This window comes from Leuresthes tenuis, unplaced genomic scaffold (genome assembly GCF_036924035.1).
Source record: "Leuresthes tenuis unplaced genomic scaffold, fLeuTen1.0.hap1 SCAF_18, whole genome shotgun sequence".
NCBI classification, from domain to species: domain Eukaryota; kingdom Metazoa; phylum Chordata; class Actinopteri; order Atheriniformes; family Atherinopsidae; genus Leuresthes; species Leuresthes tenuis.
Genome location: NW_027325372.1, coordinates 4,208,136 through 4,491,620, shown reverse-complemented (window position 1 = coordinate 4,491,620; position 283,485 = coordinate 4,208,136). Strand labels below are relative to the sequence as shown.

At 40.3% G+C, this 283,485-nt stretch overlaps 19 protein-coding genes and 1 non-coding gene across 32 annotated transcripts; 8 read left to right on the top strand and 12 right to left on the bottom strand.

Moving 5' to 3' along the window:
* Positions 1-15,968: 15,968 nt before the first annotated feature.
* Positions 15,969-59,142, top strand: col11a2 (collagen, type XI, alpha 2). 4 transcript variants are annotated; one of them, XM_072369825.1, is made up of 65 exons: positions 15,969-16,515; positions 27,603-27,764; positions 29,228-29,438; positions 29,620-29,782; positions 29,931-30,053; positions 33,862-34,992; positions 36,295-36,414; positions 37,862-38,077; positions 39,274-39,327; positions 40,132-40,173; positions 40,415-40,477; positions 40,643-40,717; positions 41,115-41,201; positions 41,574-41,630; positions 41,859-41,912; positions 42,341-42,394; positions 42,714-42,767; positions 42,989-43,042; positions 43,174-43,227; positions 43,334-43,378; positions 43,504-43,557; positions 44,047-44,091; positions 44,224-44,277; positions 45,036-45,080; positions 46,862-46,915; positions 47,023-47,067; positions 47,253-47,306; positions 47,507-47,551; positions 47,692-47,745; positions 47,937-48,044; positions 48,417-48,470; positions 48,617-48,670; positions 48,820-48,864; positions 49,180-49,233; positions 49,457-49,501; positions 49,634-49,687; positions 49,876-49,929; positions 50,439-50,492; positions 50,596-50,793; positions 51,459-51,512; positions 51,766-51,873; positions 51,966-52,073; positions 52,281-52,334; positions 52,453-52,506; positions 52,633-52,740; positions 52,852-52,905; positions 53,024-53,077; positions 53,316-53,369; positions 53,460-53,513; positions 53,625-53,732; positions 53,849-53,902; positions 54,061-54,114; positions 54,208-54,261; positions 54,457-54,510; positions 55,246-55,353; positions 55,470-55,523; positions 55,723-55,884; positions 55,969-56,022; positions 56,101-56,136; positions 56,218-56,271; positions 56,369-56,654; positions 56,908-57,017; positions 57,278-57,346; positions 57,449-57,685; positions 58,887-59,142. In XM_072369825.1, the coding sequence occupies exons 1-65, from the start codon at positions 16,398-16,400 to the stop codon at positions 59,031-59,033; spliced, it is 6,450 nt and encodes a 2,149-aa protein (XP_072225926.1). In that variant the 5' UTR covers positions 15,969-16,397; the 3' UTR covers positions 59,034-59,142. The 4 variants fall into 4 exon arrangements, with proteins under 4 accessions (XP_072225926.1, XP_072225927.1, XP_072225928.1 ...); XM_072369826.1 differs by lacking the exon at positions 36,295-36,414; XM_072369827.1 differs by lacking the exon at positions 33,862-34,992 and having other exon boundaries at positions 15,972-16,515.
* Positions 59,143-62,603: 3,461 nt separating this feature from the next.
* hsd17b8 (hydroxysteroid (17-beta) dehydrogenase 8) lies at positions 62,604-67,114 on the bottom strand. The gene is made up of 9 exons (XM_072369847.1): positions 67,052-67,114; positions 66,079-66,281; positions 65,878-65,994; positions 65,487-65,582; positions 64,481-64,566; positions 64,325-64,409; positions 63,197-63,239; positions 62,959-63,033; positions 62,604-62,869 (listed from the first exon to the last, which is right to left on the bottom strand). The coding sequence occupies exons 1-9, from the start codon at positions 67,095-67,097 to the stop codon at positions 62,850-62,852; spliced, it is 771 nt and encodes a 256-aa protein (XP_072225948.1). The 5' UTR covers positions 67,098-67,114; the 3' UTR covers positions 62,604-62,849.
* Positions 67,115-69,526: 2,412 nt separating this feature from the next.
* On the bottom strand, positions 69,527-79,507 carry brd2a (bromodomain containing 2a). 4 transcript variants are annotated; one of them, XM_072369831.1, is made up of 12 exons: positions 79,279-79,507; positions 74,461-74,764; positions 74,155-74,292; positions 73,853-74,003; positions 73,571-73,770; positions 72,856-73,374; positions 72,640-72,768; positions 72,371-72,562; positions 72,015-72,277; positions 71,605-71,924; positions 71,350-71,475; positions 69,527-71,243 (listed from the first exon to the last, which is right to left on the bottom strand). In XM_072369831.1, exons 2-12 carry the CDS (start codon positions 74,734-74,736, stop codon positions 71,116-71,118), a joined length of 2,442 nt encoding a protein of 813 aa, XP_072225932.1. In that variant the 5' UTR covers positions 74,737-74,764; positions 79,279-79,507; the 3' UTR covers positions 69,527-71,115. The 4 variants fall into 4 exon arrangements, with proteins under 4 accessions (XP_072225932.1, XP_072225933.1, XP_072225931.1 ...); XM_072369832.1 differs by lacking the exon at positions 79,279-79,507 and adding an exon at positions 78,988-79,011; XM_072369830.1 differs by lacking the exon at positions 79,279-79,507 and adding an exon at positions 77,398-78,911.
* Positions 79,508-86,277: 6,770 nt separating this feature from the next.
* Positions 86,278-86,359, top strand: trnas-gcu (transfer RNA serine (anticodon GCU)). Its single transcript has one exon. It is a non-coding gene; the product is annotated as a tRNA-Ser (tRNA).
* Positions 86,360-91,882: 5,523 nt separating this feature from the next.
* tap2a (transporter associated with antigen processing, subunit type a) lies at positions 91,883-98,587 on the bottom strand. Its single transcript, XM_072369833.1, has 11 exons — positions 98,041-98,587; positions 97,637-97,751; positions 97,417-97,547; positions 97,127-97,332; positions 95,387-95,584; positions 95,157-95,285; positions 94,578-94,766; positions 94,203-94,376; positions 93,733-93,892; positions 93,384-93,520; positions 91,883-92,543 (listed from the first exon to the last, which is right to left on the bottom strand). Exons 1-11 carry the CDS (start codon positions 98,543-98,545, stop codon positions 92,337-92,339), a joined length of 2,151 nt encoding a protein of 716 aa, XP_072225934.1. The 5' UTR covers positions 98,546-98,587; the 3' UTR covers positions 91,883-92,336.
* Positions 98,588-99,449: 862 nt separating this feature from the next.
* Positions 99,450-102,160, bottom strand: psmb9a (proteasome 20S subunit beta 9a). The gene is made up of 6 exons (XM_072369849.1): positions 101,871-102,160; positions 101,714-101,781; positions 101,421-101,552; positions 100,177-100,306; positions 99,884-100,025; positions 99,450-99,729 (listed from the first exon to the last, which is right to left on the bottom strand). Exons 1-6 carry the CDS (start codon positions 101,919-101,921, stop codon positions 99,602-99,604), a joined length of 651 nt encoding a protein of 216 aa, XP_072225950.1. The 5' UTR covers positions 101,922-102,160; the 3' UTR covers positions 99,450-99,601.
* Positions 102,161-102,626: 466 nt separating this feature from the next.
* On the bottom strand, positions 102,627-105,579 carry psmb12 (proteasome 20S subunit beta 12). The gene is made up of 6 exons (XM_072369848.1): positions 105,498-105,579; positions 104,991-105,061; positions 104,116-104,247; positions 103,751-103,880; positions 103,528-103,672; positions 102,627-103,130 (listed from the first exon to the last, which is right to left on the bottom strand). The coding sequence occupies exons 1-6, from the start codon at positions 105,543-105,545 to the stop codon at positions 103,003-103,005; spliced, it is 654 nt and encodes a 217-aa protein (XP_072225949.1). The 5' UTR covers positions 105,546-105,579; the 3' UTR covers positions 102,627-103,002.
* A 38-nt stretch (positions 105,580-105,617) lies between these two features.
* psmb13a (proteasome 20S subunit beta 13a) lies at positions 105,618-108,524 on the top strand. Its single transcript, XM_072369850.1, has 8 exons — positions 105,618-105,702; positions 105,910-105,997; positions 106,337-106,434; positions 106,709-106,849; positions 107,316-107,431; positions 107,621-107,679; positions 107,985-108,136; positions 108,269-108,524. The coding sequence occupies exons 1-8, from the start codon at positions 105,641-105,643 to the stop codon at positions 108,378-108,380; spliced, it is 828 nt and encodes a 275-aa protein (XP_072225951.1). The 5' UTR covers positions 105,618-105,640; the 3' UTR covers positions 108,381-108,524.
* A 353-nt stretch (positions 108,525-108,877) lies between these two features.
* psmb8a (proteasome 20S subunit beta 8A) lies at positions 108,878-115,710 on the top strand. Its single transcript, XM_072369845.1, has 6 exons — positions 108,878-109,228; positions 109,502-109,643; positions 110,460-110,571; positions 113,229-113,358; positions 113,506-113,710; positions 115,467-115,710. The coding sequence occupies exons 1-6, from the start codon at positions 109,085-109,087 to the stop codon at positions 115,553-115,555; spliced, it is 822 nt and encodes a 273-aa protein (XP_072225946.1). The 5' UTR covers positions 108,878-109,084; the 3' UTR covers positions 115,556-115,710.
* A 5,629-nt stretch (positions 115,711-121,339) lies between these two features.
* On the bottom strand, positions 121,340-131,374 carry LOC140274538 (class I histocompatibility antigen, F10 alpha chain-like). The gene is made up of 8 exons (XM_072369846.1): positions 131,235-131,374; positions 129,426-129,686; positions 124,126-124,407; positions 123,399-123,701; positions 122,788-122,880; positions 122,533-122,550; positions 122,309-122,377; positions 121,340-122,014 (listed from the first exon to the last, which is right to left on the bottom strand). Exons 1-7 carry the CDS (start codon positions 131,284-131,286, stop codon positions 122,331-122,333), a joined length of 1,056 nt encoding a protein of 351 aa, XP_072225947.1. The 5' UTR covers positions 131,287-131,374; the 3' UTR covers positions 121,340-122,014; positions 122,309-122,330.
* Positions 131,375-139,032: 7,658 nt separating this feature from the next.
* On the bottom strand, positions 139,033-167,136 carry LOC140274534 (major histocompatibility complex class I-related gene protein-like). Of its 3 annotated transcripts, none has more exons than XM_072369841.1 (9): positions 167,033-167,136; positions 166,119-166,385; positions 143,968-144,249; positions 143,254-143,553; positions 142,298-142,393; positions 141,947-141,967; positions 141,783-141,836; positions 141,596-141,671; positions 139,033-140,504 (listed from the first exon to the last, which is right to left on the bottom strand). In XM_072369841.1, exons 1-9 carry the CDS (start codon positions 167,082-167,084, stop codon positions 140,495-140,497), a joined length of 1,158 nt encoding a protein of 385 aa, XP_072225942.1. In that variant the 5' UTR covers positions 167,085-167,136; the 3' UTR covers positions 139,033-140,494. The 3 variants fall into 3 exon arrangements, with proteins under 3 accessions (XP_072225942.1, XP_072225943.1, XP_072225944.1); XM_072369842.1 differs by lacking the exons at positions 166,119-166,385; positions 167,033-167,136 and adding exons at positions 148,509-148,769; positions 150,872-150,996; XM_072369843.1 differs by lacking the exons at positions 139,033-140,504; positions 141,596-141,671; positions 141,783-141,836; ... (1 more) ...; positions 143,254-143,553; positions 143,968-144,249 and adding exons at positions 161,851-161,943; positions 162,510-162,812; positions 164,212-164,490 and having other exon boundaries at positions 141,843-141,967.
* Positions 167,137-167,928: 792 nt separating this feature from the next.
* LOC140274536 (major histocompatibility complex class I-related gene protein-like) lies at positions 167,929-174,481 on the bottom strand. Its single transcript, XM_072369844.1, has 7 exons — positions 174,301-174,481; positions 171,359-171,625; positions 170,376-170,654; positions 169,490-169,789; positions 169,266-169,283; positions 169,042-169,110; positions 167,929-168,735 (listed from the first exon to the last, which is right to left on the bottom strand). Exons 1-6 carry the CDS (start codon positions 174,350-174,352, stop codon positions 169,064-169,066), a joined length of 963 nt encoding a protein of 320 aa, XP_072225945.1. The 5' UTR covers positions 174,353-174,481; the 3' UTR covers positions 167,929-168,735; positions 169,042-169,063.
* Positions 174,482-176,181: 1,700 nt separating this feature from the next.
* On the top strand, positions 176,182-180,832 carry tapbp.1 (TAP binding protein (tapasin), tandem duplicate 1). The gene is made up of 8 exons (XM_072369840.1): positions 176,182-176,369; positions 177,529-177,720; positions 178,173-178,421; positions 178,500-178,859; positions 178,974-179,297; positions 179,699-179,800; positions 179,957-179,985; positions 180,100-180,832. Exons 1-8 carry the CDS (start codon positions 176,309-176,311, stop codon positions 180,109-180,111), a joined length of 1,329 nt encoding a protein of 442 aa, XP_072225941.1. The 5' UTR covers positions 176,182-176,308; the 3' UTR covers positions 180,112-180,832.
* A 613-nt stretch (positions 180,833-181,445) lies between these two features.
* Positions 181,446-192,192, top strand: daxx (death-domain associated protein). 2 transcript variants are annotated; one of them, XM_072370454.1, is made up of 12 exons: positions 181,446-181,757; positions 182,402-182,573; positions 183,148-183,404; positions 184,022-184,468; positions 185,186-185,317; positions 185,964-186,080; positions 186,220-186,451; positions 187,753-187,922; positions 188,285-188,441; positions 188,518-189,052; positions 189,201-189,327; positions 190,550-192,192. In XM_072370454.1, the coding sequence occupies exons 3-12, from the start codon at positions 183,165-183,167 to the stop codon at positions 190,607-190,609; spliced, it is 2,217 nt and encodes a 738-aa protein (XP_072226555.1). In that variant the 5' UTR covers positions 181,446-181,757; positions 182,402-182,573; positions 183,148-183,164; the 3' UTR covers positions 190,610-192,192. The 2 variants fall into 2 exon arrangements, with proteins under 2 accessions (XP_072226555.1, XP_072226556.1); XM_072370455.1 differs by lacking the exon at positions 182,402-182,573 and having other exon boundaries at positions 183,172-183,404.
* A 3,742-nt stretch (positions 192,193-195,934) lies between these two features.
* Positions 195,935-202,359, bottom strand: zbtb22b (zinc finger and BTB domain containing 22b). Its single transcript, XM_072370875.1, has 5 exons — positions 202,185-202,359; positions 199,242-199,448; positions 198,080-198,820; positions 197,719-198,003; positions 195,935-197,438 (listed from the first exon to the last, which is right to left on the bottom strand). The coding sequence occupies exons 2-5, from the start codon at positions 199,446-199,448 to the stop codon at positions 196,386-196,388; spliced, it is 2,286 nt and encodes a 761-aa protein (XP_072226976.1). The 5' UTR covers positions 202,185-202,359; the 3' UTR covers positions 195,935-196,385.
* A 1,425-nt stretch (positions 202,360-203,784) lies between these two features.
* Positions 203,785-211,945, bottom strand: kifc1 (kinesin family member C1). The gene is made up of 17 exons (XM_072370672.1): positions 211,855-211,945; positions 210,804-210,900; positions 210,544-210,643; positions 209,584-209,637; positions 209,410-209,484; positions 207,962-208,160; positions 207,698-207,863; positions 207,376-207,543; positions 207,096-207,209; positions 206,859-206,945; positions 206,548-206,745; positions 206,209-206,373; positions 205,476-205,614; positions 205,214-205,353; positions 204,988-205,061; positions 204,412-204,487; positions 203,785-204,276 (listed from the first exon to the last, which is right to left on the bottom strand). The coding sequence occupies exons 2-17, from the start codon at positions 210,885-210,887 to the stop codon at positions 204,232-204,234; spliced, it is 1,884 nt and encodes a 627-aa protein (XP_072226773.1). The 5' UTR covers positions 210,888-210,900; positions 211,855-211,945; the 3' UTR covers positions 203,785-204,231.
* A 5,679-nt stretch (positions 211,946-217,624) lies between these two features.
* Positions 217,625-229,365, bottom strand: znf384a (zinc finger protein 384 a). 2 transcript variants are annotated; one of them, XM_072370322.1, is made up of 11 exons: positions 229,216-229,365; positions 227,412-227,479; positions 226,192-226,513; positions 225,718-225,840; positions 224,494-224,648; positions 224,314-224,390; positions 223,968-224,192; positions 222,232-222,399; positions 220,949-221,027; positions 220,673-220,831; positions 217,625-220,345 (listed from the first exon to the last, which is right to left on the bottom strand). In XM_072370322.1, the coding sequence occupies exons 2-11, from the start codon at positions 227,472-227,474 to the stop codon at positions 219,938-219,940; spliced, it is 1,779 nt and encodes a 592-aa protein (XP_072226423.1). In that variant the 5' UTR covers positions 227,475-227,479; positions 229,216-229,365; the 3' UTR covers positions 217,625-219,937. The 2 variants fall into 2 exon arrangements, with proteins under 2 accessions (XP_072226423.1, XP_072226424.1); XM_072370323.1 differs by lacking the exon at positions 222,232-222,399.
* Positions 229,366-230,427: 1,062 nt separating this feature from the next.
* flot1a (flotillin 1a) lies at positions 230,428-238,666 on the bottom strand. Its single transcript, XM_072370893.1, has 13 exons — positions 238,494-238,666; positions 238,001-238,064; positions 237,641-237,716; positions 237,271-237,361; positions 236,725-236,868; positions 236,498-236,617; positions 236,230-236,325; positions 235,791-235,943; positions 235,488-235,669; positions 235,068-235,113; positions 233,898-234,035; positions 233,541-233,705; positions 230,428-233,449 (listed from the first exon to the last, which is right to left on the bottom strand). Exons 2-13 carry the CDS (start codon positions 238,041-238,043, stop codon positions 233,429-233,431), a joined length of 1,275 nt encoding a protein of 424 aa, XP_072226994.1. The 5' UTR covers positions 238,044-238,064; positions 238,494-238,666; the 3' UTR covers positions 230,428-233,428.
* Positions 238,667-239,661: 995 nt separating this feature from the next.
* On the top strand, positions 239,662-250,241 carry LOC140275144 (tubulin beta chain-like). The gene is made up of 5 exons (XM_072370550.1): positions 239,662-239,832; positions 245,864-245,972; positions 247,400-247,510; positions 247,687-247,931; positions 248,227-250,241. The coding sequence occupies exons 1-5, from the start codon at positions 239,776-239,778 to the stop codon at positions 249,037-249,039; spliced, it is 1,335 nt and encodes a 444-aa protein (XP_072226651.1). The 5' UTR covers positions 239,662-239,775; the 3' UTR covers positions 249,040-250,241.
* A 915-nt stretch (positions 250,242-251,156) lies between these two features.
* Positions 251,157-283,112, top strand: LOC140274530 (uncharacterized). 3 transcript variants are annotated; one of them, XM_072369836.1, is made up of 10 exons: positions 251,157-251,562; positions 257,333-257,394; positions 257,684-257,704; positions 257,783-258,058; positions 260,150-260,237; positions 260,366-260,592; positions 261,325-261,612; positions 263,336-263,514; positions 272,670-272,762; positions 275,370-283,112. In XM_072369836.1, the coding sequence occupies exons 2-10, from the start codon at positions 257,349-257,351 to the stop codon at positions 275,799-275,801; spliced, it is 1,650 nt and encodes a 549-aa protein (XP_072225937.1). In that variant the 5' UTR covers positions 251,157-251,562; positions 257,333-257,348; the 3' UTR covers positions 275,802-283,112. The 3 variants fall into 3 exon arrangements, with proteins under 3 accessions (XP_072225937.1, XP_072225935.1, XP_072225936.1); XM_072369834.1 differs by having other exon boundaries at positions 257,780-258,058; XM_072369835.1 differs by lacking the exon at positions 251,157-251,562 and adding an exon at positions 251,642-251,765 and having other exon boundaries at positions 257,780-258,058.
* Positions 283,113-283,485: the final 373 nt, after the last annotated feature.

The following is a 283,485-nucleotide window of genomic DNA, read 5'->3' as shown; positions in this document are numbered from 1 at the left end:
TGTCATAATTTAGTTTTCTTCCCGTGTAACTTTCTTGTCGTCCTCTCCCCACAGTTGCTTTCTGGCTAGAACTCTTCATCTCCTTTCCTCCTCCTCTTCCATCCCCTCCACTGTGGCATGTGAGGCTGAACCCTGCAGAAAGACACCTTTATGCCAGGGGTCAAATTCCCTTTAATTTCTGCCTCAGAAATGCCACTTTTCACCAGGTGAATGTTATTGCTGTGCACTGAATATACAAGCTGTTTGAAGTCACTTGCCAGCAGTAATTTGGTGGGTCCCGTGTGATAGAAGTACCCCACACATTGCACTAAAGTACACGTACGTGCACACACCTGCAGAAAACAGCCTGCTTGATGCTGTGTACTTTTCAGAGAGGGATGGATATCAGGTGTGTTTTCTGCTCACAGTTATTTTTTATTCAGTCAAGTTGACCCAACTGTAAATAAACATCATAATCCTCTACAGAATTCAAGGGTTGGCATTTTAAACATATAATCCCAGTCTTTTGATTCCACAGCTGCACAGAAAACTCGTCTGTCGTGCTTTACAGAGTCATATTAATCAAAAGTATCTTCATCTTCACAACATCTATTTAAAATTTTGCCATTACAATTAAAACTCCCCATCATTCACTGTGGGTCGATCGCAGTGAAATCAAGAAAACTCTTTCTGTTGGCTAACACTAATTGGAACGTGGCATATCTAAAGGGTATCATTTTAGGCTTTTTTTATGTGCATACCTATGTCTTTTGCATAATTTTTTGTGTTATGAAAACGCAAACAGTCTGGCACATTTTACAGTTTGTTGCATCTCACAGGACCAGACCGTCTGGATGGGAACAAAAATCTTGGAATGACTGGTGACAACATTTAGCAAAGCAAAATTACTGGTCAGCCACTGTCCCCATGTTCTTTCAGCTGTAATCATATGCTAGGTTTTTGGGTATACACAGACCAAATCTGAGCCAGGGTACACTTAGATGACTGAGAGCTCCTTCTTAGAAGAGCTAAATGTGGGTGAAAAACAAAATGTATAATTCTCCAGCTCAGCGACTGTTGGTCTTTGTAATCAAGGGAACATGGCAGACGGAATATGTCAGATGGAGAGAAATACTGAGTCTGAGGTAGACTGAGTGTGTGCCACTTGCAGCTGCAGATGCTTAGTCACAGGGGAGTGTTCAAAGCTTACTGTGAAACTTGGAAAATAACTAATCTTCTACAAAATAGGCAGGCTGAATCGTCCTGCTGCCTGAAGCACATTAGAAGTATCTGATTATAAATGCTCTTTCTAACTTTATGTTATGACACTTTCTAGCAATTGTTCTATACTTTGATGCACTGAATGTATGTTTAACCCCTTAAGCTGTTGAAACTTTGACCTGACGTCCTCAAATTGAGTCACTAAATAACTCCATAACTGTAAAACCAAATCGAAGTGCGTGTTGCTCTGTTGATTAGAGCTTGATGCTCACAACCGATGATACTATAATCTAAGTTTTCAATCTCTTGATTGGAGACACTTGGGACCGTTCTGAACTACATGAAGTGTCCTCATACTTATGACCAGGGTGGAGTAAAGTAAGAACAACACCTTTTTCTATTGCATTAAAGTTTAGTATGATGGCAGCAACATGTCTCAGAAAGTCGGGACGGTTATGTTCATCACTGTGGACAATAAGTGTTCCTGAGCCCATGCAGTGATTTTCAGGACTGAATGATGCCTGTTGGTGGAGCAGCTGAAAATGATACCAAAAGTGCTTTAGTATCATTAGCACGTCTTGCTATCATGATATCAATTATGGTGCACAACAGTGACGCTCAATCTCACGAACAACGAGTATAAATGTATAATTTTTCTGAAATACTCCACATTTTGAAGATGCAATTTTGTGGAGATTGTTGTACCTCTTTCCCTTTACCTTTGAGAGACTCTGCTTCTCTCAGGTGCTTTTTTTTTTACACCTAATCATGTTACTATCCTGTTAGAAATTAACCCAATTAGTTATAACATGTTCTTGCAGCTATTTCTTTTTAATACCACCTACTTTACAAGCATGTTGCTGCCCCCGTGGCAACTTTTTTTAGCCATGTTTCTGCCATCAAATGTCTCATCGTCAACATTTGTTTCCTATGTCCTGTATAAAATGATGGTTTGTGAGACTGCATTCTGTTTTTATTTACATTTTATAGGGTGCCCCAACTTTAGGGGACGTTTATGCACGTAAACATGATCGTAAATTACAGTTATTCAGTAAAAAGGACTAATTGAACATATAGAATATTCTCAACTGCAGGGTTACTAAACATTTGGATATGAAACATAAATGTTACGACCATTTCAGACATAATGTTCGGCAGCTTCTCCAGCTTGAACATTTCATGCTTGGAAACCTTTGAAAAATTGCACAGGTTATGTTTAACAGGGTATAATATGTATAACAAGGGCTCAGTTAGGGATCACCAGAGAGGAAAAGATCAAATTCATTCAAAAACTGAAGACTACAAGACTAAACGTGCTGTTACTCTGTTACAATAAGCAACACTGAAGGGGGAAATCTTTTGTCCCAGAGCAATGCACTTAGAGGGAGTCTCTTAATTTCACTGTCATGAGGGACACTCGGCCGTGTGCGTGGGAGGATTAACGAGCTTGTGTCTGTTTGCCAGGAATGAACATGAGAGGGAAATCTGTACAGAGAGAGGAAGAAGGTTGTGAAGATGGAGAGACAGAAAAGGGAAGAGGGAGGGTAGTATTTTGATTCTGCAACCTCACAGTTATTTATGCTGCCGCCTTGCCATGTGAATGTTTTGTTCGTACAGTAAAGGCCCGGATGGGACTGAACTGTAGGCAGAGATGAAACGCTCTTTGATGGTTTTCAAAGGACTGTCAGACTGGAATGAGCTCATGACCATAACAGTTCACATTGTTTTTATTGCTGGTTTTCACTGACCTCATTAAGTTGCTGCAGTGCCTGTGTACAAATACTTTACATCTGTATGCTCAGCCTCTTGTTTTGGAAATTCATCATTTGTTTTTCTTCTTTTGATCTCTTGTTCCTTCAGCCGCACAGGGTCCTGATTGTGTTCTCATCCTCCCCTTATGTTTACTTCTAATCATCTTGCTGGTTTGGAATCTATTCATTTTTTATATTTATCAGTTGTTTTTAAAGCTCTTTGTGGCAGGTTAATTTGGGAAGTTTTAGGAACGTTATGTTCACACTTTTTGACAGAATCACATGGAAGCTGGTCAGCAGGACCACAGTCAGAGTTGCTCATCATTGTGGTTAAAGTTGGGGTTTAAAGGCCTTGCCCAGAGGCACTTTAAAAAAGTCTGTAATCGTGGGCAGCTATCTTTCACTTTTTCCTGCACCTGCGAGTCCAGATATGAACCTGCCAACTTTCCAGCCTCTTGCTGACGTCTCTAATATGTAGTCTGCCATTACCTAAATGAAAAAATACAGCTGCCCAGAGTAAGATTTTCAGTTTAGTTTAAGTACTTTGTTATCGTTTGTTAGTCCAGCAATAAACTAGACCCTGTTTTGTGATTTCAACATCATAGTTGCTGAAATAATCTCTATTTGGTTTCATTCTAAAACTAGACTGGTTCAAAACCTCAATTATTCATATAGGCAGCATATTCTTACGTCTGGTGACTGGATGTTTTTTATTGTAGTCTGCAGTTGTTGTTGGTATATACAGAATTGGACATTTTTCAGTGTACTGCACTTGTTTTTAGTGTAGTTTCTACCATGATAAATTCTGGGGTGGAATGCTCAAATGGTCCACCCATGTGTCACATTCATGGGAAAAATAAATAGCATGTAAGCTTCTGGACCCTAAATCTAACTCTTCCCCCTTGAGTATCCTCCATCCTGTGGCTTCCTCCATCTCTCAGCCCTCATTCTACCTCCTCTTTGGCATCCCTCGTTATCTTCTCACTCTCTGACCTTGTCTTGTCGAGCTTCTCCTCCTTCCTCAGTGCACTTTCCTCTTTCCCTCCATCACATCTTTCTCCCTCGCCATCTTTCTCTTATCCCAGGTTTCTCTCCTCTCTACTGTACCCAGAGAGAGGGCCCTGGTCTCAGCAGCTTCCTGTCTCACAAAAGACCCTTCTGTTTCCCCCCTCTGTGTTTCCTTTGCTGCCACCCCACCCCCTTCCTCAACACCCCTGTGGTACATTCCCTCCCTCTCCCTCGGTGCATTCCTTGTTGACCTCGGCCGGCTGAGGAGTCCCTCTGTCAGCGGGCTCTGTGAGAGTGGAACTGAGCGTTCACTGATCTGTAGAAGTAGTCACTTCAGTCAATATAGGGAGTGTGCTTCTAAATTTGGGTTGAAATCTGTGCAGCAGGACACAGATGACAACTTATGGACAGTATGCTGATAATAAAACATTCTTTTACAAGTTTTTATCCAAAAACATGCATAAAATCACATGAAAGCTCTCCCTTCTGTGAAATAATTATGACAATTTGGAGGTCTCATTGAACAACTAACAATTTAGAAATCAAAATGAGGTATTTAGAAAAAATAGAGCATCATCACAAGCTCAGGTGATGATCCAACAGCAGCACGCACCTCGAAACTCAACTTATAGGTGGTCATGAGCAAGATTTTGCTGCCATTTAGACCCATTTCTAAATGTTTTAACTAATGTGTTTGAATAACAACACCAACAGGTTGGTATATTGATGTGATTTAGCTAACATTACGGTTAAAATCTAATTTTCAAAAACCTTTTTATCTGTTAATGTAAACTAATGTGGCAAAGAGGACTAATTTACAGCTTGTTTCCTGGTACGCTGGTACACCTCGGGTTACCATCAACACTTTGCAATTATAAAAGTAAGTTGTTCTCCAGGAAGGATTAATTGGTAATGCAGCGTATATAACATTATTATTGCTTGGACTACCCCACCTGTGGTACCTCTGATACTAACAATGCTGTAGACAAAATCCAATGCAGAAATGAGAAGTTTCAGGTACAGTAAAATAAGGTGGAAAAGCATGTTTTATGTTGGGGTTTTTTTTGGCTTTGAACTGTTCACTAATATCATGCTGGAGGGTTCCCTCACTTCTTTCATAGAGGATGCTGCATCCTTGATTTCTTAAAAGAAGTTTCAGACTTTGATTCGTCAGGCCACAAGACAGTTTTCCAACTTAATTTTAGTACAAATTTAATGGGTTTAGGTAAAATGAATGCAGCAGTGTTTCTGTATTAGGTTTGTTTACAATACCAGAGAAAATTCTCTTTTTCCATTATTCAAAAGTAGCACTAGAGAACTTTGAATGGAAATTTTTAATTGAAATTTAGAATGCTTTTGCTCTTTGGCGCCCCCTATAGGTGTGAGATGTACACCACTGTCATTAAAAACAAGTCTTCGTGTAAGCCCTGCACATTTACAGCTTTGCACAGGAATTTGTTGTCATGTTGAAGAAGCAACAAAGACACTAAAAGCCCACAAAAATGTCAAGCAACCGTAAAGAAAAGCAGTGCAGTGCACGACTTGAAACCAAAGTTATGGACAGTAATATATCAGCCCCCAGAGACGTACTTCAGCACACGTCATTAGCACATAGTTTTAGGGTTCACAAACTTTTCTAGTGTTGCTTTAAAGTGTTGCTGGTGTCAAATTCAAATTTGTTTTTTTTTAATATGTAACGTTTTTCCGTCTCACCATTTTTTATGTTGTCTTTGTACTGTTTGCAATTAGAAACAGTTTCTAATTGAGGCTTTTTATCCAGATCTTTGTGCTTGTGCTTATAGCATCTTATTGTGAAGGTGTGTATAATTAATATAATTTGATAGTTCCTAACTCTTACACTGTTGTTACCCTTATGCCAAACAGTAACGCTCTCACCACCCAAACTCGCATCAAAGCCTTTAAAAAGACTTTAAAATGATCTTATTCGTGAATGACTGATTGCTTCAGTTTGTTCCAACTGATTTAGTTTATTTTATCTATAGGACAGTTACACTCAGAGAAATTAAACCAGGTTTAGGTGCACAGTTTAAGTTTGTATACAGACTGATAAGTGGCAGGATGCTTCTTATGAGGTTAAGATCATTTCAATGAAATAAAGTTTTCAAGTTTACTCTTTCAATGTCATTTTAAGATACAGAACCTTCTTGTAATGTTGTAAAAAAAACAGTTCTGTACTGTTTTTAACAAAAAGTGATACTAACACCACTGGTCTCTGAACCTTTAGATGCTGAGCTCAGCAGCTGGTGTGAAAGGGACCCTCAAGTTTCCCGCTGCTGCTCAGGCTCCTCCACAGATCTTTGTAACAGGCAGGTACAGCAAGGTGCCACCCCAATGCCAAACTGAACCACCTGACCTTCCCCTCGACCTCACAGCGTCCACTGATGAGTCTGGGTTGCTGCAGGGCTTCACTATCATCTGTCCTTTCATCATTCAACCAACCAAATACTTGTGATGCTTCACATTCTTGATGCTTCTCCTCTTTCATCCTTTACAATGAGGAAAGCCCCAACGTAAGCTTGTTTTTCAGGCCTAATCATCTCTCCTGTCCAAGGAGAGTAAATGAAGAAGTTTTTCTTTATTCCCTCAAGTTATTTCACATGGGATCACAGATTTTAGTGGAAGAAGATTTAAACTTCAATAAGTTGTGTTTCAGGTCCCCTCTGATTAATTTGTGATGAGGTTTCTTTTATATTCACAAAGAATCTACAATTTAAACTAGAACATTGGGAGTATCCATGATTCGGATAGTCTGTTTAGTCTTTTTTACTTTGTGTTTCTTTCTGGGTTTTCTTTTGAGCTTCGCAAGCTGATTAAGTCATATAAAGAAGAATTAAAGTGTTTGTCAAGTAAAATTGACCCTGTGAGGCAGTGGAAGTACTTAGTAATCAACAGAGACAGATACAGCATTTTATTGAAGTTAATTCAATTTAATGATACAGTATTAGTTATCAATATTATTGTTCCAGGTTTTACTTTTATGGTTAACGATGCTGTGTCCTGCCAGATGTTGGACAGATACATGTTAAACTGGTCAGCTGACACGTGTTTGCTTTAAAATGATCAACTTTTTTGCTTTGTTGTAATTTTACTTAGTTTAGTACAAAATGTGTCAATGTGTGACTTGTTAATGTGTGAAAAAAATCGTATAAAAACAGAAGTATGTAAACTCTTTAGCTGCTGAGGATTCACTTGTTATCCTCATTTAATGGTGCAGGTGAGCTGATTTTATTTATTAATTTATTTAATTTCTGAGTCAGTCCTCCCCTTTAAAACAACAGCACAGGTTGTTGTTGGTGGGCTTAGGATGCTGCTGAGAAGAATGCAACATCAGGGAGAGACCCTCAGTACACTGACTGTGTGGCTTCTTTTGAGAATGCAAACTGTTATACGCCATTTCAGAAACACTGCAGATGAGCCATCTTCATGGTTATTTAGGCTGAAGGACTTGACGGACACAGTATGAAAAGGAGGAGCTGGAATGGAGGTGGGTTGCAAAACAGCTTCCAGAGGATGTGGCCAAGGTAGGCAAGTCTTAGCAGTTTAAATAATCAAATATACGTATGTGGGATGAGCTTGACTACCTAGCCTAACCAGTGTGTATTATTAAGTGCATATGGAATCTCAGACAGATGTTTCAACCTTTAAACCAGATGATCTGTTAGTGCTAAACCCAACCAAGAGTTGGGAAACTTAAGACCAAAAGTCAAACAAAATTCATGGGCTGCTGTTGAAGCTGCAGGTCTCCTGATAGTTAGTCCTGGAACTTATTCCACCACTAACCCTCCCATCTCCAATCTTTACTGTGATATAAGCCATTTCAGAAATGCTCCTTTGGGTTTTAACTGAAAATGTGAACAAGCATCCTAACTGTTTGTTAGGCTGGAGAACTTTTTGGAGGGAGAAGACAAAAAGAAACACTTTTTCTCCTTTTGAGCTGAAATGCTCAGAACTTTACCGAACAGCTTGTTTCTCCTTCGCTGACAGCTGCTGAGGTGACTTCACTTGTGGAAAAACTTTTGACGTTGGACAACTATGCTGCTGTGTCAAAGTCACCGAGGTCCCACCCTGTGTTTTAGTCAGTAGGTCAGTTAGGGATGCATCCATCCGTCCATCCACCTTCTCCCTCCACACCTCCATTTTATTCTGGAATCTCCATGTGTAAATACCTTTTGATCCCTCCTCCCTCCCTCTTGCTTTCTCCCCTCCCTTTACTCCTGTGTGGACTCTCCATCTTCATCAATGGCCCTCATTCATTCCCTCTCACCCTCTGCATGCCTGTGTGCCCCACCACCACCACCAGCTCTCTCGCCACCCGCCCTCCTCTCCCCCTTCCCTTTCTATTCATTCCTGTGATTTTTCCTGCCTGTACCTTTCCACGGCCCTAATGTCCCCTCCCAGGCAGCAGTTTCCTCATGCGAGTCCTATCGCTCGGCTCCATCTCTGGCTCTGTTTCAGTTCAGGGATTTGTGTATTTAGATGCTGATCGAGATGTGTTTTTTTGAAGCTTAGGCAATATTCATCTGCATTTATGAGGGGGAAAAAGTAGATTGAATTACACATGGGCACATTTCTTTCAGTTTCATGTATTTCTGTGTTGTTAGATAACGATCTCTTATGCTGCTGCTTCTGTGTAGAACAATGTGGCTTTTAGTTTGGTGAATTTGTGTTTCTGACAAATTATTGCACCACATAGGAAACTTAATCCTACAAAATATGCTGAAATGATTTACTTCATGGCTCAGAACAGCATATTTGGTCTCTCTAACTGCCTTTTATTAGTTCGGCTATTATACACCATCTGGGCAAATTACCCTCTAACAGTGAGTAATTGTGCTAAATTGAGCAAATCTTGGAGTTCGACTTCTGCTATATTTAAAACGGAGGAAGTTGCCTTCAAAAGAATTACCTTTTGTTGAAAACCAGAGATTTAACAGATGCACAGCCAGGGAGAAAAGCTGAAGAAGAGGTAACAAACACATTGAAATCAGTAAAACAAACATCATCAAAAGACTCGGGTACTTCAGCAAAATACACAGTGTGCTCATATATACACTTCACCACACACACATATATGCTCTGTTATACATCAGTTGGCACGCTAACTTGAGAGCTCATGAACACTCACCCCACACAGAAAAAGACACCCACTTATGTGCACCCGTCCTGCACCTCCTCCTCCCTCGCTCTGCCCTGCCGTCACCCCTTGTCCTCTCCCTCCTCCTCCCCTCCTGCCTATTTCGAGGTACAGTGGTTAGTTGGGTGTGTTAGCTGCCGAGATCTGAATTCACTGACAAATTCTTTGACTTAATTCCCTTTTTTATTTTTTCACCTGGCTCAGCACACCTTCTGCAGCTTCACCACTCAGACCTGAGTGTGTATTCATCACACTCTTTGACCCTCTGTTAGTGCCGAGTGTATCAGTACACTCCCTTTCTCCGTTTCCTCCCAGGCGAGCCCCTGCTCTGATCTATTTCGGTGTGTTGTGGCTAGCAGGGTGTGTGTGTGCGTTTGTGGCCCTGCCCTGTAAAATACAGACTTTTCAAGGAAGTCAGCAGTATAATATGGCCGCTTTATTGTAATTACAAGGTTCTCCTTTTGGAAATAGCACACAGAGAGAGCTACCCACAGGCACTTGCTGGGTCCATCTCGCTGAGCTGATGCCATCACTTGCTTTCCCTCTGCAGACACTCACGTCTCAATCTCATCCATCCTTGAAGTCTTGCTTGCTCTGACCCAGATGTTGCCACATCAGGCAGCCAAGTCAGCTGTATATTAGTCACCCTTTGATATTACAGCCTGTTAAGCACCAGGTTTGTCTGATTGGATGGATTGTGAGAATTCAGTTTGAAGGGTGGTCACATCTGATGGAGGTTCTCTTCAAGGAAACTTTGTGGTTACTGGGTTTTTCTAACCCTTAAATATCAACCCAGCTAATTAAAAGGCTTTATTAATTCAGCTTTAGCTGACATTTAAGGTTAAATATATAATTGAATGGTTCATCTTGACTTGCGCCTTCTGGGTAAGACAAATGGAATCACCTGCTTTTAGATGTCAGGATATTTCAGCAACCTATAAAAATACTGAGTCTGTTTCCAGATTATGAAATCATGCTGCTGTGGGGTCACATGTGCAGCCCTTACTTTGGAATTTGTGGTAGTTCCATAATGTAGATGCTCAGCAGATTATTTGGATTATGCTGTTGCGAAGGAAGGACTGTTTTGTGCTGCATTTGCTGAAGGGTGTGGGCTTACTGGAGGAAACAGTAAAACTGCTTTATACAAGCTTTTAAAGCCAAATTCTTTATTTCACTTACTGTGAAATCATAATGAGATTTAATGGTTACTTTATTAAATTAATTATGTAATGTAGGTGTTCTCTGGGAGTGTGTGTTTTTAGTGATGCAAAATGAAAAATCAAGCCTGCGTTTATAGAGGTGAACAGAATTACTTTATCTTGCCTATCAAGTAGAACTTTCTAACCACATGTAATCTGAAACAACAACCACTCTGCTGCATATGACGCCACCCTAGTGACCAAATGTCTGTGGGTACAGTTAATTATTTGCCAGTTTTATGCTACACACCTCAGTGGTTGTGACAACATGTGTTTTAAACCTCCAACAGACCTTCCCTCCCCTCAGAGGTGTGGACACTGATTATACAGGCACTATATCTAAGATCCACACTGTGGTCTTAGATGTAGGTGCAGGTATGTTGTGATTTGAAAAACAAATGATTTTATAGCCCCAAAAATATGATACATTTTCTATCTAAGCCTTGATCAAGTGAAACTTCTCTATGTTTTGGGCTGTAGGTCACAGTAACTATTTTACATGCTGGTGTGAGAAGATATCTGATACGGTAATCGGAAAATTAGGGTCTGTCCGACTTTTTTTCATTCTTATAGATTGCCCTTTAAGTAAAAAATAAGAAATAAATGTTGTCACCCATAGACACACCACAAGCCAGTGCAAGTGGAAGTAAGAATAAGCACCTGTTATGGAGCTGCTTTTAGTTGAATATACTCAGCATACAGCTTTTGGTTTGGGTGTTAGAGGAAAGAGGAGTGGATGAGAAGAAAAAGTGAAGCAAAGACAAAATACAGTACCTGTAAATCCTTTATGATGTTGAGTTGCTGCACATTTTTACCCAGTTGAATAATAACAACACTTAACTGACCACTTTTGACTAATTTTTCAGTCTTTGAAAGATTATAAAGCTGTGAAGTAACGTAGCATTAGTATCTGTGGAGACGAGCCTTATGTGTGATCTGTGTGCTTATACTGATGGACTAAATTACAGCTGGATGCAAACAACAACATTTCTGTTTAAAGACTTTGTTTGAAGAGAAAAGTTTACATCCAAATATCAGGAAAACCAGAGTTGTGATAGACAAGTTCTTTACTTTTGCACAACAATTGCAACATATGCTCCCTTTGTCTATATGATTTCCCCCTAAAATGTTCTGTAAGTTATCAAATTATAGAAGGTGCCCAAACAGACAGATCATCAGGATACCTTTAAGAGACGACTCCTACTTGTGTTAGAATGCAGAGGGCATCACAGTCTTTGAAAATCATTTCATTGATTAAACCATGGATGAAACAATGGTTCTTGACTTGAGAGCTTCAGGCATTGTGAATAAGAAATGCACTTACACTTACATACAAAGCCCAGTGCAAACTTAAACCACAGATGTCTCCTGGGGTGTCTCTTTTTACAGCCTGTGGCATCTACTTTCAGAGCTCAAGGAGGCCAGAACCAAACAGTCTGTCCTCAAAAAGAAACACTCTGTCCAGTGCGTCCAGAAAGCCAAAATAAAAACCCAGAGCAGCAGCAGCACTGAGGGAGCATTTCCTGGACATTTTGATTTAGTACTCTAACAGAGAAAAGAGACCATGAGTGCAAATATTTCCCAGGAAATCAGTTTAATGGCACATTGAGGCTGTTTGTTGTTTATGTATACTGGTTTTCACTGCATTAAAAGCACCAATATTTGGTTTGAGACTGATTTATCTGTGGTTGTTCTCTTGATCTTGGTCCGCCCTTTTTACTTATTCCAAGAAAGAAAACTTTCTTGCAACATCTGAAAATGTTGAATTCTCCATATTTTCCCCTTGGTTTTCATATGGTAATGGATATTTATAAAAGTGACCAGTCCTTATGTTTCTATGATTGCCGTTGGATGCAGCAGCCTAGATGATGGCTTCACAGAATGATCACATAGCAGCCGCTCCTTCTCATTCCACATACATCAAAGCTCACCAACGTAGTTTCTTATGAGCAGGCGGCACATTTTCTTCTGTTGGCAGTCATGTATGTAAACTCAAAGACAGAACTTTACCACTAGACAGAAGCTAAAACATGGGCATCATACTGTTTTTATAACTAGGAAAATAGACGATGGGGTCTATCTTTGCATGAGGCCACAAGTTATAAAAAACGCCTGAAGGAAAAGCAGCCACGCTGGCAGAAACTGACGCAGCATCCATGTTGAGGGTTGTGGTACGTGTTCTACCATTTTACCATTTCCGAAATCCCTAACAAAAGTTTAATGTCTGTGTCATTTTCTTTTTAGCCAAGGCATCTGAAACTGAAACTAATTAGACTTTTGTATAATTAGTAACTACTAAGGGAACGTTTTATTAAGTTGAGCTTTTAAAAGCTCACAGGTTCATCAGGTCGGGAGATGTACAGACAGAAATGCACGATACAGTGTTTTCGTACTTGAGAACAGGCTATTTCAGTCTAAAACACGGTGGGTTACCCGACTCACCCTCCACCACGTTGCTACAGTAGCTCAGAAGGGACATACCAAACGCTGCATCTAGAGAGGATTTTTATGTTTTAATGAGCCCCAATAATAAGCATAACTAGCATCTATACATCTGCATCCATTCAAACTGAAACACTTTATTTACTCATTTAGCTACATACAATTTGTCCTACTTATATTTTCCCCATCAATGTGTTTTTCCTGCCCCAAATTAATTCTCTTTACTTTATTTTAGAATATTTGCTTATAGTGTGATGCTGTAGCTGTCTGACCTACAAGACACCAATAATCACATTCTGTAGTAAAGTCAGTAACTTCAACATTTTTACCACACCATACTTTTTAATGTATACGTGTGCATGTGAACTCTTCCTCTGATCTGCTTTGTCAGTGAGGTTTTACTGAGTCTGACACACTATGTATTAAAAAATAATGTTGTTCTAGTGAATAGTTTGTTCCATGACACTGATGTTGCATTTGCAATTTTTTGTTACAGGAAGGAAAATGTGCATTATTTTGGCAGGACACCATCTAATTTGGATTCCTAGCCAGTGATAGAAGAGTTTGACTCATATAACTTAATTCCCCTCATGTTCATATATCCTGGGACAAGAACACTGGTGAAATTAACTGGTCAAATCAAGTTGTAACTGCAGATCGACCCATTGGTGCGTGTAAACATATTCATTGACGCTGACAGTATGACGGTATTTTAAGTGCAACAAAAGAACATTTCAACACTTGCATAGAAAAACATTCGTGACATTGTATTCGTGACATCCCATTTAAAGTATCCCAGAACTAGTAATCTATCAGTGTCCACTCTTAGAGTAAACAGAAGCAGCTAAGTTACAGTGTTATCTTTTCTGGGGGATGTCTGTCTTTTTTCTGTTGCAACTAAGCCTTTTAGGAGAGTGATAGTGAGGGGAGTTATCTTGGAAAATACCACCAACTGCAAACACACCCCTCAGAAAATCACAAACAAATGGGGGAAAGAAATTAAAGGTAGTGAGAAAGAGTGAGTGGTATAGAGGCATCGAGGGATAATTATGGTTAATTACTGCTTTCTGTATGTGAAGTCTGCATTCAAAGAAAGTGGGCTGTGTAAAAGCAGACGCACTTAAAAGACAGACATCTGGGCACACAGGAGAGCTTTGAAACTGGAATAGAAGATTCTTTTAAGTGTTTACGACAGGTATAAAGCAACTTTGAAATTATGAAAGGAATGTGTCTTTAGGTTACTGTTAGAATTAGATTTAAGTATATGGTGCAGTGGTTTGATATTTGCACCTTCACAAATACAGTCAGTGACTTCTATTATTTTTATGAATCTACAGTTCAGTTCTTTTGGCTCACTGTAACACATAGTTTGCTGTGGTGTTATCAGAGTTTGAGTCAATCTTCGGAGGCATTATTTAATTGTCAGTAAATCACACAAAAAAGAGCAAAAACAGCACTAAAGGGGTTTTGTTAAAATGTTTTTGCCTCTGCAACCAAATTCTGACATTCTTCAGCCTGTTTTCTTCCTCCGTCCCAGAACTCATAAAAACACATGAATTAATGTTGTACTAAGTGACAGATTCCTTAATTATAAACTAAACTGAAATGCAGGGCTGACTCGCTCAAAAACTGTTTTTATCCCTGGGCTGTTAGACTATAAATACCTGAACATAGCCCACAAAAACACAGACAAGCCGTGCAATGTGTTTATGTATAAATACTACATTCTGTGTCAGATTTTTATTCATTTTACTGTTTTTCTAACTTATTTGTTGCTTTAGAATTGTTTTTAAATTGCACAAATGAGAGAAGTTCTAATTAATATCATTGTATGAATGATATACAATGATGATTAGTCTGTTCTTCTTCAAAAATGCCCTCTATGAATTATTCCAAGTCAATTTCTCCAAAAAGAACAGTACTGTCTGCTACTGTTTGAGTTGTCTTTTATAAACAAATAAATGCAACTTTTTCTTTAATTTACTGATTTTTTTTTTAATTAACTGATTTGTACTTCCTACAAATAATTTTTCTGGTCCTCATAAAGACTAACAGACGTTTATGTTAAACAAGTACAAATGATCATAACCATTACAAAGACATGGTCATGATTATCACAAATAATTACAGTTACTAAATTAATTGTTAATTGTGACAGACCTCCAAACAGGTGTGAAATATATATTCAATGGTGCTTGTGGCTTTTTTTGCATCAGAAAAATTAGGCATCAGTGTTTCTTGGCAGATTTTCCAAGTCTTTCCAAGTATTTTCTTCATAATTGTTGATATCCCAATGGACTCTTTTTTTAACAAGCATCTTTTTGTGGCTGAATTTGGTCTGGTTGTTGTTGTGTGTTGTGTATTTATGTCTTATGTTCTGTCTGTGTCTTCTTAACTACTACTGCAAACCAAATAGCCCCCCTGAGGGTCTGAACTGAACTGAACTATAAAATACCATTCCTCCAGGACAGATTTTGGGATCTAAATGTCATATTTCATCCCAATCAGATGTTTTTAAAGCTAAGTTTGTTTTTTATATATTTATAAAATTTTCTCCGTATTTTTGTAACAGATAAAATTAGATTTTTGAAATCTGATCATATCACAGATCAGGCTCATTTCTATTTATCCTGAACCTTTCATCCCATTCTCTCATCCACTCTCTGCACCTGAGTAGATTCTGCGAAACACAGTCACGTGGGACTAACCAATTAGAGCCAGAGGGGAACTCCGAGCTTTGGTGAAAGGGGCGTGGTTGGTGGCGCGGACAGAAGTCTGATTGGTTGGCTCGGCAGCTCAGCTTGGTGCGCGGTCCAGCTGCCTCAAGAACAGTTTACCTGAAAAGTTCTGCTTGGTTTATAAATTTAGCCGCTACGTGCCTCAGAAAGTGGGGAAATAAAGACGATAAAGGGGAATACTTTAGCAGACCCTCTCCGTAATAAAGGATTTTTGAGAGAATCAGAAAGGGGTAGAAAATGTTTTAACTGTCCGCAGTGAGTCTACTGACCACCATCAAACCACCAACTCACAGCTGAAAGAAAGACCCCATTGTTGTGCGTGTCAGAAGAAATATTTGTATCTGCCTGTCATTAACACTTACAGTCCGCAATCACAGTCTCTCACACGTACATCTGCGTGCATGAACCAAGCGGGCAGTTACGCACGCCCTCTCTCTCTCTCTCTCGCTCTCTCTCTTCTGCCTTTTTGCCATTCACTCTCTCTCACTCACGCACACACACGCTCTCACTCTCTGGCTGGGAAAGTAAAGGAGAGAGGGAAAGAGGGAGAAGGGAGGGAGAGCGTAATTCCAGGTCTCTCTCTGCTGCTCTCTCCACTTTGGGTACTCGTACCCAGTCTGACTCAATGGGGCATTAGCACTAAGGGGTTAAACGATAAAATAAAAGATATTTATTCACCCCGTACCCCTTTTAGTGTTTAGGTTTTATGCATTAATACAAACATAACTCATTCAGGAAAGTCTCCGGGAGAGAGTTGAAGACGTCTCCAGAGGCGTGCCTTTTTGTCTGCTGTCCCGCAGAAGGTTCAGTCGGGCTCCCCTCGTCGACTGGCTTTCTGTGAGAGGATAACACTCCCATATCCTACATTTACAGCTCAACCAGGCCGGCAAACAACCGCACCACTATGGATATTGGAGAATGTCTGATTCGGAAGAAACGGAGACCGTGGCGCATGGACCTCTCAACCTTCGCCTTGCTGACCGTGGCGCTCGCCTTGTGCCAAACGACTGTGGCGCGGGCAGGTAAGACAATTATTCTTTTGATATTTCCGATGTAAATGGAATTTTTCAAAAAGACATGCAGATGTCACTCTGCTGCACCCGGTGTTTTGTTGTCTAAAACTGGCACAATTTTCTCTTGTCTATTCAAATTAACCGTGTGCGTAATGGACGTGCGCCTCATCCATTATCGGTAACTGGCACACCTGACATACTTCATGCCCAAACATATAACTCTAATTAGTATTTGTTGCTGAAAGACCTGCATATGTTGTCCTAGAAGTCCATGCTTTGTGCGCTTCAGCCAAATTCTCCGAGTCCCGGGGTAACGTTTGCTTACTCCCAACTCCATAATGCTTCATGTGACTGTATCATGCTATGGGCCGTTTTGGTAATTATAATATAGTTAGTTGTTTGGAAACACGAATAGATGGTATGAGATATGAGTTCCCAATAATAGAGTTATAGGTAAGCAGGAGGTTTTACACGCAACTTTCTAAATATTCATCACTTCATAAAATGAACACAAATTAAACTAAAATTGCCTTTCTTAATCTAATTCGGGTCTTTACTAATTTAGCTTAACGCATGCTGTAAAGGCATGATGGGTCATCGAAGCATTTGAATAGCTTTTTTGTGCTTTCAAAATGTACAAATAATTGATCTTTTTCTCAATAAAAGACTTCTCACTTCTGTTGGCTTAATTTCTTCAGCTCTCTCCCTCTCAGACAGTGCATTCAGCCTGCTGGTGACAGGTGTCACCTCACCAAATGTTGCAGTTAGACGCTGAAATCAAAACTCTTATGCATCACAGTTTTTTTTAATTGTTTTCAGTGATTCATCTTGGCTTAGCTTTCATATTCTACCTTCAAAATAACTTCATGCTTATGGTTTTGATGGGCTGTTGGTAATTTTACCCATCTCTGTGCCACTTATTATCCAGAGGGGGGCATAGGGTAGGACGGAGCAAACACCCGCTTTGGTGCCTTTTAGGCAGAATTACACCCCTTCACATCCCGTTGAAAGATATTTAGTTTGTGTTTTTCACTGAATATGGTGCTTTGTGTGTTCTGGGCCGTGGGTACAGGCTGCCAGCTGGACAATGTTAGGCTGGCCTTTACCAGCTCAGCCTGTGCACCAGTCCATCCATCACTGCCTCTGACTGCTTAAGGAGGAGGGAATATTGAGGCATTTCATTAACTTTATGTTGAGATGACTTAGCAATTTGAATGGTTTGAAACATTGGACTATGTTTTCTTTAGGCCTTAAGATGTTAATAAGAGCAGTTTGTTTATATATATTTTTTTTAAACTGTGGAAGATTATGGGAAAAGATTTTTGCTGTTAAAAAAGTGTTTATGGTTTTACAGTATATGGTGCATTATTGTCCAGTTTCATACCATCTCCTATTCCCTCACTCTCCCAAGTTACACTCGTTGCCACTGGAATGATCTGTATGCGGAGCAGTTCCCTTGCGCACCGCTAGTCGACTTTGGGTTATTTTTGACACAGAGAAACCATTGATTCACCTGTGTACACATGAGTTCAGAACTAATTGGATGCATTTGATGGCACGCCATGATTTTCATTCCACCACAACAGATACTTTTGAATACTTTAGGATAGATATTGTTAAGTTACAGCGCAAGTGATGTCTGGCTAAGACACAACATGCACATTTTAGACAGGAACACCATAGCAGGTTTATTTTACAGCAACTGTTTTTAGTATATTTTAGAAATTCGCCTTTATTTTTTGTATTCTTTGGCCACGTTTCCAATTTCGGATTGAGAGATTACACCTTCCCGTCGTCTCCCGTGTGTATTTTGGAGACGGAAGCCTGAGACGTTTTTACTTTTTATGAATAGGGAATTATTTGGCGCAGCACCTCGGTCGCAGGGGTTTGAGAGTGAAAGCTTTTAGTGTGTCCTGTCTATGTGCGCTTTATACAGTTATGTTTGTGTATATGCGCCTGTTAGCTATGGATGTTTTCTCCCAGCTGAGGGTGTGGAAATGTATGCCTCTTCTGTGTGAATGTGCCTCTGTGTGCAGCGCGTCGGGGGGGTGGGTTTCTCATTTTAAAGGGTGCTTACAGAGGAGGCGTTTCGTTTGCTTAAAAAGTATCTAAAGAATTTAATCATATTATAATGTCAGTGTGACGCAGATAAAACCGTCCTGCTATCTGTAAGCTCGTGTCTCATCTCAGCCCCTGCATGCGCACATTGATCCAGAGCGCCGGAGCGCTGCGCACATGGCGCGTCTGTGTGGTGCAGCTGCAGATGTGGGTGTAAACCGTTGGGGCGCCCCACCCAGGTAGTGAAAGCCCGATTTAGAGAAAAATGGTCAGAATCTCACATGTTTATTCATTCTTCTTTGGGAGAATGAAGAAAAAGGAAGAGGGATGGCTGAGGAAGGGCCATCACCCAAAGAGCAGCTGGCCCCAAAAGGCATGAAAGCCGGGTTTTGTTCAAAGAGGGAGAAAATCAGAGGGCAATATTTTCTTGACATGGATGTTCCTTAACCTCATTTCAAAGCAGAGAGCTGCTCAAAGGGTAGTCTGTGTCAGACTGGCTAAACATAACATAAACTTGCTCTCCCTTTTTTCTCTGTCTCTCCCATAGTGCTGAATAAAGCTACTATATGTGTTGGCAGACCAGGCTTTGACAGCTCACTCCCGTGACTGTATGGAAGTGTGCGGTGTTTCAGGCTTCTGTTAACCTGTGACTCAGGCTGACATCTTTAACTTTGCCCTCTTGATTTTCCACCGCCTTGTCTTAATTTTACCATGGAATCCTGTGGCTTTAGTGATTCACATTTATCCAACCTCCACCTCTCTTACCCATTGTTTTACAGATCCAAGCCCCCATTCTCAGCATGTTGGGAGGATGTTCTTTTTCTTTTGGGACTTAAGGAGTAGCGGTCATCTGGATATCCAAATGGTCCATCAGTCCCCACTTAAGAGCTAGATGGCAACTAATCCTTTAATTTAAAAAAAAAAAGAGGGCACTAGAATTTACTCATCAGAAAGCAAAATAGATTGTAGGGCCAAAGATGGACGTTGGGATTGACCAGTGAGACCTATCTTCATCACATATCTGCACTGAAAACATTTTTAACAGCTAACATCATGCTTAGTTAAAAAGTTGCAAGCCAATTATTCACCAAGAATATTAAAATATTTTGATGTGATAACTGCATTTCAAAACTTTTAAAGTTTACATCTAGCTTAGAAATGTTTTGCCCTGAGCTAAAACTTCCAGGTCACCCCTGCTTCCATTATGTATCCACATTTCTGCTCCTAGGCCTGGATTAACGAACCTCCATTATAGCTCAAGTGGAAACTTGACCATGTTTGATATGAAAGCGCTGCACTGATTGTGCAAGATAATCTGGAAAAACAGGCTGTATGTAATACCAGTTTGTGTCCACCAGTCTACACAGACACAAATGCTGAAAAAATGCAGGCATCGCTGATACTTGAATGCAGATTCCCTTGAATTAATGTGGGATTTCATTCTCTTTCTTTATACCTCTCTCTATAACTCTCTCTGGAAAGTTGATCTGAAGCCTGTAAAAAGTGGCTTCTCTTCATTTTGTAAGAAACACACAGAAGTCAAAGCTGAGATATGAATTAACACCTCAGAGACCTCAGCTCTAAACCATGACATTCCCTCAAACTGTAAACTTTTAGAAGCCTTTCTGAGACAAAACCACATGAGCAATGTAGACTTTAGGGAAAAGAGTGAGCTGTTCCCTTTTTCTTGATTTTATAGGTGATGATTTGGTGGTTTGTGTGAGTGTATCATTCCTCTGAGACATTCTGTTTTAGCAGAAGATGTACAAGGACGACAGGCACATGAGCCAACTTTATAATGACAGGCTGTCTGTATAGGATACTATTCCTAGTCACTGTTATTTTGCTGCTTCTAGGAAGCATGTAGGAAGGCGTGGAGACCAGCTCTGTATTTTACATGTAATGTTAATGTACATCTCTTTTCCAGACATCAGTACAGTCTATCGATTTGAAAATAGTTTTAAGTGTTGGCTTTAACTTAAGTGGAAAGTGTTATTCTGCCAGATGAGGGATCACAGGAAAGCTCTTTACATTTATTTGTGAGTGAAAGTTTCCTGATGCAAACTGATTTTAAAAAGAATGAAGCATTTATTTTATTTCCTCCAAACCTTTTAGCTTTGAAAAGGCGAATTGGCCTACTCTCTATCCCAGCATGCATTGTGGGATAGAGTGGGGTGGAGACAACATATGGATACACAGATTAAAATACAGTATGCCAAACATAATTTTCTAACGCTTTTTAAGTGAATCCACAGGACGAAGAAGCATCACACAAATACAGTATGTATGAACAGGTTTAACTGCCAAATAAAATGGACACATTTTTACATTTGTGCCGTTGCAATAACATAAAGTGGTTTCCAGTATATGTTCCTTTGCTTTTCACCTTAAATGACATTGTTTTCAGGTGTTTTATGTTTTTCACTGTCTGAATGGCTGCAGGAGTTGTACTATCCTCATCTCAGACAAAATGTTTTAGCAAGACCCACAACACAACACGTCACAACTAGTCAAAGTCCTCCTGTACTCCCCCTGCGGCGCTCTTTACCCAACGTTTCCATACACTTGTTGCAGTTGATATATGATTATACCCATAAAAAACACAGAATGTAAGGTGTATTTCTGATGTGGGGATTTCCAAACTCAAAAAGGTTTTTACGATCTATTTGGTTTGACTACATCTGGTTGTTTAACGAATTAGAACATAGCTTTATCTCTTCAAATCTTAGTTTGCTTATATCTTAAGAACAAAACAATAAATTGGTGAAATGAAGATTGAGGCCATGATTTGGTCTTCATCTTTAGGGATCCTATGGTATAAACCCTTTTACTCCTCCGGAGAAGGCACATTTTTGCACATCTTGGGGCTCCAGCAGTTATTTTTAATGCTCATTAGCACAGAACAGTTTTCAGTTGAAACTAATATTTTGAAATGTTGAATATCTGTGGACAGATTTAACATATTATGGAATAAGCAAGAAAATGTTAAATTAGATGAACCCATATAAACTTCAATAGGTTAGACTGAAACCTTCCTTATCAGTTAGCACAGACACATCAGGGACTTTCAGACTGGTTCATTCACAGCCACACTGTTTATTCCACATGATAGTACCTTTTAGGGAACTTCTGACTCTCTCCTGGTCAGGGCCCTCTGGTCCCATGTAGGCCTTGTGGTGTCAGTATCCACCCTCAGATCCAAACTGAGCCTGTGGCCTCCAGCCCTGAAACCACACAAGACTCCAGCATGATACACGCTGGCAGCATCAGTGGAGCACAGACAGACTGGCACAGACCACATAATGCTACACAGGGAGCTGCAGTACTGTAAACGTTGGCACAGCAGAACCCGAGTGGATGCTGGAGAGACTAACGAATAGAGTCGTTAATGTAGGTGTTATAGAGATAGGTCTGAAAAGCCACAAAGAATAAAGAGCTTAAGGAAAGGTATTATCAGTAGCAGGGGGAAGAAGGATTTTCCTTGTTTTTTACAGGATTATTTGACTTTGAAGGACCTAGTGGCCTGTTAAACAAGATTTAAGGACAAAAAACAAAAGTTATAATCCCATGAATACATGCTGATACTGCAGGAACACACATGCAGCTAAATTCAGGATTAAAAACTTAAATACTTTTGGTATTCATATGCAAAAGGATTTTATATCCAGTGTTTATCTGATATGGAGACAGTTTTTTTTCTTATATTCATATACTCTGATTACAGCACAGTTCATGTTTTGATAAAGTTTGTAAAGTTTAGGTAATGGTATCTAATGTTTCTTATCTCTTGCTCTCTGGTTTGCTTCTTTTCTTTTTTTCCTAAATATCATAAAACATTTTCTCAAGTCTTGCATAATGTAATTTACTTGTATTCATATAGCTAAAAGTACTGAGTTTCCTCTTTCTTACCAGACATGTTGTAAATTTGACATCATAATTTAACCTACTATGACAAACCAAACCCTCGGCTTATAAAAAGTGTATATTTGAATAAGTCCTTCTGTACAGTTTGGACCCATAATTGATTTTCTGTCTGTGTACACATTGCATTATAAATAAATCATAACTATAGAGCTCCTCGCTGGAAATTATACTCTGCAGTCTGAGTACTGCTCATACTTTTTACCATCGTGGTTAGCTGGGTGGAGAGACAGCTGGTGACTGAGGGAAAAAATGTTACAAAAAATGTTATTAGTTTACATTTGTCAGTTTAGATATTTGTTCATGTTGGGCTTTTCAAAATATGTTATATGTTCTCTCTGCTTTATCAATTTAATATTGGAAACGGGTGGAAGCTGAAGCACGAAGACTATGAATTTGTGTGCTTTGGCGTCTGTGTGTGTGTGTGATCATTTGTGGTCAGTGTAGCACATCCATCTTGCTCTGTGTGTCTAACAATGTGGCCTGTTGTGTAAAGGTGAGAGGTGAGGGGTCAACGTGTCAGCTGACGTGTGCGTCTGGTATTTGGCACAGCTGTGCCAGAGAAGGAAAGGGCACATGGACACCCGCACACCCATATGTGCAGGTACATAATGGTCAAATAGAGATCGTAACGGAAAGCATCTCAAACAAAAAAGCCCATCAGAGGAAGTACATCATTTTCCTCTGAAGTGGACTTGTGAGATCCACAGGTCGGAGAGTTATGTGTAGCTATACTCATGTGCTATACATATAAGTTTACTAATATTTTAACTCAATCAATAACCAATTTTTTGGCATTCATTTTATCTAGATTTGCCCAGACTGACTAATTCTTCATAAACTGCTTGAAATAAGCAGGCACACCAATATGAAATATGTTAATTTTACACTTCTTTGCATCACGTGCTTCCCTCATAGGAGTTCTCACTCCTGTTATCTGATCATTTTTGGAGGTGTCAAGGGTGTCATGAAGGCTTTAGAAGAACAAGTTTAATTCCTTCACTGTGTAAACTTTCTCCACCAACAATCCTCTCTCCGACGTTATTTACATACGAGGTAAAATCTGTTTCCAACAGCTTTGTGTTTAAACAGAAGGGTTGTGTGTCGGAATGAACAGAATCAGCTCAATTTCTTCTTATCACCAATAATTAGCGAAGTTAATTTCTCACTCCTGTGAACGCAGCTGTTTATAAAGTGTGTATGCATGTAAACACTGTGTGTGTGTGCGTGAGTGCGTGTGCGTGCGCGTGTGTGTGTTTAACATCACGTGGTTTCATCCCTGCAACAGACTTCGACTGTGCTCTGTAAAATTAAATCTGTTTCAGCTCCATCTAGTGGCCGTTGTGTGGAACTGCAGTGGTTTCAACGTCGCAGGGACAAATAGTGCTACAGCTTTAGCGCACTTCATTTTATAGATTTGCTGCCACACTGACTACATCACACATGTTAATTTGTCAGGTTGTATTAAGCTGGTGGTCTGCTTGTTTGGTCAGTTGTGGTTCTGTAGCAGTTATAAGGATAGAGTTACAGTGACAGGACTGTTTCCGTCTGGGGAACCTGTTGACAAAATATAGTCAAATCATATCATAGAGCCTCATTTTACACCAAAAGCATCACAGTTGATTTTTAAAGCAGTTTTATTAGGTTTATCTCCAGCTCTCTTGAAGGTTATAGTCCTAGATGAACTAAGAAATTATTTTGGATTAATCAGAATTGAAAGTGTTTCTTTATTATAAATTTATTGTAACTATAAGTATCCCAAAGACTTTATTAAGTTTTCCTGTCTGTGCTATTGATAATACATAAAGAGCAGCAAGAGGAGAAAGAGCAAGAATCATAATTACGTCATAAAGTAGAGAAGTTTCTGTCATTAAAGCACTGTAATATTTTTCTTGAGTAAATGGTCTTTTTCATTGGACTTCTGCCAGTGCAACTGTCAGACGGTGTAACTGTTCAGGCTACTGTAATCTCTACTTACACAGCCCTGGTTGTGACTGCTCTCACGTGCCTGGGAGTCCTGTTTCCTGCCTTAATGACAGCAGTGTAATTGGCCCACACTTACATCAAAAGTCTGCAGCCATCTGTGAGCGCTTATGGTAAGAGAGGCTGAGGGAGCAGGAAGAGGAAGAAAAAAGAAAGCAAAGAAAGAGAGTTTGTGCCCCTCAGCTGTCTGTTTTCCTACCTTGTCTAGTTTCATATGCGCCACTCCTCGTCCCGTGAGGTGTATAGGTGCAGTTTTCCTTGCCTGGGCTGTGTGTACCTCTGCGTCTGAGTGTGTTATTTTTTGTGGGTGTGTTTTTGTCGTGATTGTGGTCCTCCAGGCAGGAAGGGCCCCGGCTGCAGATGTGAGCTGGGCAGGCAGCAGGGAACAGAGCAGCACATTGTACTGGACATACTGGGGGAGCTCAGGCTGCAATCTGATCCAATATCCTGCCATCACAGAACCATGCTGTCTACTGTCACTGCCCGACCCCCCAAAACACACACGCTCCACCTTTGCCTGAACCTCTGCCTCCCAACCTCTTCCTCATGTAGATCTCCTTCCTGTTATACCTGTTTGTTTCATTTGCAGCATTCCGGTGCAGATCTGCAAAAGTCTTGAAAATGACCGTAGAAATTGATTTATTCCCATGAAAATGTCCATTTATGAAGGTTTATATTGATCACTGGTCTCATATCAATCAGATATTTTTCATAGAGAACTTAGTTCAGTAGTATAGAACCACAGCATTTTTTAATGAACCACAAAATTTCTGTCCCCCTCTTTTTATCTTAATATATATATAATTAATTAGCAGTTAATTTCTGTTTGAACTATCTCACTTTTCCACTTACAGTAATAACCCCATTTCTGTTGAATTGTTCAGCTCCAACATCAAGCAGCTTTTTTTCTGTTTGAGATGGTTAACAGCATTACACCACCACCACATATAGCTCTTACTTTTCCTCCTCCCTACATATTTCTCTTCCTGGCCTCTTTCCTCTCTCCATCTCATCCTTTTACTCTCCTCCTCCCCTTTGTCTCTTTGGTGTAGAGTGACATTAATAGGCTGTGGTCTAGACGTCCAGAAGCTGTATTAGAACACCATTTGCCCCATCTGAGTAAATATTACCATCTGTGGGCTTCTTTGACTAACTCTTACCTCTGAGACATTGGGTGTCACCTAAACATAAGCACCTCTGATGGGACCAGTGAGATTTGAGAACAAAAACAAGGAAACGTCACATTAGTTCCTGGCATAGAATATGAAAATGGCTTCAATATGAATGGCTGCAGCATTGTTACGTTTATGACGTACACATTCATCCTGGTTTAGGTTTTTGGAACAGATGTGAGGCTTTGACTGAGGATCGATGTGTGTGTATATGTTTAAAAGTATGTGCTGCATGATTTCATTTGGTGGATTTGCACTTCTCACCTCCAGTGGTTTACATATATAGCAGCTATGTCCGAAGTGGTAAAATGAATCTGTCTTATTATCAGATTAAGTGCCATGTTGTTACATGCTTGGTTGTGCTTGTCAAACAAGTCGAAAGAGGCATAATGACATGATTTCTCCATAAATATTTCGCTGTTTGAGGTGAAACTTCAATGTCTATTTTTTTTAGGCTGTAGAATGAGAAATGAAAACGAACATGTTTTTTCATTGGCTGTGTCATAGATGGGCTTGGTTGTAACCTTTTCATGTATAACGTAGATTTTACCAGAGCAATGCATCACTGGCACTGCAAGTTTATTATGGCAAGTATCACAGCAGGGCTGGTGAGTGACTTTAAATGGTTGTTAACAACAAATCTGGCTCTCTGGTGCACCTCATATACACACAGTTTTAACTTAGGTCAGGAAAATATGAACACTGCTTGCTGTTTTAATTTCATGGCTGCTTCACGTCAGAACCTGACTCTCAGCAAGAAAAATAAATTTTATTCAGTTGCTCTGACTGCAAAATTCTTACATTTAACGGGGGCCTTCAGTTTTGCATCATGCATGTCTGTCATTGCATCTGAAATTAGAAAACGGAGTCCATATCAGCTCTGCATCTAAATGGATATAAAAATACAACTCATGAGAAGTCATGGGATGAATTTCAAACTAACTAATCTAAATTATGTTAAAAATAAGTAGTACAATGCTCGCTCCCAAATAAGGTGATATGTAAAAGTCCTCATGGAGTAGCACTGCATAGATAGATCATTCATCTGCTGTTTTTAGTTCACACTTAAGGGAATTCAATTATAAGAAATACAGATGCTCTCAATCATATTTTTCTGCTGCACAGTAATTGAGAGTTATGTTTTTTGATTGTGAAGCATGTCAGACTGACATGTGAAAAAGCCAACAAGCTAAACCACAGTGCAGACTGCAGGTGGAGAAACAGACCGGTTGTCCTCAGTGTGTGAAAGTGGAGGCAGGATATTAGACTGGTGGGTCACTGCCTCTCTGTGCCTGTATTTATGTGTATGTGTTATGTTAAGATGTGCACCGCATACCTTGCGTTCTTTGAGTGTTTATACATGTCAGGCGAAACTGTGAAATGATTGTGTTTGTCAAATAAATATTCATTGGACTCAACAGTATCACATCAACAGCCACTTGTTTCAGTTGCTTGACAAATGTGAGCAGAATAGAGGGCACTGTCTCTGTTTTGATGTAAACTGAGCTTTACTGTGCCCTCCCTGCACTGGTCCATATATGTTGCTTGGACTGTTGCCGATCTGTTCTGACACAGTGCTTTCTTTCTTGAAATATACCTTAATGTACAGTGGGAGCCACTGTTGACCTGATCCTACATCACACTAGTTCTGCAAAAACATTTAAGATCACTTTATAGATCTATTTAGGATTTAGCAACATCGCAGACATAGAAGTGAGCTTTAAAAGTCCGTTGCAGCATTTTTTTAGGAGCCTAAAGGATTCCCAGTACTAATCTGTTATAGAACAGCTGCATCATAATTAATCAATAAATCTGTCCATCTAATGCCAGATGCAAAAACACACTGGCCTTTTCTAACATGACAGTGAAACAACTGCTGCATTAAATCTGTTTAAATGAGTTGCTTGTTGAAACATATAATGAGAATTTTCTTTCCTTGCCTCTCTTCCCTTCTGTCATCAGATCCAGTGGATGTGTTGCGGGCCCTGCAGGTTCCCTCTCTCCCTGAGGGTGTAAAGAAAGTCCCTGGCTTCTGCTCATCCCGTCGCTCCAGCAGCCCCGATCATGCTTACCGCATCACCAAAAAGGCCCAGATCTCTGCCCCTACCAAGCAGCTCTTCTCAGGTAGGCTTCAGACTAACTGAATAATAGGTTATTCTATATTTCTCTGTGAATAGCCACAAGGTTGTTTCATCACTGGGACCATAAATAACCATAATTTAAATGTGAATTAGCATTTTTCTGTTGTAGGTGTTATGTTTCTGGAGAAAGAAGGTCCTGGTGTCATCAGAGATCTTTACTTAAACAAAGTAGACAGATACAATTGTTCACTGGCTAAGTAATCCTCATAATGTCACAATAAAACATTCATTATCTATGTGCTTTACAAAATAATTTTACATTGATGCAAATGATTTAATAACCCTTGATTTAGCATATCAGAATAACCATATTTAGGTACACTGCTACCACTGCAGTTACTACAAGGTATAATATCGTCTTCTTTTTCATTTTATCCACTTTATTGACCCACGACGGTCCAATTTTATTAAAAAACTCTTCTTTCACAAAGTCCTGATCAAGATGACAGCAAAAAACAGGGAAAGATTTGCATGCCATACCAGCTAAATATGATGCACATTATACTCCCAATCAAAGAAACTATAAAAGATTATCAACTCATTTAGGGTAGTTGGTAAAATACCCTTAAAGGTGTATAAAGATGAGATTTCTGTTAGTTGATATTATTTTGAAGCTCATTATGTGAGCAGGGAACACTGGGAGAAAAAATATTATAGCTTAGCTATAACTATAAGTTTGAATCCTGATTCTTGCACACTCACATTCAACACTGCTCAACACTGCTAAAATAGGTTTTTTATTTGTATTTCATATTTATGACAAATTATACTGTGAAATGTATAACTATCATTATAGCTAGCTGCTTACCCTTAGATGTATTTTATACTAAGCTTTTTAGATTTAATTAGGCTGTTATGCCCTCTGCTAGATTGCTCCAAGCGTAATTATGTGTTGCTGTGCAAGAATTAAGAGTGCGGTGGAGTCACAGCACATTAACTTTCGAATATTGTCTGACACCAAGGAGTGAGGAAATAAATCTGAAAGTAGCACTTATGTGGTTGGGAAAAAAATACACAAAAGTCTAAACTGAGCCTCAGTTCATTTTCTGTTTAGCCTTCCTTGTCCAGCTGTGCTCACCTGTTATTTTGAGCTCACATCATCTTCTGAATGCCAACCTCACAGGGGACTACATTCTAATGAATGTTATTCCTGATGAACATCTCACTTCAGTCTCTTAAAGATTATCATTGGTATCATCCTACACTACTTCTCAATTCTTGTATTTTACTTCCCCAACCACCTACATGAAACCTATTTTTTGTCTTCTCCTTCCTCCACCCCTCGTCTTTCTCTTGAATAGATAAGTGAATGTCCTGCTGTCTCCTTCTTCCTCCAGGACAAACTTTAACCTTTTACGTTTTCTTAAAAGACCCACAAGACATTCTGCCAATCACATTTTTAATCGGTCAGTTAATTTTTGTCTTCATCTTTTACCTCATCTATAGGTCGTTTTCCAGAGAACTTCTCCATCATGGCTCTGGTCAAGGCCCAGTCTGGTCTCCAGGCCTTCCTGCTCTCTATCTACAGTGAGCAGGGCATCCAGCAGCTGGGCATTGAACTGGGACGCTCCCCTGTTTTCCTGTATGAGGATCAGAACGGCAAGCCAGCCCCTGAAGACTACCCACTCTTTAGGGGTGTCAACCTGGCTGATGGCAAGTCAGTAACCAGCAACAACCAGTTTGTGACTGGTTGAGATTATGTGATTTGGGTCATGTGGGTGGTTGGGAATAATATTCATGTGCATGTATTTGGAAATGATCTTTGGTATCTTTTCATCGAGGGCTGTAGTCACATAACATCCTTTTTTTTGCCTGTGGTTCCTTCTCCCTATCTGTAGGTGGCATCGCATCGCTATCTCTGTTTCAAAGAAAAACGTGACACTGCTGCTGGACTGCAAGAAGAAGATGACCCGTCCACTGCCCCGTGGCAATAACGCAGAGATCGATACCAATGGCATCACAGTGTTTGGAGCTCGTCTGCTTGATGAGGAGGTTTTCCAGGTTAGTATAATCAAGTAAACTGTGTTTTTGTTGGATTGATTAATACCCTCTGCTGTTACAACCTGCTTCCAAAAGGTTTCAACAAGCACATTATATGCTCTGAAACGGCTTTTCACGAGGATCTTACTATATGTGTTTTTCTTCACAGGGAGACATCCAACAATTGCTGATTGCCTCAAACCCCCAGGCAGCCTATGACTTCTGTGAACACTACAGCCCTGACTGTGACTCCCCTCTGCCCAAGACCCAGGCTCAGGACCCCAACACATACGTGAGTGACACCACACCACAAGTTTACACACATACACGTTCCTGCAGGGAACAGTAACTCCCTTTTGTCTTTCACACATGCTCTTTTACCGTCTTAAGATCTTATTGCATAAGTTGTTCATACAAAAAGAATACACAGACACTCACAGCTGCGGTTAGAACTTAAAGGACTAATGAGTACAATCAGTTACAGAGTGGATAACCTCAGACTGCCACTGCTGTGTGGCCACAACTCATTCATGAAATTGTAGGCTCATCTTTAGCTCCAATAAATCTGACCCAATCAGAATCTGTGGACTTTGTTTTCCTTTTCAAGGGTATTTTTTTAAAGAGAAACCGCTTGGGAAACAGGTTAATTGGATCTGTATATTCAGGGTTTTCTTTTTCTACCAGTTCATTTTTTCTTGAGCTGAAGGACAAATATTGTACCTTTGGATCCAGGAAAGATAAGAAAGAGAAATGTTAGGAATGTTACCAGAATACCTGAGTCCATTCCAACTTTTATCATGGTGATCCCTTTATAGATAATTCTATTAACTGTAGTTTTTATGCTGTGAGCTGCCACTGCAGTTCAGTGGCTAACACAACACTGAGATATAGAATGTATTAGGAAAGCTACATCATATGATGATGTGGACCAATATTAGAAATAAATTATACAATACATCAGCCCTCAGAAAAGGAAATCCCCGGGTTCAGTTTGAGTCATGTGATAATGTCATCAAAGTGCTGCTCTCCCTTTCTGTCTTCCTCCCCTCGTCATCATCAACAGTTTGTATCCATCCACTTTCCTCCTCATCTCCACAGTCTGTGTGTCCCTGTGATAACTCAAGCAAAGCAGAGACATTATCATATCAAACCTCTCGCATAATAATTCCTTGAAAAATTTACACATTTTTATCATTTCAAACACTGGAATTGTAGAGAATTAACTGTGATTGTTTTCTGTTCTACTGCAATGGAACACAGAAAGGTAGGGGAAAGGGGATGATACAATCAACCATCAATATCTTTCCCTGTTTTTTTAATGGAATGAAAGAAAGAGGACCTGCTGAGTATATAAAACATGCTAATTAAATAAATTCTGATTGGTCTCTTGGTTAAATTGCTACATACAAGAATTTAGCATGAAGATGGCTTAGGTTGTAGCCTCTTTGCTTACTGAGACTGTTGTGCACAATACATGCATTAAAGGCTTTGTAACCTGTCATTCATTAATTTTTCTCTCAAACACATACTGATGATATTTAGATATTTGGGAGCTTACATTCCCGTGACACCAACTGCATCACCGAGTTATAGTAGCAAACGACTTTCATCTGCATTCATCCATCCAAAGTACATCATCTTTTATATACCTGCATGCCTGATCTAAAAAAAAGAATAAAGTGTCAGTCACTGTACAGAGCTCCTACACTTTGTGTCTCCAAACCCTGTCGTGTTGATGCTGTTGAGATGACTTTTTCTAAAATGAATACAAATCAGTGTGGTTTTATTCATTGATTTCCATCATCGCTTGATTTTATTACAGTTTTCTCATTCATCAGGGTTGCTCGTCTGGACATTGTATTTTATATCAACACCTTTTAACAACCTCCACAGACTCTGATGAACTGAGAAAGCTTTGCATTTTGTCATGATGCCCTTTGCTGTCTCTTGCAGTCTTTCAACATGCTTTTTTTTTTTCTTTGGCCCTTATAGCTTTATTATCCCTCTGTGGCCTCTGCAAACTCTCCTTATCTGTTCATGGAAATCAATTTTTCCCCTCTTCATGCATTCCTCATGCTCTCACACTCCCTCCTGTCCCCTGCCAACCCATCCTCCTTTTCTTCCTTCCCATCTTTCAATCCCTCCATTTCTCTCAGTACTTTGATGAGGAGCAGGATGACCATGAATACCCCTATTATTATGAGGAAACAACAGGCATTCCCTCCTCCTCTGCAACCCCCTCTCCCCAACCGGGGGACCCCAACCAGCAGGTAAAGTGGGAGCACGAGAGAGGGAAAACACAAGCTGGGTTTGTGGAAAGGACGAGGAATGAGAAAGGCATTGAAACAATAACATTGTATTTGAGTGTAATCTAAGTTTACATTTTTGTTCAATTTATTTTAAAAATCATATATTTAAACTTTTATCAACCTAAATGCCTCTCATCTCCCATCGTTCCATACCCTTGTTTTACATCTCACTTTTTCTTTAATCCAGATTGAAGTCTCACACTTCCACTCTCACTATTTCTATCAAACAAGTTTTACCTTTACTCCTTGTAATTTTTTTGTCTTCATGTCATTTACACGTTGTAATTTATCCATGTGTGTTCACATGTGGCCAAGTGGGGGCACTGGGGAAGTGAAGGTGCGGCTGTGTTGTTAGGCACACATGCATTTTTTTCCCCTCCATTCTCCATTATCCACTCCAGTAAATTTTAGTATTCTCTCCTGTCACGTGTTTGTCCTGTCCTCTTCAACTTAAACCTTACCAAACAGCCTTTTCATAAAGAGAGTGCAAAAAATTTTCTAAATTTAAGAGGGACAAGTTCCACAAAACATCAGTATATATTGTAATAGTACTTATTGACAATAGTCATTTGATTTGCATATTCTTTCTGGTGTTTACTTGAATTTGCTGCCACTCCTTGCATGTTCTTTCACAACAAGTTCCACCCATTTGGATTTTCAGTTATCACAAAAACATTTGTGAGATTTGCATTACAGTTTGAACCGGTGTCTCTATTTTCTTAAAATTTGCATGATCTCATAATTGTCTTGATGGATGTTACCGCATGCACCTGCTGTACTTCTGCATCATCTGTTTTCACATCAATTGTCAGTCAGCATACTGTTGGAATATCAGTACAGATGGTTTTGCATTGGTAGACATATCAGGGTTGTACATCTTACCCGTACCCAAGCACACATGCATGTTATAGTTTGTCTGTTGGAGTTCTGAATTGCATATCTAAGGAGTGTATTATCATTGGTGGCCTGTTTTCCCATTGTTTTTTGGATTTTTTCTACAATCTACAATTTTTTTGTCCATCTACAATTTGTATTTGCATGTATTTCTATTATAGCAGCATGAGTGATAAGGATTGATCATGGGTAGTACTTTTCGTTTTATGATTTATGTGACTAACACGCATTTGCATGCCAGCTTTACGTCTGTACTGTTTCCTTTGCATGGCTAAACAACAGCAAACTTTTCTGTCTTACAGTTGGACTGTTCAGTGCATTATAGCACAGGAGGTCAGTGCATCAGTGATGTGTATGTTTTGTGCCTGTGTGTGTGTATTTCTTTACAATCTGTGTGTGTGTTAAGCAGCCAGCTTTCCTTGAGCAGTCACACCCTCAGTGCCTCTGCTAAACCACAGCCTCCAGTTCCTATTAGCACAAAGATGCTGCTTTGTCGTTTAATATTGGGAATGGCATTACTGGAGAAAACAGCAAAAAAATGTTCAAATATCTTGGGTCATAGACATCAAATTTCTCAAATGTGTTTTGTAAATTCAATTCTGTTTTATTTTGAGCATCTGTCATTCTTATAGATGTATCCCTAAAGCTTAATCTTATGCTGTATCCAGTAATGCCTGCACAGTCTCAGTAAATCATCCAAGCCTGAGCCATCTTTATGTCATTGTTTCTCAAAACATCCACTCTTGTCTTTTTCTCTCTTTCTGTCAATCCCTTGTTTGTGCTTTTCATCCCCCTCCCAACCCCTCCATGTATCTTTGTCATCTTCTGCCCTTTTTTTTGTCAATATTCACTTCTACATAATAAACATCTCAACAAAACAATATTCACGGATATTAGAAGAAGGCACTCAACGGGAAAGCAGCCCCCACTAAACCCACCCTAAAAGCTAAACCAACTCCAGCTAAACCAGCCAAGACTGGATCATACAAACTTGTTGTCAAGCCACCTATGCCCACCAAAGCTCCCAAGTCTTCCATGGCCAAGCAGTCGAAAGCTAAACCCACTGCAGTGGCGCTCCTCTTGTCTAAGATCAAGCCAACAGCATCAGCTAAATCTAAACCAACAGTCGCTCCAACTAAGAACGGCAATGGTAAACCAGCTGCTGAAAAGAAACCAAATAGTACAGCTAAATCAAATGGCAATGGCAATGGAAAAGCAACTACAGCTAAATCTAATGGCAAAGCTGAGGCCAAGCCAACAGCCCAGGCCAAAGTGAATGGAAATGGCAATGGCAAGATTGTAGCTGAAAAGAAAATCAACGGAAATGGTAATTCAAAATCCTCAGCAGAGAAGAAAGCCAATGGAAATGGAAAGGCTACTGTTGTGCCTAAGACGAATGGGAATGGCAGTGGTAAAGCTGCAGCAGAAAAGAAACCCAATGGAAACGGCAAAACTACCACTGAGTTTAAAGTCAACGTTAATGGCAAAGCTCAGACTAAAGTCAATGGTGCGGCTAAAGCTAATGGCAACAGCAAACTTACTACTGTGTTTGAAAAGAAAGCTGATAGTAAAGGGGCTACAAATATGGCAAAAATTGAAACCACTACAAAAGCGAAGACTGAGAAAGTTGTTCAAGAAGTCAAGATCAGCGCAAAATCAGCTGCCAAAGTAGAAGCTACTAAGGTGCCAGCAAAAGCATCAAAACCAGCGCCTACAAAGATGACTAAATCTGCTGCTACCAAAGTTCCAGCCCAAGGGAAAGCAGAGGTGAAAGAGATTACCAAAGTTAAAACTGTGGTGAACAAAGTCCCTCTGGTCAAGCCAACAGTGAGCAAACCCACGAAGAATTTAAAAAAGACTTCCAGCGCAACAAAAGTAGCTCCAACAACTGCCTCCGTCCGGCCCACTCCTCCCAGACCCACAAAAACCAAGATGGACAATAATGACAAATCCCAGCGCCGACTTCTCCCACCGTTTGGCAAAACTATGCTGAGTGGAACCCCAGGGGTTACCAACGGTTATCAACAGGTACAACATGAGGGCTCATGTTTGGGTCGGAATGTCCAGAGTTGTATGTTCCATCTGTCCAGTCTCTGTACCAGCTGTTTCAATCATCCAGGATCTGCAACAAAAAGGTTGTAATGTTGGCAGGTTTTTGGGTCTCTTTTATGAATAGTTTGATCTTTTATAAAGTGGCCGGTATTCAAGTTTTGATGCAAATCCTTGATGATGCACAAGCTGATCGTCAGAATGGAAGTTGGTTCATAACAAGCAGACCGCCTTTTCTTCTTTTCAAATTATCATATCATCCTCATGATCTTACCAAACACTCCTTATGATATGATACAACGGTGCACATCGAAGCATGGCTGAATGTACAGTTTCAATGTTCTTTACTTGACTTCATACTGCTACCTTCAGGCTGCTGAAACTGGATCTCAGAACCTGAATGAACTTCAGACCTCCACCTCTTTCTTTTCAGGGAAACTATTAATCCAACAGTCAAATGAATGAGCATGGATTGCTATGGTGCAGACACTAAAACTTAGAAAGCACATATATTATCACACCACACATGTGCAACATAATATAACACACCTGTCTCTTTGTGTTTTCTTTCTGACATCTGTCTCCCTGTCTCTTGTCATATTTCTTATCAAATATGAATAAAGCAGCTTCACAGAAACTCCAGGCAAGCTTTAGAGATTCAATGTTATTATGTAATATGAGACCAACGTGTATCAACTTAATGAGATCTGAGGTTAACGGTCATGAGTGGATTCTGGAGAATTTGTAGTATGCATTGCCTGCTAAATTTAATTAACTGAGTCATGTTCTGTGAGGCTGTTGATTGGGGTTGTCTCTTTGTTTTCTAGTCTCTGGTGAAACTAGACATCCCGAAGCATCAAGCTATGATGTTTTTATCTCAGGGGATGGATAGATGCTCTCAGTCCTACTTTGAACAAGAGTAAACTTCCCTCTTTTCATTCATGAATCTTGGCTTGTGAGCTTTAAAAGCAAAAATGGTTCAACAATAAAATGAAAAGAAATTTCAACAATGGCTCTCAAAATCTTGCATCTGGCAAAATTTAAAGTCATTGATATTCTGAAATTTCTTTTCTAAAATGGATCTTTACAAGTTTTAAAATGTGAGTTGCCAATAAAAAGAAAATATATGTTGCTTCTGGCAATCACAATTTTATGATGCATTCCATTTTCTTCTTTTAACTCATCATCATCCAGAAGCAGATTTTAAGCTAACCCTGCTCTTCCAATCAAATCTGCTTACTTCCTTCCTGCTCCCTATTTCCTGTCAACCTGACCAATCAGGATGTTGACACTGAGCATTCTGAGGCTGGCCACACCACTACAGAGACTGATTATTACTATGAGGAGATGATCCCACAGCCAGATGGTGAGGTGATTGGAAAAGAAGAGATTACTGTACAGGTAAAAAGAAAACGACACACTGTCCAATGACACACATCAAGTCAGGAAATAGTCAAAGTTGACCAACAGAATATTCAACTTTCCATGATTAATTTTCAACAATGGATGGCAAATGTCCACATTAGATTAATTTGCACAGTGAAAATTCAACAAGATTCATCTTAGCAAAAGAAGCAGATATAATACCTGTATGATGGTGAGCCCAGTCTTTGTAGTTTAGCAAAGTAGTTAGAGCTCCGTGTCTTTGCACTTCACACTCTAACCACACATCACTGTTGCTGGCACCTCCAGAAGTAAATGCACCACATTCATCTGCTTCTGTCATCAAAGATTTTTATGTGTTTCTCCTTTTTCCTAACAGCAAGGTTTACGCTTTGTTCTCATCTCAAGATCTTTTGTTGATCCGGCAGTCATCTCGAGATGAGAACAAAAATCTTGTGAAAAGCAGATCCATGTAAGAATATTTGACATGCAGGTTTAACCACAGCAACAAAAGGAGATGAATATAATGCATTCCTGTCTGGACAGCAGATACTGTGGGTTACTTCATACCTCTTGATTGTCAGAATTTAAGAATGAGCATCTTACAGTTCTGATCTTTTAGTCCTACTTTTTTTTTATTGCAGATTATCTGCGTTAGCCCACTATGATTATCTTGTTTTGTTTTAAATTTTGATGCTTACATGTTTTGCTACTTTGGAGAAACTTTTTGTCGGGTAAGAAATATTTAGGCAAGTCACACACATGACATTATAAGGCTTCAGATTACTTAAATTACTCATTGATATTTTTATATCAGGTATCAGATCAGTATAATCCCACTGGATTAATATTTTTATAATACGTGGTAAGTATGGTACACAGTAAGATAAAGCAGATGTTTGCTTTGCATAGTACCACACCTAGCAGAAGCTTGTTTTCACAAAGTTTGTCATCGTTGGTTTTTGTGTGTTCAGACTACAGTCAGGACCTCAAAGTTAAGGTCCTGCTTGAATAGTCTCCTTTTCTTTTCATACCAATCTTAAATTAATTTGGAAGCAGATGATCACACACAAGCTCATAATGATGTGCTTTGGTGGAAACCTACTACTATAAGCTAAACTGTAGATGATTAACACAGAATAAACCTAATATAACATAATTCACCTGAACAAATCGAACTGGATCAGCCGCATTAAGGACTGACAGAGTCCAACAGTCTACCAGGTGTCTATTTTTTTCTGCCCCCATGTCAAAGTTTATTTTCCAAAAGGTAAGACTCACTTCTTTGTATATGCCCCTTCTTGTTTTAAACTCTATATTTCTCCTTTACTAATATTTCCCCATTCTGCATACTTCACTCCTCTTTACTGTTCCTTCCTCCTCTCCCTCCTCTGTCTTATTTTGCTTGATTCTCTCTTTCGGGCCTCTCTGTCTATCCTTTGCAACTTTAATTAATCCAACACAGCCCAACGTGGAACCAACTTTGGTGGGAGAGGAGGTAGATGCCACCAAGGCAGGCGGTGAGCGTGAAGAGTTCTTCACTGAGGAGTATGTGCCTGGGGACTTGAGCCTTAAGGAATACGACTATTCCTACAAAGACTACAATGATCCATTACCAGAGACTGGAGAGGTTGATGCCTACATGGGCCCCGCCTTGTCCGCTGTGACAGACGAGGCAGGCGTAAGTAATTTCGCTACAGAGAAACAAAAATCAGTTTCAACCCTTTCTGAATCCTAGTCTTTGTCAAATTGTATTCAGTCTTCTCTAAACTGACCTGTTTGAGTTTGCCATTCGTCAAAGGCCTATACAGAGAGGTATTTCTTTCTCAGGTATTTCCATGCTCAACTGTGGACTTTAAGGATAGATTTAAGGTTTTTAAGCCCTATAGAACTTTCAGTAGGATCAGCTGTTACTTCAATAATGGTTAACTAGTTAATGGTTAACTATTTACACATAGTCTCAGTGAACCTTTAGCCTATAGTGATGCTAATCTTATATATCGGTTGTTAAAATCTGTTGTGGCTTTATGCTGAGTGCACAGCTATAGTTCAAAATGTGTATAGTAGAAAAGTGTTATACACGCAAAGATGCTGATCACTGAAAACGTCCCAAAAAACATTATTTAAGATGTTTCTGCCATCAGGCCTCATGCACTGATCATGAAGAAGGTCTGAGGGACGAAGCTTCAGTAATCAATAAAGTTTAATGCACATAGAGCTGAAGTGTGCAACACTTATAAAAATGACCACCTTGGAATTAAGCTTTATATATTTCAGCTTTATACCAGGCAACCTCAATAAGTCAAAGAGAAACATTTCTGAATGCATTTCAAGACCTAGAAGTCAAATCAGTGGTTGAAATTGGCTTTATCTTAAAAAGTGAGTAGTGAGCGACTTAGGATCCCAGGAGGAGAAATGTAGTTGTTGTCGTCATAGAAGCTGTTGGGGATCCTAATAAGCTTAAGTAGTAACCTGAACTGTCACATACACTGCATAAAGAGGCATTCAGAAAAGTCCCTAATGCCATTTATCTCAGTGTATGGCTTTGTTTAGTAGTGTTAAGCCCAGATGACAGTCTGCAAGTAATGGACCAGCAGTGTGGAGAACTACATAGTCAGTGGTATTTGGAAGAAAGCTTATGCACCTATCACAAGCAAAACAGGTTGTAATTTTATCCCTCTTGATTCCAACACTTTATTACAATGTGGGTGAATTTTTGTGTTTTTTATTCTCAATGCATGCAGTCAAAATGCTGTCATATGCATTCATTGTGTGCCCTTATTTAATCCTATTATTTTTGTTTGTGTTTGGTTTATATGTGCACGTGGCTCTATAATGACTGTGCTCTGTTGTTGGCTACATGTGTGTTTTCCTCAGGCTGCTGTTAGAGGCCAAAAAGGAGACAAAGGAGAACCTGCTGTCCTGGAACCTGTGAGTTACTCCTTTTTTTCCTTCTAAGCAGCTCTACCTGAGCAGGTGCATTTAAACTCGTTGAGCCAAAGGAATTTGCATCAGTAACATTACAGCCTTGCTCTCTATTTCAAATAAAGTTGCTCATCATTCATGCACTGTATAAACAGTAATATGAAATAGATTTTAGGTTGTAAATACAAACAATGTAAACAGTTATATATTTATATATGTATATATAAAGAATGCATCTGTTAATGCAGAGCAGAGCACATAAAACCCAGTTCTGTATGGTGATTTAGGTCTCTCTGTTCTCTTATTCACTGTTTCCTTGAGGATGCAGCTGAAAGAACATTTTCAAACATCACTTATTAATAGGATTTTTAATTTCTGTTCTGATTTGACAAGAAACCAACATCGAGAAGCTAAAATTGGAGAACTATGATCTCTCCACCTTGTTTCTTGTCAGTATTTGGATCAGCTGCAGACTTTCTAGAAAAGCCTCCAGACATCTTAATAATAATGAATTATAATCTACAATATTATGAAGGTGAACAAAAGAAGTTCTTCAGTTATTCGGTTTAGAGGTTGTTTCCCTATTGTCACTGTTCAGCCTGAAATCCATACTGATGCGAGTCAAAGAAAAACTAGCCTGAAAAACTAGCCAAGACATTTTTCTGGTTTTTTTTATGAAAACTATACATATTCTGTCCCAAAAAGCTTTGTTTTTACCACAACTTAATGCCTGATTAATAAAGTTGTGATTTCTGCATTTTCTGCATACACTTGAATGTTGGTTTTTTAACTTTATTTTGACTTTTTCAGGGAATGTTAATTGAAGGAGCTCCAGGGCCTGAGGGACCTGCTGTAAGTAAAAGATAATCATTTATTTTTGATGAAAGACATTTTATGTTAATATTATTTTACTCCTGAAGTTTGCTTTTGTCAGTCCTCAACACATTTATTTGTGTTATACTGTAGTACAATGTGCTTATTGCCAATATTAGACAGTCCCTCTTATTTATTTCAAGGTTTGTGGCATGTATTTTTGTATTCGAATTTCAGTTCCTTCTGAAGAATATCTCTATTGTAATTCTGTCTTCCTCAGGGTCCTACTGGACCCCCTGGTTCTTCCGGACCTCCTGGCTCTGTGGGTGACCCTGGAGAGAGGGTAAGTCTTTCCCTTTATTCTAAGATGTGCAGGTTTGTCCAGATTCTGTGCATCAGCAATTCTGAGGCATGACTGGTCAATGCAGTTGAGCTTTGCAAGAGGCACAGTTCAATTCCTGTCTTTCCTCATTGTGCCAGCTTATCACTCCTTCTCTCCATCCTGCAGGGTCCTCCTGGTAGGGCTGGTCTACCTGGGGCTGATGGAGTCCCTGGACCTCCTGGAACTTCAGTCATGCTGCCTGTAAGTCTTTCAGTCCTCTATTAGAAATGGAATAGTGTCCAAACTGTCACAAATATGACTGATGTCTGCTTTAACATGAGCAAGTATTTTATGGATATCTATAAGAAGTAACACTGGCCCTATTTGATATCAGGTTTAATCCTGTTCTGTCAGTACATATAGCTCTGTTAAGGTTCATGCTGGCTTTTCTTTGCTACATAATGACTTATTGAATTCAAACCAATTGAAGGTTTCCTCAGCTGTTCCATCTACAGTCTATAAACATGTCATTCACATGTTATTCACGTTATTGTTCAGAACAGTATTCTTTGATAATTCTAATCATTGATTTAGTCACTGTCATTAGTCAAATCATTTTGCTTCATAGTCCTTATGCCTTTTTCTTTTCTTTTTACAGTTCCGTTTTGGTCAGAGTGGAGGAGATAAAGGTCCTGTCGTCTCTGCACAGGAAGCCCAGGCAGCAGCTATCTTGTCCCAGGCTAGGGTCAGTTACTGCTTTTAATTTGTATTTTCACTGTGCAATTAGTTTTTATGAAAAATTAACTTAAGTAGTTTAACTACACAACAAATATGATATTTACTATACTGCAGAATAGAATACGTGTACAACCATTAAGTTTAGATGATTGTCTTTACATCGGCATTAAAGTCAGTTATCATTGTCAGTGCATTAAGAACATTAATAAACAACAATAAAAAATGTACAATGTCAAACATCACGAAGGAAAGTATATTCATAACTTTATAGTAACATTGATATTAAACTGATACAGAAAAAACTGAACCTCAGAAAGTTCTCTGTATAAGCAGCCATGTGCCTCCATCTTTGTTGACCTTGAGACTTTGCTGTCTGTAGATGGCTCTGAAGGGACCTCCTGGACCAATGGGATTCACTGGACGCCCTGGACCCCTGGTATGTAACCTGTGAATTTCAACTTTACTTTGTTCATATCAAGACTTTGTTGTAGTAACTGTTACCATTTACAGATTTTAATCTCATGACAGGACTCCTGGAAATACTGTCTTGTTGATCCCACAACAGCTTTTATTCAATTTTCTCTCTAATTTTAAATGATTTAATCATTAATTTCCATTAAATGATTAGTAGTTTTTGTGATGAGGATTTTTTTTTATTTCACAGGGAAATCCAGGAAGCTCAGGTTTGAAAGGAGAGGGCGGAGATCCTGGTCCTCAGGTAAAACAGTCACTTCACCAAACTGAGCACTGACCTCACACCAGTGTTGAGTAAAGTCATGCACATACTGTAGAGGAAATGATGTTATTAACTGTTTTTTTTTAATTATTTTAAATAATATTGTAATTAACCCTTTATTGTGCAAGTTACCATATTTGATTGCTTGCCTAAATGCTTTAAAAATGAAGCCGCACATGCCATGGCAATAGAATAAAACTCAGGTCAGACTGCTTCACAATAGCTCTGACTGTAAGTAAAAAATAAAAAATGTCTTCTAATAGCCCCCAATAACACACTCGAGGGTTGAAACTTTGAATTTCCGAGTATTTCAGAGAGTTCTTTTTAAATGGTTAAACTTTCTCTGCTCAAAACAATGACGTGACGTTTCTGACAGGCATTTATCATGGGCATCTACTTCTTTTTGTCAGGGTCCCAGAGGACCACAGGGTTTGATGGGACCTCCAGGCAAATCAGGAAGAAGAGTGAGTATAAACAACCAGCAATTTTCATTAACTTGCTTGTTTTGTCTTTTTCACACATCTGAGGAAGAACTCATTACTCAGAGATGATTATCGTTATCTTGTGGAGTTTCATCTGAAGACAGGGGCTGTCATTCATAAGTTTTGTACATCCAGAAATTGAGGATAGATTTTACCAGCATAGAGGATCTTTTTGGTACTGCGTGAATGAATATTTTCCCAAACATGCCCTGGAACAACCAACACTGAGTATTTTTAAAGCGGTAAATGTGTCATGTTTACAGTATCACTTAAAAACATGTTCTCCATCTGCTGCTAACAGGGTCGCGCTGGCGCTGATGGTGCTCGGGGAATGCCTGGAGAGCCTGGAACTAAGGTACAGTAGTTTCTCTCTTCTCTCATTTCTTTAATAGACAGATCTGCTACATACACCCCCCCTAAACTCTTAGATGTATCTCTATATTTTGTCTTTGAACCACAGCTGTATCCAAATAAAAAAATCTCTAATGAGAATTAATGTATTAATCCCACTCGTGAGGTGTCTCCAGCTTCTGCAGTGCAGTGCTATTAGCTCACATGTCGGTGAATCTTTCTCAGGGTGACCGTGGTTTTGATGGTCTTCCGGGTTTGCCTGGTGACAAAGGACACAGGGTGAGTCAAACAATAAGAATGGGTTGTTCATAATTATTCAGGTAATACCCTCGGTGCTTTAATATGTGTTGGTGGGTGGTAAACAGCACAAGAATAGTATATAATATCCTTCCTCTCTTCCTTATTGTCAGGGTGACACAGGCCCACTGGGACCAGCAGGATCTCAAGGAGAGGATGGAGAGAGGGTACGTGCATATAAAAAAGATTCTGAAATATATTTTACATTGTGCCATTTCCTATCTCTTGATTAACACATTTTCATCCTCCTGTGTTGTCTCTGCATGTTTCCAGGGAGACGATGGAGACATCGGACCCAGGGGTCTCCCAGGTGAACCCGTGAGTGTTTCCATGACAACCAAGCAAATCCTGTCAGCTTCGTTGACATTTTTTTTACTGACAGATCTTCTCTTGGATGGGTGTTTCTCTCTAATTTGTCCCTTTGTCTGTGTGTCTGTCTTTAGGGGCCTCGTGGTTTGCTTGGGCCCAAAGGTCCTCCTGGAATCTCCGGACCTCCTGTGAGTAAAAACAAAAACCATAAACTTATCCCTCCCTTACCACATAGCACCCTCAGCATTTCCTGAAACAACACACTGTAGCTTGATATAACGTTAGGCTAACCAGTTATCTAAAAATGAGCATGTGAAGTTCCCACAGTCTTCCAGAAATAACACCGAGACGTGCAGTATCAGTCAGAGTTCAGATACTGGTCTCAATTAGACAGCCATGCCTTATATTCAGCTAAACTAGGGTTGCTTTACTGGAGCGGTAAGGCTTTGTCGTTCTATAAGTGCTCCACGGTCTTTTTTGTTTGCGTATTTTTGTTTAGTTTTGTTTGTAAAGTAAAAAAAATTATGCATTTGTTCATTTTCAAAACCTGACCAGGTATTTAAAGCAGGTATTCAGGGTTCCGATACCCACTGATTCTCACTATGTGTGCAGCTGTGTTTGAAATCTTTTGATTGGTCTCTATTCTGTGAAGCTTTAAGTTTATCCTCTCTTCTTAGGGTGTACGAGGAAATGATGGACCCCACGGTCCCAAAGGAAACTTGGTTGGTAACAGTTACTATGTCATAATGTAAATTATGTATGTAATCATCAGTCATTCGATAAAGATTAGTCTCCTTCTCTTTACCTTTTTTTTCTTTACATGAGTCAATATTTACCCTTATTTTATCTGTCAGGGTCCCCAAGGAGAGCCCGGTCCTCCAGGTCAGCAGGGAACCTCAGGAACTCAGGTGAGACAGTTTCAGCCACACAGTTGCATCTTCACTGATATATATACCTGTAGTTGGATGAGTCTGAATTCCCTTTTTGGGACATTACAGAACACCACGAGTCACGTGTAATGACTAATCGACTAGCTTTAATCACTGAGGCCTTTACCTGGGTGTTAGTTTGACTCAGGAATGCAGGCACACTGCTTTCTGTAAAGGGAAGTTTATAAAGGGAGTTTAAACCATTGCTCCAAGGCCTTCAAAAGTTGGTAAAACCCAAAGCTCCTCATGACTGAATAAGTTCACGGATCATTAGCTGTACTGCTATAGATTTTATGATTGTCTACTCTCTCTGAGTTGTAGAGCAAAGTTAGTTTGATTGAGGCTGCAGCCATTAAGTTAGGGTGAGAATGACTAACCTGGTTCCTCATATTGGTTTTAATAACCAAATCATCCATCTTATCTAATTATTAAACTCCAGTAAGTTTGTAAAATCAGAATTATTTCCATCTCTAACATTAGCATAAGGTCGACGGACTTCTTTTTCTTCCTCTATGTTACATCACTTAAATGCAATGTACTGTCATAACTGTACGACTTCATTATTCTGCTAAAGCCACTAAAAAATTAACAATATATTGCAAACTTGACAGTTGTATTAACTCAGTGTCTCAGAGTTGTTCATAAACACATGCACACAAGAGTAAAAGTGAACAGTATTATTGAGAATCTATTCAATATGTCGAGCGAAAGTCACGTTTTTTTGTTTATTTTTACAGGGAATGCCAGGACCTCAGGGAGCCATTGGACCCCCAGGAGAGAAAGTAAGAGACCATACAAATGTTATAATAGAAACTATGAAATATTAGATGTTTGAGAGCACTCTGTTTGCTCACCCTAACTCACAGTTTCAGTAAGTGATCCAGATCTGCACCATATTTAAAGGGTTCTTTCTTTACCATAACTCAATCTCTCCACCAAGTTTCACAAAGTAGTTTTTTTTCATTATTTTGCTCAGAGGTAGACAAACTAAAAGAAGATAACCTACAGTCAAAAATTAGAAAAATAACATCTCCAATGATAAAAGTTCCATGTAATATAAAAAATTAGCTTATTGCGTGAAATCTGTTCAGTCATGTAACAGAATGACCAAAGAACTTATTGATTTTAGTCAATAAACACTCTTGATTCATAATGAAGTGACATATATTAGGCAACATTTTACAGGAATTGAGTATTTGAAGTTATATTCCACAAAGGTGTCGTTTCTGCTTATATGTCTATTGAGCAGGTCATGATATGAACAGTTACAGTTTTATTCAAAATCTTATTTATCAGATTGCAAAAGTTAGATGTAACATAACATGCAGTCTGGAATGTTATAGATAAAAGTTTCTGCTGGACAATTGTTCCATATTTGTGTCTATCTTCAACACCTTCACCTTACAGACTCATAGCACTCTCATATGTATCTGTTAATAGACAGATAAGGGAGTGATTAATGTCATAGCAGGGAGGTCAAAGGTGTAGTGATAATGGCTACATTACATCTGAGGGAGCATCCTGCTGTTTTACCTGCTGGTTCATTACGACTTACTGGGACTCTAAAAGAACTTATCCATCATTTATGTAATTTATTACACTTTTGCTTATTATGTTGTGGCAAGTGAAAATGTCAGCTTGCAAAAGAGGTCTAATCAGTTACAGCCAGCATCTCATACTGAGTGAAAACCTCAGTGTCCATCACATGAAACCTGATTCGATGCATCCAGACACTGATGTCATTAGCTAAGCTTTTTGTAAACACTGCAGATAACTAGCCTGCCTCTGTGCACAGGTAAAACTTTGCAAGCTTTGTCTCTGGAATAATGGAGGTCAAAGTAGTGCACAAACTTCAGTTGAATTCCGCCTCCTTTCTGTAACAATAAACAAGTTTAAGACAGTGACATAAATTCCACCGTTTGAGAACACATGAAACACATGATTAGACCACGTATGTGATGCCTGATCAGGGCCTTTTTGTCTCGCTCTTAGTTCACCTGCGAAAGTCTTCCAAAAAGCTTCTGGATAACACGGTCCACCTCATTTACTTCTGAACTCAGAGTTAAGAATGTCAACCTGTAACCTGTAAACTAGTGATGTTTTCTCATTGATGAGGTTTTTTGTTTTTAGCAATACCAGCTGTTAACGATGCATTGAGCTACACACAAACACCACGGCAGTGTGTCCACAAAGATTGGACAGCACCATGTGAGACTTTAATGAGACACAGAGGTGTTAATAGGCCGTAAATCACTGCAGATTTAATCACTTTTTATACATCTAGTTACTTTGTTGGAGTTTTCTTTCTCTCTGAAATCCAACTTTGGGAAAACATTCCAGTTAGAAATTCATACTAGGAACTTAAAATGTAGCATACATATCTTAATTCCACCACTGTCTTTATTTGAGAAGAACCTACACAAGCCTGTACGTTTGTCAGGATGTTCAAGAAGAATGCAGATCAGATTTGTGATTCGTTAAGTGGCTGAAACCTAAATAAATGTTTTTGCATCTTAAATTAACAGATTTATTTAGCACATACTTACTGTATCTTGTTCTCCAGGGTCCTACCGGAAAACCAGGTTTGCCAGGAATGCCCGGAGCTGATGGCCCTCCTGTACGTTTGTCTTTAGAATTATTATACATCATTACAACTGAATTAATCAAATCCACCAGTACTGCATTACCTTCCTAATGCTGGAGCTCTCTATCTTCCTTTCGCAGGGACACCCAGGAAAGGAGGGACCTCCTGGCACCAAAGGAAACCAGGTGGGTGTCGATCCTAACTTCATCCAACATCAATTCTTTTTGTGACATCTGAAAGAGTTCAAAACTTTTACGGTCGTTGGTGTTAACCAGAGGATCTCTTTGTGGATTTATTAGTCGCCAAATATATTTACTTTAAAGGGTGTATTGCACTGAAAGCTCATCTTTTCTCCTGTAACCTCCTCCAGGGTCCCAACGGTCCTCAGGGAGCTATCGGCTATCCTGGCCCTCGTGGCATCAAGGTCAGTGAACTTAATTACTGCATTTTTTAACAATTTTTCATTGTATTTGCAGAAATGAGCAAAATGTTGTTTGATTATGAAATTATTTGTCAAACATTTTACTTTTCACATCTAGATAGACTGAACTAACTCAGAACATGTTATTTCCTGTGTGCTGCTTTCCATATCAGTGCATTGATGATGACGTTCTTTGATTGCAGGGAGCTCAAGGAATCCGTGGACTGAAAGGCCACAAAGGAGAGAAGGTAAGTGAATTTTAAGATATTAATGCCCCCTAACATGCATCATGGTTGCATGATAATGGCATGTGCATTCTTGGTTGGGAAACTATAGTAATATGTTGGAAAAAGCAAACAAGAAACATGCCCTCTGTTTTTTCCAACAGGGAGAAGATGGTTTCCCAGGAATTAAGGGAGATTTTGGATCCAAGGGAGAGAGGGTAAGATGGAATTATGGAACAGCTGGTTAGTTGGTGGATCATTGATAAAGATTATGGCTAGATGAATATGTGATGAATGGATTAACTTGTGTTAATCTTATGAATCATTCAAAATGTTGGCTCAATCTTATAACTTTGAAAATACGTTGAACATTTTTTTCTGATGGCTTTGTTTTGCATCTCACTGGCAGGGTGAGGTTGGCGTCTCAGGCCCAAGAGGAGAAGATGGTCCAGAGGGGCCAAAGGGTCGTGTTGGACCCCCTGGTGAGATTGGACCAATTGGAGTTGTTGGAGAGAAGGTATGTCTTATTCATCACAACAAGATATTTTCAAAGTGTATCATTTCCTCCTTTGTTATTAGATTAAAGGGCAGTTATACTGAAACTTGCTTCTAAATGTTTCATCTACAAATATGGTGTTTCCCCAAAATTTTATATATTTTTTCCAAAAAAATGGTCATGAATTTGGGGTGGAAATGGCATTTTACTGCCCTCTTGTGGGTGTATTTTACTCTAGTAAAACAGGTGTGACACCTTTATATTTTTTAAAATTATTCCTCTTGAGTATTTAAACAACCATAAAAAGTAACAAAGTAATACATTTCATCGTGTAACAGGTCATCAAACACAAGTACAGCAGTTATGATTAGTGATGTCATCACTGTGTTTCAGGGTAAACTTGGTGTACCTGGACTTCCTGGATATCCTGGAAGACTAGGACCCAAGGTAAGGGACACATATGTACAGCATCTGTTATTTACACTTACAAATTCACAAATCCACACAAATTGGTGTTTTTATGTGCTTTAGTGGTCATGTGGCTTCTCCGGGGTGAGAATAAGAGCTGATTTTCAGATTATCTTCTTTTTTAGGGCTCTCTTGGATTCCCCGGATTCCCTGGTTCCAATGGCGAGAAGGGGACAAGGGTAAGATATTAGTTAGCTATTGTGAGACTTTCAAGGTCAGTATTAGGAATTCAAGCAGGAATCACATTGAGATTCTCCAGAGAAGTGATGAAAACTGATGAATAAAAGTGATGAAAACAGTTAGTAACTTTCTTCTTTTTTCAAATCAGGGTCTTACTGGAAAAGCAGGACCAAGAGGACAAAGAGGACCAACGGTACCTTTTCTAATTTACTAATTTTTTAAAAGTTACCCCACTCTGTCTATCTGTCTGTCTGTCTGCTCAGGTATTAGATAATAACTGAGCAACAGGCATAAGAGCAGACATCCACCTGTTTGACCTCTGACCTCATGCAGCATCGCTGATGGATGAGACTGCAGAGTTAGAAGTTAAACCAGTGGAGATCAGCATAGATATGATTTTCAGCAGATGTTTAATTCTATCAAATCAGTGTAGTCACAGGTGGTATCAGATTTTAAACGTTTTTAAGAAGGTTTTCCATTGCTAACACTTATTATTTGTACCCACCAGGGCCCCAGAGGGCAGAGAGGGCCGAGGGGATCAACTGGTAAACCAGGAGCGAAGGTTTGTTTGCACGTTACAATATCTGCTGCTAACTGTTCTGAAAATCGCTTTTGAATTGTTGATCATTTTGTTATAATTGTTGTTAATCTCATCACTAACTTTACTGCTATTAACATGATATTATTATTCCCTATATTTCTACAAATATTTCAATAAGAGTCTCAAATTGCTACATTTTTTAGTCTAAACTTGTTTTTTTCGGTGATATGTTTGTTATTAATAGGGAACTTCTGGAAGCGATGGGCCTCCTGGACCTTCTGGGGAGAGGGTGAGTCATTTTTCATGACCAAAGCATGTCCTGCTGATTAGATCTTTATTTGAACATTCAAATTTAAGCCATAGAGATTTTAAAGATAGCTCTTCATGTTCTCATTACATCATATCTTCTTGTCTCAACCAGGGATTGCCTGGGCCTCAGGGAGCCAATGGTTTCCCAGGACCAAAGGGACCTCCTGTAAGAAAAAGTTTTGATACCAGCTTCTAATAGACTCATTGTAGATGTTATTATTTTAAGGTTTTGTCACTTTAAAAAGATCATTTTACTTCCCTCAATTGTTGTCTCAAGTTTAAAGATACCTCTTCTTGATTGTTTGTAAGAGCTTTTGTCTGATTAATTTATATTTAATTAATGTTTTCTTACAGGGACCACCAGGAAAGGATGGGCTGCCTGGACATCCTGGACAGAGAGGAGAAGTTGTAAGTGTGTTTTTAGGTTCTCTTAACAGCATTTCAAAATAAAAGGCTGTATATTACAATACCAGCAGGAGACAATATGTGGAATCTTCTCATATTTATTCACAGATTATGTTATCTGAAAACTGTGGCAATGATTTTATACAATGGAAAACTTAATCAAAGATATATTAAACCATTTTCTGTTTTTAAATCACAAAAATTTCTGAAGACACAGACTGGATCGTGACATCAGTTGTGTCTGGTTAATTTTCAATAAACTCCAGTTACAGTTTGTATCTGAGGAAGCTTTTTTTTAGAGATAAGCCAGTTACAGTAAGCCTTGAAAATGTTTATTTGATGCCGATCACGTGACAAGTAAATGCACCTGAGCCACAGCACACATTTTTATTAAATTAGGTGAAATCAAACAGGTGTATCATGACTGTGTTCCACTTTGGTCAGTTTCAGAGTGAGATTGGAATGAGTTGTTTTTCAGAGATGCACTTCATATCTGTGTTTTTCTCCTACAGGGTTTCCAAGGTAAAATGGGTCCACCTGGGCCTCCTGGAGTCGTTGGACCTCAGGTGAGTTCATTCATCATGGTGTAGATTTCGCTGATTCTCTTCTCTATGATTACACACGTTTTTTTCAACATCTTTTTCCTCTTTTTGCTCCCAATCCTCCCAGGGTCCATCAGGAGAGACGGGCCCCATGGGTGAGCGTGGCCATCCCGGACCCCCAGGTCCACCCGGAGAGCAGGGACTTCCTGGTTCCTCAGGAAAGGAGGGCACCAAGGGAGACCCTGGACCACCAGGAGGCCTTGGGAAAGATGGGCCCCCTGGACTGAGAGGCTTTCCTGGGGAGAGAGGACTACCTGGAACCCCCGTGAGTATGACCTTAAGAAAGTTTAACCTTGTAAAGTGATCTGGTTTGTTTTTTTTATGCTCTGGGTCCATTGTGGGTCTCAAAAAGACTAAATTCAGACAGTGTTTCATACTTCACAAACAGAAGGAGACGTTCCTATCAGGTTGCAGCCTGTGGTCAATGAAACATTATCAAACTGCAGCAGTTTGATAACACAGTCAAGGCAAAGGATCATATTAACTATTATGTTTGAAAGTCATACTTAAAGTACATTATCATTCAGACTCAACATCCTTTGAAGGAACTGTTCACAATTCACTCTTATTCACTATTCACTTCACCTCTCTTGTGTGTGACTGAGTCATGTTGCTAATATACCAACTTTCTGTTATGTAGCAAGAGTAGTGGTTTGAGCAAAAAAGGCGAAGGTTGGGGGACATATTTATAGCACTGTGCTTTTTTAATTGTGCAAAGTTTTAATGTTACATCTTATCTAATGTTTGACTTGATTTATTTTCATGGTTAAAAATGTAATTTAGACTCACAGAGATCTGTTTTAGGAGTTAAATCAGCCCCATGAAAGAGAATTTTTAACGTTTAATAACAGAAAATGTTTATTTTGGAAGAAAATAAGTAGTTAAAGTGAGATTAAAAATGAATTAATTCCTTCTGATGTGTGTTTCCAGGGTGGTGGAGGACTAAAAGGAAGTGAAGGACCGCCTGGACCTCCTGGAACTGCTGTACGTTTCAACCCAACTTAGAAATTCTTATTCATACTATTTAAAATGGTGATATGTAACGAGCTCACTCAGTTAGCTGGGTTTATGTCAGTAAAGGATGCAGACTACTTTGAGTGAATTCATTTCCATCGCTTCTGTTTATTTATTTGGTCATTTTTGGCTAAAAATGAATAAAAATTATCCTAATAAAGACCGAAGTATTCACTTATTGAACACCTGCTGCAATATGAACTGTCTTGATGTACTTTTATAGGGTTCTCCTGGTGAGAGGGGACCAGCTGGAACTGCTGGACCTGTTGGACCTCCCGGCCGACCAGGACCTCAGGGGCCACCTGGGCCAGCTGGAGAGAAGGGAGTCCCGGTGAGTGTTTTGTAGTGTTGCATTTAACATCTGCCCAGCAACAGGAAAAAATAACACCAGCAATTCCACTTTTCTGTCTTCTCCCTCTTAAGGGTGAAAAAGGTCCTATTGGTCCAGCAGGCCGAGATGGCGTGCAGGGTCCAGTGGGTCTGCCTGGCCCAGCTGGAACACCTGGAATACCTGGAGAGGATGGAGATAAGGCGAGTAGCTCCAAATCACTGTCCTGAATCTGTTCAGACTCTCATTATGTTGCAGGAGCTGATGCACAAATAATAGCCTATTAATTTCAGTTTTATTTATATACTGCCAATTCAAAGTTCCTCAGCTCAATATATGATTAAACGTTTCATTCGGGAGAATAAATGCACTCTATACATGACTTTAACATGAAATATTTCACTGTTCAGGGTGAGGTTGGAGAGCACGGTCAGAAGGGCGCCAAGGGAGGAAAAGGAGAGCATGTGAGTAACATGAAATCAGTCCCAAACTGTTATCTTTGATGGTGACAGTCAGAATTTGTTTGTTTGTCACATCACTGCTGCTGTGCTGCTCATACTTTCCATGTTTGTTTACTGTTAGGGTCCTCCTGGTCCCCCCGGGCCGATGGGTCCTGTTGGTCAACCTGGTCCTGCTGTAAGTAGAAACATCAAAGTTGGTTTTGCTCGTTCTCGACTGTGCGAACTTGAGTTCTTGTTGAGTTCTTGTTGAGTTCACTGGCGGCACATGCATTATTTTTATTGTACCTCCTCTGTGGTGCAGGGGGCTGATGGAGAACTTGGACCAAGGGGCCAACAGGGGCCTTTTGGAGCTAAAGGTGATGAAGGAACTCGAGGATTCCCTGGGGCCCCTGGACCAATCGGTCTTCAGGTCTGCAAAATTTTAAGATTTTTTAATTCGGACTTGAAGTAACTTGAGCTACACTCCTGTGATGAGTTCCTAAGCTGCAGGCTTTGTAAAACTCCCCCGTCTGTTCTGCAGGGACTGCCCGGACCACCTGGTGAGAAGGGAGAAACCGGAGATGTTGGACCTCTGGTGAGTTTCAGAATGATTATTGCATTATGATTATTACATGATTATTGCTGATGCGACTTCTTTTATCACAATAAAATCATAAATAATGGTCAAACTAAAAGCCTCTTTATGTTTCCAGGGTCCCCCAGGTCCTCCAGGACCCCGTGGCCCCGCTGGACCCAGCGGCGCTGATGTGAGTGTTTATGACTCCTTTGGCTGTATTGCAAATTTCGATTGTTTGAAACTGTTTCAAGAACATTTTGTTAATAAAAGTATTCCATCAAGTTACTTTTCATAAATTGTGATGGAACCAGTTATTGATCAAGTTGGCAAATCAAAACTGAATAAGCTTCTGGTAAAATATTATCATATTAAGTTATTACTATTATGTTGTTTTTGTCTGATTTGTGTTGTTTTTTTGTTTTTTTTAGGGTCCTCAAGGTCCTCCTGGCGGTTTGGGTAATCCTGGACCGATTGGAGAGAAGGTGCAACATTGAAAGAGTTTTTCTGAACACGTGTGACGGTTTTCTAAAGAAAGAAGAACTGAATTAACTGATTTCCTGTTTGCTCCACAGGGAGAGCCCGGTGAGGGCGGACCACCTGGAATTGTTGGAGAGCCTGGAAAGAAGGTGAGTACCTGAGAGCCCGACCCAAACACTCGGTGCGGTGAGATGTCATGTGACTGATTCTTCACTGATAGCATCCATGAGTCAGCAAAGAGTTGTGTGCCCCGTTGACAGGGTCCTCGTGGAGAGCGAGGAGAGAAGGGAGAGTCTGGACAACCTGGAACTGGTGGACCCCCCGGAGGACGAGGACGACCTGGAGACGACGGACCCAAAGGAAACCCTGTATGATAAACACTAAAAACACGTACACAGCTACACTGACACTCAGATGAATGACCTGAGACATGTTAATCTCTGCCATGTTCAACTCTGAGATTTGTTGCTGTGCTTTACTTCAGGGCCCCGTTGGTTTCCCCGGTGATCCCGGTCCATCTGGTGAAGTTGGACCCAGAGTAAGTATATTTGAAAAAAGAACAAAAAAGCTCTGCTGTGTCTGACCTCACAGCTGGTAACAGTTCAGTTCAGAGTGTTTGCTAAATATCTTCTTTTGAGCTTTTTCCTGAACTGGATTAGAAGGAAACCCACTAACTCTGGTCCACTTTGCTTTCAGGGTCAAGATGGCGCCAAAGGAGAGAGAGGAGAGGATGGTGAACCCGGAGAGTCTGTAAGTCAAAAGATGCTATAATACATACTTTGGAATGAAGTATTTTCTTATGTTTCAGTCTCCTCAATCTCATGACTCTGCATTGTACTGCAGGGCTCCCCGGGACCTCCTGGTGAGAATGGACCACCTGGTCCCCCTGGAAAGCGGGTAAGCTCATCCTCAACAAGCATTCGATGCCCTCCTGAGGAACTCTTCCATTAAAACAGACACAGTTGTGAATGCATTTGTTCTGCTTCTTTCTTTTAGCGCCAGTTAAATGATGCAGTTTACTTACAATCTTTAATAATGTGAAACTACTTCATGTTTTAAACTTGTTACATCAGTACATGTTTTATTTTTTAGGGCCCTGCTGGAACAAGAGGACCAGAGGGACGTCAAGGAGAGAAGGGAACCAAAGTGAGTGCATTTTAAAGTCCCTGTGCAATTTAATCAGTGTAAGTCATGTACTCACGATGAATCATATTGAAGGCTTCATGCTAGAGCTGACTTCTGATCTTTGTTTGGCATCCTGAAGACGATCATTTCCATCTACTCCTTCGGTTCTAGATTTGTTTTTAGACTTCCACCTTAAAAAATAACCCATTAATGAATCGTTATGTAGCAGCTCCACAACTGTAGGACCAACGTGACCCTTGATCTGATAAACCCATAAAAAATTTACATTTTTATTCCATCAAAACTGTGAATTAGAGAGTAAATATCAGCCTCTGAACAACAGGTCGATGAAAATAATGATAAATGTTATTAAAAGTGTTCTAAAAACTGCAGATGTACCCAATTTGTTGCAACAGACATCAAATGTTACATCCATTTTAGTCCTAGTTCACACAGCCTCTTCAACTTGAATGTGCTTAGAAACCTTCAAAGAAAAGGATTATTTTGCTAGAAATATAGCCAGAACCATTACAAGAGGCTCCAGGAAAGAAGAAGTCAGTGATTTCAGGATAAAACACTTTACTCAAGAATTATTAAAGTTCATCTTATTTGTAAATCTGAGAATATGTGTCAGTTTCTCTCTTGTATGTCAGTCAGTTTTCTGCCTCCTCTCCTCGGTCTTTTTGTAGGCAACCGTGATATCTAACTTGAATTGTCATGTGAAGTATGTTTAATGATGATCATCACCATTCACAGGGAGATTCAGGTGCAGTTGGTCCCCCGGGGAAGACTGGCCCTGTCGGCCCTCAGGGTGTACCCGGCAAACCAGGAACAGAGGGTCTCAGAGGACTCCCAGGATCAGTGGTAACTTCAGCTTTTCAATTATTTTTGGGCTTGTTAATACAGCAGTTACACAGGAACAAATGTGTTGTATCGGTGTGTCGGAGGCCACCTGCTGAAGGTGTTTGTCTGTGTTTCAGGGTGAGCAAGGATCTCCAGGACCTGCTGGCCAGAAAGGACCACCTGGACCTATGGTAAGATAATGATTTCATTACTTTATTTTCTTACTCTGAATCTTGACGCACAGAACATTAGTGAAAATAAATTGTAGTGTTTTCTCCTTCAATAATCATTCAGTTATCCACCTTTCCTATCATCTTGTGTCTCATCTCCTCCTCCACCTCTTCACGGTGATCCTCCTCTGATCCTTTGCTCCTTCTTCTCATCCTGCAGGGACCTCCTGGTTTGCTTGGCCTGCGTGGAGATCCTGGTGCAAAGGGAGAGAAGGGACACCCAGGTCTTATCGGTCTGATTGGACCCCCAGGAGAGCAGGGAGAGAAGGGAGACCGAGGCCTGTCTGGGCCTCAGGGATCCATTGGACCCAAAGGAGAGACTGTAGGTTTTACCTGAGGAACAGTTCTGTCATTATTCGAGTTACTTTGAAATGATCCATGAACACTCTCCTGTGTTTTATTGTAGGGAATGCCTGGAGGCACCGGACCTTTAGGTCCCGCTGGTCCTCCTGGTCTGCCTGTGAGTACCTGTTCTCACATCTTATCTCAGATCCATTCTTCTTACCAGCATGAAATTCAAATCTGATGTATTTTACAGGGTCCTCAAGGTGTCAAAGGAGCTAAGGGTGCAACGGTGTGTAAACTCTATTTTCTACTTATACAATTTGAGTTTGATTCTGTTTGGTTCTCAAAATCTTCCCTCCTCTTGTTTTAGGGAGGCGCTGGTCCAAAGGGAGAAAAGGGTGTGCAAGGACCTGCTGGGCTTCCTGTAAGTACTTCAGCCTTCTTTGTAAAAACTTAAGGAAGAGTGTGATATATATACTTTAAACTCAGTCAGAGGATTGAAATGTAAACTTGCATCCCAGGGCCCACCAGGCGAGGTCATTCAGCCGCTGCCCATCCAGAGGAGTCCGAAGTCCAAACGCTCCATTGATGCCAGCCAGCTGCTGCCTGAGTTTGACCCTGAGATGCCTGCATCTGACACCGCTGGCACAGAGTTCCTAGTGGGCAGTGAGGGCATGGAGGAGATCTTTGGCTCTCTCAACTCACTTCGACAAGAGATCGAGACCATGCGTTTCCCTCTGGGCACCCAGGACAGCCCCGCCCGCACCTGCCAAGACCTGCATCTCAGCCAGCCTGACCTCAAAGACGGTACAGAACATACCTCACACACTTACTGACCAACCAACAGGTTGTGGTTATGTTCTTACTGTGGATGATGTTCAGAAGCACCATTTTCACACATTCACACACTTACTAAAGAGAATTTAAGACATTAATCAAATAAATTTACTGACCACAAGAAATTAAGAGCAAAGACCATGTCACGGTCCTGTGAAAGAGTCTCAAACAAACCTCCATCAGACTTTTACATGCTTTTTCCGCCTTTCTTTGCCCTTTACAGGAGAGTACTGGATCGATCCCAACCAGGGTTGCTCCAGAGACTCCTTCAAGGTCTTCTGTAACTTCAGTAACAGCGAGACGTGCCTGTACCCCAGCAAAGGCGTCGACACGGTTGGTCCCCCTAATCAGCAACACTGTAAAATCCTGTCAAATCAAGTGTTTTAATTGCAGAACGTTCCAATTTCCCATTTTCTAGAAACAATTTCCCCCATTTCTCCTCACTATTGTTTCCCAACATTCAAAGTAAAACCATGAAAGAAACTAGTTTAGTTATGTTTGAGAAAAATGTGGCTCAGGTTTGTGTTGCTTTGTAAAGGAAAACTAAACTTAACAGACTCATAATATTTGATTGTGGACTGTTCTGATGGCAGGTGAAGATGAGCTCCTGGGACAAAGAGACTCCAGGGTCGTGGTACAGTCAGTTTTCCACTGGTACCAAGGTTAGTAACAGTTTTATAGTTTAGTTCTGAACCTTTCTTTTTCTTTTTCTGTTCATCGTCTTTGTTCTTTGCCAAACCTCCTGTTCAATCTCCTCCTCCCAGTTCTCCTACGTGGATTACAATGGCGAGCCCGTCGGTGTGGTCCAGCTGGGCTTCCTGCGTCTCCTGAGCGTCCAGGCCCGCCAGAACGTCACCTACCACTGCCATCGCTCTGTGGCCTGGGCTGACCGAAGCTCCAAGAACAACCACAAGAGGGCGCTGCACCTTCGGGGCGCCAACGACGAGGAGCTGAGCTACGAGACCAACCCTTACATCAAAGCCTTGGTCGATGGCTGCTCTGTGAGTTCACGCACGGAAAACAGTGCTACAGAATATTTATATATATATATATATATATATTAAATCAGAATGCAATGATTTGCAGATCTCATGAACCACCATTTTATTCCCAATGCAAACGTATAAAACATATCAAATGTTAAAATTGAGACACTTTTCTATTTCATGAAAACTATTTTCTCATCTTGAAATTGATGGCTGCAACATGTCTCAAAAAAGCAGGGACAGGACCGTGTTTCCCACTGTGTAGCATCCCCTCTTTTAACAACACCTGTAAACATCTGGGACCTGAGACCAGCTGTTGGGCCTTTGGGAGAGAAATGTTGTCCCATCAGTGTCTGATATTCCAGCTACTCAGCAGTCCAGAGTCTTGTTTGTTGTATTTTAAATGTTTTCAGTTGATGAAAGGTCTGGACCGCAGGCAGGTCAGTCCAGCACCTGGACTCTTGTACTATGAAGCCATGCTGTTGGAATAGATGCGGGATGTGTTTCCTGAAAAAAAGGGTGTCTGGATGGGAGCAGATGTTGCTCTAAAACCTGTATAACCTGGCCACAGAACAGTTTCCCACTTTGCGTCAGTGTTTCTGGATCATGTTCACATGTGGCTTCTTCTCTGCCTGATGGAGCTTTAACCTGCATCTGTGGATGTTACAGTGAACTGAGTTCACAGATAATAATTTCTGGAAGTGTTCCTGAGCCCATGCAGTGATTTCAATGACAGAATATTGATTGAATATTGTCATGTCCCCTGCACACAGACATGTCTCCAGATTCTCTGAATCCTTTAATTATATCAAGTACTGTAGATGATGGAATTGTCAAAAACTTCACAACTTTATCTTGAAGAATATTATTCTGAAACTGGAACACACTGTTCTGCAGATTGCTGAATCTCTGCCCATCTCTATGCTCTTTTTATACAGTTGTGTACAGATCTGTTGCTAATTAACTTAATTAGTAGCAACAGCTGTTTCTTTAAGTATCACTTTCTTTTTCAGCCTTTAGCTGCTTCTGTCCCGTTGACACATTGCTGCCATCACATTCAAAATTAGCAATTATTTTTCTGGAAATGGTAAAATGTCTCATTGTAGTTTGCTTTTACACAGTATCCTTTTTTTATTTGGGTTGTATATATGTTTGAGAGCTCCATGTGTAACAGGAAAAGTGAAACTGACGTGTCCGTCTCCGTGTCTCTCTGCAGTATCGTAAAGGCTTTGATAGGACAGTGCTGGAGATCAACACACCACAGGTGGAGCATCTCCCTCTGCTGGATATCAAGGTGTCAGACTTTGGGGAAAGCAACCAGCAGTTTGGCTTTGAAGTGGGACCTGTCTGTTTCCAAGGCTAAAAACACACACACGTATACACACCATGCAGAGAACAAAACATGCAAATACTCACATGCACACACATGCACTTAGAGACACACCTATATATGATAAAAAAGAAAATACATGCCCAGTAATTTGTAAATTAACTTGTAAATGATATAAAACACACACGTACCCTCACCGAAACACACACACTTACACATGCAGATGATGTTGTGAGACAAACACACTCGTACGCGCCTGGGGAACGCAACGCCCTCCCAGCAACTAACGGACGTCAAAAAGAAGTAAAGAGGAGAGAGATACAAAAACTTGCGAAGAGGAGAACACGAGTGGGAACACGACTGAGAAGAAGGGGAGAAAATCCAGGAGAGAGTGTCCCTCGGAATGAAACAGTGTTTTCTTCACCGGCAGTGAAAGGCGGCGGCCTGAGTAAAAAGCGAGCTGGCAGCACGAGGCCTGAAGCCCCCGTCTCCGATCCCCCTCTCACTCCTCTCTCCTCCCCGCTGACTTTTTTTTCCACTCATCTTTCCTGCTCTACCTCTCCCTCCTCTTTCCAAAAAAAAAAAAAAAAGGGTCACACTCGGACATCCTCCCACTTCTTTAATCCCACGTTCACGCTGCAAGCAACATGATCGACTGTCACTCTGTTAAATCGTCTGTTCTGGTTCACAGCTTTGACTTTTGGTGGGTGTTCGTCTCCATGGACATTCACATATAAAGTTTAAACACTTTTCTATCCATCTCCCACTTCGGAGCCAAAGTTTCTTGTCATGAACCAAATTCAAATCTAAACAGCAGACACCAAACTCAGACCTGAGAATGAGAGCTAGTGGTCGCTTGTGTTCATCTGCTGGAGATGTGCACGCTAACTTACCTGGTTGTGTAAAATATGAACATCCACTGACTGTCAGTCATGTTGTTTACAGAGTAACACTCGTCTCAATTCCTGCCACATCAAAAATAGCCAAAGAATTAATGCCACCAGTTTCCATCCAAAAGACAAACAGGGAACTGACAACATGATACCAACAGGGTGTTGTTTCATTTCTATTTTCATCTCGGGCTTCAACAAAGTGCATTTTCTACGTTCTCTTAACAACTACCTTAAAGTTTTTACTGTCTAAATGTGATTCACAGCTCTAACTGATTGAAATATCTGGTGGTGCTTTTTAAACTTGACAATCCCTCCTGAACTTAGCTTTGGACCAACTTGCATTCAGTGAAGCGAGAGAGAAGATGAACTGATGCGTAGATCAGTGAAACTGAAGCCATTATTTTTGTAAGCTGTGCAAACCTTGATGCTGATGTAGTTGCATGTTACCGGTGCCTTTTAAATGTTCTTTAAATAATTGATCAGGACACCTGTGTGGCCACCACACACCACTGCAGTATTTAATGAGTCACTTTCCAGGCACTTCAAAGCTCCCTTCGTCTTTTTCCTGCAGCAGTGAATAAAAATCATGCTTTACTGACTGAAACTGTGTGGCAAGGTGCTAATTATACAAACGTCCTCCATTTTCTTTAATCTCTTTACAATTTCACAAAGCTTTTTACTGGGAAAATGTGCATTACATTCCATTTGTACAGAAATAGTGATATTCTATTGTATTTATTTAAAACAAACAGGGTGCTTTGAGATTAAAATAAGATCCAACCAATATTTCAGTCAAATGTGGTGTATTTCAGTTGTATTTATTTGCTGCAGTTCAACTGAAGCGATTGACTTGCATGTTATGAACTCACTGCCAGCTTGAGTCGTGATGCTTGTGTTGACGCCCTGTCCAAAAACTCCTTTTGTAAAACCAAAGAATCTGTGGCCGTGTCTTATTGTAATATCCCTTTTATAGTGTTTTCATCAACTGTACTGTGCTGTTGAATTTTGCTTCCACTGTAACGATTAAATGGTGACTCTTCAGTTCTGTCACATTTCCTTGTCCTTGCTGCTGTTTTACTCGGCGTGTGTTGGTTTCAGGCTCACGTTGTGGCTACAAACAATCCTATTTTCTTTTATTTTTATACCTGAGACCACAGCGGGGTGAGAGACAGGATGTGAGAGGGACGGGGCAAATACTCTCAGAGCCCAGACCGGGTGAAAATCATAAAGTCGTGGGGTAATTTCATACTAGGGTTCTAGTTTGATTTGTTTGTTTTATAATTGTTTTTCTTTTTGTTTATATAGCAGGAAACTGGGGAGGGATGACCAAAATCTTAAACCAAAAATATCTGTCCTCCAGAGAGAATGACCTCAAATATTTCTTTTATTGTGTTGAAGACGTTTCAACATAAAAAAAATATGGTGCTGAAAAGAGAAAAAAGTATTATTTTATAATGTCTGTAAGTAATTTTTAAAAATACTTGTTTCTGTAATATATAATCTTTTTAAAAAGAGCTGCTTGACTCTTGTTTTTCTTCTCTCACCGGTAGCTGTCGTTACCGCAAATTACCACAAGGTGTCGTAGTTTTTCGGTTCGTCGTGTAAATCAACAGCCATCGAGGCACTGATGGCTTATTTCATCTTTTGTGTCATATATTTCCTAAAGTTTCACTTTAGGAGTTTAGTCTTTAATATAAAAGTGAAATATAGTTTGTTTTCTTCATATGTGAATAAAAACTGCAGCTTATATAAAACTTTAAAGTCAGTTTAAATAAGGTGAGATCCACATCAGTTTAAATAATTGTGTTATTGTGGCATCATGGTTATTGGTAGCATAATTTCTACTGGTGACACGGTTAATTAATGTCGTGGTAACATGAAAAAATAGCTTTAGCATGCACTGCATGTACTGTTATCTCATTCTTCTCTCTTTTGCTTTTTATTGTGGTTTAATGACATGGATGTTTCCACTTTACAAAATGGTAAAACAGTGCCATCTGGTGGGGAGTCAGAAGTCCTGCTCCTCCGGATTTCTCATCAGTTTGTTGGAGATGCTAAATGAAAAAAGAGGCAGTATCTTTCTAAGAATCATTAAGATGCACATGAAACATTTTAAAATTAAATGATTAAAGTTATCTTGTAAAATTCTTACAGGAATCAGACATTTTTATGCCTCCTTAAAGACTACAAGGTTTGCTCTTTTTAACGACCATAACAGTAAATGTAACTTTTCAAACATCCTTAGCAGCTAATTGGAAAAGAAGCACGCAAACAACTAAACTTTAAAGTATTTCATAACTTTTTAGATTATGAGTGAGTCTTATTTCCAAAGCCTGACTTGTTTGTTTAACTGTGTTGTGAGAGTCAGCGTGAGCTGACCTGGACACCCTGCTGTGGTCACCGCAAAACCTTTGAGTAAATTAATTAATTAATTACTGAAAGGCTTTCTGAACATGTCAGAGAGTAGATTGATTTAATCCCTCACCTGGAACATCTGAACCTGAAGAAAACTGCTTAAAATCCCAATCAGTCCTTTGACAGCCAGCCGATGGACGACTGCTCTCAGAGATCAAACAAAATGTAAAGTTGTGGATAAAAATGAGGCTGCATTGCCTTTGCTGCCATCAACCTCTGAGAAAACTTTGGAGATGTGGAGCAGCTGCTCTCAAACAGTATGTGAGAGGAGGGAAAAACTTAGCTCATTAGCACATTGTGGAATAAATAAAATCTTTAATGATGAAAAGCTTTATAAATTCAACATTTGGGAGAGAAAACATGGCATTAGAGTGTTTATTGGTACAAATTGTGGCCTCACAGCGTACATGTTGACATCCAGATCTACAGAATATACTCAACACAATCATGATCAAATCAGCCACTGCAGGTGCATACATTTCACAGTTAATTATGAACAAACTGGCCTCCTGTTGATGCTCATCAGTGTCACAGACATGGTTTAACCTATGAAAAGTCCACCTGAAAGATGTTAAAACACTATCAGTGTGAGCTGTGGGTTTGTACGTATTAATATAAGTTAGTGGGGTTTTCACACAGTGATACTTTACCTGTCACTTCGATGCTGGTTCCTGTGATGTATCGAGAGTCGTCTGAAGCTAGAAAGGCACAAACATCAGCCACCTCTGAGGATAACAGACAGAAACAAATCAGCTCACATCACTGCACACAAAGACTAAGAAAGCAGCATCTAAAAGTGTGACGTGTTGCAGGTGTGACAGAAAACTGATATCCTGACCAAAGACACGGAGTTAAACTGAATCAGTGCTGTGAAACATCTGCTCTGACCTGCGGGCTCGCCCATTCTTCCCAAAGGTACCAGAGACGTCATCTGAAACACGCAAAACAAAAAGAAAACCAGATTTTAGGAGGATATCACTATTTACAGAGGAACTCAGAAGAGGACTGTTCGGACGGACTTTATTAGAGGCTCACATCAGTCCCATCCAACCAGGTTTGGTTTACTTTGCTGGGATCGAAACATCTGTCAGGTTTTATATTTGTATCACTTTTAATAGTTTGATGAATCGACTTTTAAATCTTCACTGCTGCAAAAATAAATGAAGAAAAAAAAGAACTTACATTTTTAAAAGAAGAGTGAATGCTGATAAATTTGAATAAAAATTTTAAAAATATTATTTCATAGATGCATGAAAAACATTCATTAGAATTTGGTCATTTCCACTGATGCCTTTCTGGGTTAAATAATTATTTGGGGCCGAATTCAAGTTAGAAGTGAAGTCTCTTTAACTCATTAACAGATTAAAATAATGATTTTAAGCTGTGTCGTCTTCAAATGTCTCCATGTTTGACTGTACTGTGTGTGTGTGTGTGCGTGCGTGTGTGTATGTGTGTGTGCGTGTGTGTGTGTGTGTGTGTGTATGTGTGCGTGTATGTGTGTGTGTGCGTGTGTGCGTGTGTGTGTGCGTGTGTGTGTGTGTGTGCGTGTGTGTGTGCGTGTGTGTGTGTGTGTGTGTGTGCGTGTGTGTGTGCGTGTGTGTGTGCGTGTGTGTGTGCGTGTGTGTGTGCGTGTATGTGTGTGCGTGTGTGTGTGAGTGTGTGTGTGCGTGTGTGCGTGTATGTGTGTGTGTATGTGTGTGAGTGTGTGTGTGCGTGTGTGTGTGTGTGTGTGTGTGTGCGTGTGTGTGTGCGTGTGTGTGTGCGTGTGTGTGTGCGTGTGCGTGTATGTGTGCGTGTATGTGTGCGTGTATGTGTGCGTGTATGTGTGTGTGTGCGTGTGTGCGTGTGTGTGTGTGTGTGTGCGTGCGTGTGTGTGTGTGTGTGTGTGTATGTGTGCGTGTATGTGTGTGTGTGTGTGTGCGTGTGTGCGTGCGTGCGTGCGTGCGTGTGTGTGTGTGTGTGTGTGTGTGTGTGTGTGTGTGTGTGTGTGTGTGTGTGTGTGTGTGTATGCTGTACCTTGCTTATAACCTTTTCTGGTACTTTATCTGTCATTGGAGTCGATATGAAACCTGGCAACACGCAGTTACACCGAATCCCGAACCTGGAAAGATAGACCACATTCCATCAGCTCCGTGCGCTCTCTGCCTTCCTGCTTCGTCAGATTCTTCTCACCTGCTGAGCTCTTTGGCTGCCGTCCTGGTCAGACCCTCGACTCCAGCTTTAGAGGCAGCGTAATTAGCCTGTCCGATGTTTCCCACCTACGACCATCGTCAGACACACACATAACATCAGGTGTGGTGTCACTTTAAACCACATATCGTATGTGAGAACTATCTGTGCGAACACCTTTAATTTGATCAGTGTTTAAAACTCAAGTTATTTATCTAGTCATGATGTCCTTCTTCGGCCTCCTCCCCCACTCAAACAGGTGGATTTTAATTAGATTTTTCTTATTTGATCCCTTCAAAGTCCAACTCGAATACCTCAGACCTGCTTTTTTGTAAAAAAGCTTCAGTTTAAAACTGATCATGTGGAATTAGTGCTTTAAGATGGGTGCGTGAGTCGCATTAACATTTTCTGTGAATTTTTCACTGAATTTTGCACTGAACGACGTTCATGTCTACAGTCAACATGACATTCTGATGTGAGCTCCGGCAGAAAAAAAACACTCGACTTTTCCATGATTTCTGCATCAGATATACCACATGTGTAGTTTCAGATGTGTCGAAAAGCCCAACAATCTCTCCTGCAGCAGACAGCAAGACAGAAACTAAAAGCAGGGTTCAGAAGGAGCTGTAAAGAAGCTAGCACAGCCTACCAGCTGAATCTGAAGGATGTAAGAGACGACTGTGCAGCAGAAAGTCAGAGGAGAGCACCTTTAACTTCAGCTGAACTTTTAAAGCTGGATTTTATGCTTCAACTTAGGTGCGAAAACGTCAACTTGAAGGAAGTAAGGCTGCAGACTAAATAGTCAGCTTAATGACGATGGTGACACATGGATGAATGTGACACACAGCTTGGGGCTAAAATGCACTCTGATAACCTTCGTTCTTAATTCTAAGTGGTGACTGATGAACTTGAACTAATTCAGTTTTAATATGCGTGACCTAAAACTATTTTTTTTTTCTGAAGTGTGAACTTGTGTGGATTAAAGCCATGATCCAGCCTCGTAGCTCACCTTTCCCACAATGCTGCCCACAGTCACGATGGATCCTTTGGGAGCTCCACAGGCCACCAGAGCCTGAGCGACAGCCTGTGTAACCAAGAATGAACCCTGAGAGGAGAGATGTTGAAACAGATTCCTTCATCCTGATCCGTCATTCAATATTCAGGTTTAACTTTCAACAGAAATGCAGGTTCAGGCACAATGTGGCAGGGACGTTTTATGTCTTAACTTGTTATTTTTGGTTTGTTACAGATCTGAAATGGAGACTTAAACCTTGTTTACTGTATGTGGAAATGGAAAACTGACAGCTTTCACAGTTTTTGTCTTATCATCCTTCATTTGTTTTGTGCAGGAATGTGTGTCTCAAGCCTCTTTGAGGCTCTGTAAAAGACAGGGCTGCTACCTTCAGGTTAACCTGGATAACTCTGTCGAACTGCTCCTCCTCCATGTTGAGCAGGAAGTCATCCTGAGTGATGCCTGCTGCGTGTACACACACTGAAGGAGGCTGGAAGTAATGAGCCTGCAGAGAAACAGATGGATGTTAAAATAACTCAAAGAAGGAGACGTTCAAAACATCCAGCAGGATTCCAGCTGCTTTCCACACCTGTATACTTGTCACCAGCTTCTTTACGCTCTCCTTTGATGACACGTCCACCGCAGACGCAATGTGAACCTGCCCTCTGAGGTCATTCTGCAGACTCTCCAGCGTCTCGTTAGCCGACTCCTTGCTGATGTCAGCGACCACCACGGAGGCGCCCTCTGAGGCTAAACGCTGGCACACTGCCCGTCCAATCCCACTGCCTCCTCCTGGGAAGAGAAGAGCGTAAAGTCAGGGAGGAAAATGAGCAGGGAGGCCAGATGTCACCCGAAATACTGCTGCTTGACGCCTGAATTGAGGAGAAATTGATGAAGGAAAAGAGCGAGAGAGTGACAGTAAGAACAGAAGACTGACTGGAACTAAAGGCATCCGTATATGACCAAATAATATCTATACTAAAGGATAATGAACAGACAAACTGAAAACTGGACTTTAAACAAACAAAACATGATGTGCCTCATCCTTTATATGTGAAAAAACACTGATTAAGCTGTATTCTGGTCGTAAATGTATCTTTTTATTCATGTCAACGAGTTTTATATGATTGGCTATGATGACGAAGACTTCCTTTACAAACTAAGTGTGTTTGTGCGGTAAACAACATCACTAGAAATAATAATAGGCTGGTTAATCTATTACTAAAGTACTAAGAGCTGTAAATCTGCTGAAATAACTGAATGTAATCAGCCGCGATAGTAAAGTCACTTTGATCGATAACCATAAACCAATAACCTGCTTAAGCAAAACCACAAAGTCTGCCATTATTTGTCCAGAAAGCAGAAACTTTCTATCTTTACCAAACTTTCACAAGATGAGTCCAAAGTTCACGTTTCACCAGTTTCACTGATCTGAAGTTACACTGGTTTAAATGGCGCACTGACGACCAGCCCGACGTTAAAATTGCATTTTTTTAAACGGAAGCAGCCGGACGATGCACAGGCATCTACAATGAAAGATTAATGGTTAAATGTGGACTAACCAGTGACCAGCGTCAACCTTGATATCAGCCTTGTGGCGGCCGCCATGATGGTTTTTTGTGTTGTTGTAGTTTCTACTTCCTTCGCTAGAGGGCGACAAGGCTGTTGGTTCTATTATACTATATTTATTTTTTTATTTTATTTAATCTCTAAATTTGTCTATGTAAGCTTCAAGCAATTCAGTCGTGATGAAATCATGAATATATCGAAAGCAACCGCATTACCTTTGTTGCAACTGCATGGATCCCTGCTTAACTTCAAGGAAAAAGAAGAATCCAGAACCCTCCACTTATTCAGGAAGCCTCTTTGAACCAAAAAGAATTCAAAGATCTAAATAAAAACTCCAGATTCCTTCAGTCTAAGCACTTTTTCTACAACTTTGTCTATATAACGAAGAAGGTGCATTGAAATTTAGCTTGCTCGTATATAGTTTCAGTTCGTTGCGTCCTTCGTTCTCGTTACGGGGGCTATAACTGATGTGGGGTGTACAAAATAAGCTGTATTTAGCGAACAAATATCAAATGACAACATTAGTTAGCTAGTCTAGAAGGAATGAGAGAGAAACATAACAATTACAACTCGAAACACTCACCGGAAGTACATTTATTCTGAAATTACATAAAGGAAGTGTGATTTCAAGTGTTTAAATCGAGCTTGACTGCAGAGCTGCAATTCCTCTTTGTGACCACAGGAGGGCAGAAAAACGCCTGATTACAGATACAAAGCTATTTTCTCTCGGTGAAAGTCTCTCCTTTTTTTATTTAACAAAACTGAATAAAACATGTTCTAAAGTATTAAATATTCATTATTATTTTTAATATTATAATGTATAGTTTAAAGAGCAGTTTTGAAAAATTTATAAAAAGATTATCTCTCAGTTAATAATAATCTTTTTGTAAAACGTTTTGATTTGCTTTTAAGTTCAATAATATTTATATAGACACTATTTAATCATTTTAAACATTCAGAATATGACATTTATATTGTGTGATATCATAATATAGTATATATGTTTAATCATATTTTAGTTCTTGTTTTTGTTCTTTATGTTTGTATAACACATTCTATATAATTATCTTATGTTGGTGCATTAGAATGTGTAGTCTGTATATGTATTTTGTATTGTCATTATACAAGTTCCTAGAGAAGTAATAACAGATAAAGAGGGACGGGATAACAAAGTGGAGGAGAAACTAACATGAGCATCCCACGGGCTCGAGTTTCCGTGTGCAAATAAAATCTATTTTTAGCAACAGGTAATCTTAAGTTTTATATGATTTAATATTATTTATTCATGTGTATATGTTAACTCCAAGCTACTCCGTTTTGATAAATTCATTAACTTATATCCAAGGCAACTGCCTGGATCTCAACTATAAAACCTCAAGGAAGAAGAAGAATCCAGTACCAACCACTTATTCAGGAAACCTCTTTGAACCAAAAAGAATTCAAAGCTCTAAAATAAAAACTCCAGTTTCCTTCTGTCTAAGCACTTTTTCTACAACTTTGTCTATATAACGAAGAAGGTGCATTGAAATTTAGCTTGCTCGTATATAGTTTCAGTTCGTTGCGTCCTTCGTTCTCGTTACGCGGGCTATAACTAATGTGGGGTGTACAAAATAAGCTGTATTTAGCGAACAAATATCAAATCACAACATTAGTTAGCTAGTCTAGAAGGAATGTGAGAGAAATATAACAATTACAACTCGAAACACTCACCGGAAGTACATTTATTCTGAAATTACATACAGGAAGTGTGATTTCAAGTGTTTAAATCGAGCTTGACAGCTGAGCTGCAATTCCTCTTTGTGACCACAGGAGGGCAGAAAAACGCCTGATTACAGATACAAAGCTATTATCTCGGTGAAATTATTTTACATTTATTATTATTTTATTACATTTACATTTATTTTACAAAGCTGAATAAAATAATATGTTGTAAAGTATTAAATATTCATTATTATTTTTAATATTATAATGTATGTTCATTGAAATATTATATCTCATCTCTCAGTCAATAATATTCTTTGTTGTAAAACATTTTAGTCTTTTTCTAGGATAAATAATATACATTTAATAATTTTGAATATTCAGAATATTGTATATTGTGTAACATAATATAGTATATAAGTTTAATCATATCGTAGTTCTTGTTTATTCTTCGTATAACACATATGAACTTTGTATTGTCATTATAGAAAATTCATAGAGAAGTGGGGAAACTAGCATAAGTATCCCACAGGATCCAGTTTCCATTTAAAAATGCCAGAATTACTGCATTCATATTTCCAGAAAATCTAAAAAGTTTTCCATTCATAAACTGGTGTGATTTCAATGCTTTCCACTCAAACTGGTTAATCTTTAATTAACTTCCAGGAGAGTAGCTTTCTGTTTCCAACCAGTGTTCATATAATATGAGATCAGATCATTTCCTGAAATTAAATCATCTGCAAATGAAACATCCCCACAGCCAGTGAAAAGATGAACATGTCTCACTTTATTTATGTACATACGTTCAGATGAAACGAGTGCAGAGGCATTTAGATTTCTGCCAAACTTCAGGAGACAGACCAACATCTGGAGTTTTGAATCATAAAACAGAAAGATTAAAAAGAAATCTAAACTAGTGGAAAAAAACAACACTCAGACTGCAAAATATGTACACTTCTACAATCCTGGTGGTTAATCTGTGCACGTCAGACTTTGACTAAAACTTTCTGATATCATGAAACAAGCCTCTTTGAAAATCCTCCTAAATAAATAACTTAATGATTTTAATAACAAAAACCCACCTAAAAATCAAAGTTAAGTAGTACCACCCAAACAAACAGTGCATCATCACTACATTTAGCCATCTATTCTCCACTGAATGCCAAAGTCCAATAAACCTTTTTGCACAAAGACCGTCGAAGCAGCAACAGCAGAAAAGTCTCAACTCGCTGTTTCTTCCGGGTTTAGAACGCAAATACGTAAACATACTCTGAGAATAATGTCAAGCTTTCAGCTGCCGAAGATCTTAAAGGCCTCAAATTATTCAAATTTACTGACGAACTCAAACCGCTTCCCGTCTGGATAAAATCCTGAACCTAAAGACGAGAAGAACGTCTCTTGTTCCAACTTGTGTTCAGATGTTTTATGACAGAAGAAATCAAAACAACCGAGAGGTCATTTGGGCACAGGTGAGTGGACAAGACGCGTCCTCACAATTTAATTTGCAGATTGGTCACATTTAAAAAAAAAAAAGGAGAAAAAAACAAAACAAAAAAAAACATGTTTACAGAAAACTTGGATGAAAAAAACAGAAATATCTACGTAGAAACTGTAACTATGACACATTTCTGTACAGCGAGGACACGACGAGCCGCTGTATTGCATGCATTTTGTTTTCTACTGAACCAAGGTGCTTCTGCGTGCAGAGATCATCAGCGCCCGCGTCAAAACTATGAGGAACTTCACAAGGATGTCACACTCACACATGCAAACACAACCGGACACATTCATACAAACACACATTTCCTCTTTTTCACTCCAGAAAAAACAAACAAAAAGAAAAACTAAACAACTCTGCCCACGCCAGTTCGATCTTCCCCAGAATGAGGGAATAAATTAGCTCCATAAAATGCTTCTTTATAAAAGAAAAATAGATATTTATATAACTGTACATCTCATCTATACAGCATAAAGACAGGGAGCATGTTCAGAAGGGAAAAATCTCCAGAAAGTAGACAGATTCTGGCAGTAGCACCCATATCCCTCCAACATATGCATCAATCTTTATTTGCAGGAGATGGAGCTTCCCCGGCTCCACCCGAGGACGGCAGGACGCTACAATCAGCCTCCACCTCTCATCCATCCTCTGCCGCGTCCAGGCCCGGATGAACGAGCCGAGCTCGGGGACAGCTCCATCTCTTTTTCCGGCTTTGACGAGACGAGTCCGACCAGTTCTGCTGGTCTCATCTGATCCGCCCTGCAGCTCCATTGTCAGTAGCTCCGCAACAGTTCAGTCCACCCGGGGGAGGGAAAACCCAGGGTCACGTGACCCTTTCATGTGGAAACAGTCCGCTTCTCAGCCAGAGTCCGATTCACTTGTGTCCGAGGATGAAGACGAAGAAGACGATGAGGAGGAGTCTGAAGAGGAGCTGCTGGCGCTGAGTCGGGACGGCTGGGTGTGGGTCTCCGATGCCGTTTTCTCAGCTGGAGAAAACAAAGAAGTGAAGTGAGTTGTGTCTTCATATTAAACTGATAAATATTATCCATCCATCCCACAGATTTCCTGGAGAAAGCAGAACGGAGGACTTACGTTTGGTCTTTGGAGGCTTCTTCCCAGAGTTGAGCTGCCCGCTGACATCCATCAGTCTTCTCTCCAGCTCCAGCTGCTTCTCCAGAGCCAGCTCCTCCCGCGACTTTCCAGCACTGTTTTTACTCGCTGTAATTCAGACAGACGGCAACACAAACAACACGATGAGGAACGAAACATCACCTCAGGCTGAAACCTTTAGATGTGACGCCTGAGAGTCACTGAAAGCTCAACCAGAACAACATCTGAACCACTCACCATAAGGCTTGCGGGGTTTCTTCCTCAGACACGTCATCACGTATCTCTCCAGCTCCCTCAGCGTCGACGGCTTCAGCGTTTCGAAGTCGATCTCGATCTCCTCGGGGTTGGTGTCTCGCAGCGACGGCTCTCGGGACTGGATGATGTAAACGACGCGGCCCAGCTTCTCGCCCGGCAGCTTGTTGATGTCCAGGCTGAGCTGACGCTTCTCATCGTACGACATGGGTGCCGTGTCCTCCTCTTCATCTGAGTCGAAATGACTCACGATGGGGTCGTGCATCGTCTGCGGCATGTTGAACATCATGCTGGCCTTTTTGGATCTGAAAGGGGACGGGAAGGAAAAGATTGAGATTCCCAAACATGCACAACACTTTCAGTTCCCACACTGTCCAGGAGGTGGCAGCACTCACTTGCTCTTGTTGTTCTTCTTGCTCGGCGCCTTCTTAATCGGCATGACGGGACAGGCCACTGCTTTGTTGCTCTTGGGTTTTGGAGTCTTGGTGATTTTGGGGGTTTTAGGCGGTTTGACTGGGGGCAGCTCTTCCTCGATCCTCCGATGTTTCTCTTTTTCCACCTTTTTCTTCTTCTTCTTGTCTTTTTTCTCTTTCTTCTTCTTAGGTTTGACTATGGGGCCCTGAGAGAGAGCAGTGAGCTGCTCGTGAACGGCCTTTAGCTGAAAGACAGAAAAGCAAAAAGAAATCAGTTTAAAGTGGACAGCGTCCTGCGTTCACGTGCACGTCGTGGGGGGGCGGCGCAGAGTCCCAACCTGTTCCTGCAGCTCTGCCAGGCGGTTCGCCCTCTCCTCCTCAGAGTCTGAGCTCGGGCTGCTCTCACTCTCCTCACTTTCGCTGCTGAGCTCACTCTCAGATGAGGATGAAGAGGAGGACGACGACGAGGAGGAGCTCGGTGGTGCTGGAGGCTCATCTGGCATCTTAGCAAAGCAGAACTCGAACACATCCTAGAAGAAGGAGCAACGTGTGAGTCAACTAGTTCAAAAACAAGCAACAATAATCAGAAAACCCATGAGATACGCACCTGGAGCTTTCTGGCCATGGCCACCACATCGTGATCGGGGGGGTTGTACTTGTAGCAGTTGGAGAACATCAGTCTGACATCAGCAGAGAACTGCTGCGAGTCGCGGTACTCTCTGCTGTCCATCTTCCGCTGGAGAAAATAACAGAAAATAGAAGGTCAGCACTCTTGTGAGTTTCTGCTCCTGCAGACGGCTGCGAGGTTTCCTGAGGCAGCTACCTTGATGGTGCTGAGGTCCATGGGCTGCTTAATGATGTCATGGTAGTCATGAAGGCCAAGCGAGGTGGCGTCGACGGGCTTGTAAAAGGGCCAGGCGTACGCTGCGTGCTTCTTGGACAGCAGCTCCTTCAGCACCCCGCTGCAGTAGCGCAGCTGAGGGCTCAGCTTGCTGCGGCGCACCGGCGTTGGCAGAATGGAGTCTGGCAAGTCTTTCTTAGGCGGTTTGATGGGTCGTCCACTCACCCCCCTCCTGCTCGCCGCTGTTGCTTTGGTACTCATCATCATTGCCCCGCTGCCCATCCCCATGCCCAACCCCATCCCCATCCCCTGGTTGAGGCCAAGCGCTTGGCTCATTCCCAGGCTGCTGCTGTGGTCCATCCCCAGAGAGGTGAGCGTGAGCGGGGAGTTGTGTCCCCCTCCCATCCCCAGGCCTATTCCACTGACACCCATGGTGCTCATAATGGGCATGGCTACTGTGGTCGGGGTGGTTGTGTCTGCTTTCCGCTTCACACCTTTTTTCTGTGATCGATTGGACAGAAGATGAGTGTCAGAGTGCTTCAGCCGAGCTCTTCAAACACAGTTAATGCAGTAAATTGTGGTACCGGTTTGTTTCAATAGTTTAATCTTATTTCTATCTGCAGCCATGTGAAGCACTTTGTAAGATTTGTTGAGGAAAGTGCTGCATAAATTCAGACTTATGTTCATTAAAGATTACCTTAGCTGTGGGCTGTGTGGGGGGCAGGCCTGTGATGGTGGGGATGCTCTGTTCGGTTGGAAGAGTGGGGGTAATACTCTTGCTCAGAATTGTCTGTGGGGGTGTAGAGAGAATGGAGTCGGGTGTTTCCGGGGTGGGAGGCGAGTATGCAGACTGGGAGACAGCTGGAACCTGATGAGCGGTCGTCACGCCTCCTGAAACTGGGAGACAAAGAATAATGAGATGCATATTAAATAAATGCCCCCTGTGCAGGGTGACAGCAGCCCCAACACGCCAGCTCACCTGCATTATTTCTGCCTTTTTTGCCCGGTTTTACTGGTTTGCTCCGTGGAGGGGGAGGTGCCAGTTCCACCTCCTCCTGGGGCATCTGAGCCACTTTCTGTAGGAATGCCTTCTCCAGAGACTGAGCCATCAGCACTATGTCATCTGTTGGCTGCAAACCAGGAAATATGAACAACAGTTAGCCAAGCAAAGAGACTTCACAGATTCATTATCTATTAGATTAGACGCAGCCAGAAGCAGCCGACATGAAACGCTGCGTTTTTGTGGTAATCAAACATTCTTAAATGCAAACGCATGCTTACCTTGTTGTAAATGTAGCAGTTGGTGAACATGGTGTTGAAGTCCTGCATGCACTCGCTGGCACTGCGGTAGAAGTTATTCTCTAACCTCTTCTTAATGCTGCCCATGTCCATGGGAGTTTTAATAATCTTGTGATAGTCCTGGGAATGCACACAGAAATGATTTCAGACCAACTAAAACCTGCTGTAAGGCTTTTATCTGACTCTTTAATCCTGAGCAGGGACTCTTTGGTAAAACTGATTCAGGAACAACTGGTTTTATGGAATCAGAGACTGAATAAAGCTCAGATTCTTTGCAATTATACTCACAGGCAGGTTGAGCTTGACTGAGTCTACTGGTTCGTGGAAAGGCCAGGCAAAGTGATGCCTCCACAAAGACTTGAGCACGACTTTCTGTAGGAACTGGAGCTGGTTGGTCATCCTCCCCTGTCGGCTGGGGTCTTTCACCAGGGGCTGTGGGGGTCCCGAGTGGATTATCTGATTGAGAGGGGGCATCCCATGACTCTCAAAGTCCTCATAGAGCAGTGAGGGTTTTCTGATGCGCTTTCCAGCTGTGCCAGAGGTGTGGTCCATCGTGACTCCCATAAGGCTGACCTCAATCCCAGAATGAGAGCTGTTGAGTACAGTTGAGAACCAATTAACTATTTGGTTTAAGTCTTCACAGGAACACCAAGAGCGACATCTAGAAAGTTTTAATAGTAACGTTTCTCACCTCAAAACAAATCCTAATATGGTTGACTTGGTCGCTAAACTATTATTTATGTTTAAAATTACTATACAGAAACTCAAGCCAGTAAAAATGCACTTTTCCAATTTACTGTGGAAAAGTAAGCACTGTTCATGTAAAAGCATTCCTCTCCCCCATAAATATCAGTATCAAACAAAAGGTGAAATTATTAGCTATTATTAGTTAAAAGGTTTGCTTGCTGGCACAACACACATAATTAATCATGCTCATCCTAATGAGACATTAAAATTAAATCCCTTTCACACGACACATATTCGACACACTTCCCTGCGGCCATGCATTTGTCCGATTTGGAATGTACTTGTGTCAACTCAGCACTCCCATCCCAGGAAGAGCAGGCATGACTACCACTTCCTCTCTACCTTTATCTCGCTGCACCGACTTAAACCCCACCCCCCACTTCTGCGTGGAAAAATCTCCCCAAGCACTCCGGGTGGGGTTTCGGCTGCCCTGTTAATGTAATGACTGGTCTCCATACAATTTTCCAACAAATAACATGCCCTTAAACACAATCTCACAGAATTTCCTCCACTTTTTTTTTTCTTTTTTAGATGGGGTACACGCTGACTTGTGACATTAGTGGCAATGGGACTTAGTTAACCACAGTAACAACGCATAGCAGCTTTCTCCAGGGCTCACACTTGCATACAGACTCTTTATGTTCAGTTACACATTCATTGACCTCAAATAAAACTAAATCATGGCCCTTAAAGGAGGCTAATCAAGACAAAAACATAATGCTTCTCTTGTATGTCCAAAGGCAGCCCGTGTAAAACAATGCTGGCCTCACTTACCATTGTATCGCCACATGTATAAATGGCCGACAAAATTAGAGGTGCATTCTGCCAAATGTGGCCGTCGCAGGTAAACGAGAGAAATGCATCTTAGGTTTTTATTGACTCCTATTAGCTTCCTGTGCTATTCTTTTGCTGCTGAACAGCGCTGACTTCGGGGAGTAAAGGGAGGGAAGTTCAACATAAACAGGGTGTTCAATGGCATGCTTTGTAATGCAACGCCACAAGTTTAGATAAGTTCTAAATTCACCCAACTCAGGTGTTTCTAGAGAACAATTAATCTACCTACATTACATCAAGTTAATTTAATTAAATTCTGAGGATATTGACTTATAGTTTGTGGTTGGATAATACACGTGTCCTATCTCAAGATCAATTGTCCAAACTCACCATTTCCCATCCAATGACATGTCATCTGCAGGAAAACGACTACTTTGTGACAGATGTCATCTGTTACTTCACTTACTGTTTCAATATATATGCATTAACTGGTTTGTTTACATATCTAGCTTACACAAGAAGTAAATGTTTAACTGTGCTTGCATCACAGGATCCCAACTGGCAACGACATTTAATTTAACAGTTAAACATTTTGTCACAAAATACATTTACTCAAAATCTGGTCATCTTGAATGATACAACTTTTGGAAACTCATTTGACAGTTAGTGTACTTTATTATTAAAAAAGAAAAATAATCATTTACATAAAAAAGGAAGCAACACTGAACAAAAAATGTTAGCTTTGAAATAAAAAGGACAGACTGGGAGGTTATTAGAGGTGCCAATGTTCCAGAACATTAAAAATATATATCTAAAAAGGAACAGTAAGAAACTGAAAATAGTACAGTCGTAAAAGCCTAAACATAACAAATGTAACTGCTGCGCGGAGGCGCTACCACGTCAGACTCGAGCGACATCGAATACTGTAACCAAGCAACGACTGAAACACAACGCTAACCTAACCTCTCACAAGGGTCTGTTTATTTTGACCAAGTTTATCACCGGTGTGTGGTTTTACTGAGCAAGCTATGAATAACGTATTAATGGCACAACTGATTATAGCAGCCAGATTAGCAGTTGTGAAACTGCGGCTTGTTGATGCACCGTGATCACAACAACCCCTCACCGCCACATGGCTACCACAACAAACCGGCTAAATACGTAGGCTGTTGCCCCCTGCATCCGCAGCGCCACTTATCTAGCCTAACTCAGGTAACGTTTCACCGTGGACTTTAAACATACGAACACACTCAAATTTAATGGTAACGTTATCACCCCTACGTGTCTTATACGAACACTGACTCTCGTATCTTATTGGGCACATTGGTTTTCTTTCATATGAGTTCGACCGACGGGCTCATCTGTCTTGTAGATGTCGCTCTGCTGCTAATGCTAGCAAAAGCTAACACCAACTACCGAGCTGCAGGAGAGCGGCCAACGGCAGAGGCGCCCCGAAGATGGCGCCGGCACAGCGCAATAAATAGTCGCAGGTTTTCTAAATTCAATATTTGTTCATTTCCTCCACATATAAAACACTTGTAATAGCTTTAATGACTCGAACTTATTTCCGTGGTACATCCAGTGTCCATCTCTCGCTTCCAAACGTATTACAGCATACGCAGGCTGCAAGTACCGATATAAAGAAAATAAATCACGAGAATTTAAAAATATTCCCTCTGATGGAAAGTTGAGAGTCAATTTTACCGGTAGATACCTGTCAAGGAGCGGGTTAACAGCCATATCCATCAGGATGGATCCGGATTCTGTTTTAGAAAGATTCAAAACCAGGATCCGTCTCCGGTCGTCAGTTTTCTCCGCTCCCCGCCACAGCGAAGTCCTTGCTCTTTACTTCGGTGAAATGGCGACTGTGCGGCTACACCCGTTACTTTATAAGCCGACCATTCACATGATTGGACAGACTACCTCGTAGGTCTCCACCCCCTGAAAATGTATTCGCTGTTTGCACTGTCTGTCATAGTCGCCACGCCCACTTGATGGTAAAGCTTCACAAACAACCTTTAAGGACAACCTATTCGCATGTTTTTTCTGCCAGTCAAGGATGTTGCACAATATTATTGGTCCAGCCAATTCAGTGTTATAGACGTGCTGCCTGTAACTGGCTCCCGGATATAATCCTTCACAAAAAGCGAGCACACCGAAACCACCCAACTCTCCATCATATTATATTACGTCAACGTGTGCAAGACGACGACAGGGATTGGTCAGAATAGCTGTACCGCGGGCTTCCAGTCTAAATACCAAGAAGCCTATTGGTTCTTCCGCTCGATCACGCGTACCCCCTGAAGAGAGCCTCTCCCTCACGAGCTTCACTTACAGAATATCCGCATTTCTTTCTTCTAGAAAACGCGCGCAGGCGCCATCTTTGACCACAGGAATACAGGGGATTCTAATCGATTTTTATACGACAAAAATACCAAATACAACAAGGAATGCATACACAATAAGCCATATTTAGTTTACCAACACAACTAAGTTAAGGCCCCATTATCTGTCGCGGAGTAGGCTTTGAGGACGGCCAGGAAAACAAGGCCTCCGTGGCCCACAAACTGCAGAGTGCACAAAAGACACGGTTAAAGCCTATGGTTCAACTAAACATGACTAGTTGAAAGACTATGGACCACAGACAACAGCTAAAACTGTCTAACGTTAAATATAGCAACAAACGACTAAAAGACCACATTGGCAGGGTCACACTAGCTGACTGTCCACTGAATGACACAGCAGTTTCCTTCTTTGACCTCGCCCTACATTCAAAGTTAGCTAACAAACCAAAAATATTCAAACAATTTTAATGTAACATTCCAAATAGGCGTTAGAAGCAGATATTCTTTCTAAATCTTAAGAATACTGATACTATACCTGAGCTTTGAGAGTTCACAAATCTGCATTAACGATTTACAAATATAAGAAAAATTACTAATATCAATAATTAACAATAAAAAATACCTGAAAACGACTAAATTAAACTAATCCAACAACAACAACATGGTTACCTAACCACGTTTGCCCATCCCCCACACCAAGGTTACAAATTCCCCACAATGTCACTCAAATAAACGATAGAAACCAACCACTCAGACTATGCAATATTAAACATCTCGACAGTTTTGATCATTTTAGCGCAGATAAAAAACTAATTAAACTCGTAAAAAAAGAAAGTTAAATCATCCGAAAAAATAAATAAATAAAAAAAAGTTAAAAATCAACATGATATAATTGAATTTAAAATGTTTTAAAAAGTCTCCACTTGTAAATTCCAAAATAATGCGAAACCTTTCTTCCAATAATCTTCTTGTCTTCCACCTCGACACTTTTTAACCAACACATTTCCCTCAAACATGTCCGCCTTCTTCCCTGCGCTGGGTGGGGGAGGGGAGTCATGTGATAAAATAAGCCTGAACGTACTGTTCAAAACCTGAACACGTGGCATTTCACAAAGACCGCGATGAAACGTATCCACAGGTCATAATTTCCCCACCTCCGTATCCGTATTCACAGATTTATGAAAGCACTGGGTCCATATTTGAGGATAAAGTTGGCAAAATATCCGAACAAAGAACATACTTTTCCGTTGGACTTGGCTTTCTCCCATTGGTCAAGTCTAACCACGTGATAAAAATACTCTCGTATTATTGATTGCGCTATTTCCAAAACGTCTTCGCTAATTATCCACATGTGATCGCAATATTTCCTCTTAGTTCACGTGTCTTAGTTTGTCTCAAACTGGGCAGAAACGTTGCTTTTCTCCAGATGACGATTGCTGTCGAATTGTGTCTTGTCTTGCAATGTGAGACACTGCGCATGCGCACATGAAATAAAGACGGATGGCCAACAATCCACTAAGAGGAGAAGAGGCTGATCTAAGAGCAGTTTTGTCATATACTAGATGTTCGTGCATTCCAATGTTCTATGGAAAAGAGGTGGGATTCAATTGGGGGGGAACTCATTAGGGTTAGTTTCAGATTAAAACAGGAAGAAGGATTAGAAACTATCTATCTATGAATCTATTTTCCATATTGTGCTTTTAGGGCACTATGTAAAAGCACTTTGAGTTGCACCTGTTTAGGAAACACTATTCACAAGTTCACTTCCTTTGCCAAAATTTATAATTGCATTGTTAAGTTATAATAGATGATGACTCCAAACACGATCAAACAAAATAGCATGATGAAAGTACAACGAGTCAGTAATAATGAAAAATAAAAGGTAATTTGAAAGGTAAAATGAGGTGTGGCAGTGAATCAGATTCTATAACAACATTCTATTACAAAATAGCTATTTTAAACATAATTCTCGGTAACTTTATTTCTCTGTCTAATTAAAGATATGCATGAAATCTGTACTTATTACAACTTTACTCAAACTGCACAACTCCAGTGATTATAGTATTACTATGAGTGTTAATATTTTTCATCCCACAATAAGGCTCACATTTGACATTTTAGCAACTTCGGTTAAAATGATAACCTAACTACCTGTTTGTACATATATCCAATACATTTGGGGATATCTTTAACTACATTGCTACAGTACTGGTCATAATTGGATATCAAGATTTACATCCTGTGATAATATCAGTTGTGTACCTTCAAAGTGACATTTTTACTAATCACTGTGTATTATGGTTAAATTTCATCACATTCAATTGAAAAGGTTTTCATGATATATATGTGAAAGTAGAATTACAACCAGCCGAGTATCTGAGCCTCATATTATTTATTCTGAAAATGAAACAGAGGACCTGAAAGTAAAAGTCACGTGAAAAGTAAAAGTGATGTTGTTTGTTCTAGAAATAGAAATAACTCCATAGACATCTGAGATGACACTTAAGAATAAGAATCATTTACATTTTTTAAACTGAATCTTTATTCAACCAGGAAATACAAATTCCTGAGGTTTCTAAGAGCATCCTGCACAAGTTGAACACACATTAATAATGTATATGAAATACCATAGAAATCAACTATAAGACCTAATACATGAAGGATTTAGGTAAGATTCTAGCAGAACTTGATTAGCTTTATGAAAGAGAATATGTCCAAATTTGAGTCTTCAAGAGGACAAAACAGACTATCCAACCAGATTATAGAAAATGCAGGGGTGTGTAAGGGCCATGACAGGGTTCTGCTAAATCTTAATGTATCCAGTGCATGTAAGCATTGCAAAGATACATGCAAATGAATAACATCAACATTATCCAGTGGACATTAAAGTGTTTTGCCTCCCTTTTTTTAGCTTCAAATATGAAACAGTAGAAATGTAAAATTCTTATTAGGACAAGAACGTGCTGACTGTAATGTAACACATCCTATAACCTATTAAGTGTTAAAACTTAGAAAACTAAATGTAGATCTGACTCTTGACATAAACATTTCTTCAGATATTGTTATTGTGGGTAATTTTTTATCACCATACTGACCAGTGAAGCCATAATGCTGACAATGATGGATATCTGGAATAAAATTGCAATTAAAAGTGTTTGGTTCTTGTCAAAAGACCGTGTTCCTGGATTTTATGGAGAACCAGGCTGTAGCTGAAGATCCAGAGGCAGCCATGTAGGCAGTGAAACTGTAGAAAGGGAGAGGTTGGAGGATTACATCAGAATCATCCTCTGACTCATCAGCAGTGCTCTCTATCTCACTCTCATACACAACCCCCCCCCACCTCTGTTTCCCTCTTTCTGTTTTTACCAGTGTCTGGCTGCATCATCGAGTCACATGACGACAGTCAGTCCAGAAACAGTTGCCAGGGAAGCTGTGTCCTTCACAACGCCTCAGTCCTGAGTCACAGCTTTACAAATCTACAGTAAACTGGTTGAGTGTTGACTCCAGGATCCCAGACTGCGTCATAATGTTTGCACAGTCAGACAGAATTCGACTGTGCTAAAGTAAATGTTTTGTGAGAGATATTTATTTTTTTGTTCTCTGTCAGGGCTGCTAGAGTCTGTTTCTTTCATTAAGGCCATGACAAGCTTTCCATAGCAACAACAGTTTCTTTGACAGCTGCTGTAAGGAGCAGTGTGCAGATACAGAAGCACACTGTGCATCCTTTTCAGTAATGCTGCTGTGTTTTTGTCTCTTTACCGTCACTTGGAGGCATATTTTCATTTCACCCGACCACATAAAGTCCATACCGCTACTCACATGATCTCCTCATTAAATTATTTATCTCTGGAATTACAGCGCTGATCTTTCCATTCCCAGCTATCTTCCCTTCGTGTTACTGCTTCCTTTACAAAGCTTGTGTTCACTTGTAATATTCTCGGTGTGTTGTGTCAACGCTTATATTTTTTTCCTACTCATAATAATGATGAATTCCCAGAAAAGACACATTTTACCAGTTGCTGCATATATATCTGTAGCCTAAGCTGCCCTGCTTGATTTGACACAAGCAGAAGTATGTTATTATGACATGCAACATATCAAAATACAACAGTCATATTACATCAACCTATTATACTGTAAATAAACCTTTCAAAAGGCACCTCTGTCATAACTGTGTTTGTGTTTTCACAGTAATTTTGGCAACAAAGCCCCTGAATCTTTTAACAATATAAGAAACTATAATCAGCTTTACTTTGAATACAGTAGCATCACATTTTGATTAAATTGTAAATTAACGGTTCCTTCTTGCATTTTAAAGATAAAGACCAGAGAACTATTTGAAAACAAAGGTCTTGGACACCACAGCTCCAAGTAGGTAACTACCATAAAAAACTATGGCTGTTTAATTATGCAGCCATTGAAAGTGAGCTGTAAATGTGTGAGCCAAAGTGGGGACATTTCATTATCCTGGAGCAGGAAGTGCGGGAGTCATTTCCATGTCAATGAGGGGGACTTTCTCTTTCAGGAGTTTACTCTGGAAGAGCAAAACTACACGATGACGGTGCTGTCAGTGAAATACATTTTTTACAGTATTTCCATTGTGATTTGCATTTTCTGTAGAAGGCATTTGTGCTGCTGCAGGACAGGAAACACAGTGCTGGCACAGATAGAATCAAGAAAGATGATCACTAACAAGAAATGAGATTAAGATTAAGATGCTTTCTAATCCTGTTTGAGTAATCTCTTGCAGCATATGTCTTTTAGTTAGGCTTTTGTTAGAGGGCCTACTAAAATGTTGTTGTTTAGTGCATAAAACAATAGGACAGAAATACCCCAAAAATATGCCAAAAAAGGGACTGTAGAGACTGCACACAACTGTGCGATCAGACAAACAACTAAGTTCAGGTGTGAAAGTCTCCTCCCTGTCGGTTTATCTTCTGATGTGCAAAATAATACAGTCAAGAACCTTTACGTCTCTCACTGATAGAAAGTATCACATATTGAGGCTGGTTTATTTGTTTCTCAAAACTCATAATTACACCAAAGAAGAAGGATTCTTTTTTGCACGTTTAGATTTATGCTTCCTTTCGTTTTTCACTACATCTAAAGAGTTTTATCTCCTGGTTGAAAAGGGATTTCAATAAAATATAAGAAAAAAGATTAAAACATTCTGTGTAAAGTCTGAGGAAATTCAACTTTAGCATTATAAGAGCATAATCATTACCTTTTATTCTGTTCAGATATGAGTACTAGTATGGTAGCCTATTTTTGCCAAAATACTTGATGTTCTGTTAAAATTCTGTCACACGTTGTTTATTGTAGATTTGTGACTTTGACATTTTAAGGTGATCTGAAGTTGTTGTTTTGCGCTGCCATAGAAAAAGCAAACAAAGTGAAAAACAGAGGATATAAGACGTGAAATGTGATGCTGCTGTCTTTCAGGGTGAATGTCTTTAAGACAGAATATAAACCAGGTGTCCCACCTAAGCTGTCATAGCTTCTGATTGGATCAGGATTTAGAAGACAACGTTAAATAGTGATTCCCAGAAGACAGATTATGTAAAAACCTTGTCCTAGAATTAAGATTGCTTTTAATTAAGGATGAATGTGTGACTGAAGATTAGTCCGAACTTGTTCTGGTGTGAAGAAAAACAACTGTCCAGATGTGATAGAAAATAAAGTTGCATTCATTGAACATCTCATTTTCTCATGTGAGAATATAAAGAAAAGATACATTTTTCATTTTCTGTGCGATCGAGAACAGTCAGTAGAAACGTAGCAGGCGCCACAAACGTTTTAAAGTGCCACCTATTGACCACTCTGGGTCGCTACTTTTCAATGTTGAAATATATTGTGTTATATCGCCATCTAGTGGACAATGAGTTAAACTGCGAAAGAAACAAGCAATTTGAACAGTTTGTTATACTTTTACTTCACATCATGTCGAAACTTGTTTAGTTAGTTAGCATTATTGATGCTAACGTTTACTGCCTTTTCTTTTTTAGAAATATTGATTACTATATTCCAAGGCAAGTTAAGGAATGATATCTGATTGTTAAATATTGACTTCTAACGTGGTATTTGCATTTTTCACGTCTTATTATTATTGGTTGAATTCAAGCTTTTAAAAAAATCAGAGAAAAATACATTGAATAGAGAAATTTATCTGAATCTTATGACATATCACCAACCATATTCACATTTATTCTTTATAGTATCATCTCTATTGCAGCTCAGTATGAAAACATTGTCTATGATGTAAAAATACATAAAATTCATGAAAATAAATTTATGAACCTGAGATTAAAGAATTATTGACTTAATATAACCTCAAACCTTCTTGTTTAAGTCAGTATAGGTTATATTCATGGCTCTAAGCACAGAGTTATACAGCTTGTAGAGGCTAAGCCAAAAGCTTGAAGCGGCCTTCAGGTGCTTCACTGCGGTTTAAAATAATTGACGCACCGACAACTTTTACCATTGGCCGAAGAAGAGAGTCCAAGACGATCGATTGCATTTAAATCATTCGCGCATTTATTCCTACAGCAATTGTAATCCATACTCTTCTAACTACAGTTCATCATGCCGGCTTTTCGGCGGTCAAAACTGTTTTATCTTCCGGATGAAACAACTGCCCTGACAAAGATTGGTTCCTATTTTGGTGTAGCGCTAATTGGCTCCTCCTACACAGCTTGATTACATCAATGCATAATTTAAATTAGACTTTGAATAATGTAATTTCCCTTTGTTCCAACAATCAGGTGTCAATTCTCAAATATTATTCCTGTCCCTGCTGAAGTTCCAATGAGCAAAAGATTCAGCTCACACCTGCTCATTGTCTCACTCCCTTCAACCTTCTCCTACAATGTGGACTCACCAGGATCACCAACAATAATGTAATGTTCTGTCTAATGTAGTGGTAAACCATGAATTTGATTCAGAGAGTAAGTTTTCTTCATTAATGTTTAGAGCAGCTAAAAAAAAAGAACTTTTTGCTTTTTTTCTCAGGAAAATAAAGTCTTGTGAAGGATGTGATCTGATTGTTTCACTGAACGTTACTCCACTTACCAGAGTGGCGTTTCCTGTGGAATCGGTACACACCACCTTGCACCTCCTCTATCCTGCTGCTGAAGACCAGACTTTAGTAATTCTGAAGTGAACTACATGTCTGCTTGTAGTTTTTTTTTCTTATCATTAAACCCTAACCCTACCCTGTGGTTTAAGAGGAAAGTAATAATTTTTTTTATTTAATCTGTTTTTTGTTATTTTTATCATTTATCACTGACTGATGGACGCTGTGTTCTAGACTGAAGTATTAGTATTTAATTTTTGTGTTTTATGAATGATCCGTGAATAAATGGGAGCCTACTGAAACTAAACTCTGTGGCATTTTTGCTGATTTTGGCATTTGCCTTACATTTTGTTGGAATTTTGATCTTTACTACATTAAAAAAAGCGTGAACATGTGGTGTAATGTTTATCTGATTTTTACACTATTCTCTTGTTTCTTGTTTAAGTGCTATGTCTTGGCAGATTGTTTCTTAATGGTTGTTAGACAGTGAACTGTCTTGCAGCAACTTTTGTGATTTTACAGTCGCACTTTAAGTTTGTTTATGTAAACAGAGCAGATTTTATCAAGATCAGCTTTGCTGCAGATCAGATTCCCTCGAATGTAAAGTGTTTGATTGGACTGTGATTTCAAAGTAGTTTCCCCTACACTGAATGTAAAGCACTTAGTCCTTATACAGCCCTACATGCAAAGTTGTACACTGTCCAAAATGTGTTGAATGAAAACAAAACCTATAAACTTTCATAAAAGTCTGAGTTTGAGGTCTGGTTTATTTTGAAATCTTAATCTATTTCCAAAAAATTTTCCCGGCTGTCATTGAGTAAGAAGCTGGGTAAACCCTGAACATATGACCAGTCCATCACAGGGCCACAAAAGAGAAACAACCAACTGCTCACACACACTCCCAGGGTCAATTTAGAGATACCAATTAACCTGACATGTATGTTTTTGGACAGTGGAAGGAAGCCAGAGTACCTGGAGAGAACCCACACATACATGGGGAAAACATGCAAACTCCACACAGAAAGGCCCCAGGTGGGGCTATGAGGTGATGGTGCAAACCACCACACTACCGTGCAGCCCTACAACCACAATCCAATCAAATCCAATTCATTAAACTCCACATTAACCAATTAATTAAGTAAGTTGAGGAAGACATCAGCTTTATATGACAAGGTGGCTGAGTGGTTAAGGCAATGGATTGCTAATCCATTGTGCTCTGCACGTATGGGTTCAAATCCCATCCTTGTCGATATACTTTATGGGGTGGCTGTGTCTCAGTGGTGAGTGTAGGTCAGGTTATGGCACCAGTCAGACTTATACCGACAATTAATTTTTGACTAATTACTTAATTGGCGGCCTAGAACCTGAACGTTGGCGATTGACTTGATTTGATTGCTCAAAGATTGTTGAACTGACAGCTGGTGGGGTGGCAGTCCACCTTGCTATGACCAAGGTGCCCTTGAGCAAGGCACTGTACCTCCCGTCATCATCTGCTACCCGGGCGCTGTGAATGGCTGCCCACCGCTCCAGTGTATGGCATCTGACTCCATGAGTGTGTGACCCTGTGCATGTGTGTGTTCAATAGGTGGATGGATTAAATGCAGAGTAATTTTATGTATCTACATAAAATTACTACAAGTTTCAAGTTAACTTAACTTAACTTGACCTGCATGTCTTTGAACCATGGGAGGAAGCCTGAGAACATGTAAACTCCACACAGAAAGGCCCCAGTGGTGAAATGACAGGGAACCTTCTTGCTGTGAGAAGACAGTGATAACCACCACTCCACCTTACTGTGCCTGCCTCAGAGACACGAGTTTGATAGTTCCACTTTAATCAGCGGGGCCTGTTTTCTGTCTGTAAAGCTCCAAAGGGTTTCTTATTTACTCTCTCACATACAGTGTTTTGCTCAGTGACTGACATCAGAACTGGAGAAGCTTTACATCAAACCAAATGGCTCCACATCTTGAGCCATCATACTCTCATAGTAATGTATTAGAATATAATTAATTTATTAAATAAAAGTAAGTATGAATAATACTGACCTTTTATTCATGGTTTTCTGATATTAAATCTATTTGTAGAACACGTTAAAGAGGCCAGCAGACTCACTTTTCTTCAGTATAAAAAAAGACAACAAAATCTTTTGTTGTGCTATGACTGAGGCCCAATCCTATTTCCTCCCCTTGGATCTACCTCCACATTTTGCTGACACACAAAGCCTCTTTTCTTCTGGGGATAAAGGAGTAGAAGCCAACTATCCTTTACAGTGCAGAATTTGAGCTAATTTAGATGGAAAGTTGAGAGCTTCTATGTGATATCCAAAAAGGGATAGGGAGGAACTGAGAATTCAATTCATTCAGTGCATCTGATTCAGTTATATTCTGATTCCACTTGGGGGCACACAAGATCTATCATTTATATCATATGTAGCGAGAGAGAGCCTGTACACAGTTGCTGAACAACCAGTAGTTACAGGAAATCACATGGTGGACCGGTTTTATAGAGAAAATACCAAAGATAAGCACTTGGTGTGCTGTTGGTCTTCATGACAACTCTGTTTTAGTTGTTTAGATAGGTGATGTCACAGGCTGCACAACTTAACCCCCAACGTCGTGAGAATACAATTGTCCTGGTGTAAGTTTTACTCTGAATTATAGTTCAACTCGTGTCGTGTGAGTCTTGTAACTGAAACTCACCTGCTTCGACCCCATCAACCTGACAGTTTTTGTCCCTTTTGACAGTAAATGATATAACAAAATGTCTGTATTTGAAACCCTCTACTGAAATCTTCCCTTCTTATAAAGTACGACTTGTGTTTAAAAAATAACTCACAATAATGTGTGTTTAAGCAGAGGAATTGAGACCTCTGTTGACATGTCAGCCTCAGTTTCAGTAGGTTTCGGTTTGCACTCATGTGGCATTGAGGCTTCAGATGTTGGTATCATACCTGTGTACTTATATGATTTTGGTTTCCTGTGGATCTGCATCACACAGCACACAAAACCTATCGTTGTCTAAACCACTTCTTGTTGTGGTTCATATCTCTGTGTTGTTGCTCTCACTAGATGTCAGTCAAGAGCAATGATTCCACAATGTGCAGAGGCTTTTGAGAATCCCCTAACTTTTGCCAATCTACCGTCTCAGCGCTTCCAGGAAATCACATGACTTCTGGTAAAAGTGCCAAATATAACCAGCTGTGGCGCTGTGATTCTGTCTTAAAGGCAAAGCAGTGGCATGATATTTGAGCTGATAGAGGCTCAGTTTCTGTTGTGTCATCCAGCCCTTTGCATATTAAACTTAGTGCTTTCCCTCAGCTGATCATGCCTTATGTGTTTGATTGGAGGTTTTTTCATTACTATCAAGTTATCAAAGCACATATAAACTGTGATTTTACTGCCTTGTGCTGTGGTAGATGTTGTAAATCTCCCTCTCCTCAGGGTAAGTTAGGGGATTTACAAAAAGATTGAGGGAGTTTACCTGTCTATAAAACCATACAAATACTTCACAGTGGAGATATGTAGTTAATATTACACCAGACAATACAGTATATCTAATTGATCAGCTTCTGACCTACCAGTTCAACTGCTTTATTTTGAGATTCTGGGAGTGTGTTCACCATGTCTATTTTATTCTATCAGAACTCATGTTTCAAACATCTGTCAAACAAAACGAGCTGAGGTCTCGAAATTACGCTACATTGGTGTCATTTCTGTTGTGCTTTGAGCTGCTTCAGCACCTCCAACACTTTTGATTTAAAAAGGAGCAAAGTAGCAGGTATTATGTTGCAGTGAAGCTAATTTGTCAAGTGACTGTCAGCCTAACCTCTTCTTCTTCTGAAGATGACCCAGCAAAAGTTAACAACCCACACTTGTGTTGCACATCTCTCCCAACATTGAAGTCTGTTTTCATGAGTCATTGCCGAAAGCAGACAAAAGGGAGAAGATGCAGATTTTGGTAATGAAACAATCCAGTTTAGTAGTGCAGTTAAGTGCGTCTTAAATTCCAGCTAAGCTGATAACTGCTGCTCTTGATTAAACTGTCTTTCAAATATATGGAATATTAATATAAAAATGCAGATTTTACTGAATGCAATTCATCAAACATTTAGTCTTCAAGTAATTTACATGCAACACCATGAACACTGTAAAGGATTTTGCAGTAGACTGTCAGATTAAATGGAGTGCAGCTGGAATGACTGGGCTTAAGTAATATTTTAAAGACCTGTTGCAGCAGGTCAAAAGGCTGTTTCCTTGTAGTCAGTGTTTGAGGGAGAAGGCATCAGACAGTAGTCTTGCAAGGACAGAGGAATTAATGTTTTAAAGCTAGAATTAACTGTACGCAGATGGGCTGTGTACAGGTATCAATAGGGGATCTGTCTGCTGTGCTCTATGTTTCTCCCCAGGATGGGCTGCTTATTGTGATTAGACAGTTTTGCTTCTGATAAACGACATCTACGGTGGTTATTGGGTGACTAAATGCCAATTTTCCAAAACAAACATCAAAATACCCCATAAAGGTAAAAGAAAGTCACGCATTTAATCATGATGGTTTCAGTCACAAGACCTCGGGCGTGTCGGTGGTTTGGCTGAGTTAGGCAGTAATTCATTACACATAATGGTGAAGACAGAAAGTGAAAGAAAGAAGAGACGGGACTTTCCAGCGAGGCAGTCGGGTGCAGAACTGGTTGGGCAGAAGCCTCACAGCACATATGCACATTCAAAGACCCATGATCCTATAAACTATATATGTATATATTTGGATCACATCATGTCTCCTCTCTGTTACATTCTCATGGAATGAGGGCCATGAAACCATTAGGTAATCTTTTATTGACCATACCTCTATATTTTCTACCGTTTCTTTGCAAAGCGTCGGCCATTTTGAGTTTGATATTTGAAAGTGTGAGCCTAAGATGGCAGCTACCGCTTAATTTAGCGCCATCCTGCCTTTATGACCCACAGGCGGCACACGATTGCTGATGGGAGTCAGCCAAGTTTAAAGACGAGTAATCGTACCTGCCAGAAACCGGTATCTCCAGGCTGCCTTTTTCTTAACCCTGGAAAAAGCTTTGTTTGCTGCTGGATCACAACACACATGATAATTTCATCCAAGGATTTTTAAGGACAGCAAATAGAAGATGATATTTTCACATAATAGAGCAATAAGGTCCTTTAATTAATGTATAAATATTAATATAAGCTAACCCAAAGTTAGGAAAATTATGGAGACAAAGTGTTATCATACACTTGACGAGTTTAAGACCATGATTTGCCATGAAAATAATGCTCAGATACTTGTGCTGTGCATGCACTCTCAGAGCCTTTAGAATTTATACAAGCAGTTCTAATAGTATTCTTTTGAAATAAGAAGAAAAAAAACACACTCAGTATTGACTAAGTTTCAGATATCATACAGTTTGTGGCAGTGTGGTGCACAACTGGTTAGAAGCTTGACAACATATTCAAAGGCACACAGTCATGCCCACTACATATGTACTAGGTTTACGCAGTGTCGCTTCTTTATTACATTTTCATAAAGTGAGGACCACAAGGCCATTAGGTAATCTTTTATTTTCAATACCTCTAGATTTTCTACCTTTTCTTTGCACAGTATCAGCCATTTTGTGTTTGTTGGCGGCTTCTGCATAACTTATTCCAACCTGCCTTTACGACCTGCAGGTGGCACAGGATCGCTGATATGAATCAGCCAAATTTAAAGGTGAGTCATTGTGCCGGTCAGAAACCGGTATGTCCAGGTTGAATCATTCTTAACCCTGTAAAAGCTTGGTTTTCAGCTGGATCACAACACACATGATAACTTCATAATTTTAAAGGATAGCAAATAGAGGATGACATTTCAAGCTCATAGGACAACATGATCCTTTAAAATCTCTTGAGACAAAGTGTATGGTATCCTCTAGTAGACGTGTTTAACGTCCTGACATAGAAACCCCTCTCAGATACTTGTGCCGTGCAAACACTCTGTGGATGCTCTTTAGAATTTCCATCACCAGTTCGAGTTTAATCTCCTTTTGAATTTAAGAAGAAAAAAATATGTAAATAAAACCAATTCAGGACTGACTAAGTCTCAGAAATCATGCCGTTATTAAAATCTGCGATGAACCAATGCCTCGCCTTTCCACAAGAAGCGACTTCAGCCTCCATTTTGTGGATGCACGGTCGTTGTGACAAAATGGCACCAAGCGTTGCCAGAACAGAGCTTAATCTTTGTCGATAGAGGGGGTTGGTGTTTGTGACACAACATTAGGCAACTTTCCAAAAAGCTTCTGCCAGAATAAAACAATGTTGATAGTCAGGGACTTTCCAGGTCAGCTACAACAATAAAACCCAACCCCTGCATAACAGCATTCTCTTGTACACCTAAAAAATGTCTTTCGCTTTCCGCTGCGGCATTAAAATGTTGCCTGATGGCTTAAAACCACAAACCAAAGAAACTCAGCGTCTCCTGTTATGTGATTACAAAAACCACAAGGTCACAACTGTGCTCACCAACACAGATAAGCAGATTGTTACTACTTTTCTCAGTAGTTCTTGAATATTCTCTACTTTTTCTGAATTTAAGCGAGATGTTTTACTTGTTATCCTACAGCATGGTGGCCATTAACCTTTGAGTTGGTGTTATTTTCACTGCAGTTATGTAGTGGAGTGGAATTTATCTTAATTACTTTGTGAAAAGAATCTGATAACGTTTGCTGACGTTCTTCTTCTCCATAAATATTCATCAGATCAATATCAGTAGAACAACCAGCGACTGTGTTTAGTAAAAAGACTTTATTAGCATGTCACGCAGGGCATAGAAATGACCATTCAAACAAGCACATTCAAATAAACAGGTGGTGCTGTTGATCAGTTTTTTATTTGTTATGTGGCAACCATAAAGCAACCTTTGGCTTCTCTGATACCAAAAGATTTATTGGGGAAAAAACCTGTTCTGTCAAATATTTATTCATCTTTATCAAATATCAGGGCATGAAATGAAAAATCATATCATGGATCTGTTTCTCTCAGACAAAAATCAGAAATTTAATCAACAGTCTTTAAAATAAATAAAAGTAATACGATTCAGAAACTTTACTTTTCGCTATTTGCACAAAACTTTCTGAATATGATATTTACATTAACTCCATTACAGCATTTTCTTAGAGAACAACTCTCATGTTGCATTAAGCAACAGCTTCAGTACAGACGAGCATCAGCACTTCATCACTGTTCTGAGTTCCCCTCAGTGAAGAGCTTCTCTCTCAGTTTGTAGTAGCTCCCCTTCAGGTCCATCAGCTCCTGGTGATTCCCCTGCTCCTCAACTTTGCCACCACTAATCACAACAATCTGATCTGCTTTCTCAATTGTCTTCAGTCTGTGAGCAATCACCAGAAGTGTCTGGTTGGGGCAGCTAGCCAGGGACTGCAGAACCTGTAGAGAGTTGTAGTTTCATTATTAGACTTTCACCAGTGACATTCTCTCTTTTTCAGTGAGAGCAGAATTAAAGGATGTCTGAGGAAACCTTTGAATATGTATTGTTCAATAAGATAAAATAAAAACAAGAAGCTTTATAAGTTCACCAGATGTGGAGCTAAGCAGTTCAGCAGCCAGTGAGCAACAAAGGGTATATAACAGATTAAACTGTGCTATTGATCTGATGGAAGAGATCTTATTTCCACAGAACTGGTGATAAATAAATGCAGTTTGTTGTACATGATCTGTTTTAACAGTTGTTGTGCCTGACAGTCTGGTTCAATTTATTCATTCATTCAATATTTACTTAAATTCAGAAACACACAAGAAAATCAGCAAGAATGATGAATTTACCAAATGCTGCACAACCAGAGTAGCAGCTATCTCACATGTAAGATTTTATTTTACATTAATGGTTTCAAGCTTATTTAATGTAGATGCTGAACATATAAGGTAAAAGGGTACATATTTTGTAGAAGTTGAGTTCTGTACACTCACAATATATCAAGATTTGATTTCTGTTCAGATCTTTCTTGTTGTGCTAGTAACTCTGAGAAATATGTTCTTTAAGTTTCTTTGTTTTATTTTGGGATATACTTAACAGTTATCTGAGAAATACTTCCTTTACTTCCTCAATGTTTCTACTGCAGTCTGTGTTACTTATACACATTTTTTTGTATCAAAAGATGTTAAAATGTTACACTCACTGACCCTTCTGATAATGAGAACAGACCCCAGGTTTGAATCTCACATTTCTCACTATTTAAGAGGGTTTACGGTACCACAGTTACTACATACCTTGTTTTCATTCTCAGTGTCCAGTGAGCTGGTGATTTCATCCAGAATGAGGACCCTCGGCTGTCTGACCAGAGCTCGAGCAATGCCAATCCGCTGCCTCTCACTCTTGGATAACTGGCTGCCGCTCTCACCGACCTCTGAGAAATGGACACATTATTTACTGCACACGGTTCTATATAGAATGATACAATCTATATACAATAAATGTTCAAAATAAAGGTAAATCTCCATCATCCCTCATCAACATCCAAATAATGTGTTGTACCTTCATTGATCAAACTTTCCTCAAACATACTTTACAAAGCTGTTTGCACTCTTCTAAAACAGCGGGAAGTACACGCTTTTTCACCTGTATCGTAGCCTTTCTGCAACTGCTCAATGAAGTCATGGGCGTTGGCTTTTCGTGCTGCTTCCTTAATCTTTTCCATCGAGCAGTCAGTGACCCCATAGGCAATGTTGTCTCTGATGGAGCCAGAGAAGAGAACAGGCTCCTGGCTCACTACTGAAATCTGTTAAACACACTCTAATCAGTCAGTATGAACAATATTATACACATATAATTACACATTTACTCAGATTTGTTATAGCACCCGCTGAACGTTAGCATTTCCTCTTACTTGATTTCTGATTAGGCCCAAAAAATAAACAAATTTTGAGAAGAATTCACATTTTCAGGCACTATTTGGAAAGTGAATTCTGTCTTTTCACAATATTTCTTCCTGTAACATTGTTATATGACTTCAAAACTATTTAAAACAGACTAGACATATCAGCTCTCAGCAAATAACATCATCAGCAAAACTTCTACACATTAAGTACCTTCTGGTGTAAGAAGTGGTGGTCATAGGATTTCAGACGCTCCCCATCTAGAAGAATTTCTCCATCTTGAGGCTCGTAGAATCGCTCCAGCAGACTCACACAGGTGCTTTTTCCTTCTCCTGATGGACCCACAAGAGCTGTCATCTGGCCTGGTTTCAGCTCTAAGGAAAAGTTCTGGCACAAAAGATCGAACTTTTCAACTGCAATTCATCAAACTTTATTTATAAAGCACTTTTCATGCATTAAAAAATAGCACAAAGTAGCACATGGTATTGATCCAGTCAGTATATAGAGTGAATTCAAATGTTAATCCATCAGTTATGTCCATTTTCTTTCGTACTCTGATAACTCTGATAGTATTTTCATTCTTTTCACCTGCAGCACAGTTTTACTGGGGTTTGCAGGATAGGCGAAGTTGAGATGGCAGTAGCTGACATGTCCTTTCAGCTGATCCGGTTTGAGTTTTCCGTCTGTGCTGACCAGAGGTTTTCGGTCCAGGTATTCAAACACTTTCCCAGCAGCCACCACTGAGTTCAGCATGTCTCCAAAGATGTAAGTGAGCGTCTGGATGATGACAAGCAAACACAACGTATGTTTATAGAAGACAGAAATAGTTCATTCTGTTAGATATGCTTAAACAAAACTGAACTATCCAGTCGTCTCTCAGGTAATCATGTTCTATCTGAGTGTCTTTCAGGTTTTATGTTCTTACAGTTAGTTATTTATTAGCCTTTCTGAGGTAATGAAAGTATGGGTAATGGGTATAGTGTGTGTGCTTATTAAGTGTTTGTTCCGTTCTTTATTGAAATAAGCATGTTTTTTTTAAATACCTACAAAAGCACTCTTTATATTAAATATAGTATATCAATAGTTTTAGCCTAATTCAAGTGCTTAACTGTTAACAAAGTAAAAACCTGAAACAGACTACAGTAACAAAAATGCAATCTGACCCACCCTGATGTTGTCTCCTAGATCTGACTGGTAGAGGATAAAGGAAACCAGGCTGCCGGTGGTCATCTGCCCCTTCTGAATGAAAAGTCTGCCATAGTATAATATGAAGACCTGCATACCCAAACCTGTCAACTGCAGACAGCCACATAAAATAAATGTTAAATGAGGGAACCTGCAATTACAGACAATTCTGATATCCTAAAACACACATAGATACAAAACAAACTTCTTACCCTCCGTGCGAGCAGGTAAACGGCACTGACAATGTCCCGGCGAGTCTTCAGGTTGTGTGTTTCCATTAAGCGTTTGTCATAGCGATTGGCCTCATGGTTTTCTGTGTTGAAACTCCTTACAACACGAATACCAAACACTACCTCATTTGCAGCTTCGTTTGAATGAGCCATTGAGTCCTGCATCGCCTGATACAACCTCTGATGAAAGAACAACAAAGAAGGAAACATTTATTTACAATAAAACTCACCCATATTTAACTAACCTTACATGTTAAAAGTAATAATTTGTCTCAGATCACCAGAAATGACAGTCCTGCACTTTGGAAATTGACAAGGTAAATATTACTGTCCAAAACAACGTATTTACTCATTTTAAATGAAGGATTACAAGGTAAATTAAATAATCCTGAATAGTTTGATGTGAAGCCTGAATAATATATATACAGTATGTTGACTGATAATACCAGCTAACATAGACCTGTAGCAGACAAATTTGTATCGTTGTGTTATATGTGGTCCATATTCGTTCCCACCCCCACCTACACTATATAGAAAAAAGGAAGGGGGGCAAAAATCGGTTTCATGATAAAGATACAGTGTACATATTTGCTTTTACATGAGCTCTTGTGTTTTATTTGGTCTTTCTTATGTTTAATGAAGGATGTTACTATGTGTAACAACTATTGAATTACCAAAATATATTAAAAACTGTTAGAAAAGCTTTTTGTATTCTAACAGCTTTTGATATATTTTAGTAATTCAATAGTTTGAAATGACAGACTCAATGTTTGCTGATATGAAAAGTTGTTTTTTTTGGGGAACATAATACAGAACTGTCACTTGATCTAATTTAGAATAAGTATGCTTTGTTGTTTGTCCCTATGTTGGCCCTGTGGAGGACAAGTGACGTGTTTAGTATGTACACTGCCTCTTGCCCAATGACGCCTTGTGTTGGCTCCTACCACATAAATAAAACATCCACTGCAGACTCTTGACTTTAAACACGATAAAACCTGAAAATATTCAGAGGATTTTAACAATAGATAATGCTGGATTCAGTGGGGAAACGCAGGGTGTTATTTGACACGGGAGATAATATTTTTTTTATAAAGGATCAAATTGAATGATTTAATAGGCTGAACATTATGTGTGGTATGTGTATCTGTTGGTTTTCTTATCCAGACAATGTTTTTATGAAATGGCATTTCATAAAAGTTGTCGTACTGGACTGGACTGTGTCAGACTGGGTTTAAGTCAAACTTTCTCTGTAAAGAACACTGACATGGTTTTTGTTGGGAATTTGTGCAATACAGATAAAAAGTGAGTTAGACTGAATTAAAAGGATTGAAGAGCTGAAGAGATTGATAATCTATTTATTACCAAAGCAAAGTTTTGGTTTTAGAGTCTTTTGACTGTCAATAAAAGAAATAACTCACTAGTAACGCACTGGATCTGAAACAGCACTACAAACAGTGAGTAGCTAACATGTTTGTGAAATAGATTTCTGGTAAATTAATAAACAGATTGACTCCGTTATTTTCTCTTTTCAACATAAAGGATTTATATTCTGAAACTAATAAGGGTCAATATATCGATATTATAGCTATTCTTTTTTAAATATGTATCAGTATTGGCCCCTAAAACCCAGAATCAGCTCTTAATTTTACAGCAAGAGCGTTGTTTATAGCATGAGTTTGTGGATTAAATTGTAATTTAACATCTCCTCCAACATGCTTGTACCTGGTAGTGTGTGTCATAGATGTTCTGTATGAGCCCAGTGATGGGTGTCTCCATCAGTACAAGGAATGTGAGCTTCCATGACAGATTCATCATCAGAGTGATCATGCCCATTGTCTTGATGAATGTCCTCAGCATCACGTTGACATTCAGACACACTGTTCTTCCCATCAGGGTGGTATCTTTAGACAATCTGGATGTGATCTCACCTGCACAGAAAATAAAGATTCTCTTCTCTCATTCTGTCATTGTGTCTTATTTATGCTCACAGTTCAATTGCAGTGCAGCCATACCTGTTTTTATGGTCTCAAAGAATCCAATTTCCTGTTTGGTTAAAGCCTGAAACAGCTTTGCTTTGATTCTGCATGTGAATGAGCTGATGGCACAAAGTAAAACACCCCCTCTGCAGCCAGCACTCACAGAGCTAGATAGTCAATCAAAGTGAAAGTGAGTTTAGTATTTCTTAAGATACATGCAGAGGGATGCATGTGAAAAGAAAACATTGCCTCATACCCTCCTACAGTAAACAGGCCCATGAAGAGGAGGGCAGTGAGGAATTCATTGTGATTGTAATTACTGCCAAGGATGTCAATGACTCTCCCTGTGTAGAACGGGATGAACATCTCAACTGAGAAGAGACAAACACAGTTGGACAATATCACATACATTAATAAAGGAAATTTGCACTAAATGAATATCATCACCAGTAGTTGCAGTTATATATCCCAAAAACACAAAGATAACTCTTTTGATGGCGTCTCTCATTGGGGGTCATAAGTCAAACTAAATGCAATAATACTAATATTCAAAATCAGAACGTCCATGCAGTATTTTCCAAAATGTTCATAGCTAATCATCACAGCCCTGCACAACTTATTTGGCATTAATAACAGTATCATCCCCTGCTGTTTACTTACAGATGACTGCCAGCGACAGGAACACAACGCCTCCGAGCAGCAGGGGATAGTCGGGTCTGTACAGGTTTAGGACTCTCATGAACAGAACTCTGGATTTCTGTTTCTGCTCTATATTCGCAGCCTCTTCGTCGGTGTCCGGGATGGTGATCTCCCAGAAGAGAGCAGCAGCCAGCGACGCTGCGGCACACATAAACCAGCAGCGCACATCTGTCGCTCGGCCACATTGGCTTTCATCACGGTAAAACGCACTGGTCCCGGTTTCAAACACCGCTGGAAGCAGGCTGTACGCCGTTATAAAACGAATCAGTAGCGGTTTGAGGTCCCCAAGTGTAAGCAAAGCTATAACAGAAACTGCCGACCAGCGCAGAGCTGCAGAGACCCACAGACGCGCAAGATGCCCAAACACGCTGTGAATTACAACAAATCCTGATGCGTAAAAGAGAGAAAAGTCGACACAAACCGCCAAGATCAGAGCGACGACTTTGTGAATTATCGTTACAGCCATTTTTCGGCAGCAGTCGTCCTCGTATGACCTGATTCGATGCCGGACTTGTTTTCATTAACTTTCGGTTTCATTTTCTGGGACGATCAGGGGTTTCCCATAAACTTATTGCAGCAGGACTACGATTCATACAGAATATGATCGCTGTCATCACAACAGACCACTGTCTAAAACCCCATGATCCCAATAATTTGATTGATATGTGACCCACCTCTGCCAAGCTGGAATAATAACTGGAATACTAATATCCCCATGATTCCAACATGTGGGACACACATAGATAAAGTTTGAGAAAAAAAGAGCATTTGAGTGAATTAAACTTTAAAAAGTTCATTCAGATGACACAGTACATCCAAGTGCCAAATGCAGGGAAAGGTTGATGATGTAATTCTGTGGTGGTGCAACAATGTGACTCCACTTTTCGGTATGTTTGTAACCATCACAGCAAGCAGCAGCTGCTAATTCCAAAAAGATCAGGAAATATTGTTTCTGTGACTTTTTCTAGCATAAAAACTAAAATATGGGTTTCGCTAAAGGTAGGTATATTAAAAGAATAATTCAAAAGGATTGTATAATGAGTCTGGCAAGTTTAAGAGAAGGGGCTGGCTTTAAATGAACAAATAGCAAAAAACATCCATTATATAATCAGAGTTACTAATATGTTCACTAATATTCCTATGAAATTAACAACTGGGTCATCAACATCTATTTGGCACACAGCTCATATTACTTATTTTTAAAATTAGACTGATTTAATTATGAAAAACACGCACATCAGGTTAATTTGTGTCTCTAAAAATGTCCCGTCCCCGTGACTCTGAATTGGATTAAGCAGGTATAGAAGATGGATGGATAGATGATTTCATTATGAAACATAAACCTGATCAACACTAATCACACAATGAGCTTTGCGAATCAGAAATGCAAGGATGGTTCTCTTTATTGAAATGAATGTCAAGATTGTACTTATCTAACATTTATAGCTCAGAAGCTGAGTTAGTTGACAGATGTGCCCAAAACTAAAAAAAAAACATAGCTACTGTGAGGAGAACAAATGTATCACTGGTCAAAGAAAGGGGGCAGTTCATTTCCGAGAATGACTTTCTCCTCTGTGCTGTCTTCATCGATGGTCACCACGTAGGCCACGCCGCCACTGGAGCCGTCACGGTTCATTGCCAAAGCGAGAGCTACACGAAAGAGAAGAAGAGAAGAGGTGAGGTGAGACAGATGAGGACACGAAGTGCATGATTTATTCACAAGACAGTTAGTTTACTGTAACATGACAAAGAAAACATCTGTTTTATTCTGTTTAACAAAAGCAGTGCGAAAAGAAAAACTTACTGTTGACCACAAACTGTTGGCACTCCTCCCTGTTCATTCCTCTGCGATACTCCGCATCAACAAACCCGTAAACGTATGAACTGCCGGAGCCACCGACAGCAAAAGGCTGCCTGGTCAGGAGACCATTCAGGGTTGCAAACACCTGGAGGTCAAAGTTCAGAACGGAGGAGAGCAAGGCTGATCACAATGATATAATTTATGGAAAACATCAAGTCGGTTTAGCAAAGAATAATCCTGCCCGATTATTATTTTTTACTTATTAGCCTGATTTCTCCCCCCTTGAGTTCACTGACCTGCCCTCCGCCTCTTCTGTCCCAACCAGCCACAATAAGATGTGCTGACAGCTCCTCCTTGTACTTGTATGAGATGTTTCTCACCAGAGTGGCAGCTGAGCGAACCTGCGGGTCCTCACCTATCTCAATACTGACAGAAGACATAACATTGATCATTGCTCTTAATGACCAACACACAGATTCATGAAAACACAATATTCAGTCATAAAAATATTAAATCATTAAATATTAAAAATGCTAATGACTCACATCTGCAGTTCATATTTAATGGATTTGCTAATCCTGATAGATTCACATAGAATAGTTCATAATATAGAGGCTAATATATCTATATATATATGGCTGAGCGCTTGAATTGATGGCCCCTGAGGGGGAACACATTCACTATAGCTGTCACTGCTAGTTGTGGGTTTGGGGGTATGAATGAATCTTAAATTAAAGGCTGACAGTCTCAACTGGGATATTTGCAAACTACCAAAGAACCACATATGAAACACAGACATTAACATTGTCTGTTCTATCAGCAGAATTAAATGTGCTGCCCAATGTGCTGTCCCTGTTATAAGTGAGCACAGTGTGACGTCAGGTGTAACCTGAGTACAGTCACAGGTCTGATGATACAATTTGCATTTCCTCTATAAGCATAATTTCTGGATCCAGGGGTTTATTTTTGGTCTGACACTGGTATAGAACACAGAGGTACATGTTCTGATCACAAACTTATCATCTTACATAAATAGCATCATCTGTATCCTACAGCCAACGTAAAGCCAGTTAAAGAACTCTGAGGAAAGCCACTATAGTAGTCATTGCATATGATTTGTGTATTTTAGTGGACATTCGGGACATTAACACTGTGGACTTTAACTGTGAACAGATTCATCATATCGAGGCCAGAAGCTGAAGACACACAGCTGTAGCTGAAAAGTTTCACCTATAACTCTACAAAATTTGATGAAAAAGAAATGACGAAAAACAAATGCTACATCTTATTAAAACATAGTTGTGACAGGTGGTTTCTTTAATAGATTTACCACTCTGCAACCTTTGACAAATGATGGCTGTGTGTTATTTAACGGCATGTGCAGCCACATCCCAGTACAGACATCTGCTATAGATAGGAAGTGTCAAAGAAATCAAGACATGAACATTTAAAAATGTGTAAATGAAGGCTTGATAACTGTCAGATGAAGATTTTAATCAAAGAGCAACAACACTCAACAGTCTCCCGTCACTGTTTTTACCTGTGGACATCCAGCTGGTAGTTGACCATCTCAGCAATGGTCTGAGCATCTGCTGCAGACCCTGACAGAGCGCAGTAGATCTTATCATGAAGGGGAGACAGTTTGTTCATCACTCTGTTTACCACCGATGCCCTGAATGAAGGCATAAGAGGGAAGAGTGAGTGTGCACATACTGAAATGGAATAATACCAGATTCAGATTCACAAGAACAAGAACCTTGTGTCACATTAAAGCAATACACAAAGCAAACAGGGCAGGTGCATGTAAGAACATTCACATATGCACTAACTCACCCTGCAGACACTCTGGAGTCAGACCCCAGAACGACCCCACCATTGTACTCTATGGCCAGGATGGTCGTCTAGAAGCAGAAGCAATATTGAGACGTTCACGTGCGAACAGTGGGAACATTATCAAGTTTCTTAAAGATGTTCAAAATCGTTTACTTACCCCTGTTTTCACCTCCTCGGACAACCATTCTGGCTGTATTTCTCCCAACATGGCGATGCACCGAGTCCCAGACAGTTTATGCGTATCTGACTGGAGCGACACCAAACCGAGACGAACAGCCGAGCGGATCCGGTTTAAACTTGTGTTATTGGTACCGATTCACCTTATTTGTGGCCTGAAATTAGATTTTGACGCGTTTGGCTCGTAAAAATTGTTTTACCGTCAAACATCAGACGGACTCCATGTTTTTCTGAATTATATCGAAAGTGAAACTTTGGTTCCTCCTCAGCAGTGAGCTGCGAACCAGTCACAGCTTTTAATTTAAAGAAACTGTATATACTGTATATGTTTTCCTGTGCATTTTGGAATGCTAAATCCCACAGAAACATATTCATAAGGCATCAGCTAAAAAGTTGTCGCCTTTCAGTCTGACATTTATTTTCCTGATGCCGTTCAGTATGACAACTTTTATGCTGATGCCGTTCAGTCTGACATTTTTTCTCTGTGGCAGTTCATTGTGAAATGTTTTTTTTATGATGCCTTTTGGTCCGATTATTTATTTTATTTATGTGGCTGTTTGGTGCGAGTGTGACAGAGGTTTTCCTGAGACCTTATACCTTTTCATCTGAGGTCTGACTCTGAAGCCTGATCCTGAGGATGTCCTAAAATGTACACCGGAACAGAGAGAAGTTTTTGATTTATAGAAGACAACGATATTTTGAAGTGTAAAACAAGACAAGAGGAGAAACAACGAGGTTCTAGAAAAATCGGGATTGTTTTTATTCATTTAAACTTCCCACATTTTATGACATTAAAAAAAATCTAAATTTGTAATTTGAACACAAAGGGCCAGAGCATTATTTTTTTTATGAAAAATAAGGATAATCTTCACAGGTTCAAAAGTTTTAACAGTAGCTCACACACGTGTTTTTCATTAGCAAAAAAAACTAGACCAATAACTTGATTTTTTCATGCATCTGAATTTATTTGAGTATGAAATGTGTTAAAGCCCTCATTAACGCAGTGTTTAAGTAGGCTAATGATAATTTTAAAAAAATGTGGCGAAGGAATTCTGACTAATTATTCTATAATTATTCCTATTAATTATTCCTAAGTCAAGAGATGAGGCCGATCATTCATCATGGAACTTTGGCAGCTTGTCACCAGGTACAACCACGTGCTCCACCCCTTTTGCCGTGATCACCACCAGGTGAGCCACACCCCCGCTGACGTTGTCCCTGCCCATAGCCAGAGCCAGAGCTGTGACAGGGGGAGGAAGGGCAGGGAGGAAGACAAACAGGAGAAAAAGGAGAGACATTATAGATCATGTTGAACACGCAGAAACTAAATGTAATGCAACATGTTAAACTGTGCATAAAAATACATTTCAGTTGAACTCTTTAAGCACAAAATTATTTCTTCTTATGTCCTCCCATAAATATAAATCTCAATACACATTTCAGATTCAGGTTTTATATGTAGGTCATGTGATGACAACTTAGTCATCTACATAATAATTAAAAACTTCTTGTATAACTTATTTCACTTAGTTTAATATAACTGTTTCCACCTAAATAATTTTCAGACCTTTATGTGAACCTTCTAACAAGGTCTGAATCTATTTGTATTTAGATACAAAAGTCTAATCTAACAGTACCGTTGGTGGCAAACTGGAGGCATTCCTCTTTGGTCATGTTGGATTTGTATTTAGCATCAACGTAGCCGTAGATGTAGGTGCTTCCTGAGCCGCCGATAGTAACAGGCTGACTGATTAACATCCCACCCAGAGATACGACATACACCTGGAGAAGGATGGAGAACATCAGCAGTGCAAGTAAAGTATATGCAGCTAGGGGAACTTACCACCACCTGCTACCTACCTGTGGTCCTTTCTTATTGTCCCAGCCTGCTGTGATGAAGCCGGCCTGCAGCTCATCTTTGCTTTTATAACACAGTTCCCTCAGCACTGACGCTGCAGCGATCACCAGAGGAGGGCTCTCCATCTGCACGCTGCAGGAGATCAAAAAGAGCAGAAAGAGACAAGCTTTCTTCATTTACTCTGTAAAAGTCATATTAACATGTATGTACTGTATATATGTTAGACAGCTCGAGCTAAAAGTCAATCCGGAAATTTAGTTGCAGCATAACTAAGAAAAGCAGGATTCATAAATTATTACATCAAGTTGAAGTGTGATGAGAAATGTTGTCATGTCTGCATGCATTTACACGTGTCCAGTGTGGATACCTGTGGAAGGACAAGTGGAACTTTGCAGCCTTGGTGACGGCCTGAGCATCCGCAAGTGAACCAGCAATGCAGCAGAAGATCCGATCATGAACCTGAATCACCTTGTTGATCGTCTTAGAGGATACATATTCTCTGAGCAAAGCCAAGATGCAGAAAGAACTCATTTAGAGTTAGATTATTGGCAGGAAGAGGATTACACCTATCTTTTTAATCATTATTGTTCATAGATGTTACAATAGATGAAAACAGTTGTGTTTAAATGTGTAAGCAAGTATCATGTATTCAACTGGTATAGGTTCAGCAATATTTTTTGGTATCACAGTTTATTGCTCTCATCAATTCTGTTTCCCCCTTTTGCAAGCTCTCCTGAGTAAGCAAACTTAAGCAAACTACAGTGATGGAATACATCTCAGTATGTATTTAGTATGTAATTAAGAAGTAGCAGAAATCGGGCTTAGATATTCTGAATGGGTGAAACTGACTGTACTTTTTCTCTATGATGAATCTTTACATTTACCTGTACAACGTTAAATACTGTTTCCTGGTAATACATAGATTTGGCTTGGCCGATTTGTATGTACCCAGGAACATGCAAACTCCATACAGAAAGGCCCCAACTGGAATACAAACCAGGAACCCTCTTACTAACCACCGCACCACCATGCAGAACATAGGCACAAATACTAAAAACATTTTAAATTAAAAAAGAGAATGTTTGCCAGAACACAAGGGGTTAAAATAATCATAAAAAGCAATAATAAAGTACTGTATTGTGAAATGTGCAGTTACAATTTTATATAAATGATCTATTAGGTAGCAAGGAGTATGGATCTACCGAATCAGGCAATTTAATTGTTTCGTCAGGTCATTCTTACCCTCCAATTGAAGCCCTGGAATCTGACCCAATAACGACCCCTCCATCAAAGATGGCAGCCAGGATGGTGGTCTGGGGATTAGAGGGGCTATTATTTTTTATTCTGTAACACTGAGGATAAAACTACAAACAATTACGACAAAGGGACATGCAGAATTCTTAATTGCACAGTATCCTACAACCTTTCCTACACGAAGACAGTTTAAAGCTATGAATTCTGGGACTTAGAGTTCTGAGGAGAGATGATTTTCACAGACATATCCAGCGAAATGAAAGTGTTGCCAGACCTTTTCTTCATAGAAATGTGAAGAAAAGGCTATTTCAGAATCCACGTGTTAACATTCAATGAGAATAAAATACGTGAAACAGCAACGTTTCACAAAGTCTCAGATCGCCATTCACAACTGTTCACCTGTCCATAAAACAGACTGTCGATGATTTTACGTGTTATAAGCTTTATGTTTCATAACTTGGTAAAATACAAGTAAACTAATCCGCATTTACTCACCCCTGTACTGACTCCTTTGATTTGTGAGTCCGTGTAGTGTTTCTCCATTTTCTTTTCAAAATCGAAAGGGAGGAAAGAGTTCTGACGCTCAGAACAGCGACCTCAGGCGCACCGCGACGCGCAGAGACGCAGCCACAGCCAGTATGGCGCTATCAAATGTCTACGAAACTCCGGCACCTGGGTTTAATTTCGACAACACGGCAAGGTATGACATTCTTTCTGATTTTATCTGCATATATTACTTTAGTTAAGAGAACATTGAAATTAAACTGTTGGTTAAACTGACCTTTCAAGGGGATGAAAAGTGAAAGTAACTTTTCTTTCCTGTTTATCAGCTCAATCAGTTGTACTATCGGCGAAGCTGCTATTCTTATAACCATTATTCCTAAATTCCCTTCCATCTCCTTTCCAGAAATGCTGCGTTAGAGGGTCTTTTTGACGCAAGACAGGCACCAAAACCTCTGAAAACAGGCACCACGATAGCTGGGGTTGTGTTTAAGGTGAGTACTACTGTGGTTTAAACTACACACATGAAAAATAAAGAACAGCAGTGACTCATCAAAAAAATCCATCATCCAGTCAGCCTAGTTTAAATGTAGTTTTACATTTTCAGAGCTTCCATTCCTGCATTGAACTACAGGTTATGGTGCCACTGTTTTGAAAATATTGCTGTTGACTGGACACTCATGCATATCACATCCTAGACAGTTCCACTGAACTAACTGGTTTAGTTTATATGTGAATCAGCATTCAAACTATCGAGCTGCCACTGACAAAAATAGAAATATAGTCTAAATGCTAGACCCCGGCACTGATATGACTTGTCTGTATTGTTTTAGGATGGGGTGGTGCTGGGAGCCGACACAAGAGCCACCTCCAGTGAAGTGGTGGCCGATAAGATGTGCGCCAAAATCCATTACATTTCTCCAAATATATAGTAAGTTTAGACTATAATCACTGAAGAAAAAGGATATCACATATTCACAATGAGTATTCGACTATGTTCAATAGGATTCTCAGTGTCCTATTATTATTTTATAATATTTCCTCCAATCATTATCATAATTTCATTGGGTGCAAATTAACTGCTCCTTTCAGATACTTATGATTATGATTTTTATTTAGGGATTTCATGGACATCTTAGAATTCCCTGCCGTGATGCTGGAGTAATGGTTAAGATCATCTCTGTCTCCTCTCTCTGTTTCCTCAGTTGTTGTGGAGCAGGAACAGCAGCAGACACAGAGAAAACCACAGACCTCCTGTCATCCAACCTCACCATCTTCTCTATGAACAGCGGGAGAAACCCTCGTGTCGTCATGGCTGTCAACATACTTCAAGATATGCTTTACAGGTTGGCACCAAGCACACATACTGTATTAATATCAAGGTGATGACGAATGAGCTAATCATAAGTTGAGAAATCCACAGTTTTATTCAGGCCGTGGCTGTGGATCAGTGGTTAGGGTGGGTCATCCTCTCAGTCCTGGCTCAGTGGTTGCCATATCGATTCCCACTCTTGCCAGTCAAAGATTGGTGAACTGACAGCTGGAGGGGTGGCACGTATCCATCTCCTTGCCACGGCCAAGTAAGGCAGTGTACCCCCCATGCTCCCCGGGTGCTGTGAATAGCTGCCCACCGCTCCAGTGTATGGCATCAGTCTCCATGAGCATGTGACTCTCTGCATGTGCACGTGTGTTCAACAGGTGCCAACCTGGATGGGTTAAATGCGGAGGAGTAATTTTGTGTATTTCCCTATATCTACATGACAATAAATCTGATCTTAATCTTAAGGCCTACATTTGGTCTTTTCTTCTCAGGTATCACGGACAAATTGGTGCCAATCTCATACTGGGAGGAGTAGACTGTACTGGGAACCACCTGTACACAGTGGGGCCATATGGGAGTGTTAATAAGGTGCCTTACCTTGCAATGGGTACGTGACATGACACATAAACAATCAATCACTTCAAAACATGATCTGCAAAATATTAACAAGTTAGGGATTATGACTTTGTCAAACATTTAAGTAACGTTAAATTATATCAATTTAACATTAAATCAAATAAATTTAATGGGCTGCAGGTATGCCTTTATTCCACTGTTTCCGTTTGTGTACATTTAGGATCTGGTGATCTGGCTGCTCTTGGGATTTTAGAGGATGGATTTAAACCTGACCTAGAGGTACGACACTTGTGCTACAAACATGGGATAATTACAGGTTGTTTACAGTTTATCACAAAAAAACTTCCTTTTGAGTATCTTTTAGTTGTTTATTGCAGTGTTGCATGATTGTAGATAAATTAATTACCTAATGAAATGTTAGCGAAAAGCTCATCAATCCTTTCTGACTGCTATCAGATAGAAAAACAGAAAGAATGTATAAGCATTCATAAAATATGGCAGTTGCATTTCAGAACTGATGAATACTTCACCTTGATTTTTCATGTGTCTGTTTGTTACTTTCTGATTTTTCTTATCTGTCCCAGCTGGAGGAGGCGAAGGAGCTGGTGCGAGGTTCCATCCATGCAGGAATCATGAGTGACCTCGGCTCAGGCAACAACATTGACATCTGTGTCATCACCAGACAAGGAGTGGACTACATCAGACCCTACCAGGAGTCCCAGTACAAGGACAACAGGTATGTTATCGCTGGACTTATTTTAAAAGAAGAGAAAAAAAACCAGATGTTTTACTACTACTAATAATAATAATTTTGAGTGGTTTGTTTTATGCTTTCAAAGACTAATGTCCTCTATCTCCTCTCTGTTAGGACAATGAAATACAGATATCGTCCGGGCACAACGCCGGTCCTGACAGAAAAAGTAGTTCCCTTGAAGCTGGAAGTTGTACAAGAAGCTGTGCAGCAGATGGATACAGCCTGAACTACAACACACAACCAACACAATTAATTTTTAATTGATTTTTGGTGGTGTCAAATATGATTTATTCAGTCTCAGATATTTTTGGGTGTCATCTTGGTTAGGACTGGTGATGAAAACATTAAATAAAATTATTTGTTAAACCACGTTTCCTTTTCCCTCTCTCTTTGTTTATGTGTTATTTTATTAGCACACTATCTCAACTCCCAACAAGCAGACGTTTACTCATATTAACAGTAAAAAAAACATCCAGCTGTAACAAAATGATGATTAGGTTTAGGTTATATCATTATGTATCATGTCACTGTTTATGTCATCCGTCTGTAAATGCTTACCAAAACCTATTCCCTGCATTTCCCCATGGAGACAGATTGCGAAAAAATTTCGAGCTCTCCCATTGGCTTATTTCTTTTTTGTTCTTTAAATTATTTTTAAAATTGTTAAGCAGCAGAACATTAGTTTGATTGGTAAACAGTGAATTGGTAACACGTGTGAAATGTTGCTTGTTGAGTTTGTATTTTGAATGACAATGAAAAAAAGATCGCACATATGAAGAATAACTTCTTAAAAGCTCTTTCACTTTCAATTTCTTTGTCACGTACAAGGAAATCATCAGTCAGCTTAGCCACTCGCTTTCTCATTTTTAAGGCTTTACGGCTAATCCACTGAATATCTTACAACATATTTTGTCAGAAGCTTTTCACATCATGGCGCTTTTCCAAGTCAGTGAGTATAAACCTTATTCCGAACTTCGAAGGCAGATTATTCCCGGAGGACGGATCGTTGATCGTCCCAACCACTTTTCCTTTAATACGAACACCCACGAATTTGCTGTACCTTTGGGTGTGGACGTGAGTATCTAATTTCATCTCTTTAATTTTTTTTCTCAAATAACTGATATTAAAATAAAGCGTCAGGATTGACTCATTATCTTGTCATTTAATATCTCTTAGTTTGAGCGTGGCGTGTCCGTCTAAATAAAAGAAAGCTAATTTATTTTCGTTATGACAACTGAATAAATATTAGGTTAAGATAGATAAGCACACTGCTTTCTTTTGAATACAAGAAAACTTGGAAACAGTAGTACACCACGCGTCCCTCTGATATGCTTCATCTGGTTTCAGCCTTCCAGTTTTCTCAAGTCCTGCAACCATGACGGAGGTGTGTGTATTGACCTTAACCACGGTACGACCACCCTGGCCTTCAAGTTCAGGCACGGTGTCATTGTGGCTGTGGACTCAAGAGCGTCAGCTGGCAACTACCTAGGTAGTATTCATGACTTGTAGATTTGATTCTGTTCAGAGAATAATCACCCAGAAAAAAGAAGAGCTATATACATGCAGATTAATAAGATACTTTATGTATGCAAATATGTATATTTTCATCAATTCATGTGTGAAAGGTCAACAAAAGTACAAAGCCACACATTAATAACCTCTAGTGTCAATTCAACTGGCTAACTGTTACCATTTATTATTTTCCACCTAAAACTGCCCACTTGAAAAGTGTGAAATTTGTCCATATCTTATTTAGGTGAAGTTGTAATGAACAGTACCAGTGAGCAGTGGCCTTGGCCGCAATATTACTATTTTGGCCTCCTAGCAATGAAAGTGGTTAAGTGATCATTTATCAGTTTACCACCTCTGTTCAACTGCAAGTGTGGTGAAAACATTTACTCCTTTTTGGTGTAGGGAAAAAAAAGAAACGAAATAAGGTCAATAGAATTCTGTTTTTTGACTGACATTTATGACATATAGAATATACTGCAGGCTAGGTATGTCATTGATTAAATAATTTTTATAGTTGTTTTTTTTTTTTTGGTTTCGTTTAACTGCTGCAACAGTATCCACAACTTAGCTTTAACCTGCCTTTCTGTGAAGTTACTGGTTTAACAAAAAAGCAATAAATATTAGTCGTGTTTTTCATTAGCTGCTTTAGGCTTGGCCATCTCTTAGCAAATCTGTTTATTGGGACAAGACTAATTTGCTAAACACCCAAATAGCACCAGGTACACTGTTGATTTTCATGTTTTCTCACATCTTACTGAGGCCACAGAGTGAGTCTTTTGTTACTGTTCTGCAGCATCAAAGGATGCCAACAAGGTGATAGAGATCAACTCGTACCTACTGGGGACCATGTCTGGCAGTGCTGCTGACTGTCAACACTGGGAGCGGCTGCTGGCCAAAGAATGCAGGTATGCCAAGTTTGACATTGTTGTAGGTTTGCTATATGTTTATTTCTTTGTTTAATATTTCAATTATTTCCATCTACAGAAATGTATACACACACACACATATAGCAGTGCAGCAGTTGTCTGATTTAAAACAGGAAGGGGTCAGTAAATTCACACTCAATGAAAGCAGTTGTCTATCCTACACTGTGAATGAGTGTAAGTGCTTAAATCTACTCTAATTTGATTAAACTTACAAATAAAGTACAGTCCAAGCGTCAGAACGTAAGTTTAATGACAAGAGATAAATTGAAAATGTGTCACAGAATGTTTTGATGCACAAGAGTTGAATACAAAACATTTTTGTTTGGTGATGAATCATCTAAGTGAAGCAGTGACATGAACCAAGGAAGGGGATAGGATAGGAACCTCCAGGAGTTTAAATGCTGGTGGTGGATGAGCAGAGATGTAAAATTAAATAAATTTCTGTTGCAGCCTCTCTGGTGTCAGGAAAAGGTATGTGTGGTATATTTGATTAAAGATAGGGATATTCCCTCATAGTCACCTGTATATTTCAGGGGAAACCATGCTCAAAATAAATTCAGTAAATGCAAGGCAGCCATGATAAACATGCATATCTGTAATTGACAACAAGTTTCTGGCCTGATTCTGTAGATTTGTATGTATACCCATTATGTGCCAAAAATACAATCACATGCGCACAGCTTGTGTCCACTGAACAACTGACAAAACATTAGTCCAGGTTCATGTACCTTTGAACCGACCCTCAGTTGTGGAAAAACTGCTTTGCCTATGTTGATCACAAACCTGACAAAAAATTTGACTGTGTCAATTCAACTCAAATCTTTACTTCTGGAGTATTTTTGGACACTTTTGTCAGACTTTGTCGTATGGCTGTCATCCCATTGTGACATCGAAACCAAATTAGATACGTAAAGAATGGGCAGATTATATATTAAAGATTTACTGGGAAAGCCTTTTTCTAAGACATTTCAAGAAAATCTGGACATTGTGATGAACGGGTGGTTAGCCCCACAGCTTGCAGCCTTGTCTTAGTCAAGGAAAGAATTGATATGGCTCTTTATGTTCTCTTTAAGTAATAAGCATCTTGAATAAGTTTCATGGATTTTTAAGTGTCTTTACTATACATAAGGGGTTTGTTGAGTTAATCAAGTATGTTTTAGGCACTAAGCATTAATAGAAAAATGTCAGTCAGAAAAATAATTGGTTGGGATACAATCTGTCAAACAGCAGTTAGACTGTTTTTATTTATTGTGTGTCTGCCATGTTGTCTATCGCAGTGAAACGGTGTGGCGTAATAAACCGACCTCATCTTGGGTTTGATCTTGTTAATGGATATTTACAGTCACTATTGCTTGGTATGGATCATTGCTAGAGATGTAAGTGATGTTGAGATTCAGTGATGTAACTGTGGCCTTGAGTGTGTCTGTGTTGGAATGTGCATTTAAGCCCAACAGCCTAATATGAATCTGTGGGAAAGCTTGTTGGTCATATTTAACAGGTTTTATTGCTTGGTGCTTCTATGAGTTAATCTGTCAGTTCTTGTGTTGTTGTGAATTTGCTAATTTCTTTAGTAATGATACTGATATGGGAAATGTGCTATTTTAGTTGCAGCATCCTGTCTAACAATGTAACAGAGGCATGATTCTTTACACTTTATGACCCACCACTCTGCAGAATTCAAAACTGAATCAATGATGGCCAGCTGCCTGGACAGTGACATAGTAAAGCAACCCCAAACCACACCACTTCCAACACTGTGCTACACAGCTTTAAAAGATGTCTTCGGCCGGCACATGTCTATTATTTCTGTGGTCGAACAGCTTTGATTCATCTAGAGCACATGAAGTTGCAAGGAAACCCATTTCAGCAGCATGTATCCATGATTTATATTTGCACAGACACAAAAATGTGCACGTGCATTCCTTCCACTTTGTGCATGTGTATAAACTGCAAGATTATATTTAGTTTAATGTGAATTCACTCTTACTTTTCTCACTTCACTTCACCACATTAAGTGTAACTTACTCCACATAGTCTGAAGTATTTGTAACTAATTTTCCCACACATGCTTCTTTTTAAAATATCAGCAAGAATAGTTATAAGTAAGTGTGTGGGATTAAATGTGTTTTTGTCCACACACAATGTTTATACATCCGGCACCATTCATAGATGTCATACATTTAAATAAGACAAGTTCCACCTGTCACTACCCAAGCAGGTTCTGATCATTTGTTTGTTGTCTCGAACACCTGAAAACAGCTTTCTGGATATTAATATGTTATATATAGATATATCTATATATATAGATATATCTACTGTTTCCATGTGATTAATCAGTGTTTTTATTTATTATTCTAAATCAAACATACTACAAAATGTCAAGTCCAATTGTGTAAGTTCATAGAGGATTAATTGTTTAAAGAGTTTAGCTTACCAAAGGATATACTTTAAACAAATATATATATATATATATATATATATTAAAACACACAACAATTGTTCTAAACATTCTTTAATAGTATTTTAAGGTATTGTGCCAAAACCTCATCAACATCGATACAGCCATTCTATTTTGACTTGCTAGATGATTGCCTGATTTGCTTATTATAGCTGTCTGTTATTACTATTTTATGAAGGCTGTACAGGCTGAGAAACAACCACAGAATCTCTGTGGCTGCTGCGTCTAAGCTGCTGTCAAATATGATGTTGGGCTACAGAGGAATGGGCCTTTCCATGGGAAGCATGATCTGTGGATGGGACAAACAGGTAAATTGCTATTTCAATGAGTGAATGAAAAACACATTGTGAAATGCTTTAAAGCTATTTTGATATCTTCTATGAAATAACTCACTGTTCAGATTTGTTCTGTCATTGGAATTAAGATTATGACTGATAAACATATGTTCTCATCAGGGTCCTGGTTTGTACTATGTGGATGATAACGGAACACGTCTGTCTGGCCATATGTTCTCTACTGGCTGTGGCAACAGCTACGCCTACGGAGTGGTGGACAGTGGTTACAAAGAAGATATGACAGTAGAAGAGGCGTATGAACTCGGTCGTCGGGGCATTACTCATGCAACTCATAGGGATGCCTACTCCGGAGGGGTAGTCAACAGTGAGTACATACTCAAAAGAGCGTTTATTGCCCGTATTTGTTGTAGTTTTAAAGTAATACTGTAACTGACCCAAATTGGACCCAAGAGAAGACGCATACACAGAGAGATTTGAGTAAAAGACTAGGTTTATTTAAAGGGAGGTGTAGCAGTGAGCAGATCTAGGGGAATGGGTGACTCTGAGAGGAGAGGAAGATGGTTAATGATGATCAGAGAGAGATCTATCCAGGAAAGATTGTGGATTTCTCCTTACTGAGTCCAGGTTGTGTTCCAGAGTGGAAGGGGAAGGCTGCTGGCTATGGTGCAGTAGTACTGAGTCAACAGTGGGGTAAACGGGTAGGTTAGTGAGTAGGTAGGCGGCTTGGAATCCACATGAGAGTGCTAGATCTAGCAAAACCAGAGTGAGGTGAGCAATAAAGGGAGCAGCACTGAGAACAGAGTAAATACATGTAGGAAGGTTTTAAACATGAAGCACAGAAGTCGACCAAATTACCACTGTAGCAGTGAGACAATCTGGCGAAGACTAGTTGCTCCTGCAGATCCTTAACAAGGTGTCTTGATTAGGGCAGGTGAGGAACAGGTGTTACAGCAGGAGCCAACCAGACCCCACCCTGGGCTTCCCAGAAAACCTGTTCAACCCTGCCTAAGACCCAGAAACCACACAAACACCACAGCCAAACATCAGAAGCATTATTATAAAGTTATTGTTTTGCTAAAATTCTAAACTATATGGCATTAAACACAACCTCAATTAACTTTATATTGAAAGACACAATACACAAATATAGTAAAAATAAAAAATAAAAAAAATATTGATAGAAACATGAGAAAACACAATCAGCACAGACAACACATGAAAACAATAAAAGCAAAGGTGATATACATAATTTCTTTCAATGTAGTATTTTATGCAACAAATCATACAAGCATCAAATGTAGCACAAAGCGAGACAAAGCACAGAGACACATGTAGCAAACCTTACAAAACATATATGTCTGCTCGAAGATATGAATGCAGCAAGACATAGATCATCACAGAGACCAGTAAGCTGATGTACACCACAGCTGCAGGGATCCTGAAGATGGGTATGAGATGAGTAACACAGGACCAATAAGGGGTAAAATCCCCATGGAGAAGAAAGTTGGAGGCAAAGATCAAGGCAACGTAGGGGAAGGTTAGCCAGCTATCAGCACTTTGTTAGTCATGTGATGTTCCCAGTAGGTATAGTATTAGTGCTGTATTCACTTCTTGTAGCATAAGAAGTGAATACAGCACATCTCTTAAATCTCTTAGCCTTGGCAAAGCGCCGTGCAGACTCCTAGTGTCCAGATAATCCGTAATCTTCCATCTGAGGTCAGCTGCCCTTGTGTTAAGGTTATCAGGGCTTTGTAATGGGGCTGGGACGTTTTGTTATAAAGTATCCATTGGTCCCAACATCCTGGTCCTCAAAAACCTGACATTGTGTCATCTGTGTTAGTTGTTGGGGGTCCTGGACATGGTAATGAGTATTGAGCTACTTAAATAAACATAAATATTTATGGACAAAAGTGGAGAATATTGGACTGTTGGAATGCTACTATTCCAGCAATCCTGGAGAGAAGGGTTGAATTTCTATATCCAATTACAAAATACAAAAAAATTTAGTGTGAAACTGGTAATGGTGAGTTTTGTGTGTTACATGTGTTTGTTTTGTCTCCATGTGGATATGTCTTCGCTCATCCGTGTTCTTGGGATTTTCTGTTTTTGTGTTTGTCTAGTGTACCACATGCGGGAGGATGGCTGGATAAAGGTGTGTCGGGATGACGTGTCAGAGTTGATCCACCGATACAGAGAGGGAATGTTCTAAGTACCACCAACACATAAAATCACTGCAATCTACGGTCCAGTGAGCTCACAATAATAAAGCATTTTAGTTATTTTAATGTTAACAAAAACTGTAGCATGTGTTGGACATTTGCTGTATTTTTTCTGTAAAAATAAAAGCATTGATCCTGAGGACAATATGGAGTCAGTTTCACTTTAATTATTGTCTCATGCCATGCTACTGTACAAGGTTGGATAGTGCTGGAGGCCAATCTTTCCAGTTCCCATTTTGTATGAGAGTCTCTTCTGTGATCCATTGTTGTGGTTATTAATTCTGAACCAGAATAAGGATGTTGAATATTTTGGCAGACAAGACAGAAAAATCTCATTAATTAATAAATATTGTAGGTATGCTTTTTAGACAGAAGTGATGATCATGAACACATTTCATGTTTCTTAGATCGTTGAGCATAACACTAGTTTACTTAACATGTGTTTTTTCTCATTTTAAAGAGTAAAGCAAGCTCTGCCTTGGTATGAGAATCAGATAAAACATTATGAACTGTAAAAAAAAAGCATGTCCTGCATCAGGAATGATATACAAAATAGTGCAGTATGCTTAGCTTAGTATAAAATGTGTTTTTACTCATAAAATGTTAAACCCCAATTAAAAAAAATTAGGTTGCCGTGTGAAATATATTAAAAAACATAATGTAAATATTTGCAAATATCATAAATTAATATCATATTCACAATAGAAACGTATTAAAGTGAGAGGTTTTTTACTATTTAATCAAAAATCTTTTTGAGCTTTTGCTTATCTTGAATTTGATGGCAGCAACACATCTAAAAAAATCCATGTTTCCCATTATGTAGCACCCCCTCTTAACATCAGTTTGTAAACATCTGGAACTGAGGAATCCAGCTGTTGGACCTCTGGGAGAGGAATGTTGTCCCATTCTTGTCTGATATAGGATTCTAGCTGCTCAGCATACCTGGGCCTTCTTTGTTGTATTTTAAATGTTTTCAGTTGGTTAAAGGTCTGGACTGCAGGCAGGTCAGTCCAGAAATATTAGTATAGCTAATGATATCTAAACGAACACAACAAGGTCAGTCAGACTCCTCCATACCGTATCCCTTTTTCTATGAGGTCACGCCAGATGAGGACTTTTCTTATCAGTCTCAAATACAACTCTGAGATCCATCAGAACAAGCACAGGTAAGGTTTTTTTTACATTTGTTTTATGCCATGTGTTGTTAGAAATACACAGTTTTGCATGCTGCACGGTGGTGTGGTGGTTAGCACTGTCACCTCACAGCAAGGGTTCCTGGTTCAAATCCCATATGGGGCCTTTCTGTGTGGCGTTTACATATTCTTCCTATGTATATATGTATGTATGCATGGGTTCTCTCTCGATACCCTGGCTTTCTCCCACCATACAAAAACATGCATGTTAGGTTAATTGGTGATTTGATCATTGATCCTAGACATGAATGTGACTCTGTATGGTTGTGTGGCCCTGTGATGGACTGGTCAACCATCCATAGTATCCAATGAAAGCAGTGAGGGCTTGGTTGTCACAGGAGTCATCTGAAGCAGTTGACAGGTACCAAGTGGCTAAAAGGACTGCAGCAATCATGGTTACTGAAGCTAAAACTCGGGTGTGGGAGGAATTCGGAGAGAGGCTATGGAGAAGGACTTTTGGTTGGCCTCAATTATTTTCTGGCAAACCATTTGACGACTCAGAAAAATAAAGCATGAGCCTTCCCAGGTTATGCTTGACTTGGGTGGAGAACTGCTGACCTAAACTGAAGATATTGTCGGATGGTGGAAGGAGCACTTTGAGGATCTCCTTAATCTGACCTGCATGTCTTCTGGGAGAGTCTGAGAACTTGGGGGAAGACTCGTCCATCACCTTGGTGGAAGTCGCCCAGGTTGTTAAAATGCTTCCCGGTGGCAAAGTGCCGGGGTGGCCGAGATTCACCCTGAGATGCTAAAGGCTCTGGACATGGTGGGGCGGTCTTGGCTGCCACACCTCTTCTGGGGTAATGGTTCCTATGTTCAAGAAAGGGGACTTAAAGTGTGTTTCAAGTACAGAGGGGTCAAACTACTCAGCCTCCCAAGGAAAGTTTACTCCAGGGTGTTGGAGAGGAAGCTCAGACTGATTGTAGAACCTCGGATTCAGAAGGAGCAGTGTGGTTTTCTCCAAGATCGTGGAACAGTGATCTAAAATGTTTACTCTCGCAAAGTTACAGAGGGGATCGTGGGAGTTTCATCCAGTCTACATATCTTTTGTAGACTTGAAAAAGGCTTACGACCGCGTTCCCTGAGGGATTCTGTGGGGGTGCTGAGGTATGCGGTACCGGATCCACTTTTATGAGCGTAGTCATGGAGAGGAGGGTGTCAAGTTTAGGAACCTCAGGGTCGCATCTCTGCAGGGTTGGGGATGAGAGATAAGTCCGTTGTTTTATTTACTGGCCAATCTTTGTTCCATCTCTCACCTACGGTCATGAGATCTGGATTGAGACCAACACAGACTTTCGAAATCTAGTGGGCAACTCATCAAGGCAGCATATCGATGGACTCAGACTGCAGATGATCTCTTCGACTGTTTTGTCAGTAACAGGTGTGAAATCTGTCAGCTCTAGGTGTTTAGCTGGCTGCAGAGGAGAAGTTTGTATTGTGGAAATTATTAGCAAACAGCACATGAGAGTTGTTATTGCAGTTTTGATGATTTCAGAAAAATAACCCTTGTCCTATGCAAAGTCTGGTTGAACACACATAGCTTTTCTTTGTAAATCTCATAATGAATTTGGAGCTTTGACTTGCGCCATTTCCGTTCGGCTCTCCGGCACTCCCTTTTCTGTGTCCTGACCGAGTCAGCTAGATATCCAAAGTTTATCAAAGTAGTGAGAAGTTGTCATTGTCCACAGCTTAATCAAAGGCCCACAGTCAGAGTCTTTGAAAATCCCTGACATTGATAACATTGTAGGCTATACATTTTCAACTGTCTCACTTTTTTTGGGTTGAATTTTAATGCAAAACTCAACCAAAAAAGTTGTACTTTATCATTTACTTTATTCATTTATCACTGCATTAAAAAGGGAAAAGAAAATCAATGTATCTTTTAAAATCTTTAAAAGTATTTATTTCTTGCACGAAATCTGTGAAGCTCAAAAACTAATGGAATCTCTATAACAATTCAAGGGGAAAAAAATCCAACTTTAATAAATCTCTATTATATATTAGCGAATGTCTGTATGAGGTACTTACTACATATTGAATAAAAGTAACACGAGAACAGGTATTATCTGGTAATAGGAAGAGCTTCTCAACACTGGAGGAGCCATACAGCTTGTCACCAGTTGCCAGGCAGAATTCAGTTAATCAGGTTTGTCTTTCTTTCACTTGGGACAAATAACATTTTTTTGAAACTGGGCGTTTACAGTAATAAGACTTAAAAATACTTGTGAATAAAATACATTTTCATGTTTAATATAAAAATACATGAATATAATAAATGTTTAACAGATCATATACATGCTAATGAAAGTTTAAACATTATAATTTCATGTGTTTATGTATGTGTGTGTGTGTATGTAACATACAAACAGTTGAAACTGAATTAAAAATTAGTAACTATTTCCTCCACTTCTGAAACTTTTTGTTTGCGTGTGTGTCAAAAGTTTTCCATTAAGAATCACATAAGCATCTACAGGTCAGAACCATGCTCATTTCATCAAGGACACAAGATGCAGCTGAAGTTAGCTTCCAATTTGCATTTCAAAGGGATATGCATAAAGGCCATTTTACTGCTGTTTTGGCATCTAGATCATTCTAAGCTGGATGCTGTATCAAACCACAATAATAAGACTGGTCAAATCTGAACTAAATTACTCTGCAGGTGATATTGATGTATTTAGAAAACACTTTGCGAAACTTTTATTTAATTTGCAAAATTGCAAAATAAGGCCAATTTTGCAGCTTTTTTCGCATGGACATCACATTAGACTAGGCCCTGAATGAAAACCACAGCAGTAAGGCTGGTGAAATCTAGACACAATTGCTCCTTCAGGGATTTAGATTCTTTAAAAGACAATTTGTGAAACTTTCTTTATCCCACAATTAGCACAAGTCCCCATCTTTAATTACATCTATTTGCACAAAGATCTCACTAATAATTATTGTATTTTACTTTTACTCCAAATTTCTTCTTATCTAATTTTCTTAGTCTTAACAGTGACTATGGTTCTCTCACCTTTATTCCTTAAGATGGGGATATACACAGACGCAGTGGATTGAGGCTTGTGATTTTTGTGACTTTTTCTTTTTTTGTTCTATGTCTGACCTGCCATGCACATACTACATGTCATGCAACATGGGAATTATGATCACCTTCACACGGACTCAGAACATTCCCTTCGAGATAGCGAGACCACTGGCAGCTCCGTGGGTTGATGCAGTAACTACACTGTGAGGGAGACTGTATGAAACCCTAACGTTGAACTGTTGTGTCTCAGTCTAAGACGCTTTTGTTTCCCTTTGGAGTTTGGCAGCATTCTGATTTGTTCAGTTTATGTGCCCCCAAGTGGGAATGCAGCCCGAGCAGCAGCTCAAATTTCAGACTGTGTTCACAATCAACTGCAGGGCTCACCTGGAGCCCCCATTTCCATATTGGGAGATTTCAACCTCTAAAAGTAAAAAAGGCTTGACTCTCCAAAAGAATTTATACTCCCTGTAAAACAATCCAGTCAAAAACAATTTTTTTCTCATTATTGTGGTTTTCCTACAACATCCATTGTAGGATGACCTGCAGTGAAGTAAGTGAAACAGCTCCATATCCCTTTATTTGAAAATCAAAAGGGAAAACAAAAAATTATCCCCGTCCCTTAGTGGGCTCCACAGTGTACCGATAATGAAAAGAGCTGTTCAACTTATAAAAAGGTCATTGAGTTTATAATCAGGAAGGTAGACTTCAATTCAGCAGGTTTTTTTCTTTTTTTTTTTTACTCTCTACAAACCAAATTACCTCAGTAATAAACCTGATGCAGTAAGAGCTTTTGTCTTATAAGCACTGATAAAATGAAAAAAAAAAATAGATGAAAGTGACAGCTTCTGATATAATTTCCTGTTTTTATACATTTACAAGATACAACTGAAAAGTAACACAGTAACTTTACATCTTACATGACCCAAAACTTATTTTTGTTCAAAGTCTTCAGCTAAGAATCATATCTGCAGATAAAGGCCATGTTGATTTAATCTGTGACACCAGTAAATACTCATCAGGCAGCATTTATGAAACTGCAGCATCACTCTCAGTTGGACATGTTGATGCTGTAAAGAATTATAAAAAGACACTGAAATTTGGCTAATTGGAGACTTTATTTAACAGCAGGAAAACTTCCAAAATGAAAAGAAGAGAAATAAAACTTAACTGACGTTTCGCCATTAAAACCAACACAGGAAGTTATTTGAGCCCAAAAGACTGAAGTTTTGAATGTTTGCAAATCAAAATAAATCAATTTTCCCAAAATATCTTCAATCAAACTAACATGTGATGAAAAGCAGAAAATAATTCAAGTCTCAGCTAAATTTATATTAAATCAAAGAAAAACTCTCCTTTAGAGTAATTTTAAACTTAAAATCATTGTTTACTTCAACCTAATAAAATTAAAAAGACGTTTAATCAGAAAAAAACCATAAAAGCAGAATATTTACACATCTGTAATATATTTTGAGCCAATGTTCATATCTGTTATCTGTGCATATAGATGAGCCGTATCTGTAATAAACTAATAATTTGGAGCAGCAGCATTAACCAGACAGTAATTCTGTTTAATTACTGAGAAACAAGATATTCATGAAATTAATGTAAAACTATAAAGTTTCCATGTTTCCATCCTGATGACTGGAGTCGATTCTGGCTCATCGAACAGAAACAATTTACCATCAGGAGTAACTCAGATAAACCAGTTACACAGTGTTTTTTTTAGGTGTTTATGACTTTATAAATTTAGATTTATTGATAAGATGGATGAATGCATGTGGCTGTCCGTCTGTTTAGCTGTTTTTATGTAAGTGTGAATGATTATGTATCATTAATATTGAAAACTGACTGATAAAATACAAGAAAACCCCAAAACCAGAAATAAAAGTCTGTAAATCTGTTGTAAAACTACACGAAGACAAATTAAACGCTGATTAGTTCTGCTTATTTGATGAATATTGTGACATATATACTGTCTCTCCATGGAAGAATATAAAGAAACTCTTTGATTTACCAGAATTTAAACAGTTCACCAGTGGAAATGACCTTATTTATCATGATACCAAATCAAATATTTGCCAGATTTTTCACTTTTACTTCCTTTGAAATTCAATGACTAATTTATTTCAGCCTCTTCTCAAATCAAATGTGAAAAACAAATCAATTCCTGGTTTACAGAGAAGAGGGTGGTGATGTCGTTCCTTATTTCAGTCCAAACTTTATCCATAAACCTGGAGAGACAAAAAGATAAAAGATTACACAAAACAGAAATCACTGTTTATAAAGTAAATAAAGAGTTCTAATCAGGAGACAGTTTTTATTGTGTTAAAATGGCCTGAAATATAATTTTACTTCCAACCGTATTTACCTGGAATGCTTTAAAATCAGATTAATTAATGGTAATAATTAGGTTAAACCATAAATGTACATTTATTTTAGCATGCATTAGATGCATTACTGTGATTAAAGAATCACTCTCATACAGTTGTTAGTTTTTCTAATTCAAGCAGCTTGAATCAACTCACTGTGTTCCCGGCTGTTTGACATTCAGGCTTTCGGCATCATTTGCTCCTGGACCTCAGCGTTTTCTACAGCTGTGAGGTCAGAACACACAGTTAGACCACATCCTGAATCAGGAATAAACAGCTGACAGAAACAGTCCTGAAGAAGTTCTTCAGCAGAACTTATAGAAGTCTGCAGTTACTACACAATTAATGTGAGATTTATACAGAACAAATGTTTTACTTACGAGATGGAGGGCGTTTGGCTGAAATGAGAAGAAGAAAAAGCTCATTATTACAGCTGTTACAGATTAAACATTCTCACACAGATCATGTCTTACAGCATCATGTAATATTCACATTCTCATGAAAATGGCTCAGAGTCCTTCACTGATTATTTCTTATTCAACCTAATTCTTTAATGGAAATTTAGTTTTTTTTCTTATTCCAATTCTACATCAAGTCAAAATACTGAGAAAGTAGAAAATGTGTTGCTCTCCCACCGTTCCTCTTTTTGTAAAGAACGAATCCGATCACAGCGATGACGGCGAGAACAACTGCAGCAACAATGATGAGGGCGATCATGATGAGATTCGCTGGAAACAAATAACAAATCATAACTTTTTTTTATCAAACAAACATGTGACGAGCAGATAAAATTCATTAACAAGGACACTGAAGCCTGCATGTGGTCAGTGTTTGAATCTATGCTGTTAATTAACATTTGTATCACTATTTATCCTGAGTATAGTTACTGTGACTGTGTGTTTGTTCTACTTTACTGTTTTTACTCAGTTCTGTCTCTGCTGGATTCTGTCCCACAAGGAAACTGTTTGTTGTTACACTGAATATGAGCAAAAAAGGAGCTTCTGATCATTATCTTTATGTTTGTTTCTGTCAATTTACTTAAAAAAGAAACAAGGTTTTTGCTTTATTTCATAATAAATAACTTATTTCTGTCTAAATTTACATCCCATTCAGACATATGAACAGTGATAATGTGTTTCTGATCTAATGCTTCAAACTATTCACAAAATATTGGAAGAAAAGACCAAACAACAACATCAGAATAACATTTTGCATCCAACTTCATCAGATATGACTGAAGTCTTACAGCCTGTGTTGCTCCTGATTTTTGTTTTCTCCAGTTTGGTGGCGAGGTCTTCTGCTCCAGAGAGCTGAAACACACATTCATACTTCATCCAGTCTTCAGTGGGAACAGATGACAGATCCAAGTCAGCGCTCATCTGGAAGCTTCCATCATTGTTGGGGAGGACCTCTCCTTTGTCCACACCCTCATGAACCTCCTCTCCATCTCTCCTCCACAGCAGTTCAGCTCCGTTAGGATAGAAACCTGTAGCATGGCAGCTGACTGCAGAGGAGGGAGTCTTCTGGAGGAGAGACACTGATGGACGCTCTGAGGAGGAAACAGAAAGTTTGTAGCTTCTGTGTTATTAACATTAACTACATATTTACATACTACATATTATATTTACTGTAGCTTAAGTGCCTTAAATACATTTAATATATAAAACACAAAGTGAAATGAATGAAAAGTGGTGATGTTACAGAAGAGAGAACAGAAGTGATGTAAAGAGAAACTAAAGCTGTGGAAAGGTAGAACAGAATGAAAACTGAAGCATGTATCATTGGCCCACAGGTCAGATACAGCTGATTAAAAAAGTGGGGATAAATATGAAGAGACAAAAGAGAGGAAGAGGAGAGATGGAGGCACTGAGGTGAAGAGAAAGAGAACAGACCATAAAATGAGATCCAGCAGGTGCTTCGTTATGATGTCTGTACATAAATTAATAAGTGAACGCTGTCTGAATGCTGTCTACCTGTTCTCATCAGAGAGCTCCTTCCATGGTTCACATACTTCTTCAGCCACTCAGGACACATCTGGGTGAAGTAATTCTTGTCCTGTGCCATCTTAGCTTTGTTACTGTCCCACTTGTTTTTGGTGATGACAGCCTGTGTGTTTGGAGCGGTCCATGTCTCTGTCTGCAGGTCCAGTGATAGAAAGTCTTCTCCATCATAACCAAACTGATAATAACTTTTAACAACCTTGTCAGTCTCATCATCCCACTCACAGCCGTACATGTTCTGGAAAATGTGAACACCTGACAGAGGGAGACAGTAAAGCACAGAGAAAACTCAGCACAGTGACTTAATAAAAGTTAATTTCACATCTTTAAAACAGTGACAATGATCCAGCAAAAAAGCTGCAGCTCGATGAGTTTTAATTTATTCTCCCGACTTCAAACTGAACGTCACAAAGTTGCAGATGAAATGATACACAGAATATATTCGGCCCTCTTTGAGTTCCTGTTTGTTCAGTCTCAGTCAGGAATTTTCCTCTCGATCTTCCATCTGTGAGTTTCTCCTCCTTTAGTTCCTCTCTGATGTTTCTGTGCTCAGTTACTGTAAAGACTTCACGCAGGTGAACAAAGACGCCTGTTCGCTGACCTGCCGACTACTACCCAGAATGCAGTGCGCTCATGGCTCAGTTGCCCGTTCTCTATAAACCAGCTGAATGTAAAACGCTGCTGAACATGATGTGTTTCACATGTGTTGGTGAAGACTTTCAGCCACACTGAGTCGCCTCATCAGAGGAAAACATGATGAAAGATTTTCTTCTTCCTCTTCAGTTCAGACAATAAAAACTGCTGCTGAGCAGTTTGACAGACAGTCTGAGCTGCTTAAAGCTGCCATCAGTCCTCTCCATCATCAGCTGCAACATCAGTGCATTTTAATGAACACACACAGCTCAGCTGCTCTCACTGAATATTTTTCTGTTTCTGCTGTCAGACGACTGAATGAGCAGAAATCTGACCGAGGCTCATAAATGGGAACGTTCCCTGCTAACCAGACAAACTCTGACTGCTGCACTGTGGTGCTGAGAGGCTCCTTAAATCACTGTTTTATGACCATGAAGGACAAAACGGACTAAAAGCAGCTTCATGACAGCAGCTGTGCTGTGTGCTGACAGAGAGGGTTAAAGAGAAGCTGCAGCACAGAAACTGAACCCTGTCTGAGCAGAATGACACACTGTTACTGTGTTTTCTACATTTATTTCATCCAGTCTGGAAAATCTGAAGGAAAAACTCTAAAAATGCTGCTTTGGTGTGGATTTACTGTCTGTTTTAACTGCCGAGCTTCACTGTTAACACACACTTGATGTAGTTTTACTTTCTTGTAGCTACTGGATGACATGTTTTTCATCTTTTCCTGTTTTCAGGAACTAAGAGGAGGATCATGTCTTCATCTCTTCATCCTCCTACAGCAGCAGCAGTCCAGCTCTAACCTGCCAACACGAACTAAAATGTGTCCCACTGAAAACTTTAACTCATGTCCTCGTCTCATTCTGAGAGTCAGACAACAGACTGAGAAGAAAAGCTGTGTTTTTAATGAACGTACAGAGTAACAGGACAGGAGTTTGATTTTCCTGCTTCACTAAACATTTACGATCCACAATCAAATCAGCGTTTGTGTTCATTCACTCGTCTGACAGCAGAGACAGAAAAATAAGTGAAGGAGAGCAGTTAAACAGTGAGTGTGAACATGAACACACAGTGTGGGTGATGATGGAGAGCAGGAGACGACTGAACTGAGCTTTAACCAGATCAGACCGTCTGTCAAACTGCTCCACACATGTCGGCTGTCGTCTACAGTTTTTATATTTCTCAACTCAAAAGGAACAAGAACACATTTGGACATTTTTCCTCTGATCAGGTGTTTCAGTTTGGTTGGAGATCTTTACCAAATCAGCCTGAAAACACAGAGTGTTAAACAGTGGTTGAGCTGGTTGAGCCAGCAGGAAGTGAGCTAACAAGCTAGTTGGCGTTAGCTCACAGTGACAGTCAGAAACTTAGAGAACAGTCACATATTTTCCTTAAAGCTTTTCTAATGTCAGCAGTGAGGTTTCATATATCAGAGATGGAAACAGAAAGTGGAAACACCTTAAATCTCATCTTTCAGTGAGAGCTGCTGGCTGAACGCTCACAGCATCAGAGCTGCTTGCAGGAGGTGACTGACAGCTCATCTGACCAATAGGAGAGCAGCAGAGAGAAGCCCCGCCCCTGAAACATCCCTCTGATTTAAGAACAAACTCACAGCTGTGATCTGAGATTAGGATTTCTTTTTATTTTAACCTGTAAATCATCATAATTAAACCTGAAATTAACTTGAGCTGCAGTTGATGTTGAACGGTTCGTGGCACCACATTTCTTCACTTCTTATTCACAGCCTAATGAACTTTTTATCACTTTTGTTACACCTTTAGGGAACAAACTGATTTTTCTCCTCATTGTTGCTCGTCCAGTTACAATATTTTCATTAATCTACTTTGATGATGATCGTCAAAGTCACTGATCTTTAATGTTCTGTTAAGCAACGAGGAAATAACTGACAAACCTTTTCTGAATCATGTGTTTTTAACAGTGAACAGGCTGATCTGTTAAATGTGAGATAAAGATCGATCCCGTATGAGACACCTTCCACTGTATCCAGTGGGTCCGGTTCATTAAAACACTCGTGTTATACGAGGACCCGTCAGACGATCTCCAGTTTAACAACCAAGGCTCTAATGTTCCTCTATCAGCTGTGTGCTGTTAAACTGATATAATATCTGCGACTACAAGCTTTCTACTATGAAGTTATTCTGAGGCAGCTCACTGTCGGCAGCTCCGCAGAGTTATTCTGATTTAATAAAGTGGAGTTAAAGAGTTAATAATGTTTCTGATTCACGTTTATTTCTTCAGTTCTTTTAAAAATATTCCTTCAGATTTGTTTCTCTAATGAAAGGAAACCCAGCTACTGTGTATCAGGACAGAGTTCATCTAATCTAATCTGTGTTCTCCTACACATTATGGATCATTCCATTTATTTCATAAATACTGGTTAGTTTATCCATTATATATATTTTACTGTAAAACTTCGAGAAACTAAAAAAAATTAAATAAAATAAAGCCTGAAGATGAATTTTTAAACTGATTCTTTCTTTTTTTCCACCAACAACTTGTTAATTTAACTTTAATCACATTAAACAGAGAAAACAGTGAAATGTTCATGTCTGAGAAACAGAAAGCAGGAAATGTTTCATGTTTGGTGTGATGGAAGAGTTTAATGATTATCTGATTGGGAATATTTATGCTTCTATGATCAGTTAACCGATGACTGATAATTTCAGCTCTGTACATGTTTATTACTCCACCGACAGCTAAACAAAGTCAAACTGATCCAAACTGTCGTCCAACTCTGTTTATCACCGATGAACAAAGCGTGGTCAGAACAGCAGAGTTAATGTGATGGAGCCTGTAGTTGGTGGAGTTTAATCTGTGTTCATAAAAACTGTGAAGGAACTGAAACGTGTGAAAAATGTCAGTGAGCTACAGGGTGAAATATAAAGAAATGTTGCTTTTCTAACAGATCCCAGCTGGAATCGTCTGTCTTTAGGTGTGTTTGGTGGATCTGTCAGAGGTGGGTCAGACTTGTTGGATAGTTTACTGCTGGGCGTTACTTCTGCTAACGTTTAAAAGATGCTCCGTGCTGTTACAGGCTTTTCTCTCATTCTTACTGCCTTGTAGCTGGTATTTTGGTTTCAGCCTCAGCTGATCAGCAGCAGGAAAGGTTCTGCAGCCACGTGCACACAATGACGCGCAGCAACGTGGACGTTACTTTGGTTAAAAAGGAGTGACAGAGAGAATAACTGATTAAAAAGTGAGGCGGTGTGAAATAATTCTATATAACTGCTGTGAAACTGTTGAGGTTTGAGTTGTTTAAGTTGGATAAACTCTCTGTTCTGGCTGCTGTTCTGAGTAGCTGTTAGCTTAGCTCCACGTCAGAATTCCTCCCTGATTCTCCACAATGAGTCCTCGATATAACCAACACTGAAGTGAGAGAGAAAAGTGAACAATCCAAACTCAGTCGGAGATGTTCAGAGAGGAGACGCCCCATGACGAGTCACTTCCTGTGTCTGAGTCACATGGTTTACCCCGACTGACACGCCCCTTTAGGAGACCAGCAGCAGGTCCTGAGTCTGTTCATTCTCATGGAGACGTGAACATGAACACAGATTCTGATCATTTCTTTCACCCCACAGTCTCTTAAAGAAACGTTTGGACCCATTTTAAACAAGACAAACATCTTTTAAAGATTCTGACACTTAACTGATATTTTCCAGACCAACGAATCAGGAGAAAATTTACTTTGTTTCAGGCTGAAATCTGACAACGCAAAAACCTCTTAGTAAAAGCTACATATAATGCTGTGATTAAATATTAGAAGAACATTTCTTTAGTTTCATATTTGAGCCTTTTAGACATATTAAATTACACCAAATGTCACTTGTTGCTGTTTATGGATACAAGATGTTTTGTGATCTCACATTTCTTTGCTTTTTTATTAATAAATAAATAGAAGGTAGTTTTATCTTAATCTAATTACTATAAGTAGTAATATGTCAGTAAATAAGGAGAAAAGTTCTTAATAATTTACTCAAATTGGCACTCAACAGGGTCAAATTTTCAGATAAAACAAAAAAACATAAAATGTTCCTAAATTACAAACACGAGCCTATAAATATTTGGCATTTCTTCCTAATTAAATACTTAATTAGTTATTAAATCATCAAAATAGCTGACAAATAATATTTGGTAAATTTTCTAATCAAATAATCAATTCGCCTTTACAAAAGCACATAAATCAAAGTCGTTCTTGTCATCTTGTCCGTAGTTCAAATGTAAATTTATTTTAAGATGAGTGTTTGATCCATTTACATCTGATCTGAAAATACATTTTGGATTAAATTAGGTTTATAAAATACTTTTTGTGTCTTTATACGAGTCCCAATAAAAACTTTTGTCTGTCCTGCTCAAAGTTTAAGGAACCAGGATGAAGTTTCTGCCTTGTTGTGAAACTGTTTCTGCATTAGATGAAACAATGTGGTGAAACTCTCCAAAATGCTCAGAAACACTGCATCAATGCAGTTTAACAGGAGAGATTCCTCAGAGTGACGTGTGTGTTCAGTCTGACTGTGAAAAGGCTTCTTACAAGAGAAGAAACACTAAAACCATCATAACACGATGTGTGTGTGTTTCATGCTTTGCAACAAACAACAGACGGTGGAACAGAAACAAACCTCCAGTTTGGTTGAAGCGCTGCTTTGCTATTTCAATGTTGCCTTTGTAGGTCTGCTGGGCACCCAACATGTTTCCATTCTCTCTCTCCCAGTACTGTTGATCTGTGTTATTTGCCAACCAGTCCTGTTTGGGTACTGCTCTCTTGGTGTTGCTGTCGTAGTGATACATCTGAACTTCATCAACCAGTCCAACAACAACAAACTCGGGGAAGTTTGGGACTTGTGAGGACGCAGTGTAGAAATACTTCAGAGAATGAGTCACTGTAAAAAACAAAATATAACAAACTGTTCAGAATTTCACTTATATATATAAAAATAGAAAAATACTTTATTCATCCCTGTGGGAGAAATTGAAAATTAATGTTATAATAAAAAAAATGTAAATTAAAAAAGGAGAATACATTTTTTTTCTATTTCTATATGTATTTATTTAGCTGTAAGTTTTATTTTCAGTTATTATTTTAGCAGTAAAGTCAATTTTTCTGTTTATTTTCACATTAATTGACACATTATTATTCTAATTAGTTGGTTTCACAGTTTATCAGGTTAAAAATGTCACCATAAAATGTTCTTCAGTTTGTGTTTCTCATGGTTAATCTGTGTTTCTTTGCACTTCACCAACGTGGGTTAAAAAGTGTGATTAGAAACATTTAATTGTGATTAGGATATTTCATACAATACAGTTTGAATGATAATTTGATTGGATATTTCTCTCTTTTTTGCTTCCTTTCATGTGAACACAGCATTAAATTACACAGTTAATCACTGTGTTACTAATTAATGTTTCTGACAGATAAACTGAAAGATTTACAGTTTATAGTCAACTTCAAACATATTTGGACTTTTCTGAAGAATAATTTCTTGTTACGTATATACTGATACCAAAATGAACTTAACCTTGATGTTAGCCACCGAATTATTGATCTAGATATAAAACAGCAGTTACTGTTCATATCTTTAATTGACAGCTTTCAGGGTTGTTGTAATTAGACCAAACAAGTAAACCAAACTCTTCAATTATCAAACGTTAACAATGTGCAACTGTGGCCAAATAAGAAAACATTTATATTCATTAGAGAACGATGTTACAGCCCTTCTTTACCAAGAAGGAAGCTGGTTTCCTCTGGGAGGTCACAGTATCTTTGATAACCACTCCATAGATGTGAAATGTGTTTAATGGGAGCAAAAATCTAAATGTGGTAGCCTGCTGTGGACAAGTTTTCATTCTGTGAAAATGTCTGTAATTATTAGTGAAGTAAATGAAAAAGCTTCTAATCTCAACAGAAAATTATGATTTTCAGTAACATACCATATTTACAATTATCGACCGATGAGATTTGATGAGAAAAGCGTAATTTTATTCTCGGGTTCATCGTTTCTGTCTCCCTTTTATCTGTATTTACAGCCATGAATAGTGAGGTGGACCCAGAGCGCCATTTCGATGCCATCTTAGACCAAGACGGCATCGAACTTATGATCATCAAAAATAAATTAAGTAAATTTAGATGGAAAAACCAAACAGCCATCTCTATCAATATCCATAGAAAATAATTAGATATATACCACTTCCTTGTTTTTCTAATTTCAACTATAAAGTTCGATAAATTAGGCCTTAAAGATATGAGCAGAATATATTTTATAGCCTAAACTTTTGGGATAATAGATTTGTTTTAATCAGCTGTTTAATATGCAAAGATTGTCAAAAACTAGAACGTTTGACACAACAAATGGAAACGTCTGCAGGATCTATTCATATATGTATTAAATATAGTGAGAAGATAAATAATAAAATAAACCTCCTAAACTCACCAGCGGCCGCGCTGTGTATTCCAAGGAAGAAGAAGAAGATAAAACTCTTCATTTTGTCCGTCAATATTAGAACTTTTATCAGCTTCTGTGCTTCGTTGTCCAACACGCGTCTTTCTGTGCTTCCAGCAGCAGAGTCAAAGCTAAAGTCGGATAGAAGGAGGGATAAAACAGAGAGAAGTCAACACCTACACTCTGTCTGAACCAATAGGAATTTACAATGAGCGTCAACGTCACCTAAATCTGGGTCGAACTGACCAACTTAGGTTTTACTGACGAAAGTGAAACTAAAATTCGCTTTTTTCTGCTTTTTTGTAACCAGATGAAGAGACTTATGAGTTTCATCTGTAAAGCCCACCTTTCTTATTATAACAGGAGTGTTTTATCTTTGCTTCTTTCACCTTCTGTGTTAGATTTATTTTAGGTTAATGGGATCTAAAGTGCAGAAATGTTGTTTTCTTAGGGGTCACAAGTCCCTTTACAGTGAACATTAGCCTGTGGAGCTGATGGGGGTCTGATGGTATCTTTATGTGTTTGATAATGGCTGAAAACAGTTCAAATAATCAACAAATAAAGTTTTGTTTCATGTTACAGTGACTCTCTGAGGTGAGGTGCTCCCTCCTGTGGTTCAAACTTTCAGCTCACTTTCTGTGTTTGGAGTCTAAAAAGTGTTGTTTCGGTTGTTTTTACTCAGGTTAGAAATCATACAACAGTCTCACTTCAGTTTTACTACTAATATCAAAAACAAATATCACATTTCTACCATGAAAGAGAATAAAATATCTTCTTAAACACAAACAGTTCTGTCAAACAGGTTAAATGCAGCTGAGGAGCCATGTTCACTGAAAACTGCCTGAAGGGAAATTTAACACCAGAGTGGATGTTTGAACACTTGATGCCGTTTTAAGTTTCCCTTCTGATTGAAACTGTTAATATTTCTGAACCAGTTAATCCTTAATGGACTTTATATGTTTGTTAATATTCAGGTTTCAGCTCTTAACCTCTAATTTTTGTACAATCAAAAGTAGAACTGTATGTTTTGTATCTGATTTTTATTTCAAAGTAATTTTCTTGACACTGAAGCTCGAATCAGAAAAGGAAACTTCCTGGTCATTGCTGATCAGCACCATGGTCTAAATGAGCTGCATAAATAAAATTAATATCTTCTATTAAACTGCTTGGAAGGACATGCTGGATTCTGAAATCATCATGACTTTAAAATATCCAATATATTTATGAAAAACGTTTCCTTTATGAAGCAATAAGACTAAAATGAACAATAAATAAATGTAAAAATAGTCGCTTTATTTTATATATTTTCTTTTCCTTCACCAAACAACATTAACTACAACTAACCACTTCCTGTCTGTACATGAGCCTTAAAGTTCAACTTAAAACTGTCACAGATTGTTGAATATTTCTGTTTATGCATTTAGCAGACGCTTTTATCCAAAGCGACTTACAAATGAAGGAGCGAAGCCAAATGCTACAACTTTTATATCACATCCAGAAGTTTGCAGACGACACAGTCATCACGGGGTGCATCAAGGACGACCAAGAGGAGGAGGACAGGAGTCTGGTGAGGAACTTTGTTGTCTGGTGAACAACCTGCAGCTCAACACCCCAAAGACCAAAGAACTGACCTGTTGCCTTGACTGATGGAGAGGAGGTGGAGGTCGTGGAAACCTACAAATACCTCAGGCTGCAACCTGGATAAGCAGCACAAGGCAGCTGTATAAGAAGGCCCAGAGCAGACTGTGTTTCCTGAGGAGGCTGCAGGAAGCTCCTGTGGATGTTTTCCCAGTCTGTGGTCACCAGCGTCCTCTCCTGCGTTGGGGTGGCAGGGATACCTCTGTTGGACTGTTCAAGATGCCAAAACAACACTTAATGTATACTATTAATAGTGTTTATATAGTGTTTTTTATGCTGGAGCCTTACTTTCCCAGTGGGGACCTCCAGAGTGATTGTTTTGCCCTTAAAACAGGCAGAGTAGTAAGGGAAGATGAATGAAAACGCACCACACTCGTTCTCCACTTCACTCATATGTAATAAGTCACAAACAGCCAATAATACGATTTTCTGACAGTCTACACACAACAAAAGGCTAACAACCATACAATACTCGAGCGGGAACAGCTAGCTTAAACACAACAAGGTTAGCATATAACTTTTCAGACGAACAAATGTTCAAAACTCACTTTCCCTGACAATGACCAACAAGGACACAAGAACAACTATTATAAACAACACACCTCTATAATTACATGTATCTTGTGTAGTAATTACCTTAAATCAGGCAGAGTAAAGAGGGAAGATGAATCAATGAAAACGCACCACACTCGTTCTCCACTTCACTCATATGTAATAAGTGAGGCAGAGAGGCGTGCTGCCCCCTGCTGGAGCCTTAAGGTATTATCAAGAAATATTTATGCACAATCAACCTGCAACTGTTAACTACAACAAAACTTATCCACTTGTACTATGCAAAAAAAAAATGTAGTTGTAAATTATAACAATCCACAAAACAACACTAAACTAGAATTAATATTCTGAAAATATAGAACAATTTATACCTACTAATTCCATTGTTTTAGTAAATCAAAAGGATTAAGTACCACAGGATCAACAAAGTTCTATCTATCTATCTATCTATCTATCTATCTATCTATCTATCTATCTATCTATCTATCTATCTATCTATCTATCTATCTATCTATCTATCTATCTATCTATCTATCTATCTATCTATCTATCTATCTATCTATCTATCTATCTCTCTCTCTATCTATCTATCTATCTATCTATCTATCTATCTCTCTCTCTCTCTCTATCTATCTATCAATCTATCTATCTATCTATCTATCGAACTGAGACCCTGGTTTGAACAAGAGGGTAAGTAAAGTAAACAGAAATCACCTATATAAAACAGGAAGTGAACAAGCTGAGGGGCGAAAAGCAAACTGAAGACCAAAAGGAAAGACAGAACATTGGGAAATATAAAACATCATCACAAAAACACAATATTTGACATTCTATAAATGATATTGTACATAGTGTTCATTTTTTAAATAGTCACATGACCAATACCTAACACATATTCATCAAATCATCTTCACTCACTGAATGAAATGAACTGTTGTGCTTGTAGAAGACGAACTGAACTGGAGGCTTGGAAACACTGATGGATTTATTTATTTAATACATTTCAGACAAAAGATTCACAACATCAAAAGGTTCACCAACCACAGAGATCTTTGGTGTTATTGTCTGACATTTTTAACATATTTACCTGATTTTTGGGACCAAGGCACATTAATAATTTTACTGTTTTATATGATTTAATTGTCTGTACAGTTATTTTATAATTAGTTGGGATTTGTAACATGGTTTAGTGGATTTTATGTAGTTTTGTGGATGTTATCTGTCTGTCTGGAGACAAATAAAGTAACCTGACCTCAGATGATGATGAAGTGGCGGAAATCCAGTTAATTATCTACACTCAGTGTAAATCTAGATCATTGTTATTTAAATTAGTTTCAAAACGATTTAAGAGAATTATTTTTATCAGATTAAATTACTTTGTTCCATGAAAATATTATGCATTAAAGTCTAGTTGGAATGCATTTGATGTAATTTGTGTGTTTTATAGATATAATGTGAACTCAATCTAATGAGTTTGCTTATAAGTTATTAAAACTAAGTTTTAAACTCAGGGAAAGAAGGATGAACAACTGGAGAATCTGGATGAACACTCCTCAGCTAACACTCCCTCATAAATCCAGGCCTTGCGTATCCAGCTGATCAGAGACACCTGCTCTTTTCCCTGTCCTCTCTTTGAGGCCCCAGGAGGCCACAGCTGAGGACAACAAACGAGGATCCTACCATCTGCAGCAGGACGGGGAGAATGGGGACCACAGGAAGATGAGGTATCTTGATTATTATGTATTATATCATTAGCATCTATGTTAAACTGGAAAAAACATCTTTGAACAGGGGAGTTGGTCTCAGGTGTCACATTCCCAGCACCTACAGCATGGTCTCTCGTTTCACACCTTGGATCCTGTGACTAAAACTTGCTCTTTCAGACAGGTAAACAATCTATGTTTATGTTTAAGCATTTAGCAGACGCTTTTATCCAAAGCGACTTACAAATGAAGATATAACAAGCTATATAAAAAAAGCTAATAATAAACTACATAGAAGGAACTCACTTGTCAGACTCTGTCAGAGGTGACAGAGTAGAGATAGAGGAAGTCTACAAGTGACGATGACTTCAACAACCCACACGTTGGTCAGGAGGTTCAATGAAACAGGTCACCATAACAACCAGCAAGATGTGAACTGCCCCTCTTCTACTTATTAGCTGATACGTCCCACCAACTAGTTTAGAACTGAAGGAGCCTTTCAGATTTCAGACTAGTGGTGAAACATCTTCAAGAAAAGATTAGAAAAAAGGTAATTTTATGCTCTTTGGCTCCCCCTACAGGTACAGGATGTAATGACACTGTCATCACATCTGATCTCTGTGTGAACCCTGCACATGTACAGTCACATATATACATCATTGTGATTTAAAGAGGCCACATATCAGCCTTTTTTAATTACCCTAAAGAGCAAAAACTGTTGTACAGGGCTGGAAAACAAAATCCTGATATACTGTCTCAGCCGCTGGGGCTCGTGGACAGTTTCAGGGTCAGGAATTAGCAGAACAAAAGTCAATTTGCTTCAAAACCGGACATAAGAACATAGAGGAGGGAGTAAAATTAAGGTTAAAACACTTCACTGGTGTTTCTTTAACTACCTAAACTTAATATGGTTAAAAATATATAAGTAAAATAAGTTTTAGGACTCCTAAAATGTTGAGCTCAAAGTTTCAGAAGAGTTGGTTTGAGGGTCAAACTGTATAATCTATTTCTCATTTTGGCAAAACAGTCAATGACTTGACTGTGACTCAACTTCCAAAGTGCTTCCTTCTCAGCCGACAGCACAGCAGGATGGTGGAGCCTGTCCCCCCTGTTTGTGCACCTCAGCCATGAGTGCAGTCTTCAACACACTGAACGACCTTTCAGTGCAGCGGCTGTTAACTAGGATTCTCACAGAGGATGAATGACCTGAGTCAACGTTGGGAACAACTTTGTCAAGTTGAAAACACATTGCGTATCTTTCAGTGGAATACTTTCCTTTTAGCAGGTCAAGCAGTTTTTGGCCACGAGAACTTCTTCGGGTTTTAAATCTCCGAGGTCGGCCTCGTGAAGAACACTTTCTGAATCAGGATTTCAGGCCTGAACACCTCTGAGAACTTGGATATCAACAGATGAAAAACGCTGATCCATCTCAGCAACCAGCCTGTTCAGGCAAAGCAGAAACATGTTTGTGTTCAGCTGCTCTGCGTCACTGAGCTCAAGCTGCTGCTCCAGCAGTTTCTCTTTCTGTCTTGGCCTGAATGCTGCACAGGGCTCTGGAATCTGATTTGTCACACAAACAGCGTTCGCTCGCTCATACACCTCAGCGGCCTTCTCATCTGTGCACATCTGTTTTAGTGTCTCACACAGCACGTTTGGGGTCTACAGCTGTAGGGAGGTCCAATGTTTCACTTTGCAGACATTTGTGCAGGTCTGTGACAGACAGAAAAGTCTGGAACATCATCATCGGGTAAACTGAGGAGAATCTCCTCAGTTTGGCATGAAGCCCCACTGCCACGGGGCTGTTGATGCTGGAAAGGCACCGAAGGACCACAGAGAGACTCTCTAAGACGCCTTTTACAGACCGTAACCGGCATGACCAGCAGGTTTTTGAGAGTTGCACAAGTTCAGACGGCTGTAATCCTCCCTGATTTTGAACATCTTTGAATTTATGATGGTTCACAAGTGACAAACTGAAAAATTAGCAGACACTTTCTAACAGACCAAACAAATGTTGGGCCTCTGGTGTTGCCTGGCAGGTGTGACACAGCTTTAAACCTGGCTTGGTCACCTCCAGCTGTCCCACTCTGTACTGCTGCACCACCATAAGTCAACACACCTTACATGCTCAGTGCCATTATGAGCCAGCTGTTCTGCAGCATTCAGCATTAAACTGTTTTAGTTCTGTCACAGCCAGGAAACACTCCTTTACTCTGCCTTCAGTGACACAACGAACACAAACAGCCAACTGCTCGGTGCTTCCATCTCTGGCTTCATCTGCTATAACAGAGCACATTCCTCCATGTTTTAACTGCTGTGTGATGCGGCTGCGTATGACTACAACTATGCATCAAATTGTCCAGGAAGTTCCCCTGATTTTGGCCTGAGATTCCTTCATCATGGCCATGAAATGGAACATTTAATTTAGCCAAAAACTGTGCGACAGCCACAATACGGCTCATGCACCCCCGCCTTTCTTTTATGTCTGTGTCACTCGCTGCATTTAACTGATCAACAACTCTAACATGAGCAGCTTTAAAGCTGTGCTGTGTTAATGCCCTTGCTTAGTGGGAAAATGTTTTTTCATTCTCTCTAAAGAGATCCAGAGCTTTTTTCAGTTTGTAAGGCTGGTATTTAGAAAAGTGTCATTTTTCATGTTTTTTTAATTGTTTTTTTCTATCCTCTGTGAAGAACAAAAAGCAGAATCCATAGATATGGAATATTCTAACCATGGAAAGCTTTCTAACCAGTTAGAACTAAATGACTGCCTTTTAATCCACAGCTGTGCTGCTGGTACTGGGACAATCTCACTTGATTTGGGCCATAACCATAGTTCTCCTTACTGGTATCCACGTGAGAGAGGGTCTGGAGGAGAAGGGAGGAGGCATCATCAGAAGATTTGTCTGACCGGTACGCAAACTGTAACTGGATCCTGGTGTGGAGGTGATGAACGTTTCAGACTCTCTAAACATTTCATCACCACAGATGTAAGGGATACGGACCTTTAGTCATTTCTACAATCAATCATAGCCAAAGACTGAGATTATGAAAGAAATTAACGTGAGAATCTCAGGGAACACAGTGTTGGGTTTCTGTAGTACCAGAGGCTGCAGAACCACCTTTTCAACATGATCTCGTGAGCCCTGTTTAAAAAATAATTTTAAAAAATACAATCTTGACACTTTTTGAACGTTGAGTCTATGAATGAATGAATTGATGATTTATTCTGAATATAATATTAATAAAAACAAACATGAAATAAAAGAAAAGCCGTCATAATAACATAATTATCATATAACATAACCAACAGACTTCAGGACTGACATCTTAAAAAAAACTTTGATAATTTCATACTTTAAGAAGAAAACGTTTATCTAGTTCTACCCTATTTAACTCATTATTTATGTCTGTTCATTCATACATTATGACATTCACATAAACTAACATGTTACCACAGCAAAATGGTTAGAATTAGATGAAAAGAACATGATGGGCTGGTATTTTCTCCTCAGAACTGAGAAAAAAATTACTTCTTTTAAAGGAGCAGTTCACACAGCAATCAAATAAAATGTGTAAATGTCATCAACTGAAAAGACATTCCTAAAAAAGATGTAAGCAGATACATTTCTATGAACTGACCATTGTGTCTGATTACAAAGAACAAATATGCCTGAAATAAGAAGATTAAAGCATTATCTTTTAAAGTCAAACCCGTTTCCTGCTGTCTGTCACCAGCTGTTCTGTTGATGTTCGACGATTGTTTTTAGTCTTTAACATTTTTATCAGGAACCAGTTCATTTAGTTTTTGTGTCAATAGATAAAAATCAGACTATAGCCTAAATTAATAGAGTAAATTAAGGTAATTTATTAGGGTCAGGCCTTAAATGAAGACACGTACATCAGGATTTATGAATATTTTATTGATCAACATATTTATAGGTTGTGTATAATACAAAAAAAACCTTTAAACTCAATCCTGTAAAACCTGAGCTGGGAAACTAAGTTTCCTTTTTACAAATGATTAAAAAAATATCACTTTACCCATTAAACCCATAAACCAGCAATAAATCACTACAAACTGAATCAGTTGGATATTCAACTTTAACAATAACATCTCCAAACCCAAAAATGCAGACCAACCACCTAATTATGAATCTCTTCCAAATCTAATGTAATCAAATGAAACAGCTTTAAAAGTTTAACTTTATTCCATCAAGTTACTCTACAATAAAGAGTAAAACAACAATTAAACTACTCGGGTAAAATTTTAGATTTTAGACTTTATAAAGATAGAATTATAATAAAGTTTGGTTGCACATAAACATGAATGTCTCAGAGGGAAAAACCTCAAATAATATCTTTAAAAAGGTGAATTTGCTGTCTCAGCTTTAATAGAACACAAACTCCTCAAATATCAATCCACACCTACATCAGATCTGTATGATGTGTTCTTATGACTGTTTTAACCTTTACCAAAAGAGAAAGAAATACAAGTACTCACATTAAAACACACATTATATATTTTTATATACGAATCTTTGGGAAGTGCTGAAGAAGACTGTTGCATGTCTGACTCTCCATTCATCAATAAAGGCTCATTTTAAATAAAGGCAAGAATGTTTCTGTAACATGCAGCTATGTCCTGGAAACAAGACTTTATCCACGTCTGCCTCAAGCAACTCGAATCTTATGAAGCAGCTCACATCAGCACATGCCAACACGGCAGGCTGCGATTTATTGAGCTCAACAAAATATCAAATGTTCTAAAATACTGTATACAGTGTTTTTATTCTTCAATCAGTTAATATAAACGTGTTTGATGAAAAATAATGTCACAGTTACTTTGCTGAGTAACTAATTACTCTTACAATGAGGTAACTTTTTGGGAGAAGTCATTTGTAACTGTAACTAATTACTTTTTAAAGTAAGATGACCAACACTGGCCATGATCAAAGTTGGCTGTAATCAAAGCTAAAGATGCTCCAACAAACCATTGGGATGTGGGACTTTTTTGGCTGGAAGCATTCATCAATCTGCCATATTATTAAAACCACTGACAGCTAAAGTGAGCATCAATGCTCATCCTTTAGCGATTCAATGTGGCATCGTGACATTTACATGGATGGAACTTTGACAGTTTTAGCACTTATTTAAACATCTTTGCAGACCAGTCAAACTGGACTTTCAGTTGTTCCAAGAACATTGGGTGAGGTTGCTGTTCATTTCTGTACTCCAATAGGTGGAAATGCTTTAAAGGTTGTGTAATGGCTGTAATAAAACATTAAGTCCTTGTTTAAAGCAGACTTGTAGAAAACAATGGTCCATGTTGCCTCTTCAGTCCATCCTTATCAGTTCTGACTGTCAGATTCTCCTGTTCAGACAAACAATAAAGCATCTGTAAATGAACAGTGCTTTGAAAAAACAAAATGTGTCAAGAGGAAAGTGAAACAGTTGGTATTTAAACAGTGAAAACCTGTACGAATCTCTACTAAAAGTAATGATTTTAAGACATTCAGTACAATACAAAGACGGCGATATGGAATAACTCTGATACTCCATGTGGACCCAGAACAGAAATATCAGCTGCCTTTCATCATGTTGTTGTGTTAACTCTCTACAGAGGAACCATCACAAACCTCTGATCAAGTTGGCAAGTCTATAAGGAAAAAAATAGCGTTCAGGAACACAATATACACAAAACAGAAAAAAACTGATAAAAATCAGCTGATAGTTCTGATTACATTTGGGCCGGTCCACAGAGACTTTTTACTGTCATCAAACCAAAGATGCTCCAATGAAACTGATGCTAGTTGGACAACAAACAGACTAAAGATGAACTCCACAAAGATTACGGTACCCATATCTCTGTTTCCTGCTTAACGTTCTCTGTATTCACACATTTCTCACGTTCCAAAATTATCCAAAATTTTGGGGCTGGATAGTTTAGTGGTATTATTGCCACCTTCCATGTGGGAGATCCTGAGTTCAAATCCCCTATATGAAAGGTATTACCTCCAGTAGGGGTCCTTAGGCAAGACCCCCTTACCCTGTCTGCCTACCTGTAAGTTGCTTTGGATAAAAGCGTCTGATAAATGCATAAACATTAAACATATTGTATAATTCTTTTTTTAAACTAGCCAAACAAAATGTGTTTACATTTGAAATAATTCTTACAACAGCCCTGAGTGCACTCATAAATTAATTCTGCATCACAGATATATGTTATAAATAGATAGTTTTTTAATTCTTCTTCTTCTCTGTCTCTCACTGATCAGTGATACTGGTGAGATAAATGTGGGGAAAACTGATGTGATTATTGTCAGTGACGGATAGAGAGCTTCTATTTAATCACCTCACACTGCTGAGTGGGCTGATGTACAACAGCAGAGATAAGAGCTCTGATCTGAAACTGGAGATCTTAGTTTGTATTTAGATAATCTGTCCAACTGGGACATAAATTACCTCTTCATCAGTGGTGTGTCGCTGTGTGCACTTCCAGCAGAAGAAAGATCAGAATCTCTTGAAGAAGTACACGACTCTGAGGGAAACAAAAGAGCAAATCAATCAATCAATCAATCAATCAATCAATCAATCAATCAATCAATCAATCAATCAATCAATCAATCAGACAGACAGACAGACAGACAACCTTCAGTCAGTAGTTTGGGGCTGGGCAAACTTTCTGTGGAAGAAGTCTTTGACTCTGAGGGAAACAAAACATAAAGTCAGTAACTTAGACAGAGACAGATAATACTGACTCAGTAAGATTCATCACTGATGGAAAATAAGCAGATGAAAACAGATATTTCTTACTTTCAGAAAGAGGAAGTTTGGCTGTAAAACAAGATAAAACATTTAAATGGTCACATTTTATAAGTGTCAGAAGCTACAAAGCAAAACAATTTTATGTGATATTCCTCTTTTAATATAAATGATGCTGCCAGATTGCTCTGATTGATCTTAAAAATGCGTTATTTAAAAGATTAAATAAAAGATTAATTAAAGAACATTACAATAGAATCAGCCTGAAAAATACAACTTTTAACCATCTGCAATATAAAAAAATCTTTACATGTTAGTTAAAAAGGCAACAACAGCCAACACTAAGATATGTCATATACATTTAAACTGACTTCATGATGTAAGAACATCTTTCTTCCTCACCATGATTTCCTTTTTTGCAGTAGACGACTCCAGAAACAACACATGCCAGGACAAGCACTCCCACAAGAACTCCAATAACAACAACAGCAGGGAAACCTGAACATGAAACTAAATTATTCATTCTGTTGAATCACAGGATCATCAGATTATGGACTGGATGCAAGGAAATACAAGTGTAAATACTGTATTTGTGCTGCATAAACTGTGCAAAGGTATAAATATACATTTCAAATAAAAGTATTCAAACTTCACTTTCACCTAAGTTTAAAGTTTAAATTTCAACAAACAACAAAGCAGCTCATCAGAAAATATCCAAAGTGAACAAAGTAAAAGAATCTTAATCTTAACTTAATCCATAGAAAAATGGCAAAAATAAAACATAAGTTATAGCAAAAGATCTGAATTAATGAAGAGAGTGAGAGGAGGCCACATGGATTTAAACTAGTTATTACATAAAATAACATTAATACAATAATATTAAAATAAAGAAATACGTAGAGGTAAATAAAACAAAACTTCAACAGTAATTAGTCCAGTTTCTGAGGGACATTAAGGATGAGCTGCTGAGGTTTCCTGCTGCTTTTAAACCAAGGAAACTACTCACTGAAGACTGAAAGATCAGCGAGAACAAACTTTATCATGATCAGCTCGCTCTGCAGAGAAAGTGTGCTGAACAAGAAAAAACCAGCAGAACATAGATAAAAGATGTTTTAATGAGAGTTCAGTGTCATCATATTCCATTCTTACCGATCTCCAGTTTGGCACTAACAGCAAAACTGATGTTTGTTTTCTTCATACTTTTGTACAAAGAAAGTCGATTCAAAGCTTTTCACCAACAAGAATAAACTTTGTCACGTTTCAGTGCATTATGGGTACTGAATAAGAAAATAGACCAGAACATAGAAAGTTGATACATTTTTCCAATAAAGTTTCACGTAATGTGATTTAAGTCTGACCTGTGTTGCTCCTGATTTTTGTTTTCTCCAGTTTGGTGATGAGGTCTTCTGCTCCAGAGAGCTGAAACACACATTCATACTTCATCCAGTCTTCAGTGGGAACAGATGAAAGTTTCAGGTTAGCACTCATCTGGAAGGTTCCATCATTGTTGGGGAGGATCTCTCCTTTGACCACACCCTCATGAACCTCCTCTCCATCTCTCCTCCACAGCAGTTCAGCTCTGTTAGGATAGAAACCTGTAGCATGGCAGCTGACTGCAGAGGAGGGAGTCTTCTGGAGGAGAGACACTGATGGAGGCTCTGAGGAAACAGAAAGTTTGTAGCTTCTGTGTTATTATCATTAACTACATATTATTAATATAATTAGTTTATATTCATTATAGCTTAAATACATTTAATATATAAAACACAAAGTGAAATGAATGAAAAGTGGTGATGTTACAGAAGAGACAACAGAAGTGATGTAATGAGAAACTAAAGCTGTGGAAAGGTAGAACAGAATGAAAACTGAAGCATGTATCATTGGCCCACAGGTCAGATACAGCTGATTAAAAAAGTGGGGATAAATATGAAGAGAGAAAAGAGAGGAAGAGGAGAGATGGAGGCACTGAGGTGAAGAGAAAGAGAACAGACCATAAAATGAGATCCAGCAGGTGCTTCGTTATGATGTCTGTACATAAATTAATAAGTGAACGCTGTCTGAATGCTGTCTACCTGTTCTCATCAGAGAGCTCCTCCCATGGTTCACATACTTCTTCAGCCACTCAGGACAGATCTGGGTGAGATAATTCTTCTTCTGTGCCATCAAAGCTTTGTTATGGTCCAACTTCTGTTTGGTGATGAAAGCCTGTGTGTTTGGAGCGGTCCATGTCTCTGTCTGCAGGTCCAGTGACAGAAAGTCTTCTCCATCATAACCATGCTGATTATAAACTTTGACAACCTTGTCAGTCTCATCATCCCACTCACAGCCGTACATGTTCTGGACAATGTGAACACCTGACAGAGGGAGACAGTAAACCACAGAGAAAACTCAGCACAGTGACTTAATAAAAGTTAATTTCACATCTTTAAAACAGTGACAATGATCCAGCAAAAAAGCTGCAGCTCGATGAGTTTTAATTTATTCTCCCGACTTCAAACTGAACGTCACAAAGTTGCAGATGAAATGATACACAGAATATATTCGGCCCTCTTTGAGTTCCTGTTTGTTCAGTCTCAGGCAGGAATTTTCCTCTTGATCTTCCATCTGTGAGTTTCTCCTCCTTTAGTTCCTCTCTGATGTTTCTGTGCTCAGTTACTGTAAAGACGTCCCGCAGGTGAACAAAGACGCCTGTTCGCTGACCTGCCGACTACTACCCAGAATGCAGTGCGCTCATGGCGCAGTTTCCCGTTCTCTATAAACCAGCTGAATGTAAAACGCTGCTGAACATGATGTGTTTCACATGTGTTGGTGAAGACTTTCAGCCACACTGAGTCGCCTCATCAGAGGAAAACATGATGAAAGATTTTCTTCTTCCTCTTCAGTTCAGACAATAAAAACTGCTGCTGAGCAGTTTGACAGACAGTCTGAGCTGCTTAAAGCTGCCATCAGTCCTCTCCATCATCAGCTGCAACATCAGTGCATTTTAATGAACACACACAGCTCAGCTGCTCTCACTGAATATTTTTCTGTTTCTGCTGTCAGACGACTGAATGAGCAGAAATCTGACCGAGGCTCATAAATGGGAACGTTCCCTGCTAACCAGACAAACTGAGACTGCTGCACTGTGGTGCTGAGACGCTCCTTAAATCACTGTTTTATGACCATGAAGGACAAAACGGACATAAAAGCAGCTTCATGACAGCAGCTGTGCTGTGTGCTGACAGAGAGGGTTAAAGAGAAGCTGCAGCACAGAAACTGAACCCTGTCTGAGCAGAATGACACACTGTTACTGTGTTTTCTACATTTATTTCATCCAGTCTGGAAAATCTGAAGGAAAAACTCTAAAAATGCTGCTTTGGTGTGGATTTACTGTCTGTTTTAACTGCTGAGCTTCACTGTTAACACACACTTGATGTAGTTTTACTTTCTTGTAGCTACTGGATGACATGTTTTTCATCTTTTCCTGTTTTCAGGAACTAAGAGGAGGATCATGTCTTCATCTCTTCATCCTCCTACAGCAGCAGCAGTCCAGCTCTAACCTGCCAACACGAACTAAAATGTGTCCCACTGAAAACTTTAAATCATGTCCTCGTCTCATTCTGAGAGTCAGACAACAGACTGAGAAGAAAAGCTGTGTTTTTAATGAACGTACAGAGTCACAGGACAGGAGTTTGATTTTCCTGCTTCACTAAACATTTACGATCCACAATCAAATCAGCGTTTGTGTTCATTCACTCGTCTGACAGCAGACAGAAAAATAAGTGAAGGAGAGCAGTTAAACAGTGAGTGTGAACATGAACACACAGTGTGGGTGATGATGGAGAGCAGGAGACGACTGAACTGAGCTTTAACCAGATCAGACCGTCTGTCAAACTGCTCCACACATGTCGGCTGTCGTCTACAGTTTTTATATTTCTCAACTCAAAAGGAACAAGAACACATTTGGACATTTTTCCTCTGATCAGGTGTTTCAGTTTGGTTGGAGATCTTTACCAAATCAGCCTGCAGTGTTAAACAGTGTTTTCACATTCAGCTGGTTGAGCCAGCAGGAAGTGAGCTAACAAGCTAGTTGGCGTTAGCTCACAGTGACAGTCAGAAACTTAGAGAACAGTCACATATTTTCCTTAAAGCTTTTCTAATGTCAGCAGTGAGGTTTCATATATCAGAGATGGAAACAGAAAGTGGAAACACCTTAAATCTCATCTTTCAGTGAGAGCTGCTGGCTGAACGCTCACAGCATCAGAGCTGCCTGCAGGAGGTGACTGACAGCTCATCTGACCAATAGGAGAGCAGCAGAGAGAAGCCCCGCCCCTGAAACATCCCTCTGATTTAAGAACAAACTCACAGCTGTGATCTGAGATTAGGATTTCTTTTTATTTTAACCTGTAAATCATCATAATTAAACCTGAAATTAACTTGAGCTGCAGTTGATGTTGAACGGTTCGTGGCACCACATTTCTTCACTTCTTATTCACAGCCTAATGAACTTTTTATCACTTTTGTTACACCTTTAGGGAACAAACTGATTTTTCTCCTCATTGTTGCTCGTCCAGTTACAATATTTTCATTAATCTACTTTGATGATGATCGTCAAAGTCACTGATCTTTAATGTTCTGTTAAGCAACCAGGAAATAACTGACAAACCTTTTCTGAATCATGTGTTTTTAACAGTGAACAGGCTGATCTGTTAAATGTGAGATAAAGATCGATCCCGTATGAGACACCTTCCACTGTATCCAGTGGGTCCGGTTCATTAAAACACTCGTGTTATACGAGGACCCGTCAGACGATCTCCAGTTTAACAACCAAGGCTCTAATGTTCCTCTATCAGCTGTGTGCGGTTAAACTGATATAATATCTGCGACTACAAGCTTTCTACTATGAAGTTATTCTGAGGCAGCTCACTGTCGGCAGCTCCGCAGAGTTATTCTGATTTAATAAAGTGGAGTTAAAGAGTTAATAATGTTTCTGATTCACGTTTATTTCTTCAGTTCTTTTAAAAATATTCCTTCAGATTTGTTTCTCTAATGAAAGGAAACCCAGCTACTGTGTATCAGGACAGAGTTCATCTAATCTAATCTGTGTTCTCCTACACATTATGGATCATTCCATTTATTTCATAAATACTGGTTAGTTTATCCATTATATATATTTTACTGTAAAACTTCGAGAAACTAAAAAAAATTAAATAAATTAAAGCCTGAAGATGAATTTTTAAACTGATTCTTTCTTTTTTTCCACCAACAACTTGTTAATTTAACTTTAATCACATTAAACAGAGAAAACAGTGAAATGTTCATGTCTGAGAAACAGAAAGCAGGAAATGTTTCATGTTTGGTGTGATGGAAGAGTTTAATGATTATCTGATTGGGAATATTTATGCTTCTATGATCAGTTAACCGATGACTGATAATTTCAGCTCTGTACATGTTTATTACTCCACCGACAGCTAAACAAAGTCAAACTGATCCAAACTGTCGTCCAACTCTGTGTTTATCACCGATGAACAAAGCGTGGTCAGAACAGCAGAGTTAATGTGATGGAGCCTGTAGTTGGTGGAGTTTAATCTGTGTTCATAAAAACTGTGAAGGAACTGAAACGTGTGAAATATGTCAGTGAGCTACAGGGTGAAATATAAAGAAATGTTGCTTTTCTAACAGATCCCAGCTGGAATCGTCTGTCTTTAGGTGTGTTTGGTGGATCTGTCAGAGGTGGGTCAGACTTGTTGGATAGTTTACTGCTGGGCGTTACTTCTGCTAACGTTTAAAAGATGCTCCGTGCTGTTACAGGCTTTTCTCTCATTCTTACTGCCTTGTAGCTGGTATTTTGGTTTCAGCCTCAGCTGATCAGCAGCAGGAAAGGTTCTGCAGCCACGTGCACACAATGACGCGCAGCAACGTGGACGTTACTTTGGTTAAAAAGGAGTGACAGAGAGAATAACTGATTAAAAAGTGAGGCGGTGTGAAATAATTCTATATAACTGCTGTGAAACTGTTGAGGTTTGAGTTGTTTAAGTTGGATAAACTCTCTGTTCTGGCTGCTGTTCTGAGTAGCTGTTAGCTTAGCTCCACGTCAGAATTCCTCCCTGATTCTCCACAATGAGTCCTCGATATAACCAACACTGAAGTGAGAGAGAAAAGTGAACAATCCAAACACAGTCGGAGATGTTCAGAGAGGAGACGCCCCATGAAGAGTCACTTCCTGTGTCTGAGTCACATGGTTTACCCCGACTGACACGCCCCTTTAGGAGACCAGCAGCAGGTCCTGAGTCTGTTCATTCTCATGGAGACGTGAACATGAACACAGATTCTGATCATTTCTTTCACCCCACAGTCTCTGAAAGAAACGTTTGGACCCATTTTAAACAAGACAAACATCTTTTAAAAAAAATTGATTTTCTTAATAAGCCAGCAACAAATTTAAGGTTCAGACTTATTATTTTAGTCTTTGATGATCATGTTAAGATTACTTCTGTTTAATTAATAAATGTTTAAAATTTAAAGTTAAAGTTAAAGTGAAATGTGTGTGTGTGTGTGTGTGTGTGTGTGTGTGTGTACATGCAGTCTAATATCCAATAACACAAATGTTTCTGAAAGGCTGCTCATTACTCACCTCCAGTCTGGTTGAAGCGCTGCTTGGCAATCTGGATGTTACCTTTGAAGGTCTGCTCAGCACCACTTAATGTCTGAGTCTGCCTCTCCCAGTACTCGGGACCTTCTTTCTGGGCCATCCAGTCCTGTTTGGGAGTCTCTTTTTTCAAGACACTGTCATAGTAAGTGAACGGTTGTCCATCTAACATTCCCACACTGACAAACTCTGGGAAGCCTGGTATTCCTGATGATCCCGTGTAGAAGTACTGCAGTGAATGTGTAACTGTGGAGACAGAAAATGCTGCTTTCACTCTCATGATAAACAACTCACTCTGAGGGATTCAGCAAACTAAAACCAGAAAGATGCAGCTGAGGTTCAGCTGTGTTGGAATATGATGCTGAATTAACAGTGTAATTCCAACCACTTTAAGCTTTTGTGACTTTGAAATATGTCATAAAAGTAAGAATTCAAACACAACATCAGAATATAAGTATCGTTATCTTTTATGTAGACTTATAGAGTTTCTATATTTTGATACAGAGATCTGAAAATCATTACTATACTATAGTATGCAAAGGAAAAAGGCACAAACAACATCCTTGTGAGTTCTACGGAGAAGCCAAAGACAGTTGTCTAGTTTTCACATATTCCCTATCTAACTGAAAGATCATATAAAACCTGCTGCTTATAATCTCTCACGTTTAACAAAATTTCATATCCAGTCTCTCCTGAAGCCAACATCTTTATTTCAGTTCCAGTTTCCTGCAGTTTCGAATGGCAGCATCATATATGTGTACTTAATTCAACGTCAAGTCAGTTCAACATTGAGAAAAGCATTAAGTTCTTACTGGATAGTTTATTTGTGTTTAGCTTCATGCAATAAATGCAAACTGCTTCCGCCTCTTGTCGCACCCTTGAGCGATACTCACACACAACTGTTACTGGATAAGACATTAAACCTGCCAGCTATGGATGGCTTTAAGTGGGTTTTGCAGTTGTGTGTGTGTGTGTATTGATCAGGACACGATAAAGGGCGGGGTCATTTGCATATTTTCTAAGCACTTAGATTTATATTTAACATTTAATTTAGACCTATTAGAGTTCAAATTTAGATCTACGCTTAATATTTTAGTTCTGTACATGTTAACGAATCCATTTACAGGGTTTTTTAGGTTAATTTTCCTCTTAAATGTAAGGAAAATATGCTAAATATGAGGAAATTGTGAAAGCTATTTAACATGATCAAGCTATAACTTCTTAACTAAGTTTTTACATTTGGCACCTTCACCTGCTGTCAACTCAGGTTTTCCCCAGGGAAAGCTGTAAAATCAGTAGCTTTATTCTTGCATCTATTATTGATCTACCACTGATATGTCTCTTTGTCTTTAAAATTAAATTCTGCACAGTCAGTTTATCTGCTTCGACTAAAATGGAAAGAGGTGGTGGGGTAGTCTGTAGAGATTCAACTGGAATTTACTGAGAGTGCTTACATCTCTTAAATCTGAGTCAAACTAACACTGTTAGGATGTTAACGAAAGTAAAAATAAAATCTCTCTCGCGCTTATCAAAAATGAATATTTTAAGTGTAAAACAATGGGATCATATTTCATACTGCTTAGACCAAGTATTTCATGTGATCCACGCTGCAGAAATGTGTTTAAATACTTAAATAATGTGGGAGGTTACCGGTGCCAGTAAACTACAGTTTAAAAACATCTTGTGGTTATGCTGCATTATTTAAACATCTATTTTATTCTCAGTGGCTGTTTCCATTCAAAACAACAACACACCAGAGGCTTCCCTTCTTTTCTAAATTTTAACTCTACATTTTGATAAATCATGCCTTAATAATATGAACGGTTAGGATTTTCGGACTTAAAGACGTGAGATGGGGAACCGTTTAGCTCTATTAGTTTAACAGGCGTCCAATGTACCGAGGTTGTAATTCCTCGACACAACTCTCTGCTCCGTTTCATTTCTACCTCACTGTCTTTTAGCCCAAAACACTTTAAAAACAGATTTTCTTAAACAGATAATTGATTAGTTCTAAGCGGCTTTACACGTTGCAAAGATATACATTAAGATTTAGTTTCGATAACCTCTTAACCTAAGTCTGGGTCTTGGGAACGCTTGAGCCTATCTGCTAACATTTGGCCAAAGGCGCAGTAGAGCTGCAGCCGAACCAGAACCGGGAAGAAAACGAGGAAGTGAGGCGACAGAGCTAACCACCACCAAACTGTACAGCCGCGAACTAATTATATCTTTAATTATAGATATATTTAATTATTATCTTAGCTGTATCTACAGAACAACTGGAATACTCACAAAATACAAAAAATATATTTATACATAAATTAAATTTTTATTAAAACTCCTAAACTCACCAGCGGACACGCTGTGTATTCCAAAGAGGAAGATGAAGATAAAACTCTTCATTTTGTCCGTCGATATCAGAACTTTAATCTGCTTGTGCGCTCCGTTGTCCAACTCCTGTCTCTCTGTGCTTCCAGCAGCAGTCAAAGCCAAAGTAGCATAGAAGGAGGGATAAAACAGAGAGAAGTCAACACCTACACTCTGTCTGAACCAATAGGAATTTACAATGAGCGTCAACGTCACCTAAATCTGGGTCGAACTGACCAACTTAGGTTTTACTGACGAAAGTGAAACTAAAATTCGCTTTTTTTCTGCTTTTTTGTAACCAGATGAAGAGACTTATGAGTTTCATCTGTAAAGCCCACCTTTCTTCTTATAACAGGAGTGTTTTATCTTTGCTTCTTTCACCTTCTGTGTTAGATTTATTTTAGGTTAATGGGATCTAAAGTGCAGAAATGTTGTTTTCTTAGGGGTCACAAGTCCCTTTACAGTGAACATTAGCCTGTGGAGCTGATGGGGGTCTGATGATATCTTTATGTGTTTGATAATGGCTGAAAACAGTTCAAATAATCAACAAATAAAGTTTTGTTTCATGTTACAGTGACTCTCTGAGGTGAGGTGCTCCCTCCTGTGGTTCAAACTTTCAGCTCACTTTCTGTGTTTGGAGTCTAAAAAGTGTTGTTTCGGTTGTTTTTACTCAGGTTAGAAATCATACAACAGTCTCACTTCAGTTTTACTACTAATATCAAAAACAAATATCACATTTCTACCATGAAAGAGAATAAAATATCTTCTTAAACACAAACAGTTCTGTCAAACAGGTTAAATGCAGCTGAGGAGCCATGTTCACTGAAAACTGCCTGAAGGGAAATTTAACACCAGAGTGGATGTTTGAAGACTTGATGCCGTTTTAAGTTTCCCTTTTGATTGAAACTGTTAATATTTCTGAACCACTAAATCTTAGTAAAAAAGACTTTATATATTTGTTAATATTCAGGTTTCAGCTCTTAACCTCTAATTTTTGTACAATCAAAAGTAGAACTGTATGTGTTGTATCTGATTTTTATTTCAATGTAATTTTTTTGACACTGAAGCTCAAACCAGAAAAAGACACTTCCTGGTCATTGCTGATCAGCACCATGGTCTAAATGAGCTGCATAAATAAAATTAATATCTTCTATTAAACTGCTTGGAAGGACATGCTGGATTCTGAAATCATCATGACTTTAAAATATCCAATATATTTATGAAAAACGTTTCCTTTATGAAGCAATAAGACTAAAATGAACAATAAATAAATGTAAAAATAGTCGCTTTATTTTATATATTTTCTTTTCCTTCACCAAACAACATTAACTACAACTAACCACTTCCTGTCTGTACATGAGCCTTAAAGTTCAACTTAAAACTGTCACAGATTGTTGAATATTTCTGTTTATGCATTTAGCTTTTATCCAAAGCGACTTACAAATGAAGGAGCGAAGCCAAATGCTACAACTTTTATATCACATCCAGAAGTTTGCAGACGACACAGTCATCACGGGGTGCATCAAGGACGACCAAGAGGAGGAGGACAGGAGTCTGGTGAGGAACTTTGTTGTCTGGTGAACAACCTGCAGCTCAACACCCCAAAGACCAAAGAACTGACCTGTTGCCTTGACTGATGGAGAGGAGGTGGAGGTCGTGGAAACCTACAAATACCTCAGGCTGCAACCTGGATAAGCAGCACAAGGCAGCTGTATAAGAAGGCCCAGAGCAGACTGTGTTTCCTGAGGAGGCTGCAGGAAGCTCCTGTGGATGTTTTCCCAGTCTGTGGTCACCAGCGTCCTCTCCTGCGTTGGGGTGGCAGGGATACCTCTGTTGGACTGTTCAAGATGCCAAAACAACACTTAATGTATACTATTAATAGTGTTTATATAGTGTTTTTTTTATGCTGGAGCCTTACTTTCCCAGTGGGGACCTCCAGAGTGATTGTTTTGCCCTTAAAACAGGCAGAGTAGTAAGGGAAGATGAATGAAAACGCACCACACTCGTTCTCCACTTCACTCATATGTAATAAGTCACAAACAGCCAATAATACGATTTTCTGACAGTCTACACACAACAAAAGGCTAACAACCATACAATACTCGAGCGGGAACAGCTAGCTTAAACACAACAAGGTTAGCATATAACTTTTCAGACGAACAAATGTTCAAAACTCACTTTCCCTGACAATGACCAACAAGGACACAAGAACAACTATTATAAACAACACACCTCTATAATTACATGTATCTTGTGTAGTAATTACCTTAAATCAGGCAGAGTAAAGAGGGAAGATGAATCAATGAAAACGCACCACACTCGTTCTCCACTTCACTCATATGTAATAAGTGAGGCAGAGAGGCGTGCTGCCCCCTGCTGGAGCCTTAAGGTATTATCAATCCATTTTTATGCACAATCAACCTGCAACTGTTAACTACAACAAAACTTATCCACTTGTACTATGCAAAAAAAAAATGTAGTTGTAAATTATAACAATCCACAAAACAACACTAAACTAGAATTAATATTCTGAAAATATAGAACAATGTATACCTACTAATTCCATTGTTTTAGTAAATCAAAAGGATTAAGTACCACAGGATCAACAAAGTTCTATCTATCTATCTATCTATCTATCTATCTATCTATCTATCTATCTATCTATCTATCTATCTATCTATCTATCTATCTATCTATCTATCTATCTATCTATCTATCAATCTATCTATCTATCTATCTATCTATCTATCTATCTATCTATCTATCTATCTATCTATCTATCTATCTATCTATCTATCTATCTATCTATCTATCTATCTATCGAACTGAGACCCTGGTTTGAACAAGAGGGGAAGTAAAGTAAACAGAAATCACCTATATAAAACAGGAAGTGAACAAGCTGAGGGGCGAAAAGCAAACTGAAGACCAAAAGGAAAGACAGAACATTGGGAAATATGAAACATCATCACAAAAACACAATATTTGACATTCTATAAATGATATTGTACATAGTGTTCATTTTTTAAATAGTCACATGACCAATACCTAACACATATTCATCAAATCATCTTCACTCACTGAATGAAATGAACTGTTGTGCTTGTAGAAGACGAACTGAACTGGAGGCTTGGAAACACTGATGGATTTATTTATTTAATACATTTCAGACAAAAGATTCACAACATCAAAAGGTTCACCAACCACAGAGATCTTTGGTGTTATTGTCTGACATTTTTAACATATTTACCTGATTTTTGGGACCAAGGCACATTAATCATTTTACTGTTTTAAATGATTTAATTGTCTGTACAGTTATTTTATCATTAGTTGGGATTTGTAACATGGTTTAGTGGATTTAATGTAGTTTTGTGGATGTTATCTGTCTGTCTGGAGACAAATAAAGTAACCTGACCTCAGATGATGATGAAGTGGCGGAAATCCAGTTAATTATCTACACTCAGTGTAAATCTAGATCATTGTTATTTAAATTAGTTTCAAAACGATTTAAGAGAATTATTTTTATCAGATGAAATTACTTTGTTCCATGAAAATATTGTGCATTAAAGTCTAGTTGGAATGCATTTGATGTAATTTGTGTGTTTTATAGATATAATGTGAACTCAATCTAATGAGTTTGCTTATAAGTTATTAAAACTAAGTTTTAAACTCAGGGAAAGAAGGATGAACAACTGGAGAATGTGGATGAACACTCCTCAGCTAACACTCCCTCATAAATCCAGGCCTTGCGTATCCAGCTGATCAGAGACACCTGCTCTTTTCCCTGTCCTCTCTTTGAGGCCCCAGGAGGCCACAGCTGAGGACAACAAACTAGGATCCTACCATCTGCAGCAGGACGGGGAGAATGGGGACCACAGGAAGATGAGGTATCTTGATTATTATGTATTATATCATTAGCATCTATGTTAAACTGGAAAAAACATCTTTGAACAGGGGAGGTGGTCTCAGGTGTCACATTCCCAGCACCTACAGCATGGTCTCTCGTTTCACACCTTGGATCCTGTGACTAAAACTTGCTCTTTCAGACAGGTAAACAATCTATGTTTATGTTTAAGCATTTAGCAGACGCTTTTATCCAAAGCGACTTACAAATGAAGATATAACAAGCCATATAAAAAAAGCTAATAATAAACTACATAGAAGGAACTCACTAGTCAGACTCTGTCAGAGGTGACAGAGTAGAGATAGAGGAAATCTACAAGTGACGATGACTTCAACAACCCACACGTTGGTCAGGAGGTTCAATGAAACAGGTCACCATAACAACCAGCAAGGTGTGAACTGCCCCTCTTCTACTTATTAGCTGATACGTCCCACCAACTAGTTTAGAACTGAAGGAGCCTTTCAGATTTCAGACGAGTGGTGAAACATCTTCAAGAAAAGATTAGAAAAAAGGTCATTTTATGCTATTTGGCTCCCCCTACAGGTGCAGGATGTAATGACACTGTCATCACATCTAATCTCTGTGTGAACCCTGCACATGTACAGTCACATATATACATCATTGTGATTTAAAGAGGCCACATATCAGCCTTTTTTAATTACCCTAAAGAGCAAAAACTGTTGTACAGGGCTGGAAAACAAAATCCTGATATATTGTCTCAGCCGCTGAGGCTCTTGGACAGTTTCAGGGTCAGGAATTAGCAGAACAAAAGTCAATTTGCTTCAAAACCGGACATAAGAACATAGAGGAGGGAGTAAAATTAAGGTTAAAACACTTCACTGGTGTTTCTTTAACTACCTAAACTTAATATGGTTAAAAAATATATAAGTAAAATAAGTTTTAGGACTCCTAAAATGTTGAGCTCAAAGTTTCAGAAGAATTGGTTTGAGTGTCAAACTGTATCATCTATTTTTCATTTAGGCAAAACAGTCAATGACTTGACTGTGACTCAACTTCCAAAGTGCTTCCTTCTCAGCCGACAGCACAGCAGGATGGTGGAGCCTGTCCCCCCCTGTTTGTGCACCTCAGCCATGAGTGCAGTCTTCAACACACTGAACGACCTTTCAGTGCAGCGGCTGTTAACTGGGATTGTCACAGAGGATGAATGACCTGAGTCAACGTTGGGAACAACTTTGTCGAGCAAGTTGAAAACACATTGCGTATCTTTCAGTGGAATACTTTCCTTTTAGCAGGTCAAGCAGTTTTTGGCCACGAGAACTTCTTCAGGTTTTAGATCTCCGAGGTCGGCCTCGTGAAGAACACTTTCTGAATCAGGATTTCAGGCCTGAACACCTCTGAGAACTTGGATATCAACAGATGAAAAACGCTGATCCATCTCAGCAACCAGCCTGTTCAGGCAAAGCAGAAACATGTTTGTGTTCAGCTGCTCTGCGTCACTGAGCTCAAGCTGCTGCTCCAGCAGTTTCTCGTTCTGTCTTGGCCTGAATGCTGCACAGGGCTCTGGAATCTGATTTGTCACACAAACAGCGTTCGCTCGCTCATACACCTCAGCGGCCTTCTCATCTGTGCACATCTGTTTTAGTGTCTCACACAGCACGTTTGGGGTCTACAGCTGTAGGGAGGTCCAATGTTTCACTTTGCAGACATTTGTGCAGGTCTGTGACAGACAGAAAAGTCTGGAACATCATCATCGGGTAAACTGAGGAGAATCTCCTCAGTTTGGCATGAAGCCCCACTGCCACGGGGCTGTTGATGCTGGAAAGGCACCGAAGGACCACAGAGAGACTCTCTAAGACGCCTTTTACAGATCGTAACGGGCATGACCAGCAGGTTTTTGAGAGTTGCACAAGTTCAGACGGCTGTAATCCTCCCTGATTTTGAACATCTTTGAATTTATGATGGTTCACAAGTGACAAACTGAAAAATGAGCAGACACTTTCTAACAGACCAAACAAATGTTGGGCCTCTGGTGTTGCCTGGCAGGTGTGACACAGCTTTAAACCTGGCCTGGTCACCTCCAGCTGTCCCACTCTGTACTGCTGCACCACCATAAGTCTGTGCAACACGCCTTACATGCTCAGTGCCATTATGAGCCAGCTGTTCTGCAGCTGCAGCAGTTATGTATTCAGCATTAAACTGTTTTAGTTCTGTCACAGCCAGGAAACACTCCTTTACTCTGCCTTCAGTGACATAATGAACACAAACAGCCAACTGCTCGGTGCTTCCATCTCTGGCTTCATCTGCTATAACAGAGCACATTCCTCCATGTTTTAACTGCTGTGTGATGCGGCTGCGTATGACTACAACTATGGATCAAATTTTCCAGGAAGTTCCCCTGATTTTGGCCTCAGATTCCTTCATCATGGCCATGAAATGGAACATTTAATTTAGCCAAAAACTGTGCGACAGCCACAATATGGCTCATGCACCCCCGCCTTTCTTTTATGTCTGTGTCACTCGCTGCATTTAACTGATCAACAACTCTAACATGAGCAGCTTTAAAGCTGTGCTGTGTTAATGCCCTTGCTTAGTGGGAAAATGTTTTTTCATTCTCTCTAAAGAGATCCAGAGCTTTTTTCAGTTTGTAAGGCTGGTATTTAGAAAAGTGTCATTTTTCATGTTTTTTTAATTGTTTTTTTCTATCCTCCGTGAAGAACAAAAAGCAGAATCCATAGATATGGAATATTCTAACCATGGAAAGCTTTCTAACCAGTTAGAACTAAATGACTGCCTTTTAATCCACAGCTGTGCTGCTGGTACTGGGACAATCTCACTTGATTTGGGCCATAACCATAGTTCTCCTTACTGGTATCCACGTGAGAGAGGGTCCGGAGGAGAAGGGAGGAGGCATCATCAGAAGATTTGTCTGACCGGTACGCAAACTGTAACTGGATCCTGGTGTGGAGGTGATGAACGTGTCAGACTCTCTAAACATTTCATCACCACAGATGTAAGGGATACGGACCTTTAGTCATTTCTACAATCAATCAAGACTGAGATTATGAAAGAAATTAACGTGAGAATCTCAGGGAACACAGTGTTGGGTTTCTGTAGTACCAGAGGCTGCAGAACCACCTTTTCAACATGATCTCATGAGCCCTGTTTAAAATATATATATATATACAATCTTGACACTTTTTGAACGTTGTGTCTATGAATGAATGAATTGATGATTTATTCTGAATATAATATTAATAAAAACAAACATGAAATAAAAGAAAAGCCGTCATAATAACATAATTATATAACATAACCAACAGACTTCAGGACTGACATCTTAAAAAAAACTTTGATAATTTCATACTTTAAGAAGAAAACGTTTATCTAGTTCTACCCTATTTAACTCATTATTTATGTCTGTTCATTCATACATTATGACATTCACATAAACTAACATGTTACCACAGCAAAATGGTTAGAATTAGATGAAAAGAACATGATGGGCTGGTATTTTCTCCTCAGAACTGAGAAAAAAATTACTTCTTTTAAAGGAGCAGTTCACACAGCAATCAAATAAAATGTATAAATGTCATCAACTGAAAAGACATTCCTAAAAAAGATGTAAGCAGATACATTTCTATGAACTGACCATTGTGTCTGATTACAAAGAACAAATATGCCTGAAATAAGAAGATTAAAGCATTATCTTTTAAAGTCAAACCCGTTTCCTGCTGTCTGTCACCAGCTGTTCTGTTGATGTTCGACGATTGTTTTTAGTCTTTAACATTTTTATCAGGAACCAGTTCATTTAGTTTTTCTGTCAATAGATAAAAATCAGACTATAGTCTAAATTAATAGAGTAAATTAAGGTAATTTATTAGGGTCAGGCCTTAAATGAAGACACGTACATCAGGATTTATGAATATTTTATTGATCAACATATTTATAGGTTGTGTATAATACAAAAAAAACCTTTAAACTCAACCCTGTAAAACCTGAGCTGGGAAACTAAGTTTCCTTTTTACAAATGATTAAAAAAATATCACTTTATCCATTAAACCCATAAACCAGCAATAAATCACTACAAACTGAATCAGTTGGATATTCAACTTTAACAATAAAATCTCCAAACCCAAAAATGCAGACCAACCACCTAATTATGAATCTCTTCCAAATCTAATGTAATCAAATGAAACAGCTTTAAAAGTGTAACTTCACTCCATCAAGTTACTCTACAATAAAGAGTAAAACAACAATTAAACTACTCGGGTAAAATTTTAGATTTTAGACTTTATAAAGATAGAATTATAATAAAGTTTGGTTGCACATAAACATGAATGTCTCAGAGGGAAAAACCTATCTTTAAAAAGGTGAATTTGCTGTCTCAGCTTTAATAGAACACAAACTCCTCAAATATCAATCCACACCTACATCAGATCTGTATGATGTGTTCTTATGACTGTTTTAACCTTTACCAAAAGAGAAAGAAATACAAGTACTCACATTAAAACACACATTATATATTTTTATATACAAATCTTTGGGAAGTGCTGAAGAAGACTGTTGCATGTCTGACTCTCCATTCATCAATAAAGGCTCATTTTAAATAAAGGCAAGAATGTTTCTGTAACATGCAGCTATGTCCTGGAAACAAGACTTTATCCACGTCTGCCTAAAGCAACTCGAATCTTATGAAGCAGCTTACATCAACACATGCCAACACGGCAGGCTGCGATTTATTGAGTTCAACTAAATATCAAATGTTCTAAAATACTGTATACAGTGTTTTTATTCCTCAATCAGTTAATATAAACGTCTTTGATGAAAAATAATGTCACAGTTACTTTGCTGAGTAACTAATTACTCTTACAATGAGGTAACTGAGTTACTAATTTGATTACTTTTTGGGAGAAGTCATTTATAACTGTAACTAATTACTTTTTAAAGTAAGATGACCAACACTGGCCATGATCAAAGTTGGCTGTAATCAATGCTAAAGATGCTCCAACAAAACATTGGGATGTGGGACTTTTTTGGCTGGAAGCATTCATCAATCTGCCATATTATTAAAACCACTGACAGCTAAAGTGAGCATCAATGCTCATCCTTTAGCGATTCAATGTGGCATCGTGACATTTACATGGATGGAACTTTGACAGTTTTAGCACTTATTTAAACATCTTTGCAGACCAGTCAAACTGGACTTTCAGTAATAGGTAGAATAGGTAGAAATGCTTTAAAGGTTGTGTAATGGCTGTAATAAAACATTAAGCGCTTGTTTAAAGCAGACTTGTAGAAAACAATGGTCCATGTTGCCTCTTCAGTCCATCCTTATCAGTTCTGACTGTCAGATTCTCCTGTTCAGACAAACAATAAAGCATCTGTAAATGAACAGTGCTTTGAAAAAACAAAATGTGTCAAGAGGAAAGTGAAACAGTTGATATTTAATCAGTGAAAACCTGTATGACTCACTACTAAAAATAATGATTTTGAGGCATTCAGTACAATACAAAGCCAGCGATATGGAATAACTCTGATACTCCATGTGGACCCAGAACAGAAATATCAGCTGCCTTTCATCATGTTGTTGATTTAATTCTCCTTTAGAGTAATTTTAAATCAAACTTAAAATCATCGTTTACTTCAACCTAATAAAATAAAACAGAAGTTTTATCATAAATAAACATAAAAGCAGAATATTTACACATTTGTAATATAATTTGAGCCAAAGTTAATGTCTGTTATCTGTGCATATAGATGAGCCGTATCTGTAAAAAACTAATAATTTGGAGCTGCAGCATTAACCAGACAGTAATTCTGTTTAATTACTGAGAAACAAGATATTCATGAAATTAATGTAAAACTATAAAGTTTTCATCCTGATGACTGAAGTCGATTCCGGCTCATCGAACAGAAACAATTTAAACATCAGGAGTAACTCAGATAAACCAGTTACACTGACTGCTGTCAGCAGAAAACCCCAAAACCAGAAATAAATGTCTGTAAATATGGTGGATTTGTTGTAAAACTACACAAAGACAATTAAATGATTATTTTTGCTTATTTGAAGAATAGTGTGATACATTTACCGTCTGTCCATGTAAGAATATAAAGAAACATTTACATAAAAGAAAACTTTACCAGAATTTAAACAGTTCACCAGTGGAAATGACATTATTCATCATGATACCAAATCAAATATTTGTTTATATCTATTTTTTCACTTTTACTTCCTTTGAAATTCAATGACTAATTTATAGCAATTTTTCAGCCTCTTCTCAAATCAAATGTGAAAAACAAATAATTCCTGGTTTACAGAGAAGAGGGTGGTGATAAAAGATTACACAAAACAGAAATCACTGTTAATAAAGTAAATAAAGAGTTCTAATCAGGAAACAGTTTTTATTGTGTTAAAATGGCCTGAAATATAATTTTACTTCTAACCGTATTTAGCTGGAATGCTTTAAAATCAGATTAATTAATGGTAATAATTAGGTTAAACCAGAAATGTACATTTATTTTAGCATGCATTAGATGCATTTCTGTGAGTAAAGAATCACTCTCATACAGTTGTTAGTTTTTCTAATTCAAGCAGCTTTGTTTAACAGATGAATCAACTCACTGTGTTCACGGCTGTTTGTCATTCAGGCTTTCGGCATCATTTGCTCCTGGACCTCAGCGTTTTCTACAGCTGTGAGGTCAGAACACACAGTTAGACCACATCCTGAATCAGGAATAAACAGCTGACAGAAACAGTCCTGAAGAAGTTCTTCAGCAGAACTTACAGAAGTCTGCAGTTACTACACAATTAATGTGAGATTTATACAGAACAAATGTTTTACTTACGAGATGGAGGGCGTTTGGCTGAAATGAGAAGAAGAAAAAGCTCATTATTACAGCTGTTACAGATTAAACATTTTCACACAGATCATGTCTTACAGCATCATGTAATATTCACATTCTCATGAAAATGGCTCAGAGTCCTTCACTGATTATTTCTTATTTAACCTAATTCTTTAATGGAAATTTAGTTTTTTTTCTTATTCCAATTCTACATCAAGTCAAAATACTGAGAAAGTAGAAAATGTGTTGCTCTCCCACCGTTCTTCTTTTTGTGAAGAATGAATCCGATCACAGCGATGACGACGAGAACAACTGCAGCAACAATGATGAGGGCGATCATGATGAGATTCGCTGGAAACAAATAACAAATCACAACTTTTTAATCAAACAAACACGTGACGAGCAGATAAAATTCATTAACAAGGACACTGAAGCCTGCATGTGGTCAGTGTTTGAATCTATGCTGTTAATTAATATTTGTATCACTATTTATCCTGAGTATAGTTACTGTGACTGTGTGTTTGTTCTACTTTACTGTTTTTACTCAGTTCTGTCTCTGCTGGATTCTGTCCCACAAGGAAACTGTTTGTTGTTACACTGAATATGAGCAAAAAAGGAGCTTCTGATCATTATCTTTATGTTTGTTTCTCTCAGTTTACTTAAAACAGGAACAAAGTTTTTGCTTTATTTCATAATAAAAAAACTTATTTCCGTCTAAATTAACATCCCATTCAGACACATGAACAGTGATAATGTGTTTCTGATCTAATGCTTCAAACTATTCACAAAAATATTGGAAGAAAAGTCCAAACAACAAAATAGAGGAATATAATTATGCATTCAACATATGAAAGAACATAAAATGTTTGACCAAACTAAACCTCGTTTCCAAACTTCATCAATCCGATATGACTTACAGCCTGTGTTGCTCCTGATTTTTGTTTTCTCCAGTTTGGTGGTGAGGTCTTCTGCTCCAGAGAGCTGAAACACACATTCATACTTCATCCAGTCTTCAGTGGGAACAGATGACAGATCCAAGTCAGCGCTCATCTGGAAGCTTCCATCATTGTTGGGGAGGACCTCTCCTTTGTCCACACCCTCATGAACCTCCTCTCCATCTCTCCTCCACAGCAGTTCAGCTCTGTTAGGATAGAAACCTGTAGCATGGCAGCTGACTGCAGAGGAGGGAGTCTTCTGGAGGAGAGACACTGATGGACGCTCTTTATAAAAAAACAAAACAGAAATTAATTAGACTGGCATTTGGTATCTCACCCATTTTTGAACTCTCCCTCCATTGTTATCCCAGCCACACATCTGTAAAGTCTCATTACTGCACGTCTTATTTGACAAAATCTTTACCGTTCACAACATTTTCATCTTTTTAAATAATGATAAACATGAAGGCACAATCACTAATTCACCATAAAAGCTGAAGGTTTAAAGTCTCAAATATTTTCTTTATTTCATGATTTAGTTTCTTCAGGTTGAGAAAAGGTTTTATTGGATCGTTTTAAGTTTACAAGAAAAGCCTTGGGTTTAAAAAGGCAGATTTATACAAATAATTAACCTAATTAATAAGAGGCGTTATTTAATGCCCTTAATTGCCAAAGCAGAGATTGGGGTGAAAGTGTGCTACGTCAGATTTGATGTGAACACAGCTGTTTTCATCCCTTTCGAATCAACCAAAGCCAGACGCTGGCGAGCGTATTTTCATTTGTGCGAATCGGGGGATTTTAATTCGAATTATGGCGTTTCCGTCATAATTTTCCGATGCGATACTTCTCGATGTGCATCGAAACAGTCTGATGGTACAGTGTGCACTTTCCTTAGAATAGCTCAGTTTTACAGTTAGTCCATCACCTAAATTTAAAAACTGTAATACAGTTTGATGTCCGCACTTTCAACACAAGTCGAGACTCGTTGAGGTTGCGTCTTGCTGCTACATAATCTTAAATGGGTCATGTTGAGAGGGTTAATCATTGCCCGAGACCAGATGGGCCCGGTATTTACTTTTTCTGTAATGAAGAAGTAAGAACACCACAAAACCATCCTCACTGCTTAACAGCTCCCTTTTGGTATGCATTGCAAATATGTGCAGCGGGTAAATGAGTGTTAACAAATTTAGTTGGCAAGCTTTTAAAAAGACGCATTCAAAAACGTTAGCTTGACGCTAGAAGGTTCCTAAGTTCAGTTCTCTTCCGTTCATCTGGTTCAAGCCCTGGAAGAAAAATGTTTTGGTGCTGCACCTAGTGATTGTAGGGAAAATCCTGAACTTTCCTACAGTGTTATTCATGTAATGAGTCGGATTCCTCTAAAAAGCAGAATTCTATCAACTGCAGCAAATCACCTCTGTCAAAAGTGATAGATAAATGTTACTCGGTTCAATTTAGTCATAAAGTGCCAACAATTTACCATTAACATCTACAGCACTTAATTTTGTGGATGTGACGTAGGGGCCAGGCTCCGGCTTCTATTTAACTTTTTACTCAACCTTTTATCACTTATTTGCTTGTTGTGTGCATCACCTGTCAAATGCTGTGTGGTTTGATACTTGATGCTTAACATTTCTTCATCTAAAATGCTGCTGTGTCTAAAAAACACCTGGTAAAGTGCCTTTACCTGTTCTCATCAAAGAGCTCTTCCCATAGTCCAAATACTTCTTCAGCCACTCAATGCAGGTCTGGGTAAAGTAGCTCTTCCTGTATGCTCGTTCGTTCCTGTCACGGTCCCATTTCAATCTGGTCAAGTGCGCCTGTGGTGTTGGAGTGATCCATGTCTCTGTCTTTGTGTCAAACATTATGAAGTCTTCTCCATCGTAGCCAAACTGCTCATACCCCTGGCTGATTCCAGTCTCATCATCGAATTCACAGACGGACATCATTTGTAAAATGTGGATCCCTAAAGGGAGAGACACAGAGAGTAAGCAGGAATGAGACTGGAGCGGCTGCTTGTTAGGTAATGTCATCTCCATCCATTTTCTATACCGTCAATCTGTCAGTTGGGTAGCGGGGGGGCTGGAGCCTATCCCAGCAGTCATTGGGCGAAAGGCGGGGTACACCCTGGACAGGTCACCAGTCCATCACAGGGCCACACAGAGACAAACGAGACAAACAACCATGCACACTCACACTCACTCCCAGGGACAATTTAGAGACACCAGTTAACCTAACATGCATGTTTTTGGACGGTGGGAGGAAGCCGGAGAGAACCCACGCATACACGGGGAGAACATGCAGACTCCATACAGAAAGGCCCCAGGCGGGGATTGAACCTTGTTGCTGTGAGGTGACGGTGCTAACCACCACACCACCGTGCAGCCCGTCATGTCATCTCATCTTTCACAAAGAAACACCAAAACGAAGACACAAAGATTATATTTAGTTGTGCCATTTTTGGACTGTGCCAGTCTTATTCTGTCCTTCAAGCAGCTTCATTTCAAACCAGGAGCATTTTAGACGCACAATGTAAAGTCTGCAATACAATTATTGGTTTGTAACTGCTGCACCTCTCCTTGTCTATGGTTAAAATCCTCTGACCAGTTGATTTCTGGCCTTATAGTGTCAGTTATACCAAGGTAATCATGGGATATACAGACTGGGGTCTGCACAGTATGTTTTATTTAGCAAATTACCCGAATTCTCTGTCATGTTCCTGTGTCTGACTTCTGTTTGACTAATGTAGTCTGTGTCTGTAATAAAAAAAAGACACTTATTTTTAACCGAGAACAGCGTCAAATGGCTTCCGTGTTTGAGCTGTATCACACGAAACAACCACTTGTTGTGTAAACCAGTGGTAAGAGAGAGACAGAGAAGCAGAGACCTGAAACATATAGCTTCTACTGTCTTGTGTTTGCAACTCTTACTCAACTAAGAGTGCTTCTCTGTAGTTTAGGAAACTAAACGGTTATGTTCTTTATTTAGCTGTGCATTGCTGGAACATGTAAAAGTAAGACTTTTGGGATGAATAAAACATTTATCTATCTTTGCATCACTGAACTTGAATTAACACCTTTCTAAAATGATTTCTTCCACAGCTGAACTTGCCGTTGCTAACGACACTGAACTGAGTCAATAAATGATCTTTTTACCTGGAAGAGTACAATTGTTTAAAGTAAGTCTGTGGTCCTTTGGAAAGTTCATCGGTTTAGCAGTTCTGCCGAATAGTGTGTCTGCATGCTAATGTTGCTGTTGACAGTTGTTAGAGTAAAAAAAAGAACCGTTTCTGGCTCATTAGCAGGGAGAGAAATGGAATATAAAACGGTGAATGAGCAAAGGCAAGCAACAAAGGCTTAGGGTTAGTCTTTTTTTGTAGACTTATATCTCGATCTATACAGCCATCTGTCCCAGAATGTGATCACCTGCATTTGTGTTAGCAAACTGTCTCTATATAAATCCAACGAATCAGTAAGACAACTTATAAAAGAATGAAAATACGGATGTACATTTACATTCATCTGCTTGTATCTTGCACAATGACAAAAACAGAACAAAACATATTTCTTGGGATAAACTCAGATGCAAACAAACCTTCACTCTGGTTGAAGCGCTGCTTTGCGATATCGATGTTCTGTTTATAGACATTTTGAGCGATACCAAAACTCTCAGTGTTCTTCTGCAGGTACTGTGGATGCTCTGCCTCAACTTTTTTCACCCAGTGCTGTTTAGCAGTGGCTCTTGCTGTCAAACTGTCATAGTGGAGCATCTGAACCTCATCGACCAGCCCAACAGCTACAAACTCTGGGAAATTTGAGACTCCAGAGTTTGCAGTGTAGAAATACTTCAGAGAGTGAGTCACTGTAAGAAAAAAAATTAGGGACACAAGTTATCAGAGATTAATATAAACTCTACCTCCCATTTATTCAGAAGTGATCTGTGAATAAAGTAGGATAAACTAAAAGTAAAATAATATTTCAGACACAACATAATTAAAAAGTTGTTGTTCCCTAGTGGAGAATATTACACCAACAACAACCAGGAAGCTGCCAGCGTGACGCCGTCTCACAGTCTCACATATCAACTGATCTGAAAATAATCCAAAGCTTTAATTAGCTGATTATATTTAATGGAAGAAAAGGCAAATATTCATTATAGCCAGGTGCACATGAGTTGAACACAAGAAACGATTTGTCTTAATAAATAATTCTTTGTTTTCTTTTTCTTTTCCTTTGCCAAAGTATTTCCGTTGAGGCGTGAATATACTCCATTTTATACTGCACCTGCCTCATATCATTAAGAAAAATAGAGAAAATACTTCTCAATAGTTCTTCTCAGGAAAAACCTTTGAAAACGAAGAAATAAAAGGAAAATGTCTATAATTTTAGGGCTCATTCAAGGGAAGAAAGTAATATTTGAAACTACACCTCGAACACGATCGGAGACTCGAACCCGATAACGACTCTGAGCTTTTTTATCAGTAACAGTTTTAAAAGCGTATAACTCACCTGTCGCCACATCGTGTATTCCCAAAAGCAACAGAAACATGAACGGCTTCATAACTGCGATGTCTTCACATATATCATGGTTTTTTTATCAACTCAATGTCGAACAACCTGCCGGACCGCTCAGTGAAACTGAAACTGATAGTTTCCCAAGATCTCTTGTTTCAGCCAATAGGAATTTACTCTCAGCGTGTGCGTCACCAAACACTATGTTAAACTGACCTACGGAGGTTATGAATAAAAGTGAAAGTAAAATTCTCGAATTGTCACGATGGGAAAACATGTGGCCTCATTTGGGGCTATGAAATATTTCTCCTCCTCGATATAAGCAACCTTTATTATCTTATGCTGCCCAGATCTCGCGCAGTATTCTGACAAAAATATCAAAGATTAACATACAAGCTGTTTCATTTACGTGAGTTACTTTCTGGTGCAGATTTTTGCTCCTTCCAGTGGCTCAGAGGCAAAGTTTTTAGTTTAGAATATTGTGGAAACCGAAAAGTATTCTGGGTCTATAAATGATTTATTTAAAAAAAAAAAAGTTATGTGGCGAGATCGCAGCGTCACTCTCAGCTGGATTTACTTGTATGCTGTGTAGAATTATGAGAAGACAGAAATTATTGGAGACTTTATTTAAAAGCAAGAAAAATTGTGTAATACAACTGAATTGATATTAATCTACTAAAACCAACACAGGAAGTTATTTGAGATTGAAATTTTAAATGTTTGCAAAACAAGAAAAGTCCTTTTTGCCAAATTATTTTCAATTGAATTTACATGTGTGAAAAAAAAACATAAAAGCAGAATATTTACACATTTGTAATATAATTTGAGCCAAAGTTCATATCTGTTATCTGTGCATATAGATGAGCGGTATCTGTAATGATCTTTTCTATTCATATAGATTCTCTGGAAATAAACTAATAATTTGGAGCTGCAGCATTAATCAAACAGTAATTCAGTTTAATTACTGAGAATCAAGATATTCATGAAATTATTGTAAAACTATAAAGTTTCCATGTTTCCATCCTGATGACTGGAGTCGATTCCGGCGCATCGAAGGGGAACAATTTACCATCAGGAGTAACTCAGATAAACCAGTTACACTGACTGCTGTCTAAAATCTGCACTTTACATCATGTTTTAGGTGTTTATGACTGATTCATTATGTTTTCAGACCCTAACAATATAGATTTATTGATAAGATGGATGAATGCATGTGGTTGTCCGTCTGTTTAACTGATTTTATGTAAGTGTGAATGCTTATGTATCATTAATATTGATAACTGACTGCAATGCAAGAAAATCCTAAAACCAGAAATAAAAGTCTGTAAATATATTAAGTCTGCTGGATTTGTTGTATAACTACACAAAGACAATTAAACGCTGATTAGTTCTGCTCATTTGATGAATATTGTGACATATTTACTGTCTCTCCGTGTAAGAATATAAAGAAACTCTTTGATTTATCAGAATTCAAACAGTTCACCAGTGGAAATTACCTTATTTATCATGATACCAAATCAAATATTTGTTGATTTATACCTTTTTTTTTCAATTTTACTTCCTTTGAATTTCAATGACTAATTTATAGCAATTTTTCAGCCTCTTCTCAAATCAAATGTGAAAAACAAATCAATTCCTGGTTTACAGAGAAGAGGGTGGTGATGTCGTTCCTTATTTCAGTCCAAACTTTATCCATAAACCTGGAGAGACAAAAAGATAAAAGATTACACTAAACAGAAATCACTGTTTATAAAGTAAATAAAGAGTTCTAATCAGGAAACAGTTTTTATTGTGTTAAAATGGACTGAAATAAAATTTTACCTCCAACAGTATTTAGCTGGAATGCTTTAAAATCAGATTAATTAATGGTAATAATTAGGTTAAACCAGAAATGTACATTTATTTTAGCATGCATTAGATGCATTTCTGTGATTAAAGAATCACTCTCATACAGTTGTTAGTTTTTCTAATTCAAGCAGCTTTGTTTAACAGATGAATCAACTCACTGTGTTCCCGGCTGTTTGACATTCAGGCTTTCGGCATCATTTGCTCCTGGACCTCAGCGTTTTCTACAGCTGTGAGGTCAGAACACACAGTTAGACCACATCCTGAATCAGGAATAAACAGCTGACAGAAACAGTCCTGAAGAAGTTCTTCAGCAGAACTTATAGAAGTCTGCTGTTACTACACAATTAATGTGAGATTTATACAGAACAAATGTTTTACTTACGAGATGGAGGGCGTTTGGCTGAAATGAGAAGAAGAAACAGCTCATTATTACAGCTGTTACAGATTAAACATTCTCACACAGATCATGTCTTACAGCATCATGTAATATTCACATTCTCATGAAAATGGCTCAGAGTCCTTCACTGATTATTTCTTATTCAACCTAATTTTTTAATGAATTTTTTTTTTTTATTCAAATTCTATGATGTTTAACTTAAGTCTGACCTGTGTTGGTCCTGATTTTTGTTTTCTCCAGTTTGGTGGTGAGCTCTTCCGCTCCAGAGAGCTGAAACACACATTCATACTTCATCCAGTCTTCAGTGGGAACAGATGACAGATCCAAGTCAGCGCTCATCTGGAAGCTTCCATCATGGTTGAGGAGGATCTCTCCATGTTCAACGCCTTCATAGATCTCCTCCCCATCTCTCCTCCAGAACATCAGGGCTCTGTTAGGATAGAAACCTGTAGCATGGCAGCTGACTGCAGAGGAGGGAGTCTTCTGGAGGAGAGACACTGAGGGAAGCTCTGAAGAGGAAACAGAAAGCTTCTGTGTTATTATCATTAACTACAATTTGCCTATATTTACTGTAGCTTGAATCCCTCAAATACATTTAATATATAACACACCAAGTGAAATCAATAAAAATTGGTGATAGAAAAGGCGAGATGGAGGCACTGAGGTGAAGAGAAAGAGAACAGACCATAAAATGAGATACAGCAGGTGGTTTGTTATCATGTCTGTACATAAATTCATACTTTTTTTTTTCCATCCATCCATTTTCTATCACTGCTTAATCCAATTCAGGGTCGCTTAGGGGCTGCAGCATATCCCAGCTGTCATTGGGCGAGAGGCACCAGTCGACGGGTCACCAGTCCATCACAGGGCCCCACAGAGACAAACAACCAGGCACACTCACACTCACTCCTAGGGTCAGTTTAGAGTCATCAATTAGCCAAACATGCATGTTTTTGGACGGTGGGAGGAGTAACCAGAGAGAACCCATACATGGGAGGACATGCTCCACACAGAAAGGCCCCAGATGGGGGGGGTGACAGTGCTAACCACCACACCACCGTGCAATCTGTTACACTGATTCAGGTGGGATTCTACCTGTTCTCATCAGAGAGCTCCTTCCATGGTTCACATACTTCTTCAGCCATGCAGGACAGATCTGGGTGAGATAATTCTTCATCTGTGCCATCAAAGCTCTGTTATGGTCCCACTTATGTTTGGTGATGACAGCCTGCTGTACTGGAGCGATCCAGGTCTCTGTCTGCAGGTCCAGTGATATGAAGTCTTCTCCATCATAACCAAACTGATCATAACCTCTAACCTCTCCAGTCTCATCATCCCACTCACAGCCGTACATTCTCTGGAAAATGTGAACACCTGACAGAGGGAGACAGTAAGCCACAGAGAAAACACAGTACTCAGACTTAATAGTATTTAATATCACATCTTTAAAACAGTGACAATGATCCACATGCACCAAAACAAAGGATGTTCACCTTTGACAGATTAAGCTCGGAGTAAAACTGAAGTCACTTTAAAACAAACTTAATGTATTTGAACAATAAATAACACTGAAGTTTTCTGTTATATATGCTGAAATATCTTTTAAAAAGAGGGACTTTTAGGAGTCCCCACTGTGCCTCTGACAGAAGGACCATCACTACTGCTCTCCTCCTCAGAGACCATCGTATAAACTTCTCTCTCAGCAGCGTTAAGGCGAGCAGGACCATTGGAAGGTGACGCTTCTGCAGCCTTCCTCAGGTGTTCAGTCAGCTTCGTTCAGTCTGAGAGAAATTAGTCCAATCCAACAGAAGGCTCCGCGGTCGCTCGTATGAATAAAGGGACTCACCTCTCCAGTCCGCTGCGTTTCTTTCTGCTGCCAGACTTTGATTTCCAGCGTTCGTCTCCTGTTTCTCGCTCATGTCGCTGTGCACGTCACTCACCTGCAGCTGCCTTCATGTTTTCTATGTAAAGTTTATAAGATAACCCCAGAGTACCTAAAAGTATGTGTGTGCACTTTTACAATCATACAAGAAAAACTCAAATAAATATTACCAATAAACACCGAAACATAAACAAACCTCCAGTTTGATTGAAGCGCTGCTTTGCAATTTGAACGTTGGCTTTATAGGTCGGCTGGTTACCCACACAGACCTGGGTCTGGCTCTCCCAGTACTGTGGATCCTCTGCAGTAGCTGTGTTCATCCAGTCTTGTTTGGGTACGTTTCTGTTGGTGACGCTGTCACAGTGACTTATCTGAACACCATCGACCAACCCTACAGACACATACTCTGGGAAGGCTGAGAGTCCAGATGAAGCAGTGTAGAAATACTTCAGCGAGTGAGTGACTGTAAAAAAGAAGAAGAAATTAATTAGCTAGGAACTACATTTTAGGCTTATTTATTAAAGGTTTTTTAAACCACCGATAAATGTTACTGTGCAACACTCCAGAAACACATTCAAGACATCAAAACTGCTTCTGATGCGCAGATAATGTCACGTCTTTAGGTTTTGACTCATGTCTTGTCGCGTCATTTCCTGTTTTATTTTGAAATATTAACTTCCCTCTCGCTTCAGGTACCTTTCCCTTCCTCCTGTGTCAAGCGTCTGATTGTATTCCCTGATTCCCAAAGTGTTTCCACCTGTTCCCCTCGGCTCCTCAGGTGCTCAAATAGCCTGCGTCTCCTTTGTCTTGTGCCAGTGTGTTGCCACATGTCTCACTCTAGCGTCCTTGTCCACAGTCTTGTATCCTTTCGGTTTTATTTATATTGCACCAAATTACACAAAAGGTCATGTCAAGGCACTTAAAATTATATAGTCCAATTCAAGCCAGTTGGAATTCAATTAATTGTAATCATAATCCAATTAATTAATCAATCGACAAGAGCAAATCAGCAGAAAATGAGCATGTTACTGTCAATTAATTATGAAACTAGACAACAAATTACAGAAACAGTTCAGGGTTTTCTGTTAGTTATGGCAACTGAGTGGTATGGTGGGCGATTTTCGATCAGATCGGCTATCGGCGATCAAAGGGAGGATCGTGATCTCTTTTTCAAATGGCGATCTTGAATTAATCTAATGCCATAAAATGTTAAAGAACAAATAGAACCTGCGCTTTACTGCGTACTTATGCGTAAATGTTTCTCATGGAGCAACATGTCTGCATTCAGAGCCCTTTGATCTGTGCAACTGAGCAGTGAATATTAAACTCTTAATAACCCTTCTTTGCCAGATATCTTACAACAGCTGTTGTACACTGGGTCCATCTTTCGCCGCCTTGCTTGCATTTGGTTGATTTAGCAAAAGCTGCCGAGATGCATTTATGCGTAATCCGGCCGCAGCACCTGATCTCGCAGCGGTGGTTGGGGGTGTTTTTGCTGCCTCGGAGTGGTGATGAACTCGTATGTGCCCAAATAATTTTTTGTCGTCTGTTTATCCTTTACAGACACACATTTTTTGCATATTGTGCAAATAGGTTGCGTTAGGTCTTTAGGCTCACCGTTTATAATCCGGGAAAAACCTGAAATATGCCCAAATAGCCGATTTAGCATTCCTATTTGGCACTAATTTGCTGTCCTTTACAGTCATCTCATGCCATGTTGCTTTTTTTAGCTGACGTAACTGCGCTTTCTCTCTCAGGCGATTGGATCGACAGTGGCCAAGATCGAAATATCCGAAGACAGGGCAGATTTCACATCCCTGAGTGGGCTAAACATTACATCTAAAATCTGATTATAGTTTAGAGTTAAATCGTTTCAGTGAGATTTAGTTTTGAGTTCACATCGATTTACACTGAAATGAACGAGTAACGTGTTAATTAGCGTTAGAGGGTATTAAATACAGTAAAAGCAGGAAGTTGGTTGTTTCTCAGTGTCTATGAAAACAAAGCCAACAGACGACATATCACTCAACTGTAGTGAAGCGTTTTTCTTTAATTATATCTTCACACAAATTTCCGTGAGTTTAACAGATTGTAAATTCCTGAGCCTGGGATTTCAAAGGGAGTCAAGAGGTTTCCCAGTAAAAAGAAATCCAATATAAAGCAAACTACAGAACCGGATATCGTATGTTTTTCTATGTGGCTTTAATTTCAAAGTACAACACATTAAGGGTCTGTATGAAGAGGTCTGTTCTTAATCTGAAGGAAGGGAAACTGGTTTGTGGCAACAAGGAGTTTCATTTTTAATCTGGATATGGCCTATTAGTTATGGGATGTTAGACCATTTTCGGGGGCTTTAACTTTGAAATACAACACCAGATTGGGGTGATATTTTTTTGACAGTCTCTGTGAGGACTTCTTCTCCTAACCTGAAGTGAAACTGTCTGTGGAAATAGGGAATTTTCTTTTATTATGACTCTGAAAACTGAGAAGATGTTTTATGATGTTAGGCAGTTTTAGGAGCTTTAATTTTGAAATAAAACACCAGATTGTGATGATAACTTCTATTATTTTTTTACATTGAGCACCCCGTATAGGAGTGACACCATATACTGTTTTCATTCTCATCACTATTTATAATATTTTTAAAGTGCAAATTACTGCCCAAATGTGAACTACCATTCAGATGTATCATGCTTTTACTTTGAAAACCAACCTTAATTTTGAATACCGTTATCCCCATAAAGTGCGCACAATAAAACAGCGAAAGGGAGTTGCCAAATTTATGTAATACATTTAAGTGAAAGAGTCCTGTGCGTCACTGTTTTCGAAAATAAATTATTTATTTAAGTCTAAAATCTTCATTTTTTGTCTCATTTTCTTCTGCACTGAGTTTAGAGTTAGCACACTCTGGACCTTTAAAGGAACGGGAAAAAAGCTTTTTCTAAAGCTGTAAAGTTTATATTGACCTTCATTCCAACAGTTCCTCGTTTTTTAGGCTTATAAATAGTCAAATAAGGATGTTTCGTAATCTTATGAACTTACAGAAAGTTTTCTTTCATTAGTCACTCTCATGCAAACGTTTAACAAACAAAGTTTATTTGTTAGTTACAGTGAACCCATGCAAGACGGTGAACTCACTAGCCGTCACCCCGTGTATTCCTAGGAAAAGCAGGAAAATGAGCTTCATCATGACCTGCAGTGTCGACCGCGAGCTAATCTTTAAATCCTGAAAGTTAAAAAAGAGTCAAGTTTGTTATAAAAAAAAGAGTTAAACTAAAGTGAGCGTTGATCTGGTTAAAAATTAACTAGAAAAACAACATGTTCTGTGAGTCCGCGCTCACCGTGTGGAAGTATTCACACTGATGTATTTGATATACTTCTATCTGACCAATAGGAATTCAAACATCACTGTGAGTCATGAGTCATTAGGTAAAATCTAAATTCTGGGGTTGTCGGTGGAAAATGAAAGTGAACTGAGTTGATGTTGTTGTCAATTTATTTAACAATAATATCCCTAAATATGGTACAAATAATCCAAATGTTGCAGGTCTTCGCGCAGTAATATATGACATAACCATAACTCTTATTGTTTATATTTTCATTCCAGTTATGTAAAAGGTTGATGAATCCTTTATAAGTTCCTTAAAGATGACACAACGCACCGCAATGCAAACAAGATAAGAGAAAAGAGAAGTGATTTAACACGCCCTTTGACTTAGAAACACACAGAACTCCCACAGAATAACATGCTTGAGTCATTTGTACTACAACCTTTACTCTGCAACACTTTATCTGCCATTCAGTGTCCTCCCTCAGAGCTTTATCCCAAGGAGGATATGAAGTCTCCTTTACAGTAACCCCTACATTAGGACAGTACATGTTACATATATACATGAATTATTCAGATTTTTTAATGGTATTATAAACAACTCAACTCTGTGATTATTTGGACAAGGCAGAATTAATGAGTCACCTTGATTTTAACTTAATAAACTTAACTCTTCTGTTTCTCTGCAAACCCTGTTTCTGCTTTTCTGGTATGTGCTAAAACAACAAACTAATAATTGGTTTTAACAACAGCTATGCTATTTCTGATCATGGTTGCACTTGTAGAAGTCTCTGACAGTGTTAGAGCTCCACTACTGGCCTGAACAGCGCATATCCCAGAGCGCCTTTCTTGGAAATCACGTGATGAGTCTGTTTGGTTTTGTTTTTGTGTGCATGACATCAGACGCACACGCCAGGCAGGCAGACATGTTTGTTATCTGATCTGTCCCCACCAGATCAGTATTTTGTCCTCCTAGTTTTGCCACATTTATTTGGTGACAGAAGAGCATCAGTAAACATTCAGCCATGTTAGACTCAAACATGAACACCCTTTAATACATTTTTAAACACCTACATATTGCTTCTGTTCTAATAATGTAAAAACAAAATGTAATGTCAAGACAGATATATTAATTTACCATGTTTACACATGATTTTTAACTTAAATGTATCCACATGCGGCCTTTTTGTTTTCCTTGTCCTCATTTCACCCCGTTTTCACCGGCCGGAGTCTAATCCTGATACCTCACAACCTTTGATGTTCACTTGCTTCTCCCTTTAATCTTTTTTTTCTGGATTTAATGTATCAAGTGAGCATAAATCAGCAATCTACATATTCTAACCAACAGTAGCCAGGAAAAATATCTATCTCCGGACATTTTGTTACAAATAAGCAAGCTTAGGAAGTAAGGAAAGGAAACGTAGGTGTGAGTAGTGAACGCGTCCCGATCCAGTACTGCTGATATTGTTTGGCATTTGGCGCCCTCTTGTGGTTGTAATGTGGAACTGGTTGATCTACTGATTAAACTATTGTTGAAATATGTTAGTTAAAACTTATTTTTTTCGGGTTCCAATTATTTATATATTTCTTGCATAAGTGTATTTTAATGGTAGCCTTGCAGTGAAGTATTTACTTTTGAAATTATGACTGAAATTAGTATTTTTTACCCAGCTAGCTCACAATGTATGAGAAAGTGAAACTAAACATGAGGTCTGGCTTGCAGGGGAAAACCAGCGAGCCTCTCACTCGCTTTCGTCCACTTAGTGCTGACTTTATCTGTAAAGAATAGACCCGAAAGCAGAGGGAACATTACCAACCATGACGAACTTTTCTACGATTTATAAACTATCCCTGGTTGCCGTTGCCTGCCTCATCCACGGTAAGCTGAATGCGCTAATTTCTGTTTTATTGCACTGACAAAATACAGCGGGATACAGAAGAATTACCTTTATGCGTACAGTAATGTTCCATATGTCATAATACGTACGCCAATTTACGTTTATATACGACATATGCATGAACGAATCAGCACTGGTGGCTTAAAGTGTAAAGCTGCTGCACATTAAAGCGATTTAAAGAGTGGAAATGTGTGTTTAGTGAGTCATGTACATGCCGAATCTAACATAAGGTCAAGTAATTTGGTAAAAAGTTTAAATTAATGTTTTAGCCGTACGTTTGTTTGTGCTTACAGAGGATAATGTTAAAATTAGTCATTTTAAAATGGGAGTTTGGTGTAAAGTGTCGTAACGACATATAAAAAAAACTGATATTTCAGCCATTTTTTTTTAGCTAAACACGGTTTTGTTTACTTAAGTTTGTCATTTGATTAAGATTCTGAAAATACCATGAATAAGTAAGGTGTAAATAGATTTTAAAAACTGGCTTCTGTCAGTGTCGATTAAATCAGTTTGCTCTTTGTAAAACATTGAAGCTTTTACTTCTGTAAGGTCTAATGTTGCATTTTATGTCTTACGTTTATTTTGCCATTTGATCTTTTGTCCTCCACTTGTTCAGTTTCCTCAAGTGTTTTAAGGACACACTGCACACCATGCTGAGATATTTTTTCAGCTAATAGCTCTTTGGGAATCACCTTGTTGCTGCAGAAATCCTATTTTCTGTCTGTCAAACTGTGTTATCTTTGCTGTTTTTCATAGATGCAACTAAAGAAATGGGAACAAATGATGTGTATTTGTGACAGACTGCCAGTAAAAAAGTGCCTAAAGATCCAATTTAAAATGGCTTCTTTGCTAAGTTGTCTGTTATTGTTCAAGACGACGTTAAAAGATTGTAATAAAGTCTTAATGCTAAGAAGCAAAATATAAAGAAATGATCGGCACATACACATTTTTTAAGCTGATACTGTGAAGGTTCAGGAAGGATCCACACAGAAGTTCTAATTCTTTTGAAAATATCCAAGCAGCCCCAGCATGTTATCGTGGAATATATTGTGATCATGTAAAGTAATCCGACTGTAACGCTCTTGTTTTGTGGTGTGGGTTTACTCACTGTCAGTGTCTTGTTGAATCTTTTGGCTGAAGCCTGCAGCAGCAGCTGTCCAGTGTTGGAGTGCTGGTTCGTGCAGGAGAAGGTGGGTCGAGGAGGAGGTTTAACCGGGGCGACAACGCAGGAGAAAGCCCTGCTTCACATCAGAAGGGACGCACAAAGCCAGGGAGCAGAGTCCCAGCGGGCCCCATCAGACATCAACCCCGACAGAGTCTACACTTTCACTGGTGAGCAGCATGGGTCTGAACAGGGTGTGGAGCCACACATTCATCTGATTTCTCCATACTTTGGTGTGGGTCCTACAGATAGCCTCCGTGAGACACTTTTCCAGCAGCCTTTTGGCTTTTCCAGGTGATCTGTACTAAACTACAGATGGGTAGTTTGCTCAGTATTCTCCTGGCAGCGGACTCATTGTGAGAGAGGTCTCTAGTTATTGTCTTAAAGTCGAACCCAGAGGTCCACAAACCTTTGTTCCACACAGATATGTAATATTTGATCATTTTCCTCAATAAATAAACACAAAGCGTGTTCCTTTTGTCTATTTATTTGATATTTTTAAAAAGCTTTTAGGTTTCCTGGTGATATTTAAGGTCATATTGATGCAGAATTCTCAAATATTCTGAATCCACTCTTTGTGTCCACGTGAATGTGTTTTAACCTCACATCCTCCACGTCTCAGATCCAGCTGCCACTCTGTGCCAGCATGCTCTCAACCCTCCCAGAGGCTCAATCAAGAAGCCCCTGTGTGAAGTCAACCCCTTCCTGCCGCAGCCCTCCAGCCTCAAATGGGTCACCACACTCACAGAATCTGCCCTGAGCCCCGTCTACCTGGAGGCTGAATGGTTTTCGTCCTCCTTCCAGGGCCTCAATGATCAGCTGGGTGTTTCTGCCATCACACGAGCTCCCACGGGATCTAAAGAGCACGATGGTAAAGATGTACGCTAATTAAAGTGAACGATGATTGATGTTCATCGTTGTATCTGAGTTATGCGGTTGGTTTCCTCAGTGATCCTGAGCGTGTCCAGTAAAACCATGTCTGCGCAGTCCAGACTCGGGGTTCCCGTGACGCTGGACTGCGGCTTCTGGGCCGACCCTTCCTCGCCACTCTCCTCGACGGGCTTTGCTGTCGAGTGGCGTTACCAGTTCAGAGGTGATGGACGAGTTGTTCTGGCCTACGACGGCAAGACTGACCGTGTGGCCGATAGTCATGAAGAGGGGGCAACGATGGACTTTGAGGGTTTGCATGAGAGGGGAAACGTGTCCCTGACCCTGCAGGAGGCGAAAGTGCGTCACTCTGGGACGTATATCTGCACGGTGTATCTGCCGTACCTGCTGGCTCAGGTTGCCATGGAGCTTGAGATCGTAGGTGAGCGAAAAGATTTCTCATGTCTCTACTTTACTGAAATAAACTGGTGATTCTGTTAGAAACTGTGATAAACCAGACTAACAACGCTAACTTTCTATTTTCTCCTTTACCCAGAACCTCCATCCCTCTCCATCCACCCCTCCCCGCTGCCGCTCGCCGTTCCAGGTCAGACCGTAAACATCCAGTGTGAGGCGTCCGGCTTCGCCCCCCTGCCTCTGGAGCTGAGCTGGGAGTTTAAGGGCGCAGATGGGAAGTCCAGGCCTCTGGGAGCAGGCAGCGTATCGGGCCACTGGCAGGCCTCGGACGGCACCTTCATCCAGAGCACCAGACTGGAGCTGGACACATCGAAACTGGACCTGGGCACAGGAGGGGAGATCAGCTGTGTGGCTGTTCATGCAGGAGGCACACGGCGGGCCAGCGCGATCCTCAGTGTCATCGGTAACCTTCACTGAGCTTCTAACTGAATTCATGTGGAGAAGAGCGTTTTTTCCACATCTGAATTGAACGTTGAGAAAAGGCCAGATATAGATTATTATGACTCAGTTTTAGAGTTTCTTTTACACCTAAATGTTGCTTCAGCAGCTGTTTAGTGACAGACATGTCTCTAACTTTATATTATCAACTCTCAGATGCATACAAGCACCTTTTCCTGAGATCATATCACCCAATCCTGGCTTTAGCTGCTTTTGGTTACTTTATGATATAAAACGATGAAAACACACAAACAATTAAGTCATGATCTGATTGCACCTACGCTCCGAGATGACAGGCTGGTAGGATGAATTATTTTAAAACTAATTCAGGAAAAGATTGAATAAAATCAGTTGTTTTCTTTCCAGGGTTCAGTGGCCCCTCCATTGAGGACTCAATGGCGATGGTTGGAGTGGCGTTAGTGCTCTACGGCCTCATCAAGTTCGTCTCATGGACCTTCACCAGCTCAGGTAGCGTTTAATCACTCCAAGATGCAGACAGTCCTGTCACTAATAGGATATACTATGTTAGAAAACAAAGAACAGCAAGTAGAAGATTAACTTTGTATTTAAAGAGTGCATCTCTGATTCTGATTCTTTGTCTTTTTACTGCCTTGTCATTTTTAGGCTCAGATACGGCCGGAACACAAGATAAGGTAATGTCACTTTTCTGACTCTTTAGAGATAAAAAAAAAGCCTTTTTGCTAAAGATACATCTGAGCTGCTACTTTGTGCTTCCTCTTATAACGTTCTCCTTTTCCCCCTCACAGAAGGAGAAGTAAAGACGAGTGAAGTCAGCTGAAGTTTGTCATTAAACCACTGAATATGGGATGTAGCAGCAGCTCTCCAGACCTCCTTCTTCTTCTGCTGATGATGTTGTTGTTTCTGTACAGCCGGTATGGTCAGTGAAGCTGTGTGGATAGACCATAAAAGTTGTGTTTTCTTTTTCTTGAGTTGCTGAACTTTGGGTCTACTGGTGTTTTTGTAGTTAAAGCCACTGTTTGACGTGGAGAAATTTCTGAAATTAGCTTCAGCTTACTGTAAATGTTGAGATGTATGTCTTTAAAGTTATGGAGCTGTTTTATCAGGTTGGCTCCCTTTGTTGAATTTAAGATCACAAACGGTGAAAAGGTGCAAAAAACTGAGAAGTTCAGATTGGAAATGTTATCAAGTCATGCTTTCCACTTTAATGTCATTAGTCAGACGAGTTTTGTGTGTTTTAATCATGAAATCATGAAATTAATCATGAATATTTGACTACTGTCCAAACTGACAGTAAAGATCCTGCTTTTGTAAATACAGAGAATGAAACGGATGTGTTTTTTACTTTGTTGTTAAATTTGTTTGTAAGAAAGATGCTTTAATGATGCAACAATTTACTGAAATGAAAGAAATGTGAAGAAAGTAGCACAAACAGCATTTTTCCTGCTGCATGTTGAATTAAAAATCTGTTTCAGAATGAAATAAACTGCATTTTAATTTAAATAAAAGTACTTATTGAAACAGTTGCCTCTTTAATAGGCTTCATTGTTTAACCCATAAAGACCAGATGCTGTAGATTATATATATTACTTATATATTTACTTACTTTTTATCATTATTTAACACGCATACAGATTTTTGTTCATATTGATAATCGTGGAATATTTAAAATGATGTGAAATGAATACAAAATTAATCTTATCTTTAGCATTTATTTCCATATTTCCTTTTTACATCTGTCACACAATCTGAAAGAACGCCAACTCATTTTTTTTGTGAAAACAACATAAAATTCGAGTCTTCATTTTTGTTTAAGCAAATAACACACAGCTTATCATCACGGAGACATTAAATGTAATGCACCAGGATACATATTACACAAACAGGTTCTGAAATTGAACTGAAATGTTTTACACTGTTACACTTTCCGGAAATAAGATGTTTTCTTTTACTCCGGTCTTCCTATTGTTCATCAGTGGGTGGCGCTAATGCATCTCCAAGTAGCTGTCAGCCACCAACAATACGAGAAGAAGAAGACGTAGCCCGCTTATCACTGAGCAAGTCGTCCAATGGCAGACGGTATTACTCGTCATTAAATATCGACCGTCCAATCAGAGGTATCAATGCTGATTGCAGTTTAGCGGGTACACTTTTGGTATCGAGTCGAGAGCATAGCTAAGTTTGCGAGCCTTGTTTTGATGAGCAGGATGTATGTGTGATTAAAATTCTGATCGTACAATTTCTCGATTTTTAAAAAATATTTAGTTATGTAATTCAAAATAAACCAGCAGCCTTCTCTAATCTGTACGTTTCTTTTTACCAGAAAAAGTCACAGTATTTACTAGCTGCTAATGCTAATGTCGGCTAACTGAAAGCATTTTCACTATGTGCTGCTCTGGAGCGTTTTTCTCCTTTGTTATCACGTCAAGCAGTTCATAGATAAGCGGTGAGTGCATTGTAGTATGTAGTAAACTGTCTTTCTTACTGTGTGTTTACACCTAATTAGGCTTTTGTGACATTCTGAATCATCAGTCCTTCAGTTTCACTTCTCACCTCAAGTGTTTTGCTGATGTCTTGTTTGTCCCGTGGCTGTATAATCGTAATGCTGTCCCTTCAGCATGGCAACTTTAGTTAGAAGCAATCTTTAACAAGGATTTGGTGAATATCCTGTTTACTTATCCATACCACAAAATGTATATTACAAGTTCACGAAGGTGTGTTTAAATAGCTTTAAAACCCTTAAAATCAAGAAGATGGGATGTTACGCACATTCATAGATGTACATCTTCTTCCTTGTATACAAACAAACAAGCTAAAACAGGTAACAGCATGGATAAGAAACACAAAACATCACTTCACCCTAATTTACTATCTTTGTAATTAAAGAACACCCAGAATTGTGCTGGAATAAAAAGAAAAACTGGGGCAAGAGTTTTGCCCATTCACATACTGTTGTTTGACTTGATAGTTCTAATAAAATCTATTCACATTTATTGTAAACACTTGATGAATGTAATTTAATACTTTGTTCATCCCTGAAGGAAAATTATATTGCTGCTCTATTAATTGATATATGTGTTATTGTTGTAGATTTATGACTAAAGATAAAAGTCTGACGTACTGTTGGGAAGTTGAAGCGCAGCAGAGCGTGAGGTGTGGCTGAAACCTTCAGAGAGCGCCAGAACTGGATTGGGGCGTTGCTTTTATAGCTTGGCAACAACTGAGCTGATGATGTCGCACTCAGCGTAGGCAGGTAACACAGGTGAGCTCTCTTAGAAGGCAACGTGGACAGAAACTCACAGCCAACAGTTCAGCATCTCTCTGTCCATACAGCATGAAAGCCAAGTAGAGAGTTGTTAGTTGGTCCTAGTTTTCTACTAGAATACTCAGTGTTTATCATCTTGTGCTTCTAACTCTGCTCGGATTAAATGACATCTGTGAAGTAGCACTACGAAGTGTTTATCCAGATGCCAATCAATAATCTGATCATATTTCAGAGCATCTATTGACATGAACCTCTTGGGATTTTGTGGGAGAGCCAAACACAGCTACTTGTTTTTGTTTATAGTGAAGCAATAAGATGATCCTCAGCGGCATTAATGCTCTAGAATCTCTTAAAAACTGTATGTGGTCACTAAAGTTGAACTTTGGAAAAACTTATTTATCTAGTCATATCTGTTCTTACAGTTTTATTCATTAAATATATTATTTTGCTGCGCTGAAGTTTCACCGTACTTCCAAGATATTAAGAACTTAAATGGTTTGATGTTTGTGTGTCATTCTGTACTTTCAGTCAAAGTGATCATCTTCTCCATGTTTGTATGTTCTGAAAACAGAACTATTCTACATTATTATGGCAGTGGCTCCCGCTTCCATGGCAGATAAGATTATAGTCCTTGATGATGAGGATGAGGAGGAGAGCCCTCAGCTTTCTCGCTCTGCCGCCATCTCGTCCTCTGAGCATCAAACCAAAAATGTCTCGCGACTCAAAGCCCGGCAGCCGTCTCCCACCCACATCATCCACTCACCTTTTGCCTCAGCGAAGAAGGACACGCATGTTCTGCAGGCGGAGAATCAGAAGCTGTTCACCGAGGTAAGCCAACATTTCTGTCTCCCAGCGCTGTGCACAGCTTCTCCTCTGTCTCTGTCAGCCTGATGCCATTCCTGAGTGTTTTGTGATACAGAATCATGGACGGAGCATGTCCTCTTTAAACTCTTTTCAGCTGCTCTATAATAGTGGAGACATTCCAACACATTGTGTTATGGATTCAACATCTTGTACTTGACTGAAGCCCTAAAATATTTCCCGCTGTGAACCACATCATGATAAGTCTGGTCTAAATAATCTGCCCTCCATTATTTGTTTCTGATAACAGCTTTACAGTCAGTAAAAGTCCCTATCATGCAGGTTAAAAAGAAATCCAACATCTGGCTTTTTTCTTTAATGCATAAAGTGGTGGAAGTATAACACCTGCAGTGTCAGCTTGTAGCTGCATTTGTAAGTTTAAAAACTCAGTTTTTTACCTAAAGCATCTGACTTGGAGGCTTCCAAACTCTCAGATAACAAAGAGATTTAAAAAGAAGACTTAATGACAGAAAGTCCTGCTGATCTGCAACAAGTTTTCCCTTTCTGTTGTAGTATGTTTTACACACTTATTTGAGCTTATTTACCTGTGTCTGACTTTCTCTTTGCCACATCTTTCCCTCCAGTTTGTGGAGCACTGCTCAGCTCTCACTAAGGACTGCCCCGAGGTCTTGTCCTTCCTCCAAACGAAACATACCAAGGCCTGCCCCGACTACCTGTCCTCCGTGGAGTTCAGGAACACCCTGGGACGATGTTTGACTCGCGTTCAGGCCAACCAGTCCAAAACATTTGTGTATATCAATGAACTATGTACTGTGCTCAGGCAACACGCAGTCAAGAAGAGGCTCAGCCTCACCAAGCTCAAGCCTTCTACCTCCACATCGATCACTCAGCAGTCTACCTCTGTTTCGCTCAAAAGCAACGACGAGGCTACAGGTAAGGTGGACGAAGAGGAAAACAGGGTAAAACCAGCAGCAGAGGAAGAGAAACCTTCCACCTCAGGACTGCAGGACGACAGTAAAGAGGAAGATCCAGAGGCAGAGAAAAAGGCTAAGAGGGCGTCCAGGAAACAGGTTAGTGACGACACTGGATGTTCGATTATTTCTCTTGATTTTAATCCTTTTTAACTTTATCTCTATGGATTTTTTCAGAGTAAGTTAGACTCTGTTTTTAAAGTACATTGAGATGACTTGCTGTGAATTAGAGACACTGAACAGAGTGGAGAATGTGAAGCTGACGTCACACGTCTGTTTACGCAGGAGATGCTCTGAGGCTGTTTGTGCGCTCTCAAAAATCAGTTTCTACTCTTCATAAGAGCTAAACATTTTATTTTATTATAACGTTTTATCATCAATATAGTGACTTATAAAACCCACTGCATATGGCTTCATGAAACAAACACACGACTGAATGTATTAGAATTAACTTACTTTATTAAACTGGTCAGAAAAGGAAGCAGTTGGATTTTTGTGGAGTATCATATTTCTATAAAATGTCGGCTCATTAATAAGCAGATCTCACGTTCAGCAGCGTCATTCATTTCTTCCAGTTTGAGGTCCATCTTCTCTCCTTTTCTTTTCTCCATCTCTTCTTTCTCTATTAGATTTTGTGTTTTTTTTTTTAGCCAAACACAACAGAAAACAACCAGGCAGTAAAGGCAGGAGGTATCAGGGAGAGAAATCCTTAAAAAATGGAGCTCCCGTCCCAACATGGTGTGACTACGTGGAACATTGTCTCTATTGAATAAAAGCAGATCCCTGATTCCTGATGTCTGTTCTGAATTCTCTCAGATCGCCTACCTGGAGAACCTTCTGAAGGTCTACAACGACGAGATCTGCCATCTGCAGCAGGCTGAGCTGAGTCTCGACGACCTGGGAGCTGAAGACTCCACATACATCCAGGAGCACAAACTCAAACGGAAGGTCAGCCCAGAATCCGATGGATGCAGCGTCTCTTAGAATTGGCTTTGTTCTTAGACATTATGTATTCATGTTCTGTATTTTTCTAAATAAGCCATGTTCCTATTTTGTACTTTTCCACTCTGCTCATACTGCGTGATGCATGTCCTTGGATGGTCCAAGACTTTAAGATGGCATAACGGGACTAAATAACTGGGTCAGATTAGGCATCTCTAACGGGTCAGATAGGTCTGGTGCATTAGCTACACGCCTAAAACAACACACACACACACACACACACACACACACACGTTTATCACATCCAAAGGACATGACGAAGACGGTGGTTGGCCTGCTCATGTCACTAAAAACTGGCCAATTATACTCAGTCTGGTGTGAGTACAACCTCTGTGAGATCAATGTGAGTGACATGAATATGAAATGTTTCCGGATGTCGGGCTCGGCCTGACGGGTTTCCTGTGGGAGCCCCGTCACTCCGAGCCCAGCGCTGCCATCTTTTACCTGTGACCACTAATAAATACTTTGATTAACTTAAGATTTCTCCAGCTTGTTCCTGGGCTTCCAATGGAAGAATGGGGCTGACAGTTCGGTCACAGATTAAAGTTGTGACAGCGAGTCTCTCCTCTCCGCTCTTTTCCTTCTTCTCCAGATGATGAAAATCTATGAAAAGCTGTGTGAACTGAAGGGCTGCAGCACTCTGACAGGCCGGGTGATTGAACAGAGAATTCCCTACAGCAGCACTCGTTACCCTGAGATCAACAGGAGGGTGAGCGGCCAGCTGTTGGTTTCACTTTCATTCACGGCATTTTTCTCTAAACCTGAGCTACAAAATCAGGTCGAACAATAACTTCTCAGTGCTTTTATATGGGTGTGAAGGCTCCTGACTGTGTCCCGTCTCCTGTCAGATCGAGCGTTTTATTAACAGTCCCGAGGCCCATCGGAACCCCCCAGATTACCCGGACATCCTTCAGCAGGTGTCGCGCGCCAACGCCCGCCACAACCTGTGCTTGAACAAGAAGCAGCTGAGCCAGATCGCTCAGGATGCCTTCAGGGAAACCGGGAGCCGCATGCAGGAGCGACGCCACCTGGACCTGGTGTACAACTTCGGCTCACACCTCACGGACAGCTACAAGCCCGGTGAGAATTTGGACATGAGAGACGGGGGGCTGGCTTCTACTTTGAGCTCATAGCTACTTTTAAACGTGCTTCTACTTGGTGCAGTGAAAGAAAAGATTAAAAGACATTTTGAATTCCTTTTGAGAGATAAATAGAACAGCCTCAGAGCCTCGGTCAGTGTTCCACGCTGTATGGGAGGTAATGTAGACCCATTTAAGTATCAACTCTGAGATACTCCAGAATCTAGAGCTGGAGTTTGAGGTTGGAAATATCCAACAAATGAATAAAGTAAATTACGTCTGATTGTCCCTGAAAGATGGCTGATCACAGTCACCTTTTAGGTCCATTTTTACTCCTGAATTCAACTGTAAGGAGCAACAAACTGCATGTTGTTGGAGTAGCAGTTCAGTCAGGGTGGGGTTGTGGCACCCCACAGCTGTTCAGGGGTGAAACAGCTGCTTCTGCAGGAGGTTGTGTGAGAAACAGATTAACAAATATTTTTTTAAGAGGACGGAAAGACTGAGAAGTTGACGGGAATCGTTAATTTTAGATTTCTGTGTCCTCGCTGCTCTTACTGCCGACCTGCTGCGTTACAGAGATAACTGTCGCAGCTCCTGTGGCGAGCTGTGAGGCGTCGGGTTTTACTATTTGAGCTTGTTATCACGTCCGACAGCATCTCCTGCTGACCTCAGAGGGCTTTTATGCTCCTCCCAGCTGGAAATATTTGACTTGTTTGTTCGTTCTCTGGTGAGTGACCTGCATCATTATTTTATCAGCTCAGAGCCACATCATCGTTATTTTATTCATGACATGAAAGAAAAGGAGTCTTCGGTTTAGGAGAAACACTTTTATGACCCCTGTGCTCCTCAGAATGTCCTACATGCACCATCTTACACGTTTATATAGTTGGTCTCTGGTTAGATTGGTGTGTTACATCCTAACCTGCACTCACCCTTAACCCAAACCTCTTACTGAGGCGTGTCCACTGCAGAGCTACTTCAGGGTTAGGGTCTGTAGACGACAGTTCTGATCACAGTTTGTCTCGTGCTCTTTAACCACAGTTAAACACAACAGTTGGTGTTGCAACTTTAGTGGGGGAAAAGCTCTTCAGTCCCGCCTTGAAACAGACTCCGAGAAGAGGGCTGAAGATCTACCACAGCTTTAAATTCATCAGTTCATCCACACCTGACTGAACAAAATGTTTTTGTCTACATGTCCCTCCTGCATGATGCAGAGAAAATACATCATTATTTTGTCCTACTTTCTCTGCTCTCATTTCAACTTATCCCCCCCCCCATGCTTACACTCCTCTCCCTCTGAAGCCACAGACCCGGCTCTTTCTGACTCCACTCTGATGCGAAAGCTGCGGTCCAACAGAGAGGTGGCTTTAACCCACCTGGAGGAGGTCATCACCAAATACGCTGTCCAACAGGACGACACCGAGGAGCAGGAGAGGCGCAAACGGCTGGATAAAAACGGCAAGGACAAAGAGGTGAAGCCGGGAAATCATCACATTTTTGGCCTATTAGCACGTAATCTGACTGAACCAATAGGAATCCTGTAAAGTCGCTGAACCTTTGTCAGTAAACTTTGTTTGAGGTCATTGAATCAGTGGCTGCTTATTAATACAGAATATTGTAAATGGAGCCCAGTGGCCATCTTGAAAATACTTACAGTAGGTCTTTGAAGCGGTGAGGACAGAGTAACTACTGATGAAGAGGAAACTGAAATTTAAATGCAGCATAATTAAGTTAATTTTAAACCAGAGGATGTTTAGCTTAGATAACAGGAACCACAGCAGAGCTGTAGTTCCTTTATTCAGCCCCGTCGTGACACAACTTCCTTCTTTTCCAGGCTCAAAAATCAGAAAAGGAAGCAGAGACAAAAGAGGCAAATGGAGTGGCAGCAGCGGAAGAGGAGGAAGAGGACGATGATGAGGATGAGGATGATGAGTCATCAGATCCAGACATAGAGGAGGAGATCCAGGCCAGCACTCAGCAGGATGGGCCAGGTTAGACTGGTTCTGTAAGCTTTGATGATAAAACCAGCCGGTTCTTTTATTCCCACTAATTTTCTTCTGTCTGTAGATGACGATAACGAGGATGATGATGGTAACGAGGCAGAGCAAGCGAGTGAGGGCGACAACAAGGAGGATCAGACGTACGACCAGGCAGGAAGTGTTTCTGCTGGTGAGGAGGGAAGCATGAAAGAAGAAGAGGAGCCGATCACGAGTGGAAGCCCCGTCTCTGATGAAACCAAGTCCCAGATCTCTCCACTGTCCGACATCCCCTCCCCCAGAGACAGCCCCAGCCAATCAGAGCCCACGCAGGCTGACGAGCAGCAGCCTAACGGCGGCCCAGAAGTGGCGCCGGAGCTCGTCGACTCCTCCAACCAAGTTTCAATCGTGCTGGTAAAAACCAACAAAGTCACTGACGTCTCCCCAGCAGCAGCCAATGGGGAGCCTTCACCGGCGCCTCAAACAGTCACTGTAGAGCAGTGCGACACGCAGACCACCAACGGCACGTATCCCAGCGCCCGAGCCACGAGGAGCCAGAAGAGGAAGAGGGACGAAACGACGCCAGGGAACACCAGAAATCTGAAGCGCATCATCATCCGTGACAGGTACGGCGGAAATGTTATGATGTAGTGATGTTCATTTATTTTACTGTCGGGTCCCTTCTCACCAGCAGGATATCCATGAAAGGCCTGAAATTCATCAGATCTGTTAGCTTCTCATTTTCTTTTAGCTGATTTTCTTCTCCCCCCTCAGTGAGGCAGATATCCCCCTGGATATGGGCGTTATTAGCTGCAGTTCTCCGCAGTTCACCCGCGCAGACACTCCGACTCAGGATCTGGTCAGCAGCTCGCAGTCGACGCCGCCTCCCAAAAGGAACAAGGTGGGGAAATGACTTTTTTTATCTTTTTAACTTTATTATCACCTCAAACAGAAATCTGCCCCTAAAGTCAGGTGATCTAGTTCAAAACCGTCTTTCTTCTTTAATCTAGACACAAATCAACTTTTTTAGCATCTGCTTCTCAGTGTTTTTATATCCATCGGCTCCATAAAAGCAAATCATTTGAAAAACTCCAGGTGGACATATTTAAAAACTGTGCACGCTGATGTCTTCCCCGTCAGGTTATGCGCCGCTCTCTCTTCGCTGTGACATCAGAGTGTGCGTCCGCCCCCCCCGACAGGGAGATGGCGCTGTGCTGGCGTTGTTAACAGGACTTTTTGCTCATAAATAACTTCAGTTACTCACTGAAGAACCAAAGAGTCGGGATGTGTGACAGAGCTAAATGTTACACACTCCGACACAGAAGCAGCTTTTAGCCTAAATCTAACGGTTATTCATCGCTGATATGACTTGAAAGTTTAAGTTACGACAGCTTCGAAGCTGTAACTCGCCAACAGTTTGATTCAGTTGACATAATTAACTGAAAGTCATTCATTAATTATCTCAGAAAGAGGTAAATGTGATGAGCTACACATGTTTTCACTGTGTATTCAGCTGAGAACAGCTTCCATGACGCTTACCTCAGAGTGGAAAACAAGCACCGCGTGGAAACCGTCGACGCCTCGCAGCTGCAGCGTGATTCGGGTCACGGCTCAGACGCTCGCTCAGGCTTCCTCTGATCTGTTAAGATGGGAGCCAGAAAGAAAGCGGCGGCGGAACAATCCTGCCTCAACAGGCCGATGCTCCCAGTTTCAGAGCCTCAATGTGTTTACATGAAGAAGGAGGGAAAAACTGGATGAATTAGCATTTCCATCCAGGTGTCGGGTTAGCTTAACTGTCGATGTCACGTGGCGCTGAACAGCTGATCTTTGTCCCACTGCAGACCAAAGCAGATGTTGGGAACTTTTCTCCTCCGTCCTCAGAGGACAAAGATCAGGAAGCATTTGATGCTGAACAAAATGTTTAGTTCGATTTTTATGCTTAAAAACACCAGAAAATGTTGGTTTTTTTCTGTCTTTTTAAGAGAAGCAGACCAGTTTTATCTGTTTTTAAACACTTTAAATCCGCAGCTCACAGCGAGGACATTTTTCCTGAGATAAAAAAGTCACAGAACTGTGTTTCTAACAACTGAACTCAAAATAATTGGTTAAATGTGTGTCTCCAGGTCAACGTGGCGACTCAGTGTGACCCAGATGAGATCATCGTCCTGTCGGACTCAGAGTGACCCTCGCATATTCCAACTCTTCCACCCCTCGTCTCTGCCGGCCCGTAACAGGAGGAAAGAGCTGGATCATTTCTGTCGTTGAGAACTGTGAAAACACTCCTGTAAATCTTTTTAAAGAGTTTTTTCTCGTGTAACTCGCTCACATGTTGCCAAACAGAAGCCAGGGCGCCGGTTTCTGTTCGGGACGCGCTGCTGCCGCTGGACACTCTCAGAAACCAGCTCCGGCAGGATGTCGCCGGCGTGAAGGAGCGTCACACACTGCAGTTTCCATCCTCTCCGAGCAGGAAAGCGCTCGCTGGCGTCAACCTCCACCGTCTCTTTTAGGTTGCGGCGTAGACGCCTTCGATTCTCACTATTCAGTCGTGTGTTTTCTGAACTTTGTGGGCTTTGGGTAAGAATCAGTGCCTGATGCTAGAACTGTGCAGTGGAACGCTTCGCCCGCGTTGGCGGCGCCGCGTCAGCAAACCGCCGCTTTGTTTACATTTTTATATCAACTGAGAGTTTCTTCCGTAAAGCAGAGGGAAGCTTAGTCTATAAAAGGATTTTTCAGATCACGTCTTAGTTGCTTTTGCTATTTATAGTGATTTTTGAGTGAGTGGTTTGTGCTGTAATGTTAGAGATTTGTTTCCCCTCAAAGTAGGTTTAAAATGAAATAAGATGCCCCACTTTATAGTTTCCAGGGAGTTATTTGTCTTTTTCTCACTGTCGGCAAACTGTTCCCATTAATTCTCATTTTTAAGCAGCTTTTTGCCTTAAAAGAAGCGTTGATGCTTGTTTTTCCACAGAATAAACGTGGAAAGAATCATCACGACGCGACGCAGCCGTTCGTTGGCGCCAAACAGGCGAAGAGCAAATTTCTCTAAAGTGATGGACACGGCTCTGTGCCGTGGAGCCTGCTGAATGAGTCAGAATTAAAGAGCGAGACCAGTGCTGTCACAAGCATTAAAACCCAGAGTGGGCTCAGATTAATCCACCTCTGAAAGTAGTCCCAGGTTGAGCATCCAGACATGTTGACGCCCCATTTTTTTCCCGCAGTTTTCGAACAAATCGTTTAATCAGGTTAAGGTTCAGTTTCCCCTGTCGGCACATCTGTGATCGGCCCAAACATTTACCACCAACAGAAAAATCAGTCGGCACCAGTTATGTGGACGTCAACGCTCCGAATGACCCGCTGGGCTCCGGTAACATTATAATCAGCATTATTCCTCAGTGTCGGTGCCACTTTTTACGTCTTTCTTCCTTTTCTTCAGCGCTCTAAGTTTCTTCGTCCCTGAAACATCTCAAGTGTCGGTTTATTGTTGCACTTACCAACTGGAATTTCACTTGTACCCAGTATGTTTAGTTCCCATTAAACCAGGAGCTGTTTGTCCCAGTATAACAGAACTGCTGTGGTGCGGTGATGGATGTTTGGGTCTGTTTCAGTATTTTTACGCCTTCCTTCAGTTTGACCTCACTGGTGAAATTATTTTGGGGTAAAAGCTCTTTTCAGAGTTCTTAATATCACTCTGGCCTCATTTATGCAGAGGAGGAATCCATCATTCACTGTGAATTTTTCCTTTTTTTGTTTTTGATATTAAAATAAATGATAGATTTTGTTATAAAACGGCTTTTGTGTTGCTGATTTGGACCTAAACTTACCTATAAGAGGTTTCTCTATGAGGAGATGCACAAAGTTTCAATGAAAGTTGATCCGGTGCATTTTAATTTGAGCTTTGTGGCTTTAAAACACAATCACTTCCAACTCATGAAGGTGTTTTATTTTCATATTTATCAGCAGAACCTTCCAGTTAATTCTGCAGCTGAATCACAACCAATCCCACAGTTTTCAGTCTTTTCTAAACCCAACGAGGCTCCTGTTTGACCTCAAAGATGTTAGTTAGGAAGCTGCACAACTGGAGAGAAATGTTACCTAATTGTACCGATCACTGGCCTAATGTCCGAGTTTTACTGCTTCTCACATCAGTGGTGATCCAGCATGTCCGTCTGTAACGTGGCTTCTGTTAATGTGCGAGAAAGGACGACTGGCTGGTTAATTAATCGAGGGCTGATGTGAAAAGGGCCCAAAGTTGTCCCCCTCTCAGACTCAAAGAGAAAGAAAACCTGTTTAGTTTCTTTATGGTTGTTCATATATACTTTTGGTGATTATCTGCATCTCTTAGTGGTCATGTTCTAGCATTTTTTTATCATTTTGGTTGTTTTCTGTCTCTGTGAGTTATTATTTATCACTAAGAAAAGAGGTGAAGCAGACAGATGTGACCCAACAACCAGCCAGTCTGGTCCAAAGAGGATTCACAGCTTCCCACCTTTAAAAGTTTCTTTTATTTTTCCTTTGGCAAATGAAGCAAATCAGCCAGTTTTTCACTTGTTAATCACAGTTAAAATAATCACTGAATAATTTATCAAATTAAAGCAGGACAAAGGAATAATTACTTTTATCTTTTATCATCATTAAAGAAGTTCTGTGATGGATTTGAATAATTTTGCACGTATTTTTTATCCCATCTGTGCTTCTTTGGGGTCATTTTGTCTCTTGGGTATATTTACTATTTTTGAGGACAAAAAAAAACAAAGTCCTCCAACTTTTTAACCTTTTTTTGGGATTAATTATAAAATCAATAGAAAAATAGATCAAATTAAATGTAGAAAAGACAATTAATACAGACAGAGGTTGGATATTTTCCCCAAATAATTTATTAGTCCATATTGTAGATACATGTCATAGGTGATTATTGATGATTTGTAGTATTTTACATTATTAGTTCCACTCACTCACAATCAGCTGGTCAGTCGGAGGTTTAACCTACAAAAATCTGGTTTTCAGCAGCATCTTTGAGCTTTTTTGAGGACTCCTCCCATCTTTTTACTTCTCAGATTTAGAGCTCTGCCCACAGAAACTCGATGTAATGCAGCTGTGCGTGTTTGTAAAAACAGCTGCAGAAACGACAATAAATGCCACCCGTCGCTCCGTTATCAAAAATAACACAAAGGCATCACGCAGCCTCCTGGAGGCCCTCAGATAATAAGACTGAACCGTGGTTTCATGTCTGTTTGGTTCATTTTTCAGTTCAGGGGGAGTTTCACCCAACTGAGGGATGTGGGGGTGATAAAAGACCAAATTTAGATTTTATCAGACAAACTGCTGCTCTTCTGCTTCAGGTTAACACCTGGTCTGAGCAAGTGTCCGGTTCTGGGCTGATTCACACATTAGTAACAGAAAACATGTCGTTTATGGGTAAATACAAATAAATGTGCTCCTCTGGCTCTCGTACTTTCATCATCAAAGCAGATGCAGAGGATGTAAACCCCTTACAGAGTTGGCACACTTCAAATGTATTAAAGTCACCTCAAATATGAGACAGCCGGACACATTCTGGACTTTTCTCTAACAAAATGACTGACAAACAGCAGAGGCTCAGAGCAACACACCAAACGGAGCCTTCACAGAAGGTAAAACATGAACTCTGCAGCTAGGAAACACCTCCGAAGGCGTTTAAGAGGTCGCATGTTAAATTCTTTCCTGTTTGATTAGGTTCAAATATGCTAACAAAACTCAAAAATCACATAAAAAAAACACTGCAGGTGTGTGTGACCATCATTAGTACGGAGCAGTACCAGATATCACCACAAGGGGGCACAAATCTATGAAAGAAATGACTCAAAAGACTAAAAAAAACAGAAATTGTTTCACTTACTTCATCACTTTGAACACATCTGTGCAGGATTCACATCAGTCTGGCATCTTTCTGTCCTCAGATGGAGAAAACTGTCTGAATATGACTGCACAGCGCCTCCTTGTGGAGAATCTGCAGCTCAAATAGTTTCAACAGTTTAATATTTATTCAATACTGACGTAGGATGGCGTAGCTCTGGCTGTTTATTTAGTTCTCAGCTTCTAATGCTGAGCAGGAAGCACATTAAATGATACTCACTTAATTAATGATTCACTTTGTTTGCATTGCTGTCTCACATGGTCCCTCTTTCTTTTATTACTTTCTCTAATCTGTCTAAAAAAAAAATCAAAGGTGTTCATTTTACTAACTAATTTACCATTAAAACCACTGTTTTGTGTTTTCGCTGATAATGTCAAACAGTGCCGTCATACTGTAGCCACAAGGATCAAAATCATATCTAAAATTTCACAGAAAAATGTCTGAAAGTCAGCGCTGAAAACTGAAAATCTGACTCGAGTTTCCTCACATTTTAAATTAGTCACCATGTAATCAAATGTTACGTTTAAATGTTTTTATGGGTGTATTTTTAATGCGTTCTTTAGTTTATTACACCAGAACAGGCAGGAAATTGATCCAACACTCGAGCTAATATACGTCCAATTTAACCCTTTAGTGAATTTTGATGTTTAACAAAATTCATTTAAATGATTTCTTTCTGATTAAATCTGGTTATTTCTGGTCTGGATCATCACCACCTGTGCTTCAAACCAGAACTCCTGCTTTTCTTTTGCATGGATCAACTTTTGTTCTGCCATCACGTGCAAAACAAACACGGTGAAAGCATCAAAGGTTTGAATTAGAACAGAATTTATTCATCATCTGCAGCAAGGCACTAAAACGTATTCAGATCATCGGTTTCCCCCTAATGAGGCCAATTAGCAGAGCAGTTTTATACCAACACGTTGGTCTCAGTTTGCTATCAAACTGAACTTTATGTTTATAGAGCTGTGACATAATGGAGCTGGGATTAACTCTTGGATTACCGTGTTCACAGTGACTCAGATCTACTGCACGTAATTTATCACAACAAACATAAAACTGCTTAAAACTGAAACTGTGGGAGGTCAGAGCGACACCTGGAAATGGTGGGAACATGTTTCATAAGAATAAAGAAAACAGGTTCCTTTACTCATCTGAATTCACAGCTGAGATGAGACCTCTGAACATGAGTGAACAGATGCATTGTGGGAAACTCTGTCACATACATCCTTTGAAACCGGTTAAAACCAGACCAGCATTTAAAGTTCGCTCCAAAGCAAATAAGTGGCCTTCATGTTCTGCTATATATTTACAGTTAGTTTTATAATATTCTCCCCAAAGTGCTTTAAAATCATCAAAGTAAGAAAGTGGAAGCAGCAGCAAAAAGCTCTATTAGTCACCTCCTGAAGTTCTGAGCTTATCGCTTCCAGGAAGAGATTTCTGTTCAGGTGGAAGCTGGAACATTCTGGACTTTAGCTTCAGACACACATAAAGTTCTGTAGAGTTAAAACTGCTCCAGAAACGTCCCTGTACACATGAGTGAGGGCAAGCAGCACGCCATCATCACCTTTATGGTTACACGGGAAGAAAAGATGAACCCACACAAATCTGCAACTTTTTTCTTATTTAAGGTGAATTTAATGAATCCTGATTTGAAATTTGTTAGTTCACAATGAAGGCCTTCATCCGTCTTCTTCCATGTTTAAGTAGGTTTGTGTTTTTATCGGACTACAGCTCACGACACAACACTGCAGAGAAATCACAGCCACCTTCCACCCTTCTCAGTCTTTCATTTTTGGTTTTCTCTCGACAAAACACACATTCTTCCACGGAAACAAAAAAATATACTTCAAGCACATCTTAGATATTTAAACTGATAGCTTACTCAGGGACAACAGGTCCGTTATCACGAGGCCACAGTTTCAGGAAGTCACATCTGTCTGTGAACAGCTGCAGCTTTCATCCTCAAACATCTTCTTCCAGGTTTAGAATATTTTTAAAAACAACAGCAGGATCCAGGAGAGCCCCCCGGACCGAGGTGCCGGTGGTTAGAACGCAGCCGTGCTTTAAGTCACGCTACTTTCATCGGTACTGACTTCACACACGTCTTCGTCACAGACGCCTTGAGCCAACCCGAGGCCGCCAAACATCCCCGACCCCTGATCCTGAGCTGGACTCTGGGAGACGACCCCCAGCAGCGCCCCTGCAGCCATGCTGCCGCTGCTGCCGCTTCCTGTGGCGGAGCCGCCGCCGTGCTGCGGCGACAGAACCGCAGACGTGAGGTGAGGAGCTGAGGCCCCTCCCCTCGTCCCTCCTCCCAGAACACCGCCCTGTCCTCCCTCGCCTGCGGACAGCAGGAGGTGCGGGGAGGACATCAAATCCATCCCGTCCTCACCGCCACTTCCCCCTCGCCTGCCTCCGTCGCCCTCGCCGCTCTCCCCCAGCCCGCTGCGCCTCTCGCAGTGCGAGCGGTGCCTCATGAAGCTGTCGCGCCACATGAACTTCTTACCGCAGCCGAGGCAGTCGTAGGGCTTGAGGCCGGTGTGCGTCTTCATGTGCTCCGTGAGGTGATGCTTCATCTTGAACTTCTTGGCGCAGACGGGGCAGTGGAAAGGCCGCAGGTCCAGGTGCATGTTAATGTGGCGGTCTCTCATGCTTTTGTGGGTGAACGTTTTCCCACAGTGGCACATGAACACTTTGGCTGAACCCCCGGTGCTGCTGCCGCCTCCGCACCCGCCTCCGCCTCCGATCCCCGCGCTGTCCGACCCGTCGACTCCCAAACCGGCCTGCAGGTGGACCGCCCCGTGCTCCAGACTCGGGCCTTTGAAGGAGGCTGCTCCGATCATGCCGCCCGCCATCCCCAGCGGTGGCGCCGCAGCGTCCAGGGAGAGTCCGGAGGCCTGGCTGTACAGGAGAATCTGGTTCCCCTGCATGTCCAGGGGGAAGAGCTGGGCCCGGGCCGAGGCTGCAGACTGAACCTGGCCCAGCAGCGCTGAAACGGCACGGTTAGTGTTCTGGTTCTGACCTGCAGCGCTGTCGTGAAGGTGCTGAGCCAATGTCTGCTCCATCAGGCTGCCTTCAAACTTGAGGTAGTCCTCTGAGGACTGGCAGTAGTCCACCTGCAGACAGACAGCGAGATACAGTCCACGATGAGTCCAGAAAACACACTCAAAATACCAAAGTATTAAAAAAGTGACTAAAAAATACCCTTTAATAATCTTTAGAGTGTGTTTTATTCATGGATCTATAAAAGTTTACGAAGACATTTTCTGTGTAAAACAAACTTCACTTATTGAACCTACTGAGTACAAGAAGAAATGCGTGACTCTGGCGCCCTCTGGTGGCCGTGTTGAAAACACACAAGGACCAGTTTCCACCAGGGGGGCCCTGACAGCTCACCTGTGAGTCCATGTCGCTCTCAGCTCGGACCCCCAGCTCGGCTGAAAGGCTCCTGACGTTAGAGATGTTGAAGTTGCCCCTCTCCCTCTCTCGTGCCAGCTCCAGCTCCCTCTCCCTCTCATCCTCGTCCTCCTCCTCCTCCCCTCCCTCCTCCCCAGACACCACGATCAGGTCGTCGTCCTCGGTGCGCTCGGTTTTCACCACCACCCACTGTTTGCGGGGCATGATGCTGGGCTGGCTGTAGGTGGGGCGTTTCTGCGGGGGCATGGCTGAGTCCTCCCCGTCCTTTTAACACGGTGAACATTAACATCGGCAGAATATTTACACCCTCACATGAATTAAAGGTGCGTCAGTCTCTCACCTGATAGGACGACACACCAAAGCTGTCGCTGACGCCGACCTCCTGCTCCAGCACTGAGCTCCCCTTCTTCCTCCTCCCGCCTCCTCCTCCTCTTCCTCTCTTCCTTTGGTGGTACATCACCTCCTCCTCCTCTTCTTCTTCTTCTACTTCTTCCTCCTCCTCAATGAGGAAGGCCTCCTCTTCGCCTGATGGAGTGCAGTAGCTGGGGGTGTTGCTGGCTCTGCCTCCATCCGCTGAAGCCCCAGCTGCAGCTGCTCCACCTCCCCCGAAGCCGCTTCCGTCCCTGGGGCTGAAGTAGTTGGTGCTGCTGGGGGACTGGCTCTCACTCGCTGACGGGCGGCTGGGGGGCTGCGAGGCTCGCTGGGGCTCGTTGGACTCCTGAACTTGGCCGACACCACTTGTGCTGCCAGCGCCAGCGGCACCACTTGCACCACCCTCACCGCCGCTGCTGCTGCTGCTACACCCAGGGTTGGCCGACCCTCTGCCTCCACTTGCTCCTTCCTGCATGGCCCCTCCGCCGCCGCCGCCTCCCGCCGCCGCGGCTCGGCCCTCCCGCAGCAGCTCGGTGCATTTGTCCACGATGTGCCACATCTGCAGGACGCTGCCCACCGTCAGGTAGTTGACGATGTCATCGCGCAGCATCCGGAGCTGGCCGGTGTAGGCGCAGCTCAGCACGCTCTCGAATGCCAGCGGGTCCATCACCGCGGGGATGGAGACTGTGGACATGTTCTTCAGTAGTACCTGAAGGAGGATGGAGAGCAGTGTGCTGTCAGTTTGGAATGATTTGTCCTGCTCGTCTCCACCTACTCACCTCAATCCAGATCCCGGCTGGTTATGGCAGACGAGTTTTTAATGAATTAACTCATAAAAACATAATTCGAGCATTTGTGTGTGGCTGCGTTCACACTGCAGGACTTCATCTTCATATCTGACACAGCAAAGTGACTCTGCTGTATCTATTCTGTTTTAATCTAATCTCTGAGCCCTTTAACGTCCTACTCTGTTATTCTGTCCTTTACTCTGTTATCAAAGTTTAGTGGTAGCAAACCTATTTAAACCATCTCTAAGAATTGGTTTAGTTTGTCAGGTTAAAAAAGCACAGATTCTGATTATTGCTGCTCTGAGGAAATGAGAAAATGAAATGCCACAGCTCTGCACCCACCTGGTCGTGGAAGTAGGGTGACGATGCAGCCAGGACGCAGCGGTGGGCCTTGAACACTTGACCCTGGACGTGGATGGAGAGGTCGCAGAGCCTGCCGTCCTCCCTCTGCCGGTTCAGGCTGTCCAGCACCGAGGTCTGAGCGCTGGGGAAGCTCACCTGCACCACTGAGCTGCTGCTGCTTCCCACCTCCATGGACAGAGACTGCATCTGACAGACGGAGGATGGAAGTGACTCACAGCTGGGGAACAGAGTCAGGCTCGGCAGGAGCCTCAGAATGACGTTTAAATTAAAGAAGTTTAGACTAAAAACAGCCAACTTCCAACTGAAAGACAACCACTCTGCTGCCTTCTGAGCTACAACATTTAAAGATAAAATGCATTCTTCCATAATGGTTTTCCACTCTGCTTTGTAAATGCAGTCCATTTATCGGTCTAACAGAAGAGGTAAATGGGCTGCGTTTAAGTGGCTCTTTTCTAGTCTTTCCGACCTCTCTAAGAGCTTTACAGCTTTTTAAAAATTCTACACATTGAGTGCTCTTTGCTATCATTCGAGGACGTTGTTGTGTTTTAGAGTCTTACTCCTGGACATGTGGGGTGGTGAAGCCAGAGATCGGACCACCGGCTGGTGGCCATCTGCTCTGCTCACAGAGACATCAGTTTAAATAGGAGACTTCGTCTCTGTGAGCTTTTCTGATGTCCAAATAAAGACATCACACGAAAACTTTCAAAATAAATGTATTAATCCATGATTTCAGGCAAAATTCTAAATCATATTCAAAACACAACATATTATGTAAAGTATTCATCTGAAAGTTTATAAAGTGGCTTAAAGTGATGCAGCAGCTCTGCTAAAGATCCCACCTAAACAGATATTTGTATGACCTCGCTGTTGATTATTATCTCCACTGATACAACAATCTTTTATTCTTTTAAACTGTCAGTTTTCCACAATAAAACAGCCCAAAAATCCAAAGACAGGGAACCAAAGACTGAAGAAACAGGAAGGTGAACGGAAGCAACAGAAGAGCTGATGAAGGGAAAGACGAGAGAGAAGAGCTGAAATAGGACACCGTGGGAACAATAAAGAGAAGCCTAAGAGGGGGAAAAAGGAGAAGAACAGGAAGGAAATGGAGGTTTTCATGCACGAGCTGCTGTATCTCAGCATTTTTTAAACGGTAGTTACATCCACGTATTAAACTCCATGTCCAGAGGTAAACTTAAACAGAAGCACTCATCCTTCTGGAAAAACTGGGATTCTAACCTCAGCCCTGAAATATTCACGGTAAAACGTTGACAGGAATCTTCCAACGGCCAAATCTTACTTTAATAACCAATAAACAGCAGATGCAACTAGTTCACTGCGATGCTATAACTAAGTTAGTTCCAGACCACGTGATTTTCTAACAGGTAAAAAGCGAAAACTCCCATTTCTCTTTAATCTTTGAAGCAAAGACGCTGTGACAGATGTGGCGTCCTGCAGGGAAAGAACTTGGCAACACTCCCTTTCCCTTTCACTGAGCTCTTTGTGCATCCACAGACTTCTGATGACGTTCAGGTCATTGGACTGAGGACCAAACCTTCGTCGTACACCTCATCAGATCCTTCTTGTAGAATCGGTCCTCGGTTTTTTTTAGACATGATGTTCACTTCTAAAATTTGCTGAATCTATTCGTCCTTCAACCTGTGAAAGGTTCCCAGTGCCTCTGATCATGATCCTGCCCAGTGTTCAACATTTGGAGACCTTATGAAATTCTGCATCCTTTTTCTCCCCAAAACGCTCGTTCTTTGCTCATTGAGGCCAGAAAATTCTCATTTAACTTCATCAGTGTTCAAAAAGCGTCAGGCTTGTTAAGACGTTCCTTTGCAAACTACTGATTCTGTGGCGAGGATGCAGGAGACGTTTCTCTTGATTCTTCACGTTTGTGCAGGTGTGGCTTCATGACTGAACAGAAACCCACCACTGCAGAGTCTGTGAAACCTTCCCGAAGGCCTCCTGCAGTCAAACGACGTATTTTTATCGCTCTTTTTAGCAGTTCTCTCAGAAGGGTTTCTAAATTTCAACCTCAGTGTTTTATTCTAGTCTCAACTTCTTACTGAGTTACTTACAAGCCACCGTATTCATAAAGCTTTAAAACGAGCATTCTCCGGTGTTTTTTAATGACTTTGAACAAACCATAATAGACCTAAGACCTAACTGCAGGTGTTTGGGACATCAGACCATCCTTTACTCTCCTAACTGTTAACAGTAACAGAAACTTTGACCAGTGGTCCCTGAACTTTTGCTTGGTCGAGTATTTTTGTGGGGAAGGAGATGAGATGGTGCATCCAGAGGTGACCGGGTCATGGACCTGATTCACCTTGTTTTGACTCAAAATTGACCTAAAAGAGGCTGCAAACCAAACAGACTTCTCCAACAGGAAATCTGAAGCATCTGATTGAAGTCTCTGTGAGACTAGACAGTTTTTTTTAGCAGCTACGCGTCCCTCTGACAACATTTTGTGCACATCATGCAGCCTAAAAGATGCATTTATGTTGAGTATCATGCACGACAGGGATAACATCAGACTGATGGCACATTTTAACTGAATGTCTGACAGTTTTACTTCAGATTAGTGCCACCTGTACTTTACAGATGTCTGCAGAGCCTCCTCCATTTGTAAAGTCCTTAAACATCACACACAGGACATGACAACACTTTGAGTGCATGAGAAAAATCAACAGCTGGAGATATTTTTAGTTCATAAGCGATTGAAGTAAAGCTGATGACTGGATGTCAAGCATGCATTTCTGTTCAAATGTTTGGTCGGTGACAGCAGTCTGAGAAACAGCTGCATCTACAAAGCCGTCAGACTCCAATCACACCATTACAGATGTGACGTTAGCCTGCTAGCTAGCTCAGACGGCTGGCTCCAAAAAAAGCCGCCGCTGCCGACGCTCAGCTCACCGTTTCAGTTGACACTGCAGCCCTCAAAGGTCCAGTCTGTGGGCGAGCTGAAGGCAGTCTGTCCCGCCGGGTTATCCAGGACCTGAAGTCTGAGGAGCATTTTCAAACACTGTTCCTCCATCAGATCTCTGCAGCGGCAGACAGCGACGCGTCGCCTTTAACGCGATTCCAGACAGAGGAGCCAGACTTTGGCCGACAGAAAATAAATGATTAAATATTTAAATATCTATCAGCAGAGATGATAAGAAGATGAAAACCTGATGGTGTGTTTGCACCATTGAGAATATCACAGCCGTGTTGAATATCATGAGGTTCCGCTGAACAGCTTTTATTAGAAAATGGTCACATTTAAATGACCATTTAATTCCATCATTTTCTCAAACTTTTTCCATCGGTTTAATCCAACATGTTAATGAAATGACTGATTAGTCTCACAAAGTCCCACAATGTGACGGTCAAGCTTGTTGATAATGAATATTCATTATTTTGCTATTTTAAAAATCCCCATAAATCCGTTTAGTTAAAGTTTTAAATTATATATCTTGCGGTAAATATCAAAAACACGTCAATATGTGGCCCATGAAAGACTAAAAACCAATTTACAGGTATTTTTAGTACATATTTTTTCATCCAGTGAAAATTTGAATTAAAAATGTATTTCTTTAAAGCTGTTGCAGTGATAGGCGGAGACTGATCAGGCCACTGGAGCCGACCAATCAGAGCAGAAGGTTTCTTTGCGAGGGATTGTCGTCAAAAAAACATAAATATGGTTACTTTTACATTATCAGATACATCGTTAACATTTTCATTTGATACAGATTTGAGTGTCATATCAGATTTTTTTTGGTGAATACGACCACTGAAACGACATGCATGCGTTAGATAACATCAAGTGTAGAAACTGTGTCTTTGTTGTTAGTTTGACACCATTTTGAAGTTCAAACTATTAAAGCAAATTTGTGGATGGTATTTAGCTGTAAAGGACGGGAAAATATATTGTCCTTTACAGCAAAAGACTTGAGGACATAAACACGGCTTGGCTTTTTCTGTTTTAGCAGCTACAGCTAGTAGCGCTGCAGGTTTTTCACGACAACACTTATTTGTATAAGCAAAATGCTGCATGTAATCCACCGTGAGCATCATCTCTCATGTTGTGTCGCCATATACAGACAAAAAATATTTGATTTAGGGCCACAAAGTGTCCACAGAGCCGGGGGAAACAAACACCGGTCAGCTAGCCGTTTCATGGGAACTTTGATGAAATGTCTGAAATGATTTAACCAGCAAAAGAAGGAAAATATGATACACTTCAACCAAATTTACCATCTTTTCAAGATCATTTAAAATATTTTGAGTGGAAAACAGAACAGAATATGTTTGCATGAACATAAAACACCAAGTCTGCTCAGTAGAGTCAATGGCCCCAACAGGATTTATGGTGCCGTCTCTAATCTTTGAGAGTTTGATCGTTTACTCCCATCATGAGTTGGCAGATGAAACACAAATTGCCCATCTACTAAATGTCTTTATTATCACAGCAGGTTGGACCAGAAAATGGAAAAAAAATGAGCCACTTCTCAACAAGGATCAAGACAGAAAATAAAACTGAGACTACATTTATTTGCAGTTGCCTGCAAGTTATACATGACAGGAAAAATCAATATTATGGATCTTTTTACTGTAAAACAACATGAATGATGGGTGGGTGGGGGGGTGGGGATTCAATCTCTCAACCAGAGAAACACCTCAATCTAAACTCTTGGGAGCTTTAAAAAAAGTTAAAATCCAACAAAGAAATATGTACATGAACAGATCTGGGGTGAAAAGGTAATTGAAAACCTTCATTAGTGTTTACTTATGAAGGCCCTGAGCACAAAAAAAGCTTTGGTTCTTACCGCCTGGCTCCACAGTGTGTGCCAAACTGCATATTGTGTTAGTCATACGAACCAGAGTGAATATTTCATTGTGTGACTATAATAGTAAAAGTAGAAGAAAAATAAAATAAAAAAAATAATAAACGGCGGCATTGTTTTAAAGAGGATTTGATCTACTTCTTGTTGGAACTTGCAGTCCCAATAACACAGTCGTTCACCTGCAGGGACAGAAAAGGCAGAAATGATAAGAAAAAGGCAGTGAAAGTGCATAAACAGATCCTTTAACACGTCAGAGCAGCGATAAAAGCTGATCTTGTTCCTGCCGTCTCGTAAACAAACTACAGACTACTGACCTTGCTGGCGAACCTCAGAGAGTTGAGAGTTTCCCCAAAGCTGTCGGGCTCTGGAGAAATGTTCACAAACATCAGGCTGCAAAGACAAAAGCACAACATGAAAAGACACAATCACCAGAAACCATTTCCTCCACGAACTGGGAGGAAAACCAGCTACAATACGGAGAATTCCCCATATTTATTTTACTCCTTGGCTCCCCCTACAGCTGTGGGATGTAACAGCACTCTCATTAAAACAAATCTCCATGTGAGCCCTGCACATGCACAGCTATACGCATGGATTTACTGCCATGTTGAAGAGGCCACAGACTCCATCACAAGTCAACAAAAATGTCCATAAAGCATAAAGCTGTGCTGCAGGGCATGTGCACAAAGGTCAGTGCGCTTCAAAATGAGTTAAAAAAGGTTCACAAACTTCTCGAATGTTGCTTTAAATCGGTTTAACAGTTATGGATGAAAGTGTTGCAAAGAATTCACTCAAATGACGGCGTCTTTCTGAGCTAAAGCGACACAACATAAGACAACTCTTTTTATGAGGAGACTATTGGCGTCTAAAAGAATTGACGAACAACTCACGTTTTGCTGTTTCCTCCCAAGCAGCCCTGCAGGAGATAGGTAAGTTTGGAGTTCCTGTAAGGAACGTGGCTCTCCTGGAACACAAAGTCGGTTCATGTCACTAACTGAATGAATACCCAACATAGATGCACAGCATGTGGTGTCCAATAAAAACAGGTCGTGGACTCCTCCGTAGACCCTCTGAACTGAGCCTTTCGTAGTTTTTCTTGGACTCCACCTAACACACCTTGTTGGCCAGTGCAGTGATGACGATGCCCAGGTTGGACAGGGAGCTGTTGATGGCCGTCATCTCTTTGAAGCGCTCACCCTGAGACTGACTCTTCACCATTCGCTCACTGCCAGCCAAGTCCACCAGGCAAAGAGCGGCTACATGTGAGAAATCAGTAATAATACTGGTCACCGCTGCTCAGAACTGAGGCACAATCAGTTTAGCTTTGCTCTAAAAACAAACGTGAAACCAAATGTTCCGATATTTGATTATTACTCACACTTGCATCTGACGTCCCTGCCAGCATTCACTCCCTCGATATGCAGCTGGAAGACTGAGTGGGAGCGAGATGAGCGATCGTTCTGGGCCGTCTGAGCGGTGGAGCGGTTCTGTTTGGCCAAAGCAATCAGACCGAGAACCTGGAAGGAAGCCAGTTTAATTACAGGCGGTGGTCCGTTTTTAACACACAAAGGTGAATAAAAGGGCATTACTGAAAGAATTGTGAAGGAAAAAGAACGCTTAAAAACATAAAATCCAAATTTAAAAGAAATCTGTGAGAAAAACGAGTTAAAGCAACTAAATCCATACAAAGCTGTAGAATAAAACAGCAACATTCCTTCTTCATTGCCTTAAAGTTTCTTTTCTTTAATAGTTTGGAAGGTTTGTTGTAGAAGTTTTCAAGCCACAAACACTGAAGGTCTGCAGGACTGAAGTCATTTAATGAGAGCGATAAGTGACCCTGTAGTCTTGGAAGGACATTAAAAAGGAGGAAGCACATAAAGCCTGAATTGGAGAAGCACAAGAATTGACCCTCACAGGACTCCGTACTTCTTATTAGTTCTTTTAGAGTCCTAATTAGCTACTGATTACATACTCAGGAAGGAATCATGTACTTTTTCAAATAACAAATAGATAAATAAAACTTTATGTTAATAATCAACAATCAAACTCATTTATCAGTTAAAACGACCCAACGCTGCTGTTCAGGTAACCCGAGTTTCTGCCCGACGTACCTGGTCCTCGGTGTAGACCTTCTCGTAGGTGAGGTTGGTGATGGTCACCTCGTTGTTGGCCGCCTTTCGGATCTCATGCTCCGGCCTCTTGCTGGCTTTGCCCGTGTACAGGAGGTCTCGCAGACTCTCGTTGTAAATTTCAACAAAGCTTGCTGTGAAGGTGAACTGAGATCCAACAGAAAAACAGTTTTGATATCAACTACTGGCATAAATAAATCTCCACTGGTAAAAAAAAAACAGATTTGAACGTCAACAGTTGCTTTAATTAAAAATAAGTCTAAATTCTGAGTAATCTCATAGAAACATGAATCATTTAAATGATCAGCTCCCAGAACTAACCTCCCAGCCTTGTGCTTCCAGCTTCTGGCCTGCTTTGAAGATCTGCTGCACAGCTCTGGGAATGACACCCCTGGTGACATCGAACTCATCCCCCTCCATGGTGTACGTCTTCCCGCTGCCCGTCTGACCGTAGGCGAAGCAGCAGACGTTGTATCCATCCAGCGCCGACTGCACCAGCAGAGAGATCTCCTCAAAAATCTGAAGACAGAAACCACTGTGAACGTCCTCTTCTGAGACAGCCACAAAATAAAGAACATAGCACATTCATTTACAATATGTTGAATTTTACAGGGCACACGTGTAATATTTACCTCCTGCTGTGAAGCCTGGGGCCCAAACACCCGGTCAAAACTGAAATTGTAATTCTTGTGGGTGTCTGCAGTTTTGCCGGTGTGAGACTGAGAGGCAGAAGATGGAGAATTCAGTCAGAACTCGGTTGAATTCTTTTAAATGTATTAGCAGTGGCAGGGTGTGATCCTTTGAAACAATGCTATAAAAACTGTTTTTTCCTATCTTTTATTTTTTTGTAACAGTGACAGGATTCTCACCTCCTCTGTTTTGGCCAAAATGATAGACTTGTCGTCACTGGACGGAAGCTGGATGTGGTTACTGCTGCCTCCATCCTCTTGTGGGCGCACTCTGCAAAACACCCTGATATTGCCCTGCACCACAGAGGCGACAGAAAATGTTGGTGACGGAACGTCAGAAACGAAAAGGTACAGGTGGAAACGAGGTGAGAGAGCGACAGGGGGAAGATGGACTCATTAACGCAGCTCATGGACCACCTCAGAGGTCGCCGGTGAGCTGGTACACCACACTGTAACCTGCCTTGAGCTCCTGGATGCTGTTGTGGAGGCGTCTGCGCTCCATCTCTCCAGCATGGAGCTCATCCTGCTGCTGGGCCACAGTTTCTTTGAGGGAGCGGACCTCTTCCTCCGTGTCTCTGAGGGAGGCCTGCAGACGGGCCATTGTGGACTCCTGCACCGACAGCTTCATCTGCAGCACAAAGAAAAATGAACGGTTAACAGCTTCCTACATTGATCCCAACTGGGTTTCACCAAACAGGTATTTTCTAGCTTGTTAAAAGGATTTATTGGAGCAAAGATCAAACCTAACCAGTACCAGCTGCAGGGCAGGAGCAGACACTTACCTTCAGAGTCTGCAGCTCTGTCTCTTGGCTATCTCTGAGAGTCTCCATCACTTTGTATTTTCCCTCCAAATTGGACAGCTCCTTCTGAAGAAAGCTCTTGTCACTTGACACTTTCTCCAGCTCCTCACGGACACCTGACAGGGCCTGCAGCTTCACCTCATACTCACTAAAAATCAAAGAAAAGGACAAAGTCAGTAAAAGAATGACATAATGACACACTGCATTTTACTTCATTTAGTTTCTGAATGAGACTGCTTCTTGCACCTGATCTGGCTCCTCTGCCTTCCAACTTCCCTCTCCAGTTCAGCCATTTTGGTCTGACTCTGGGTCACAGAGCCTTTCAGCACCTCGTTCTCTTCATTAACAGATTTGACCTTCGTCTGGTAGTTGCGGATTTTACCCTCCATGTCATTGACTTTGCCCTTCAAGTCCCAGGGCTGCCGTCGGGAGGCCCCAGTCCCACCTGGAGACAAAAGCATACCTTGAATTGTTAATGCGGTGAAATTAAAATCAGTGTTGACTGAGAGCCGTTAGCTGCTTCAGATTCATGGTCCAGGCTTTGGGCATTTTGACAATCACACAGCCAGGCCTTAACTGGACTTTTTTCAAGGTAAGAACTCCAAAATCAGATCATGCACTGAAGCTGCATGCAAAGATGTTGCAGCAAAAGATTCCTCAGCTTTTAATCTTTCATGGATCAACACTCAGCTTACATTTAAAAGCAAAGCCACTTCAGAAATGTTCACATGTTAGACAACAGTAGCTTAAAACATGTTAAAAGCTCTGTGTAGCTGGACTAAAACCCTGTTTTTATCAGCCTTCAGTTCAGGATTATCAAGGCTTCATAAGACAGTGGAGGGTGTGCTTAAAGCATCACTCAAGAATCTCTGTCTTTGCTCTTTAGCTCCCCCTACAGTTGGAGGATGTAACACCACTGTAGAGAAAAACCTCCATCTGGACCCTGCACAAGCACAGCTACACACACCAATTACACCGAATCAGCTGTAGAGGCTGACAAAGACAACAACAGAAGCCACAGAGATGTTTCTAGTGACCGTGTAACGTGACGTTACAGGACCTGACGAGATTATAACGGGATATTTTCATTTACTGGGATATATAACTGTCAGATATCAAAGGCTGCAAACGTCCAAGACTTTGGTGTGAAATTAGCAAATAAAATATGACATTTTTTAGGCTTCTTCTATGAGACAGATAAGATAACAAGGTTAGAACTTCAAATCTTGCCGTTGTAATGTGTATTTCCTTTTAATCATGATGCAGATCACTAAAGTAAATGTCTGGAGTATATAAACATGTTTCATTATCTTTCTTATCAGAATTAAACAGCTTCAATGTCCTGATTACAGCCCCCACAGAGCAGAGGGAGAGACGATCGGATCCTTAAACCCAAATGTTGGCAGATTTATTGACGAAGCCAAGCAAATCTGACAGAACAAGAGAGTTGATCAGTTATTACTAATGAACGGCAACAGTGAAGCCAACTCTGCATTTTATTGTTTTAATCTTTCATGTTTGGTTCTGTTTTGAACGCAGATTTATTTCTGCTTTACTCGCACTTTAAGTTTAAAGTTTTGGACGTCACTCATCAGACACGCTGGTAACTGTGGGTCTCATCAGTGTTAAACACACCATAGCGTACAGCACAACATGTCATAAAGAACAACTGAGAAGCACGATGTATTTCTCACCTGTTTTTGCACTAACAGGTTGTTTGATGTTGCCTCCTCGAGGAGCAGTAGATGCTGCAGCCTGTTTCAGAACACCTGGACAAACATCAACGGATTAAAGCACGGTCATCTGACATTAAGAGCTAATGATGAAGCCTATGCACTCCCAATCATCAGTCAGACAGCTCGTCTTACCTCTGGAAGGACCAAAAGCCACAGTGGCAGCTCCAACACTTCTGACCGGCTTAGCTGCGCGACACAAAAAATGTAGGAAAGAGATTAAATAACAGGACAGAGGAAGCATACAGAAAATGAATTCATCTGCACAGCTGTCGTGTTTAAAATGTTGTGGTGCCCACATCCCCACAGTTCAAATATTCTAAACGGCTTAAAGCCCAGCTTCGTCCCACCAACAGCAGGATGAGGAACCTGCAGATTTTCAGACCCAACAACCAGAAAACTGTCACTCTCATAAAGCTAACTTTCTGCCATAGGTGTCCCATTCTGGTTTATTCGGTATCATCTTTGTTCACTTTGTATCAGGAGGTTGAGCTACTTCCATCTCAGATCTCCGCTCAGGTAGATCTGATGCTGCTGCAGGTGCAGGGATGTTTGCTCACCTGTTTAAAGGCTCAGTTTGTGTGAAAATGTTACCAACATACATGAACATGAAGGTGACATCTGGCCATCCTAAATATCAATTTATCATTTCCCTTTGGGATAAATAAAGTATTTTAAAATGTCATTTCTGACAGAAATATCCATGTCTTTGTTGGTTCAGCAACATTATTTCCATTGGTTACAGAAGTGTTACAGCAGCTGATAACAACACAAGCAACTATTTTCACTCTTTTTCTTTAACCTGAATAATAACTTAACTGAAAACACCAGACCGAGATTCCACTGCTAGCATCACTCATACGAGCTTTAATAAGGGAAACTGGACTTCCTCTGGGATTGCTCTTTATATTTTATCTAATGTCACCTTCACAGGCTCTGTTCTGACATGGTGCGAGTGTAGTAAACAATAAGTAAACAAATCCTCACAATAATAATGAAGCATGTTCAGGTTAGACATGTTTGCACAAACATCTCTCTGAACTTTGGGGATAAACACAAAAACTCTGGAAGCTCAGAAATGAGCAAATAACTCACAAAGAGGTGCTCTGGTTGCTGCAACAGCAGGTCTCTTGTCTCCGATGACTGTAGCTGCTACCTGAGGTTTATGCTTTTCTTGGTCCTTCCGCAGCCTCTTCTGCAAATACAGAAAAACCAAAAGCAAAAGGTGAGTGCAATGACTGCTTAGGTTGTTTTAGGGACACCTTGTTAACCGCTTCTTCTACAGCAGCTCGAGGTACAGCAGCAGAATAAAACTGACAGAAAATAACTGGTAACAAAGCAGTGATTATACAAACCTGAGCAGGCGCCATGTCTTGGGAATTCTCAGAGCTGCTGCTTGTGAGAACCCTCTTGCTTGTCATGACTGGCAAGCGGGACATTTTCTGCAAAGGACTAAAAGAACAATAATAGTCAGAGCATACAATTAATTCAGAGAAATGGGAAGCAGATACACCTGTCCATCACACACACATTTAGTTACAGAAGCAGAGTCATTTTAAGATAATTAAACCATCATCTAAATGTAAACATTGTGTTATAACTAGATGTCAGAAGAGAATACGTTTTAATCTGAATTTGTGACTGTATTTCCTGTTTGTTTCATGTACACAACACAAACAAAGCCAAATGATTTATAGCTTGCAGGAAAATATAAATTATTGTAAAGCTACATGTGTGATTATTTTACTAATTGTCTTAATAAGAAAAGAGGGAGCCTACTTTGGTAATTATATATGTGAGACTGTGGATGGAGCACAGTCAGCTATTAAGGTAACTTTGGTATAAAATAAGCCAATAGTATGAAAACAGAAAAATTAAATGACAATATAACATAAACTTAGTCTCTGATCTAATGTAAACTACAAATCCAAAATCTTATCTGGAAGGTCATGAGTGATTTAGCATGAAGATAGCAACTTTAATCGGGAAAAAAGTACGACCAGGACGAAGTAACCAGACTCATAAGCAGACAGCGCGATCAGCTCTAACGAAGCTGGTTCAACCATCAGAGACTGGGTTGAAAACAAGAAAAAAAAATAGAACCCAAAGTGTCTAAAAGCGTATGTTAACCAAATCTAGCCTTTTACATGCGTGGTTTATTACAGAAACGTGTTAAATTTGGATTCGCATCGGCTAGATTATCGTTAGCTATTTCAAACTACTTTACTCCAACCGACGGTCATGTTGTTACTGACGTTACTGTTGTTAGCTTTAGCCTTAATGTAAATTGCTACGTTAATTTCCACGAACTATGATTTTATGGCTCAGGGAGAAGTTTGTAACCGCTTTTCGTAGGTTGAGATTAACGAAAGTATCAAGCTTAATGCATAAAAAATGAATAAATACCTTGAAATCGGGTTACGTCCTGTTTTAGGGTAAATCAAATCCAAGGTCTTCGGCCGTTTGAATTTGAAATCGAACTGTTTTGGTGGGCGCTTCGAAAGAGCTGCCGTGATTGGCCGAGAGGCTGTAATCCCCGCCCACCTAGTCATTTGTGCTTGTTTTGTTTCACCCTATGTGCCACTTGGGCGGGGTATACATTATTTGCATAGACATATAAAAAAATAGACGCCGCATCGACCGCTACTGCCTATTGGCGCTTGGGAGTCTTGGGGCCGCCATCTTGGACCGGTCACTCGCTCCACTCAGTGTAATCTGTCTGGCAGGCGCAATGAAATCTTAGCGTATTTAATCAATCATAACTCACTGAATACAAAACTGATATTCACGGGGTTTTATTCTTCAAACATCATACATGTAGGCATGATGCCGGACACGTGATTCGGCGTATTTTAGAATTCATAGTGTGCTTAACAGTAATAGAATATTCTGGTATGTGATTTATTTATGATAGACACACATACAAAAGACACACGAAATATAATATAATACCCATACACATATATATATAAACAATAATATATGATAGAGAAGCAAAAGCAGATTATGTTCTCAGATTGAATTCAAGTTCTCATTTTAATAAATTGAAAAATTAAGAAATAATACATTATTCATCCATATATAAGATAAAGCACAATCGAGAGAAGTTATACATCACAAATTTTTTTATATATATATACATATATCGGAAAAAATTAAAATCTATATCAAGATTGATTCAAATTGGCTTTTTTGGCATGAATGGTATCAACCATACTGAGCAAAACATACCGAAATACAATTTAATCATAATACAATTACATTTAATTATTTAAATTGATGATTATTTAAATACTCTCTCTCTCTCTCTCTGAAAGAAATGAGAATCTATATACCATATATCAGAAAAAAATGAAGACAGACAGATAGATGATAGAGAAATCCCATGAAAATGTACATTTTCAAGTTAAACACAAGCACATGACACAACCCCACCCACAAAACTCCCATTTTGATGCATATCTGTTGATAATAACCCAAAGCTGCTGAAATTGCAAGTAAGCTTATTTGCAAACTATTCTACAGTCAGATGTTCTGTTGTCTGTATTTTTAAGTAAGTGGGGTGTGTATGAGAGGTATCTTATTTTTGTTAGGATGAAAGAATTACGTGTGAATAATACAGCCTGTGTCACCTGTGTAGAATATGTTGGTCAATGTTATACCAGCAATATTTGCATTATTTCTACAATAGCATTATCAGTAGTAATCTAAGCCTGTGTTATGGAATATATGATTTATAAAGTCTCAATTGGCCTAATAGCCAGGTGAACATCGGCTATAAAAGTAGTAAGAAGTTTAGTCCAGTAGATGGCGGCATATGCAACATCATGGATGCCAGTTGCCGAACTAAAAATCAAAGAAGATTAATAAGTAGAAGAGGTGTACGCGCAGGTGAGCGCGCAATCAGCGGGAACCTATATAAGCTGCGGAAAACTGCGGTCTCGACTAACTGTGACGACAGATGGCGAGCGTGCACGAGAAGAGCTGTCGGCTGTTTGCATCTGATTTCAGTTTCATCAATTATTATCAGCTGCTTCCGTTGATATTGAACATAATGCGATATCGGCAGAATCATCCAAACAATCAGCGGGATGACTTCAAGTCCTTCAGAGTTCCGACACAAACACAGACATTTGAATGCATCACGCATTACTAAAGTTCCTCTTCTGGCTGCCTGTAAAATACAGAATAAAGTAGCTCATAAAGCCCTAAACTGTTTGGGCCCTCATAACAGCAATTCAATCCAGTTTTATTTATAAATTGCCAAATTACAACAAATGTCACCTCAAAACGGTTAAAATATTCAGCCCAATTCATTAAATTTGAATTGGTCCAATTCATACAGAGACAATTTTCTAAAAAAGTAGCCGAGCTAAGGAAATCAACAGATTGCACTGAAACTATTCTTTGATCCAAGTCAATGTGTCTGAACTTGATGCCAACATCTTGGTTAGATGTGGTTTTGATGCTCTGATTCTCACCAACAGAACTGTACTGGACTGCCTGGACCTGGACACACATCACACAGTGAGTGGAGACAAAAGGCACGAGAAACAACAAGCCAGAGGCACTTGCATCATGTTTGATTTGATTTCTTAAAACATTCCCTGACTGGTTATCAGCCTTTTGTTGGGACCGGATGACCTGTTAAGGTTCTGTTCATAGGTCAGTCGACATTTTACATGAATTCTGAGAATCTGCCTGAGGACAAGATGGTGGAAGTTTAAAGAGGGCATCGAATTACATCTCATATGGATTAACTTTTTGGTCCAAAAGTTAATGAAATGCTTTCACTGTGTCCGTTCAGATATTAAGTCAAAGTCAAGTTTATTTGTAGCACATTTCATGTACAAAACAATTCAAAGTGTTTTACATAAAATAAAAGCATTGCAGCGGCGAGCGGAAGAAGCATTAAAAATATGTAAAAGAATATGAAGAGAAAGAAATAAAATGAAAGCTTCAAGCAGCCATGAACGGGCCCTCGCACGTGCGCACGCCGGGGTAGGTGTTGGACACCGAGGGGTCCCACATGGCACAGCGCCTTTGGCCGTCAAGTGTAGAGCAGGCTGTGAGAATCCCATGTACATGAAGACCTCATAATGATGACATGGTTTCCAACCACCAGCAGGAGGTGCTATAGGTGAGTGTCAGTATAAGCATATATATGCAGTCAGGGCAGAGTCCTGGGCAAGCCCATGAAGTTTGGTGAAGAATGGACAATGTATGAAGAAGTTATAATTATACCTTTACTCCCATTTCGGCATTTATCCATAAAACTAAAATTTGGGGATGCTGCTTCATTATTAAACCATATTATCATATTAGTTTGGCCATCTTGTCTGCAGCCAGATGCTTCCTGAGTTCTTATGTAAATCGGTTTCATATAACTGTATAAAAGCATGTGAGCAGATATGTTCCCCTCAAATACATGAAAACAATGTGTTAAATTAAATTTCAAGGAAAAGAAATGAAAGAGGAGAAGTTTCACTGTTTATGCTGGATGATCCCAATTATCAGACGTTTCTGTTAAATTGCTCTTAAACAGTTGAATTGGACTGATGCAGAAGAAGCTACGATATATTTCAGGTTTACAGCTGTAACATGAACGCATCCAGACTCTGTAGCTTAATGGTCACAAACTACACTTCTGAACAAAATGGAGCTTCAAAACCAATGAAAAGATTAAAAATGTCTCAGTTTGAATTAACCTCTGAACCCAGTTGAGCCACAAACTACTTCTGTAAAACACCCTGAAGATCTACAACCAGTAAGCACCATCTTTCTGTGGTTTTGGTAGGCAGCCGTGCCTCATCTTGGCCGCCGTGCCGCCGTTTCTGTTCTCTGACGACCTGTCTCTCTGTGCCTTGATTTGAATTTGATGCCACAATGAGGTCTGAGCTTATTGTCACAGTTAAAGCAACACTAGAGAAGTTTGTGAAGCTTTAAAACCTCTGGCCCTGTGCCACACTGTTAAGTTTAGCTTTGCTTGACTTTTTTGTTGCCTCTTCAACATGAAATTCATGTGCAGGGCTCACATGGAGATTTACTCTCATCACAGTGGTGTAGCATCACGTCTTTTCTTCAATTCTCTATTAACAACACCAATTTACATTAACTGTAAATTGGTGTAGTTAATTTACATTTAACTGACTGTTGAAGCGTTCATTCAATAACAGTTCAGCACTACATCTAGTGTTAGTACCACATAGTTTCTTGTTTGTGTTGGTCTGGAGTGTTTATTTGCCTTTTTTTACAGGTTCGCTGGATCTCATCTCAATATATTGTCAGTTCAAAAATACCAAACGGTCGTGTTAGTTACCAGTTAGTCCAAAATAGGTTTCGATTAAATGGAGCAGAATTTAGTTTCGATTTGGATCTCGGATAAAAGGTATGACACACTTTTTCAGGTTGGATATGGATCTCTAAGGTTAGTGGTTTAACCAAATTTTTTTTACAGGGTCGCTGAGTGACGACTCATCTGGATTTATCGTCCCTCCAATAAGAACCATCTGTCATATCAAAACCGTTTAGTTGCTAATTTGTCTGTAAAATCGGTTTAGATCAATTTCAATTTGGACCATCGAAAGTTATGCCACACTATTGCCTCTGTGTCCTCTTGGCCTCAGGCCCTTCACTCTTTTTGGCCGCCGCGCCCTTCTCCCCCCTTTTGGGCTCAAGGCCAAAGAGCCCTTCTCTTTTTCATTTTTCATACTCACAAAGCTGGTGTTTATAGTCGGGTGCTCGCTGGTGTCCGTAGTCTCGTGATTTTTTTTATAAGACACATTGTAAGCCTTTAAGCCGCGCTCCATTTTATTACACAAACATTATTATCAAACTGTACAAATTCTTAATTCTAATAAGCCTGATGCAATAAGTTTAGCCCTCATTATGTCAAAGGCACCTTCAGTTTCATCTTCTCTCTTTGACATAGTCAGTTTTTACTTTAGTTGTGAGACGCTTGTAATCTGAAAGGCCAAGAAGACTCATCAGTTCAGGACAGATGTAGTGAAACATTTGACAGTTGGTCAGTTGACATGTAATAGGTTCCAGATGGATTAGTTCATCCAGTTGATAAACTTCACATCCCAATCATCACCCGTCTCCTCTGGTGTTCCTCAAGGCTCTGTACTCGGCCCTATCCTGTTCATCTATGTCCTTCCCATTGGTCAGATTTTTTTTTCTGCTCCATATCATTAAGGCCATCCATAACCTTTCTCCCCCATACCTCTCTGACCTCCTCTATATCAACATCCCTTCCCGGACACTTAGATCAACCTTTTCTCTCAGCCTCATTGTCCCTTCTGACCATTTGCCCAAACCTAAGCTGTGCTGCCATGTTCTTTTTAGAGAGAAGAGGCTTTCTCCTGCAGCCCTTCCAAGAAAGCCATCCTTGTTCAGTCTTTTTCTAACTGTGCTGTCATGACCTTTAACCTTTAACATGCTAACTGAGGCCTGTAGAGTCTGAGATGTATCTCTTGGCTTTTTTACAGTTTCTCTGAGCATTGCAAAGTCTGACCTTTGGGTGAACTTTCTTGAACGTTCACTCCTGAAAAGACCGACAATTGTCTTGAAAGTTTCTTCTTTCTCACTGTGCTGTGATGGACTTCAGAATGTTTGGACTTATCACCCTGATTGATCGGCAGCAATAATTGCTTTTCTAAGAGCTTGAGTTTCAAAACGTAATCATATTTTAACTACTGATTTTATCATTTATATTAGTTTATTTTCTTATCTTTAATACCCTTATTTTTCTTTTTTTGTTTAAATTTTAAATCATGCTTTTTATTTAATGTCTCTGTAAAGCACTTTGAATCACCTTGTTGTTAAACTGTGCCATACAAATAAAACTGGCCTTGCCTAAGATCAGTGCTGATGTCTTTCCTCCTTGGCATTGTGTTAACACACACCTGAACTGACAAAACTTCTGCTTTTATAGAGGTGCTGCTGATGATCAATTTATCAAGCACATGGTTGCTACTTATCTTAATTACTATGGAAGAAGTCATGGTGGACTTTTAACTTCTGAACTGTCTGAAAAAAAAAAAAAAAACCCCACCGTAATCATGAGGTCAAATCTTAGTTTCCTTAAAATTATTAATCACAAACATCCGTTCTGACTCTCCTTTATCAAGACAAACCAGGCATAAATAAATCCAACGGTGAGGGTTTTTCATCATAAACAGTTTTTGAACTTTATTCTCCTTAAGGGAAGAAACAGTCTGTTCAGATGAGTAAGAGGTTTAACTGTGCATACAGTATGCAAGAGTGTATCATAGGAGGGCAGTTAATAACTGTATTATCAGGAGCATTGGTACGTTAATTTTCATAAAAAGACACGATGAAATACAAGGCGGAGTACACATGAAGATAAACAGCCTGCAGGCCGCTCGGAACATTTCTGATTGGGTACAGACGGCTTGTGCAGTGTCCCGGGTCACAGCTTGTTTTCAATGACATTTAACCATCAAAAGTAGCTGTTTCACAGCACAGCACAGACTTGTTGTGGTTGATTACAGTCCCTGTAAATGGGTCCTTGAATACAGTGTAGCAGCATTATTACAGTGGTTCTGTGACTTATTGAACCAGCTTCCCACTATATTACACGGTGCGATACTCCGGTCACGCCCGGCAGTTAAAGAGACCGGTAAGACACCTGAACTGGTGAGATCTACAGGATCAAAACATGTCTTTGGGCAGCCTCAACCAGCAGTTTCTAAGATCTATCACACCCATAACTTGGCCTGAAACTCACAGACTTCGCTGAACTTGTCCGTTACAGTCACTAAAAGCTTCAAGGTGACCCGGGACACAGCCCGTGATTTGGTACTGGTTAATTGGAAAGTTTCTTTAGTTTTCATAAATTCTGTACACGAGACATACTTCCCTTTTACTGATGGAAAAAGTCCTTTCTATCTATTCTATGTACAGCATACTGCAATACCATAATGCCTCAGACCGGATATAACATGGCTAACAATTGCAATACAGTTATAATGAGAGTAGTAATAATATGTATGAAAAGTTCTTAAAAAAAAGATAGATAACAGTACCTGTCAGCTGTGTGTGTCACACAGTCATTATTTACCATCTACCACCCTGAAGCTGGGCTGTCTTCACTCACAGGAGGATAATAAATTGCTCCTTTTTGAATAGTAGTAAAAGTCAGGACTTTTCTCTCGGTTCCCATCGCATTCGTGCACTCACTTTGTTTTCTCTCTGCATGTTCACAAGTTCCTCTGTTGGTAGAAAAATACAAACAAGATATATATAATATATATATATAAAAAAAAGACTAACGATGACAAACATAGGCGTGAAGTACGAGCTTCATCAAGTGCTTTCTTTATAACCCTTTCCTTTCTTTCTCTGCGGCAGACTCCTCACATTTAGAACATTCTTGAACATCTTTTGTCTCTTTTTCAGTACTTTGGGCTCCGACAAAGAAATGCTTCCTTAACTCCTCGCTCCTCAGTGGAGATGAAGGTGAACGATGTGATGAATCCTTTGAAATTCAGAGGCAGAGTTTAGCCTTTTTCTCACTGCACCACGTCATTTTCTTCCTTCTGCTCCTCTTTGTTTGTGGTCTTTTTCTCAGGCTTGTCCACAGCACCTTTAAAGTGCCATTCAAATGCCACTGAGACACATTTACTTTGTCCGTCCTCAGTTTTCATACGAATACAAATGCATTTCAGTTGCTATTAAGAATCTCTACAGTATTTCATTGTTTATCTCCCTTGTTCAGGCTTTAACTAAATATGGAGAATGTTAACATTAATCTGATCTGAACGGCCTCAAAATCACAGTATTCTGTGGACCAGGAATCATTTTGTGATGTAATTTTTCCCTTCACAGATATTTTACACTTCCATCCTCCAGTCATCCCTCAGAGCAACACGTTAGTGGTGCTACTTTTTCCATTCAGAGGTGGGTAAAAATGAAAAGTGCAGGTTTGAATCAAACTGCCATCTCATTCAAAATCATTTCAGAGCCAAATGTGATCTGATTTTTAAGAGAATGAGGAGTAAACTACATACAGCTCCAGTTAAAAGCCTTGGACACACTGAAGCGCTCATTTTGAATGAGTAGAGGCAGAATCAACCTCCTGAACCAGCTTATCCACTCAGAGGCACACAGCAAGAGGAGTCACTGTAAAATATCTGTGTTCTGTCAAGTCATTTAATGTTGTACTCAGCTTTGAATACTCTGAGCTGGGCCAATTAAACTGGGCTTTTATATTCTGATTGTATTACAACACCTTATCAATCCCTTTTAAAATGTCTTTCAGAACTTCTTGAGTGAATAAAACCCGATTCACTGTTGAACTCAGTGGAGTGTCACCAAACCAGATGATTTGTGTCAAACTTCTCCCCTTTTAGCCATTTTTCTTGCTTTAAGAAGACTGGAATACAGCTAAATTACTTGTTCATATGGACCTTTTTACACTGCAGACACAGTTCGTAACCCCACCCGCAGAGTGGGAGGATGCAGCCTACGAGTTCATGTGCTCCACCTGTATGGCTGACGTGGAAACGGTTAGGCAGAGGTCTTTATGGGTCACGGGCAGGTCTGCCACAGTGACTGGTTTGTACTGGATCTCATTGGCTGCCACTGTCTTGTACTGGTGCAGATCAAACGGACACTGAACCACAGCCTCTGTGGGTTGCTGGGCCTGCTGGTAGCTGCCTGGGGGTCCGGTATTAGGATTCTGGTTGGTGTTATTAGGGTTGTTCTGGCTTTGGAGTTGGCTTGCTCTGCCACCTCCTCTCCCCCGACCACGGCCTCGACCCCTGCCCCCTCCACCTGGCGTTAGGCCCTGGGCCTGCTGAGCAGCCACGGTCGCTGCCACCGTTAACGGGTCGGGATTGTGCTTCCTCATGTGTTTCATTAGGTACGTCTCCTAGGAAAAGAAACATTTTTAGCTTTTTGGAATGAATAGGATTGAGTTCCCTGTGTTCAGTCAAGCTGATTCATTTGAGTTGCCTGAAAGATTAAAGATTTCATCAATTTATCATTCGCCTAATCTAAAGAAAATAATTTGGTGGAACTACAACAAAGAAAAAGATAATCTAACCGTGTAAATGTTAATAGTACAGAACAGTGATCAAAGTCGATAACAGAACTAAAGATGATCAGAAATCTCAATGATATTGAGAAAACTCGTCATATTCTATCATAGACTATAACACAGACAGTAAAGCATTTACAAAGTCATCTGAGAGCGTACCGAGGTGTAGGATCTGTTGCAGAGGCCACAGGAGAACAGCTTGGCATGTTTAACAGTGTGCGTGGACAGGTGCACCTCCAGGCTGGCGGCATCTGTGTAACCACGGTTACAGTTGTGGCACTTGAACGGCTTGTCTTTGTTGTGCTGCCGGCGGTGAGACTGTGAGGAACAGCGATGTACAGAAATACAGTTTACATTCGTGTTTCAGGCAGTTAGCCCAAACTGAGCAGCTGGGGGGGGGGGCAGTTATCAGCGGGTCAGAGGAAAGTCTCTCACCTGGAGGTTGGACAACTGAGTGAAAGCTTTTTCACAACCAGGATGGTTACACTTATACGGCCGGTCACCGGTGTGAATTCTGAAAAATCAGGTAAGTTAGTTACATTCCACAAATTATGGCTAATGATTAAAAAATGAGTGTAAACAAACATCCTGAACATGCAGCAGTTACAGCATAAAGATCACAGATTCTTAGCTAAACTCGCTGCTTTCTCATATTTGAGCTTCTTCCACTAAGAAGACCCGATGAGCCGTTTGACTTCTCGTTCCTTTAAAGGTTTCGGTGCATCTAACTGTCACGTTTTGATTATGTTTTGTCTTGTTTTCAGGTTTCTTGGTTTATTTCTGGTCATGTTTTTTCCCCTGTCACGTTAAGTTTGCACCTAGTCACTAATCACCTCCCCACAGTACTCAGCTTCCAGGTTCCCTCGTGTCGTAGCAGATTCTTCACCTTTCCTCTCATGATCAAGTCACGTTTCTCTCAAGTCTTGTCAGGTCAGGTTTTTGCCTTTTTGTGTTATTTAATCATCGTTCCGTAGTCTTGTTTTTCAAGATTTTTGACATCTGGCTCAGCTTTTTGTTCTTGCTTTTTGTCAATAAATCTTGCTTACTTTGAAGTTCTGCATCTGGGTCCTCCCTTCACACCACACTACCTGACACTAACACCAACATTTAGACCAACGTACGACAGATAAAGCATCAGCAGAAGCAGCGGAACGCAGCATTAGAATAAGGAAATCTATGATATTATGCCATTGATGGTAGGAAGTTAATAAAGCTTCTTTGTTGCGCCTTTTAGGCGAAAGAAGACGTCCTCGTTAACCTGCCGCTGACCCTCACTGTAATTCACGCCTGCCAAACAGAGACGGATCAGCACCGCATTACTGGATCCTTACACACACTGACGTGTGACGTGTGGAAGCACACACACACCGTTTCGCCTCTGTTACTACCTTCGTTGGCGGCTCAGAGGCGTATCAGTGGCGGATCGACTTCGACCCCCCGTGCTTTTAAACGTGAAAGAGGCTTAAAAGAGAAATCTTGATTGTGGCTGACAGGAAAGCTGCTGTTAAGCCCAATGAAGTTTAAAAAGCCAACCCTGCGTAAGAAGTCTCGGTTTGGTTTCTCTGAACTGGCAGCAAATACCATGAAAGAGCTGTTAGCTTTCTAAATTTGATAGATAAACCACAAACAGACAAACAGAATATTTCCACACACCTGCTCCCATACATGCACACAAAACACACCTGATCACTCAAACCCAGCCCAGCCCAGCCCAGTACCGTGTGTGCTGCTGGAGGTGACTGAGCTGCCTGAATGTTTTCTGGCAGTAGGAGCAGGTGTAGGGCTTGGCCCCGGTGTGGATGCGGATGTGCTGGGACAGGTAGCTGGAGTTGGCAAACGACTTGGAGCAGTGGGGACACTTGTGGGGCTTGGCCTCAGTGTGGTTTCTAACACGGGAAGGCGGGATTGGAGGGTTGAGGGGGTGGAGAGAGAGAAACAGAGAGAGAAACAGCGAGAGACCTTTAAGCTACAGCATGACCAAACTTCACGATGAACCGAGGACCAAATCATGCGTTTGAGTTGAAAGGATCTGCGATCGACTACGCCGACCACAGATGATCTGACGGTGTGCTCTTTGTGCTGCGTCTGAGTTGTGAAAACACAGAACAAACATACAGCAAGCACAGTCACGCTTTACTCTCTCTCTCTCTCGCTCTCTCTCCATTTGGTGTGTCCTGCAGTGTGTGTGTGAGTGTGTAAGTGTGTGTCTGACCCTGCTGCAGTCAAACTAAAATGGAAATCAAAGGCGAGTGGCAAGCAAGTGGAGCTTATCCTCCAGTTTGAAACGTGTGGCCTGAAGCTCTCACAGAAAGTCCAGAGCATGACAGTGAAAAGAAAGCACGAGGAGGGTGCATGACAAAGTCAAACATAAAACAAAAACAGGAAGCACGACAAGACTTCAGTCATGATTAGTGGAACTGTTCTCAGAGTGCTATTAGTGGCTTTAAACCTTTTAGTATTTATATGCGACACATGCAAAGTGCAGTAAGATAGTAATGAGCGTGTATTAATTCAAATGACTGGAGCCAGTCATGACTCTTAAGTGCACAGAGGGGTTCAAATAATACCCATTTTATGTAAGTTTTTTAACAAAGGTACACATACTAACACAACTACGACCAGTGTGATGAGGCCTGGAGTTACATCCAGTTACTACAACTACAGCTTTCTGAAATAATAAAGCGAGTTCATCTTTTTTACTCGACCCCCGGCAGCACTGAGAGCTTTCTGCCAGCCGTCCTGCTAAAAATCAATAAGTCTCTTCTTATCCGTGCATGGTTGCTGTCCGTTTTAGAGCTTCAGTGTGAGGCGTTACAATCGTTAAACATGTCTTAATAAAAGAAAAGTGATCTTTGCACACTTGTTGCACTAAACATGGGCCTCCTTCGAGGAAATAAACGTGTACTCGGATGTACTGTTTCCATCAATGCAGATAGGAGCTGGAGCCGATAAATACCCGTGACTATTTAACCGAACAGACCGAATGCTGATTAAACTCTCTCCCTCTGCACTCAAAAGCCAGATGTGAGGGGGAATTTTTGTGCCATGGGAGGGGAGAATGAGAGCTAAAACATCCACCTGCTAAGAACACTAAGTTACATCCATCCACCAGGGTTTTGTTGTTCCTGGGAGGATTACAGCTCTTAGAAGACCAAAAACAACTGTTATTTAGACATGAAACATATCCTTCATGTTAATCTGCTATTAGAAAAAGGTTTTTAGAGCTAAACAAATCAAATAATCCAAACATTGATTATTCAAAGTTTGGCGTACCTTCAAAAGTGATTCTTTCCACTGTCAATACTCCCCAGCTCATCACCCCATTCCTCCCTTTAGCCATCACCTCACAGAGGTTCATGCACATGCTTTACAACAGCAACTGCAAGCACAGGCAAGTGCACACACACACGCACGCACGCACACAGAGGACCTCACAAAGCAGTCAGCCCAGTACCGTGTGTGCTGCTGCAGGTGACTGAGCTGCCTGAATGTTTTCTGGCAGTAGGTGCAGGTGTAGGGCTTGGCCCCGCTGTGGATGCGGATGTGCTGGGACAGGTAGCTGGAGTTGGCAAACGACTTGGAGCAGTGGGGACACTTGTGGGGCTTGGCCTCAGTGTGGGACTTGGCATGGATCTGCATGTCTGACTTGCTGAAGAACGTCACTGCACACATCCGACACCTTGGGAGGTGAAGAGTGAGAGAAAGAAGACAGAAACACGAGAGTCAGGTGTTGAGCCTGCATCAGTGGCTATGAATATTTCGAAAAATACAATTATTTTATCAAAACATCTTTCAACTACCTGTAGGATTTGGGGCCATCTTTGCTGGTATGATCATCCTCATCGTTTGATAGATCATATGGGTCAGCAGTGTGGTGCTGTAACACAATAACAACAAATTCCTCTAATCGTATGTTTGTAACACCTCGAACAGAAGTCAAAAACACAAAACAAGACGAGCTAAGAGAGGATGACCCTCACCTGTCCGCCAGCAGCAAGGTGTGCCAATATTAACGCATCGCTTCCTGTGGGGAGGATCCCACCCACTCTGCCCATCACCTGTTTGCTCTTCCTGCCTCGCTTTGATGGTGTTGGCATGACAACGGCAGGAGGAAGAGCAACATCATCCTTTTTATCTGAAAGGAAAACAAAGACGGGGTTTGAGACAACAGCTTCTTTTGATTGTAAAACCATCTAAAACACATCTATGCGTGGACGTTCAGGCTAAAACTGGGCGACGGTTGGTGTTTGTGCTGCATGCTTTGTTGAACTGCCGCTGCCTGTGTGCACCCACAACACCAACCTCTCTGCTGCGGCGCAGTAACTGCGTCCACGATTGTTTTAAACCCAGAAATACCTCTGATCATCTGCAACATGCATCTGCAGAAATTAACGCGGGCCGGGACTTTAACGCGTTAATTAAGATGAATTAATTACACAAAAATTAATGTGTTAAAAAAAATTTAATCGCATTTATTTTTGCACTGCGGAACGTTTCTCACTGGATGAGTTTCAGACATACGGATTATACTGGAGCACCAACTAACGTTCATGATTTCAGAGAACAACAAAGCACAGTGAATAATATTTAAACATGAAGAAGAAGCTGATGAGACTGCTTTGGTTGGCCCCGTGGATTGGAGGTTTTGGTTTAAAGAGCAGACGGATGGGATGGCTGTTAGCGTAGTGATGGTTGTGCAGGCGCCTCCTCTATAGAGGCTACAGTCCTCCCTGCAGTCGACCCCGGTTCAAATCCCGCATTGGACGGCTTTTTATTGTATGTCACCCCCCCCCCGCTTTCTGTCTCTTTTTATCTGTCCTGTCCATTAAAAGGCATAAAAAAATGTAAAAAACAGACGGATGGATGGAAGCGTCGATGAAAGCACTAAAATCCATGTGAAAAAAATTGTTTCTCACTGTTCAAATATTTATATGCGATTAAAAATGTGATTAAAAATGCGATTAAAAATGCGATTAATTTCGATTAATTAATTACAAAGCCTCTAATTAATTAGATTAATTATTTTAATCGAGTCCTGGCCCTAAAATGACCTGAAATCTTTCAGCATCATAACAGGTAAGCTGTGATTTAGACTGTCAATCAGTGTGTACCACAGAGCTAAATGTTACTAAAGAAATTCCCAGATATCTTTCATCGGTTCTTTTAAATGACCCAGGTGTTGGTGAGCAGCAGGTGTGTATTACCTGTACTTGAAGGATGCACTGCTGACACTATCATGGTGGTGGCAGTATGATGCCCAGCCACAAATGACTGCGTGGAGGCAGTGGGGACCAGCGTGCCTTGAGGTGTGGTGATCACTAACCCTGCTATCAAAACAAAGAAAAGCCGTGATCTGGCAGTCCAGATGTTGGCATACTAGGTTTTCATTTCTCAGTTATCATAGAAGACTTTCCTTCCCACAACAACTGGATCAGTATTCTTTAAGAACCTGTTCCTTAAAAGTGCTGCATGCACCTGCTAACGATGGCACTCAATACAAAGAAAGTGAAAAACAGATGAGATCAAGATTAGAGGCACCTGCTGATGAATATTTATAGAGTTCCTCTCTCACAATCTTAAAGAGATACCACCAAATAGTAAAAGAGAACAAATATGTGACAACTTGAGAGGACGATGTCACGATTCAGGCCAGGAAAAGGACAGAGAATCCCACTCACCTGCGGTCATGATACCCGTGGAGGGAACAGGCACAACGGTGACGTTCTGGGAGGTGTGCGACTGGTGGAGGTGTCCCCCGACTACACTCAAGGATGTGCTGCTGCTGTTTCCACCACCTCCTGCAGTACCCCCACCTCCTTCTTGTTTGGGGACCACCCGGACGCCAGCCCCTGCATCCAATGAGCTCGGGATTGCAAGCACAGCTGTAGGATAGTGGGGGGAGGAGGTGGAAGATGCAGAGGAGTGAGGGAAGGGGGGCGCATTGGTCTTCTCTGGACCCAGCTGATCCTTAGCCTTGTTGAGGAACATGGCGTTCTCGATCTAGACAGTGGTGAGTGGAGGGAGGAAAGAAGGAAGGGTGAAGTAAAAAAGGGGAGAGGGAATGTGGGATGGTGAAGGTAAAAATGATTCATGTGGGTGGTCGGGTGAGTTAAAATGTAGGATCAGATGAAATGAGAATAGTGAAGGAAGGTGAAGGATGAAAAGCGTGAAGAAGGAGGCTTACGAGAGGCGAGGAGGACATGGGGTGGGGTGAGGAGCGAGGTGAGGAGAGGGAAAAACAATATGATGACAAAAAAAGAAGGAGATGAAACAACACAGAAGGCGGAAAGAAACCGAAAAGGACAGGAAATTACAATTAAGGGGAAAACATGCAGAGAATGAAGGCATAATGGAGGAGGAGGGGAAGAAAGGCGAAGGAGGGGTTAAGTTCACATTTGGAGGTGGATGAGGTGGAACCGATAACAGCACGTGTGTCATAAAGAGACAAATAAAAACAGTGGAAACATATGAGAGACACAGAAAAAGTGTTTATATTCGCGTGAGGAGGGATAACGAAGATAAATAATAAGTTAAGGTGTCAAAGCGTGATGGGTTGGATTAGTGGGGAAAGAGACAGAAGAGAGGAAAGCAGTGGGAGAGAAGAAAAAACCAACTCATGTGAGATGCAAAAAGTAAATAAAAAAGGAACAAAGAGGGAAAGAAGGAGAGAGGAGAGGGACAGGAGTGATCATGTGACCCATTGAACGAACCAAGAAATCACAGACAAAAACTTCACTGTGAGCTTAACTTCAGCAACTTATTTGGCTGCGTGATAAACAACATGTTCATGTTCAATTCATCGTCAAAAGTACTTCCATAAACAGTCAAAGTCATAATCGCTTCACACCACTATACCATGTGTATTTCAAGACAATTCCAACAATAAGGTTGTCTCTACCTGTCCTTGTACAGTGGGGACGGGAGACCAAAAGTATGATGAGTTGAAATGGGAATCGTCCATTATTTCTGTAATTAAAAAGCAACACACTTAGAAAACACCTGTCCTTCCCCCTCATTGTTGATTTTTCTCTATTTTTTCTGTCACATGAAAGGAAAGCATGCTTGGCTGCTTTATAGTCATCTTAGCTCATTTCCTTTCCATGTATCCTCTCCTCCGAATATGTTTAAAAATCTACGGAAAACGAGGCAATATATGCTGCCAAGTTTTTGTTGGATTGGGAACATTTGAATTGGTGGTACAAATCTGAGTCCAGAGGGAAGCGCTTTTTGGTTCAATAACTGATCAATTTTACAGAGAAGAGGATGCAAAAGGAGTCAGGCAAAGATGTTCACCCCAGAGGGGATAGATGTGTAAAAAAATCTGCAGGACAGATAGGCAAGAGCTGAGAAAACACTCATAATAATCGGTATTTTTGTGTTTAGTAACACAGCCCATGCACCTCTGAATGTGTTGCATTGATCACTCTATAAAATCTTAAAATTGTTGTTTTATCAGTAACATGTCAATCATTTGTTTTCAAGAACAAAAACTAGATACTGTCACATGTTACTGTCACACTCATTGTTTAGAAGGCTTAAGCTATACCTCATTCATTTAACCAGTCACTTCCTGTATAGATATTTTTCTGTGAAGCACAAGGAAGAAAGTTTAATTTACATTGTCCAATTTTGGCATGCATTTGCACTTTATTGCCCAGGTTTTTCTACAGAAAAGCAGTTATGAGATTCAGCTTTCTGAAGATTGTGGATGCCCTGCATAGCCATACTGCTCACGGACCAGACGATGCATGCATGTAATTACATGTTAGTTAAGCTGAACTATCGGTTTACACAACAAATATCTGTTAAGATCTTTCAGAGAAGGATGTGAAGCGCATGGGAAACAAACGTCACCATAACAAGCCGACATATTTCATGCAACAAATTGGCAACACAACTCGGGGCATGTTTGCGTTGCTTTTCATCAGCCTTTCTCTTCTGCAGCTGCACAGCTAATTAATAAAAAATGTGAAAAGCCTCTGGGGTAAATTAATTAATTTCCCATATGCTGCAGCTATTCTGCTCCTCAGCAGCGGATACAAGGGGCTGTTATTTGTGTATTACAGTCAACGTTTCAGTGCTCTGAGAGCCATTTTTGACGAGAGGGCACAAGCTGGCTCCAAAACTGTGGCACCGCTAGCTACGAGCTAACGTTAGCAGTGGTTGGTGATATCTTCTAAAAAAATGTAAAACTGGCATAATTCAGGAAACAACCTGCGATGTTCTCAGGACAGATGTGTTACACTGCACCTAACCGGCTGCCAAGAGCTAAAGGTGCAATCAGGGTCACACAAACATGGCTAACGGTAGCTGTTTAACGACTCACAAGACAAGGGGAGCTAGCTAACTTGCCTCCATTAATTTTCTCCTTTTGTTCGCTGGTTTGCTCTAGCTACAAGGAGGCCCGTGTATTCATATGCTTAGCCAGCTTGCCGCTCAGCAAACACAAACATCCTCGCTCCCTACGCCTCCATTCCTGACTCCCTGCTCATCTCGCTGAGAGAAAATAAAAAAAGAGAAAAAAAAGTCTCGAATAAAAAAAAAAAAAAAAAAAAAAAAATAGAAAAAAAAACGTCGACGCCGTTGACTCTGTAGGAGACGCAGCTTCATGCAGACTTCCGGCGGCTGGGACGACGGTGCTCTCAGACACACTGAAAATAACAGTTAATTAACAACCGACTCATAACTCCTGTGTTAATTACCGGTGAAATGGACTCCCCGTCAACCCCCCCGGAGCTTCTTCGGGTCGGGACAGTTAAGAAACTTTGTCCAAATCCGCCCCACAAAGCCCTCAGATATGCGTTTTTTTTCTTCGGGTTTTTTCCTTTTTTTCCCTCCTGCTCTTCTTACCTGTCAAATCAGACGGTGTTAAACAGCGGCGTTTCCGGTTGTACCTTTCAAAATAAAACACCAGCTAAACAGAGATAAGGCGCTTTCACGCCAGTAAAACAACGATAAAACAACAATAAAGATAGGAGGGAATTACCAGTGTCAGATCCAATCACGCTTTTATAGTTTTATGTTTGGTAGCTGTAATATAATATTATATTTGCTTGTTTTCTTTGACTACTGAACATTTGCTTTCATATTAGATTTAACAATTGGCGTGTTTTCCATTTGAATGAAACTGTTTCTATTAATTTTTTTTATAGAGTTTGTTCGAAAGACCATTTTTTTCAGATGGTTTGTGTCTCTGTTCTTGATATAAAATCTACACACTTCCTGTACCTCCTATTAACTTGACACAACTACCAACGTCCATACAGTGTTTCCGGTGTATTGATTAGCTGTACGGGACTCTGAACATCATAATGTATGCTGCGGTACATACCATTATGAGTCGTTTGTCTCATATTCGTTGCATTTGCAACACAAACGTTACATTTAAGAGGTGCCCCAATGTTTTTGATACACACCAATTCCCTTGTATCCACTTAGTTTCTCTTCCTTTGTGTGATAACATCTTATTCTATTTTTAATGTACTTTTACTGCACATATCTATATATTGTGACTCTATCATTAGGGTAATTATCTATTTGAAGCCCTGGACCTACTTAACATAATGTGTAGGAAAAAGGCAGCACCTGAAGGATTTAAACAACATACTATCAAATCAACAAAATAATATAGATTATACATCTATATACATATATATGTGTGTGTGTATTTGCTAGATTAATAAAGTGAAAACTTAAAAAAAAATGTCCATGAAAAAGTTTTATTGGGACCACACTATGCATGAGAAGTGGCCCTAAAGAAAAACATCACAAAGTAATCACAATTTAAAAGCAATAAAATAGACAAACATATAAAATAAAACATGCACAAATTATGTGTCAACTCAAAATAAAACATATATCAGAAGGATGTATTCATAATGTCACAACTGCTTTCAGAAACAGCAAAGACGTGCTTTCCTTTTTTAAATTTAATAAGTATATCGTGTACAGGATTGTATAGCGACATTTTCCTTAAACACAAGTCTCCTGAAATTCACTGTGAATAACGGAAATGCAATAAAGAGGTAACTTCCATTTAGGCAGAACTTCATCAACATAGTCCAGCAGAAATGACAATAATCTGAATGGAGCATTTATGCATTTATGATGACACACAGAAGCTTCCCTTAGTGAGAGTTAGTGAAGTTGTCAGTGGTGATTTGTGAAACATACAGTGCTACACTGCTACTTTCTCAATGATCAAATATATTCTGCATAATTACATCTATTCCGTACTGTATCACAGCAAACAAAACACCATTTCCACAGCTAATCAACACGTAATCTCCTACTTTGGTAACTCCAGAGTGACGCACGCCTTCTGTGTCAGATCTTTTGCACGATCACATGACAGTTCAAGTGTAATAGGTATTGATACATGCATCATAACAGCAGTGTTTATCATCAAATACAAACTAATGTATCTTCAAAAGTCACTTCAGTCCATTTGGTTCATAAACAAATAAATAGTGAAGGATGGGGATCAGAGAGGAAGAAGACAGCCATCTTTTAAAGACATTTTGAGTTGTCATACAGCAGATAAACACCCAATTAATAACATAAAGAAGTCATAAATAGGACATAAATGAGTCTTTTTAATGGGGAGATTTTTTCCACCTTTTTTATGTTCGCTAATACTAAGAAACAACAGTGTTTCTATTGTTTTTAAGAAAGCAGCCTGAGAGGGGAGGTAGAGGGAGACAGTGGGACTTATAAGGCCATTTGGGACACATATTGACTACAGTAACACATCAGAGCTGATGGCCTAAACCACCGTCAGTTTAATCATTCTGGGTGATAGCTGCATGGAGATTGAAAGAAATGTTCCCTTCCAAACAATGAATTGTTTGATATTTGTGTTAAATTAAAACTGTGTAAATCAACAAACACATTCGGTGTGTATTAGAGCAAGAATGAAAAAAAAAACTACCTTAATCTGATCATTTCTCCATAATTCCTGATTAGGACTATTCATTTTGACATCCATTTCCCTGGAGCACAAGCTGACGTTTCCAGATTTGTGGTCCTACTGTTCAGCATCCTGTTCATATAATTCAAACTAACGGTTCCTTTTATAATTACTCTAGATGGCTAAAGGTTTACTTTATCCAGATTTATCTTTAGTTTCTCAAGCTACATCTGCTGCTGCATAGCTGGTCAGAGTAACACATTAGCCAACGCTTACTTCAGGCGCATTCCTGAACTGCAGGCTGGTAAAGTCTCTAATGAAACTGACTCAGAAGGTACAGCTCAAGCGCCTGTTTGGACCTAAATCTGGTTTATTGTGGACTCTTTTCACATTTGGTGATAACATGCATCCTGGGTGATCCGAACACAAGTGGACGCAGCTAAAAGCAGGTGGGAGTGTGTTCAGGACAGACTGAGGATGCACATCCAGCCTTTCTGGGCTCGGTTGTGTGACCTCACAACTGACCTCTACTGCATAAACAGAGGTGTGCCAACAAAATCACCCCATTAAATAACTAATAACTGACACCAATCAAACAATAAGAGTCTCAAATTTCCAAAAGTATGTGCACACATCAAGGTTGTGAAGAAATTTAAGGGGGTTCAGATCTTCAGTGTGAGGGTTTTATCAGCAGAGATGTGCAGGCACTGAACTCTGTAAGATTATAATGAATCTGTTTATGCTGTAAAATGTAAATGTTACAAGATGCTTCAGTGACTGAGTGTTTTAATCATAATCAGTCATAGAGGATGCAGTTTAACACCGGGTGTGAGCACATACTCAGAGCTGAGATCAGATCACTCAGGACGCATGTTAACATCTCGTGTGAGCAGGAAAATGTCAGTTTGGTGATGGACTCTGTCCACAAAGTCTCACTCTGTGGATTATCAAGGAGAAATGCCCTCTGTGGTCACCACAGCACCAAAATATAAACTCATATTTAATGTAATCTGTAATCTGACAGCTTTAAAATCTACTTTTTCCTTAGTTTGTGGTGCATGTTTGTCTGTATAGATGCTCTATGAGTTTGCTAGAAAAGAAAACTGAAATTCCTGAGTGAAAATCACAAGCCTCAACCAGAAAAAGCTTTAACATTTAAAACCAGAGCAGGGTTCAAATGATAGAAATGAAAGAGCTGGATGAGCCTTAGACCGATGCAGAGTTTTTTGGTAAAGAACCTGACGTCAGGAACAAACTGAAGATGTGACTTAACTGGTAAGACTTAATCAAAGGGTCCTCAAGTAATTGCATTCCTAAACACAAACTAAACAAATTTAAACATTAAACAACGACAGATTAAAATATATCAATGCCATACACTTTACAGATGGCATCACAATTTCTATTACCCGTTAGAATGTGACCATCAGCTGAAAGGACGAAATCGTTCTTAGTCAGAAACACATTAAGCAAAATGTTAGAAGGGTTAGTAAATGAAGGTTTCTATTACACGCTCATGCTAAGATGCACTTAAGGTTTGGCAGCAAGGTAGTGGACACAGGCAGTAATGGAGGAGACATTAAAGGTAAACATGGACAGAGGGGGGGGGGACTCAGACAAGACAAGAGTTTCTCAGTCAGATGTAAACACGCAGTGAGACATAAAGCAGAGGAGGCAGAAAATAAGAAATGTCCAATAATAGCTACGGTTAAATTCAAGTGCATTTAATATCTGTTCAGATTAGAGTAACTCATGTCACAGAAGAGAAGATATCTAAAAGCTTGTCATTAGAATACTTGTTACTGAATGAATGCAGTACCAGTGAGGGTATTTCAACAGAAGAACATAAATACATCTGAACAAAGCAGGGTGCCGGAAGAAGGTGGATTACCATTTTCACAACACAGCAACATCACAAAGCAGCTGGGGCACACGGCGACACAGACGGATGCAGCGAGTCCAGGCAGGTGATGAGACGGCGGGGGAGTGGATCTGGGTGACTCTGCTCAGCCTGTGCGAGAGGACACCTGCAGGATGGAGGAGGAGGAACATTTCAAACTGAAACAACGCACACAGGTCCCTCCTCCTGTTAAAACCCTACAAACACTCGTGCGTCACCTGAGAGATGTTGACCCCGGTCAGTTTCTCCACTGCGTCGGGGAGGCGGGTCATGATGTTCAGCACCTCTCCGGACAGTTTGGCGGCGCCCACCTCTCCACCCCCGCTGCACACCATGGTGACCTTATTGGCTCCACACAGAGGCCTGCTGATCTCCTCGGCCATCTGGTGCGGGACAGACATCCCAAAATGTTAAAACTAATCAAGATTTCACTTGAATCTGATGCAGACGGTGAAGTCAGAGAGTAAGAAAGTCAAACTGGAGGTTATTTTGCTAATGTAAAGTGAATCAGAGGCTGTGCTTCATCCACATGCCATCCACGACATCTTTCCCACTGCGAGGGTGGTGTTGCTCACCAGAGGGATTTTCTCCAGCAGCATGTCCACCATGGCTCCATCCTTGTACTCCTGGAAGGCCTCAGCCTTCTTCGCCATCTGCTCTGCCTCAGCTCGACCCATGGCCTCCACCGCAAACGCCTCAGCCTCACCTTTAATCTGAGAGTAGACAGGACAGATGACTGAGACGGCAAACTCTCAGCTTCCTTTTTGTTAAAATCACAATCAACAGGAAAACCTGCGTTTACAGAAGAAACTTAGTCCGGATTGTAAGATGCTTTGTTAATCAACCTGACGGAAGGACTTCAAACCAAAGAATCAGTTTCAAGTAAAAAATGCACGTGTTTCCTTTGTTCTTGAAGCACCAACACTCCTATCTGCATACACACTCTATTATTCACACCTGCACACAGACGTCTGGCCTCGGCTCTGAAGGATCAAACACGGTCCCCCATCTTACCACGAAAGCATCTCTGATTCCTGCCGTTTTCTCACATAAACTGTTCCCCTGAAATTTTGCACATGTTCCTGAGGAGCAGAAAGTAAATGAACCCAACTTCTTACACAGTTTACCAACCTGCTGCCTGGTAAGAGGTCCAGACGACCAGCGAATGAGCCCATGTGTGAGCACAGCAGGTGATACTCTGGAGCGTTTAAAGCTAGAGTAGCTGCTTCATGCTCATTCTTTGCTGACCTGCATGTTGCTTTTCCCTCGTTTGTCGAATGTATCCAAATACACGTGAGATCGGCACAATTAGTCATTGTGAGCCCTGCTCACTATTCTCAGCTCACCTGAAGACACTCCATAACACTTCCAGTTATAAAAGAAAGCTTGTGCATGTGGTAACAGCAACTTCTGAAGTCTGAAGTCAGAGTTCTCATATATTAGAACAGCTTAACAAACAAATCAAAAATATCCTTTCCATCTATAGGTTTAAACGAACAAAAGGATTTAAAGGGATGACCAGGAAAGCTCTGTTTCTACAGATTATCTACAGATTGAGCCCTGTTTCCTTCCCATTTTTCTTCAGCAGCCCAGAGCAGCCTTTCACTCTTCAGCAGCCACCTTTGCTCCTCATACATACTTTAGAAGTTAAAGGAGCTCACTGCAATCTTCAACTTCACCTCTGAATGGCGCCAAAGCCCACAAACTGCTCCTGTAAGATTCCTCTGTATCAATTTGTGACTCACCCTTATGGACTCAGCCTCAGCCTCTGCCTCCATGATCATCTTCAGACTGGGGAGAACAAATGATGAGCAGAGACAGACAGAGGGACAAAAGCTTCAGCCAGTCTGTCTACAACAGTTTCAAAAAGGCATCAGTTAACCATGAATTATCTGGACTGAACCGGGTCTGCGGGGTCGAACAGCTGTTTTAAGAAGTTTATGCCTTTAGCAGACGCTTTTATCCAAAGCGACTTACAGATAGGCAGATAGGGTAAGGGGGTCTTGCCTAAGGACCCCTAGTGGAGACAGTACCTTTCATGCAGGGGATTTGAACCCAGATCTCCCACACGAAAGGTGGCAATCATACCACTACATAGGATGTCTGCCTAAACATTTTGCAGCATAAGACGAGTAGCTGTAAGTGAGAGCAAACCTGCAACTCACCGCTGAGCCTCAGCCAGTTTCTCCATCCGGTACCGCTCGGCCTCTGCAGGTTTCTTCACTTTGGCCTCCAGCTCCTTCTCCCTGCGGGTGATCTCCTGCTCCTGCAGCATGATCTGCTGCGTCCGCTCCACCACCTGCACCTGCATCTTCTCATCCTCGATACACTGCTTCGTCTTGGCAACCTGCCGGTGGAAAACACACATAAGCAATCAGTTACACTTTCTTTCCTGATTCAGTGTCAGAAAATATCTGATCCAGTTAGAAACGGAAAAATAAAACTACTTCCTGTTCACGCCTGCCTACCTGCAGCTGGTACGCCATCTCCGACTCAGCCTTCTTGGTGTTCACTTCAATGTCATAGGCTGCCTTCTTCAGCTCATAGTCTCTTTGGGCCTTGGCCATGTCGATCTCATTCCTGTACTGAGCAGATATTTTCTCCTGCATCGCATGAGCCTCCTGCAGAGAGGATCAGAGAAACGAGGAGAACTGCGATCAGTGGAAGCAACTCCTGAAGGTAAACTGGGCTAACGTGCTAATACAGACCAGACTAAAGGCACATCAAGGGTGAGAGAGCCAGATTAATAAAAGGGTAAGTGATGGACTGGTCTCTCCGACACTCGAGGCAATATTCATTTTCCTGATTCTCAAAACACTTTTAATAAGCGTTGAAGCTGCCAGGAGCAAACAGAGTGTTTGTGGAGACATTCATCAGAGCTTCAAAGAACAAAGTGGTCCAGCTCACCCTGATCACAGCATCTCTCTTGTTCTGGGCCTCTCCAATGCGGGCGTCTTTCTGCACCTGGGCTGTTCGAGCCTTTCCCAGCGAGTGCAGATAATCCTGTGCGTCACCGGGGGAAAAAGGACTGGATGTGAACTTATTAACTTATTCTGCTTCGTTTCTAATTTCAAACCCACACAGCTGTTCTAAAGCAAAACTTTAAAAACATTTCTTCCCCCAAACGTCACAGCATCGATGTTGTGGTTCTTTATTTGTGAGAACATGGAAATACCTGGTCATCATGAACATCTTTGAGAGTGTAGCTGACCACGCTGATGCCCATGTTGACCAGGTCTGAGGAAGCCACCTTGAAAACCTGCTCTGAGAACTTCTTACGGTCCTTGTAGATCTCCTATTAGAGAAAGATGTTAACCAGGATGTTAAAGCTGTTTCAGGGAAGCTAAATGTTTCTAATCTGCTATGAATAAACTGGAGGTGTCCCAGCTGCTTGATCCTCACCTCAACAGTCAGGTGGGCGATGATGGCTCGCTGGTGTCCCTCCAGCGTCTCCAAAGCAATCTGAGCGATCTCAGCCTCCGACTTCCCCATGAACATCTGGCAGGCTGCAGCCAGCATCTGTTTATTCTGACCCTGGATTTTCATCTGTAGAAAACAAGTTACTAGTTTACTGTGAAATGGACGGGTCCGATATTAACACTAACAAGGTTTAAAATGATGAAACTGCATCCAGACGGTAAGAGGGACTACATTTGGACTGGCAGATGAACAGCGCATGCGTCTCAAAATAGCAACAAGCAGTCACTGCTTGATTCACTTAAGTGAAAAGATGTAATGACGTGCACAGGACAGACATGCAGCATTCATTTCTCCGTGTCCAAACAGTCAAAACTACGATGGACAACTTGTTGAATAAATATAAACTCATATCTACATACATCACAGCAATCAGCAGTATCTAAACTGGTTGTTGTTTTCACAGAAACTACTTCTCCATTACTACACAAGTGTTTCTCTCCGTTTCATCTCCAGTGAGGCTGAACTGACCTGAGCGATCCCAGTGACAGAGATGGGGACTCCATGGCGGGTGTAGACCTTATCGCTCTTCACATTCAGAGTCAGAGTGTTCAGGGAGATCCTGTAGACGCAGGACAGGACGTCACAGTACGGGGGATTATTGATGGATTCTACATTACCGTCTCGTATTTCCTCTTTGTTTGTGTCATACTGAGCTGCAAGCACAGAGTGCACGACTGTAGAAGACCAAAGTCAGCTACAACCCTCTGGTAAGATCAGGTGTTCCAGATCAGCCGGCTGAAATATGTCAGCCGAATGCCACAGACGCTAACTGTGAATGAAGCTGGTGTATGCAGGTGTATATCAGGAAGAGTAAAAGAAAGCCTGAGTGCTTGCTCACCTCTGTATCTTCTGTATGCACGGGATGACGAACACTCTGCCTCCGGGGATCATCATCGGAGGAGAACGACAGAAGCCTGGAAGGAAAAACAATTTTTTACCCTTTCCTCCCAGGCTGAGCCTGTTTTAATACATTTCTGCTCAGATTTTCACCTCAGAAACACATGTTCACGATGGCATCAACAGTAATAATCATCACACGACTCCTTTCTCAAATATCTATAAGTTGTTTATAGTTACAATTATGTCGAAGTTTAATTGACAGCCTTAAAATGTGTGGAAATGATCACATCGGCGAGTATATGCAGTGGTTTACTTTCTTTAATGTCATTTATTGAGCCAGAACAGGTCATCACCTCACCTGACACCACCATAGCCTCGTTGGGACCACAGGTGTAGAACATGTTTACTGATCCTCCCTCAGACTGAAAGTCAAATAAAGTAACAGATGATGAATAAAAGCAGACGACATTAAACCACCCTTAACAAACTTACTGCATCACTTCAACTAAAAACGCTCATTTCGTTCGTCCTATTTTAGAGATCAAATCCTCCAAAATTATAACCAGTTTGTGTTCTATGACACCTACACTACAGGGAGGGGCTGCTGTGGGAAGCAGAGCAGAAGCAGGTCTGGAATCTAATTTACGCAAATGTTGCGCAGTAAAATGCGCAAGAAAAACTCGAACGAAAAACGGAGGACTTACACATTACAGCCTGTATAACGTTTGTATAATTTACAGCACAGAGAGCTTTCAACTAGCTGTTCATCCGTTTTTTTTCAATCCACATTTCCCAAACGTTTGTGTTTACAGTCAATAATGGAGAGAAACGTCATATAAACGCACACTTACCGCTCAGGATTTAGGCTGGATGGGTTAAACAGATGAATAAATATCAGTATCTTTTGTGTGTGCGTTAAAATATATGTATATTTTTTTATCCCAGGTAACGTTTATTCCCGTAAAATACGAGATGATGCGGCCAGTGACGATGACTCGCTTGAACAGAACAGCGTCTCGCTTGGAGCACGCCCATCGGCTGCACGCGTCCGCCATCTAGCGGCGTGGTGGGGAACTGCAATTACCAGTCATCAATGACAGTTCATGTTAGAAAGCAGGCTCGGGTGTAAGCTGCTGTTTAAGTAATGTACTTTTTATGTACGGATTTGATTGTACTTGGTATTATGCTTCAGCTTTTCACTTACATTTCCCCCTGCTTTCAAACAGTAGATGATGATGTGGTAGTTTGTTCATGGGTTTTTTGTGAAAGGGGGTTAGGGTTATATTCAGTTTCTGTATTCTGAGAGCCTGTAGATTTATATAAACAGAGAAATAAAATAAAGATGTAAAAAAATATCCTGTAATGAACAGAGCTGGAGCCAAATCCTGAATTGATCTCGGTGACAGAGGCAATCAAAGCACTCTTTCATGGCTGTGGTTCTTGGTTCAACGTGACAATGGGTGTACAGTTGAGTTCAGTTCACATAATGTGAAAACAGACAGATGTTTTCTAACACAACACCCCCTTTAACATAAAATGGGAAAAAGCAATGTGTAAGAGCCCCCAGGAGGAGTGAGGAAGGCTGGGGATGCGCTCAGCGCCCAGCAGAGTGCACCAGATCAAAGTGACATTTAACCCTTAAAGTCAGTTTCACTGGCAGAAATTAAGTGTGGCTTTTTAATGCAGGAATGTTTGGTAAAATGTAATGTTTTTTTACAGAAATGTATTGTTCTGAGTGCAAATCCAGAAAAAACAGTCTATTCTATTCTATTCTATTCTATTCTATTCTATTCTATTCTATTCTATTCTACACTGTTTTAGTTGGGCTCCAACAGGGCAGTGATGATGAAAACTGCTACCTCTCCATTTCCGGTCCTTGCCTCTAAGTCCAGGAAACCCCTTGCAAGAGAAAGCCAACATTTCAACCAATCAACGCCGGGTCTGAAACAGCAGTAGCCAATCATTAGCGTGGACAACATGATGGGCGCGTTCCAAACCCGTTATACCCGCCTGTTGGACTCCGGGCTCTGACTAACTCCTGTCGCCGTCTGTCCGGGCTGTGCTCAGTCAGTGGGTCAACGATACTCAATTAAAACAGTTATAATTCACTTTTATCACTAACTACCATTCATCATGAGAGAAATCGTGCACATCCAGGCCGGCCAGTGCGGGAACCAGATTGGGGCAAAGGTAAGAAGCGATAAAAAACGTTAATGAGCAGTTTAATCTGTGTTTTCTGAAGTTAATTAGGCATTTCACCCGTTTTACCCGCATCTTCACCTCTCAGGGCTATTGTTTTATTTTCAACAGTTTAAACATGAACTGAATTTATTTATAGATATTAATTTCTGTATCTTTCTCACCTTTATTAGTTTTAAAGATGTAACGTCATCAGAAACCATGCACCTCTATTGTTTTGCTCTCCTTGTTTAAAGAGACTTGGTTCAGATGCATGACTTTATAAGTTAGATTATTCTGTTTTATTTGCTCCAAATTAATTTATTTCGTCTGCAGGCCACCTTCACCCAGAAGCAAAGTGTATATTTTGCACTTTATTCTACATTTTTCCAAGCTTGTGTCCAGATTTGCTGTTATAACTGTGGTATAAATCTATATAAATGAATTGGAAAATCTACCTTATTCCTCTTGTAAAAGTGGATTTAAATTCTGTTTGACAGGAACAATAAATCGCTGTTGAAATATCTTGTGATCTGCTGGATTATAACAGCAACACAAAATGCAGAAAAGCCTGTTGAAGCATTTGTATCTTAACTCCTGTTTAATTAAACAATGTGAAACATGTGAGCGTGCAACATATTGCATTATACTTTGATCAAATGGGTTTAAATCCGGGCATATGGCTACAGTGACAATGAGCATTTTAAACAGTGACTCAGGCCATTGAGCCATGATTAATGAGGCCGGCCAGACTCAAGCAGACTCACAGAACCAGCTGCTGTCTTGGCTGCATGACGAGTCTTTGTCAGTGAGAAAAAACACAAGAGAAGAGGGTGAAAAGAAAAGAGAAATTTGCTGAGGCAGAGGAGAGGAACGCAGCAGGAGGAGGGTGAAGGGGGGGGGGGGGTAACAAGTGGCTCAGTGTGTGCTCTGAAAGCACAGATGACGTCGTTTAAATGGCCGCCTTTCCAGTCAGTGTATCACATGCACCCACCCTGGGCCCCCAAACCGGTGCTAAGCAAATCTCCTGTTTGCTCAAAGATAGTGAGGTATGCTTTCTATTTAACTTGACATGAATGTCGTCTCTTAATTCAAGCTCCCAGAGATCCAGTCAGCAACAAGCTGATGATGGATCTGTTAAATGATTCGGACCAACAATTCAGGCACTTTTCAACCTTTTCCTGCTTCAATCTGCCCAAATGTGAACATTTCTACTGTTTTTCTTTGGTGCATAGAGCAAGTAAAGCCATTCTGAAAGCACAACTCTTTAAATACCAGAAAATGTGACAATTATTTTGCACTTTTTTGAAGATTTTTAAGTAGATCAAGAAAACAATGAGCACTTTTTGTAAAATGACCACCTTAAGGTCGCTGTAAGTGGTTTATTTATTCACCAAAACATCAGTGAATACCTCAGATTATCACTTAAAAAGTTTAGGCTTGAGATGCAAGTTTAAGTTTAAGTTTAACCTGCTCCATAACGGGACATCTGTCAAAGCCTGATGGACATTTAGCATAATTTATTTAAATTGTATTCGCACATTTAGCCTGTTACAGGCTCATCCGGTAGCACTGGATCCACTGCTCGATGGCCCCCATTAGTGAAGCCAAGTGTATTTACAGCGGACTTAGTGAGGCTGAGGTCATGAACATTTCACAGTGGATTAACTCTGCCTGATTTCACTCACTTACACAATCCAACCAAAATCCGCTCGGCTCTCTTGAGTTGCTGGATAACGTCTCAAAAGATGTGATGGAAGTGGAAGTTTGGACCACGTTTTTCAGATTTCAGTAACTTACTGTGTTCTAACTTATTGGTTTAGTCACTCTTAACTTTCCTCAGGATTGATTTTTACTTCTTGGAAATGCAGATTAAGAACACTCTTCCCCCTTAAAACCGAATCAACTCGCAGTGAGGTTGGATAATAAAAGAAATTCTATCTCTTCCTTTTCCCCTCTCCTGCACTCGTACAGAACCCCCCCCACGCTTATCTCCAACTCTTTCCCTTAAACACACTCAGTCCGTGGCACAGATTAGGGTCAGTTGACTGAGCTGCTGCGACAGCCTGTGCTCTTGTTTCTAACTGAGTTTGGCGTTAATGTCTCCGCCTGTAGAACTAGATCCTCTGTGAAAGCTCAGCTCTTACTGAGCCTCCAACTGTGAAAGGAACAGATCTAAAGTCTTAAAGCTCCGATTCAGCTGTTCCCGAGCCATTTGTTTTCCTATAAAAATGGTAGAATCTTTCAGTCTTGGCGTGCAAAGAGCCTGAAAGGGATGTTTGGCTGTTTTTTAGGTGGGTTTAACTGTGTTTGGTGTATTTCTGAGTCGTTGGTACCGCGCCTGCAGTAGCTCACATGGAGCAGCCGGGCTAACAACAACTGAAACCTTAAAACTTAGCTTTTATTACATCAGAGGTTGTTTAACTGAACAAAGTCTGTGTTGCTTATCGTTCTGCTGGTCCAATCCCAAAACAACGAGTCTCTAAAGACGAGGAATTACCAAAGCGAAGGATTTGAGCCAGAAGCTCTGCTGATAAGAGATGTGGGACAGAGCAGAAGTAATCTTCCCTGGAGGAAGATGTCCAACATGTCTGATACAACTTTTGGCAGAGTCAGCTGACCCGTGGCAGGATACGCTCGCAGTGACGGCGAGCAATATGGACGCCATTGGGTTGAGGAAATAGTGCCAAAGTAAGCTAATCTGAAGCAACAGTGAGGAGTTGTAAAAAACCTGGAATGTGGTGAAATCCTCCTGCTGCTGCTTATAAATACGTCACAATCCCACTTAAAAAAACACGAGCTGTCCCTTTAATACAGCACGAGACACGACTTCTTCCTCCGTCAGCGACGAACACGGAGTCCCTCCGCTGCCTTCATGCTGGTGAAAGTGATTGATCAGGGCTGCTGACTCCCTGAATCTGGGAGGTTTTCACATGAGATGCAGCAGCTGCTTGTATTTAGTGGAACATCTGCACGGGTCGGTCTGAGGAGTCTGGCACAGCGTGCCTTCCCTGGGACCCTGTAGTGAACGAGAGGATGGATAGAAAACACATTAAGCTTTATCGGACACGCCTGCTCATACTCTCTGTGTCTCGCAGATAATTGGCTGGAATAGCGTCAGCGTCCATCGTGATTTTAGTGGCTCACCCAGCCGCCCGTGTGAGAGCTGGGGGGGAGTTACCGAGCTGCCTGTCTTGGCCACACCTGGCGCCTGCAGCAGGAAACGTCTTTAGAACGAGTTTAATTAGAAAAACAAGCAGCTTATGGGTGAAATTTCCACTGCAGTGCCTCCAAACCGACTCTAATGTTGCTGCAGATTAACATCTGTGGATGAGGTTTGTTTCATGCTTTCAGTCATGAACTTAACACGTAACATCTGCTGTTTCCAGAGGTTAGCTTCTCCTATAACCAGCATGGGATCAGGATGGTTGTTTTTGGAGAAAACTTGAGCTGTCTGCCCCCAGCTTTCTCTGCAGACTCAAACCACAACTCCTCAGGAATATTTCTTTCAGTTTGTGATATCCTGTGTGTCCCGGAGCCCACAAAAAGCACCATATGAGTAAGAAAGGGTGAAAGAGTTTTTGTTGGCACTGTGGTGGGATCCACTGAACCAGCGGGAAACATCCAGGAGGGGATGATTCCTTTTTTTAGTGCTTTCAGGTTGAAAATGACTTTGTGCTTCCTCTTCTTCTGCAGCAGCAGATGGATTATTATTCATTTTTAACCTTTGTCCTGATGGCGAGGTGTATTTCCTTTTAGCTTTATGTGCTATCTTGGGATGAAACATCCGGTTAATCATCCAGATCAGCCTGAGATTGCTTCCCTCCTCCAAGGATGAATAAAACATTCCTGGATCCAGATGTGGACTTTGATTAGAATCACTTCTAAGTTGTTTCTGGTAGGAATTTTAAAACAAATCTGTTATTTTTAGATACAAAAATGCGTTGGTTTCCTTTTCTTTTCACTCCTTTCAGAAGACATTTGGCTGGTTTCATGCGTACGTGTTGCAGCTGTTCGGGGTCCCTCCCCTCATCACTTTGAATTTGGGGCCGTTGCTTCACCTTGTTAGACTTTGGTGGAAAGTTGGGAACTGTTTCACCTTTTCCAAGCGGCAGGAAAGGCTCCAACTAATCAAATTACATCACTAATCATGCATCTCACCCTATGGCGTAACCACGCATTCTTTGGGGGGGTCGTGTCCCCCCCAATATTGAGAAAATACCAACCTGTCCCCCCCAATATACAGAAGAAAATATGTAAAATGCATGTTCTCCTTTTATGAACCCTGTCAAGGGATCGGTCTCTTGTTATGTCTTATTTATTTTATTTATCTTTACGTTGGACTTCTACTTTTGACGGAGCCACTGCTCAACAGAGCAGATTGTACCAGAACAGGAAATCCAACACAGAATCAACAAAATAAACTTCCGCCCCCTTTCAAAATAAAAGAACTTAAAACAAAAATAACATTAGACTATTAGACTTTTCATTGTTAATGCACATTTTGAGACATTGACACAATAGAAATGAACTTAAAAGTCCTCAGCACATTTTTTGTTAAAGGAAAAGTCTGTAATTTGTTACATCATTAGTTGTCCTTATTAAAATATTTCCATAAACATGCTTTGGGTATTTGGTCGTTTTCCATTGGAAGATGTCCTATTTGCTACAGAACTACTGGAAGAGCATAATTGTAATTGGTAGGTGTGTTTAAGGTCAGTAAACAGTAAGCAACTAACCAAAACAAAGTGGGGGGGGGCAGTCACTGTCTCGGAGAAATTACACTATTCCTTTAGATGTGAATTTACATGGTCAATGTAGTCCTCTAAACTATGTTCTAAATGTCCAATTTTTCATATATAGATAAAGAATTGTAGATAATGCACTCAACAATTTTGTTTTTCTTGGACCCCCCCAATGTCTAAACCATGGTTACGCCCTTGATCTCACCTGGAGAGTTATTGCTGCTACGATCCCAAGCATCAGGCCCAACTTCCATCGAGCTTTAACGCATCCATGTTAATCCTGTTTTTGGGTTTGTGGATTGCTCCTTCGTTGTCTTGACAGGCCTGACCCGGGCTTTAGGGTTCGGCCAGTCAGCACCACAGCCTGCAGCTGCAGGTGGGTTTAAGATGCAGCCATATTGTCATTTATATCAGGGACGGAGGATGCTGCTTCATCCGAAGGAGAGCAAAGAAAAACACTGAAGGCCTGGTGGAAAAACTGCCTCTCAGATTAAATCCACTGGGGGTGGTTTGTTGATCTGATTGGTTGTTTGTGGTGAACTTTGATAAGTGGCCCATCATATCTCCTGCCAACTGTCCTATTAAAGTTCTGCTTAGGGCCGAGTTGTCCCGACCTGGATGCTTCTCTGCAGTGGGTTTCACACTCTGACTCCAGCCGTTCACGACATTCTCTGATCTTTCACGCTGATCTCTGCACAGAGCTGACATTTTCTTCAGGAAGACCCCACTGCAGTGTCACAGGCTCACGCTGCAGAACACATCTGGAAGAGTCAGTATGACCTGTATCATACATTTCATTAGCTGCAGCCTGAATATTCCATCATGTGCTTATTTTATGCTCATGTTTTTCATCCTTTTTCTTGTTCTGATCCATTTCCACTCAGAAATGTCACCAGAATTTACATCAAAGTTCCTGTTAGTTTTTCAGCCTCTTTGTCCAACATCTGGCTGGGATGTGGACGGAGGAAATAACTAAAGTTAGTTTGTGGCGTGCTGGTTTATTCTGGGCTACATGTCACGTTAAAGAAGTGTTCTCACATAACACGTTGCTGTTTTCAGGTGGTCTTGTGACTCTAAAACACGATTAGATGTTAACTTGTCCTTTGGAAGCACAGAAGATCGTTTCTCCTGAAATTAGCTCAGTTATGACCTTAAGAAGCACACAGACTCCTCTTTGTCAGGAATCTGTGATCAGAAAACCGTTTTGTCAGATAAATCAGTGATTCTGTTTATGTTTTTCTACAGTTAATGTGCAGCACAGTTCATGCATTGATACGTTGGTTCCTGTGTTTCTTTAGTTCTGGGAGGTGATCAGTGACGAGCACGGCATCGACCCAACAGGAACCTACCACGGAGACAGCGACCTGCAGCTGGACAGGATCAGCGTGTACTACAACGAAGCCACCGGTGAGTTCATCCAGACTTCATGGCTTGTGTTTGATATGTTGAACTGAGGCGCCCCCTTGTGGAGAAATGGCCTCACTGCAGCAGCAAAAAGCAGTTTTCTAACAGTGATGTGATAATGTTGTGCATATTATCATTACAATTTAAGGATATGACATGTTAAATGTCCTCTCTTTCTCTTCTGTGAGTCACTATGTGGGCCATGCAGTTACTTTCATTTAATTTTAATGCTAATGGTATATTCTGCTACCCTGAGTGTATATAATTTAACCCGAGTTGCCCTCTTGCCTTAAAAAAAACAACATATTGATTTAAAGCTTGTTGAAGCTCGCTGATCATTAAAAATTAATCAGAATGACCCGGAAGAGCCTCAGAGTATTAAAATGATCCTTAATGTTCATCTCAGACACATTTTGTTTATCTTCCCATTCAAAATGTAAAGTGAGTGTTTTACAATGCTTGACTCCACCTAGTGGACACACGTGGTACTACACATGAACACCAGCTAAAAAAATGCAGCTGAAGATAAGAGATTTTTACTCCAGTCTGCTGAAAAACTTGTGTTTCTTATATTCTCAGTATTCTTTAATTCTGTCCCACAGCAGGTGAGTCAATCACTCATTATTCCCTCCAAAAGGCTTCAATAGTTCTGCTGTTCAGCCCCCTCCAGCTTCCTGGTAAACCTATGCTTCAATTTTAAAATCCTCCTGCGGACGTACATCACCTCGCTCCCCCATATCTGTCCGACTTTAAACTAAACTCAAGACTCATCTGTTAAAAATGCTCCACTTAATGTCTGTCACACGGCCCCATTTTACATCGACTTTAGTTTGTTGTTCATTGATTTTATGTCAATTTCTTATTTGTCTTTCTGGTTTTATTGTTCTGCATCCTTCAGTGCTTTGACAGGTGCCTTCAAATAAAATGTATTATTATTCTTAAGTCATCCCTCTCCACCATAAAGAGGGGGCGCTCTCAGAATCACCTCCTCCTCCAACAGCCTCACCCACACTTACTCTGCACTTCTTTCCTGCTGCTTCTCTGATGATTTTCCAGTGTTTCTTTTCTTTATTTCTACAGGATTTTGATCTTTATTTGACAGGCAGGGCGACAGAGAGAGGAAATAGCCCGAGCCAGGGCTTTAACCTGGGGGAGCTTTAGCTTTGTGGGGCGCCTGCTCAACCATTTGAGCCTCCTGACGCTCCTTTTCCAGCATTTCTTCATGTCAAGAAGCTTTATTATTGTTTCTTGCTTCAATGAAAGTTAAACAGCTTAATGTAAAATATAAAATTCCTTCGAGGGTTGATAGACTTGCTCTGGACTTTGCAGCCTCCATCGTAGAGTCACAGAACCGCACTGCCTGAAATGTTTATCCCCAGCTTCCTTTTTCAGGTGTAAAGCTTCTTCTTTCTGTTCATGTCCGTGTGCAGGTGGGAAGTATGTGCCCCGAGCCATCCTCGTCGACCTGGAACCAGGCACCATGGACTCAGTCCGCTCTGGACCCTTTGGACAAATCTTCAGACCCGACAACTTTGTCTTTGGTAAGAGCGAGCTGGACCGGAGAGGAGGGCTTAATGTGGCCCTTTTTTCTGCTGAAGTCAGAGGTCAAACTTAAACCTGAGGCCCCACGTGTCTCAGTTGGGTAATAATTCAATGTTGACTCCAAGAAAGTGATGGTCAGTAACTGCAGCGGCTTACGATAACCATCGCTTCCCAGGTCAGAGCGGAGCAGGAAACAACTGGGCCAAAGGTCACTACACAGAGGGGGCGGAGCTTGTGGATTCGGTGCTGGACGTGGTGAGGAAGGAGGCCGAGAGCTGCGAGTGCCTGCAGGGTTTCCAGCTCACACACTCCCTGGGAGGAGGCACCGGCTCCGGTATGGGAACCCTGCTGATCAGCAAGATCAGAGAGGAGTACCCCGACCGCATCATGAACACCTTCAGCGTGGTGCCGTCCCCGAAGGTAGCTGCGCCACAGCGAACACGACACCTTTATCTTCATGCTTAAAAGCTGCTCATGTAGTCATAAACAGTCCGGTTTTTATTTCACGCCATAAATATTGAATTTAATATTGATTAGAATCTAAAACCTTTTGCTTTTTTTGACATGTATTGATGGTCTCGGGTCATTCTAACTCCAGCTCTGATGGGTCCAGCTGGAGTTATGAGTGGGCTGTGACGCCATGCTTGGCGCTCAGCAGTGATTTCTTAAGTGTTCCCTTCCACGTGTTCTGATGTCGCTCCTCTCTGTGCGCCAGGTGTCGGACACGGTGGTCGAGCCGTACAACGCCACCCTCTCCGTCCACCAGCTGGTAGAAAACACAGATGAGACCTACTGCATCGACAACGAAGCCCTGTATGACATCTGCTTCCGCACTCTCAAGCTCACCACGCCCACCTACGGAGACCTCAACCACCTGGTGTCAGCCACCATGAGCGGCGTCACCACCTGCCTCCGTTTTCCCGGCCAGCTGAACGCCGACCTGAGGAAGCTGGCCGTCAACATGGTGCCCTTCCCCCGTCTCCACTTCTTCATGCCCGGCTTTGCCCCTCTGACGAGCCGGGGGAGCCAGCAGTACCGCGCCCTGACTGTGCCCGAGCTCACCCAGCAGGTGTTCGACGCCAAAAACATGATGGCGGCGTGCGACCCCCGCCACGGACGCTACCTGACCGTCGCTGCCGTGTTCCGCGGCCGTATGTCCATGAAGGAGGTGGACGAGCAGATGCTGAACGTCCAGAACAAGAACAGCAGCTACTTCGTGGAGTGGATCCCCAACAACGTCAAGACGGCCGTGTGCGACATCCCGCCACGCGGCCTCAAGATGGCCGTCACCTTCATCGGCAACAGCACGGCCATACAGGAGCTGTTCAAACGCATCTCTGAGCAGTTCACCGCCATGTTCCGCCGCAAGGCCTTCCTGCACTGGTACACCGGCGAGGGCATGGACGAGATGGAGTTCACCGAGGCCGAGAGCAACATGAACGACCTCGTGTCCGAGTACCAGCAGTACCAGGACGCCACGGCCGAGGAGGAGGGCGAGTTTGAAGAGGACGCGGAGGAGGACGCTTAAACGAAGTAACGAGAGTCCAAGAAAGAAAACAAACCGACAAAAATCTGAAAAAAAAATAGAAAAACTGTGAAATGAAGCGAAGGAAAACAGCAGGTGGTTAAGGAGGAAAATAAGGTGAATGTGAGCAGAGAGGAGAACGAAACCGAATGACCAAATCAATGTGCCATGGTTTACTGTGTGTGTCCACGTAGTTTTAGTTTGATCAACGGGAGTCTTCCAGAATCTGGTCTCACAGAACAAAGCAGGGCATCGATTTAAATAAGATATCAAACATCCAACAAACTCACGGTTTATCGTCATGATGCGACTTGGAAGGACTTTGACTTTCCACCATTTAAATCTGTGAATCTAAAACCTGTTTCATTCTCATGTTTCATCTGGTGTGTCGGTTCGGTTTTATTCCTCTCTGAAGTAAAACTATAAAATCATGTGACGTTATTAAAGAAGCTGCGTTTACAGCCGCATCTCTGACCTTAATGTGAATTTATCTGAGTCATTTTAATCGTCTTTTAAGTGTTAAATGGATCATATGTGGGTATTTACAGGTTAACGTCAGCATCAGGCAGGAATAAAGGCACCTTCTGAGCTAAAAGTGCAGCTGGGGGGTATTATTCACGACTCAGAGCGCTCAGTCAGGCTTCCTGATGACATGTTGTCAGAGTTTCTGGACTTTTCTCAGGCGCCAGCCAACGTCGTGAGGAGCTCAGAGCTCTGATCGGATCATCGGGAAGAATCGAAGAACTGTTTGGCTGCAGGTAATCTTCACCTGAAAAGCACATTAACTCTTATTCAGACTGTAAACGAACGATGAGCAGCGATCAGCTGGAATGCTGAACATGAGAATCGGAAAGCTTTCTGGATTCCAGTGAACAGCTTCTCAGACTTTTACATTTACTACAAATTCATTAAAAACTTGATCAAATTGGACTATTTTTTTCAAACTGAATCTTTGAGAAAATGTTCGAAATGCTGTGATGATATTTAAACTCTGGCTTATTGAACCAGATAAAAAGCTTCTGATAATTCCTCTGAAAGGTGTGAACCTCTCTGAACCTCGACAGTATTCAACTCAAACCGAAGTATGTGAACCTCAGTTCTTTGTTTGTACTTTTTTTCTATTTTATTCCTGTGAAACTTTCATCTGGGATCTTGTTGACTGTGAAACATTTGGGAGAAATAAAAAGGCATTTGTAGGAAAAAAACACACCTTTTCTGTTGTTATTGGTGCTCAGCTTTTAGTGTTTGGCAGCACGACTAATTCCCTTTACCTGCTGTGTTTGGATCGTCACTGTGGCTTCAGGGCTGGTTTATGGTTTTCTCCCCTCATCCGACTGTTTATTTCTTTTGTGTCTTCAGTCCAATCTCCACAGGCACACTCAGGACAGGAGATGAAATTAATTAATTGGATTTCATTGGATTATGATTACAATGAATTGAATTCCATTTGGCTTGATTTGGACTATATTATTCAAGTGCCTTGAGATGACATTTGTTGTAATTTGGCACTTTATAAATAAAACTGAATTGAATTAAATTGAATTGAATTCAGTTTATAGCTTTTTTTCCAGTAAATACTTCCAATTATTCATTCTAAAACCACATAACTTGGACTTAGTGACACTATTAATCAGGTGCCAAAGACAAAGTTTGAGGCACTTAAAAGCCAACTTAAAAATCAACTTAGAATTGTTTTTAATGATCGAAACACTCATGAAACTAATTGAATACAATTACTGACTTTTCCCTTTTGTTAGTACAGAAAATGTTATCTTTTCAGGGCTCTTCAGAGACGAAACCATTGACCTCAAGCCTCCTTATTCTTCTCTTGGCTGAAGATACGTTGCTAATTGAAGACAAACTGGTGACTTAGAGTCTGAACATCTGGCACCACAGATCCTCTGTGATGTCATGTGAAGGCGATGAAACTAATGTCTAATACTATACAAATATTTAAATGAATAGCTCTGAGACCCGTTTTGTTGCTGATTCAGTAGTGTCCACTGGAAAAGAGCGTCTGAGATGAATCAGAACCAGCATTTCAGCTTAATTCACGGTGCAAAAACACGAGCAGGAAGTCAACCCACTTTCCACCATCCATCCAAACACAAGAAATAAGAAGGTCAAATAACATCTGAGCAGAACAAACCGAGGAGGAGCGTGTGGTCGGAGGAGAATCCGCCCTCAGATGGACAACATCCTCATCAGGCTGGAGAAATAGTGCATGTGTAATGTACTGTGCAATGGTGGCCCGAGGCTAAACTGCAGAGCGTCTTCTTGTGTCTCCGAGCCAGAAGCAGCATCTTACCGAAGCTTCCCGATCACAGCCGAACTCCAGGGGTCCACACACCCGACATCCACCGAAATCTTCAGCTGCTCCCGATCTTCCCCCACTGAGTCTGTTGTCATCGGGTTGGGGGTGGTGGGGTGGACGAGATTCATGAAATAAAGAAAAAAAACAAGAAATTTCCACCTCTCCTGTGCCCCTCCCAGTCCACAGATTTTCGGATTCGAGGCTTGAGAAAGGTAATTACCATCATCTATTTCTGACTGTGTGTTAGAGGCATATTTTTTTCAGCATTCCGTTCAAACAGGGAGATAGTGGGTTAAATTCTGCAGTTTTCCTTTGCTGTTTATGTTAGTATTTGCCTGTGTTGAAGGGTCCCATACGGCTGATTCAGGACGTGGGACGAGAATCAGCAGTTATGGACATCTTCACGTGAATTAAGGTAGTAACAGAAGAGAAATGGATGTTTTCCAGGCATAAAGCCGGGGGTAAACTTCACATTTCTGCTGCAATTTGACAGGAATCCGCGCACTGCTCACACAAGACGTTATTTCACACGCTTTAAGTGGCCTCCTCCCTTTTGTAAAAAATTAAGTTAATTAGTTAAATTCCGTTATTTCTGCCTGTGAAATGCATTTAAACTGATGCTGGTTTGTGGATTTTACACACAGACTAACAGTATGATGCATGAAGAAGCCGTGGCGTGTCATCATGTCGTGCGTTCGGGATATACCCGCCTGAATCGGGGGTATTTTCTGGTCCATCCTGGTGGAAACGGTTGCGCAATGCACTACGGCACACATTAAAGCTGCTGACTAAGAAGCGTGATTGTCACTGCTGAATGAGAGAAACAATGAATGAGCGATCGTGTTTCCTACACCTTAGAGTCAATTAATGAACTGTGATTCCAATTTATGGAAATTTATTGAAAAAAATTCAATACCAGCTGGTTTTTGGCTCAATCTTTGATAAAGATGCATGTTGGAGGCTCACTGATGGCATCAATCAACTGCTGTCTGTTAAGGAATGAAACGGCATGAACAGTGAGAGCATGCTTTATACTTTAATATGAAAAATACAACCTTGCATTCTTCATTCATGCTCACTCTTCCGCCCTCATTTCCTCCATCTTTCATCTCCATAACGGGATGCCCCCAATCCCTGTCGATCGTGACACACCCTGAGCTGCACCAGCGGCTTCTCCAGGCTTTGTGGGCTGGGAAGGGTGAGGAGGGGGAGAAAGAGGGGGAGTGGTGATGGAGGGAATTGAGCAGGACTGAGTCCAGAGGGGGGGACACACTTTTAAGGTGGTGATTATCTATTTATCCTCAAGTTTAAGGTTGGACTGAAACTGCAGTTCTGTGCAAAAGTGTTAAGCCGATCTTCATTTCTTTATATACTGTCAGGAAATAGGTGCAATGATTTGTTGAAACATGAGCAAACATGAACAGGAATAGTTCTCCAGGCTTCTTGAAGGACATCCCAAAGCTCTTCTTTGGATGTGGGCTGCCTTTTGTTCCGTTCTCTGTCAGATGATCCCACACTGCTTCAATAATGTTGAGGTCCGGGCTCTGGGGAGGATTCATCCCTCCATAAGACCTGTTGCCACTGATTTTCAGTCCACTTCTTGTGTCATTTGGCATAGCTCAGCCTTTTCTCCCTGTTTCCCTTCCTTAAGAACGGCTTCTTGACAGCCACCCTTCCATGGAGACCATTTCTGATGAGGCTTGGGCCAACAGTAGATGGATCAGCTGAAGGTCCAGATGCATCTCTCAGGTCCTGTCAGGTCACAGCTGGATTTTTTCCTCTTTCTTAAGGACATCACTTTCAGATCCTGTTCATCTGCTGTGGATAGTTTTTTAGGCCTGACACTTCTTCTTTTGTCCTCCACTTGTCCAGTTTCCTCAAATGTTTTAAGGACACACTGCACACCATGCTGAGATATGCCAAGTTTTCAGCTAATAGCTCTTTGGGAATCACCTTGTTGCTGCAGAAATCCTATTTTCTGTCTGTCAAACTGTGTTTTCTTTGCTGTTTTTCATAGATGCAGCTAAAGAAATGGGAACAAATGATGTGTCTTTGTGACAGGCTGCTGGTAACAAAGTGCCTAAAGATCCAATTTAAAATGGCTTCTTTGCTAAGTTGTCTGTTCTGTGTCGACACAACACTGGTTCATCCCTTGAGTTAGGAGCCTTTTTTCTACTTGAATCATTCATAGGTCAGAGTTAAGTGGCTAAACAAAGAAAAAACACATTTGTACTGGACTGAAAATGCTTGAAAAAGCAGAAAGCGTCCAAAGAAAAACTCTGAAAGACCTTCAGAAAGCCTGGAGAACTATTGCTCGAGCTGCTGCTTGGCAGAGAAACAGAAAGAAATGATGGATGACTCAAGATTTTTGCTCGGACTTGTTCATTAATTGATTTTCATGCTGAGATTGATAGATGGATGAACTGGAGAACACTTGCGAGACCTTTGCAATGTCAATTCAAACATTATAACAATAATGCTGTTAAATGGGACGACTGAGATTAGCAGCAGTGATGGAGAGCACTTAAAGAGAGCAGCTATGACGTAATACATGTGACTGTGGAGGACAATTAATAACAGGGAAGTATCAGCCCAGCTTATCAGCAAAGCAATGTGTCGACTGGACTGACCCGAGAAGACTCAGAGGAGAGAGAAAATGGGCAGTAAAGGGACAACATGGCAGAATAAAGCTGGAGTTTTTCAGCAGAAGACACAGACAGAAAAGCAGAGACAGGGAGAAGCAGAATGATGAGATAGCTGATAGTGTAACCAGAGGAGGATAAAGACATGATGCCTCCACTCTGCTCCTGGGCTGGGAGAGACGGAGGAGAAAAGGCTCCTAAATCCGTCAGTCACGATGGATCGTGTCACAGTCATAGTGGTGCATGCTTTGCTCTGTGCAGATCGGTTGATAGAAATGGGCAATGACCCTGTCTGGAATCAGTTTTAAGACGCCTTCAGATGGAGAGTACCTCAGCTTTCATCCTGAGGTGACACAGCAGTGTTTTAAAATGTGCGCCTTTAGTTTCTGTGACAGCACATTTGATGTTTCTGACATTGAAAAGAATTTGAGACGATTATTTGAATTAAAAATCACGGGGTTGTGTGAGTCTTTGTTCCCGGATGTCACCTTTTCTTTCCTTGCCTTGGCCGTGCGCTTTCGCAGCGCTTTATGCAGTTTTTCTAAAGTTCTCGTACACTAATCTGACTGCTCTGGCCTGAATGTGCTTCTCGTGTGACAGCCTGAAAAGTTCACGTTGATGTGTGCATTTACATAATCAGCAGCAACCTCTCATTTTCTCATCATATGGACGTATAATTCTCTCTGTCAACGAATCAAACCTGTGATTTATGTCTATTCAGCTCCACAGCGTGAGCACTCACAAGTAATAAGCTAATGGCTCTGTAGAACACGAACGTGGAGTTATTCAAACCTGCTTCACAGGGAAGAAATTAGCAGAATGAACTGCGATTACTGTGTTCCATTAAAGAGCCTCTTTGAACAATGTCCGGGCGTCAAATGACTTAGTGTGAAGCAGGGAGGCTTTTTCTCTCTTAAGAGCTCTCTAATCCTGCCGGAGAAAGCAGGCAGAAATTTTGAGTACTTTATTTTCTAAGCTGGTGTAGAACTCTGAAACTTTAACATGTTTCTTTAATCAGCAGGTCTTTGGGATACATATCCATCTTTTCTATGCTGTTTTGGTCCATTTAGCAGGTTCAGTTGGCAGCAAATATAAATGAAGCATGCATTGCAGCATTGGTTTCTGCACAGCTCTCTTAAGGTCCCACCACAGCATTTCAGTCAGGCTGAGGTCTGGACTCTGACTGGACCATTGCAACACCTTGATTCTTTTCTTTTTCACACATTCTGCTGTAGATCTGCTGCTGTGTTTGGGATCTTTGTCCTGTTGATGAGCCAGTTTCAGCCCAGCTTTAGCTGTGGGACAGATGGCCTCACATCTGACTCTAGAATACTTTGGTATCCAGAGGAGTTCATGGTGGACTCAATGACTGCAAGGTGCCCAGGTCCTGTGGCTGCAGAACCAGCCCAGATCATCAGCCCTCCACCACCGTGCTTGACAGCTGGTATGAGGTGTTTGTGCTGATATGCTGTGTTTGGTTTCCTCCAAACGTGCTGCTGTGCATTAGGACCAAACATCTCCACTTTGGTCTGGTCTGTCCAAAGGACATTGTTCCAGAAGTCTTGAGCTTTGTTCAGATGCAGCTTTGCAAACCGAAGCTGTGCTGCCATGTTCTTTTTAGAGAGAAGAGGCTTTCTCCTGCAGCCCTTCCAAACAAGCCATCCTTGCTCAGTCTTTTTCTAACTGTGCTGTCATGACCTTTAACCTTTAACATGCTAACTGAGGCCTGTAGAGTCTGAGATGTAGCTCTTGGCTTTTTCACCTTGGGGTGAACTTGCTGGGACGTCCACTCCTGGGAAGATTGACAGCTGTCCTGAATGTTTTCCACTTGTGAATAATCTTTCTCTCTGTAGAACGATGGACTCCAGATAGTCTGGAAATGGCCTTATAACCCTTCCCAGACTGATGGGCAGCAACAGCTGCTTCTCTAAGATCATTGCTGATGTCTTTCCTCCTTGGCATCGTGTTAACACACACCTGAAAGCTGCAGCTTTTATGGAGCTGCTCACACTGACTGATGATCAATTAATGAAGTGCCTTTCATTAGCAGCAGCTGGCTGCTACTTACCCTCTTAATTCCTGTGGAAGCATTAAGGATGAACTTTTAATGAACGTTTAATCTTCTTTTCATTACTTATTATGACTTTAATTGTAAAACCTTTTAATTACTTTCTTTTTCACATGGCACCACTCATTGGATGTTGTAGTTACAGTGATAATGCACAGTAGCATTCTTTGACCACAGAGCACAAATCCTCAAGGCCCCATGGGGCCGGCTGCTGTCAACACAGTGCTGAGGTCAGGCGTGAGCTGATTGAATGTTGTCGTCCAAATGTCAGCCTCTCCGTCGATGGATGAGTCCTGTACCGTGTCATTTCTCTGAAGCTCCATTTTTAAAGTTTGCAAACATGGCTAATTTCTAATGAAGTCTCACTGTGGAGGGAGAGAGTTTGAATTCTCCAAAATGCTGATGCCAGTTTGACGTGCCTAATTTAACCAAATAAAGTGCAGATCTTTTTCCTGACAGTCAACCACAAGTTGGCGAGATGTGGTTTGTCATGGCAACCTGTTCAAAAGACTCCCTTTTCAGAGACTAATGGAGTCTTATTTGACTTTACAGGGTTCAGAGTGCTTTGAAAAGAGAAATTAGCTTCCAAACATCATGACTCTTACATTAACCGTGCATCTAGTGATGGTTAAGTATGCTTCTTCTGCCTGTAGTGATGAAAGGTACGTCTCTCCATGCCTCCTGAGTCCTCCCTCACCTTTTCTGTCCTTTTCACTATATTTTCCCTCCTTTTTGGCTGTGTGTGGTCATGTTTGGTGAGTGGATTTTCTTGTCTCGCAGCAGGAGACGTGCAGAGCTGCCGTTCAGCTCACCACAGAATGTCTCTGCTTTGCACCTGCTGCACCTTCATGCCTTGAAGACGCTTTATCTATCAAGCTCGGCTAAGTTTATTATTTTACTTTGCAGCTATAAAACAAATAAAACTACAGGTTTTCTTGCCACAGAGTCTCGGCAACCCACCACCTGCACAGTTGGAACCTGAAGAGCTAATTTGTGAAGCACAGTTTAATGTGGCGCGGTGGCAAAGTGTGTGTGTGTGGGGGGGGGGGGGGGTGGACCTCTCAGCTTCAGGAACTGCACAGAGGCTGTTTTAAATTAAACACTGAACCCAATTAAGCAACACACCTCAGTATTACGCAACTTTAATACATCTCGTCAAATGAAATGCTCCAATGGTAAAATAATTATGGCAGATTTCTCTTTTTTCTTCAGCCATGATGATGCTATAAAAGTCTATTTGTTGTGTAATGTGTGCGCGTTTCTTTTTTGCAGAGACAGACAATTCAAGATGAAAGCAATCGGAGCTGCAGTGCTTAGCATCCTGTTCTGCACCAGTAAGCACAAATATAATCAGTCACATGGGATAAATGAATGTTTGAAACAGGCTTCCTGCAAAACTAAACTTGTTTCGACTTAATTATCTGCAAGAGATCTTTAAAAAGATGCCAAATTACGTTGTGATCAACTGGACTTTCTCCTGTTTGCTTTCTTCCCTTTCGTTTTAAAAGCTGTTGGGTCCTATTTATAGCCGTCATTATGTGAAACATTTACATTTCAAATGCTTCCAAGTTGCACTTTTGAACAAAAGAACTGATTTTTCTTCCTCTCGCTTTTCTTTCACAGTCGTGTCAGCATCTTTAAAAGGTAAAACCGCATGTTTGTTGTTGTTAACGAACGAGTAAATATGCTGACTGAGAATTAACAGATTATTATTTCTAGCAGTCAAAGAGGAGCACAGGACGGCCTTCTTTGGCGAGGACGTTCACATCGACGTCCCGTCCTGGAACAACGTGGAGGTTGTGTTTAAACCCAGGACCAATCACTCCTATGAGGTGCCTCTCGTGCAAGCGGGTCAGGTGGTGAAAACATCAAAGGCCCAGCTCAACTCTGTGGGCCACCTGGTGCTGAAGGATGTGCAGGAGGAGGACGAGGGCCTGTACGTCATCAGAAACACCAACGACTCCAACATGGTTAACCACCTCGTCCTCACTGTCAGGGGTAAGCGCCCTGCAGCCTTCTTCTCTAAAGAGTGCGAGGACATGTTTACCTGCTGGAAAGTTGTCTTTAATCAAAGTTACAGTCAAGAACAGAAGGATAAATGAGCTTAGTTCCATTAATGGAAACGTTTTTGGTATGAGAACCAGACTTTTTAACACAACTAAGTGTCCTGTATCATTAAAAAACATCCGGCATTTGTAACAAACCAAACCGCTTGATAATTGGTTAAATATTTAGCAAGTTCTGGTGATTTTAATTCAAGACAGATTTGTGAGGACGATGCAGCTGCTCCGTATCCACCGCGAGGTCATGAACAGAACAAAGTGCGTTCTGAGTAAAATTACAAACACGTATTATTCTGCTGAGTGAAGTTAACACGTCTGTCGCATTTATAAAGTCCTGAGCAGCACTCAGCTGCCTGACAAACACAGAAACACTTTATCTGACAGCTGCCGGCAGATTTTATGCTGCTGTTATTGACAGAAAGAATTTCTGCACTTTGACTCAAACAAATGAAACAGAACAGGTCAAGACATGATTTCCAGGTCAGTAACTCACATAAGGTTCATCAATCATGTGCCATAAACACAGCTTAACGTATCCGGGTGTAAAATATTCAACGTTTTATTCGTGATCATGTGACAGACATTTTCAACACTTTCCAGAGTGCACTGAATGCAGCATTGGAGCCTGTCAGGCAGACCGAACCGTTGATAATAACCCATCTAACATATAGTGGTGTCAGGAAGGTTCCCCGTTAAGGTTTAAGGACATATAAATATATATATATATGAAAATATATCAAAGTTTTTGGTCACACGTTTTGATTCCTCCAACGTTGTCTCAAAGGCCATAATATTAGAACCTTTACGGAACATTCGTGTTTGGTTGCAGAAATGTAGCCTTAAAGGGGAACTCCGGTATTTTTAAACCTAGACCTTATTTCTGGCATGAAATACGTTCATCTACTCACCGAGAACAGTTTGGTGAAAGTCGGCGTCCTTCGGAAGATATTTAGATTCCTCGAGATGACTCGAGAGAGAGTCGATGACGTCATCCCAGTAGACGAGTGTGTAGAAAGCCTCTATAAGCCCCCCGATAGCCGCCAATAACAACAACACAGCAGCTATGAGCTAACAGAGCTATAGCACACGTTCATTCATTCATTCTTCTTAAAGTATTGGTGAAATAAAGACAGATAATGCCTTATTTAGAGGCTGCATCCTCTAAGCCCCGTTCACTCCGTTATATGGATCTCCAGTTATCTAAATATCTTTAGAAGGACGCCGACTTTCACCAAACTGTTCTCGGTGAGTAGATGAACGTATTTCATGCCAGAAATAAGTTCGAGGTTTAGAAATACTGGAGTTCACCTTAAAGTTTATCTTGGTTGTCACATGGTTCAGCAGGAAAGTTGTTCTCTGAGAGAACATCATTCAATTTAAACTAATGTTCCATTAAAACCAGGAAAACTTTTCTGATGAACCACAGAACAACCAGAACAGGGAACATTTTCTGAGCCAAAAACAACATTCTGGGAACCGAACAAAAGACCAATTAAACCTGTGTTTTCTGTAGATTTTATAGAAGTTTATAGACAGATTTCCCTAAAAAAGGACAAATAAATGAAGTCTGTTTCTCAAAGACAACAAAGAGTTTTTCTTCTGCGCTGGTCCAATACTGAAATCTGCCGACATGTTAGTTAGGAATGTTCCTTTATTGTAAAATAACATAATAATTTTGAATTAAACTAATTGGATTGTGACATTTGTTGTAATTTGGAGCTATATAAATGAAGCTGAATTGAATTGAAGGCCATTCTAACCTTAATAAAATGCCCCTTTAATGCTAGTTGAACGTTCTGAGCTTGACTGGAAGAACATGAGGCTTTGTTTTGCATCTGCAATGAGCACAGCACTGACCGTTCTGTGATTTTTGCTAATTTCCTGTAAAAATGACGAAGACTACGTTTAAAATTCATGGTAATTTGTAGACGTACAGTTCAGGAATGTTACTTTTCCCTTTAGAACTGTCCGAACTGACTGTTTTGACCTGCTGTATTTGCTTTGGTTCCCCATGTGTTGATGACAGACTGCTCCATGGAGCAGATGGTAAAGTACGGAGAAACCTACACCATCCATCTCAACCGTATCAAGGGTCCCATCACCCTGGAGTTCAGGTACGATCAGCAAAATGAAGCTGTACCAAATGCTCCACCAGTTTTTCAGACAGTTCATCTATCAGAGGCAGAACAGCTGCTGCAGCATCACTGATCAGGCTGATTCTTTGCTGATTTCTTTGGTTAAGGCCCAGTCTGGTTAAAGTCAATCAGACGGTCGTGCAGCAGACATCCGAGCCTCCACCTGTGGTCCTGTACAACAAGACATCAGTGTTGGGAGAGGATTACGTGGGGCGCCTCAGTGTTTCGGAGAAGCGGGTGACTCTGCACTCTGTCAGGATGATGGATGAAGGGAGCTTCACTGTGCTGGACCACATGGGCCACACCAAGATGAAGAACTGTCTGAATGTCAGAGGTGAGGAGACGTCTGAGCTTTGCTGCATCCTCTCAGGCTGAATTCATTTATCAGTCTCGTGTGTGTGCGGGATTCTTTTGCTCCTGTCAAATTATTCCAACTGGAGTGCTTGTGTCAGTGTGGTACTTGAATAGTCTAGATGACAATGTAATTCGCCACTTCCCATTTAGATGGACAACACATATGAGATCAATATGGAAGCTTTGGACAAACAACAGACCCATATATTATCCACACTGGCCACAGATACAAATGGTTGGATGAAAAGAGACTGAGCATCATCACGTCTTCCACTTAGAATCAAAGATTAAATTGATGGTCAGGATATGGAAAGTGTTTTTCTCTTTTCCCATCCGACTGTTTTTGAGGACTGAGTGATCAACCATCATCATTACTGCCACTCTACTGTAAATACTTGGGTCATTTAGATCCACTCTCATGGGCTCCAAATGATTCAAAACACTCACACAGATTTCTTTACCTGATTATGCTGTTGTTATTGTGACCAGCTGCCATCAGCTAGCTGTATATCTGCAACAGCCAGAGAGATTGTCAGTCATCCAGGTCATGGTGATGCCAAGAGTTCAAACAAGGGCGGCTGGACCTCTTTTTCTTGCCCCTTATTCAAGTTCTTAGGAAAAGAATAGATTAGATCTGAAAAATGTTGAAATTAAAGGAAACTTCTGCAGTAAATATGCACATTTGTTTATATTTGTCCCTTTGGTCCTCCAGATCACCAAAGTTTCCTGCAACTCCCTTATGGAGAAAACCTGAAGATGAAACTCTACCAGCAGTACTCCAACGTCAACATCCTCTACAGGCCCAAATCAGACAGCCAGGACAGAGTCATTGTGGACCAGGGGGTTCTGGTGACACCCCTGGACCCTCAGCTGGAGGGCAGGCTGACTGTGCAGGGTTCAGAGCTCATCATGAAGAAGGTCCATGCAGCAGACTCGGGCGTCTTCAAAGTGACAGACCTGGCTGGGTTTCCTGTGGCTCATGTCTACGTCAGCGTTGAAGGTAAGAAAAAAGACATCGAACCCCTTTATAAGACTTTACTGGGTACTGAAGTGTGTAAGTGGTCACACAGTATTTTAGTTTGATATGTGCAAAACATTTTATGATCCAGCGACCACAGAAAAAAAGAAAGCTCGCCTCCCTCTAATCCACTGATCTATACGTCCTCCCCAAAACTGATCCTTTTCATCGATGAGGGTCCTAACAATTCAATTCTGTAAACTTTCAGCCCTAAAAAATCCTCTCTGCCTCATATTCCCACAGACTCATCTCTAATGACCCGGCAGATGTGCCTGTGTGATGTGAAAATATGGCATTTTTTGTCACAGTTTATGTTTAATCATGTTATGTTCTAGTCATGTTTTTCCCCTGCCACCTCGGTTCACTCATGTCTCCTGGTTCATTATTCACAGCTGCACCTCATTCACTGATCACTCCCTCCACAGTATTTAGTCCCCTGGTTTGCTTTCAGTCTTTGCAGAATCCTCACTTTCCCTTCCATGCTGACGCCAAGAACGTTAAGTCTGGTTTTGCCTCATATGCTCGTTAATTCATAGTCACAGTTAAATTATTGTCTTGTTATTCATAGGCATAATCTTGTTTTGTATTCATAGTTTTTGATGATCCGGCTCTGCCGGGCCTTTTGTTCGTGCTCCCTGTTTTGTGTTTGTTTATTGGAATAAACCCCTTTTTTTTTTTTTAACCAAGAGAGCTGCATCTGGGTCCTACCTCTCCATCGTTCGAGACATTTTTAGCATTTCTGGGCTTTTTATAGACACCTTACCTGAGGCTGCAGCGGCTTCCGTGTCGTGTCCAGAGGTTACGACAACCAACAGGAGTCTGCACCGTCACTGCCATGTATACACTGAGCCAGCTGTGAACGATGCAGTCACTGTGACAGGAATGAGTCAGAGGAGGACATGTCAGACAAAGAAATGTAACATTTAAGGCGTGGAGCCAGTTTTGGAGATCATACCTGCAGAAGAAGCTGTAAAACATTAATTTGTAATGATACTTTTTTCATTTGGACTAGAATTAGAATTAGAATTAGCCAGGCTGTTATCTGAGGTCTCTTCCAACTAACTAGTAAGACCAGCTTTCAGTTTATTTCATGTATACAATGAGTGGAAGTTTTAGGATGTTACTGGAATGAGAAGAGATGCATGAACATCCTGCTGTACTTTGCTCTGATGATGCATTTCTTTGATATATCTCAAATAGTAAACTAATTACCAGTTTCCCTGGTAAAGAGCATCTTAAAATCATTCGTGAGTCAATGTAAAGCAACTTAGAAGCATTTACACCTGACGTTCATATCCATCTTGGGCGATATGATCGGACTTGGTTTGCTCTAAGTGCATCACTTCACACCTGGAATCAGTTTCATCCTGAATGAGAACTTATGCCACTTCCCTGCTCTATATGAAATTAAACTAATTAAAGCTGAATTTGCAACACCGGAACTACCTAAAAAACCTTGTTTTACTTCTGTTTGATACTTTAAAGTGTGATGGAAATGCTAACAGTCACGTCCAAAACTGATGAACATTTATTTAGATATTCTGAGATTAAGGTGCAGGTGAAAATCCGTTAACAGGCTACCTGAAACATGACTGAGGCCGAAGAAAGACGAGCTCTACTGTGCACAGGCCCAGTTTGAGTAAAACCTTTCTGTAGTCACAGGAGACTCATTAGTCTTTCTTTCCTGTCCTCGTCTGTCTCTCAGCGTACAAGCTGCCGCCCCTGACTGTGGCCATCCTGTCCCTGCTGGGCCTGATCGCCTTCATGCTGCTGCTCTGCTTGGCGTCCTGTCTCTATAAAGAACATAGAAGGAACGAGAAGAACAAGAAGCTGGAGCTCCTTGCTCAGCAGGCCGGCAAGGGAGATGGCGAGGCTTTCAGACAGGTAACACCCAGCTTGTGTGCTTCTATCGTTCTTAATTTTTCTGCAGCAGGAACAGGACGAGACTCCGTTACTGTGAATTAGCAGAAGTTGTTCGGTTGTAAAAGTGAGCTGCGTTACAGTTTGATGGGACTGAAATATAGAGAAGGGCTCTGCTCCCGCTGTGGGAGTCATGATGGTCATATGGTCAACTTCCTGCCCTACAGAGCTGGCCCTGATGAGCATGTTCTCAGCCAAATTCAACACAGGAGCCCTCAGGCAAACATTATTTCTAGTTCTGCTCTCCACCTTTTTACCTTGGTTCATTCTTGACTGTTGCACAATAATAAGTGGAATTACTGATAGAAACATTGTGACACATCTTTCACATACAGCGTGACTCACATTGAGCAGCAATTAAATGTCTATAAAGTAATGCAAATGTCCATGAACTCCATTAATTTAAGCTATATTAAAGTAATAAACAAGGCATGTAGGAGGTTTTAAGCGAGGAAGCCTTCAGCAACATTTCAAGGATGAGAACATGGATGAGTCGTGTTTTTCATTCTTAATGAAGTACAAGCACAGGCTGTGACCTCGGACCACTCACCAGCAGATTTCAGACAATGGGGGAATAATTATTGCACCGGCTCACAGGAAGTCACTACTGGCTGAGGAATTCAAATGCATTTTATTCATTTTTTAATGAATGAATTGTTGGTTTAATCAGCTGCATGTTTGATTGCATTATTATGCCTTTGATTATTTAGTGTAAGCATTTAAAAAGAAATCACCTACGAAAAGAAGCCTTTAGAGGTCACAACCATGTTTGTCATCCTTAAAATATTCATTTTAGATGACAGTAAATTGAATTATTTCCACCCTCTTTGTCCACCTGCTCTGGGCTGGCTGATTAACTGACTGAGTTGGTGTTTTTAGAAGAATTGACAGCTGACCCCGATGATTCCCGACGAGGCCACTGAATCTCTGGATCAATTAAAACCACATTACAAACAGACTCACTGTAGAACACACCTAGACACAGGAATTGATTTCTCTGCTTTGGGCTGGGAGGTCAATACATGTCCAGATCACTTGTGTGAGCCGTTAATAAAAAGAGAGGAAAAATCTGAATGCCTCCGGTGTTGAATACATGAATAAATCAGCTTTTCTTGTTACCAAAACTCAGTATTTTGATCTAATTAATAAAAGGTGGGAGTGATTCACTAAAACGTATCATTAAATTCTTAATGTTAAGCTGCTCGACGTGGCGGTTCCTCCTCGTCTATCAAACAGCCTCCCCACCAAATGATCCTTGAAAGTGATTGAATCTGCAGAACGATTAAAAACTCACTGCTGACAGATGCCTCGCTCATCAGACACAACGACCACGGAGACTGATTGCTTTGCAGGGACTATTAGATTACACCAAGTGTTTGCAAAACTGATGTGTCACATTACGAATTTAGATTATTTATGTCCCACTTGACATCGTTTCTGAGATCCTCTGCGTTCTCGTTCAGTAAAATAAAACATATTATGTTACATTTAGTTTGTTAGTTCATCTGCTCTGTGTGTTGTTTGTCATCCTAAAGTTATATTTCAGACCAAAGCGTTTGTTTTACAGCTGACAAGAGGTAGTGATGCTGTTACAGCTGCTGTTGTCACCTTAAGTTTACGACCTTTTATTGGTAAGAAGCTTTATGAGGATGTAAAGACCGATGAGAGCTTCGACAAATGTAGGTTTTAAACTAGATAAAAATGTCCACCATGTGAACCCATCTTCAGGGTGTGTTTGATTTGTCAGTATAATGATATAATATTTAGGAATCTGACGTGATAAATGTGCTGAAAATGTTGTGTTGAACACATCTGTGGAAATGAGGCCTTCGTGCACACAGCTGGATGTTTCTGATGTCTTGGCCCAGCTAACGCTGTTGCATGTGCATTGCATCTCTTCTTCTAACTTTTAAGGAGCCTCAAACGGAGCCGCTTCTTGGTGAGAGAACTGTGTTCGTCTGACCTCCTTTTTTCCTGCTGTTCCTCCTTCATTTTGGTGTTTCAGAAGTTGTGCTGCTTTTGTGGCAAATAAGCTCCTTGATCAACTTGCTTTTGTGTGACAAGAATTGTGCTCAGTATCTTTGAAACCGTGGTGCATTCCAGATGCCACGGAGACGCCGAGCACTTAATGAATCCTGCACACAAGAGAAACTGCAGCTATCAGTCGTAATGAACAAGCAGAAGTTGATCGAAGACCTAATTTGACAAAAAGTCAATGAATTACTTGAAGCAGATCTGGCACCACGACTTGGAACAAACTGTCTCTGTAATCCTCACAGACTTGTCAGGATTCATATGACTGAGCTCTGTGCAGGCTTCATCTTGTATTTGCATTAGAAGTTAATAATGTGGCATGGAATTAAAGACGGCAGTGAGGGAGCTTGTGGCCTTCTGCAAAGTGTAAAAGCATTGGCCTAAAAAGAATTCCCAGCAGTTTATGCTTTATTTACCATTACAGAGTTAAAAAATGTAAAAAAAAAAAAAAAAAGCCTTTAAAAGAAACTGTTTTGGTGCCAGTTTGCTTTCTTATATAATGAGATCAGTATCTGTGTTTAAGCAGAGATAAGTGTGGCCATGATGTGTCTAATTCTGCTTAGACAAGCTTGGTCAGACATGAGAGCTGTCTCTGAGGATATTAGATACAGTTTCGACTCCGGTCGGGGTGCAAATAGCAAAAAATGTGCATTTTAACAGTTATTTAACCAATTTGTTACTCTCAGTACTGTAGCTTTCTTTAAACAAGTCCAATATTTCAGTTGAAAATGGTTTATTTCTGTTTAAATCCAGCTTTGAAACCTTTACCATTAAAGTGCCCCTTTAGTATTCTGGATGTCTGAACATCAGTCTGCAGAATTATGTGCTAAATGGTAAGAGTTTGATGTTCAAATTAATCTCCAAATGTTTATGATTATGCATTTGTTTATGTCAGACGCCTTTATCCAAAGCGACTTACACTCATATCCCAGATTAAAGAAGATGTAATAGATCCATTTATTTAGAAGTTCACACAATTCTGAGGTATTGATGAAGTTTCTGGGACATGTTAGGTCTAAATACCGCAGAGAGACACTACAACAGCTCCCTTTTCGGTGATGAATTTACACTCTTGTTCATAGCAGCCGGTTTCAGGGGACAGCTACATCCGTCTCTGCTGCAGGGTGTTCCTTACCCGGGATTAAACAAATTACACTCAGTAACCTTTGAAGCACGTCTAACTGTATCAGAGAGTTGACAATAAGTAACCTGAGAGCTCCCAGCAGCCTGTGAGTTCAGACCAACACTGAATGTAGCTAAAACCTGCAAAGTAATGACCAGGCTTCAAGGGGAAGTTTTTTTTTAAAACCTGGACCTTATTTCTGGCATAAAATACATTCATCTACTCAACAATAACAGCTTGGTGAAAGTCGGAGTCCTTCGGGAGATATTTAGATTACTTGAGATCTGCATATATCCATAAAATGGGAGAGAACGGCGGCATAGACAATACAGCCTCTAAATAAGGCCTTATCCGTCTTTATTTCACCAATACTTTAAGACGAATGAATGAATGAAGGCGTACTATTGCACTGTTAGTTCATAGCTGCCGTGTTATTGTTATTGGTGGCTATCGGGGGCGTTCTACCCATGAGTCTGCTGGGATGACGTCATCAACGCGCGCTGCTGCAGCAAAGCTCATTCACTCCGGTAAGGACATCCATTGTACTCAAAGATGTCGTCCACATTGTCAAAATCTGATAAATATCCTGCCATGTTGCGTAAAACCACCGTGTGAAGTTGGCCGACTGTCACAGAGCACGGAGTAAATAAGCTGTGCAGCAGCGGCGCGCGTCGATGACGTCATCCTTGTAGACCCATGTGTAGAAAGATAACGACACAACACTGAGGCTCCATTCCTGTGCTTTACGCTCTTAGAGGCTGACCGGTGTTGTGCCGAAAAACGACTGCACCGTATAACTCTGGATTGGAAATGGTTACATTCTCCGTGTTTTCAGCATTAATAGTAATAGGAAACCAGGTGCGCGTACAATGAATTTGGTCAACGTAACCCGTTCTTTTCTGCATTTATTTCCTTATAATCATTAAATCGGAACACATCATTAAAATTGAAGTATTGAAATATAACTTTATTTATAGATCACAGCGGTGTAAAATCCCATTGCAACGATAACACAACAAAAGTGGCGAGGTAAAGCATCTACCGTCATCAGTTGTTGACAACTTGCCTACATTATCGAAACATCAGGTTACTTCTTAAATTTTTTTATTGCACAGTAAAAAAAAAAAAAAAAATTCAGTTCTCTTGGTGCTGCGCCTGTCAATCGGAGCAGTTGTTTTTCGGCACAACAACGGGTTACGTTACCCAAATTCTCTGTACGCGCACCTGGTTTCCTTTTCCTATTAATCGCCTCATCCAGAGTTATTGGTGCAGTCGTTTTTTGGGAAGCAGTCTCCTTTCGGCACAACACCGGCGTTGTGAGCGGCGCTTTGTGAGCTTCATGAGCGTGAGAAAAACCATGGAGGAGAAACTTATTATTGAAGGAACCGATGTATAGATGGATTATTATATATGCCTGCTATGTGAAAGCCCCGCCCCTTCGTCCGCTTCGGCTTCTTTAGCTGCTTTGGCAGCAGAGGCGGCAGATTGTGAGCGCTCCAAGCGACCACGGCCGCTCAAGACGCTTTTAGTGTGAACATTAGGGTATCACTATCGCTTTTTATACAGCTGTCATACTCATTAACAGATGGGAACTTTGAATGTCCAGGTTCTGACGGGAAAACATCGACAAGAAGTCGGATTTCTTAGTTGGAATAAAAAACATGAGGCAGAGAACTGGTTGTGTATCTCACTGAATCAGATATTTTCAGACCTAGATAGCCTCAAACAAACGATAAACCAGCTGATCATTACTTCATAGACCCCAAAAATGTGCTCACAAATGCAGGAAAAGGGATTTTATCTCCTTTTTTCGTGACATCACAACTAATTTAGAAGCCAAACCCTTTTTTAAACAGACGGCTTCAATAAGTGATGTGGAAACCTGAAGCTTAAATTGTGCATAAACGGATGTTCTGGAGGATAAACTAAGGATTCTTCTGTGAAACAGAAATGGGATATTTTGATAATTCCGAAGGAGATATATTTATATATTTTCTTTTTAAAGAAGCATCAAACTCGTACTATTTATCTGCAAACTGCATACATGTCTGGAGGGAAACTTTAGCCTTCAGAGTGAGACGTTTCACATCACAAAAGTTGAATTTTTACTGGAGAAAATCTCACTAATATAAGATGTTTGTTCCCTCTTTCCCTCACTGCTGATTACAAACTCTCACAAACAGTGTGGTTGTGACAACCGCCAACATTAAAGCTTCTCAGCCAGAACAAACATACTGTTCAGTTGATTTATCCCACACAGACACACATTTCACATTTATTTTATTGTGTGGAGTGAATCATGAGGTGATTACCCGATGTTTATTTGTGGTTGTCGGTGCTGGTTTTTGTGTGTGTTTGAAATCATTTTGTTGTAGATTTATAGAAGGTCAGAAAATCTGTGGGTGTCTTTTTGTGTCTGTGTTTGTCTGCATTCAGTGTTGTGCTCATATAGGTGTCGAGTGGTGCTAAATAATACAGTAACATGATGTGAGATACTCCTCCGTTTGCTGCTTTATTTCCCCTCCCAACTATCACTAGTCAGGAAAAATTAGACGCAGTTCTTCATCTTAATGTCCACATTTATAGATGAGCTCTTCTGTTTCCGTGCTGTTTTGATGCTACATAAATAGCTTTCTTTTCAAGTCATCATCAGCTGACATCAGTGTCTCACACTATAAAGATATGATGACTGACCGCTGATACCAAACTGTAGAAAAGATGAGAGAAATCTAGATAAACTTAGTCTCCAATGAGTTTATTCTTGTTCTGCTCTGCAGATATTGAGGTGGTAGATATTCATAAATCCAATCCAAGGATCTTTTAGTGTATTTAATGGTTAAATTATAGTATTTTAAAATCTGTTGCCTGTGTTTCCAACCCAAATACCCATCACTTTAATCAGGAATGTGCTATTTTTTTTGTTATTTTGATTTATTACAGTACTTTTTCAGTCCACTGTTACCATTTACTACTATTTATAGGCCTGATTAACGTTTTGCACATATATAGAATCTGTTTTTATCCAGTTTATGAAAGAATAGGACTAAAATAACAGGTCACACACATATTTTCTTGACTACTGATTATGGGAAACGTTAAAGCAGCAGGTCCTCGTGTCCTCATTGTACGTGTCTGTGTGCGTCTTATTTTATGTGTGTTTCTGGTGTTTTTACAGAGATGCTCTGTATTTGTGTGCCGGTGCTTTAATTTCTTGTGCTGTTTGGGAGCCTAACGTGTGTTTTGTGTTGACGGTGGAGGTTGAGATGACAGCAGCTGCCCTCGTTGCCGCAGTCGCTCTCACTCGTTATGGATTTTCTCATTGATCGTAGAAAACAGACGGCTCGTGTGAGAGGATGTCAGCCGTGTGTCAGGACCTTACCGACGACTCGGACATGAAGCTCAGATCAATCATAGCCCTCCACTTGACTCCGTGTCCAGTCCAGTCTCATTACAAACCATTTGATAGCTCCAGTGGTGCCAGAATTTACTTTTCTGGCTAAAACATCAGATTCTTGCATTAAAACATTATACCCATCACATCTATAGGTGACAAAAGTATGTGAACCTTTGCTTTCAGTTGCTGTTGATCAGTTTGGAGCAATTTCATCACATTTCTTTGTGCAGAGCTCCTCAGATTGGCTGATTACCTCGTATTTCTTAACATTTCTATTGAACCTGGTTGTTCCTGAGACATCAAAGTTGCTCTTCTTTAACCGTTCTTTGGTAAAATGACGGGTACTAAAACTTTCTGTTCTGTCCTCATCTCCTTATGTTTGACCTTGATAAAAAAATCCTTCCTATTATTCAGGTTTTATCGTTCCATCGATGACTGTAAGCAAACCTGCCCCAGATACAGCAGAGAAGCAGCAAGGTTAACTGCCGGAGAGCTTTTTAATGCGCATCATTTGCTGCTCACTGTGGACTCATGAACATTAACACTGAGCTGTGTGATGGAGGCCTTCGGATGCTCTGAAGTTACCTCGGCTTCTATGAGACCTCACAGACTGTAACAGACCTGCTGTTCGGGTGATTCTTTTATGGCCGACTCCTCAACTATGTATCGGTGGAGTCTTTTTTTTAGCCTTTTATATCCGATGAGCTTCAACACCTTTTATTCTGAGAGGTTGTAGTTCCTCGTTCTTTAAAACTGGGCGGTTCATTGGCTCTAATCTGATGCTAATCTCAAAGGTTCACACTCTGTTGTCATTCACAGGTCAGTAATATAATAATAAAATACAGAGGTTGTCATGATCTGTGAGTTTTTATTTATAGATTTTCTTGTGTTCTGGTTTTCCTGTTTGATCTTCAGTTAGTTATCCTACTTCCTGTTTTATTTTGAAGAGTATTTGTTGGTTATTTCACTTCCTTTGTCACCTGGTTTCTGTTGCTGGTCAGCTCCTCATCACTCCCTCTGTTAAATCCTTCTGGTTTTCCTTTTTGATCTTCAGTTAGTTACCTACTTCCTGTTTTATTTTGAAGAGTATTTGTTGGTTATTTCACTTCCTTTGTCCCTCTGTTAAATCCTCCTGGTTTTCCTTTTTGATCTTCAGTTAGTTACCTACTTCCTGTTTTATTTTTAAGAGTATTTGTTGGTTATTTCACTTCCTTTGTCCCTCTGTTAAATCCTCCTGGTTTTCCTTTTCTTCTTGCCAAATCATCGTTGTAATCCTTTGTTTCCCCTCGAGTCTTTTGTGGTCTGTACGTCAGGCGTTTCTCTGTTTTTGTACCTTCAGTTTATGATTTTCTTGTCCTGCTCCAGCAGCGTTTCAGTTTGATTAATGAATAAATTTGTCATGTTACCACCTGTCTAAGCCTGCCCTGTATTTCAGTTCTCTTCCACCTTTAGTTCCACCAGGAGTTATGACATAAATATATCATTTTTGCATAATTTTTAGATAATAGTCTTCTATATCGACATCAGAGACTTTTTTGTGTTTTACGTCGTTTTTATGTAATAAAAGTCATGTTTTTATCCATGTTAAAAACATGACTTCCATGCTTCGTTTTCAGCTTCTTCGATGCGCCGTTGTTCATAAAGTCCTCTTTAATCTTAAATATATGTGTATATTTCTTTAGAAATGCTGTCTTTTTCAGTCTCGTTTCGGTTTATTTAAGCTTTAAAAAGGTTTCAACACATAGACTACATTTACAAATCTCTGAGATTATTATCTAACAATTTTACAGTCTTTATCGGTAAATTACAGTTATTACACAGTTTCCATGGCTTTTGACTCTCTGTAGTCAGGATTTGTCTCACTTTTTCGCTTCAATTTTAAGACACATTTCCTGCTAATTAATGTCTCCAACACTCTTTTTCGATTGGTCATAATTTTCCTTCCATTTTCACGGCTTTATTCTAATTTTTTTCTCACATTTTTGTGATAAAAAGATGATAAAGAATGTCACTTTTGCTGAAAACTCGTCTTTGACGCCATCATTGTCTCTCTAAGATAGATTCAATGTAGTCGATGTGTTGAAGTTTGATTTTGGAAACACTTTCGATTGATTTAAAAGTCTTATTATTGTCTTATTTTATTATTATCTCGAGTTTCATGAATAAAAAACCCTGATAATTGACAGCAGATTTTTACGTAAATCATCAGCATTTCCATCCTGCTTTTACCTCTTTTGTTCTTTTTTACTTCAGACAAAACATCTTCCCTCGTGCGTTCATAGAGGGATCAGACATTTCTGAAATGTTATTGCCCCTCAGGCTCTGTCTCCTCTCAACCTCCACCCCAAATGTTAAGACAAACGAAGCCTTTTCATGCAAGTGTCCTCTTAAGCATTTGTATTTCGGAGCTCTCTGTGCAGTTGAAAGTGAGCAGTGTGTGAGTGTTCACTTCTTTTTGATGACCAGCTGTGTGTAAAAGCTCAGCTGCTGGGATGTTGAACTATTGTGGCCATATTTCAGTCTCCTCTGCATATGTGTGTGTCTGTTTGTGTGTGTTTGGGTTTGCAGGTGGTTCACGAGGCTTACAGCAGATTCACCGAGGAGTCTTTGACGCAGTCCATTTGTGATAAACCGTCGGAGTGCACGGAGGTCACCATCAAGGTAAGTGACCAAGAAAATCGAATCAAAAGTAACGACTAATTTTCTAAATTCCACTTTGATTTAGCAGCCAGCTTAAAAACACCTTAAAAGTCTCTCGGCTGCATGTGAGTGAGTTTCACTTCATTGTTTGCTGTGTCGCTGCTTCTTTGCTGGTTTAGTCGTAGTTTATGCTTCAGCGTCATTTCGTTGACCCCTCCCCTGTACTCTGACGTGCTCCAACATATTCTAACTACATGTCACGTAGACGCGGGCCGTAAGGGCTGTGATTGGTCCGCTCAGAACGTAATTTACAGCAGTTGCCTTTATGTTGTCTTAATGGCTGTATACAGTGAAGAAGCTCGCTGACATTCGAAATTATCTAAAGTATATTTGTTCATCCAGGTTGTAAATTCACCCGTTCCCTGCCTCGGCCGGTCGTACAGACCACCCCCCCCTCGCCTGTGCTTCAACATTTGCAATTTAAGCATTTGTTCTTCAATATTGATGAGCTCCAGCTGCAAACACAGCTGCTCCACCTCGGTTGCCATCGTTTACTGTTGTTAGCTGTGACCGTCAGAAAAAGCAAGGATTCGGCTATAAGCCCTGAAACCACACAAACACCCAGCCACACCTTCCTGCCGGCCTGGTGAATTGCAGAGCAACGCGTTCCCTCGACGCAGGGTATAAATCTAGGTTAAGTTCTGATAATGTCAGCGTCAAACACAGCAGGTCTGTTTTGGCCAGAAAAACATCTGTTTTGCTGCCAGACAGCGAGTTTGGCAGCTAAAGAGAGAGCTGGTTTCCTCTAATGTTGACCAAAGTGGGACTGAAAAGGTTTATATCAAACATACAGTCATCAGCTGGCTGCAAACAGACTAAGGTTTTTATTGCTCCGTACCTGCTGGATGTGTGCAACACAAAGTTAACCTTAAAAGTTGTTCATATTTAAGCCACTGTGTTCAAAACATGTCGAATGATTATTTTGGTAAGAGATAAAGATGCAAGAATGAGGGTTAAGTTTTGCTCTTTGTTGTGAGAACAAGGGACAGCTGAGTTCCACCTGTGTGTTTTCTGGGATTCTGGGAATTTTCCTCTTTAAGTATATAAATTAAAATCCAATATAAAGATAGAGCAATCATTAATCATCCTTGAGATTACTCAGCAGAAACTACCTTCTACATAACACCACCAAAGTGCCAAGTGTAATTAAAAAGCAATCGACCCTTACTCGCTGCTCTCAGCAGTGGAGCAGATTAAAGTTTATGGGTTGGACCTTCAGTCCAACTGAATGAGGAGTTCAGAAAGTAAAGCGGTCAGGGTTCAGTCAGTGCTTTGAGTTTCTCAGAGAGTCACGCTTCTCTAACTCTGAGGATCAGACTAAAACTGCAGCTGCTTTTTCAGATTTGTATGTTAACACATATCACCTGAAAATACCTGATAAGTTTCTCTTTTTACAAGCCTGTGATTGTAGGCGATTTGTACATTTTAATGTGGGGCAGAAACTGACTGCAGGTCTTTGAAATGCGACAAATGCCTTGAAAAACAGTTGCTCTGTCTATAATAATTTAGTTATTAATAAAGCTGTATTAATAACTAAATGCAGTCAAGTTGTGTGGGTGTTTAAATTTAAACCTGACTGCAAAGTGTCCATTGTCATCATCCCCTTTTATGTCTTTATGCAGACGTTTGTTGCTAAAGTTCCCACGAAAAAGCTTATTTAGTGCTTCTTGTTCAAATGTACTGATGTGTTTCCTTTAGGCCAGAACTGAGGGAGACTTCCCTAAAAAGCTCAGCGTGATCTGATTGGTCACCTCCTGTGATCACCTGATCAGGCACCATCCACCTGATCTGTACCAGCTCTGTTGAAATGTTTTAATCCTTAACTGGATGCAAAGTCAGAACACGTCCCAGAGTGCAGGATGACTCATTAACATTTCATCATTAACCAGAATACAACAAAGAATACCTCCAAAACAACGTATTTATCTGATCTGATCAGTCTGATACTGATCTAAAAGTGACATATAGCACAAAACATTTCACATTCAAACATTTGAATATATTGTGATTACATGTGGAATTTAAAACCAAACATATAAGTAGTTTTTGTTATCTCCACAGTAGATAATCCATCCTGTTGTCGGCACAGTTCCGGTGTAAAACTGAAACTTTTTGGTTTTGAAAGTAGTCACTTGTATTAATGTGTAATGTAAGGTCATCTTCAGTTATATCCACTTTAAATCAGAGGGCTCAGACCCACATTTTAGTGTATATAACCAGACACTTTGGGTTTATTCGTGTGAATTCTGTTCTTCCACACGTGCTGTACATCTCTGTTGTGGCTGTGATTGTGTAACAGGGAAAATAAGCAGTGTGGGCTGCAGAGGAGTAGATGGTAAACCTATAAATACGATTCCAGAAATATGTTGGTAAATTATTCACGTAGCTCTTTCTCTGACCTCATTTTAAAAACTTTGTTCCCCTTCTTTTCTCCTCCCTCCTCTCTTCTTCTCCATCTTTTCCCTTTTCTATTCTCCCTTCACTCGTGCTTCTCCTTACTTCCTGCACGCCTCCCCCCCACCATGGACTTCCTCTCCCTTCCATCCTCTTTTCCCACTTTCTCTGCAGGGCCTTGAGGTGTCAAAACCAGGCCGCTACCAGACTCTCTCCTCAGACAACTTTCTGGAGATGAGTGACTCTGGAGTTGAGTTCACCACCTCTGGCCTCCCATTAGACAGTGACACCGATGGTGCGATGACCTACGCCTCCCACAAGCCCCTTCTGAATGCTGTTTACCCTCCAGCCGTGACCGATGGAGCACATTCCGACAGCTTGGAAGCCACTGCGGTCCCCGACGGCGACCTCAGCACCATCCGAACCCCTGACTCGGTCTTGAGTGCCAGCCCTGCCTCCAATCCTCGCTCATTTGCAGCTGCCACCCCTGATGGTAGCCTGCAGGGTGCTGCATCACCGGCAACGGCCTCCAGGGGCACCGTTGAGTCAGATTCAGCCAAGACAGAGGAAGGTGCTGAGAGTGGAGACGGTGTGCAGAAGGAGTAATCGGCTCAGAGCAGCTGAGAGGATGTACCAGGGTGTGGCGGGAATCCTTTCATATACAAACACTAACAAGTCATCACTGCATTTGATATATCACCGACAGAATACCGAAGCTTGGTTGCAGATGCTGCCTTGAAGAAAAGGCATTTACACAAAATGCACACTGTAGAATTTAACTCTTTGCACAGATAAATGAAATGCAAAAGAGCGACCTCGGGCTCTATTAAAAGAACAAAGCAATTCTGTGCATATAAAATGCATGCATTTCAGTTTAACATGAAAGAAGATATCATATCATCATCAGACCTAGAGGACAGTGCAGACATTAGAGTAGACTGCATGCAAACGGGTAAAATTGTGATAGGAAAAGAGTGACACATTCTCAGCGTTTGAATCGTATCAAATTATTTGAGCTCCTCTCAAAATGTTGTTTAAAAGAAAGAAAAGGGAAATGACAGGTGGAGTCAGAATGCTCCGGCGAATTAGACAAAGGCTCCAAACAACAGCAGCAAGAAAATCTCCCCTTCAAGGTGAGTTTCCTCTGACAGCCCTTTTAAACGAACACTGCATCAGACGAACACTGCAATGATTGCATTTCAGCTCGCTCCCACACACTCTATTTTTAACAGTACAAGCATGTCGGAAAGCATCTCCATATTTCAGACAGATTTGCTTGTTTCAGCACTCATTCATTGTAAGTGGGAAAAGCTACTTGAGGTGTTATTTCTCAACAGCCTGCAGACTGAAAGGAACTCAAGTAGATTGAGTAGCGCCACCCCCTCCATGTTGTTTTCCTTTCTCATCTATCAGGTGTCAAATCTGCCACATTTGAAGGCTTCATCTGAAGAAATCTGTCGAAACCTCCACCGTATCTCACTCACACAAATGGTGAATGCCAGAAAAAAGCACCCCAGGAACAACAGACTCTGTTTTATTTTTCCCTCCGGTGGGGTTGTCGTTTGTCCAGTCGGAGGAAAATAAAACTCAGAGAACACTGTACAACACTTCTGGGACTTTTGGATCAATTCCTGAGAACATAATTGGATTCCAAGTCTCCTTGCAGACCAATTCAGGGACACCGTCGAGCGAGGAGCGATAAAAGAGACGATGGAGATAGCAGAGCGTGCATTTCGAGGAGCAGATAAATTACTTGCATGATTCAAGGCCTCCTATTCTTATCTCAGCCCATCCATGTCACGGAGCTCTGATTATTGTAGCCCAGGTGTTTGCTGAAAAGAAGCAAGTGGATCAGTCTGTGGTGACGATGATAAAGATATTTGAGTGTGTGCAGAAGAGGGATGGTGGAGGAGATTCATACAAAACAACCGATGTTAGACACAAGAATGTTCAGCCCATTAAAAACAGGAAAGGGAGGAAGTGGAGGTCCTGAAATCAATGGTTAGATTGATATTGATAATATAATAACGGTGAATCTGAGCATTTATTGTTCAACTTCCAGAAAATAAAGAAAAGGTGGAGCTCACTGATTGGTTTTGTTGCCAAAAGGTCAGTAATTAAAAAAAAGGAAAGAAAAGGGAACAGCAGTGCAATACACCGCTCTTAAAGCCTGTTCACGCTCACCCTGCTCATATTTATTGACATAATTCTCAGTTGGTACAACGGCACGAAAATAACCGAGCAGTGATTTTAAATGTTGCTTCTGCAAGGAATTGTGGGAAAGGATTACTTCCTTTCTTTCACATTGGATGGTCCACTGTTTCACATGCTAAAGGAAGCATTGGGGTTCCTTTCTTTAGTATTTAGAGAGAACATTCCCAAGCAAAGACCATTCAACTGGACCCAGAGTTGACCTGAAACGGGTCGAGCCACTGGGGAAGGAGCTGAGCCTCAGATATTCTCCTTCCTCAACACTCGTCATCACTTCCAACCGGTTTATGCACCAGAGATTTGAAAAAGAGATGACCCACTAAGTGTCCAGTGTCACACAGATAACCTCATCGGACAAAAAAGGAACAAATTTAATTCAAAGTTACGAAAATAAAAATAAAAAGAGAGCAAACCTTTGAAATATGATGTTTCATGACGACGTGGCTTTCATTAGTGTCAGAAAATCAACAACACTAAAACGATGGGTGATATTTGGACTCTTACTTTGAAAAGCCCCACCTTATACACCTTGTTTTAGGTCAACTATGAGTTCTGTTTGCACTTTGACAAAGTAGTTTCACAACTTTTGTCTGTTTCCACAATTAAAGGCTGCAAAACTGATCAGTGAGCTCCAGCCCTCTTTTACTCTTTAGGAGATCCTGAGAGGCAGGATCTCGACCACAGTCAGGGGAACCGCTCACACAGGGAACCTGTGAATTATCAATACATTTCACTGCAGATTTGGTCATTTTTTTGCCGCTCTATAGCGTTGTGAGTTATAAAAAGAACCTTAAGGATGTGATCGACATTATTAAAGAAGCTTCTAAATTTCATTTTTTATGTTAGGAGGTCCTTCTATTACTGACAATTACTGAGAGATGAGAATAGAAATAATGGGAGGAATTCATCCCAGAGTTAATAAGATGAAGCTCTCACCATCCTCATAACTGTTTCTAACTAATTAGTTCCTTGCCTTTCTGTGGAAAAAGATAATTCAGGTCACAGGAAAGTAATTTTCACCTCTGAGCAATACGTCTCACGCAGCTGAGAAAACATTGATCATATGCTTCATCTGCCGGCGATAGCAAGGTTTCAGTGTCCCAACAATTCCATTTTATGTCAGCATTGATGCTGCCACTGGCATCTGTTAGCGGTCTGGCTACCTCACGTCATAACTTAACCCTCTGAGGGTTACTGAAATCAGTCACACAGATGTTCTGTCTGAGCAGGTAAAGCACAAAATTTAGCATGTGATTCTCTCAAAGAAGTCATGTGATTCCTTTGAAACAACAACGAGGCTCACATTTTTATTAAAATAGGTTAAAAAAACCTAAATAATGGGATGCAGCTATTGTAAATACAATATGGTGATCTGCAAAAACTGACTGGTTATGTTCTTATCCAGGAAAGATTTAATCTTTAAGCATTGTGTGTAAATTTACTTGCATACCTGACTTACATGTGATTAATATATAGATTTTTTATTGCTGTTTTTTCAAGGAAATGCTTGTTATGCGTGCAGAAACTTAGTGGCTATACAGTAAAGCTTCTAAAACCGTAAATGTGGAGTCAACGGTTGGTTAAGTCTGTGTTTCCCAACCCTGGGTGGGCTCTTTAAGCTCTGCAGAAGGCTCATTTGGTTAATTTGAATTAGGAAACATGGAAAACATCCGGCTGTGCGCCTCGAGGACCAGAGCTGGGAAACACTGGGTTAAGTGAACTAATGATGGATAGATGGTCGGTGGATTTTTTTAGTTAATCTGAAGCAATATTAAGGACATGGGCACTGAAACATCTCTACACGTGGCAGATGTAGCACAACTTAAAGCACTCTTAGTCCTCCATTTTTCACTATTGTAAATATAATGATATGTGATCTGCATGTGAATAACGTGAAAATACTTATGCAAGATTTTTTTTTTACTATCAAAATGCTGAATCGATCTTTTAACCACATAACTACAGTAGGTAGAAAACTTTGCCTACAGCTGGGAATACTCTCATCCAGCTCATGATGTGTTTGGGTTTCGGTGATGCTGTGTGAAATCCTTTCATCAAAGTTTGCCTCGGTAGGGTTGAAGCTGCCCGTGGCTGCAGGGCGGGCTGACATTTCAGCGGCGCTGCTGATTCAACCAGGTACAGACAGATTTAGATGCCGCCTCCGAGGCTGGGCCAAGAAAGCTGAATGTGCAGCCGGTTGCTGAAATCCAACATAAAACCAGGCAAAGGGGAAATGTCCGTTTTCCCAAAATGTTTGCATGTGTTGCTCCACTTAGAGTTGGGTTTAGGCTTTTTAGAGAGTGGAATTCCAGTAAAAACCGAAGCTGGAGCGTTTTTCACTCCTCATCTTTAAGAGCACCACACTTTATAAAACATATCTTTACTGTTAAAGTAAAGCTGAAGCATTTAATTCTGAACAAACTCTCCTTTTGAGGGCACTTTTGTGCTTTGCAGGGTGAATGGACACAAATCCATTGACTTTCAGCATGTGTTTGCAGGAATAATAACACCACGGGTTCATGCAATCACGGCTGATGAGGGCCTCGTGAAAGGATTTCTGTGCTGTGATTTTTTTCTGTTACATTATGCATCCGAGCTGCTGTTCAAAACCCCTCTTGGAGCAGGAGTGCTGATCCATGGGTGGTGAAGGAGCTTTAATAAAATGTTCTTTCAGTTGTGGTAGATTCGCTCTTCTGTTTAATCTACTTTTCTCCGTAATTTCCGAAGAATATGATGAAAAATACCAAGCTTGCTGATACTTCTGATTATAACAGGAAATGAGCTTTTACACAGTATCTGAAGTACGTTTTTTGACTCCGAGATCAATTCATTTCTACTCAATCCAGTGAAAATCAGTGGCTTTTGAGGCTGAATTCAGTCTAATCTTTGATTCATGTCAGATAATTGGAGAAACTAATTGCAAACACTTATCTCTGTGACTGTAAGCTCACTCTACGAGCTCAGTATTTTATGGTAGGTACCTTTTTCTGAGTAATGAACACATGAAGTGATTGCAGTTGAGCAGCACTCCTACTCCAGGCTATCATGGTGAATAATTTAGAAATGCATTCAGCTAATTTTGCTTAAAACTTTTTTGTAGTCGCACATCAGTTCATGTCGTCGCACCAGAGAATGTTTTTATAGTGGAAAGAAAGGAAAAAAATGCATTTTGATATTATTTGCGTCTTTGCAACCTTAACTCACCCTAATATCTTCGATGTAAAGGCGTCTTAAAGCATCTTATTTAGCACCAAAAACTCCTTTCCTCCTGTTCCTTCTTACTCTGATATTACAGCCTATATCTGCTGTCCCATGTATACCTAAGAGATAGTGTAGCTGCAGCATGCTCACCTGTAGATTGCTTGTGGGACAGCAGACTTGATAGTAAATAATGATCAAATGAAATGCACTTTTCCATACAGCTGGCCTCCTGATTCCATCCTGATCTCTGGTTTCCCATAATCCCCCTGAGAAAAATCCTCCTTCACAGCTGGAACTCAGCTAAGAAGCACAAAGATGAAGGTGGATATCAGAGACCATTTGCTGCTTTTCATTATTCTGAGGAGTAAAAACGGGGGAAATTATAAGATGCAGGACCATTTGGCTTTGCTTTTGTGTTGCATGTTTTCAAAATGTTCCAGTTAGTGGCATACTGAGCAGTTACAAGGTTCTTAAAATCAAGGAAGGGTCTTTAACAGATACATTACTGCATGATTAAATCTCACTAAAGAACTGATCTGATGTGAAAGATGCTTCTGTTTATTCTCTCTCCGTCTTCTCAAGGCACCCACAAACTGCATAATTTGGTCCAGCAAAGAAGACATCACCACTATAAATGGCTGCTACGTAGCCAGCTAACAGCTAGAAGCTATTAACAGCCATGTCCGCTGTCGTGTGCGTTGGAGGTGATTGTTAGTAGGACGGTGTGACATTTGCCCTTTGAAAGGTCTGTTCTATTAAGTGTTTTCTGAATGCAAGGAAGGAATATTTCCTAATCTGAAAAGGATGTGACTCAGAGGTTCATATCCTATGAAGGAAGTGTCCTTGACTTTGAGACGCACTCACTGTTCCTAAATAGAACCTTTCAGACTTTGTCCTCCTTCTGCATTCAGTGAACCTCAGAAATGAGAAGTCGGAAACTCAAAATAATGTCATTTTTTACCTTGAGATTGAGAGAAACAAAGCTGTGACCAACAGCGTTTAATTGGCTGTTTGAAACGGCAGAGACAGACTGATTAATCAAACAATAAAGCAGAGAAGTGGAATTTTCCTGTTGTTTCACAGAAGTTATGTTCCTAAACATAAGAAAAATACCAAAGCTTCACACAAACCTGCGGGAAGCTGCTACATAGTCAGATTTTATGTGAAAGATCACACTCTGTTGATGGCGTGTGAATTTATGTGTGTGACAGCGATCTGAACCGATTCCTCTCATTTTTCTTTTGTCCTGAAGCTGTAATTAGCTTTTAAACAAAGTCTGCAGCCCACAAATATCCAAAAACTGTGAAATAAGAAGAGAAATACACCACCACACACTTCTACTGGGCCATTAGTCATGACCGAGAGGCATTTCCTTTGTGAATTATGTTCTTTTTGGAATAATCTGCTCAGTATGCCTTTAACCTCGAAGGTTTGTTCATGATTTTATCTGCTTTGCTGTGACTTAACAACCTTGTATGTGTTTAATTACTTTAATGCTACTTGTATTGTCCATAAACTTTCATACAAACTGAAGTTAACAGACTCCACTTCTTTACCATGAGGCTAATGCTAATTTAAATATTTTAATGGATTCTGTGGGACATTCAGGTTTGCATTCACAGTTTTATTCTATGTGGATTAACATGTTGATTACCATATCTGTACTATACGGTTGCTATGGTGAACTGATGAAGTTTTCATGTAATTTTGGGAAACCACAGAGTCAGTTTGGCTCTTGAGACTTAATTAGACCCTCTTGGTTCTTTTTTTTCCACCACACAGTCAGAGAAGGTGTTTTTATTGCCAATATTACTCCAGTTGCTTTTCTGTTTACTTTCTGACTCCGAGGATCATTTTATTTCTTGCACAGTTACATCATGATTAGGGAAACTAAACGGTGATATTGGTCTGGTAGAAAGCTGGTGCCAAGAGAACAATGTAATGTGGATTTTTTGTTTCCGTCTTTGCACAACAGACGGCAAAACACTTCTTTATGCTAAGAAACGAGTGTGTGTTCATCTATATCTGGATCCTTTGAAATCTGAAACAACACATGCATTAATCAGGGTTATCACCTCTCGGCTGAAAGTCTGGATAAAAAGTGACAGAAGTGTGGCTCCGTGTTGAGTTCTGACTGATTTGTTGGAGTCCACATCAGTCACGAGTTTGCTGTTTGCTGCTGTTTGTATTAATCTGGTGTGAGGCCGGGTCACTGATGATGAAAAGAAAAGAAAGATGAGACATTATGGTGTACTCGGAAGCTTTTTTTGGTATAAATTCTGGTAATTTGCTCGTCTACATCTTATTTGATGTTCTTCCAAAGCTGGGTAATGATTGGCTTTAACAACACTTCTCTTTCCTGAACGAGCCCCGTTTGCTTGTAGAATAATTATTTATATACAGTAGTCTATATAAGATCTTTCAGCCTCCTGCACAGACTTTTGTAAAGCGTCTCTCTTTTTCTGTAATGAATGAATAATTCCAATTAAATGAATTTTCAACCGAGAGCAATTTGAAAGGTTTATTTTTGTGTCACTGCTTTTCCACCATTTCCACTTCAACCATTCAAACTCAAATATTTCCCTTGTGAGCTTCAATAAAAGGATTTGCAAGCCTTTCTAAAACATGGCAGAAAAGCCTCATTCAGACAAATAGTCTAGGTTTGATAAATCAGTGCACACGGAGCCCCCTTTCACCTGACATTTCAGCTCTTATTTGCATTAGACTGAGCAGCAGGAGGAAGCAGAAGTTGTGATAAATGAAGTTCAGCTTTGTTGCGCTCACAAATAGACAAAATGAATGCCGCTTCTAAAGGGCTGCTTTGGTATTTTAGTTCTTTGATATAAGAAATTTGACCAAGAAAGAGATGCTTTCTTGT

Coding starts and splice junctions, on each gene's coding strand:
- col11a2 (XM_072369825.1), top strand. CDS start 16,398: ATGGATATTGGAGAATGTCTGATTCGGAAGAAACGGAGACCGTGGCGC. Junction 36,415..37,861: donor AAGAAGAGATTACTGTACAG/GTAAAAAGAAAA, acceptor AATCCAACACAG/CCCAACGTGGAACCAACTTT. Junction 56,272..56,368: donor AAGGACCTGCTGGGCTTCCT/GTAAGTACTTCA, acceptor CTTGCATCCCAG/GGCCCACCAGGCGAGGTCAT.
- hsd17b8 (XM_072369847.1), bottom strand. CDS start 67,097: ATGGCGGCCGCCACAAGGCTGATATCAAGGTTGACGCTGGTCACTG. Junction 64,567..65,486: donor TGGGCAGCATTGTGGGAAAG/GTGAGCTACGAG, acceptor CGATGGTCGTAG/GTGGGAAACATCGGACAGGC. Junction 64,410..64,480: donor GCAGCCAAAGAGCTCAGCAG/GTGAGAAGAATC, acceptor CTATCTTTCCAG/GTTCGGGATTCGGTGTAACT.
- brd2a (XM_072369829.1), bottom strand. CDS start 77,439: ATGGATATGGCTGTTAACCCGCTCCTTGACAG. Junction 74,293..74,460: donor CAGTCAAGCTCAACCTGCCT/GTGAGTATAATT, acceptor GTGCATTCCCAG/GACTATCACAAGATTATTAA. Junction 71,476..71,604: donor GAAACCCCGCAAGCCTTATG/GTGAGTGGTTCA, acceptor TCTGAATTACAG/CGAGTAAAAACAGTGCTGGA.
- tap2a (XM_072369833.1), bottom strand. CDS start 98,545: ATGGCTGTAACGATAATTCACAAAGTCGTCGCTCTGATCTTGGCGGTT. Junction 95,286..95,386: donor TTTACCTGCTCGCACGGAGG/GTAAGAAGTTTG, acceptor GGCTGTCTGCAG/TTGACAGGTTTGGGTATGCA. Junction 92,544..93,383: donor ACACTGAGAATGAAAACAAG/GTATGTAGTAAC, acceptor AACTCTCTACAG/GTTCTGCAGTCCCTGGCTAG.
- psmb9a (XM_072369849.1), bottom strand. CDS start 101,921: ATGTTGGGAGAAATACAGCCAGAATGGTTGTCCGAGGAGGTGAAAACA. Junction 101,553..101,713: donor GACTCCAGAGTGTCTGCAGG/GTGAGTTAGTGC, acceptor GCCTTCATTCAG/GGCATCGGTGGTAAACAGAG. Junction 100,026..100,176: donor ACAGAAGAGGCGGAGGGCAG/GTCAGTGAACTC, acceptor TTTGACCTCCAG/GTGTTTGCAACCCTGAATGG.
- psmb12 (XM_072369848.1), bottom strand. CDS start 105,545: ATGGAGAAACACTACACGGACTCACAAATCAAAGGAGTCAGTACAGGG. Junction 104,248..104,990: donor TCCAGGGCTTCAATTGGAGG/GTAAGAATGACC, acceptor GGCTTTGCTCAG/AGAATATGTATCCTCTAAGA. Junction 103,881..104,115: donor TTCCACTTGTCCTTCCACAG/GTATCCACACTG, acceptor GATCTCCTGCAG/CGTGCAGATGGAGAGCCCTC.
- psmb13a (XM_072369850.1), top strand. CDS start 105,641: ATGGCGCTATCAAATGTCTACGAAACTCCGGCACCTGGGTTTAATTTC. Junction 105,998..106,336: donor TAGCTGGGGTTGTGTTTAAG/GTGAGTACTACT, acceptor GTATTGTTTTAG/GATGGGGTGGTGCTGGGAGC. Junction 107,432..107,620: donor GGTGCCTTACCTTGCAATGG/GTACGTGACATG, acceptor GTGTACATTTAG/GATCTGGTGATCTGGCTGCT.
- psmb8a (XM_072369845.1), top strand. CDS start 109,085: ATGGCGCTTTTCCAAGTCAGTGAGTATAAACCTTATTCCGAACTTCGA. Junction 109,229..109,501: donor CTGTACCTTTGGGTGTGGAC/GTGAGTATCTAA, acceptor ATCTGGTTTCAG/CCTTCCAGTTTTCTCAAGTC. Junction 113,359..113,505: donor TCTGTGGATGGGACAAACAG/GTAAATTGCTAT, acceptor TGTTCTCATCAG/GGTCCTGGTTTGTACTATGT.
- LOC140274538 (XM_072369846.1), bottom strand. CDS start 131,286: ATGAAGAGTTTTATCTTCTTCTTCTTCCTTGGAATACACAGCGCGGCC. Junction 129,687..131,234: donor AATACACAGCGCGGCCGCTG/GTGAGTTTAGGA, acceptor TGTTTTTTACAG/TGACTCATTCTCTGAAGTAT. Junction 124,408..129,425: donor GCGCTTCAACCAAACTGGAG/GTTTGTTTCTGT, acceptor TCCCTCTGTCAG/GTGTTCACATTTTCCAGAAC.
- LOC140274534 (XM_072369841.1), bottom strand. CDS start 167,084: ATGAAGCCGTTCATGTTTCTGTTGCTTTTGGGAATACACGATGTGGCG. Junction 143,554..143,967: donor GAGCTCTCTGATGAGAACAG/GTAGACAGCATT, acceptor CTGTTTCCTCAG/AGCCTCCATCAGTGTCTCTC. Junction 141,672..141,782: donor CCCCAAACTACTGACTGAAG/GTTGTCTGTCTG, acceptor TGTTTCCCTCAG/AGTCGTGTACTTCTTCAAGA.
- LOC140274536 (XM_072369844.1), bottom strand. CDS start 174,352: ATGATGAAGCTCATTTTCCTGCTTTTCCTAGGAATACACGGGGTGACG. Junction 171,626..174,300: donor AATACACGGGGTGACGGCTA/GTGAGTTCACCG, acceptor TCTTTTTTACAG/TCACTCACTCGCTGAAGTAT. Junction 170,655..171,358: donor GCGCTTCAATCAAACTGGAG/GTTTGTTTATGT, acceptor TCCCTCTGTCAG/GTGTTCACATTTTCCAGAGA.
- tapbp.1 (XM_072369840.1), top strand. CDS start 176,309: ATGACGAACTTTTCTACGATTTATAAACTATCCCTGGTTGCCGTTGCC. Junction 177,721..178,172: donor CAGAGTCTACACTTTCACTG/GTGAGCAGCATG, acceptor TCCACGTCTCAG/ATCCAGCTGCCACTCTGTGC. Junction 179,801..179,956: donor ATGGACCTTCACCAGCTCAG/GTAGCGTTTAAT, acceptor TGTCATTTTTAG/GCTCAGATACGGCCGGAACA.
- daxx (XM_072370454.1), top strand. CDS start 183,165: ATGGCAGTGGCTCCCGCTTCCATGGCAGATAAGATTATAGTCCTTGAT. Junction 187,923..188,284: donor AAAACGGCAAGGACAAAGAG/GTGAAGCCGGGA, acceptor CTTCTTTTCCAG/GCTCAAAAATCAGAAAAGGA. Junction 189,328..190,549: donor CGCCTCCCAAAAGGAACAAG/GTGGGGAAATGA, acceptor GTGTGTCTCCAG/GTCAACGTGGCGACTCAGTG.
- zbtb22b (XM_072370875.1), bottom strand. CDS start 199,448: ATGCAGTCTCTGTCCATGGAGGTGGGAAGCAGCAGCAGCTCAGTGGTG. Junction 198,821..199,241: donor CACCCTACTTCCACGACCAG/GTGGGTGCAGAG, acceptor ATCCTCCTTCAG/GTACTACTGAAGAACATGTC. Junction 197,439..197,718: donor AGAGCGACATGGACTCACAG/GTGAGCTGTCAG, acceptor GTCTGTCTGCAG/GTGGACTACTGCCAGTCCTC.
- kifc1 (XM_072370672.1), bottom strand. CDS start 210,887: ATGTCCCGCTTGCCAGTCATGACAAGCAAGAGGGTTCTCACAAGCAGC. Junction 209,485..209,583: donor GGCTTTTGGTCCTTCCAGAG/GTAAGACGAGCT, acceptor ATGTTTGTCCAG/GTGTTCTGAAACAGGCTGCA. Junction 205,062..205,213: donor TCACTGCACTGGCCAACAAG/GTGTGTTAGGTG, acceptor TTTGTGTTCCAG/GAGAGCCACGTTCCTTACAG.
- znf384a (XM_072370322.1), bottom strand. CDS start 227,474: ATGGACGATTCCCATTTCAACTCATCATACTTTTGGTCTCCCGTCCCC. Junction 224,193..224,313: donor GATGGCCCCAAATCCTACAG/GTAGTTGAAAGA, acceptor TCACCTCCCAAG/GTGTCGGATGTGTGCAGTGA. Junction 221,028..222,231: donor CACCTCCAGCAGCACACACG/GTACTGGGCTGG, acceptor CTGATTTTTCAG/AATTCACACCGGTGACCGGC.
- flot1a (XM_072370893.1), bottom strand. CDS start 238,043: ATGTTCTACACCTGTGGTCCCAACGAGGCTATGGTGGTGTCAG. Junction 234,036..235,067: donor CTGAGGCTGAGTCCATAAGG/GTGAGTCACAAA, acceptor GTCTACTCTCAG/ATTAAAGGTGAGGCTGAGGC. Junction 233,706..233,897: donor TGCTGGAGAAAATCCCTCTG/GTGAGCAACACC, acceptor GTCCCGCACCAG/ATGGCCGAGGAGATCAGCAG.
- LOC140275144 (XM_072370550.1), top strand. CDS start 239,776: ATGAGAGAAATCGTGCACATCCAGGCCGGCCAGTGCGGGAACCAGATT. Junction 245,973..247,399: donor GTACTACAACGAAGCCACCG/GTGAGTTCATCC, acceptor GTCCGTGTGCAG/GTGGGAAGTATGTGCCCCGA. Junction 247,511..247,686: donor ACCCGACAACTTTGTCTTTG/GTAAGAGCGAGC, acceptor ATCGCTTCCCAG/GTCAGAGCGGAGCAGGAAAC.
- LOC140274530 (XM_072369834.1), top strand. CDS start 257,349: ATGAAAGCAATCGGAGCTGCAGTGCTTAGCATCCTGTTCTGCACCA. Junction 258,059..260,149: donor CCTCGTCCTCACTGTCAGGG/GTAAGCGCCCTG, acceptor TGTTGATGACAG/ACTGCTCCATGGAGCAGATG. Junction 263,515..272,669: donor ATGGCGAGGCTTTCAGACAG/GTAACACCCAGC, acceptor TTGGGTTTGCAG/GTGGTTCACGAGGCTTACAG.